General features: G+C 35.7%; 23 protein-coding genes, 10 long non-coding RNA genes and 2 pseudogenes across 54 annotated transcripts in view; 17 read left to right on the top strand and 18 right to left on the bottom strand.

The window, feature by feature from the left end:
* The window catches only part of LOC148767388 (uncharacterized), a 1675-nt gene extending 938 nt beyond the window's left edge, over positions 1 to 737 (top strand). The window contains exon 2 of the long non-coding RNA XR_016033899.1: positions 75 to 737. This is a non-coding gene — a long non-coding RNA (uncharacterized LOC148767388). The remainder of the gene's footprint in view (positions 1 to 74) is intronic.
* A 1213-nt stretch (positions 738 to 1950) lies between these two features.
* On the bottom strand, positions 1951 to 3475 carry LOC148767387 (uncharacterized). Of its 2 annotated transcripts, none has more exons than XR_016033855.1 (3): positions 2959 to 3475; positions 2367 to 2508; positions 1951 to 2158 (listed from the first exon to the last, which is right to left on the bottom strand). It is a non-coding gene; the product is annotated as an uncharacterized LOC148767387 (long non-coding RNA). The 2 variants fall into 2 exon arrangements; XR_016033854.1 differs by having other exon boundaries at positions 1951 to 2155.
* A 19299-nt stretch (positions 3476 to 22774) lies between these two features.
* On the top strand, positions 22775 to 25742 carry LOC148767386 (uncharacterized). Its single transcript, XR_016033787.1, has 3 exons — positions 22775 to 22933; positions 23135 to 23214; positions 24683 to 25742. It is a non-coding gene; the product is annotated as an uncharacterized LOC148767386 (long non-coding RNA).
* A 1750-nt stretch (positions 25743 to 27492) lies between these two features.
* Positions 27493 to 85099, top strand: LOC148767383 (uncharacterized). Its single transcript, XR_016033786.1, has 2 exons — positions 27493 to 27916; positions 84171 to 85099. It is a non-coding gene; the product is annotated as an uncharacterized LOC148767383 (long non-coding RNA).
* Positions 39758 to 42105, top strand: LOC105956865 (uncharacterized). 4 transcript variants are annotated; one of them, XR_016034029.1, is made up of 5 exons: positions 39758 to 40165; positions 40419 to 40574; positions 40838 to 40916; positions 41218 to 41606; positions 41832 to 42105. It is a non-coding gene; the product is annotated as an uncharacterized LOC105956865 (long non-coding RNA). The 4 variants fall into 4 exon arrangements; XR_016034027.1 differs by having other exon boundaries at positions 39759 to 40165; positions 40859 to 40916; XR_016034028.1 differs by having other exon boundaries at positions 39759 to 40165; positions 40849 to 40916.
* LOC148767385 (uncharacterized) lies at positions 44412 to 45642 on the bottom strand. The gene is made up of 2 exons (XM_088823851.1): positions 45525 to 45642; positions 44412 to 45140 (listed from the first exon to the last, which is right to left on the bottom strand). The coding sequence occupies exons 1-2, from the start codon at positions 45549 to 45551 to the stop codon at positions 44412 to 44414; spliced, it is 756 nt and encodes a 251-aa protein (XP_088679977.1). The 5' UTR covers positions 45552 to 45642.
* Positions 46286 to 62829, top strand: LOC105973274 (uncharacterized). Of its 12 annotated transcripts, XM_088823757.1 has the most exons (12): positions 46286 to 46708; positions 46929 to 47003; positions 47903 to 47950; positions 48051 to 48169; positions 48428 to 48516; positions 48627 to 48693; positions 49062 to 50198; positions 50536 to 51245; positions 61063 to 61103; positions 61243 to 61314; positions 61726 to 61810; positions 62059 to 62829. In XM_088823757.1, the coding sequence occupies exons 1-5, from the start codon at positions 46361 to 46363 to the stop codon at positions 48429 to 48431; spliced, it is 594 nt and encodes a 197-aa protein (XP_088679883.1). In that variant the 5' UTR covers positions 46286 to 46360; the 3' UTR covers positions 48432 to 48516; positions 48627 to 48693; positions 49062 to 50198; positions 50536 to 51245; positions 61063 to 61103; positions 61243 to 61314; positions 61726 to 61810; positions 62059 to 62829. The 12 variants fall into 12 exon arrangements, 1 of the variants encoding a protein (XP_088679883.1); XR_016033748.1 differs by lacking the exons at positions 46286 to 46708; positions 46929 to 47003 and adding an exon at positions 47195 to 47409; XR_016033745.1 differs by lacking the exons at positions 46286 to 46708; positions 46929 to 47003 and adding an exon at positions 47195 to 47520.
* Positions 69015 to 71038, bottom strand: LOC148767384 (uncharacterized). The gene is made up of 3 exons (XR_016033888.1): positions 70662 to 71038; positions 69691 to 69969; positions 69015 to 69418 (listed from the first exon to the last, which is right to left on the bottom strand). It is a non-coding gene; the product is annotated as an uncharacterized LOC148767384 (long non-coding RNA).
* Positions 85100 to 101778: 16679 nt separating the features above from the next.
* Positions 101779 to 104427, top strand: LOC148767382 (uncharacterized). The gene has a single exon (XM_088824591.1). The coding sequence runs from the start codon at positions 101779 to 101781 to the stop codon at positions 104425 to 104427; it is 2649 nt and encodes an 882-aa protein (XP_088680717.1).
* A 59-nt stretch (positions 104428 to 104486) lies between these two features.
* On the bottom strand, positions 104487 to 111277 carry LOC105964407 (uncharacterized). Of its 2 annotated transcripts, none has more exons than XR_016033905.1 (4): positions 110891 to 111277; positions 110635 to 110766; positions 109754 to 109949; positions 104487 to 105989 (listed from the first exon to the last, which is right to left on the bottom strand). It is a non-coding gene; the product is annotated as an uncharacterized LOC105964407 (long non-coding RNA). The 2 variants fall into 2 exon arrangements; XR_016033906.1 differs by having other exon boundaries at positions 104487 to 104647; positions 109865 to 109949; positions 110891 to 111273.
* LOC148767381 (uncharacterized) lies at positions 107725 to 109110 on the bottom strand (annotated as a pseudogene).
* A 175-nt stretch (positions 111278 to 111452) lies between the features above and the next one.
* LOC148767380 (uncharacterized) lies at positions 111453 to 111950 on the top strand. Its single transcript, XM_088824590.1, has one exon. The coding sequence runs from the start codon at positions 111453 to 111455 to the stop codon at positions 111948 to 111950; it is 498 nt and encodes a 165-aa protein (XP_088680716.1).
* A 17734-nt stretch (positions 111951 to 129684) lies between these two features.
* Positions 129685 to 136809, top strand: LOC105961219 (valine--tRNA ligase, mitochondrial 1). Its single transcript, XM_088823846.1, has 21 exons — positions 129685 to 129885; positions 130000 to 130071; positions 130343 to 130405; positions 130530 to 130699; positions 130790 to 130862; positions 130971 to 131036; positions 131133 to 131216; positions 131657 to 131734; positions 131840 to 131923; positions 132045 to 132124; positions 132532 to 132589; positions 132674 to 132976; positions 133061 to 133231; positions 133347 to 133546; positions 133747 to 134149; positions 134276 to 134527; positions 134611 to 135111; positions 135708 to 135814; positions 135955 to 136054; positions 136180 to 136325; positions 136420 to 136809. Exons 1-21 carry the CDS (start codon positions 129751 to 129753, stop codon positions 136583 to 136585), a joined length of 3312 nt encoding a protein of 1103 aa, XP_088679972.1. The 5' UTR covers positions 129685 to 129750; the 3' UTR covers positions 136586 to 136809.
* Positions 136810 to 139412: 2603 nt separating this feature from the next.
* Positions 139413 to 144618, top strand: LOC148767379 (valine--tRNA ligase, mitochondrial 1-like; annotated as a pseudogene). Its single transcript, XR_016034024.1, has 14 exons — positions 139413 to 139472; positions 139895 to 140034; positions 140131 to 140203; positions 140313 to 140462; positions 141099 to 141176; positions 141295 to 141378; positions 141500 to 141579; positions 141854 to 141911; positions 142001 to 142308; positions 142393 to 142560; positions 142658 to 142860; positions 143006 to 143408; positions 143747 to 143974; positions 144007 to 144618. The product of XR_016034024.1 is annotated as a valine--tRNA ligase, mitochondrial 1-like (transcript).
* A 5940-nt stretch (positions 144619 to 150558) lies between these two features.
* Positions 150559 to 220592, top strand: LOC105961208 (syntaxin-71-like). Of its 3 annotated transcripts, none has more exons than XM_088824517.1 (9): positions 150559 to 150990; positions 151078 to 151203; positions 151850 to 152012; positions 152972 to 153057; positions 153176 to 153244; positions 153340 to 153384; positions 153582 to 153644; positions 153744 to 153820; positions 154349 to 154672. In XM_088824517.1, the coding sequence occupies exons 1-9, from the start codon at positions 150838 to 150840 to the stop codon at positions 154362 to 154364; spliced, it is 798 nt and encodes a 265-aa protein (XP_088680643.1). In that variant the 5' UTR covers positions 150559 to 150837; the 3' UTR covers positions 154365 to 154672. The 3 variants fall into 3 exon arrangements, with proteins under 3 accessions (XP_088680643.1, XP_088680642.1, XP_088680645.1); XM_088824516.1 differs by lacking the exon at positions 154349 to 154672 and adding an exon at positions 219755 to 220592 and having other exon boundaries at positions 150694 to 150990; XM_088824519.1 differs by lacking the exon at positions 154349 to 154672 and having other exon boundaries at positions 150694 to 150990; positions 153744 to 153824.
* On the top strand, positions 169348 to 171874 carry LOC105961220 (zinc finger protein JACKDAW). The gene is made up of 3 exons (XM_012985458.2): positions 169348 to 169972; positions 170060 to 170459; positions 170603 to 171874. The coding sequence occupies exons 1-3, from the start codon at positions 169801 to 169803 to the stop codon at positions 171732 to 171734; spliced, it is 1704 nt and encodes a 567-aa protein (XP_012840912.2). The 5' UTR covers positions 169348 to 169800; the 3' UTR covers positions 171735 to 171874.
* On the top strand, positions 176248 to 181830 carry LOC105961221 (putative catabolite repression protein creC). Its single transcript, XM_012985459.2, has 11 exons — positions 176248 to 176697; positions 177283 to 177594; positions 177680 to 177788; positions 177884 to 177977; positions 178424 to 178511; positions 178609 to 178692; positions 179762 to 179855; positions 179950 to 180037; positions 180187 to 180292; positions 180637 to 180729; positions 180976 to 181830. Exons 1-11 carry the CDS (start codon positions 176518 to 176520, stop codon positions 181348 to 181350), a joined length of 1623 nt encoding a protein of 540 aa, XP_012840913.1. The 5' UTR covers positions 176248 to 176517; the 3' UTR covers positions 181351 to 181830.
* Positions 182076 to 185461, bottom strand: LOC105961222 (hypothetical protein). The gene is made up of 8 exons (XM_012985460.2): positions 185075 to 185461; positions 184009 to 184512; positions 183693 to 183870; positions 183285 to 183573; positions 183111 to 183183; positions 182922 to 183012; positions 182755 to 182834; positions 182076 to 182604 (listed from the first exon to the last, which is right to left on the bottom strand). Exons 1-8 carry the CDS (start codon positions 185177 to 185179, stop codon positions 182356 to 182358), a joined length of 1569 nt encoding a protein of 522 aa, XP_012840914.2. The 5' UTR covers positions 185180 to 185461; the 3' UTR covers positions 182076 to 182355.
* On the top strand, positions 189854 to 191874 carry LOC105961224 (putative serine/threonine-protein kinase). 2 transcript variants are annotated; one of them, XR_016033881.1, is made up of 7 exons: positions 189862 to 190152; positions 190263 to 190378; positions 190483 to 190699; positions 190793 to 191030; positions 191133 to 191283; positions 191379 to 191784; positions 191831 to 191874. XR_016033881.1 is itself a non-coding variant. In XM_012985462.2 (6 exons), exons 1-6 carry the CDS (start codon positions 190029 to 190031, stop codon positions 191688 to 191690), a joined length of 1158 nt encoding a protein of 385 aa, XP_012840916.2. In that variant the 5' UTR covers positions 189854 to 190028; the 3' UTR covers positions 191691 to 191874. The 2 variants fall into 2 exon arrangements, 1 of the variants encoding a protein (XP_012840916.2); XM_012985462.2 differs by having other exon boundaries at positions 189854 to 190152; positions 191379 to 191874.
* Positions 191960 to 194744, bottom strand: CCR1 (CRINKLY4 related 1). Its single transcript, XM_012985461.2, has one exon. It carries the CDS (start codon positions 194479 to 194481, stop codon positions 192166 to 192168), a length of 2316 nt encoding a protein of 771 aa, XP_012840915.1. The 5' UTR covers positions 194482 to 194744; the 3' UTR covers positions 191960 to 192165.
* Positions 204551 to 206940, bottom strand: G-TMT (gamma-tocopherol methyltransferase). Of its 2 annotated transcripts, none has more exons than XM_012985463.2 (6): positions 206191 to 206940; positions 205625 to 205794; positions 205438 to 205542; positions 205137 to 205340; positions 204952 to 205054; positions 204551 to 204868 (listed from the first exon to the last, which is right to left on the bottom strand). In XM_012985463.2, the coding sequence occupies exons 1-6, from the start codon at positions 206621 to 206623 to the stop codon at positions 204762 to 204764; spliced, it is 1122 nt and encodes a 373-aa protein (XP_012840917.2). In that variant the 5' UTR covers positions 206624 to 206940; the 3' UTR covers positions 204551 to 204761. The 2 variants fall into 2 exon arrangements, with proteins under 2 accessions (XP_012840917.2, XP_012840918.2); XM_012985464.2 differs by having other exon boundaries at positions 205628 to 205794; positions 206191 to 206707.
* On the bottom strand, positions 207925 to 214155 carry ORC3 (origin recognition complex subunit 3). The gene is made up of 17 exons (XM_012985465.2): positions 213614 to 214155; positions 213374 to 213541; positions 213039 to 213231; positions 212664 to 212833; positions 212414 to 212544; positions 211948 to 212221; positions 211752 to 211820; positions 211249 to 211322; positions 211061 to 211151; positions 210699 to 210898; positions 210354 to 210423; positions 209864 to 209946; positions 209569 to 209658; positions 209205 to 209280; positions 208754 to 208881; positions 208280 to 208474; positions 207925 to 208194 (listed from the first exon to the last, which is right to left on the bottom strand). The coding sequence occupies exons 1-17, from the start codon at positions 213674 to 213676 to the stop codon at positions 208089 to 208091; spliced, it is 2181 nt and encodes a 726-aa protein (XP_012840919.2). The 5' UTR covers positions 213677 to 214155; the 3' UTR covers positions 207925 to 208088.
* LOC105961228 (aquaporin PIP2-4) lies at positions 214583 to 215949 on the bottom strand. The gene is made up of 3 exons (XM_012985467.2): positions 215197 to 215949; positions 214975 to 215115; positions 214583 to 214873 (listed from the first exon to the last, which is right to left on the bottom strand). The coding sequence occupies exons 1-3, from the start codon at positions 215788 to 215790 to the stop codon at positions 214754 to 214756; spliced, it is 855 nt and encodes a 284-aa protein (XP_012840921.2). The 5' UTR covers positions 215791 to 215949; the 3' UTR covers positions 214583 to 214753.
* LOC105961229 (large ribosomal subunit protein uL11) lies at positions 219757 to 220521 on the bottom strand. Its single transcript, XM_012985468.2, has one exon. It carries the CDS (start codon positions 220519 to 220521, stop codon positions 220021 to 220023), a length of 501 nt encoding a protein of 166 aa, XP_012840922.1. The 3' UTR covers positions 219757 to 220020.
* A 2364-nt stretch (positions 220593 to 222956) lies between the features above and the next one.
* Positions 222957 to 223800, top strand: LOC105961209 (protein S40-1). Its single transcript, XM_012985449.2, has one exon. It carries the CDS (start codon positions 222958 to 222960, stop codon positions 223531 to 223533), a length of 576 nt encoding a protein of 191 aa, XP_012840903.2. The 5' UTR covers position 222957; the 3' UTR covers positions 223534 to 223800.
* A 1885-nt stretch (positions 223801 to 225685) lies between these two features.
* Positions 225686 to 227756, bottom strand: LOC105961211 (isocitrate dehydrogenase [NAD] catalytic subunit 5, mitochondrial). Its single transcript, XM_012985451.2, has 7 exons — positions 227572 to 227756; positions 227150 to 227470; positions 226669 to 226830; positions 226494 to 226568; positions 226271 to 226380; positions 226107 to 226179; positions 225686 to 226025 (listed from the first exon to the last, which is right to left on the bottom strand). Exons 1-7 carry the CDS (start codon positions 227716 to 227718, stop codon positions 225834 to 225836), a joined length of 1080 nt encoding a protein of 359 aa, XP_012840905.2. The 5' UTR covers positions 227719 to 227756; the 3' UTR covers positions 225686 to 225833.
* A 758-nt stretch (positions 227757 to 228514) lies between these two features.
* On the bottom strand, positions 228515 to 229291 carry LOC105961212 (uncharacterized). Its single transcript, XR_016034071.1, has 2 exons — positions 229075 to 229291; positions 228515 to 228902 (listed from the first exon to the last, which is right to left on the bottom strand). It is a non-coding gene; the product is annotated as an uncharacterized LOC105961212 (long non-coding RNA).
* A 3062-nt stretch (positions 229292 to 232353) lies between these two features.
* LOC105961193 (isocitrate dehydrogenase [NAD] catalytic subunit 5, mitochondrial) lies at positions 232354 to 233445 on the bottom strand. Its single transcript, XM_012985436.2, has 2 exons — positions 233290 to 233445; positions 232354 to 232716 (listed from the first exon to the last, which is right to left on the bottom strand). The coding sequence occupies exons 1-2, from the start codon at positions 233443 to 233445 to the stop codon at positions 232354 to 232356; spliced, it is 519 nt and encodes a 172-aa protein (XP_012840890.2).
* Positions 233446 to 234538: 1093 nt separating this feature from the next.
* LOC105961230 (phenylalanine ammonia-lyase) lies at positions 234539 to 238203 on the bottom strand. The gene is made up of 2 exons (XM_012985469.2): positions 237409 to 238203; positions 234539 to 236506 (listed from the first exon to the last, which is right to left on the bottom strand). Exons 1-2 carry the CDS (start codon positions 237801 to 237803, stop codon positions 234757 to 234759), a joined length of 2145 nt encoding a protein of 714 aa, XP_012840923.1. The 5' UTR covers positions 237804 to 238203; the 3' UTR covers positions 234539 to 234756.
* A 7182-nt stretch (positions 238204 to 245385) lies between these two features.
* On the bottom strand, positions 245386 to 246390 carry LOC105961231 (uncharacterized). The gene is made up of 2 exons (XR_016034091.1): positions 246133 to 246390; positions 245386 to 245718 (listed from the first exon to the last, which is right to left on the bottom strand). It is a non-coding gene; the product is annotated as an uncharacterized LOC105961231 (long non-coding RNA).
* A 468-nt stretch (positions 246391 to 246858) lies between these two features.
* Positions 246859 to 253580, bottom strand: EIN2 (NRAMP metal ion transporter family protein). Its single transcript, XM_012985470.2, has 8 exons — positions 253398 to 253580; positions 251598 to 252385; positions 251091 to 251177; positions 250892 to 251002; positions 250596 to 250808; positions 250301 to 250486; positions 247576 to 250194; positions 246859 to 247494 (listed from the first exon to the last, which is right to left on the bottom strand). The coding sequence occupies exons 2-8, from the start codon at positions 251844 to 251846 to the stop codon at positions 247135 to 247137; spliced, it is 3825 nt and encodes a 1274-aa protein (XP_012840924.2). The 5' UTR covers positions 251847 to 252385; positions 253398 to 253580; the 3' UTR covers positions 246859 to 247134.
* Positions 253581 to 256843: 3263 nt separating this feature from the next.
* On the top strand, positions 256844 to 259668 carry LOC105961233 (Tetratricopeptide repeat (TPR)-like superfamily protein). Its single transcript, XM_088824807.1, has 2 exons — positions 256844 to 259364; positions 259526 to 259668. The coding sequence occupies exon 1, from the start codon at positions 257037 to 257039 to the stop codon at positions 259326 to 259328; it is 2292 nt and encodes a 763-aa protein (XP_088680933.1). The 5' UTR covers positions 256844 to 257036; the 3' UTR covers positions 259329 to 259364; positions 259526 to 259668.
* A 768-nt stretch (positions 259669 to 260436) lies between these two features.
* On the top strand, positions 260437 to 262452 carry LOC105961234 (RNA-binding (RRM/RBD/RNP motifs) family protein). The gene is made up of 5 exons (XM_012985472.2): positions 260437 to 261016; positions 261407 to 261508; positions 261608 to 261901; positions 261996 to 262086; positions 262181 to 262452. The coding sequence occupies exons 1-4, from the start codon at positions 260645 to 260647 to the stop codon at positions 262050 to 262052; spliced, it is 825 nt and encodes a 274-aa protein (XP_012840926.1). The 5' UTR covers positions 260437 to 260644; the 3' UTR covers positions 262053 to 262086; positions 262181 to 262452.
* Positions 262453 to 262844: 392 nt separating this feature from the next.
* On the top strand, positions 262845 to 265684 carry LOC105961236 (protein CNGC15b-like). The gene is made up of 7 exons (XM_012985474.2): positions 262845 to 262870; positions 262958 to 263459; positions 263543 to 263755; positions 263856 to 264148; positions 264223 to 264334; positions 264451 to 264687; positions 264787 to 265684. Exons 1-7 carry the CDS (start codon positions 262845 to 262847, stop codon positions 265450 to 265452), a joined length of 2049 nt encoding a protein of 682 aa, XP_012840928.2. The 3' UTR covers positions 265453 to 265684.
* A 1959-nt stretch (positions 265685 to 267643) lies between these two features.
* LOC148767378 (uncharacterized) lies at positions 267644 to 268463 on the bottom strand. Its single transcript, XR_016033897.1, has 2 exons — positions 268377 to 268463; positions 267644 to 267858 (listed from the first exon to the last, which is right to left on the bottom strand). It is a non-coding gene; the product is annotated as an uncharacterized LOC148767378 (long non-coding RNA).
* Between the last annotated feature and the right edge of the window lie 19895 nt (positions 268464 to 288358).

Below are 288358 nucleotides of genomic sequence, written 5' to 3'. Positions count from 1 at the left end.
TTTCTTGTTTTGTTGTTAATGAGCTTTGTACTGTGCTTTGTACTGATATAAAATTTATTTATATTGCAAAACAGGTGTTTTGATTAGGCTAATATAGACTTACATCTGACTATCCTAAATGAAGTACAACTAATTGACACCACATTTAACCTGCTCATTCCTTCAAAGAAACTCTCATCCATCTCGATTTTTTTCTCGCCTACTTACTTCTCTTGACAAAACGAGACGAAAACTTCGTCTCGTTTTGTCAAGAGAAGTAGGAGAGAAAAAAATCGAGATGGATGAGAGTTTCTTTGAAGGGATGAGCAGGTTAAATGTGGTGTCAATTAGTTGTACTTCATTGAGCTCACTACCACAAAGCATACAGATGCTGAAATATCTCCGGACATTGGTTCTTTCTGATTGCAAGTCTTTGAAGACCGTCTCTATTGTTGGGGAATTATCAAATCTCGAAATTCTCCGTTGCCAATTGTGTCCCTCAATTGAGAAAGGGGGACTAAGATGCTTGAAACAGATAGAATTTACATCATGTAGTAAGCTAAAGAGAATAAAATTGGGGGTGATCTCAGGGCTCGTCGAATTGAAGGAGTTGAACATACGGAGCAATTGTTTTGATTTCACAGTTCCTGATTGAAGATAGCAATGTAATTATGTAATATATAAATGAAAGAACTTGAATAATCTATATCTATACTATTATTATTATTATATCTATATTGTTTTATTTTTATTATTCATTTATTTTCTTCTCTATAAAAGTGTGAATCTCATCGGAGGTTTCTTCCATTTTTTGCATGGATCGGACAAAAATATTCTTTGCATAAGGACAATTGGGTAATGACATTATTAATATTAATTTTGCAGATTTTTTTTTTATTTCAAACTAAAATAATTAATACACAAAGAAAACTTTTCACCTTTATATATAGCAACTTTTCACGTTTATATATAGCAACTTTTCATCCTCATTTTCTTCATTTTGTTTTTTCACCATGTAATTTGCAAATGGCCTTTTATTGACGATTTAAAACCATGAAAATTATAAAAGGACCATTAATATAGATTCATTGTTCATTAATGAGAAAGCAATACATAAACATTACATAGATCACACCCGTTTAATTAGAAGTACCTTGTACAATACATTGACAAATAAACCGATTCTCTTCTACTTATTATAACTTGTGTTTGTAACATATGTAAGTCAATGATGCAAATCACCTTTCTTTCACTTTTTTTTTTTTATTATTTTATTATTTTATTTTTTATTTTTTATTTATTTTTTATTTATTTTTTATTTTTTTATTGCTGCTGCAAATGACCTCGCATTATCCAATATTTATTTTTCCTCGTATGTAATTTGCATATGCGCTAATATTTTTTGGGTCTATATCAATTTTATGTATTTGTTTTCTTCCTATGGATTTTTGTGTTTGCTTCGGTTACATTGCAATTCCTAGGAAAATCAATTCGCTGGGAGTTCCTCACACTAAGAATAAGTCAATATATTTTTTTATTGTCTATGCTTAAGAAACGATGAAACTGTTGGAATAAATTTGAATAAATCCCATGGAACCGTCATGCCGAATATTGTGCATAAATATAAATCGGAAGGGTACCTTATTTTGTAATTCATTCGTGGAATTGATATTGAGCGACCATCAGGGGCGGAACCAGGATTAGAAAGTAGGGGGTGCAATACATTGACAAAAAAATTTAGGTTCACAAGACATTTTAAAAAAAATAGGTTTATACTGCGAATTTTTAATTAAAATAATATATATATATATATATATATATATATATATATATATATATACTAGTGATGGAGCACCGCGCAAGGCGCGGTGCCCGGTTGATTCATACAAATAAAAAATAGAAGAGAAAATAATGCAGACAACGGTCAAGGAGAAGGAAATTTCTTTAATTTCAGAATTAGTATTCTTTCTCAGATTCTTCCAAACTAAAATGGAAATACAATGCAAAACAGGTTACAGAAAGCAAAAAATAAGCATATTAATGATGTAAAGAAATTAAATTAATTTTTCATAAATCTCGAAGAACTAACCAAGCGGGTTATGCCGAATCGTAGAAGAAACAGCAGCTCCAGCAGCTGAAGCCTCTGAAACTTTTGCCTTGTTGCTATTGTTATTACCTACTTCAAAGAGGAAACACAATAATGAGAAGCTAATCTTGATTTCTTGATAGTTGCCGATAAGTATATATTTAGGTGCATACAACTTGCTGGAACTTTGTTCAATAATCAATAAAAGATGCAAAATCATTAAATCAAACTAAATGAATGCACAACTTGTTGAAATAATTAGGTAAAAAAGAAGGAGAATAAATTAAATGCAAGAACTCACCACAGCTGATGCCATCTAGCTAAGAATTAAGCCTTTTCTTCAACATTCGTAGAAACATATTTAGTTCACAGGCTTTCAGTTTTTAGCAGTCTATTCTCATCTTTAAAGCCCATGAATTGCACAGGATATACTTTCTTTAGTCCTGAGAAATGAACTAATATAATAATAGAACAGTGGAACATACACAACTTGTTGTGACCATATAACTGAAACAGAAAACTTAAAATGCAAATGGGATAATCATACAATAAGATTGAATTACAAGGGAAGCAAGAAGAGGCTGTAGCTACAAAATTATTGAATAAATTTTGCTGTACATTGAATTTAAATGGTTTATCGGAATAGCCAAGCAAAAAATTCACATTAAAGAGAGGAGAGAAAGTTATTACCTTTGTTTACCATTGGGAGTCGGGGAACAACAAGAATAAGAGGAAAATTACATAAAAGAAAGAAAAGAAACTTGTTGCTTTTATTTAGCATAGAGAATCATCGCACAACAAGGAGAGTTAAAACGGTCGAATACAATTGAAATTGAGAAGCAGCAAAACACAAACAGTAGTCAAGTAATGCATTGAACTTGAAAAAAGCTCACCATTTAAACGTTAGAACAAAATATTCGTAAGCACGTGCCTCCTTCTCCTTCTTGTCGTTGTTGCTAGTGAGTGCTGAAGGGAGTCAAAACACTCGAAATAGGCACATAAAACTATATGTCAGTGGCACCTTCTCTTTTGTTGCTGTTCATTTTAAAGAACGATGTATCTACCTTTGCATTCTCCAGTTTTTGTATCGATCCATACTATCATTCTCCGAATATTATTCCAAAATCATTGAGGTTAGATGAAGAACATGTTGATTCCACCTAGTTTCAGACTTTTCCCATTTGGAATTGTTTTATGGAAAAGATTTAAACAATTGAGCGCATGCGTAAAATTAAAGACAGTGATATTGGAAAAATTAAATCACCACCCTATTGACCCCAAAAGCTATGAGCAACAACAGAGCAAATTGATTGGTAGAGTATAACGAAACGACGTCGTTTCAGATTAAAACTGGCAAAAGAAAAATCGAAAATAAATAGCGGGGCGGAGAAAGGGGGCCATAGACATATATATATACTTAATATATATATATATATATATATATATATATATATATATATATATATATATATATATATATATATATATATATATATATTATATATATATATATATATATATATATATATATATATATATATATATATATATATATATAATTTTATCATATTTCAAGTATGACAAAAAAATCTAAATTATTCTAATAATATATTGCACTTAATGGGATTTATGGCACGTCTCGTATTATTTTTTAGAGACATTGATATAAAAAATTAAAGATCGATAAGTAAATATTCATAAATTTTATTTAAAATAGTACAAGTTTTAACCATTTTATTTTATATTTTTATATTAAATATAATATATATCTATAATTTATATAAAATTGTGGAGAATAAACAAAAAAATTAAGGGTTAAGATACATATTTACAAAACCTTTGGGGGGGCCAAAAGTAATATTCAAAAAATATTATGCCAAAACAGCAAAAAAAATTTTTTTTTTTTCTTGGGGGGTCAACTGCCCGCCACTTGCCCCTATGTAGTACCGCCCCTGGCGACCATGGATCTTCCAGATCATCATGTACATCCGAACCCGAGAACCCTTTAGACTTCTCTTCGTTTTCTTTATGTCGATGGAATACATAGAGAATGGAATTCGTACATGTAATCCGGGGACCATGACCAATATATATAGATAACCTAATGGGTTATCTTGTTTAATTTTATTTTAGCCAATCACTATAATAAAATTACCCTAATGTCTCTACACATTAAAGGCCCACACCCTATTAGACACATTAAAGCCCAATCCAGATAAACTTTAGTCGATCACTTTAACGGGCTTAACTTTACGTGACAGTCTTGCAACACATAATATTTCACATATAAGTCCAACGTTGGATTAATGTTCCAACAATCTCCCACTTGGACTATATGTGTAACTTTATAATTATAGGTTGCATAAATAACCTTTGAGCTCAACTTTGCTGTCATTATTGAAGTGTGTCTATAGCCAATCTCGTCCATCCATCAATCATGCTGACACTGAATCACAGGGGCCTTCGTTCACATTAGTCGTAACGGGACCCAACAATGGTCACAGTATCAACAGTACAATCGAATAACATAGATTATGATGATGTGGATGTGTAACATGGAAATGTCATGCAACGTGACCTTAACATACCTATTTCGAATTGGTCCTCCTTCATGAGATCAAACCTTAACAAATCAGAGTGTGAATAAACCAAAATCTCATTTCTGCAGAAATTATCCTTAGAATATCCTTAATCCGGAATAACCCAAAAGTTGTGTCTACGCCAAACGAACACATTCATTATAAACTCCCACTAAAACACGAATATCCTTAAATATGACACCCATACGAGCAATATGCTCATGAGACCTTTTGGGTGACATCCTTAGTGTGCACACATAATGGAGTTTATATCGACGTATTCTATAGACACCTATCCACTCTGTATATTACAAAATAAGATGATTTTATAAACTGATTAATGTAGTTAAAAGCGTTTTGGGTGTTGGCTAAACACTCGTACTTAAATTCTCTTTTAATTAGGTATACATTAAATGGATCTATACTGTACAAGCATCATACAAACTCGAAATCAAAAAACCAAATGATTTCCCAAATGAACTGATTTCGATAAATGAGCATATATATGATCTTATATTCTCTATAATTACTGTATAACCCTTTTGTTTCTTTCCAAATATCCACTTTAAAGGGTTATATAATATATGTCAAACTTTATGTACGATTTAGCCTAATGCGTACACACCGAATATGCATATAATTTCCCAAAACTGGCAGCATAGGGAACCTTTTGCATTCTTCTTTACCGTAGATCTTTATTGGGCATTGAATGAGAGGTGCAGGATTATCTCCCACATATCACATGGTATATACAAACATTAACTTTATTTACCGTACAAATATGAGATAATAATTATGAGTTGTAACACCATTTAGAGAAGCCTAAAACTCTAAAAATAGAGCCCGTATTGAGTGAAACTCTAGGTGATTAGACTTTTTTTATAACTTTTTCAACATTGCCTATTGAAATTCAAACGGTCTCAAACATACATTTGTGACCAAATAATTTCATACTTTTGACAACTGATAAGATCCCAAATGTCATTATCATCTTAAGTTTAACTCAATTTAATATTGTATTCTCTTAAGGCTGTTGAGTTTATCTTTAAGGAGAAATTCCTTTTATGTGGGAGAAGAAATTATTTTTATTATTGTCTATAGCAACAAAATGAAAAGAAAAAAAAAATTCTCTTTCATACAACAATGAGTATAACCCTTTCTCCCCCTTAACCTTAATATCCTTAAGAGATCTTATACATCCCGTCTTATAAACATCATAAGTTGCAGTCTTTAGAGTTTCTCTTAAAATTAGAAGCAAAACCTTACATGTCATTTGACATACTTTGGAAAATCATATCTTTAAATAACAGGTCAAGCGGACATGATTTTGTTACTTTAAAAAAATCTATTATGATGTCTCGACTGCAACTATGTGTCATTCTACGGGATAGTAGCTAACTGATCACTTTTAGTCTTTTCTCATTTATGTCATTCTATTCCTACACGATCAAATAAGAGTGTTAAGTATATATTTTTATACTTTATCGTATCTTTTTATTTGAGCTTTTGGTGTTTTTTAACGATAATTGGTGCTTAAAAAGTTGATTTATTGTATTTTAGGTACAAATTGAAGAATTGGAAAAGTATGGGGTCAAAACTGCAATTTTGGAGAAAATATGGGCCAAAAGTGAAAAAATCAAAATTCTGAAGATTTAAAGCTCGGACCCCCGTCCCAGTTTTAGTTCAAAGTCTGGGACCCCCGTTTGAGAACCAGAAGTTGTCTCTGGTTGTGAGACGGCCGTCCGAGTTTTAGTACAAAATTCGGGACGGCAGTCCGAGATGACGAAAAAACGCAGTAAAGGAATCCTAATTGCACAAGGAAACTACCTTCTTCCCCAAGTTTTCCACCCTATATAAGACCAAGTCAAGCACACAATTAGAGAGCCATCTTTTTGACGCAAATTCAAGAGCAAAGAAGATCAACGAAGATTCAAGCATAGTTTTTCTTATTTAATTAATTTATTTTATTTTATTTATCATAAGAATTACGAGTAGCTAAGTCTTTATTTCTAGGATTTTATTTGGAACCCTATGTGGGATTTATGAACCATTTTCTATGATTTTATGCAAGTTTTAATTCCGGATTATTTCTTCTACTTGTTTTATTAAGTGCATGAACTTGATCAACTTATGTGCTTTTATGTTATTGTTAATCGCAGGGAAAATTACATTTTTCGTCCTTATACTTTACCCACTTTTTCAGAACTGTCCCTAAACATTTTGGAGTTACAATAGTAGTCCTTAATCATGCCATTTTTTGACAGAATTGGTCCGCCGTTAATTTTTGCCGTTAAGTTGGATGGAAAATGACATGTGCCTCTCACATGCCTTCAATTTACAACACTACATGAAAATGGACTTTAAACAAAACGCATTGCGTCATGTTAAAACATATTTTTCATAATTAAAACTTGATTGAAATTCGAAATTATATAACATCCAAAAAAGCAAAGTCGATAATATTGTTTTAAAATATTTTGAGAAATAATATTTAAACAATTGAAACATTGTTTAAAAAAATGAAATATTGCTTTTAAAATCAAGATTTTTGGAATTCAAATGAAAACATTGTTTCAAAATAAAATAAAAATTCGATCCGAATAGGTGGGATAAGAAACCTCCATTTCAATCTCCACCCTAATTTAATAATGTAAAACTCGATATACTATTTCCAAATATTTTTAGAAGTATTGTATAAAATAATAATATAATCTTTTAAAACCAGAATTTCTTGAATCCAAATGAAAATTATTGTTTTAAATAAAATAAAAATCGGATCGTAATAGGCGGAGTAACAAAACTCCGTTCCAAATTTCACCCTTATGTAATAATCTAAAACTCGATATTTTTTTTTCAAAATAAATTCAGAAATATTGTTTAAAAAATCATAATATTGTCTAAAGAAATAAGTTAAAATCAGAATTTTTGGAAATTGAATGAAAATATTAGTTTAAAATAAAATAAAAATTCGATCAAACTAGGCGGCATAAGAAAACTCCTTTCCAATTTTCACTCATATTGAATGATTTAAAACTCGACATATTGTCTCACAATTGGGATTTTTGGAATTGACTAGAGGTGAAAATTGGAATGGAGATTTCTAATTCCCCAATTCCTATCGGGTTTTTTTTATTTTGGTTAGAAACGATATATTTTAATTGAATTCCCAAAATGCCGATTTTGGAACAATATTTTAAAATTTTAAACTATATTTTGATTTTTGAAACAATATTTCCGGAATGAGTTGATTTTTTTGGAATTTACGTGATTTCGTTTTTATATTAATTAATTAAAAATAATAATTAAAAAAAATATATTTTAACAAGATGCAATGCGTGTTGTTGAAAGTCCATTTTCATGTAGTGTTGTAAATTGAAGGCATGTGAGAGGCACATGCCATTTTCCATCCAACTTAACGGCAAAAACTAACGGCGGACCAATTCTGTCAAAAAATGGCATGATTAAGGACTACTATTGTAACTCCAAAATGTTTAGGGACAGTTTTGGAAAAGTGAGTAAAGTATGAGGACGAAAAATGTAATTTTCCCTTAATCGCATGAATCGGAAGATCGGGTTAATAATTAGAACTGTGGTAGAAGAGCCTTTGTGGTATTAACATAGGAATATAGTTAATCTCTTAGGTAGCCATTATTGAGATTTGTGCTTAATGATGTGTTCTAGAATTAATTGCATAGGAATATAGTAATTGAATCTAGAGTATTTGAATCGTAATACACGCGGAAGCGGGTTATGATTATTTTAGCATCTCAGGTTAATAATCCGGGTTAATTGCTTGCATAATTGAAGGAATTGGGGGAGTAATAATCACATAGGGGGGAGAATAAAATCCTAGGCTCGTTTTCTCTGATTAAATCTTCGTGTTTAAATTACTTTCTTGTTTTTGCGTGCTTTTTAATTTAGTTTAATTTAGTTTATTCTCTCAAAACTCGACTGTGTAGGGTGGGCTTGATAATAATTATGAGAATTTAGCGTCTAGGATTAAGTAATTAAGTATTCTCTGTGGGTTCGATATCCGGACTTAATTGTCCACTATATTACTTGTACGATACGTGCACTTGCGTGTAGGTTTTCGGCCAACAAGTTTTTGGCGCCGTTGCCGGGGAATATTTTTATTATTTATTTTATTCTAGCTCTAAATTTGAACAATTTTCACGATTCACCCAAATTAATTTTTTTTAATATATTTTTTTTCTTTGGTTACATGTCAGGTTACAATTTTCGCGCACCTCAAACGGGATACGAATGGCTTCCGTCTGGCGAATACCTCCAAAATACCTATGATATGCCGTCACTTTGTTCAATATGTGGTGGATATCATTACACTAACCAATGTTGGTATGCACCGAAGGCAAATAATTTCATAGATAACACCAACGGCGGTTATTGGAATACATACACCAACACGCCACGAGAACCCACTGTTCAGGAGTGTTATTTGAACTCCGTCCTTGAAGAATTTATGAAATCCACTCAAGCATCTATCCGAAGATTGGAAATAATGTCGGAAGAGATGAAGCTCAAGAGGTCTCTTGAAAATATTTCAGACAATATCGAGAATGGTTGCAACAAAGAAAATCCGTCTGAAACTTGTGATGAGAAAAATCCTTTAGACCTAGAAAATAGTGTCGATGAGAGGGAAAAAGAAATTACGAAGACACTTGAAGATGATGAATCAGACAATGAAATCGAGCTCAACTCCAAAGATGTCTCGGAACAAGAGAAGAAGGAGATGGATGTGGTTAGTGCAAATATTCAAATTGAGGATATTATTGTTGTTCATGACGTAGATTTGAAGGCATCAATAGAGGTTGATGAGAAGACGAATGTGTTTGAAGTGGAGGTTATACACGGACGTGAGATTTTTGTGTACCAATTTGAGGGAGCGGGTGATGAAGATCCCATCTTGGCTTCGTACCGATTGATTACAACTAAGAAAGACTACAAGCTAAGGTGGACCCTGACATATTGCAATCCTATCCTTGTATCGGTTGCAATTGAAGTGAAAAAGCTCATGGATGGATACACAATCTACAAGGCTTTGGATTGGACATAAAAATTTCAACAAGCAAAGTCTGGCTGAAGACTTTAAACTTAGCGTTTCTCGGGAGGCAACCCGAGCTTTATTGTTTTTCGTAGTTTTCGTTAATTTTTTGTTTCGTTTTTTTTATTGTCATAAGCATGCATTCTAATTCACTATTTGAATTTTACTTTTCAGGGTCGAAAACGTGATCGAGGGTCGAGTCGGCCGTCCGTAAAAAAAAAAAAAAAAAAAAAAAAACAAATTGCACCACTGCCTGTGGGACGGCCGTCCCAAAAATAGGTGTAAATGTGGGACGGCAGTCCCAAAACCAGTAAGGAGAAAATAAATTCGGACGGCCGTCCGAAATTTAGCACACAAACCGGGACGGCCGTCCGAACCTAGTTGGGGCGTTTTAAATGTTTAAAAATCAGATTTTCTCCCCCATTATTTCCTAAACCCTCCTCGTTCTTTCTCTCCAAATCCCACACACAAGGAGGCTAGAGAATCAAACAAAATTCTCCAAAATCTACTCTTTCAAGGCACGCCCACAAGGTGTTCGACAATTTGCTCCAACCAAATTTTGAGTTCGATTGTCAACCAATTCTCACCGAATCTATTCCAACCTCTCTCCCAACTATGTCATCCAACAAACGAGGCCACACGAGCTAAGCATCATCTTCCAAAGGGAAGGGGAAGGGAAAGAAAAGTGTCACCGTACCCGAGCTTTCCATTGAGGACGAGCGTGAGAGAGCGAGGGAGGAGCACCCCGATCACATCGACTCCGACTAAAATCAGGTGTTTTCTATCCTTAAACATTGTGCTAATTTCGTTGAGGGCAACGAAAATTTTAAGTTTGGGGGTTGTAAAACATGTTTTTTTTTTTATGCTTATTTGTTTTAGTTTGCATGCATTAGGTGTTATTCGTTTTTATTGCTTTTCTCGTTTTTCCGGAATATAAAAAAAAAAATTGCTTGAGTCGAATGCATCTATGATTTATGATGATGAGAGATGATCAATGTTTGATGATGAAATTGCTTGTTTTATGTGATAAGGATTTGATGTTTGTTTAGCTTTCGATTCAACGGGACTTAGAAGCGAATTATTGCTAGGAATCACATTTTGTGCATTGCTTTGGTTGAATGTTTTGTATTTTAAATTTGGAATTAATTTGTGCTAGATCATGTTATGTTCGGTTTTAAGACTCACCTTAGGAAATTAATGATACAAAGTATTGAGTAGTGAGTGATTTGGGATATGATTTGGGCCTTCTTTGAACCGTTTGAGCCTTTCAAGGCGATCTTTTTATCGAAATTATCCTTAGAACCTTGATTTGAGCCTCGGAGAAAAGGTGTTCTTTCTTTTAGCCAATGTGTAAGGTAGAATAGGTGGAGATTCTTGAAAAATTACCCCTTGGAGTTCGGTCGAAATTTTTTATAAGGTCCTTCTTCTTTTTCTTCGAAAAAAAAAAAAAAACCGAAAAAAAAGAGATAAATATATATATGCTTCTATATATATATATATATATATATATATATATATATATATATATATATATATATTCAAAAAAAAATAAAAAAAAAAAGAGAAAAAAAGAGAAAAAGAGAAGAAGAGGAGACTAGAAGGGAGAAATAAGGACTAGTTGTTGAATTATTTTTGAAAACTCGACCCATTGCCTCAAAAGCAAAAGTGGAGACTTTTGAACTTTTGAAAATCGAGTTTATTAAAGTCCGTAGAGGTGAATTTATTGTTTCAAACGCCTATCTTTCAAATTTTGGCGTAATCACCTAAATTCAAGAAGAATAGTCACATATACCCATATTTTCTACCTCGAACCAAAGAGCCTAACAATTGAAAGCCACAAAGCCCCAATGATCCCAATAGCTTAATGTTCGATATTAGTAGAGTAGAATAATTTGGTGAGTATTTGGAGTCAAGCATATGCATGTAAGTATAAATTCTTTCTATCTTTAATTTGCAAATATTGGATGCTTGAAGTAATTGTATGAATTGTGGTTTTTGGTAATGGTGAGTGACTAAGTGTTGTTGAATTTTGAGCTTGCGAATGCCTAAGAATTGTCATTATAGTTACAAGTTCTGAAAACGTGAAGTTGATCATTGATCTATGTGATGAGATGTTATAGTTGAGTTATTTGCTTATTGGTAGATTTTGCTTGAGGACAAGCAAAAGTTCAAATTTGGGGGTGTGTTAAGTGTATATTTTTACACTTTATCGTATCTTTTTATTTGAGCTTTTGGTGTGTTTTAACGATAATTGGTGCTTAAAAAGTTGATTTATTGTATTTTAGGTACAAATTGAAGAATTGGAAAAGTATGGGGTCAAAACTGCAATTTTGGAGAAAATATGGGCCAAAAGTGAAAAAATCAAAATTCTGAAGATTTAAAGCTCGGACCCCCGTCCCAGTTTTAGTTCAAATTCTGGGACCCCCGTCTGAGAACCAGAAGCTGTCTCTGGTTGTGAGACGGCCGTCCGAGTTTTACTACAAAATTCGGGACGGCCGTCCGAGATGACGAAAAAAACGCAGTAAAGGAATCCTAATTGCGCAAGGAAACTACCTTCTTCCCCAAGTTTTCCACCCTATATAAGACCAAGTCAAGCACACAATTAGAGAGCCATCTTTTTGACGCAAATTCAAGAGCAAAGAAGATCAACGAAGATTCAAGCATAGTTTTTCTTATTTTATTTATTTATTTTATTTTATTTATCATAAGAATTACGAGTAGCTAAGTCTTTATTTATAGGATTTTATTTGGAACCCTATGTGGGATTTATGAACCCTTTTCTATGATTTTATGCAAGTTTTAATTCCGGATTATTTTTTCTACTTGTTTTATTAAGTGCATGAACTTGATCAACTTATGTGCTTTTATGTTATTGTTAATCGCATGAATCGGAAGATCGGGTTAATAATTAGAACTGTGGTAGAAGAGCCTTTGTGGTATTAACATATGAATATAGTTAATCTCTTAGGTAACCATTATTGAGATTTGTGCTTAATGTTGTGTTCTAGAATTAATTGCATAGGAATATAGTAATTGAATCTAGAGTATTAGAATCGTAATACACGCGGAAGCGGGTTATGATTATTTTAGCATCTCAGGTTAATAATCCGGGTTAATTGCTTGCATAATTGAAGGAATTGGGGGAGTAATAATCACATAGGGGGAAGAATAAAATCCTAGGCTCGTTTTCTCTGATTAAATCTTCGTGTTTAAATTACTTTCTTGTTTTTGCGTGCTTTTTAATTTAGTTTAATTTAGTTTATTCTCTCAAAACTCGAATGTGTAGGGTGGGCTTGATAATAATTAGTAGAATTTAGCGTCTAGGATTAAGTAATTAAGTATTCTCTGTGGGTTAGATATCCGGACTTAATTGTCCACTATATTTTGTACGATACGTGCACTTGCGTGTAGGTTTTCGGCCAACAAAGAGCTGACAAAGAATTCATTTATCCTTTAGGTTTTGAAACCAACCTTATGTTGACTATATATGTAGAAAGAAAAATCAAACCATATGCACTTTAAAGTTAAGAAATAATCGTAACTTTAGTGCTTAAGCCGAAAATGAGATTAGACTACTAAATGTACTCCTTTATGTTTCTTTTCTTTTATTAAATATGAAACAAGATTAGTCACAAATATATATGATTCAAACTTGTCATTTAATAATAAAAAGTACCTTAAGAAACATTCTAGTTCTTGCCCTATCAATCTTGATGCCCCTAAAGATTTCTTAAATGGTGCACCAAATGATCTTAATACTTATAATTCAAACGATCATATTCTTTAAGTCCCTTTTATCTTAACCTTAAGGAAACTTTAATTCCGAAAAAAAAAACTAGTTGTTCGTTCTATTTAAAAGGTAAAATCAAGATCTATGCGCCCTAAATAATAAGTAAATTGTGCTATAAAGCACAAGAACCAAAATTAACATTGACAGATAAGCGGAAGCATGAACTAAATAGAGAACATAAACAAGAAGACATGTTCACAACTACTATTATGTCATAAAAATATCAAATAGAATCTATGTATGTATGACATAATTAAACGGAATTGGGTTCATTTATCATAAAATACCTAGCCCAATGTTAACATAACGTTATGGACTACTCGTTAACTTTTAAGCGGCAACTTTAATAAATAAATATTGACGGTAGACTATCGTGTCAAACAATAAATCTACCTTAGGGCCAATTTATAGTTCACATGAAATTCTAATAACTGTCACATATTTATTGTATATCAACCACAAATTCAAATAAAGGTATATTTCATCTCAAGATATCGGGCACTCCATTAATAACTTATCTTTGGACAATGATATTAACTTGTAAGTGATATCTTGGTGTAGTAATCAAACACTGACAATAAGAGCACATCGAATAATAATTCTACCTTAGGGTCAAACTACTATTCACATGCAAAACACCAAATAATTGCCACGCATTTACCACCACAATGTGCACATGCAATTCTGCAAAGTATTGGCATTCCTTAGGGCCGACACAATACCCACATTATTACATGCACAAAACTTTTTGTATCTCAAAATAAATTAAGTTTCACAGGAGAGCTCACTTAGACGAGATGTTGCTTCTCTTAATTCATATCAAAATACATAAACCAAACCAATATTTGAATTTTAACTGAATGTAAGCCAATAGACTTTCTCTAAAATTTCTTTAGCCAAAGGCCTAATTAAATTACCTTATGAACCCAAATCCCACGTTATTTAGATTTAAAGTCAAAATAAATCGACTAGAAATCTTCACTTTATAACCCAAAGACGAGCCTAAACCATAAATCATAAAATTCATATTTATTTCAATTTGAGCTTAAAGTAAAAAATGGGCTCACAAATTCAACCTTATTAGATTTAAAGGCAACAATAAATTTCGGAAAAATAAATCCAAATTCTTATGAATTTTCACAAAACAATGAAGACTCAAATTTATAATAAAGTCACGAGTCTAAGTGCCGAATATTGATTGGGTCAAAGCTTATTGAGTTATACATGATAACTCATACATATATTGACAAACAACCATTACTTTGATGAGTCAAAACCTATTGAATTATAATAATTCATATCCATAATTTGACTAATTAATCCAAATTTCAATCCAAAAAGACCCGAACTTTAGAAATCTAAAATTCCCCAAAATAAAATGCCTCAGGAAACTAAATTGAAATTCAAACTGAACCTCACTTTATTGATCAAACAAGTTCTTAAAGAGAATTAAAAATAATTCACTTATTCGTTTGATTCTTCATAAAACATAAATTTCAAGTGGCCCCAAAACCTTTTGTAAAAAACTTAAAATCAATTTTTCATTCCTTAAAAATTGCATGTGCCCCAAATTCAGAAAATCCAAAAAAACAAAAAAAAAAACTTGAAGGACTGAATGGAAATTTTGTAAGGAAAATCTTTGATTTAAAATGGACCTGAGATTCATAAATGCTTAATTTTGGGGGTTAAAATGTATTTTCTGAATGTATATCACAGTTTTGAGAGAGACTTAAAAAACAGGAACTGAAATGCAATTTTCGAAAGCTTGAGGCTGTAATACAGATTTTTCATTATTTCAAATCGACCCCGGCCCAAAATCAGGAATAACTTAAATTAGGGGACCAAATTAAAATTTCAGAGAATTTCAATTATAACCTCAGGGTGCCAAATTTTAATTTCATAAACCATAAATTCCTTGACCTAATCCATATCCACAAAGCGGCCGTGCAAATTAGCATAACATAAATGGGGGACTTAATAGCAATTTCAATGAACCTTAACGTGGTAAATTGCAATTTCCCAAAAACTTAATCAACCTAATTTTGCTTCTTCAGCAAACAAACCGCCGCACCTTAATCCACCCAAAATAGAATTTCAGATTTGTTGATTAACTTTAAACCTTCATATTAATTAATTGATCAATCAGTAAACTATTGCATATCTCCTTCCGTTCAGCCCTTCTTCTCTCCCATCCGGCACCGCCCCAGCCCCCACCCCTACTTCCTCTCTCTTCACAACGATAGACTATCTTTTCGTACAATTCAGAATATCGAGCATTAGTGGGGTAAAATTAGAAGATTTAATAATCTATCTTTTTCGTTTCAATCATCTTTCAATGGTTTTAGGGTTTATGGGGAAGGTTCATATTTGATAGCGATATTGTGAAAAAGACTATTAATTCTTATAAATTGGCAGATCGTTTCTTATATGTGATGATTGGGTCATAAGATATGAATTTCCTAGGATATGTATGAAATATATTCAAGAATATATTGCATAGAATTCACCTTTTATGTGTGTTATTGTGTGTGTGCATCATCATCTCATTATGAGTAGTTTCCAATTTCGAATAAAGAAAAAAAAACGTTAATTTGTTTTTTAAAATAGTTAGCGGCTAAGCATTCTATTAGAATTTTATAGGGCTGGGCATTTGGGATCGGGATTCGGGATCCCGTCCCGTCCCGATCGGAATTTGACTATTTGGGACTAAAACTTCGGGAATTCGGGATTACGGGATTCGGGATTGGGATTAGGAACAAATACGGGATCGGTATTAGGGAATTGGTTCAATCCCGATCGGGATATTTTAATCCCGAATTAGGAAAAAAAGAAAAAAAAACTAATAAAAATACACACACACACACACACACACACACACACATATATATATATATATATATATATATATATATATATATATATATATATATATATATATATATATATATATATATATATATATATATATATATATATATATATATATATATATATATATATATAGTTTCAACTTATTTTTAGATTTTTAAAATTTTATTTGTTCCAAGTTTTGTGGTAAAAATAAATAAGGCAAGAACATTAGTATGTATATAATATATTCAAGTTAGTTTAGTGTATAAAATAAGGGGAGTGCTAAATCCTACACTAAAATCTACTAAATCCTGCACATAAATTAAACACTTTCTCTCTCTACAACTTTTTTCTCTGACTTCTCTCCTCAACACCTTTCACTTCTTTTGTTTACTCCTTTTCACACACAATTATTAATATTCATAAATATTAAATCAAACAATTATTCATAACATTACTTAAATAACTATTTAAAACATTGTAAAATTATAAACAATTATTAACGCTTATAAAATAATTTTAAATTATCGATCTAAAGAAAGAAAAAAACATAAAACATTACTAAATAATTAATAATAATTGTTATTAAATTATTGATCAAAAGAAAACAAACATAAAACATATACATTAAGAATATTTAATATCATTATTAAATATTAAATATTAATAAATAATTATTATATCTAAATTAAAAAAAAAATCTGACACCCTTTTGCGTCCACCATGGATGCTTTTTTCTTCTGCCTTGCATCCACCTTGGACGCACGACTACTACAACCCGCGGCTATGGTGGACGCACCTTTCTTCACCGCGCGGCCACCACAGACACCCACCTATCTCCGTCCGCATTCTTTTTTAGCGCGATGTAAAGATTTTTTTGCTTGTTCGTCGATTGAATTGATTTGATTTTTGAGTGATTTGAAATATGTCGTTGTTTCTACATGGATTAAAAAATATTCAATCTGCTCTGAAGCTTGATGAATAGAAGTGTTTAGATTTAGATATAAGGTTTCAATTTTCAATTTTCATCTTACAAAATTTAATGGATGAACGCATTCCATCCCTGCAAACCCTAAGTCCCCATAACCAGAATTGAAAAGTACCACTGCAGAGTAAATACTTCAACACAAATTGCAATATTTAACTACTTATTTCTTGATTTGGAGGGTGATTTTGCAAACAATGAGTAGAGAAGTATGGGGGAAAAGAAGAGGAAAGGAAGAGGGTTTTGGGTGCTGGAGGATTTTAGAGAGAGAAATTATTTTATTTATGTGTGGGATTTTGTAATTTTAGTGCAGGATTTAGCATTTCAGATAAAATAATACTAAAGGAAAAAAGATGCAATATTTCTTAGTTTTTAGGAAAAATATGGGATTTCCCGATCCCAATTCCGATTCCCGAAATATTTAGGGATACCGATATAACCGGGATTTAATAGTATGGGACGGGATTGGGATTTAAAATTTTCATCCCGAATCCCGAAATCCCGATCCCGAAAATCCCGAATTCCCGAAATCCCGTCCCGAACTCACCCCTAGAATTTTAGGACAGCGGTATAAAACAAATTTAATGATTTTCTTAATATTAGTAGATTTCGTTAATTTCTATTTGATTTCGGTAAATTTTTAGTGGTTTTCGTTATAATTAGAGTGGGTTGTCTTTAAAAAGGGATTTTTTTTTGTAGTGGATTAGGTTAATTTCGTAGTAGATAACGTTAATATTTTAGTGGTTTTTTATATTTCATAGTGGTTTTTGATGAGCTTAATAGGAGGGGATTTCGTTAATATTAGTGGATTTCGTTACTTTCTAGTTGATTCGGGTAAGTTCTTAGCGGATTTCGATGTAATTTGAGTGGATTTTGTCTTTGAAAAGAGGATTTTTTTGTAGTGGATTTGGTTAATTTCGTAGTGGATTACGTTAATATTTTAGTGGTTTTCTATATTTTATAGTGGTTTTTGATGAGCATAATAGTAGTGGATTTTGTTAATATTAGTGGATTTCGTGAATTTCTAGTTGATCTCGGTAGGTTTTTAGTGGATTTCGATATACTTTTAGTGGATTTTTTCTTTGAAAAGAGGAATTGTTTTGTAGTAGATTAGGTTAATTTTGTAGTGGTTTTTGCTTTCAGAATGAATTTTTTTTCGTATGAATTAAATTGACATGTTGTTGTCTCCTTTTTCTTTTTGTTAGGTTTTTTTAACAGGCGGCGATGGCACAAGGGTGATTATGTTGGGTGATGCTCGGGTAACTCTACTATTTGTTAGTGGTGACGACGTTTGTTGGTGTCTTTAAAAAACCCAGAGTAATAGTAATAGTTTTGTTAGAATTGTTAAAACTATTTGTTTTTTCTTCTCGCAAAACACATTGTTTTTCTTTTAGTACCGATGATTTGCTTATCTACATTAAATGATGTTGATTGCGGAAGTTTTGTAGTTAATTACATTTAATTTCATATAATTTCATAGTGGGATTACGTTAATTTTATTTTGAATTATGTTAATTTCATAATTGATTTCGATAAATTTATAGTGGATTTCGATAAATATGTAGCGAATTTCAATTTGATAACCTGATAAAAAAAATTAAAAAATATATATATTATTTAATAAAACATTGAAAAAAAAACAAAAGAAATTTAGTTTTTTAATCAAAATAAAAAAAAAAAAAATTAAATAAAATAATTTTTTTCCGAAAAAAATCAAAAAGACGATGTCAAAAAACAGGAATTAAAAAACTGAAAAATAAAAATAAAATTAAAATAAAACCATTTAGAAAAAATTAAAATGATAAAAATGAAAATTTTCTAACTATATTTTTTAACAATTATCAAAATTAAACTAAATGGCGAAGAATCCTACCTTATTGCTACTTATGTAATTATTTATTTTTAATATTTTTATGTACTAATTTTTTAACTATAATTTTCAACAATTATTAATGTCTTATTTTTCATCAATATATCTCAAATCTTAAGAGATCAAGTTGGAAATTCGAGTTGTTAAATTTTAATCTATTTATTTGGATTAAAATCTTAATATGTAAGATTTAAAAAAACTAATGTTATATAAAATATGAATAATACTACATTATTAAATTTTACTATAGTAGTATACTATATTTTCTTGTTATGTATTAAATTGATTTTTTTTCACTATTTAAATAATATTCCGTGCATCGCACGGGGAAAAATACTACTTGAAATAAATATAAAAAAGGGTAAAGTTCAATTTACCTACCTGAACTATACTCAAGGTGTAAAATACCCCCCTAAACTTCAAAATGAACCAAAACAACCCACATTTTATGTGGTCAACGTTAAAAAACTTAACACCGTTAGTTTTACATCAAAACCGTTAGTTTTGTTGGGGTTTTACGCTTTTGCCCTTAAAACTTCTTCTTCCTCCCTTCTCCCCTCCCTTCTGGCCTTTCTTCTTCTTCGTAATTTTTCTTTTTCTTTCTTTATTTCTCCCTTTTTATTTCTTCTGATTCAAAAACTGGATTAAAAAGCTGTTTGAATTCTTACACTTTATATATATATATATATATATATATATATATATATATATATATATATATATATATATATATATATATATATCAACAAATAGATATTCTGTTCATTTACTAGTTTACGCAATTGAATCACTACTTTTATCCATAAATCAACCACATGCGACTTGGGCTGTGGAATGAGGCGGCAGAGTCGATGGCGGAGATGTCGGTGGTGGTTAATCGGAATAGAAGCGGCGGCGACGCAGCGGAGTTTCTTCGGGTCAGTTTCATTGGGCCGCACAGGTGGAGTTTCCTCTTCTTCGATTTTTTCTATGGAAATCGAATTTCTCTATATTAAATTCCGACGAAGTAGCTAGATTTCCAATAGATGATGGGGACGACGTGAATTCTGGTGGGTCGGACAATAAGATGATGACTTTTTTTTTTTTTTCAAACATGCGGAGGAAGAGGTCTGCTGATGGTGGAGGCGTCCAGGAAAGATTTTTTTGGAGAAAATGCAATCAGGTCCCTAAACTTTAACATGAATTGCAGTCTGGCCTCTATTTCTCTTTTTGCAGTTTATTCATAAACATTTATATTCAACAGAGGGGTAAACTTGTCCAACATATACAACAGCTGGAATAAGGATAATAACCCAAAAAAGTCAATATGCCACATCAGCAAAAGTGGACGGATTTTTAACGGAGGGGCTGTTTTGATTCGTTTCAAAGTTTAGGGGGTTTTTCTATACGTTGGGTATAGTTCAGGTAGGTAAATTGAAGTTTACCCTATAAAAAACAAAGAAATCCAAAAAGACCATAAATGGAGGTAATCTGCATTTAATGGGTTTAGTTAGGGCATTTTAGATAGTTTATGTGTTATTTGGGTTTATATCAATTAAAATTTGGATTGTTCAAGAAGTCAAAATCTTATGAGGGGTGTTTGTGATATAGCCCCTCAAAACGAAGAGATGGCAGCTTTTAGAGTTTCAACAATCAGTTAATGAATCGAACACGCAACATTGAGAAATCTATGAGTTGAGCTCAGCCAACTATGTTAAATGCAATTCTTGAGACAATCCTGTAGCTCAATAATTATATAACGTTTCACAAATAGGAGGCCCTAAAAGTTTTCGGTTTTTCGGAGGCCCAACCGGCCCTGTTCTTAAGGTTATATGATCCGCGATGTCCGATTTAACAATTCAAATTAAGTAAATTAGGTTTTGAATTGCCACTTAGGGAGGTTAACGCGACATGTGATCAAGATCAAGGTCAATTACTTAAAGATTGTGCTACAATCTTTTACCAATGGTTAGTCTAAATCAATCTAGATTGTAAATGTTTAATTTTTATATTCTGGACAAAATTTCAATATTACTTTTGTTGACAAGTAAAATTAACTATATTATTGTTAACACAATAATATCGACAGTAATATCGCTACATTACTATTTATCTAGCACAGTAATATCAACACAACAAAATCAATATGTTACATAATAAATTAATGTGTAATACAATAACATTATTATGTTGATCGGTCAACAAAGGAAAACAAAACAAAAAACTAAAAAAAAAATTAATATTGTTGTTGTTGACGGTACTATTACTATCAATCACAACAATGTTAGTGAGGTTGACAGTAATATGACTTTCAACTACAATAATAATATAATACTGAGCAGTAATATTGTTACGTTGACTGATAAACGAAACAAACAAAATAAAAATTCAAACAATTTAATAATATTTATGTGGTTGACAATAATTTAGTAATATTATTGAGATTGACAGTAAATTACTATAAACAAGTGATGTCGGAAATACAATAATTTTTTAAAAAGAAATTATAACAAATTGATACAATAACAAATAGTGAATTTCCAGATGGAAATTTCCTAAATTTGAAAACTTTTGAGTTTGATCGTAATATTCCCAGTCGTATTTAGTTTTTATTTTTTGCGAATTAAACAATTAAACTGATGTATTAAATCTCGCTATCTATCTGGCTCTTAATCAATTATGTTCTTCTTTTGTCAGATTTAATCTTGGTGCAGTTGGTTTAGGCAGCAGCTTGTGCTTCACAACTTCATACAATGTCGGTAGCTCGTTAATCATTTCAAAAAGCCTTTTGCTTTAGAAAAAAACTATTTACAATTAATTATTAAAAAAAAAAGTTTGGATTTAACTTTATTAAAGATCACTACACCATCCATATTGAACATTTTCTAACGGTACAAATTTATGTAACGGATATATCCGTTAGAATCCGTTAGAAGTTTAAGTTAACCGTTACTATTAATATTGAGTTATTATAAGGGTTAAATACAATTTATACACCTAAAGTATACCATCTGTAACACTTACCCCATAAAGTATCATTTGTAACACTTACCTCATCAAATTCAATTTAATTTGTATTTTAAATCATAATATATTAATATTTTCTTTTTTAAACTAAAGAAATAACTAAAAGAATAGTTAAATTATATTTAAAAATATTATCTTGTGTTGGGTATATATTTGATAAATAACATCTAATTGTTATTGGAACACGTAATAAACATACTCATATCCATAAATTTTAAGAAATCAATACAGAACTAATAGTAATCTTAAGTATTGAAATATATTATTTTTTCAATATTACTTTTTTTTTCAATAATATAATTTTTTTAGTTTCTTCTCACTTTTTGATGATCCAATAATTATTAAATAATTATTAGATTGTTATGTTTATTAGTTTTTAAACATTAAAAGATAAAATTACTGACATTGAGGGATATCTGTTACAAATGATATATTAGGAGTAAGTGTTACGGATGCTATACTTCATGGGTACAAACTACAAAGTGTACTTAACGCTTATAATAATTCAAAATTTATTTCTAACATTTAGAAACCATTAGTTACTCAAAAAAAAATGATATATTTTTTATCTTTTCTTTTTATTATTCTTCTTCACAGCGCCTCTCGCTCCCGCCACTCTCCCTTCTTCTCTCACTCACTCACTCTCGCTCCATTAACGACGACAATTCAGCCAATTCCGACTTCTTTATCTCTCCTCCGCCACCACCTGGCCCTGAATCTCTTTCAGTAAGATCTATCTATCTCTTTCCATTTTTTTCTTTTTTTTTAGGTGGTGGAATAATAATACTGGTAAATGAATTTGGATTTTATTTGAAAGTTCTGGGGGATCATTTTTGCTGTCATATGAAAATTGTTACACTATTATGCTAATAGAGTTGCTTTTCCTGACTAAATAATGTTTTTTATAATATCAATTTTGATTTGTAGACATTGGTGGAAAGCTTCAACCTTTAGTTTCCTTTAGTTTCCAGGTCATCCATTCGATAAATTGGCTATTCAATTTTCAGGTATTATAATTTGATTATTGTTCCTCTCCCCATTACCCTAAATGTTTTGTTTATATTGTGTTAATATAATTCAGGGTAAATAGCACTTAACCCCCTTGTGGTTTGAACGTTTTGCACATGACCCCCTTGTGGTATGAAATTAGGCACATAACCCTCTTGTGGTTTTGACATTTTGCACATGACCCCCTTATGCTATGAAATTAGACACATAACCCCCTTGTGGTTTTGACATTTTGCACATGACCCCCTTAAGGTATGAAATTAGCACATAACCCCCTTAATAGAAAACTAGAAAAGACTAAATTACCCCTAAAGTTTATTCAATTTTAGAAATCAATTTAAAAATCTTTAATATTATCATTAATTATGATTATTGTATTACTATTTTCTATATAATATATTATATTATATTATAGATGTTTTCGAACTTTATTTTTTTTAAGAAACACAGTCTTTATTTTTTTTATTCTTTTAGAAAAATCTAAAAAAATATTTCTTCAAAGTTGAAATGAAAATTATATTAAAAAAAATATGTGCTGTAAAATTAAAAAAACACAATAATATATTATATTTCTCATTATATAAAAAAATACATTAAGCTTTTTCATTTTATAGAATAATTGTTTTTAAATTAAAACAATTGATAGGGGTAATTTAGTCTTTTTCAGTTTTCTATTCAAGGGGGTTATGTGCTAATTTCATACCATAAGGGGGTCATGTGCAAAATGTTAAAACCACAAGGGGTTATGTGCCTAATTTCATACCATAAGGAGGTCATATGCAAAATGTCAAAATCACAATGGGGTTATATGCCTAATTTCATACCACAAGGGGGTCATGTGCAAAATGTTCAAACCACAAGGGAATTATATGCAATATACCCTATAATTAATTTGAGAATTTTTTATGAGAATATATTTTCTGATTAGCTCATTCTTCCTATTATTTTGCTAATAAATCTTAGTTTTCTTATTTAATTCAATCTCACTTACCTTTGCTGCTCTATATGTGAAAATTTGTTACCAAAAGATATGCAACCAAACAATTACAAAACCATTAAATAAGAATATCACACCAACAATGACTGTTATTTAATATATATATATATATTTATCATTTTTGTCGAATCCAAATGAAAGCGTCCATGAATCACTTTTTGAATTAAAAAATAATTCAAACAACATTTAACTACCCCTTAATCACAAAACACTCCTATTTCTAAGCATATCAACTCATAGTGATAGTGGTACTCTTCTAAGGAAAACGAGTCTTTCTTTTTTTTTTTTTTTTTTTTTTTTATATATATTTTTTAATGTTATAATAAATAGATGTCTCCACGCTATCAACCTCAAGACCGTGTTTAATCCTATCATATTCTAAAAAAAATTGTATTTAAAGTGATTTTTGAATTTTTTTTTTTCCTAGTGTACATGGCTTGACTTGTTGTGATCATTTGGTTGCTACACAGATTGCTCGAGAAAAACGTCCTAGTATCAGACAAAATGTTGTATCAACTCGGTTGATTGTTTCTCGAGCTGCTCCTCTTTGACTCCTCTAGGGACAATCAACCGAGTTGATACAACGTTGTTGATAATGTTTGCAACATTTCTGATACTAGGATTGTTTCGTCAAACAACTCCTGGTGCAACCAAATGATCACTACATGTCAAGCCACACTAGGTAACATAATTTCAAAAATTATTATAGATACAATTTCTTTTTTAGAATTTGAAATGTTAAATCTCACACTAATTTTACCAAATCATGCATATAACTAAAAATATTTCTCTCTCTAAAATCTTCTCCTTCCCCACTCTTCTTCTTTTTTCCTAATTTTTTCAGAAAATCACACACTAAAAACGTCCCAGCATTCCAAGTTCGAATTTGACAAAAATCTTCACATGTTCAAACTAAAATAATGTTGGAATTTTTTGAGGAAAAAATTCAAATTGATATGAATTTGAATAATTAAAAAAGCTTAATGAAATTGAATAAATATTAAATAAAACTGAATTCATTTTCTATGATTATTCGTGTAAAAAATTAATAATTTTTTAGTGACTTGGATAAAATTATTTTAGAGAACAAAGTAATATTAAAGCACTTGGTGCACCTTTAGCTTTATACTCATAGCTAACATTTGTGTCTAGATTATCATTTCTCAATATCAAAGCAATATGAAAGCAAGCATTAAACAACTAAGTCACCGTTAGCTTTGTACTCAGGGGCGTACCCATGCCTGTGGCTGGGGTGGCCCCAGTCCCCCCAATTTTTTTTTTCTAAGCTGTGTTTTTTTTTTTGTATTTATGTATTAGTTAATGCACTTTCGTCCTCCCAAACTTTTAATTTTGTACACTTTAGTCCGCAAAAACAAAAAAAATTACTCTCTTAAATTACCCTTATATTTCAGCCCCCAAGAAAACCCCCGGTCCGAATTGTACTTGTATATATTTGGATTCCATATATAGTTTTCTTTTATTAAACACATTGTTCAATCAAAACATATAATCAATTGAAATTATAGAGTAACAAACACTGCAGGTTGATCCACCATTTTTAAAGGTGGAGTTCACCTCACCTTCAAAAAGTAAAATCACACTATTTAATAGCATATTAATTAATTTACTTCATTTTTAGGATACTAGAACTAAAATTTACTAATGATATAAGAGCTTATTGCATTTACTACCCCTGTGAGAATTGCAACTGCGCATTTTCCCCTGTCATAAAAAAAAAATAGCAAATACCCTCTGTATCTATTAGTCAAAGGCGAAAACCCCCCTTCGTCGCAAATCGTGTATCACACTTGCCGGTTCTGCGATTTTTCTTCGTTTTTGTCGTGTGAAATGACAGAATTGCCTCCAACATTTTTTTAATAAATTTTAATATATATTTTTTGCATTTTCTTCGATTTAAATTTATTAAATTAGTTAAATTTAATAAATTTCATACAGTATCGATGATTCGTGTTTTGATTAAGTTATGAAAATGTAATTAGGTCTCTAAAAAATATATATGCAATGTTATTACAAACATGTGAAAATTGTGAAGAAATTAGAGAAGTTGAAATAATGAAGATAATTTGAAGGCATAGTAATGATATAATTGCAATGGTGATGGGCTAAGGTGGGGACCAGGAAAAAAAGGCAGACGCATAAATCGGATGGGCCTATGATGAGTCAGCACAAACAAAAAGCTAGGTAAGAAGTGGGCCCCAGTGGTCCTATCTATGTATCTGAAGAATTAAGGTTTGTTCATCAAACAAATGGGGCCCACTGTACTCGGGTATTCTGCAATAGTGGTAGGACTTCTTAAGGTTGTGATTTTTATTTATTTTTTAAATGTTATAAGTGATATTTTTAATATTGTTTTTTGGCCAAGAAGAAGTGATATTATATCATTGTTTGATGTAAGAAAATACTACTTTATACTATAAAAGATTTATATATAACCAGTATTTTGCCCTGTGCGTTGTACGGAACGGATATTGAAAAAAAATATAAGATAACTTAAATTAGTTAACATATATGACATGATGTTCAATAGCAAAACAATGGAACACCGAAAATGTAAAAAATATATATTAAAATTTTAATATATATCTCTTAGAAAATTACAATTCACTCCCCTAACTTATTTGATTGAGTTTTTCAAAACTTCAATTTAGTCCCCTAGTTTTTTGCAGAAACCCCCCAGGGTACTTCGGTCCTTTTACAACCGGTCAGTGGAGAAAGTTTAAATGGGTCGAGTATGCTATCTAAAAATAAATACATGGAGATTTTTACTAACTTTTTTATGGCGGAGGGAAAACGCGCAGTTGCTATCTTCGCATGGGTAGTAAATGCAATAAACTCAATAATATAAATACAAGAAAAGCATAAAAGAATCCATAGAAAAATCAAATGTATCCATTAATCAAAATCCATATTAAATTCAACAAATTAAACAAATATACGTATATAAATGAGATGCCAACAGAATCTCATCTATGAGACAAAAATTGTTCGAAATTAATCAACATATTGCTCCAAGGCCAATCCATAACTTGTGGTTCACAACTCGCTCTTGTTCCGCAGATATTCGTATATAAACGAGCGCATGTCCATACGTTTCTTTCTATCTTATAAGTAAAGTTGATCGAACCTAGTATTTGCTTCCGATCCCTGGTTGCATAATATAACATTATATGCATAGTGACTGACACACACTATCTTGGCAACCAAACGGGGCCTAAGAGTATTGGAAAGTCAGTTAAGGAAAAAAACAAAACTTAAGCTAGAATTTGAAATAGCATATCTATTCTTTATACAATATTCCATATATACCAACAAGTAAGAAGTTATATAAATATTTTGGTACTGTAGTCTGTACGTTATGGTAAAATAATTATTCGGTAGAAATATTTTAGAATAAATTGGTAGGGCATAATGGTAAAAAGAAGCAGAAATGAATCCTCTAATATCAGGCAGACACGTGTCATTTTTTCTTATCCCTCCCGATAAGACAGCCAATCCTTCTTCCCAACCCACATATAGTTTCTCCAATCTGGACCGTCCGTCACTTCAATTCCTTCAATCCTATCCGTTCATCCCCACCCAAAACCCCCCTCTTCCTCTTCACTTCACCACATAGTTTCAAATTATATTACGTATGATTGGGGCAGTTCGATGAAGGGAGAATCGAAGAGTTCATTCATGCAAGGGTATGTGAAAAATCAGATTCTTGTTTTTTTTTTTTTTTTTCCAAGAAATGATTTTTTTTTTAGTTGGAGGATTAGATTTTTCGATAAGTGGGAATTGCCGTGTTGATTTGATAATCTTGATTTTGTTCTTGTTTGTTGATTTAGAAAGGGTAGAGAATTTGACCAAAATCATGAGTTGAATATGATTTTTGTCTTGTTCATGCATATGTGAAAATCGGAGAATTTGATTTTTCTTGTTCGTGTTTTTTTCTTCTTTTCTTTTTTTTTTTTTTTTTTTTTTTTTGTGCTTGCTTTTTCAATAAGGATAGTGTGATTTATAGTAGAGCCCTTCATATTTTAGTTGGAGAGTCGAATTTTTCGAATAGTAGGAGTTGCCTTGTGGATCTGAAATTCACCGAAACTAAACCGAAATCGAAACCCGAAATCAGAAAACCAAAACTCGAAAACCCATTTTTTTGATCTGAAATTCAAGCTTACTTTATTGTTTTGTTGTTTATGAGCTATACATATATTTTTTCATATATAATTGAAGTTAACTGGAAGAAGAGCTGGAGGTTGTTCTTTTGAATATAATTTATGACTTAATTGGGATTTAAGCAATTTATTTTTCTTTTGAATATGATTTTTTGACTTATTAGCATTTAAAGCAAATTTAGTATTCTATCTTATCTTGTTTTGGTCGACTATTTCTAACATGGTTGTTCATACCATTAATGTTTTTAGCTAGAAAGTAATCCGAAATTGCTTGAGGTCATCGTAAAAAGATTGCGTTTTTTTTCGACGCGTCTTCTTGATTGTTACGCAATATTCTTGAAAATTATGAATAATTTGCTTCTTAACATTGATTTAAATTCCCATCATGCAATGTTTGCTCACTTCGGTAGTTCTTCTGTGTATGCTTTGTACTGTGCTTTGTGCTTTGTACTGATATAAAATTTATTTATATTGCAAAACAGGTGTTTTGATTAGGCTAATATAGACTTACATCTGACTATCCTACATGAAGTACAACTAATTGACACCACATTTAACCTGCTCATCCCTTCAAAGAAACTCTCATCCATCTCGATTTTTTTCTCGCCTACTTACTTCTCTTGACAAAACGAGACGAAAACTTCGTCTCGTTTTGTCAAGAGAAGTAGGAGAGAAAAAAATCGAGATGGATGAGAGTTTCTTTGAAGGGATGAGCAGGTTAAATGTGGTGTCAATTAGTTGTACTTCATTGAGCTCACTACCACAAAGCATACAGATGTTGAAATATCTTCGGACATTGGTTCTTTCTGATTGCAAGTCTTTGAAGACCATCTCTATTGTTGGGGAATTATCAAATCTCGAAATTCTCCGTTGCCAATTGTGTCCCTCAAATGAGAAAGGGGGACTAAGATGCCTGAAACAGATAGAATTTACATCATGTAGTAAGCTAAAGAGAATAAAATTGGGGGTGATCTCAGGGCTCGTCGAATTGGAGGAGTTGAACATACGGAGCAATTGTTTTGATTTCACAGTTCCTGATTGAAAATAGCAATGTAATTATGTAATATATAAATGAAAGAACTTGAATAATCTATATCTATACTATTATTATTTATTATATCTATATTGTTTTATTTTTATTATTCATTTATTTTCTTCTCTATAAAAGTGTGAATCTCATTGGAGGTTTCTTCCATTTTTTGCATGGATCGGACAAAAATATTCTTTGCATAAGTAGAATAAGGACAATTGGGTAATGACATTATTAATATTAATTTTGCAGATTTTCTTTTTATTTCAAACTAAAATAATTAATACACAAAGAAAACTTTTCACGTTTATATATTGCAACTTTTCATCCTCATTTTTTTCATTTTGTTTTTTCACCATGTAATTTGGAAATGACCTTTTATTGACGATTTAAATTCATGAAAATTATAAAAGGACCATTAATATACATTCATTGTTCATTAATGAGAAAGCAATACATAAACATTACATAGATCACACCCGTTTAATTAGAAGTACCTTGTGCAATACATTGACAAATAAACCGATTCTCTTCTACTTATTATAACTTGTGTTTGTAACATATGTAAGTCAATGATGCAAATCACTTTTCTTTCACTTTTTTTTTTTTTTTTTTTTTTTTTTTTTATTTATTTATTTATTTATTTATTTATTTATTTTATTGCTGCTGCAAATGACCTCGCATTATCCAATATTTATTTTTCCTCGTATGTAATTTGCATATGTGCTAATATTTTAGGTCTATATCAATTTTATGTATTTGTTTTCTTCCTATGGATTTTTGTGTTTGCTTCGGTTACATTGCAATTCCTAGGAAAATCAATTCGCTGGGAGTTCCTCACACTAAGAATAAGTCAATATATTTTTTTATTGTCTATGCTTAAGAAACGATGAAACTGTTGGAATAAATTTGAATAAATCCCATGGAACCGTCATGCCGAATATTGTGCATAAATATAAATCGGAAGGGTACCTTATTTTGTAACTCATTCGTGGAATTGATATAGAGCGACCATCAGGGGCGGAACCAGGATTAGAAAGTATGGGTGCAATACATTGACAAAAAATTTTAGGTTCTCAAGACATTAAAAAAATAGGTTTATACTGCGAATTTTTAATTAAAATAATATATATATATATATATATATATATATATATATATATATATATATATATATATATATATATATATATATATATATATATATATATATATATATATATATATATATATATATATATATATATATATATATATATATATATATATATATATATACTAGTGATGGAGCACCGCGCAAGACGCGGTGCCCGGTTGATTCATACGAATAAAAAATAGAAGAGAAAATAATGCAGACAACGGTCAAGGAGAAGGAAATTTCTTTAATTTCAGAATTAGTATTCTTTCTCAGATTCTTCCAAACTAAAACGGAAATACAATGCAAAACAGGTTACAGAAAGCAAAAAATAAGCATATTAATGATGTAAAGAAATTAAATTAATTTTTCATAAATCTCGAAGAATTAACCAAGCGGGTTATGCCGAATCGTAGAAGAAACAGCAGCTCCAGCAGCTGAACCCTCTGAAACTTTTGCCTTGTTGCTATTGTTATTACCTACTTCAAAGAGGAAACACAATAATGGGAAGCTAATCTTGATTTCTTGATAGTTTGTCGATAAGTATATATTTAGGTGCATACAACTTGCTGGAACTTTGTTCAATAATCAATAACAGATGCAAAATCATTAAATCAAACTAAATGAATGCACAACTTGTTGAAATAATTAGGTAAAAAAGAAGGAGAATAAATTAAATGCAAGAACTCACCACAGCTGATGCCATCTAGCTAAGAATTAAGCCTTTTCTTCAACATTCGTAGAAACACATATATATATATATATATACTAGAAATCTCTAAGTGGTTCCCAATAATCGAGTAGAGATATCTATGGTATAGTTGTACACCATTAGTCCTTATGACCTAGACATCACCGTGACTTCACTAGAGGACCAGCTGTATCGTGACCTGTCCCTGAGTTCCACCGAGGACCATCCCAAGGGCCAGTGTTCGTGCAGTCCGAAATCTAGTGGGAGGTCTGTGCATTGTAGTCGGGGATTCGATCGCTAGAATAGTCTTGGATGTCCTGTGTGTTCTGAAAGTTTGTAATCAATATAAGTCTCTGGCCAGAGCTGACTAAGTGATGATTAGAGAATTCGATTCTCTAAGTCATGCACGTGACGATTACAACACTTGGAACGATCGCACCGTCATTGAACATATAAAGAGGTCTCGATGAACCAATGCCTCTAGTTCAATCGGGACATATGAATCGAAGGGACCGTACTGTACGTTAACTATATCTGAAGGTTCTTGCAGGCACTTCATTTGTATCTAGGGAATCATGACGCGTAGTTGCTAGACGCCAATCTTGATTCGTTGGGTGATTAAGGTGAAACGAGCTTCATCTTAATCGTAACTCGAAGGGGACGAGTTTTGACCACAAAGGGTTGTGGGCCCACGGCTAGCTTACACCTGAACCATCGAGGGTCACACTGCTCGTGCACATGAGATCTTTGAATAAACGGTCAGAGATAAAATAGTTTATCTTTGCATGATTGGAAGTCAATATGATTGAGTCCAACATTCGTAATTTGGAATTATGAATGAGAATAAGAAAAGGAAAAGAATAGGCGAACGTATTAGTGAACTTTCTAAATCGGGAAGTTTCCAAATTTAGAAAGTGCACTGAACTAGGGTTTCCACTTTTGGAAAGTTGGAAAATGAGAAATGGCACTCGTAATGACGAGGAAGTTATAATGAATCCGAAAATGTAATCGTTGCAATTTTCTGGTCATTGAATTAAGAGAGACGAGCAAGTAAAGATACTAACGGACTTAAGTTGTTGGGCCCGGTCCAACTTAAGCCCGCTAGGGTTTTATGCAAGACATATAAATACTTGATTTATAGGTCTTGCACACACAACACAAAAACCCTAACCCTAGCCGTCCACCCCTCTCTCTCTCGGCCTCTCTCTCCCACGGCCAACACCGCCGCCCACTCCGCCGCTTCGCCGGAATCGGCCGTTGATCGGCCGATTGGCTTGGTAGTCTCTTTCCTTCTCTTTTTCTTCCGTTTTTCTAACTATTTCGTGTCTAGTGCCACGTTTTAGTAGATCGAAGTATACGAGGTGAAATCCGAGAGGAGGAAGATCGTAGATCGAAGAATCGAGGAGCAACGCACGAGCCGAAGCTGCACGCTGCCCCACGCGCCGCCCCGAAGCCGCGCGTATACCGCACGCGCCGCCGTGACCTCACGCGCCGCTGCTGCCGCTGCACCGCTGCTGCCCCGATTGTACGGATTGGTTTCCGTAGCAATCTCGACGTGTTGAACGCTTCTACCTCACGCGTCAAGAGGTAAATCCACGAAACCCTAGTTTCGTTTCGATTAGGTTTAGACTATGATTTCATGTTTGTTTCGTATGATTTTATGTGATTATGTGTAATCGTTTTATATCATTACAAGCATGTTATTTGGTTTAAATGCGAGCATGTTAATTGATTTAAATTCGGTTAAATTTATTAGCATGTATGTTGTTTTTAATTTCGCTGGAAGCTCAAAGGTACGCAATTAATTGATTTAATTTGTCGGGCATGTACTATGTGCGTTTTAAACTCGTTTAATTCGCATAAACTTTTGTTTTCCGCTGCGTATGCATGCCCGAAACCCAACAGTGGTATCAGAGCTCGTTGCGTAATTAATTGCGTTGTTTAATATGCTATGATTTTATGCATGTTCGATTTATTAAAGTAGTGATTGTTGTATTATGTAATTGGGAGTTTTCGTAAGTTTAAAATATTTTCGAAATATTTTCGTAATTTAAGTTAACCGTTACTATTAATATTGAGTTATTATAAGGGTTAAAAACAATTTATACACTTAAAGTATACCATCTGTAACACTTACCCCATAAAGTATCATTTGTAACACTTACCTCATCAAATTCAATTTAATTTGTATTTTAAATCATAATATATTAATATTTTCTTTTTTAAACTAAAGAAATAACTAAAAGAATAGTTAAATTATATTTAAAATGCAATATTTAAAAGTATTATCTTGTGTTGGATACATATTTAATAAATAACATCTAATTGTTATTGGAACACGTAATAAATATACTCATATCCATAAATTTTAAGAAATCAATACATAAATAATAGTAGTAATCTTAAGTATTCAAATATATTACTTTTTCAATATTACTTTTTTTTCAATAATATAATTTTTTAGTTTCTTCTCAATTTTTTATGATCCAATAATTATTAAATAATTATTAGATTGTTATGTTTATTAGTTTTTAATTTTTAAAATATAAAATTATTGACATTGAGGGGTAGGTGTTACAAGTGATACTTTAGGGGTATGTGTTACCAATGCTATGCTTCATGGTGTAAAGTGTATTTATTAAAGATGATGTGGCGCATTGACCAAAGTGTTTGATATTTTTTGACAATCTTACCCTTTAAGTAAATATTTGAGAAAAATAAAACAAATGAAATAAACTCTATTATTTAAAAAAAATGTCAAACAATTATTAAAAAATAGTAATAACGTGTAAAATTAATAGATCTTTGAAACACGATAAAACCATAAAAGATATTTTTTTTCTTTCGTAAGAATAAAAAAATATATTTTTAATTGTTGTTCTGAAAATTTTAACATCAATTAGTTCATCTTATAGTATATTTTTCTTCTTTTTTCCCAATTTTTTCCTTCTTCAATTGAATTCCATTATTATATTTATATTTAAATCATCGAAAAGAACAAAAAATGAAAAATGAAAAATGAAAGACCAATTTGATTGATTGAGATTGAAAATGGGTTGTCGAAAGATGGGTTTGATAAATAACGTTGTTGGCTGGTCTGATTTAATTTCGTGGTGCAAACTGTATTTAACCCAAATTAAAAATATCAAATTTCGACTTCTTTATCTCTCTTTGAGTAAGATCTATCTATTTCTTTCCATTTTAATTCTCCAATCGTTTTTTTGGTGTACACATCCTTAATTAGATTTTTTATTTTTTTTTACTGGTGGAATACTACTGCTAAAGGAATTTGGATTTTTTTTTGAAAATTCTGGGGATCATGTAAATGTTTGGTGTCATATGAAAATCTGAAATGATTTGTGCAGGCATAAATTAAACATTCAGGCACTTTTTTTACCATTTCTCAAAAACCAAAAGGTAAAAAACTCAAAAAACTCTCTCAACCCTCTCGATTTTCTTTCGCAAAGTCCGTGCAAATCGTCAACAGATCGGAGGTAATTTTTACGTTTTTACGATCCTCTTGTTATGTAGATTACGAATCCGAAAAAAAAAACGAAAAAAATCGAGCTTAGCAACACTCGTGTGAATTTACACGAGCGGAACCACTTCGCTCGTGTAAATTCACACGAGTGTGAATTATAATATATATATATATATATTTTTTTTAATTTATTTCGTAAAAAATGGGAGTTTGATTTTTACTCGTGTGAATTTACACGAGCGAAGTGGTTCCGCTCGTGTAAATTCACACGAGTGTTTAAATTTTTTTTTTTTTTTTTTTATATATATTTTTTTTAATAAATTAATTAGTATTATTAGAAGGTGTGCTCGTGCAAAAACATGCGAGCACTTTTGATGTATTAATAAAGTGCTTATTTAAAATGTAGATGGCAGGAGGTCGGGGGAAAAGTCTTATGAGTCAAGTTGCCGGTAAAGGCAAGAGCTTAATGAAAGCCTTGAGTGGGAAGGGGGACAATCCGGAAGATCCGGATCGCATTGGAGACCGAGATGTCCCTGCTTCCGCGCGTAGAAGAAAGCAGTTAGCTCGAGAAGCAGCGTTACAGTGGGAAGAAGAGAGACTGAGACGAGAAGCTGTTGCAGCTGGAGCCGGACCCTGTACATTGCCACATGCCGACGACGATAATATGGATACTGACGAGGAGATGGAGGAAGATGATGGGCCAGCAGATGCATTTCAGGATCGTAGAGGTGGTCGTGCCTTACCCTTTCCGCAGCTGCCTGGTCCTGCGTACTTGGAGGGTCCGTGCGAGAGAGGGCCGCAAAATTTAGAGTTTATGCGATGGTTCAAGTCGCATATAGCGATGTACATTTGGGAAGGATATGTAAGTTTTTCTGTCAACACGTGCTTTACATAATTCTTATATTATTCATTTTTTTTAGCTAACAATACATGCAATATTTTTCAGGAGCGCCGTGAAACTACACGGTGCGAGTCGAGGACCAAAGCACTCGAGGACTACCGCGGCCCGCAGGATAACACGATGATTGCGAGGTTGGAGGCAACAGGTCTTTACCACTTACGAGACTGTTTTCTGAAGAGGATGAACAAGAACCTCATGCTAGCTTTCGTGGAGAGGTGGCAGCCGGAGACGAACAGTTTCCACATGCCATGGGGCGAGATGACGATCACGCTCCACGATGTCGCTTTTATCCTGGCGTTGCGGCTGGACGGACCATCAGTGTCTGAAATTCGCCCGGTAGAAGAGTGCTCACAGAGTCTTGCATCTGTATTGGGTGTCGGTCTTATGGACACCAATGAGATGTTTCGAAATAAGGGAGTTGGTTGGGTTAAGGTGAGAGATCAGTTGACCCTTCCCTGCGCCACAGACGACAAGAAGATGAAGGGCTACTTGATGTTTCTGCTTGGGTCTGTTTTGTTTGTAGACAAAACAGCGTCTAACATAAAGCCGTGGTGGATCCATTTTACCAACGATCTCGATAATGTCGGCAAGTATTCGTGGGCTTCGGCATGCTTAGCAAACATGTAGCGCCAATTGGGTATTGCCACCCGCGCTGGGATGAACAGTCTCTGTGGATGTGTAATTCTCCTTCTGGTACGTGTACCTTTATTAGTAATTATTTATTTATTTAAACTTCTATTTTATTTATTTATTCATTGGTGTTTGTTTGCAGTGCTGGATCTTTGAGTATTTTCCCTGCTTTCGACCACCTCTTTCCCGTTCATATGCCGAGTTTGAGCCTCGATGCAGAAGGTGGGCCCATGGTGGAGGCAGTAAAACCACGCTGCAGGAATACCGAAAAATACTCGACGCCATGACCGAAAGAGATGTGAGTAATAATTTTTCTAATTATGTCTATAGTAGAGTTACGGATTTTTCTAATTAGTTTAAAATATGCTTAGGTTTGTTGAACCCCGTATGGTACCGGTGCACATTACTTACATCCTCGGAGCATGTATTACGGCACGAAACAGTTCATGGATATAGTGGAGCCGTACATGCCCGACCGAGGGTTGCGGCAGTTTGGAAGAGTCCAGACTATTCATTTCCCGATAATTGAATCGAACTTGCCACATAACCGCGGCTTGTTTGGCGCGGGATACAAAGTCACTTTCCACGGTCCTGGCGGCATGTGGCAGAACGAGTACGCCAACTTCATTGACCTGTCGCAATACCCTGAAGCCTGGCCGCCGGAAACAGTTGCCGAGGAGTACATGAAGTGGTACATCGAGCGGACGCACCGGTTCATTAGCAACCCTGATAGAGTTCCGCCTGCAGAACGGGTTGTTGGTGCGGTGCCGCCAGACCAGCCGTTCGCCAACGACATAGCTCGGCTCCTAGTTCCGATCGTGTTCGGTTTGACTGGTGACGACGCAGCTGAGGCATTCCTGAGCATTCAGCCGCAGTTGAGGGACTTGTTGACGCCACATGCCCACTATTTGCGTCTCTTACCTAGGAGGGGTCGCGGGGGAGGTCCGAGGACTCGGGGTCGGGGGTCGAGGGGTGGACAGTAGGACATGTTACCTATTTATGTATTAGTTTCGGATTTTTTATGTATTGGTATTCGTGTGTTGTGATTTGTTGTTTGTTTTCGGATTTAGTTTATTGTACGGATGTTTCATTTTGGATTTGCGGATTTTTCTTATTTGCCCGTATTTTAATTACGTTGTTATCGGACTTACTTATTTAGTTATTTGTACGGATTATAATTATGTTGTATCGAACGAAATTATATTTTAATTTTTATTATTAACGAAAAAAAAAATAAAAAAAAAAAAAAAAATATTATATTGGTGCTCGTGCGTTTTCACACGAACAGAGGTGTTCTGCTCGTGTGAAAACACACGTGCAAATCGCCTATGTGCGTGTGAAAACGCACGAGCACCATTATAATTTTTTTATTTTTTTTATATTTTTTTTTTCGGTTTTTTTTTAAAACAAAAAATTAAAAAAAAATTAAAAAAAAAAAAATTCGTGGAAATGGTGCTCGTGCGTTTTCACACGCACAGAGGCGTTTTGCACGTGTGTTTTCACACGAGCAGAACACCTCTGTTTGTGTGAAAACGCACGAGCAGAGCTATAATTTTTTTTTTTTTTTTTTTTTTAAATTCGTTAATAATACAAATTAAAATATAATTTCGTTCGATACAACATAATTATAATCCGTACAAATAACTAAATAAGTAAGTCCGATAACAACGTAAACAAAATTACAATAATACAGTACTACCTATGCCTAGAAGCCAACGTCGTCCAAAAAACAAGTCGATCCGCGTAAAAATTTCGTAGAGGTAGTAAATTGGGAGCTGCAAAATACCTCCACTGAGGATGGAGACGAGGAAGAGGGCATGAAACCGGTACTCGTATGATCATAAAATGATCGTTATGTAGCGACACAGGAATAATACGTGATAACGCGGGGTTCCCAACTAGTGGTAGGTGAGTGATGCTACCCCGTTCAGTGAATATTAATACCATTGCGTTGTATCTTGTAGCGATCGCCAACCCCATATCTGTTGACATCCATTTCGTCCGTGGCGCCGGTCCCCTCTCATGACTGCATGTCAAGATATAATCAGCGACTGTATTTCGACCCCCCTCATCCCCACCAAAAATAGTAGCATATAGATTGTAACGCTCCATAAACTCCTCAACCAAGTCAGTTCTGACTTGTGGCCATCTCTCTTGACTGCCGTAAACAACTTCGGCTATGCATCGGTAGCCACAATTTCCATCGGCCCTCACATTAACATATGAGGCTATGGACTGTGCGAGAAACGGAGGAAGGAAGGAAAAGAAATTGACCCGGTCGCCGGCAGTAACAACTGATTCTTCCGTCGATTTAGTACATCCGCGAGGACGACCTTTAACCTTTGACTCTGGCGTATCAGCTTTAAATTTTGAGTCTGGCGTCCTTTCGGTCGGGGTTTTGCGACCCTCACTACCAAAAAACAGGGCTTTTGTAACGGAAATTTTGTGACCCACCCAAGCCGTCACCACGAGTGACAAAATTCTTGACACATTTGTGACCGTTTATGATTGAGAAAAATAGAATTTGTTTAAGACAGATATGTGATGAATTTTGTGACGGAATTTGTGACGGTACAACTTCAGTCACCTTGTAGTCACAATATGTATGACGGAAATTGATTTGGTCATCAATCGGTAACAATTATGTTATGGAAACGAAAATCCGATTTACTTCTGTCACCAGTCCGTCACACATTCATTCCCATCACTACTCCGTCACCATCATTCGGTCATAGATCCGTTACAATGAAATGTCGTCACTGACCCATCACTGCCTCAATGTTATCACAAATCTGTCAAATATAAGACGGTCACAGATCCGTAATAGTTCATAATCCGCCACACATCCGTCACTAACTTTTTTTGATCACGAATCTGTCACATGTAATTCGGGTCATAGATCTGTCACAAATTAAGGTTCGTCATTGATCCATCACCAACGCATTTTTATCACAACTCCATCACATTATATTTCTCCTACAACATTGATAAATTAAGTGATAATGAAAGTATAACCCATCCAATTTAATATATGTTAGGTTTGTTTGTCAATAAATTCTAAAATTGCTTTTTAGTTTCCACCCATAATTATTGAACAAATAAATTTACTTTATTGGAAAAAATAGATTTATCTAAATAAATCGAATCCAATTCATAAGTATTTAATTTATCTCAATAACTAAAAATAATAATATTAATGAAAAAATGATTAAGGATATATACACACTTACATAGAATATGAAGAAATAAGAATAAGAGAGGTGGAGAAATGCCTAAGCATGAGAGAAAAAAATAGTTAAGCAATTGTTTCTGTAAGTTCAAATATTTCATAAAAAAATTATTAATAAATTGACCAATTATTTTTAAAGAATAAATTTTCCATGTAATATATAGAAAAAAATACTCAAAAAAATTATTAGTAAATCTGCATCTATAGAAAACAAGGAATAATAATTTTATACATAAAAAATTATAGGAACAATAATTGAAACAGAGTCTTCTTTTACAATTATAGAAAACAAGGAATAATAATTTTATACCCTCAAAACATTCCACGGTGGATATTAACATAGATGGAAACAGAGTCTTCTTTTTTCTCAACCCAACTCTCGTCGATTGTTACAGCGCCGTAACCTAGTTCGTTCACTTTTTTCCACCCAACCCCGTGAAACAAAGATTCAGAAGCATCGGTGGTTTGAGTGTCGATTTCTACGGTGAAAGATTCAGAATCTAATCAGCGGCGGCATAATTGGGGTAAAAACACAACAACGGATCAATTGATTTCTACGGTGAAAGTTTTCAACGATTAGACAACATCGTAGCGCCGACGACAACATTCGAGCGTAATTGATTTTCTACCGGTAGATAAAAACACAACAACGGATCAATTGCTGGCGATTGCATCAAGGTTTCAATTACTTAACCCAATTATAAACTATCAATTTGCAGATTTGTGATGTTATTTAATTGATAAAATTATAATTCATGTAATAGAAAACTTCCTATATGTCTACCTTGCGAAACTTCTATGTTTTGAAAATTGATTTATGTCCTTGTTCTGTCAATTTGTATTATGTATGTGCTTTTCTGATTTCCGTTTTTTTGATATGTGAATCGCATTTATGCTGCAAGTATTTGATTGATCACTGGGCTGAACACAGGTAGACTCAACTTTGCTACAGTTTGTCTTGACGGATTCCACTTCACTAGCCTTAGATTTTACTCTCTTATTTTGGTCAGTAGAATTATTCGAGCAACCATTGCCACTCCTACGGTAACTCATTGCAGTCATTGGCTCATTGCCACTCCTACAAAAGGTACACCGTCAACTGTAATATATTTGTTTCTCTAGTTGAATGTTGCTCGAATTTTTATAATCACTCATGTTTCTTGTGCACGAACAATCTATTGTCGTTATGTATAAAACCGAAAACCATTTAGTAATAAAATCAAGGAACTAAACCATTTACTTATATGATTAACATATATATATATATATATATATATATATTATATATATATATATATATATATATATATATATATATATATATATATATATATATTTAAATTAATGCAGCAACATGTCAGTTGATCGCAGTTGGATGTGGCATCGGTTTGATGATAAAGGATATATACGACCAGAATTGAATCAAGGGGTAAATGAGTTTCTAGATTTTGCTTACTCTCATTCTATAGTTGACCATGGGAAGATAAGATGTCCTTGTTTTAAGTGCTGCAATCGAAAATTTGATTCTCGAGATAATGTGCATTATCACATTAAAAAATATGGGTTTAAACATGGTTATACTACGAGGGATGCACATGGTGAACCATGGAGAACACATAATACTAGGGAATGTTCAGGGTCTATTTTTGTATATTTTTTAACAATATTTAAATGTTATATTACACGTTAATAAGTTTAGTAATATACTACATAATGAAGTTATTTTCTAGATTTTTAGGCCATTTAAAGAAAAAGGTGAAAAATCGAGCTCGAGTTGAAGGGTCCATTGTAGAAGCATACATCATCGAGGAAGTATCAACATTTTGCTCCTTATATTTTGAGTCTAGCGTGGAAACAAGATTAACGCGACTTCCAAGAAATGATGATGGTGGAGAGATAGATTCTAGTAGGCGGCTTTCCATTTTCAGTCATCCGGGGAGGCCTCTTGGAAGTCTGAAAGATGGTCGGTCGTTTATAAATGAAGACGAATTAAATAAATGCTGCACATAGATATATTCTATTGAACTGTATTGAAATCCTTCCTTTTGTCGGGTGAGTATTAATTTCCGAAAACGACAAAGATCAACAACACTATGATTCCACTGGTACCGACGATAAGGTATATTTCATAGTTTGTGTATTCTCAATGTTTATCCAAGCATTGTTTGATATTGTCACCTGCATTAATATTTTTGTTATAGTGTGGTAGAATATATATCTACAGTACTGCATGATTTTTTTACAATTGTACATCTCTTAATATATTTTGATGTTTACACGATATACACAAACACGTTGTATTTGATTGATTCTATTTGATTATTTTTCATGTGATTATTCGCAGGATTTCAGCCGTTAGGGAAAAGGTAAAGCAAAAGGTTAGAGCGATGGGATATTGATAAAACGACAAATACTATAGTGAAATAAGATGTGAGAAAATCAATACTTGTAAAGGAAATAGTCACATTATGATATCGTTACGTACTTATTGTGATCTTGTGAGAGTTCTTTCGATGTGATTTCATATATTTTTGACGTTTATGAGTTGTTGGATTGATTGAGATTTAAGCCCTTGCCGGGATTTATTGTGTTTTATTAAAGTTATGAATGTTTATGTACGTTATGTTTACAATATTTATTGATTTTGGAGATTTATGAAAATTTTAGAATATTTAACTAGCAGGTTAAGAAATTAATATATAAATTTTAATAAAATATAATTACTGCATTAATAATTTGTGACGAAAAGGTGACCTTCTTATGATGGATTATAATTTTCAATTGTTAAGGATTTGTGACTGATGATTGACGGAAGTACTGTGACGTATTTTGGTGACGGAGATTTGTGACCAATATTATATGGCGGATATATAGTTTGTGACGGCTACGTTGTGACGGAGGTTGGCGACCGACGTTGTGACGGATAGTGTGTGACGACGAGTTAGTCACAAAGTATTGTGACACTATTTATGACGTAAACATGACGGAAAATATTTATTGAGTAGTGACAGATTATGGACAGAATATCTTTGTTGGTGACGGCATCCGTCACCGAATTTACGAAAAATATTTTGATGCTTACTGACGGAATACTGACATTATAAATTGTTTGTGACGGACTCCGTCACAACATTGAATGACGGAGTATGGACGGAAAAAAATTGTTAGTGACGGAATCCGTCACAGAGTTTATGGAAAATTTTGGCCTAAACATTGACGGATGGATGACAGCAATAATTTGTTGTGACGGCATCCGTCAAAACGTTTAGAGACCTTGTATATGGTATCAGTGACGGAATTAATTGTGCTTCGTGACGATGCTATCCGTGATAACAGATGTGACAGAATTAAAATATCCGTCACCAATGTTATTTGTGACGAGGGTTTTTCTGACAGACCTATTCGGTTACAACGTCGTCACAAAAGCTTATTTGTGACTGATTTTGTTCAATTTTGTGACAGACCTATTCGGTTACAACGTCGTCACAAGAGCCGGAAGAAGATTTAACTTCGGATTTCCGATTCATCGTGTGCTCATATCCGGACAAGTACCTCTTCATCGAGTTATTCTTAGGTCGTCCCTTGGCCTTCACAAATGACGGCTCTTGTAAATGCGTTGAAGAAGGATTATTTAGGTCCCGTAAATAGTCGGCCGCATTTTTTTGGGACATGTAATCTTTGTTTGATAACTTCTCGAACTCATCGAGAAGAACTTTCTTAATTGCAACTGTGCGATCAAACGGTTCCTCCTCGTCCTCCCATGGATCCGACTTTGGCTCGACAACCAACGTTCTCCAGAATGGATGTAACTGTTGCGGATAAAAAGTATCTCCCTCAGCAATTTTAACTGCAATCATACACGCACACGGGAGTTCGTGGGTTCGGCTTAGGTAACAGTTGCAACTATCCGGATTATTTTCCAATTTTTCGTACTCTTTATCCAACAGGTCCAGTGCTTTGTGTGATACGTTACATACCAAAGCACCGAAGCACGACAGTGAAGTACTGTACATCCTGACTGTTCTACTGCTTTCATTTTCCACCTTCAATTCATTAATTTGAAGGTCAACTTGCGCATCTAGTGCATTTTGAACTGTATCCATAGCTCCAGTCGATGTTTGGATCCAACGCTTCGATGCACGATGTGCACTCTCTACTCTGTTTCGAGAAAACACTCAAATAATGAATAAATGTAACATGTGTATAAAAGATTGTACGTAACGAGTTTATAGTAAAATCAATTTATATACCTGTTAGTCGTCGTGTTACCGAAATGAACGATGTTGTTGGTCCAACACTTAACAAATCTCTCCTTATAAATCAACCACGTTTCATTGATGTAAGTTATCAGCTTCGGATATTGCCCGTACAAACTAACTATCTCTCTATAGTTGCATTCGTACTCTTCCTCAGTCTCAGATTCGACTAACTTTGCCCACACCGTCCTCCGGAACAGTACACCCAACTTGGTGTTACCCAAGAATTTTGACGCGTTTGCCTCAACGTTTCTGTTTATGTGATATAAACATAACATGTGATGCGAATGTGGAAACACGTTTGGCAATGCTTTCAGTAGGCCCAACTCACGATCTGTCAGTATCACTTCTGGTTCTATCCCGATTGGTAATATGTCTCGCAAACATCGCAATGTCCATGCATAAGTGTCCCCATCTTCACGTGACATAAAAGCAACGGCAATAGTGAAGTTCCTTCCCACGGGAGTAACCCCAATGATCTCCAAAAGAGGCATTTCATATCTACATGAAGGTAATTATAATTTAGTCAACTCTTACATATATATATATATATATATATATATATATATATATATATATATATATATATATATATATATATATATATATATATATATATATATATATATATATATATATAATAAATGTAATACACATTTAAATAATTATTACCTGTTAGTCTTGTACGTGCATTCCATCAGGATGACGTATGGAAATAACTGCAAAAGCTTTATTGAATCAGGGTGCGCAAACATAACGTCTTGCACTGTATCACCAGCTGGATTTGTTCGATGCCATTTGTTGTATCCACTCTCACTTAGTTCGTGCCACAGATGTTGTATAACTGTTTTTCCTTTCATTTCCTCTCGTCTAATTTTCTGTGATTCATTGTACACTTCTCTCAAGGACGCAGCCGTATCCGGATTCATCTGCCTCAGATGATGCAAAATTTCCTTCGGCTTCACATGGCTCTTTTTCAGTATCTTTGTCACTTCTCGTTGCTCTTCAGTCAGGCGACTTAGCGAACGTAGTCCTTGTGGATATTTATGAGGATTATGATTGTGCTTGCCATTTTTGATGGTAAGGCGCCATAATCCATCACGACCCTCTTTACCCCATAGCGCAAAAGGGCATTTACACTTTATTGAACCGGACTTCCGGCTTGTTTCGACCTCTGCATTTTTTCCTCGACTCTTATAGGCTCTTTTGCAAGTCAAATATTGTCGGCCCTCGTGGTAAGACTGTCGCCTAATCTCATGCCCATGACTGATGGCCATATTCATCGCCCACTCGACTAGTGCATCTTTACTATCAAATGCAGTCGAAATTGTGAAAAATTCACTGAAATCATGTAGCTCGAATGTTTCAATATCTTCATCCACATCTATGTATACTTCCTGTTTTTATATTAATGTAATTAGCAAATTATAAAACTAAAGAATAAAACTAAAAAAAAAAAAAAAAAAAAAAAAAAAAAAAAAAAAAATATTGTGGTGCTCGTGTGATTTCACACGAACAGAGACGTTCTGCTCGTGTGATTTCACACGAGCAAACATCCTCTGCTCGTGTGAAATCACACGAGCTAATTAAAAAAAAAAAAATTGTTCTTGAGCTCGTATGAATTTACGCGAGCACTTGGCAAGTGCTCGCGTAAATTCACACGAGCACATGAATAAAAAATAAAATTCATCTACTCGTGTGAATTTACACTAGCACTTGGCAAGTGCTCACGTAAATTCGCACGAGTAGATGAATTTTTGGGAAAAAAACGAAAAACTTACATTCGGGTCTAAGTTGTTTGGATCCATCGCAAAAATTGTTGAATATCTGAAATTTTTCACTTTGAATGTTGAGTTTTATATTTTATAGGATTTGGTAGGAATAGTACAAAAGGTAAATAGTTATGGTAAAAAAGTAAAAAACCATGGTAAAAAAGTGCATGAATGTTTAATTTGGCCTGCGTATATCACCACCCTATTAAAAATTGTTACACTATTACGCTAATAGAGTTGCTTTTGGTGACTAAATAATGTTTTTTTATATTATCAATTTTGATTTCTAGAAATGGGTGGAAGCTTCAACCTTTAGTTTCATTGAACCCAACTTGGATTCCAGGTCATCTATTCCATAAATTGGCTATTCAATTTTCAGGTATAATTATTTGATTATTGTTCCTCTCCCAATTACCCTAAATGATTTATTTATATTTGTGTTAATAAGATAAAATTTATATTTTTTTTATTCTTTTCTCGTTCCTATTTACTCTCCGAGTATCGGACGGGTGAAATACTAGTATGATTAATTTGAGAATTTGTTATGAGAGAATATATTTTCTGGGTAGCTCATTATTCCTATTATTTAGCAATGGTTAATAAATCTTAGTTTTATTATTTAATTCAATCTCACTTACCTTTGATGCTCTCTATATGTGAAACTTTGTTACCAAAAGATATGCAGCCAAACCAAACCACTAAATAAGATCACACCAACTATTTTACTCTCCACAATTTATTTTCTCTTTTTTTTCAGCCACTTCCCATGTGAAACGGCACCGTTTCACTATATTCCACCAATCATTTACCTGCATCAATTTCTTTTTGATTTAATTTCAACTTGCATGATTGCAATCCGCCATTTTGGTGGGCCCATGAGTTTTTTTCTCCTCTGTTTCTCTCTCCACCGGAGAGAACATTTCCTCTCACATCTCTCTCTGACGCCGCGGCCGCCGCTCTCAAAACTCTACATATTACACCACGACTCGCCGCATGCTGACCTGGAGAGGCGGTCGACAAGGTCTCGCCGCTTCCGCCGTCGACAGCCATCGACGTTGCATCTGCTTCCACCTACCGGACAACTTCGCCACCGTCCCGAGATCGCATTGGCTCATTCCCCACTGGATCTCCATCTTCAAGAACAAACAAACCTCTTCGAACTGATGTTGCCATTGTCGATAATCGAGATGGAGGTGAGGAGAATGAATGGGTGTCGAGACTTATTTCGGTTGGGTTTTTATTGTTGGTGTTGTTGTGTGGGTTTTGGGCTTCAATTCTTCGAATTTCTTCAGTGGAGACATCCCTCGAACACCTCGCGTGCACTGTTTTTCCAGCTTCATATTCTTCTTCTCCCATTTTCACCAGCTGCCGCATTTTCTTCATATTGATACTACTGATCCTGTCGTTTTGTAGGTAAAGATTTGCGCGTATTATTTCCAAACGGTGCCGTTGGCTACCACCGTCTTTCTCTCCTATTCTACTGCCGTGGTTTGGCCATTTTCACCGCATTTTCCTTTTCGATTATTTTGTAAATCCACAGTTGAACGCCTTGAATTGTGTTTTCTTGTGAAACAGGTTTGATTGATTTTTATTTTTTTAATATTCGAATCTCTACTTATGGAGATGGTGTTTACCGGTGATATGTGTAGTATGTGTTTGGGTTATGCTAACTCGTGAGTTTTCTTCTGGATAGGTTACTCACATTTTTTAATTCATGAAATTCGATTTAGTTATTCACCACTAATCAATTATTTATCTTCAAACACATTCGAAACTATTTCTCATTTCATTTTCATCTGTAATAACCGTTTATTTTTCTACCGCAAATTCATTTTACGCCAAGTCAATTGGGCACCACAGCTGCGCCTTGTGCGGCGCACAACCACTAGTATAAGTATATATGCCCCCAAATCCCCTCCCTCTATTTACTTTTATTCTGAAACCCTTCATGGTATTCTTTCTCATCCTCTTCTTTTTCTCCAATTCTCCCAATTTTTATGTATTGGTATTGATTCGATCGATTTTATTTTACAAGCAACGCTTGCTCAACCAACCACAACTCTCGGTTGGAACGCTTCCACTGTTCTTTGTATTAATTTAATTTCTTCCCAGACTCGTCCGCCATTACAACTGTCCTTTGTTTATATTTGAGAGTTTTTCATGTTTTTTCTAATAATTTTCCGTACTTCGTACAGTCCGTCTTCTCTTTCTTATGAGCTTCCTTTTGCTTTAGTATCATCTTCTTATTTTTTTTATTACATTGGTGGTGACGAAATGAGGTGTTGTGGGTTTTGGCCTCAAAAGTATTTTAATGTTTCATCCAATAATGTTTCTGATTTTATACAAATTGTCTTTCCTTTTTTATGAATTTTCTTTTGGTTTTACAGTTTGTACGTGCTCAACAATTTGCTTACGAAACCTTACCCCGTCTTCCTGTAAAAATTCTTCATACCCCTAGCAAACTGTATTTGAGTTTCTTTAAATTTATTTGTGGAGAGACGATTCCTCCTATTCATTTGTTTTTACGATTATTAGGTGTTTCCTTTGGGGATTCTTCGTGTTAGCTCTTCCGTGTTCTACAACACCGTGCCTCATTCGTGGACGCAAAATCTCGAGATTTATGTCACTGTAGCCACGAAAGGCACATTGGTGTGGTAAGTGTAAACCCCGTATAACATCCCGAAAGCATTCTTCGATATTTAATCTAAAATTGTATTTTTCAGGCCTTGATTTTGCTCGTCAGTCTATGATTTGTCGATTTTAGCCTTTGCTTTTGCTATTGTTCGGATATTCTTAAATTTTTTTTATGGAACTCCTCTGTTTTTGTTTCTCTCTGTTTTGGTGATATGGTCTTATTCTTCAAACTGTTGCCTGATTTTTCCTTATTTTAAGATCATGCATTGTTGAAGTAGGTGAAAGCAATGAGGCAACTACAACTTAGAAAATTGAGGATTGTGGCAAACAAGCAAATGTGCAGCAAACCTCTGTAGCTGAATTTCTGGTTTGTGTTTCCTTTGCACAATTTTTCTTTTTACCTTTAATCAAATGAGGTCTGATGCTACGATTCTCGACTGGAATTTCAACTAATAAATGTAAACACTTCCATTGCAGATCTGCTCGTGGGGTCTCGTCTGGTAAAACATATTGAGGACTTGCACTTGCGCAACAATTGTATTAGGTGTTTTTTCTGTTGTTAAATTTTACAGTTCAGTTCCAATGACAAAAGATTTCTTTTTTGTGCTGCTAGAATTCAGCTATGTTCTATGATTCCATGCTCTCTTTTGTATCAAAAAATGATGCTTGTTTATTTAGTACAGGTTGATACTTTTGAATTTTTTTAATTAGGTTTAAGTGTATCATGTTATATCACTTTTATTATTAGCTGCAACAATAAAAGGTTTCTGATAGTTATATGAGTATTAGTTTTTTTGATTTTAAGCACATTAAAAGTGACATCTTGGCTTATTGTTTTTAGTTTCTTGTTGGTACAAATTGCTATAGATGGGTGGTTCTTTTGACGCTAATATGTTGGATTTTTTTTTATAGCCGTGGTAAGAGCAGGGAGTTGAAGCTATGGATAGAGCGCGTTTGCTTGGATTGCATTTGTGGGGCCGACCAGGCACCTGACTGCCGCCAATTTTTTGCCCCGTCTGGAGGATGCGTATGAGTTTCACTTTCACTATTTGAGTGCCAATTCTTAAAAATCGAATAATTGATGCATGTTTATTGGTTATCTGTGGTCTACAGAGGTTTTATAATTTGTCTGTGTTTCTCTTTTCATTAGTCATAAGTTGTTGCTTGAGTTTAGTTTTTATTTTTTTAGTTTATTGGGAGTTTTATTGAAGTTTTGGACTGATATACAAGTATTCTTTGGATGGTTATAATATTAAACTTGTATTCAATCAAACAGATCGACATTGTATACGTGGGAGACACCCTTAATTATGCATCCATGTACATTTTTATATTAATACGCAGTTTGCAGGTGATCCTTTCGTGGAAGATATCTCTAGACTGCACAACAACGATGTAGGCAGATCAAATAGGGTATAGTTTTTAGTTCTGATAACTTATTATGAGTTCTTTTATGTTCTTAAAGTTGGAAAGTTTATGTTGGCTGATTTTTCCATTTTCAAAAATTATTTTACCCAAACAAATAAAGTAATAGATTGAGCCACGATGTTGACAAGTTTGTAGAGCCAACCGATGCATACAGTGATTTGCTCGACAACCTGAATTGGTGAGTTTATATGTTTTCCCTTTAAGGTAAAACCATTTAGGTTCTCATTCTGGATCCAGGCGCATGGTTGAAGTGACGAAATAATTTTCTTCTTTGCCTCAATACATTTTATTTCTCCGGTATTCCATTTTCCTTATGATATGAGTCCGTGTTGCATTTATTCCGTATGATATTTCTTCAGTACTGTTTTTCAATTATATATATTAAACGATATTCAGTTTTCAGTTCTTTTATGTGGGATAGAGCTATGACGGATTTCTGCATGTGTGTGTGTGAGAGTGTGGATTACCTAACAAAATATGCTTGATTTGCAGTGTGAAAATAGCTAATTAGGAAAACAAGGACTTCTTTCAATGATATTTCCAATCTCTCTCCAAGGCCATGCATAGGGATGGCAATTTTTACCCGACCCGCGGGTACCCGCCCCGCCCCGAAATTTCCGGGTAATGCCCGCCCCGCAAATAAATGGGGCGGGTACGGGTTCTAATTTTTCACCCGAAAACGGGTTCGGGGCGGGTGCGGGTTTTTATATACCCGCCCCGCAGACCCGCCCCGTACCCGCCCCGCATATATATATATATATATATATATATATATATATATATATATATATATATATATATATATATATATATATATATATATATATATATATATATATATATATATATTATTTTATAATATCATTATAATATATTTGATATCTTTATTTAGAATAATTGTTTTCATTAGGGTTATTCAATTTTTTTTTTTATTATTTTTTTTTAATTTTTTCTTCAGTTTTACGGGTTTTTTGGCGTGGCGGGTACCCGCGGGTTTTCCACGGGGCGGGTGCGGGTTGAGAAAATTTAAACCCGTTGCGGGGCGGGGCGGGTGCGGGTTGAACGGGTTTATTAACGGGGCGGGTGCGGGGAATGCAAAACCCGCCCCAAACCCGCCCCATGGCCATCCCTAGCCATGCACAAGTAAGTCACTATATTTCTAGCTGGTTAATTTGTTATGTAATCATTTTTCTTTTTTATTATTATCGAGGAGACACATGGTTGTTTCGATGATTTTATTTGTTACTTCTGCCCCACTTAAATATCAATAGTCTAATTGTTTTCTAGATTAATTAATATGATTCTTTGCAAATTTCACGTTAGAAGATATAGAGGAGGGTGTTCAAGGTACCCTTCTAATCCATATATGATTGTGTGATTATGTAAAGTTCAATTTTCTTTTGTGATGATGATTAGCTTTGGCTGATTAATTTTGTACGTTGTATTATATGGAAGTGAGATTAGGAACTCCACCACTGGAATTTAATGTGAATTTTGTTTGGGAGCGACATCTTGGCTGCAAGTGATATACTTTGATTAAAAAATATCTGCTTCTCTATTTTCCGTTTAAATGAGACTATAAATTTGTGAATCATTATTTGCTATGTTATGTACAGGCTAAAATTCCTCTGGAAAAGGCGCACAAAGATTTTGCTAGTGGACTCAAAGGTAAGTGCTTACGAAATAGATAGATAGATTGATAGATATATTGTTAACTGTAGCAGATGAAGAAAACTCAAAATTTATCAATTATGTGGTGTTGATGAGGCCGTGAGTAAAACAGGGCACCGGCACCGCGCATTGCGCGGTGCTCCTCACCTAGTATATATATATATATATATATATATATATATATATATATATATATATATATATATATATGTTTATCATTTTCGTCGAATCCAAATGAAAGCATCCATGAATCACTGCGAATCACTGTTTGAATTAAAATATAATTCAAACAACATTTTACCACCCCTTAATCACAAAACACTCCTATGAATAAACACTCTTCTTAAGCATATCAACTCATAGTGATACTCTTCTAAGAAAAACCGAGTCTTTTTTCTCAATCTTATAATCCACGCTCTCAACCTCAAGACCATGTTTATTCCTATTGTATTCTAAAAAAAAAATGTATTTGTAGTGATTTTTTAATTTTTTTTTTTCCTAGTGTGGCTTGACTTGTAGTGATCGTTTGGTTTGCTCCACGGGTTGTTGGAGGAAAAAGTCCTAGTATCAGAAAAAATGTTGCAAATATTATCAACAACGCTGTATTAACTCGGTTGCTTGTTCCTCGAACTGGTCCTCTATGATTTCTCTAGGAACAATCAACCGAGTTGATACAACGTTGTTGATAAATGTTTGCAACATTCCGCCTGATACTAGGATTGTTTCCTCAAACAACTTCTGGAGCAACCAAATGATCACTACATGTCAAGCCACACTAGAAAACAAAATTTCAAACATTATTACATATACAATTTTTTTCTTCAAAATATGATAGGATTAAACATGGTTTTGAGGTTGAGAGCGTGGAGACAACTATTTATTATTATAGGATTAAAGTAAAATGGCTTGTTATTCTTTGGGCTAAATACACTTTGCACCCATGAAGTATGGCTCGTGTAACACTTACCCCCTTAAAGTCTAATTATCCCCTTAAAGTCTAATTTGTAACACTTACCCCTGAACATCAATTATTTTATATTTAAAATTTTTAAAAATAATAAACATATATAACTATCTAATAATTAACGGATCACAAGAAATTGAAAAGTAACTAAAATTAAATTACTGAAAAATTAAAAAGTAATACATATTGTGTAATAGTGAATGAAAATATATTTTAAAAAATTAATGAACTAAAATAAATTTAAATACTTAACATTACTATTAGTTGTGTATTGATTTCTTAAAATTTATTGATATGGATATATTCGATTAATTGGTCCAACATTAATTTATCAACAGATATTTTATACTTTAGTTATTCTTTTCAATAAAATAATTTTTAAGGTATTAAAATTTAAAAAAAAAAAAACAAATTAATTATGTTTGATGAATAAGTGTTACAAATGATACTTTAGGGAATAAGTGTTACAGATGGTATATTTTAGAGTTGCAAACTGTATTTAATCCTTATTCTTTTTTCCTTTACACCTTTTCTTTATACTTTATCTTTTTATGCTTGTAAGAACGAACTTGTTTTAATGCTTTTGCTTTATTCTTCTTGTTTTTTTTGCTTTTAACAAAGAACTCGTTTTTTTCTCTTTTTCTTTATCATTTTACTTTTATCTTTTTATTACTTTTGAAAACGAAAGGATCCCACAAGTATTGTAATTACATACACAGCCACAATTGAAGTCTTTTATGTTGCTTCTAACCTGGCCAGAATCACTGCGCAGTTTCGAAACCTCGATTTTCGACAATTGCCATTTCATGGAGTTAACATAATTAAAGCCACTATATGTGTTATATATTTATGTGTATATTTTTGTAGATCCATCTTAAATTTATTGAGGATATTATTCTTAAATCTTCACCCAACATTTAATTAGCTAAACCGAGAAAAAAAAAAACAAAGATTAAAATGAAAGAAGCTGAGTTTGGAAAAGTTGTCCTATATATATATATAATGTTAAAGCACTTAGTGGTAACATTTGTGTCTAGCCATTATCATTTTTTAATGGTGCAAATTTAGACCGGATGGTCTGTTTTAATAAGAAAATCGGATGTCAGAGGATGATTGACACGTGGGTAATTTAAATTAAAATATAATTAGTATTCTAATAATTGAAAAAAAAAGGAAAAAAGAAAATCCTAGCAGAAGCCGTAATCTCTCTGACCGTAATTATAATAGCGTGATTTATTAAGAGTTAGACTTAAAAGTGCCACATATCAAAAAAAAAATAGTAGAATCCGATTTATATTAAATATCGGCTCGTCCGCTCAGAATTTAATCTCTTCTTTAATATCTAAGCAATATGAAAGCATTAAATGACACGTCACCTTATTAGCTTTGTACTTGTATATATTTAGGGTGTCAATATCAAAGCATCACCTTTAGCTTTATACTTGGATTCCAATGGAAGACCCGTTGGAAGCAAATATTCGGTTCCCATTAGTTAAGTGACAAGTGTACAATTGAACTGTTGTGCTATTATTTACTGCTTTAATTCTTTTTATTTGTTTTTTTTGACAAAGCTGCTTTAATTCATTAAGTAATGGAAATAAGTTTTATTTCAAGAGAAATGAAAAAAAATAAGAAATGGCCACAAAGCAAAATAAATAAAAGAACATAATTAAAAGAATTATTTAATAGTCAAATTAAAGGATATTGCTCAAGTAACACCAATAGAAAAATGGCTTTTTACTACGATCATTAACCGTAGCAAACGGTATCAAATTCGTAGTAAAAAATCTTTTGCTACGCATTTGCTACGAATTTGCCTCGTAGCATATACGGGCGTGACAAAAACTTAATTTGCTACTGTAAATAGCCGTACTAAATTTTTTTTTGCTACGGTAAATCTTAGTATATTCTACGACTTTAAAATTGTTCCTTAGTAAACAGTACATTTGATTACGGCTTTTTACCGTAGCAAACAATTTCGTAGTAAAAGGCAAATTTCTACTAGTGTAAACCAGTTAGTTGCTTCCTACTTTAAAGGACTGGACTCAGTGAATGCAAAATTTTAATTAAATAGTACACGTGTTTTGTTTTGAGTGGAATCCGTTTTTCTACTCTTAGCCGACCATCCGGTCTCAATGTGCACCCTTAATCAAAATCCGTATTAAATTCAACAAATTAAACAAATGTTCGTATATAAATGAGATGCCAACAAAATCTCATATATGAGACGAAAATAGTTCAAAATTAATCTACTAACATATGCTCCAAGGCCAATCTATAACTTGTCGTTCACAACTCGCTCTTATTTCGTAGATATCTGTTGGTTTTCCTCCCATACCGAACACGAGCGCATGTCCATACGTTTCTTTCTATCTTATAAGTAAAGTTGATCAAACCTAGTATTTGCTTCCGATCCACGGTTGCATAATATAACATTATATGCATAGTGACAGGCAAACACTAGGGGCCCGTTTGGTTGGCAAGATAAGATTAGCCAAGATAAGATTAAATAGTCTAGTGAAACTCAATGATTTTATGGGAGTTTGCGGCGTCCAACAAAAAAAACACACTAGAAGACAAGATAAGCCATAATTACATAATTTTGGTGGGTCGACCTGGCAATTTATTGGGGATACCAAACATCAATCAAAGTCCAACTATTTAGTTAATTTGACTTATCTTGGCAACCAAACGGGGCCTAAGAGTATTGGAAAGTCGGTTAAGGAAAAAAACAAAACTAAGTATGATTCATTGGAAAAATTAAGCTAGAATTTGAAAAAGCATATCTATTGTTTATATAATACTAGTTCTTCACCCGTGCGTTGCACGGATGTCAGTTTTAAAATGAGAAAAATAATAATATGTAAACGACTATCTCTTTATAACAATAGCAATTCAAGTAAACAAAATGGAAGAAAATAAAAAAAAAACCATAAACTTTATCTCTTATTTCAGAATTTTAACATATGAGATTAAATTAAATATTCCAAAGAAGAAAACGTGAAGCGCGCAAACACGATATGAAGATTAAGTGAAATCATTTAAAATATATGGTATAACTCTATTTCGAGGAATGCAACCTACTACACAATGTCAATATTTTGCAAAATATCTAAATTAACAACAAACATGGTAGGAGAGAAGTAACAAAATAGATATTCAAATAACCTGTAAGTTTATAACTAATGACGTTTAATTAGTGATGCAAATTGCTCAAACAACAATACAACTTATAAATATTGCAAAAGAGATAAGATGTATACGTCCTTATTGATACCAATGCTGATATCAATACCGATACCAATATGGATATCAATACTGATACCAATATTGATATTAATATTGATACTAATACTTATACTAATTAATATCAATACTAATACTGATACTAATCAATATCGATACACATACTAATACTAATACTAATACTAATAATAATACTAATACCAATACCAATACTGATACCAATACCAATACTTATACTAATACTAATATTAATACTAATACTAATACTAATATTAATCCTAATACTATTGCTATAACACTAATACTAATACTAACACTAATATTAATACTTATACTAATACTAATACTAATACTAATACTAATACTAATACTAATATTAACACTAATACTAATACTAATACGAATATCAATACTAATGCGAATACTAATACTAATACTAATATTAATACTAATACTAATACTAATACAAATACTAATACCAATACCAATACCAATACCAATACCAATACCAATACCAATACCAATACCAATACCAATACCAATACCAATACCAATACCAATACCAATACCAATACCAATACTAACACTAATACTAATACTAATACTAATACTAATACTAATACTAATACTAATACTAATACTAATACTAATACTAATACTAATACTAATACTAATATCGATAGTAATATCGATACTAATACTCATACTAATACAAATATTAATACTAATACTGATACTAATAATAGTTATATTGATACTAATACTAATACTGTTACTAATACTAATACTAATACTAATACTAATACTAATACTAATACTAATACTAATACTAATACTAATACTAATACTAATACTAATACTAATACTGATACTAATACTAATACTGATACTAATACTAATACTAATATTGATACTAATACTAATACTAATACTAATACTAATACTAATACTAATACTAATACTAATACTAATACTAATACTAATAGTAATACTAATACTAATACTAATACTAATACTAATACTAATACTAATACTAATACTAATACTAATACTAATACTAATACTAATACTAATACTAATACTTATACTAATACTAATACTAATACTTACTGATATTGATTCAAATACTGATATTGATAATGATACTGATACTGACATTGATACTGATATTGATACTGATACTGATACTGATGTTGATAGTCATATTGATACTCATAGTAATATTAATATTAATACGAATATTATTATATTACTAATTATGATACTCATACTAATACTGATACTAATATTGTTACTCATACTGATATTGATGCCGATAAAAATAGTAATATTAATACTAATATTATACTAATAATACTGATACTAATACTAATATTGATACTGATACTGATACTGATATTGATACTGATACTAAAATTGATACTAATATTGATTCTCATACTGATATTGATACTGAAACTGATATCGATACTGATACATATACTGGTACTGATACTGGTACTGATATTGATACTAATACTGATACGGATACTTATCCTGATATTAATACTAATATTAGTAATAATACTTACTATTACTAATACTAATATAAATGCTAAAACTAATTTTATTGCTAATGATCTAATGCTAATGATACATATACATATATTGATACTGATATCGATACCGATACCGATACCGATACCGATACCGATACAGATACTGATACTGATACTGATATTGATATTGATACTGATACTGATACCGATACTAATAATGATACTGATACTGGTACTGATAGATATTGTGGTACTGATACTGATACTGATACTTATACTGATACCAATAATAATATTGATACATATACTTATGTTACTACTAATATTTGTACTAATACTAATACTAATACTAATACTAATACTAATACTAATACCAATACTAATACTATTACTAATACTAATATTACTACTAATACTATTATTAATACTATTACTAATACTAATATGTTAATATTGTTAATGTTAATGCTAATAGCAGTGTTCTAAATAGCGGTCGTGGCGGTCGATATATCGGCCGATATATCGGTATCGGTTATAAACCTTTACGATTTTGTTGAGGCGGTTTGGAATATCGGTTTTTTACAGCGAGACGGTTTGCGGCGGTTTTTTGGCGGGTCAAACCGATATATCGGTCAACAAATCGTTTTTTTTTTTTTTTTTTTTTAATTTAAATTAAAATGAAAATATGTTTTGATTTTTTGTTTTTCTCCAATTCTTTCAACTTCCAAAACCAAACCAAGTACTACCCCGTAATTTATGGTTTGTTGTGTTTATTTTAATTGTTGATGCGAAAGACTTGCGTAGTATTTGTATTTCGTAAGAATCTTTTATTATATTATGATCTTATTATTTTTAAATTTTTGTTATTTATTGAGTAATTAGAATTATATAATAACATATGAATGATAGGATATAATTATGTTTAAATATTCTTTTATATATATTTTGAGTATTTACAAATAATATTTAGAAATATATTACACTAAATTTAAAAACTGATATATTTCCGATTTATCTCCGATAACTCACCGCCGCGCTGATTTATCGTGTGGCGGTCCCTAACCGCCACGTACCCGATAACCGCCTTTTAGAACCTTGGCTAATAGTAATTTTGATGCTAATGTAATCTAGATATGCTAATTATTATGCTAATGCTAATTATGATTGTAATTCTAATATTATCCAAATCCTTATCGTATTCCTAATTCTATTCATAACACTGATCATAGTTCTAATCCTAATCCTAATCATAATCCTATTCCTAACACTAATCATAAGCCTAATAATTTTAATACTAATAATACTAATGTTAATGCTAATGCTAATGTTAATTCTAATTCTAATCTTAATTATAATTCTAATCCCAAACTTAATGCTAATCATAATTCTAATACTAATACATGTCACTAATTATCGTACTAAGCATAATCATAATCTTAATTATAATTCTAATACTAATATTAATTATAATCCTAATATTATATTAATCATAATTATAATTTGAATCCTATTTCTAGTATTAATACTAATACTAATTCAAAGAATTATAATTATAATTATAATTATAATTATAATCAAAAATTCTAATTTTGCAACAATTGTTTTTGCAATGATCTATTATTTAGTATAAAAAAAATAATTCTATTCAATCTCGAACATTTATATCAAATTTCTTATGTGTGGTAGTTGAACCATAAAAAAACACATATTAAATATATTAGAAATTAATATTTAATTATATTATCAAATTGACATTAAAATTATATAAAATATTATAAGGGTATAAGCAAACATTAAGACGTAAAAGAACAATAATCATTGTTAATAAGATAAATTATGAAAATCCTCCTGAACTTAGACTAAATTACAGAAAACACCCCCACTTATCGGTGATTACTAAAATTCCCCTTATGTTTGTCTATGTCTTACACAACCCCCTTATGGTGTGATTTTTGTACGGAATCTTTTTTATTCTATATAATATCCCAAAAAATATGGAGTCTACCCTTGCAGACGGGACATTTCTTTTATCATACTTTTTAAACTTAAAAATTACCCTCAGGGGTGGTCATGGTAATAATACAAAATTGTGAAATTAAAGTGTTATTTAAGAAGAATAAATATTTCGTGTAAAGTTCACCTGAGGGTAATTTTTGTATTTAAAAAGTACCATAAAGAAATGTCGTGTGTGCAGGGTATAATAAGCATTATTGGAATATTTCACGTAATAAAAAAATTCCTTCAAAAATCATACCATAAGCGGTTGATGTAAGAGGGAAACAAACATTAGGTAAATTATTAATATAAACTATATACGGCAAGAGCACTTCGAGTGAGATTATTAAATGAGCTATCAAAACATTTAACCACCATTTTTATTCTCCAAAATAATAATTTTTAATTCCATTAGATTTATGAAATGAGGTATTTTGATATTTCATCTTTCAAATGTAAAAATACATTATGCAATCATGGTGAATAAAATATCAAACATGAGTTATGAATTCAACCACCTCAGTGTCCATTTAGAAAATAACATGTGGCAATTAGATATATTTAATTAACAACGATTTAATACCTATGGTTGGAGCAAATACATTTATATAAATATCAAAATAAAATATTAAATAGCACATAAATATTTGCAAACTCATTTTGATACTTTTGGGTTAGTGTTGATCTAGATATTTCCATAATTATATTTATTAGAGTCATAATGAAATCCTTATTAGTGGAATACAATATATAGTATATACGATCATTATACATTTTAAACAAAACAATTGATATTATTAATGTTAGCCATTAAATAAAAATGAATTTAATACCAAAGATTTAGAATTATTATATTTTGAAATATATAAAATCAATTCGTTTTTTTATCAATTGATTAAACGTAGCTTAGGTCATTCAATTTATTAGTATAATCATGATAAAATTCGTATTTTAATTAGTATATAATTTAAAAAGTTAAATCAATCGTAAAATTTATTGTCACTGGATTCTTCAGTGAAGAAAAAAATAATTATTTAAATAATAACATGAAATTCATGTAGTATAATTTTCAATATGATAAATAAGTGGGAGTACATTACTCTACACATGGCATAACAAATGGCGTCAATTATCGCAAGATAGTAAATTCAAACACATATCTATCTTTTTTTTACAGATAATATTAATATATAATAGTAAATTAGTAAAAAAAATACATATTCTCTAGTCATGTTCATGTAAAATGTATAATATCAAATAATTTATTCTACAATATTTGTTTTAATATAAATCAAAGTTTATGAATTAAAATTAAAAAAATTCGTAACACCACCAATCATCCAATTATAATAAGAGAAGATTTTAAATCGAATTTAACTAAATTAAAATTAAATTATTTATAAAATTAAATTCAAAAATAAATTTATTTAGGGTTTCCAAAAAAGTTGATATATTTAGAGCATTTTATATATGGTAGGATATAAATATATTAATAAAATAATTAAACATATTTAACTATCTTTAATTTTGGAAAATGATGACATGTTTTTTGATGATTTATTTCGACCAACCAATTCGCCACTTGGGATTAAATTGAAGACATGTCATCAATTGAAATTGCCAAATGTCAATCAATTAGCTATGCAATTCAACTTTTATATATTATATAGATTCCACCAACAAGTAAGAAGTTATATATCAGCAACCTGTAGCAATAAACCCGGACAATTCTCCCAAAAGAAAAGGAGAGACAAGAAAAAAAGTAAAAGTTAGAAAAAGAAAAAGAAAAAGAAAAAGAAAAAGATAAAGATAAAGAAAAAGATCATACGTAATTCAATCAGTTTGTATACTACAATACAACTATATATATTTACATATTTTCCTCATCCAATCACACGGCAGATTTTTTTTTCCTTTCCCTTTATTTTCAACCAGCTCGAACCTTTTCGTGGTCTGAATACAATTTCTTTTTTGCTTTTCTTTTTTTGATTTTATGTTCTTCATCGTCCTCTTCTTTTTCTCCACTTGTCCCAATTTGTATGCATTGGTATTGATTCAATTTTTATTTTAGAAGCAACGCTTGATCAAGCAACCACAACTCTCGGTTACCAGGTATGCAATCAATCCTAATCCTATGCCTACTTCGTCTAATTTGGCATCTTGCACATCTCTCTATTTATTGCAAGCACTTACTCTGCGGTAAACATTCAATTTGTGTATTTCTATTTACGATCATTTTTTAAACATTCAGATTGTTATAATTGGCAGCACACTAAACAAAGAACGGGATTCTAGCCCAAATCGTAACCTCAAGGCCTTTCACGTGAGTTAGTATTAAAGCATTATTAGCCATTTGTTTAGATGTGTATCAAATTACATTAGTTCGCATTTTAGTTATCCGGACTTCTTTTTCTTTTCTTTTTTCTAAAATTATATGACGGAGTTGTGTATTTCAGATAGGTTGTGGAGTTTTAAGTGTGAGTGTAAATGTGATGCTTGGAACTTTATTGACATAGCATATATACCTCACTTCATAAAACATGACAATTATAGAGGTAAAAATTGAGTCTAGAGCATTAGATCACACATCGTTACAGCAGTTCTTTTTTCCATAAAATAGGCAAATGTATAATTTTTAAATTTCACAGTTACAGCAGTTCTTTTTTCCAGCCTTTCAACAGAATTGCATTATAATTATTATCTAATCAATATTTATTGTAATTTGGGCATGCAGATTGGATAGAGAAGGCAATGGTTGGAGTTCTGATAAGTGCAGACGCCAACGGGATCTCGTGGATACAGATCATCTAAGATTCAAGGTCCATTTTCGGTGCCATTAAATGCATTCTTTTATTATTACTTTTTGCTTTTCAGACATTGATTCAAACTCCATTTTCAGTACCATCTATTATGAGAATATTTTTCTGAATTTGCTTGATGAAAATTTTAACTTCAGAAACAATAATTTTAATAGATAGAATAATCAAAGCTTTCTAGCACGGATATATTTTAACTTTTGTTGCAAAAATGGCTTCTGATGTTATCATGTTTTGCTTCATTGTTTCAGCAATGGTATTTCCATGTGATGTTACAGAAATAAATTCAACATCTTCCTCCCAAGCATCACTCGATAAGTCCAAATGCATTTTCCTCCCAAGCTCATCCGATTCAGCATCACGTCTAATACTTCCGATTTTGATATCGTAACTTACTATATTTCTTGGAAGATTAAAATCTTGCCCAGCTAAATTACAACTTCTAACGTCGATTTGAAGGGTGGTTAGATTGGACAGGAGCTGGATGGGATCCAATTCTTGTCCAATCTAACCACCCTTCAAATCGACGTTAGAAGTTGTAATTTAGCTGGGCAAGATTTTAATCTTCCAAGAAATATAGTATGTTACAATATCAAAATCCGAAACCCGAAATCCGTTTATAAAAAAAAAAAAAAAAAAAAAAACAAAAACAAAACCCTAAGCGACGGCAAGCCTCCACCGCCTCCTGGGCGCCGCCACGGGCAAGCGCTGCAACCGGAGATCGGTCTGTATAACGGGAGCAGCGGATCAACCTCTAGAACGGAAGCAAAGGGATCAGGAGCTTTTGGTACTTCCCGTCTCACGGAGTGCGATGGTGGATCTTCTAGTTTTCACAATTACTGATGGAAAAAGTAGGAGGTTTATGCTCATAAATAACTAATGCCTAAAAACATTTTTCGTTCAGTGTCTATATGTTTTTTATTAGTGTGCACTATCTACTTTTAAGTTTCTCTTAAAGTCACTCCGTAACTACCTGAATTGACTTGTTTGTTCTTCGATAATTGATTTTATATTTCTTTTTTCTTCTATGTATTTTTAAACTTATAACCAAACGCTCTATATTCCTACTTTCAATCAATTATTTTAGTTACCAAATCCCAAGCAACTCCAAAGTTTACCCAAAATAAAACTAAAAAAACGTAGGAAAAAAAGGGTCTTTACAAATAAACCCATCGATGAGTACTTATTCATAAAGAGATCCAGACAATAATCTCATTTACAAAAAAGTCCACACATGGTCCAGATTTTTGTAAAAGACTAAAATAGCCCATCATACTTTAATATGCTCCAATTTCATCATTTAATTTAATTTAACCTCAATTTGACCCCAAATTTCACAAATTATTTAAATTTGACCCAGCACATTTTTATGGACAAATTCATTCGTCACCGCCGTTGGCCGCCGGTCTCCGAAGTTGACTTCTTTTTTTTTTTCTTCCGGATTTTTTCGTTTTTTTTTCTTTCCTTCTGTAACATCTTTTTTTTTTCATTTAAACATCAATATTGTTGTGATTGACATTAATATTAACTATATTACTGTTGTGTTATATATTACTGTTAAACACGGTAAAATTAATTATACTACAGTTTAACACAGTAATCTTTACACAACAAAACTCATTATTATTGTGTAAGAGTAATATTACTATGCTGACCGTTCAACAAATGTAAACATAATAAAAGCCAAAACAATTAATATTACTGTGAGTGACAGTAATATTACTATAACAACAATAATATTACCGTCAATCATAGTAATATTACAATAATAGACAGTCATATTATCACGTTACTCCGTGAATAACTCAAATAAACAAAAAAACCCAAACAAAATAATAATACTGATGTGGTTGACAACAATATTACTATAACAATAATAATATTACCTCCAGGCGTCAACCACGGTAATATTATTGTGTTTACAGTAATATTACAATAATAGATAGTAATATTATTACGTTACTCCGTGAATAACTCAAACAAAACAAAAAATCCAAAAAAATAATAATATTGATGTGGTTGACAGTAATATTATTGTGTTTACAATTACTTTACTGTAAACGACAGTAATATAATTACGCTGACTTGTCAACAAATCAAACAAAATTAAAATAATAATAATAATAATAATAATAATAATAATAATAATAATAATAATAATAATAATAATAATAATAATAATAATAATAATAATAATAATAATAATAATAATAATAATAATAATAATAATAATAATAATAATAATAATAATAATAATAATAATAATAATAATAATAATAATAATAATAATAATAATAATAATAATAACAATAATAATAATAATAATAATAATAATAATAATAATAATAATAATAATAATAATAATAAGAACGAAACAACAACAACAACAACAACAACAACAACAACAACAACAACAACAACAACAACAACAACAACAACGACGATAATTTAACTGTCTTAGACAATAATATTAATAATATTACTGTTCGGGAAAATAATATTCATAATATTACTGTCCCAAACAGTAGGGGTGTGCACGGGTCGGTACGGCTCGGTTTTTGCAATAAACCAAACACGTACCGATATTATCGGTTTTTCATATTTTAAAACCGTGTATGTCGGTTTTTTTTCGGTTCGGTACTAATCGGTTTTACGGTTTTCGGTAAACGGTATCGGTAGCAATTCGGTTTATTTTCACTTTCGGTTTCATTATCAGTTCGAATCGGTTCGGTATAAAACCGATGTTTGATTAACGGTGAATTTAGAATTCTATCACATTTCTTTGAGAAAATTAACAAGTAACAATCCAAAATTAACTAATAAAACAAATTTACTGCAATTAAAAAAAAAAGAAAAAAAAACCATGCTGCCATAAACAAACATAATGAGATTAACTAATAAACCTCATGTCATTAATGTCATCTTCAAAAGAATAAACCTGTTGCCCCAACACAAAAGAAGTCCAACTACATCAAAAGAGTAAGTATGTATCTGAATGTGGCCACATTGATTACCAAAAAAACTTACCGATTTTTACTATCTATCAAACGACGTAGTTTTGTATTCCCAAATCGGTTCGGTTCGGTAAATCGGTTCGGCAAAATTTTTTTTCTCCATACACGTACCGATTTTTTCGGTTTTTCAAAAAATATTTACCGTGTATGCGGTTTTAAGTCGGTACGGTGTATATCGGTTCGGTTTTTTCGGTTTTCGGTTCGGTTTTTCGGTTTCTCGGTTTTTATGCTCACCCCTACCAAACAGTAATTTAGTAGCCAAGACAGTAATATTAATTAAAATATTTTTTCTAAGAAAAAAAAAATTCAAAAAAAAAAAAAGTCAACGCCGGAATCTGCTCGGAAAAAAAATTATTTTCTGAAAAAAAAAATGTGGAGGGTATTTTAGACTAAAGACATGGGGATGGGTTTAATTGATAGTCTGTTTTTTTTTTTTAACCAAAATGCATTTAAGTCTCATGTGATGGACATTTTTGCCATTCGTCCTTTCCAATTTCATTTAATGCGGTGGTACTCTGCTGTAGGGGCCCCCTGGTTTTATCTATCCTACACCCGGTGAAGGTTACACCGGGTGATTTTTTACCGTAGATCTACACATACCAATGTGGGTGTGTGCGTGTTTGTGTGTATATGAATGGTAAAAATCTACCCGGTGTATTTCACCCGGTGTAGGATCTCAAAAGCCGGCGGCCCCCCATCGATTCCTGACGCAATCTTGCGTGTGCGTGCAGCAGCCTTTTTCATTCTCTTTTATTTAAGAAATTATTTTTACCTGGGCCCACTTATTCTTCCCTCCTCTTCTTTCATCCGACACAAGTGTTGCTGTTCACATATTGAAATTATTTTATATTGTGTGGTCCCAAATATCTTCTTTTTTATTCTTATTCTTAAATCTACAGTAATTCTTTCTTTTAACTCCAAATTAAATACTATTTATATTAAAAACTCACAAATAACACAAATTATTCAGTAATTAGGCAACGTAATTACGTCTTTCATGGACACCAGTCACCGCTCATTGGTTCGTCTACATTTTTCTATTTTTGTTTTATTTATACAACAAAATTGTTTTTCCTTGTCTTTATATTTTTTTTTTATTTTATATTAGTTTTGTTTTATTACATTCATGGTCCAAATAGGACCCATATAAATAATATTTATGTTTGAAATTTAATATAATATTTATTTTTTTCAAAAACTTAATTAAAAAAAAAACCTATATAATGGGCAAACAGCACCGCGCGCATTGCGCGGTGCACACCCCCTAGTATATATATATATAGTCTCATCTCACCTTATATCTCTTCTTCTTTCGATCATTAGGATATGTTGGACGAGTGATGTCAGAAATACAATAATTTTTCAAAAAGAAATTATAACAAATCGATACGATAACAAATCTTGAATTTCCAGATCGAAATTGTCTAAATTCGGAAACTCGATTCTAATTCTTAGCCCTGCATATGTGCGTGTACATTTTTTTTCTTTTAAAAATGAGTTACATTGTTTTGTGTTCGATCGTAATTTTCCCTAACTCGGTTAGTTTTATAAAGAGGTTCATAAATAGTTGTATTTTTTTTTTCCGAATTAAACTGATGTATTGAATCTCGCTGTCTATCTGGCACTTAATCAATTATGTTCTTCTATAGTAAGATTTTATGTTGTTGCTGCTGGTTTAAGCAGCAGCTTGTTCTGCTCAACTTCATACAAGGTCGGTAGCTCGTTAATCCTTTCAAAAAGCCTTTTTCTTTAGAAAAAAACAATTTACAATTAATTATTAAAAAAAAAAGTTTGGATTTAAGTCATTTAACTTTATTAAAGATCACTACACCATATTGAACATTTTCTAACGGTACTAATTTATGTAACGGACATGTCCGTTAGAATCTGCAGTTAGAAATTTAAGTTAACCGTTACTATTAATATTGAGTTATTATAAGGGTTAAATACAATTTACACACCTAAAGTATATCATTTATAACACTTACCCCATAAAGTATCATTTGTAACACTTACCCCCTCAAATTCAATTTAATTTGTATTTTAAATCCTAATATATTAAAATTTTATTTTTTAAACTAAAGAAATAACTAAAAGAATAGTTATATTATATTTAAAATGCAATATTTAAAAATATTATCTTGTGTTGGATACATATTTAATAACTAACATCTAATTGTTATTGGACTTTTGAGATCCTACACCGGGTGAAATACACCGGGTAAATCTTTACCATTCATATACACACAAACACACACACCCATATTGGTATGTGTAGATCAACGGTAAAAAATCACCCGGTGTAACCTTCACCGGGTGTAGGATAGATAAAATCTTGTTATTGGAACACGTAATAAATATACTCATATCCATAAACTTTAAGAAATCAATACATAACTAATAGTATGGGAAATTGGATAGGCACCCCTTATTCTAGACTTATATTTGTGGAGATTCAATCTATGAATATAGGTGTAGGTCCTTGATCAATAAAATTAAATTAAATTAAATTATTAGTGTATAGACATAGATACCCCCAATTAATATTTATATATAAATATTTATTTTAGAAATTGAGGGAACAAATCCCACAAATCTCTCACTATCTCTCCTTTCTACACGGTCAAATATCTTTTCCATCACACCTACACACATGGGGTTGTCTAGGGTCCGAGAGGGCCGTACTTCTCGGACCGTAATCTACCAATGAAAATTTGCCAAGTAGGATTAGTACGTACCCAGTAAAAAAAAGTACAATCCCTAGATTACACGTAAAATTACATAAAACCCCTTTTAATTAAACTTAAAACTTTAATTATATAATTAATAATTTAAAAGTTAATTACGAATAAACAAATTTAAATTTATATTAAAATCTTATTCTTCAATAATCGTTTTTGTTGTGTTCATCGTCGTCGTCATTCCTCTCAAGAAAACAAAATCATCGATCTTTTAAGGAGTAGGGTTTTAATTTTTTGTTTGTTTATCTAATTCATGATGCGGTTGAAACTTGTCAACACATTCTTCTCGTTTAAATTGTTTTTTTTAAATCACGTCGCTTTCTCTATCAAGCCTTCCTTTTTCCAGATTTTTGGGTTTTCTTCTCTCGATTCATATAATCTTTTTTATTCCACTATTGTGAAGGTTCTGTGAAAAAAGGAAAAAATACTCATTTTCTTATTGACACTGAAATTTATGTAGCTTCCTTAGTTACACAGATTCAAGCAAGAAAAACGATATTCAAATCTATGTTAGATTGGAACAACTGCGTACATTTCCTGTTAAATGAATTATTTAATATGCCACAAAAATTTTACTCAATTTCTCGCTTGGTATAAGTTAATGGTTCACCCAGACACATTCACCGAAAGATAATGCAGAGAAAACTCCAGTTGATGATTAGGAGTATTAGACTAATGTGACAATAATAATAACAAATGAAAACATTTAGCTGCTATTGATATGTAGGCTGAATGTTTCTTTCATGTGCAAAAACATTCTTTCATGTTATGGCTTTGTTAATAGTTTTGTTTTACTTTCTTACTTTGTTAATGCTCTGCATAGTTTTGATTATTCTAAAGTTCTGAGTGAAAGGCAAATATGATTCTTATCCAAGTAAATTGTGGACAAAAATATCATATGCTACTACCACTAAAATCCAGCTTTCATTTTGGTTGAAATTTCACATTTGAATCATATTGTTCCGAATTATCTGCCTAGCTAGAGGTATCATCAACAATTAAAAAATATTAATCAAGTTATTGCAGGCATGTAGGTTAATCAAACCTAAAACACTTTATTGGTCATTAATAATTAAATAACTTATTGCTGGTAATTTGTAGAGATGCATAATAATACAAATAAGTTAAACAAACTCATCAAATTTTCATTTTTCGTCAATTTGTTTCTACAACTCCGAGATAGGACCAATTTCTCTAAAGTTTAAGATTAGTGGGCTAGCTAGTGTGCATCTGAAGTGTGAGCTTAACTTAAACCGTAAACAATTTATATACATAAAAAGTTGCTGGTGTGTTTCAGCAACACCACTCATCGGCCATCTCTCCATCCGGGGATGTGTTGTATGTAGTCTGGTCTCACAACAGGTTATAGTGTTTTTTATTTCTCCATCATCCAATAATACTTTTAAAATTAATTTAAACAAAGAAGTTCATGGTACAAACGAAAAACTGCATATTTTTGGAAAAATATGAGAGATACACATTATGCACAAGACAAAAAATACCTTGTTGCCATTAGAACAGTAGCCTTTGAATAGCAACAAATGGTCGTTACAACCATTACAAAAAAGGGCCAAAACCAGAAAATATCTATTACATTATAAATTAACTGTTTTCGACGAATCAATAAAATAATATTGATATGAATCCAAAACTTCCACTACAAGGGAGTATAGTATCCAAAAGAAATGCATGAAAATTCTTAAATTTCTGGTTCCAAAATTACAAGCTATAGCAGAGCTCATAACCCAAGAATAGTTGTCCTCCAAGGATTTGAGCACTACATCATCAGTTCGTCACCGTGCACAACACTTCTTATCTCGGCCAAGCAAACCGATGCAAAGATTATATATTCAAATCTGCAACACATAATCTCGTAGCTCAGTCGAAGACATCAAGTGCATGTACAATTGATAATAGAAAATAACATAATTGATGCAAAGATTACATATTGATTTCATTTTGATAAGAAAAGATTTGAAGTTAATTATTACGAGATCACAATAACAAATACATTCAGCTTGTTTGGATGGAATTCACTTTGAAATGAAATTCAAATCGTTAGCTCTCGTTTTGAATCAATTTACAAGTAATTTGGCTTCATTCGGGAAAAAGGTGAAAGAAGCCATACCTTTCTCCTTTGATGATTGTCATCGAGAACGTGTTTGCTGCTACATTATCACCTTATGTTACGATTTTCTATTCAAAAGTTTTAATAATAAGAATAAGCTTCATCAATGAATGAAAGAACTACTTATTTTACTATGTTCTAAACCAGACGCCACACATATATACATACTATGTAATATAACTGTGATTCTTCACTATCAATTCTATTGCATCACATGGCCTGAACTTGGAGAGTGTGGTAACTAGAGTTGAAAACGGCATTCAATCTGAATCCTGCACTCTTGAAATATAAAAGGATATATTAGCAAAATGTGCTCTAGAATTAGAGATAAATCTTATGCCCCCTAAAACATCATTCATGGATTCTACAACTAAAGTCTGATATCAAATAATAGATGTCCTGAAAGGTTTCATATAATAATCTGTCAAGGAGCATACCTAGAAAGTAGCGTACACTCTTTAGTAGAATTTCACTGTTCAACTGGAATATGTAAACTTTAAAGTCGTTCAATCCACCAATGTTCAACTGGAATAAGCCTGAATTTTGTTTTTACTAGCACTCATAAAAGTCGTTCAATCCACCAATTTCACTATTTTCTGAGCAGAGCACCCACTAAATGATTCACGAAATTCACAACTTATCGAGCATAAATAATCAGAAGCCTAAAACTGTGAAACAAAACTCATTTTTTTTATCAACACGAAAAAAAAAGAAAAAAGAAAAAAAATCCACCTATTTAGAGTTGTGAATCATTTTTGCATTAATATTTACCCTTTTAGAGTTCAATTAATTCACTGTATCTAATAGAATTTCACTAAGAAACAAGATATCAACACGACAACAAATTCTGCAGCTCTATCATTTAAAAAAATTCCAAAAAACAGAAAACTCATCATCTGGAATATTAGAGAGAGCAATATAATGCGGAAAAAACAACAGAAATAAATATTTAATAAGAATTTCAGTGATACCTTTTAAGTGGCAGTCTTCGATTTCCCCGGTAATGATTTGAAGAGACCAACTGTAATTCACAATAAAAACAAACGAAATATAAATGTATATCGCTCCTTAATAGCTTATGAATCCTGAGGCACATTGAATAACCATAGAAGTTCATATATCCTCCACCCATCCAAACCAGTTTATTGGCATCAGAGAAGATTGAGAGAGGCGACGAGACGATGAACACTTACCATATTTCCCAACAATTCCAACTTTCTTGGTTCTCTTCGTTAAAGTAGCGCGGAAAAACTAGGGCCTCTCTTCTTAATCTCGATCGGCAGATATTTGATTTCGGGGAAGAACATTTGGAGGTTTTGATTTTATTTGGAGTGTAATTGTGTTAATTGATTTTGATTATTGTGCAATTTTTTAATGAAGATTTTAATAATTTATTGATTTGAGTTTATAAGGTTAATTAAGTAATTTATGTATAGTACAATGTGTGTACGAATGTGTACGATGTGTTTTTGCTGGGTTCGTACTTTTATTTTTAAATTTCATGTATCGTACTAGGTCGTACTAGGGTCGTACATAAAATCAATGGACGAGATTAAAATTTAATTATTTTGAACGCACTAGATTAAATATTTTACGATCCGAGAAGTACAACCCTCTCGGACCCTAGACAACCCCTTATTCTAGACTTATATTTGTGGAGATTCAATCTATGAATATAGGTGTAGGTCCTTGATCAATAAAATAAAATTAAATTAAATTAAATTATTAGTGTATAGACATAGATACCCCCAATTAATATTTATATATAAATATTTATTTTAGAAATTGAGGGAACAAATCCCACAAATCTCTCACTATCTCTCCTTTCTACACAGTCAAATATCTTTTCCATCACACCTACACACATTTCTCTCTCTCTCTCTCTCTCTCTCTCTCTCTCTCTCTCTCTCTCTCTCTCTCTCTCTCTCTCTCTCTCTCTCTCTCTCTCTCTCTCTCTCTCTCACACACACACACACACACACACACACACACACACACATACACACACATACCCCTCTCTCTAACACATGTACTTCTCTCTCTCAAAGTAACTAAATATGAAAATTAATTCTTCATTACTTTATAAAAATATTTAATTTTGTTTACATAAGTATTTTATAGCAATCTTCAATAATTAATTTTCTTGAGATCATATGTGTTGGGTTTTAATTGTTATTTGTATGTTCTCGACAATATTGCATTTTTTTTGTTTGCATTTTCTAATTAGTTTTACATGAACAAACAACAAAATAAAAAAAAAATTGAACAACATCATAAATTTGCAACATAAAATAGAAAACTGCAAATTGCAACTTATAAGTGAAAATTAAATTGTAAGATTATTATCACACGTCAAAAATCAAAAAACAACCAATTAAAAATTGTAAGGGTTTAAGTTTGCTGATTGGGTAATATATTTACAAAAAAATGAACATGCTTTATCATACAGTAAAAAGAACTCGAAACAATAAAATGATTGTGAATTATGAAACGATAATTTTTTTTGCGCTCTAGAGGACCCTGTACTTGTTAGCAACATGAACAAAAATGGATCGCCGTTCTTTTTTTTTTGGGCAAATACAAGTTGACACGCTCTCACGAGTATAATATTTATCACACACAAGGATTGTCCAGTTCCGAAGTTTGACAATTGGACATTCACATGAATGAAGCGGGAAAATAAAGTAACGAAAATCGCTCATATTCTCACACCGTGAACTTTTTCTCCATTGACATTGATTCCGTGCACGTCCGTATGCATTTAATATTGCTTTTCCTTTCTTCGATCTTGTTGAACAATGACTTGATCCTTTTTTTTTTGCAGTGGATGTTGAATGTGAAACAAAAAGAGATAATGATTGTACGATACAAAACAACAAATGTAATAATTATATTAACAACCACTAATTACAAACTGCAAATATAAAAAGTGAAGGCAAATTGTACACGAAAAATGATAAAGAATGAAGTACAAATTGTAAGCTGCCAAAGTTATTTAAAACGACAAAATATGTTTGCAATAAAAAATAAAAAATAAAAAATACAAATTTCAACTTGAAATAGAAAATAAATTATAACAATACTATAGGATGTGCAACGACAATCTAAGAAGTATAATATTTTCACAATAAATTATATTTGTTGCAAACAATAAATTACACTTCAAAGAGAAAAATGAATGTAAATCCTTAAACAGTAATTTTTGACCACTGGCACTATCGAGGAACCTTTTCATGTCAGCGGCGTCAACCGAAAATTGTCTTCTTTTTTTTTTACCCAGATATGTATGGATTGAAACACTCCCACGATAGAATATAATGTACAATCTTGAACCTACAAAAAATAAATTGCAAACTTTAACCACGACTTACTAATTGCAGAGTTAATGAAAATAGCAAAAATAAATTGTGATTGCAAACAACAAACAACATACGCAAGTTCAAACAAGATTTGCAAAATAAACTGAAAATTGCAAATAAAAACTGATTGCAAACATGTGTAGAAAGAGAAAATTAATCTAAAGTCCATTTTATGAGGATTAGGGTACAATGTAAACCTAATTGCTAGCAACAAAATTCACAACTCAAGAACGTCAACATACAACAAGCATTACATTACATAGTTACAAAGTGAAAATTAAAATTGCAAATAAATGTCTCTTGCAATAAACATGTTTCAAAGTGTAAAAAAAGTAGCTTAATAAAAACTGCTTAACTAAAAGTTAAAAGAAATTAATAGCAAATATTAATTGCAGATGAAAACAACAGTTCATCTTACAAATGTAGACGTGAACTGCAAACTGCTAATAAGAACTCCAATTAAGACCAAACATGAACTGCAAACAACCAAAAATAACTTCAATTATAATAGGGAATTGCAAAGTGCAAACTGCAATTAAAAAAAAACATAAACAGACTAATAACTTCAACAAACCCGGTAATTTACATATGATTTCTCGGGGATTCGAATTCATCATCCTCGTTCGCTGTCTGAAGAAAAAAAAACAGGTTTTTGATATTAGTATTGAAAAAATCGAACAATCATATGTACATGTAGTTAATAGGAGTATTGCTTACCGAGACTAAATTGTGTTTGAGCCATTGTAGAAATCACAAACAACATATGAAGAAACAGCAGACGATGTCTTCAAACAACAAACGATCTCCAAATAAAAAACGAGAAAAGAAAAAAAAAACTGATTTCACAACGTAAACAACAAATGAAATTTTGTGGATTGCAAATAACAGACTCCATGCGATTTTTGGTTAGGTTTGGTATTGATGAAATCGATGTTTTGGAGCGGTGAAATTTGATGAAATCAATTCTTGGGAGTGGTGGGATTTGAGATTGAAATTACGTGAAATTTTGGGATGGATTGATTAACTCTGCAAGGAGAAAAATATGGGATATTTATTTTGGAGATTTTTATTTCCATATATTGTTAGGGATATTTTTGACATATTAAAAATAATAAATTTACTAAAATTAAATTTTATTAGTTGGATTTATAGACATAAAATCTCTTATAGAAGGACCTATAGCAAATTGTCCTATAGTATTAATCTTAAGTATTCAAATATATTACTTTTTTAATATTACTTTTTTTTCAATAATATATTTTTTTAGTTTCTTCTCAATTTTTTATAATCTAATAATTATTAAATAATTATTAGATTGTTATGTATATTAGTTTTTCAATTTTAAAATATAAAATTATTGAATAATTATTAGATTGTTATGTTTATTAGTTTTTAAATTTTAAAATATAAAATTATTACCATTGAAGGGTAGGTGTTACAAATAATACTTTAAGGGTAAGTGTTACGAATACTATACTTCAAGTGTACAAAGTGTATCTAACGCTTATAATAATTCAAAACTTATTTCTAACTGTTAGAAACCATTAGTAATGCGTAAAGAAATTTTAATAATTAAAAAATAAATCAAAATTACGTTTAACAAATCATATACGATATATTTTTTATCTTTTCTTTTTATTATTCTTCTTCACAGCGCCTCTCTCTCTCCCCCACTCTCCCTTCTCCTCTCACTCACTTCACTCTCGCTCCATTAACTTCTTTATTTGAAAGTTCTGGGGGATCATTTTTGCTGTCATATGAAATTTTTTACACTATTATGCTAATAGAGTTGCTTTTCGTGACTAAATAATGTTTTTTTATAATATCAATTTTGATTTCTAGACATTGGTGGAAGTTTTCAACCCTTAGTTTCATTGAATTTGATTGAAGCTTTACCCAACTTGGAGTCCAGATCATCTATTCGATAAATGGGCTATTCAATTTTCAGGTATTATAATTTTATTATTGTTCCTCTCCCCATTACCCTAAATGTTAAATCATATTTGTGTTAATATAATTAATTTGATAATTTGTTATGAGAATATATTTTCTGGGTAGCTCATTCTTCCTATTATTTAGCAATGTTAATAAATCTTCGTTTTCTTATTTAATTCAATCTCACTTACCTTTGCTGCTCTATATGTGAAAATTTGTTACAAAAGATATATGCAACCAAACCACTAAATAAGAAGATCACACCAACAATCACTGTATATCTAATATATATATTTATCATTTTCGTCGAATCCAAATGAAAGCATCCATTAATCACTGTGAATTACTGTTTGAATTAAAAATTAATTCAAACAACATTTAACTACCCCTTAATCACAAAACACTCCTATGAATAAACACTCTTCTTAGCATATCAACTCATAGTGATACTCTTCTGAGAAAAAAATGAGTCTTTTTTTTTTTTTTTTTAATGTTATAATAAATAGATGTCTCCACGCTCTCAACCTACCATGTTTAATTCTATCATATTCTAAAGGGTTAAATACAGTTTACACCCCTAATGTATATACTCTATAACACTTACCTCTAAAGTATCATTTGTAACACTAACCCCCTCAAGGTCAATTTAATTTGTATTTTAAATCTTAATACCTAAAAATTTTGTTTTTTTATTTAAAATATTAACTAAAATAATAATTAAATTATACAACTAAAAATATCTGTTGAAAAATGCAATACTTAAAAATTTAAAAATATTATCTTGTACTGTTGGGTACATATTTAATGAATAACATCTAATTGTTATTGGACCAATTAATCGAATATATTCATATCGATAAATTTTAACAAATAAATACATAAATAATAGTAATATTAAGTATTTAAATTTATTTTAGTTCATTAATTTCTAAATTTTCATTCATTATTATACAATATATATTACTTTTTTTTTCCAATAATTTAATTTTAGTTACTTTTCAATTTTTATGATCCAATAATTATTAAATTATTATGTTTATTATGTTTTAAGTTTAAAACATAAAATATTTGATGTTGAGGGGAGTAAATGTTACAAATGATACTTTAAGGGGGCAAGTGTTACATAAGCTATATATATTCGGGGGTGCAAAATGTATTTAGTTAGCCCTATTATAAAAAACAAAATTTTATTTGTAGTGATTTTTGATTTTTTTTTTCTAGTGTGGCTTGACTTGTAGTTATCATTTGGTTGCTTCACATATTGCTCGAGGAAAAAGTCCTAGTATCAGACAGAATGTTGCAAACATTATCAACAACGTCGTATCAACTCGGTTGATTGTCGAGCTGGTCCTCTATGACACCTCTAGGAACAATCAACCTAGTTGATACAACGTTGTTGATAATGTTTGCAACATTATACTAGGATTGTTTCCTCAAATAACTTCTGGAGCAACAAAATGATCACTACATGTCAAGCCACACTAGGAAACAAAATTTCAAAAATTATTACAGATGCAATTTCTTTTTTAGAATCTGAAATGCTAAATCTCACACTAATTTTACCAAATCATGAACATAACTAAAAATATTTCTCTCTCTAAAATCTTCTCCTTTCCCACTCTTCTACTTGTTTCCTATTTTTTTCCACAAAATGACATACTAAAACCGTCCCAGCACTCCAAGTTCGAATTTGACAAAAATCTTCACATGTTCAAACTAAAATAAATTTGGAATTTTTTGAGGAAAAAATTCGAATTGATATAAATTTGAATAATTAAAAAGGCTTAATCAAATTGAATAAATATTAAATAAAACTGAACTCATTTTCTATGATTATTCATGTAAAAAAATAATGAATTTTTAGTGACTTGGATAAAATTATTTTAGAGAGAATACGAGTAGAGAGAATTTTTTTTTAATTTATGTTTGAGATTTAGTAAATTTTAGTGTTGGATTTAGCTCGCCTAAGGATTAAACATGGTCTTGAGGTTGAGTCGTGGATGCATCTATTTTCATCGGACTAAAATACCAAGACTCTTTATTCTTTTTTTTTTTTTTCCTTTACACTTTACTTTATCTTTTAATTGCTTTTGATAAAGAAATCGTCTTTACTTTTTTTTTTCTTTACATTTTTACTTTATCTTTTTTTTTTCCTTTATACTTTTACTTTATCTTTTTTATTATTACTTCATCTTTTTATTGCTTTCAAAAAGAGAAGGATCCCACGTATTGCAATTGCATCCACAACCACAATTTGAAGTCTTTTATGTTATTCTTGGAGAAGAGAGTTTTATATATTTTGATGTAAAATCCATGGTTCACGTAGATGTTTATATTGAGTTTTAAGAAATATAATTGTAAATTTATTCACCCTACATTTAATTAGCTAAACCGAAAAAAACAAAAAATTAGAATGAAACAAGCTGAGTTGGAAAAGTTTTCTATCAGAACATATGAATTTGAAATGAATCAATGTAAAGTTGTTCAATATAATGTTAAAGCACTTAGTGCACCATTAGCTTTATACTCATAGCTAACATTTGTGTCTAGCTATTATCATTTCTCAATATCAAAGCAATATGAAAGCAAGCATTAAACAACTAAGTCACCGTTAGCTTTGTACTCAGGGGCGTACCCATGCCTATGGCTGGGTTGGCCCCCGCCCCCAAGTTTTTTTTAAGCTGTTTTTTTTTTTTGTATTTATGTATTAGTTAATGCACTTTCGCCCCCCCTCCCCCCTCCCCTCCAAATTTTAATTTTGTACACCTTAGTCCGCAAAAACAAAAAAAAAAGATCCTCTCTTAAATTAACCTTATATTTCAGCCCCCACGAAAACCCCCTGTTCCGAATTGTACTTGTATATATTTGGATTCCATATATAGTTTTCTTTTATTAAACACATTGTTCAATCGAAACATATAATCAGTTGAAATTATAGAGTAACAAACACCGGTTGATCCACCATTTTCAAAGACGGAGTTCACCTCACCTTCAAAAAGAAAAATCACACTATTTAATAGCATATTAATTAATTTACACCATTTTTAGGATACTAGAACTAAAATTTACTAATGATATAAGAGCTTATTGCATTTACTACCCCTGTGAGAATCGCAACTGCGCATTTTCCCCTGTCATAAAAAAAATAGCAAATACCCTCTGTATCTATTAATCAAAGGCGAAAATCCGAATCGTCGCAAATCGTGTATCTCACTTGTCGGTTCTGCGATTTTTCTTCGTTTTTGCTGTGTGAAATGACATAATTGCCTCCAACATTTTTTTAATAAATTTTAATATATATTTTTTGCATTTTTTTCGATTTAAATTTATTAAATTATAAATATTTACAAAGCAATATTTGGTACTTACAAAAATATGAAATAATGAAATACATAATATTTTATAAATATTATATGTTTTTTGTTGAAAATTACAATTCACTCCCCAAACTTATTTGATTGAGTTTTTCAAAACTTCAATTTAGTCCCCTAGTTTTTTGCAGAAACCCCCCAAGGTACTTCGGTCCTTTTACAACCGCTCAATGGAGAAAGTTTAAATGGGTCGAGTATGCTATCTAAAAATAAATATATGGGGATTTTTGCTAATTTTTTTATGACAGAGGGAAAACGCGCAGTTGCGGTTTTCGCATGGATAGTAAATACAATAAACTCAATGATATAAATACAAGAAAAGCAAAAAAGAATCCATAGAAAAATCAAATGTATCCATTAATCAAAACCCATATTAAATTCAACAAATTAAACAAATATTCGTATATAAATGAGATGCCAACAGAATCTCATCTATGAGACAAAAATTGTTTGAAATTAATCAACATATTGCTCCAAGCCCAATCTATAACTTGTGGTTCACAACTCGTTCTTGTTCCGTAGATATTCGTATATAAACGAGCGCATGTACATACGTTTCTTTATATCTTATAAGCAAAGTTGATTGAACCTAGTATTTGCTTCCGATCCCTGGTTGCATAATATAACATTATATGCATGGTGACAGGCACACACTATCTTGGCAACGAAACGGGGCCTAGGAGCATTGGAAAGTCAGTTAAGGAAAAAGACAAAACTAAGTATGATTCATTGGAAAACTTAAGCTAGAATTTGAAATAGCATATCTATTCTTTATATAATATTCCATATATACCAACAAGTAAGAAGTTATATATTAGCAACTAGACATGGCCACGGTGCGGGTCGGGTCCGGGTCTGGGTCGGACCCGTCGGGTCCGGGTCCGACTTTTCGGGGACCCGAAACCGACCCGCGGGGAGGCGGGTCCGGGTCTGGGTCCACCCGGGTCCATCCGGGTCCGGGTCGGGTCCGGGTCCACCTGGTTTTTCAATATTTTTTTTTATAAGAAAGGAAAAAAACTTATATTGAAACTTGAAAAAACATGAGATTAACTTTAAATACAAAATAAAAAAAATGACTTTAAACACTAAACAAATTTAGAAAAAAATGAAACGATTAAGACTTTGAGACATAAACTAAATAAAATTAAAGTTGTGAAGATTGAATTATGGGTATTTATAAGTGAAAGTAATAAGTGAGAAATTTTTCAAAATTTTAAAATTAAAAAAATATCAAAATTCAATCTTTCTTTTAAATTAAATTGTATTTTTTTATATTTTTCAAAATTAAATATATATATGCATTTGTTACTAGTCGAGATTTGTTATTTTGATAATAGTCAACATGACAATTAATAATATATAAATATTAATAAGTTCCTGTCAACAATTGATGTTAATCGATTTAAATTTGTTACTAGTCGAGATTTATATTTTTAAATAATCATCTTATGATAAGATACGCAATAATATTAATAAGTTCTTGTCAACAATTGAGGTTAATCGATTTAAATTAATTGAAATGAGTTATAATCTATTTTTTTAAATAAACATATTATTTTATTTTTCATTCGATTTTTTGACACTGTCGATTTTAATAACATAAGTGAATTTGTAATAAGTCAACACATTTGTTTATATATTGAATTGATTCAATACTTTATATTTTCAATAGTGGAGATTAAATTGATATAGTAATTAATAATAGATGTTTTGATGTATTGAACCGTGATTCTATATATCTTTTTAAAAGTTTCTTATATTGCATTTGTTAATTATTTAATAATAATTAATATGAGAAATTTTTCGTAATTTCAAAATTAAAAAAAAATCAAAATTCAATCTTTCTTTTAAATTAAATCGTAATTATTTATATATGCATTTGTTATTAGGAGAGATTTTTAAATATATATGTATTTGTTATAAGGGGAGATTTTTAATATTAAAGATAATGAACCTGACAATTAACTAATGTTATAGTTATTTTATAGTATTATTTATAGGGGTAATATGCTAAGAGTCCCTCAACATAAACCTAATTTGAAGTGGATGACAACCTCAAATAAAATATATTAACTAAATCCTTTGTTCAAAATAAAATTTGACCCACATCCTTTTATTTTTGTTTAACCCGAAAATACCCTTAATATAAATAATCATAAATTAGGTTTTACTCTCATTAATCTCTTTCCCGTCTTTCTTTTCCAGCCACCCCACTCCCGTCGTTTTCTCTCTTCTTTTGAATCGTTCCAACTTTCACCCCTTTCTCTACTTTTCTCATATTTTTGCAGACTGAGGATTTTGGTGCCATCGAAATTGGAGGACCCAATCCAGATCTGCCATGGAGTGTTAGAGAAGGTTGAAGGAGGAGATGCGAAGATCTGGAAATTTCGAGGTCTTTGGAGACTTCGGCGGTGATGCGGCAGAGCAGGCGGCGGATGTAGAAGGGAGCAACGGAGGTGGCAATGACGGCGGTGGTCGTGTTTATAGAGGTGATGTTATGGTGGGGATGACCATTGGAGACGGTGGTTGAGATTAGATCGACGGTGGATGGTGGTTGTGTTAATCTAGGGTTTTTTTCCGACGCTAGGATTTTGGTTGACGGCTAGGGTTTTGTTCATAGGAGTTGGCGGCGGCTGCTAGGGTTTGGCGACGGCCGAGAGGTTGTTTTGCTGCTAGGGTTTGGAATAATACGCCGTAGTAAACCATAGTACGCTGTAGTGTATCATAGTATACCAGTATATTATAGTACACCAGTATATCATAGTATATCGTAGTATATCATAGTCTACTATAGTATTGACAGCAAATAAAATTAAAAAAATACGTAAATTAAATCAAAAAAAATGAAAAACATATTTGTTTGTAATTTTCAGTATTATATAGAAAAAAAGAATTTTATTTTTTTTACAAATAGTGTAAGAAATGCTAAAATGTTGAAAGAAAAAAAAAACGTCTTTTCTGCAAAAAAAATATGAAAATATTTGATGAAAAATGAAAATATTAGATGCAAACTAAAAAGATGATAAATGCACTTTGAATTTTACTTAATGCATAATTCGAATTTGTGAGTGGAGGGGTATTTTCGGAATGAATTTTATAAAGGATGTGTAGCAAATGTTTAGTTAAACTTGTCATTTAGTTCTAATAAGTTTTGTCACTAGGGACTTATATCTTAAGGCCCCTTATTTATAAGGGTTAATGAGACAAAACCCCCTTATTAAGAAAAATATTAGAACTAACCACCCCTCATTATTTTTAATAAGTCAAACCCCCTCCATTAGTATCATACCAATACTACCCTCACATTTTGTATTAGAAATCAGCCCCCCCACCATCTCTACCTAAACTACGGGATTCATAACAAATATTCATGGGAAAAAAATCTCTCCCCCCTAAATCACGGCAATATATAGAATATCATCCCAATAATTCGCTAAAATCTACCCATGATCTATGGCCTTCGGTGGAACCCTAGTTTTCTTCATTTGTTGGAAAAAAATTCACAAATGTGTGAATCGAGGAGAAGCAGACACAAAAATATGGTGAAATCAAAAAAATCGAATAAAGGTAGGCTGCTATGAAATCCGTTTTTCCTACAACATATAATTAGATTTCTCTGTTTTATGTCATAATACGACATATTTCCATTTTTGTTTTTTTTTTCAATTTCAGCGACTATGAAGACTGCAAAAATGGTTGATTATTCAAAAATGGAGTTTGTAAACAAGCTTGTTTTTTAGATCTACATATCTATGGTCGCACTATTTGTTGACTCATAAATATTTGTTTCGTATGAAATTTGTTTTATCAGAGTCCACAACAAAGAAGAGATCATTGTTGTCGAAAAACTTAAAAAATTACGGTCATACACTCAGAGTTAACTATAAAATCGGATAGTTCACTATATTTTTTCCAGAGTCAACTATAAAAATTAGATAGTTAACTATAATTTTTACGATGTCAACTATAAAAAAATGGTAGTTAACTATATTGTTGCCAGAGTCAACTATAAAATCGGATAGTTCACTATATTTTTTCCAGAGTCAACTATAAAAATTAGATAGTTAACTATAATTTTTACGATGTCAACTATAAAAAATTGGTAGTTAACAATATTGTTGCCAGAGTTCTACAAAAATTGGATAGTCAACTACAATTGTTCCGATGTCAACTATAAAAAATTGGTAATCAACTATAGTTTTCCATTAATTCACTATATTATATTTCAATTTAAGATACTATGGTGTTATAAAATGAGATGAGATGTAGAAGAAAAGATAAAGTATTGAGAAGATATAGAGAAACTAAAGAGAAAAAATGAAACAGACGAGAATAGAGGAAATGAGGGAAGAGAAAGGAGAGAGAGAGAAGAGAGAGAGAGGAGAGAGAAGAGAGGAAATTGTGGAAGAGAGAGAAGATAGGAGAGAGGAGAGAGAAGAGAGGAAATTGTGGAAGAGAGAGAAGAGAGGAGAGAGGAGAGAGAAGAGAGGAAATTGTGTAAGAGAGAGAAGAGAGGAGAGAGGAGAGAGAAGAAAAATAATAAATGACAACACGTCAAAAAGGACGGTTGAGAAAAGAGGGGGGGAGAGAGAGAAAGAGTGGGGGAAGAAAGGACAAAATTGGAATAATAAACACGTGAGGGGGGTCTCACAATTCCTAATGTTAATTTTAGATTTCTTTACAAATGGTAAATATTAAAATGGGCCTGGACTCTATTATTTTGTGTATTGAGGGGGTTATCCCTCATTTTCCCTATTTATAATTATATATTTATAGTTAAGATTAATATTGCAATAACTAACGAAGTTGCATTTTTGGTGATTATTTCATTAAAAATCCAGGTGGACCCGATGGGCCCTCGTGTCCGGGTCTCGGGTCCAAGAAGTCTGGACCCGAAACCGACCCGTGGCATATCTAGGGGTTAAAGTCGGATGGATCGGATCGGAATTAGCATTTTTGGAAAATTTCCAAAAAAATTCGGAAGCACAAAATCAATTCCAAATCCAAATCCAAAATTTTCGGAATCTAAAAATTCATTCCAATTCCAAAAGGCCCGGAAATTTTGGAATTTCGGAAAAAAATCGAAAATCACATAAGCTTTAAAATTTCAAAACTTAGCCGAAAATTTCTAAAATTTTCATAATTTTTCAAAAATAAGAGCATCCACGTCGATAAAAGTAAAACTAATAACTGCTAAATTCAGTTCAAAAAAATAAATAAAAACAAACACAACATAATATCCAATAAAACTTCTAATAACAATTCATTATGTCAAAATCCTGAAACAAAACTTATAGGTTTATTTTTCAGAAAATAAGTATTATATAATATATACTATTTATAGGTGTATTTTTCGGAAAAAAATCGGAATTTTTCGGAATTAATTTCGGAACTAAATCGGATCGGAAATCGGAAATTCCAAATTTATTTTATATAATTCCAATTTCAATCCAAGAAAATCGGAAAATTTTGGAAATCATAATCTCGGAAGTCGGAATGAAAAAAGTTGTTCCAAAATCGGAACTTTTCAGATCGGAACCGGCGAAAATTGGAAAATCCGTTCCAACTTGCACCCCTACCCATGTCTATCAGCAACCCGTAGGCCGTAGCAATAAAACCCGACAATTCTTCCAAAAGAAAAGGAGAGACAAGAAAAAAAGTAAAAGTTAGAAAAAGAAAAAGAAAAAGAAAAAAGATAAAGATAAAGATAAAGAAAAAGATAAAGAAAAAGAAAAAGAAAAATTCAATCAGTTTGTATATTATGTATATATATTAATACTATATAAGAGCCGTCCTATTTTACTCTCCATGCAAGGTATTTGATAATCGTGATTATGTTCTTGTTTGTTGATTAAATTATAGCTGTTTCAGGCATCTTAGGCCCCCTTTCTCTATAGAAAACTCCTCAATTGAGGGACACAATTGGCAACGGAGAATTTCGAGATTTGATAATTCCCCAACAATAGAGATGGTCTTCAAAAACTTGCAATCAGAAAGAACCAATGTCCGGAGATATTTCAGCATCTGTATGCTTTGTGGTAGTGAGCTCAATGAAGTACAACTAATTGACGAAGTTTTGGAAATTCCAACCCTCTAGGAGATTGAGCTTACTACCACAAAGCATACAGATGCTGAAATATCTCCGGACATTGGTTCATTCTGATTGCAAGTCTTTGAAGAACATCTCCATTGTTGGGGAATTATCAAATCTCGAAATTCTCCGTTGCCAATTGTGTCCCTCTATTGAGGAGAGGGGACTAAGATGCCTGAAACAACTAGAATTTACATTATGTAGTAAGCTAAAGAGAATAAAATCGGGAGTGATCGCAGGGCTCATCGAATAAGAGGAGTTTCAATTCTTGTCCAATCTAACCACCCTTCAAATCAACGTTATAAGTTGTAATTTAGTTGGGCAAGATTTTAATCTTCCAAGAAATATTGTAAGTTACGATATCAGAATCGGAAATATTGTAAATATTGTAAGTTTCAATGAATAGGGTTCGTCGCTATATTTTATGCTCTTGAAACGATTATTATCAATGTCATAGTCGTAGTTTCTTCATTATTATTCAATGTTTTCGGATATCTCTATGATAGAAAATGAATTGTTATGTTTTCTTATATAATTAGGATGATGGAAAATTTCTTATATTGCTGACGAGCCCAAGACGATGAATCAGAATAACCTAATCAAGATTGGAAAAGTATTTAATTTTTTCTAATTATATTTTGGGATTTGGTGTATGACTCTTTGTAAAATTCTGGAATTACATATCCGTTATCTCACAAAAAATAGTTGAAGAAAATAAGCTCTTGATTATTAGCTGCAGATAGTGAAGCCTTGGTATGTGCTAGCTGCAAGTTAACACTAATTTTATGTGGGGGCATTTTCGAAATTAGAAAATGAGAGAACAAAATAAAGAGTTGTTATATTTGGATGTTGGAATTCGTTGCAATGTTTGGAAGCGTTTTGATAGACTTATTTTTATTTCATATGGGTAAATATATTTTGACGGATAATTTGAGAATGAATAAACTTCAGTTATATTTTGGAAGGAGATTTAAAAAAAAAAAAAGTGTAGCAGTTAATAATATCTATTAGTGTTCAAAAAATGTATCTTAGAATAATAATTTGTCAAACATAAAGATGTTTTATTCGCTATTCTGTAATTTGAGAAACTGAACAAACACGATTTTGTTTGAAGAAAACAATTGGAACAAAACAAATTGGTACTAAATTACATATACTTTTCGTTGTCATCTTATTTTCTATATAAGTTTCACATTTTATAAATAGAATATTATTTATCAAACAATAAAAATACTAACATATAATGTCATCTATATAGGCAAATAACATTTTATTAGAAAACTCTTCGAATATAAACAAATTATAAAATGTATAAGAGCTTAGACGCACTTCTAAATTGTTTTAAGTATAAAGTATGCAATTACATAAGATCAAAATATTGCCCAAAGTTAATTAATTATTCTTGTAAGAAATTGTATTAAAATATCTAAGAAAAAAATAATAAAGCACAAAAAATAATACGAAAATTAACACGAGACGTGCAACGCACGTTCGTCTTTCTAGTATATAATTAAAAAATAAAAGGCTCAGTTTCTTTTTCTTTATACTTCTACATTAGTTATTTTATTGATTTCCACAGATAAGAGGATCCCACGAGTCTTTTTGCCCAGTTTTGAAACATCAGTTTGCGATTTGCTACAATAATCTTATTTCTCAACCAACTTTTACTTTATTTTTATTTATTGCTTTTCAAAAAGCGGAGGATCCCACAAGTCTTTATGTTGTTTTTTTGAGCTGGAACAAATTATTGTTCAGTTTTGACATCTCGGTTTTCAATGTGCCAAAACTCGAAGATTTGATGAGCAAAAATCGTGCAAAACGAACACTTATCAAACCTAAAATCAAAAAATAGCATACGTCTTAAGATATTCGACTTTTCTGCCGACCAAAATATTAGATAGACTCAAGAATACGTAATCAAACAATAAGCACAATCATCGAGGTTTTGAGTAGAAATGTGGACGAAAAGTAAGTTTTGATTCTGAAATTCAAAAACTCGAATTGGGCATAAGTAGGTCTATTTATTCAATAGAAAAATGACAACAACAATTTTTTTTGGTGATTTTCATCACAACTTTTTCTTTTTTCTTTTTTTTTTTTGAAATGGGAATAATCGTGACTCGTGCAAGGTTCGATACCACTGTGTTATCTCTCTGACCCATGTATCGAACTTTAGTCTAGGAAACCCCCAAGCTAGTTAGCTCAAGAGACTAGGCGACGAAATGCACCCTACGGATTAAGAAATGCACCCTACGGATTAAGCTCGAGTCAGAGAGGCTGGGAAATCAGAGCGTGAATCACGACAATACCATTTTTTTATAACAAAATAACATAAAAAAATCACGTAAATACCATTTATTTAACTTTTAACCAACAACTCGAATCGTGAAAACATAATTCAATTCTAACTCACCCCCAAACATCAGAATATTACACCCCTCAGAAAAGTGCGCTCATGCGTAATCGGAAAGAATTCGAAAGGCTCTCAAAACAAGTTGCAGAAAGGTAGTCGGAAAGTTCATCTATTAATTGCCAGTTATGCACAACTTCAATTTTAAAATCAACTAGCCAGTCTACTAATCCATTAATTGCTTTGCTTCAATAGAATCTGGAAATGCAACTACACTCGATCCTAAATGATATGGATGTGACGAACATAAAATCCACTATCTACGTAGCACTAGATACGTGATAGGTTAAGTACAACGAAGAAGAACGAGGGGAAAAGAAAGATGTCGATGCGGCGGCGATTGGCGGCGGCGCGACGGCTGGTGGCGGAGGTAGGGTTTCGGGTGCAAGGTGGGAAGCTAATGGAGGGAGAGAAGCTAGGGTTTCATGCTTGTCTTGTGTGTCTTTCACAAGATATATAAAATCATATTTATATGGTCCTTGTGGGCTTTTGAGATCCTACACCGGATGAAATACACCAGGTAGATCTTTATAATTCATACACACACACACACACACACACACACACACACACACACACACACACACACACACACACACACATTGGTATGTGTAGATCAACGGTAAAAAATCACTCGATGTAACCTTCACCGGGTGTATGATAGATAAAATCGTCCTTGTGAAAGCCCTAACAGGCTTAAGTTGGGATAAGCCCAACAACTTAACCCCACTCTCTTCCTTGGCTCATTTCTAGCAAACAAATACTCGAAAAAATATAACAATTATATTTTGATGACGAGCACAAAATTCTCATCGATACAATTATCACTTTGCAAATTTTCAATTTTCAAAATTAGAAACCCTAATAATATAATTTTTTATCTAAATAATGTAATAATATAAACTATTATAGAAATGATATAAAAAGAATATATAAATATTAAAATATATATAATTATAGTTTATTATTTATTTATTATTTGTTTTATTATAATCTAAATATTTTTAATAATAAAATTTAATAATGAAAAAAAAATCTAAAATGAACTTGGGCTCGAGTTCGAGCTTGAGCCTGCCAACACGGGCGAGCTCGGGTCGTTCACACCACTTCAAGAGATATATTCTCAATAGATTTACGGTTAAAAAATTTCTAAACATGCAATTTTTCAAAATTATGTTTTGCACTCGGGTTACTCATTGCTTGAAATCTTCTACATAAATATGTCCAATAATCATCAATTAATTTAGGGCTAAATACAAAAATACTCATGTATCATATAACTTTTTTTTTTTTTTTTGAGTAATTCAAGTCATTACAAGGGGAAGTAGGGGAGGGGGACTCGAACCCTAGACCTTTTACCCTAATGGTAAGGCTAGGTACCAACTCTCCTAATGAGAGTTGGTATATAACTCTCTATACTACATATAAATACAAAAATTCCCCTGCTGTGATATTTTTTCCAAAATCTGACGAAAATATCCCTGATAAGCCTAAAAATATAAGGGTTTGTTTGAGCCATTTTCCACTGTATTTTTTAACAATTTTACTTGGGAAATCCACCAATTAGATGACATTAGATGAATACATAGATGACATATTTACCTTAGCCGTTTAACTTATTTGAGTATATCGGATACAAAATCCACCTACCAGAAATTAACATAAACAAAACTAATAAACTACTCATAGTCATGGTTTTTTTTTTTAACAATTTAACATCTAAAAATATGGATTTTTTCGACAAATAATTTTTATCAAAGAAGCAATGAATATACACGACATACTCAATCAAAGTTTCACCCATTAGTACATCACCGTAGAATAAACTAATTTAAGGCGTGTACATTAAATATCTAAAAATTAAGGAAGTAATTAATTGTCTGATGACAAATAATATGATTCCAGTTTGATCAATAATAACAAAACAATTATTTCGTTTTGTGCAGTTCCTTACATACAAAATGTGCCAAGAAAATAAGTTAGAACGATAACTCTCTGAGTTATTTTTTATTTATTGTACTCAATACAAATTAAATACCGTACTACAAGCTTTAATTTATTTCAACGGTTTTTCCAATTTCATCTGAATGGTGAGTGAATGATGTTTATGTTATTAACGAACTTTCAAAATGATTTTGTAAACAAGAGTTGACAATCGATGTAGATGGTCATATAATCATATTGGCATATATGTGTGGCCTATATATGGTCGAAGGACGAGTTGACCTGCTTGTGTGGCATGTTTCTGGCCGGTCGGAGTGACCTATCTATTTGAATACGGATGCAAACATGGAGTAGGAGTGATCCTCAATGTGTGAACTTATATGACCCTGTGTGGAGCTGATACACAACAGTAGACCAGTGACTTGAAAGAGTTTTATAAGAAAACGTAGTGACGTATTGTGAGATGTCAGTGTCATGGTATGGCACATGCGTTGCATCATAACGTTCACATTCGTGCCTAATATTTGCTAACGTACGGATGTTAGCTCATATAGTTATGCATTGCAAATGGTTTTGATACTATATGAGCCTCTAGCTCAAGACGCAGGTTGAATTAATTTATTGAATAACTTCGACGGTTCCAAGTTTTTGTGATAATTTTTTTTTTAATTCTTGTTGAAGCACTTAGAGCAACTCCAATATGGAGCGGTAATCAAAACGGAGTATCAAACACTCAATTGATGGTTGAAACAATATTTCGATACTTTTAAAAAACTCATATGCTCCAACCAAAGGTATTAAATAAATTATTATCCCTTTTCTATTGAAATTTATTGAGATTTTATTTCTTTTTTCCGTTAAAATTGCTAGAGCTATTTGTAAGGAATATTTGATTCCTCTTTTTTTTGTGTGTGCATTTTGCACCTCAAGGTGGTTGAGTATCAAACTAACTACCGCTTTAATGCTTCCACTGAAGTGAAATATTTTAAATTTTGAGAATCAAAATGATAATTTTATAATTTGATACTTGATATGCCTATTGGCCCAGCCCAATAGACCCATACTTACTGAGCCACAGGCCCAACTCAATAGCTATTTATACGAAGGCCCAGTCACACCTAAAGAAAGTTGGGCCCGATAAATTGATCTCGACCCAATCAATAAAGTATAAATACAACTTAAATTCATTTAATAAAGGTACTCCAACGAATGATAACAGAAGCTTCCACTCGCGCCGCCACTGATGCGGTGGCGCAATACATTGCCACGATGGCAGCAAACGCTCCCCCCGCGATCCCAGCTAATGCTCCACCCGCAATGCCACCCAGGGTACAGCAACCAGCCCAGAACAATGACGAACGGATAAGTGTATCCTCATCCACCTCAGATCCACGATCCCGGATGCAGCTATCTACCAATCACAGGGAGCCACAACCCAGATAGCGAGGCCACCATTCACTCCAACGGGGTGATGCGTCTCCACGAAGAGCTCATATCTTTAATGAAGGGGAAGACGAGATAAATAGTAGAGTATCTCGCCAAAACCAGTTCCCCAGAGTGAACAACCCAATCGACGGAAGAGCGCCAGTCCCAACAAGGCGCAGTCCTTTCACCCTAAACATCCTCAACGAGGTATTGCCTCAAGGAGTGAAAGTATCGGGCTTACCTCAGTTCGAAGGAACTACCGACCCGCAGGAACACATAGAGAAGTTCCACGCTATGGCAGACCTATATGGCCCGACGGATGCAGCAATGTGCAAGATGTTTCGCACCACTCTATCCAAGAGAGCCATGAATTGGTTCAACGCTTTGCCCACAGGATCAATTGACACTTTCGCTCAGTTGTCATTGCGTTTCACCAACCAATTCGCCATCAATAAGCAATATGCTAAAACTCCAGCACATCTCTTCTCTATCGTACAGAGAGACAATGAAACACTCCGCAACTACATCAGGCGTTTTGTGGAAGCTTTTCATGAAGTTCCCAGTGTAGGACAAGATATGCTCTCAGGGATTATGCAGCAAAACTTAAAGTCGGGCAGGTTCAAAGAATCTATCGCAGGAAGATCTCCTGGCAACTTAGATGAGTTGTTAAATCGAGCTGAAAATATATACGCATAGAAGAAGCTTCTGCCAATGCTCTTCCCAAGAGGAAGAGAGAAGATGACCGCCCAGATATCAGGAGACGAGATGATCGACGTCCTCCACCCCCGCCTCAAGGCCAATCATCTTCTACTTATAATCGATTCACTCCACTCAATACTCGCCTCACTGAAATACTTCATGTGATTGAACAAAAAGGTCTGGCAGAACCTCCACGCCCAATGCAACCCAATGCGAAACGAGAAAAATCAGATCGCTATTGTCGATTCCACAAAGATAAAGGGCATACTACCGAGGAATGTGCGCAACTTAAATTGGCGATTGAGAGGTTGATCAAGCAAGGCCACTTGAGCGAATACATTGATAAGCCTCGAAATAAGCGCCGCGATGATATTCCACGCCGAGATAACAATAGAGATCAACAACAACGACGAGAGGAGGAGGGTCATCGGCGCGACCCAGATAACAATGATAACCAACCCACCCGAGGAATCATCTCCTTTATCTCCGGAGGACCGGCAGGTGGCGACTCACAAAATGCGAGACGCACCCTCGCTCGATCAGCACGTATGAATCAAGAACATGCTTCTCCATCCGCATCCGTCTATCAAATACGAAGACCTGATCATGGCATAGTCTTCAACTCCTCGGACCTTGAAGGTCCAGACGAAGATCATGTCGATGCGTTAGTGATAACAGCAACGGTGGCCAACTTCATAGTTAAAAAGATATTAGTTGACGGTGGGAGCTCAGCCGACATTATGTATCTCCACACATTCAGGCAGCTAGGCATAGACAACGCACGGTTCAGTCCCATCACTACACCACTGAAAGGATTCACGGGAGAAGGTGTTTTATCCATGGGGGAAGTAGAGTTACCCATCTCCTTAGGGGAAGATCCTTGTCGAGTGACGAAAATGATAAAATTCCTTATCGTCGACAAACCATCCCCTTATAACATCATCGTGGGAAGGCCCGCGATCCATACATTCAAGTTTGTGCCTTCATCTTACCACCAAAAATGGAAATTCCCCACTCCTTACGGGATGGGAGAGGTACTTGGAGATAGGCGTCTCGCTCGAGAATGTTATGCAAGAGCTCTACGTGAACCATCTAAGAGACCTAATCCTTTAGGGAAAGGAGACGACACCCCGAGACAAGATAAGCGAAAATGGGTCAACGCGGTCATCGAAGCTGATAAAGAAATCCTAATCAGCGTACCCGACGACACCGCCAAGCTAGCCGCAGTTGAAGAACTAAAATCAGTAGAACTCATACCCGGAGATAATTCTAAGCTTCTCCGCATCAGCTCTGATCTAGATCAAGAAGTGGAGAATCAGCTAGTTAACTTCCTTAGGCACAATGGAGACGTATTTGCTTGGAAAGCTCAAGATCTAACGGGAATTCCTCCGAAAGTAGCATTGCATCGACTAAACGTTGACAAAAGATTGAAACCGGTCAAGCAACGCAAAAGGACTTTCGGTCCTGAGCGCAACAAACATATCAAAGAGGAAGTGGCAAAACTCTTAGATGCAGGCCACATTAGATTGGTTCAATATCCCGAGTGGTTATCCAATGTGGTATTAGTACCTAAACCCGGAGGCAAGTGGAGGCTATGTGTAGACTTCACCGACCTCAACAAGGCATGCCCGAAGGATCCATTTCCCTTACCAAGGATCGACCAGCTTATAGACTCAACCTCAGGGTGCGAACTTCTTAGCTTCCTTGATGCATATCAAAGATACAACCAAATATTGCTCGCCCCAGAAGATCAAGAGAGAGCTAGTTTCATTACTGACCAAGGCATCTACTGCTATCGAGTTATGCCGTTCGGTCTCAAGAATGCAGGAGCTACTTACCAACGCCTGGTGAACACGATGTTCGCGGACTTGATTGGTAACAACATGGAAGTGTACATTGATGACATGCTTGTCAAGAGTATTAAAGTCGCGGATCACCTAACCGATTTAAGTCAATGCTTCTCCATCTTACGTAAATACAAGATGAAGATCAATCCCCTAAAATGTTCTTTTGGAGTTCGAGGCGGAAAATTCTTAGGGTATATGATATCACAACGGGGAATTGAAGCCAACCCAGCAAAGATTGAAGCTATCACCTCCATGGCCTCTCCCACATCGATTAAGAAGGTCCAACAACTTAATGGTTGTTTGGCAGCCCTAAACCGATTTATATCCCGATCGGCTGATAAGGGTCTTCCTTTCTTAAAGATACTAAGAGGTGGGAAAAAGTTTGAGTGGAATGAAGACTTCCAAAGAGCTTTCACAGAATTGAAAGCATATCTCACTTCCCCACCTCTTCTAACGAAGCCCCAGCCAGGAGATACTCTCTTCCTATATTTGGCTATTTCTGCTGATGCCATTAGCGCAGTGCTCATTCGGGATGGTGAAAAAGGTCACCAACCGATATATTACATAAGCCGAGCTCTCCAAGGCCCAGAGCACTGTTACACCAATATGGAGAAACTTGCTCTCGCGCTCATCAATGCAGCCAGAAAGTTACGTCCGTACTTCCAGTCGCACCAGGTGATAGTTCTCACCAACTATCCCCTTAAACAAATATTGAGAAGTCCCGAGACTTCCGGACGATTAGCTAAATGGGCTATAGAGCTAAGTGAATATCGGGTTGAGTTCAAACCACGCCCAGCCATCAAAGCTCAAATCCTAGCAGACTTTGTAGTAGAGATGACTACATCGGAAGAGAGCACATCCATACCCACTTGGGCCATCAATGTCGATGGATCATCTACCGCTACAGGAGGAGGCGCGGGTATTGTATTAACAAGCCCAGATGGCGATGAATTCGAGTATGCTAAACGGTTTGATTTCAAAGCCTCCAATAACGAAGCCGAATATGAAGCTTTGATCGCTGGTATCCGCCTCGCTTTAGCAGCTGGAGCTCGCAAACTCATAGTACACAGCGACTCCCAGTTGGTGTTCAACCAAGTCCTTGGGAACTATGAAGCCAAAGAAGAATCCATGGCAAAGTACCTTGCTCTTGCACTTACCCTCCTCTCAAAATTGGATAGCTACGAGATAAAGCAAGTACCACGAGCCAACAATATTGATGCAGACAAGTTGGCTAGACTTGGTAGTTCCATGGCAAGCATTGGAAGCCGGAAAATCACCCTCCTCACGGCTTCCCAACCAGAAATAGTCTCCACCGACGGAGTGAATTGCGCTGAAGAGAGCGAACCCTGTTGGATCACCCCCATTACAAACTATCTCAAAAGCGGGGAACTTCCAACTGACATCGCCCAAGCGAAGAAACTAAAGGTAAAGGCGGCCCGTTTCCTAATGATAGGTGAAGATCTCTACAAGCGAGGGTTCTCCTTCCCCTATCTTAAATGCCTTAACCCATCAGCAGCAGATTATGTGCTTCGGGAAGTACATGAAGGCATTTGTGGTAATCATTTAAGTGGAAGAAACTTAGCTCTCAAAATATTGAGACAAGGTTACTATTGGCCCACCATGCATGAAGATGCGAGAAAACTAGTGCAGAGATGCAAGCCTTGCCAAGAACACGCTAACATCCTTCATCTCCCCGCAGCATTGATGCAACCGATTGACAGTCCCATACCTTTCGCTCAATGGGGAGTTGACTTGGTCGGTCCTTTTCCACCAGCAACAGGAGGACGCAAGTTCCTCATTGTAGCTGTAGATTACTTCACCAAGTGGGTAGAAGCAGAACCTTTAGCTCGCATTCGAGAAGAAGACGTCATCCAATTCCTTTGGAAAAACATTGTGTGCCGCTTCGGCATTCCCCGTTCCATTATTTCGGACAATGGAACACAATTTTGTGGAGACAAAGTCAAGAGTTGGTGCCTTAGTTTATCTATTAAGCAATTCTTCACTTCGGTTGCAAACCCCCAAGCAAATGGTCAAACTGAAGTAACCAATCGCACGATACTTCAACATCTCAAGACAAGGCTTGGAAGTGCCAAGGGAAAGTGGGTTGAAGAATTACCCAATGCTCTGTGGGCATATCGAACAACCCCACGAACAGCAACAGGAGAATCTCCATTTAACCTAGCTTTTGGAACAGAGGCTGTAGCACCCGTAGAGATTGGCGAACCCTCTTGGAGAGTCATCAATTATTCACCAAAGGAAAATGAAGAAGCAATGAGGGCTAACCTCGATCTCGTCGATGAGCTAAGAGAGATTGCATCCATCAGACAGCAAATGTACAAGAGTCGCATGGCGAAACTTTATAACTCCAAAGTCCGCCCTCGCTCTTTCCAAGTAGGAGATTTAGTTCTCCACAAAGCTGAAGCCTCACGCCCAATTGGTAAACTCGACCCGAAGTGGGAAGGACCATATAAAATCACACAAGTGGTCAACAATGGAGCATATCGTCTCGAGAACCTCGACGGACACCCTATACCCAGAACCTGGAATATAGGGAATCTCAAAAGGTTCTACGCTTGAGGTATACATCCATCTTAAATCAAATTTGTTTAAGTTTGCATCTACATCTTCCTCATACGAAAGTCGCCTTGCAGGCTTCACAACCTTCCACGTCTCTCTTCATGCAAAAATGTCTCTAAAAGCTCGAGAAGGGACTCCATAACGAGGTGTGTAAACATCCCTCCCAAACTGGGGGGCTAGTGATATTATCTACATCAACCTTCCATAACACGTCTCATCATCTTCTTACAGATTAAGAGCCAATTACGAGAGGACGCCTACCGACCACCACTCACCCAAAGAGAGAAGATACTCCGTACTATCTCACTAAGGGTAACACCACTTTTACTAAGTCATATCACATGCACATTAGTGGGTCTCTATACTAAACAATAACGCCATCTCCTTTGACAGGCAGGGTCGCGCAGCAATCCACCGCAACTCATGAGTTGTTCTCATATCTCGGAATGCGAGGAACAGAAAAAGTCCCAATATTGAGTACGTGATCCCAAATACGCATCACTCCAACTTATGAAACTATTAAGTCTTCAATACAAGTACTTGAATTTTTTTTTACCCCGATACTTTTCAGGCATAGAGACACCAAAGACAGTAGACATACTACCCATACACCAAGCACGGATGAGCACAAGGAAGACGTGGAAGAAGAATAAAGTCTCTTATAGTCACATAGATTACTTTTCAATATTTCGATTTAATTGTTTTTTACAAGTTATTTCCCTTCGCCTCACGGAAGCTTATGACAATTCGCATTTCTTATTAATGATTAAATAAAGTTGTTACTTTACTCTCAAAGTTATTGTTCATACACTGCTTAACCATTACGACGGGTTCATATCACTTCAACCCTAAAAACACTTAGAGAAATTAAGATAGTCCATATATCCTGGCCAGCTGGATTATCTGAGTCTCTCTATTTTGATTTCCAGGGTCCTCATGCTTAAAACGTGGCCATGGTCTAAACAATATTACGACCTACGAGGTCCAAAACAAAGGGCATGATCCCAAAAATAAAAATAAAAAATCTTGAGAGATTGATCCCCTCCTCAACTACGTTGCGAACAATGCTATATGCAAAACATCAGTGCGAAATCAATAAATAAAAAAGAACAATAACTTTGACAGTAAAATCAAAATCTCAAGGTGCAAACAAATATAAAGTCATGAATGAAGCATGCAAAAATACTAGTGGACATACCCACTTAATAAAAAAAAAAAAAAAAAACCAAGTCTTTTCCTAAGGAAAGTAAGTATAACATCACACCAAACTACACTTTACGAGCCGAAGTAGCTTCGGTAGTCCGGTCATCCGCTTCCGCATCCGAGGCTATTTCAGTGCACTCAGCATCGATATCCTCTCCCTCGTCGGGAATGTCCTCCTCCATACCTCGAATAATCTTCTCATCAATTCCACCAACCTTGCGTAAGTATTGACGACACGTCCTAACCAACGGAGCATAAACCCCAGCTATCGCTCTTTCTTCGATCATAGCTCGACAGATGTCACTCTTCTGAAAGCGACGTTCCCCCTCTAATATAACCGACTCCTTGTAGGCAGCTCCAGCTGAGGACGCCATGAACCTCTTCCCCGTAAACTTCTCCGTATCATACTTCTCCTTCAGCTCGTCATAGCACCGATCTAGTTTCATTAGTTCATTTTTACTCGTCTCGGTCTCGCTCCTACTAATCTCCAATTCGTCGGTCCGATGAATGAGCAAAGTCTCGGCCACCTCTAATTTGGATTCCGCAACCTCCAATTGAGCCTTTAGCTCTTTCTCCCTTGCCTCCCAACCGGCACGCTCCTCATCATTGGTCTTTTCGACTTGTTCCTCTTGCTCCACTAGATACCTCCACGTAGCTATAAGCTATATCAAAATTCAAACATATAATATTAGATTTTGGAGACTTATAATGTAAAACGAAAACATATTAAATTAAACAAATATTTACCCGACACATGTCTCCTCCAGCCAACGAAAGCATATGAGCACGACCTTTACCCGACATCCGACTTCGGTCGTACTCCCCAACGAAACCCTCAGTCTTCTTCAGCGCGATAGTATGATCGGTCGTATCCCAAAAGGAATCCTTCCCCTCTCGGTTCACCCCGAACGTGAACAGGCATTTGCCTGCACCCCCTGGAGGCACATGAGTTACCTCAGGATCCACTCGAGGCCGTTTCGGTGCAGGCACATTCTCGATCTCAACCAACTCATCCTTCCCATTATTAACCACTCGATCCAACTCATCCCCCTCAACACTATGATTACGATCATCTCCACTCACATGCGGGACCTCCACGCGGGTCACTCCGCGCGATTTGCTACTACTTGAATTCGATTGCTTCAAGGGGTCCCTCCTCGCTTGCTTTTTCGCACCTCCAGTAGCCTTCTTCCGAAGAGCCGCGAAATCAATACTCCCTTCTAAAAAAAAAAAACCATTAACTCACAGATGGATAAAATAGAATAGCAGAGAAAGACAAAATAAGGCACAGAGGCATAAAACGTGTAGACCACACGCAACGGTGTAGGCGCCTGACCCTTTGGAATAAGACAACTCGGATCGAACTCCAAAGCACACAACCTCGACTCCTTAATACGTTTCTTCATATTCTTCATTATCTTAAAAGATTCGCATACCGGATTCCAAACAAGGGGAACATCGGACGTCGGAGCCCTTACATAAAAAAATAAAGTACTCCATTTGTCCCACTTCAATTTAATCCCCTTCAAAAATCTGAAAGGAACCCGAGGATGTGTGCAGAAGAAGGGTAAATCACTTGAACGATGTAGGGTAAACAATGCCTTGAACATCTCAACACTAGTCGGTAATCCTACTTCGCTCATTCTTCGTCGAAACGCTTCGAACGTGAGAATAAAGTTCGGAATTAATTGACTATATCCTACCCGAAATTCCTCGCATATCTTCAAAAGAGTTGAGTCAGGCACAATCTGCGAAGAACATGTCAAATATGTGACGTATTGGGTGTGGAACCCTACAGGGGGTGCATACAATCGTTCACCTTTTTTAGGCAAGAGCATCTCAATATTCCTCGGAGCCCCAACTAGCTTACGAAGAATACCGAATTGAGATTCGGTTAAAGAAGTATCATAATCCACCAAACTCAAATTAAGTGGTTTTATTTTCTTCCCTCTATTTTTGTCTATAATGACATCTTCGCCTGGAATGTCATCACCATCTTCCACATCTCCATCCGGAATTACATCACTCTCGGATCCCTCGGATCCCTCGGACTCATTAGAAGAACTCGACTTAAGCGATTCTTCACTATCACTCCCAAAATCCACAAATTGAGACCGAAGACGTCTCCTACTAGTACCAACATCATCACCAATATTAGGAATACCAACATTTGATGCCAAAAAATCACCCGGAGAAGAAACAGGTTGACGCGCCTCGAATACGGCCGAAAACGGCCCCTCCACGCGCCCGCACGCGCCCCCACGCGCGGCGGACGCGGCGGACGCGCGTCCACGCGCGCCAGACCCCCCCGCGCGTTGCGCGGGTACCCCCCCCCCCCCCCCCCCCCCCCCCCGCGCGACGCGCCCCACCCTACCCCCTACCCTTTTCCTCCTCTCTTTCTCTCTCCTCCCTACCCCTACCCCGACCAGCCCTACCTACCCTCTCCTTCTCTCTCTCTCTCTCCTCCCTCCTCCTACACCTACCAGCCCCAGCACCACCCACCCCAACCCCACCATCTCCACCTACCCCCTTCTCTCTCTCTTCTCTCTCCACACACACTTTTCCACTCCGGGCTCCGTGCCCGGCTTCAACCTCACACACGGATTGCGCGGCTCCACTTCGCGCGGAGCTGAGCCGCGCGGCTCCCCTCACATCCCCGAGCCGCGCGGCTTCATCTACTGGTTCCGCATAAATTTCTCCAGATATCCCTAACCGCGTGCAATCGGAACGCGATGTTTCTTTCTCCGGTGCAACTTTTTTACCGGAACTCGACCCAATTACCTTCCCTATGGTTCCAAACGTCATCTCGGTCTCTACAATCGACTTTCGCAGGATAATTTTCAACTGTTTCGCCTTCCCCACTTGGGACATATACTTATTTTATCTACAGATCTTCTCAGCCAGCGAACAAATTCTTTTCTACAACGAAGTATATGGAGCAAAATAAAAGAGAGAGATATATAAAGAATAAATTTGATTACTCACCCATATTTATTCGGCGGGGTTCTTGATACTCTCCTCTACTGATTTCACAAGGACTTAGCTACTACTAAACAAATTTTTATATTTGTGCACTTTAAATATAAATCCGCTCACGACTCCGGCCCACACAGTAATAATAATAAATTATTATTATTATCCCTCCGTCGACGACACAAGCACGAAAAACGTCTACTCTCGACACGATGTGGCACTTCACCCCAATTCACTCCCACATCGACTCGAGAGTGGGGGGCTTAATAATATGCCTATTGGCCCAGCCCAATAGACCCATACTTACTGGCCACAGGCCCAACTCAGTAGCTATTTATACGAAGGCCCACTCACACCTAAAGAAAGTTGGGCCCGATAAATTGATTTCGGCCCAATCAATAAAGTATAAATACAACTTAAATTCATTTAATAAAGGTACGCTATTATTATTCAATCAATTCTTCTATTCGAATTCTCTCGACAATTACCGACTATCCGCACGTCTGACTTGAGCGTCGGAGGGGTTTCCGCCGGATCAACCTCCGGCCTAGTTCACGTGTTTTCTGTTCGCAGGATCCTAGAGTAAATTAAAGTTCTCAGGACTATCTAGCTCGTGAGCACATGACCTACTTTCCTCTCCCAGCTTCAACACACCAGGTGATCTATTTCTTACATCATCAATACTTCATTTAGTCCTCATATTGAAGTAGCTCTTAATTTATTGTATATAGGCTGGTGTATTTTTGAGGTAATCTAAGATTCTCTATTTGGTGGAGTGAACTATATTTTTTTATGTCGTACGTACGTTTTTTTAACAAGACCTATTTTTCTTATCATTAATATGGTTAAATAACTTTCTACTAAGTACACATACACATGAGTGCGTGTGATTATGTGCAGATCAATAGTTACTAATCACCCGATGTTGGTTAAAATACATACACGCAAGTGCACGTATCGTACAATTTTTTTTTTATTTCAGATATGTTTCTAGTAAACCCTTTTTAGTAATTTCACATTGGATTTCGAGTTCTTGTTTCCCAACGTTATGTATTTTTTAATTTGCAGGGGTAACAATTGATCAAGGAGTAGCATATGTGCTGATGCTGCTTGCTTTGGCTCTGACCCACATTGCACAATTTGCCATTTCAGTCAAGCTTATATTTTTTTTTTCCAAGTTGGGTTGATTTCTGCAATATTTTGCCAATTTAATTTTATTCTCATTATTATTTGTTTTACCTGATATTTCCTGTACACATATTTAGTATGTAAAAATGTTGCACGTAACTGAGGCATTGAAATAATTCAACTCCAAACGAACTGACCCAACGTATCGCTATATAAAAATATAAATATACCAAGAAATGGACTAAATTACGAGATTAACAAAGAGAGCGGATAATTAAAGTGCCATTTCTGCACGCAGAGCAGCAAGTTCATCTTCCTCTTGCGTTTGTTTCTGAGGGCGATTAGGTAATTTGGCACTCGGAGCATGCACTGAAGAAGTAGGGGCTGTCGTCGATGGCTGGAGAAGTTGTTCTTCCAGTTCTGCACCTTCCAATTCTTCGAGCTCAGCCTCCAATTCATCCTGTAGTAACCCCAAAATAAATAAATCAATAAATTAATAAATAAATAAAAATCAGATGAATCAATTTTGAAAACATTGATGCAAATAATTTCAGATGCACAATAAATATAGTCAAGACAAGAACCTCGTCAAAGTCAGCCGCTTGTCACGGCCCGCGAGTTTTGACCCAACCCCTTGCCGATTTCCCTTGGGTTGGGGAGGTTAAAGAGTCCAAGACTTAGCCCAAATAGGGTTAGGCCTAAGTTGACCCAATTGTATACTGGTAGGTAGGGATTCTTTGGTAGGTAGAGGTAGGTGGTGGTAGGTAGAGTCATTTTAGGGATTCTTTGGAGTGTTCCATTCCCAACCGTTAGATCATATCGATCTCCACCGTCCATTGAGGAAGTGGTCTTGTATAAATAGAGGTAGGGTCCTCATTTGTAATCAGCCAACACACATCCAACAATAAATCCAATAAAGTACTTTTCCTACCAACTCTCTTGTCTTCTTACTTTCTTTCTTCGTTTTCATCACTTAGCATTCGCAACACAATTCTTAGAGGCTGACTTAGCTATCGCGAGGGGCGAGAAGGAGCTAAGGCCGCACGGTTCTTTGTTAAGGGAACAAGTCCGTGACGAGTGGTATCAGAGCTCGGCTAAGGGCTTTGTGTTGATCGAATTCTCAACGATGGCGAACGTTGAAGATATCTCGTACGTGACCGAGGGACGTGGCAGGGAGGCCCACGTAAACAACAAGAAGAAGAGGGACCACAGCAAGGCTCGTGGGGAGAGTACCGGTAATGAGGCCGTGCTAACGGATCATGGCGAAAGACTCGAGAGGCTCGAGAATAACGTCGCCATAGCGGAGCTTAGCGAACGATTCGAGAAGCTCGAGCACGATACGGAGGTGTTGGAGAATCACGTCGCCGAGCAACTCGATTTGTCTAGAGACAATGAGGTGTTGCGGGAGGAACGGTTGGATCGATTGGAGGCCATCATCCAATCCCTCCAAGAGAGCATCGAGGGGATGCGCGACGACTTGGCCTTGTGCAAAAAGGCCGCCGCTAACGGTAGCGTTGGTGTTACTTCGAGTCCAAGGGTGGACTGCCCGAAGCCAACGGGATTCAACGGCGTAAGGGACGCCAAGGAAGTCGAGAACTTCCTATGGAGGATGGAGCAATACTTCGAGGGTATCGGTCTAGTCGACGAGACGATCAAGGTAAGAACTTCTTCCCTTTATCTTTCCGATACGGCAATGTTGTGGTGGCGTAGAAAGCACGCCGATATCGAGAAAGGCATTTGCCGAATCGATACTTGGGAAGAGTTCAAGAGGGAACTCAAGCGACACTTCTACCCGGAGAACGTCGTCTATGAAGCTCGAAGGAAGTTGAGGGAACTCAAGCAACGAAATTCAATCCGCGAGTACGTGACGGAGTTCACCACCCTCACCCTTCAAATTCCCAACCTCTCCGAGGAGGACCTTCTTTTCCACTTCACCGATGGGTTACAAGGCTGGGCCAAGCAAGAACTCCACCGACGAGATATCAAATCCGTCGATGAAGCTATTGCCGCCGCCGAGTCTTTAACCGAGTACCAACCGAGAGAGACATTGCGAAAAGAGAAGTGGAGCCCGACTAAAGGCGGAGGAGAGAGACGGGGCAATCATGGACATAACCATCGAGATAACCGAGACCCACGGCGAGCGTCAACCTCGAGGGGAGGAGACAAGCCATCCTCACGACAACAACTTGAAGAGAAGAAGAAGTCGTTTGTGCCTAATGGAGGATGCTTCGTGTGCAAGGGGCCGCACGCGATGAGTCAATGTCCCAAGATGGGGTCATTGTCGGCACTCTTACAACAAGAGGCCGAGCAAGGCACAAACGAGGAGCTAGGCAACATGGGATCGCTCCAACTTCTGAACGCCTTAAAGGCTAAACCGATGCCGGCAACATCAAGCAAGGGGCTGATGTACGTGGAGGCCCGCTTCAACGGTACCCCAGCAAAGGTGATGGTGGACACGGGAGCAACCCACAACTTTATCACCGAGGACGAGGCCAAGAGGGTTGGCCTACGGTGGACCAGACGAGACGGTTGGCTCAAGGCCGTTAACGCTAAGGCACAACCGCTCAACGGTGTAGCACGAGACGCGGAGCTACACTTAGGCACTTGGAAGGGCCAAGTGGATTTTTCGGTAGCACCAATGGATGACTTCAAGGTGGTGCTAGGCATGGATTTCTTCCGCAAGGTAATGGCTATCCCGATGCCTTGTTTTAATTCCGTACGTATCTTAGAGAAGGGGACACCTTGCATGGTGCCGGCCATCAACGGCACCACTAAGGAAGAAAGCACGCAACCAAGGCAACTGTCGGCCACGCAAGTTGCCAAGGGAGTTCGACGGGGCGAGCCAACATTCTTAGCCGCTTTAAAGGAGTACAAACCGAGAAAGGTGAATATTGTGGCCGACGCATTACTCGCAGCCATTAGCTCGACAAGGGGGAACTTGGCCGACATGATCCGAGAAGGGCTCGAACGTGATCCCATGGCCAAGGAGCTAATCCGACTCGTCAAGGAGGGCAAGACGAGGCAATTTTGGGTAGAGGACGGCCTACTCTACACAAAGGGGCAGCGACTCTTCGTTCCGAAGTGGGGTAGCTTGAGGAAGGACCTCATAAGGGAATGCCACGATACCAAGTGGGCGGGGCATCCGGGCCAAAGGCGGACAATGGCGTTGCTCGAGACGGCCTACTTTTGGCCTCACATGCGGGACAGTGTCGATGCATACGTGAAGACTTGTCTTGTGTGCCAACAAGACAAGGTGGAGAATAAACAACCGGCAGGGTTACTTGAGCCACTCCCAATCCCCGAGCGACCATGGGAGTCGATCTCATTGGATTTCAAATATTGGGGATTACCGAGGAACATCATAAGCGATCGAGAGTCGCGCTTCACGGGACGATTATGGACGGAGCTTTTCAAGATTTTGGGGTCCGAGCTTTGCTTCTCGACCAGTTTTCACCCCCAAACCGACGGGCAAACGGAGAGAGTGAACGCCCTACTCGAGTGCTACTTACGGCACTTCGTGGGAGCCAATCAAAAAGATTGGGCGAAGCACCTCGACGTGGCTCAATTCTCTTACAATTTGCAGCGGAGTGAAGCCACGGGGAGGAGTACATTGGAGCTTGCAACGGGACAACAGCCACTTACGCCACCCACTTTGGCTACGGCAACCGACGGACGGAGTCCCGGAGCATTGAAGATGGCTAAGTCGTGGGAGGAACAAGCCGACTGTGACGCCCACTACCGAAATACACTGTACTTTTTTTTTTCATTACAATAAATAAATACAATGACTTACGATAAATACAATGTCTCCTACTTAATTTATCAACAATAATATCAAATACACGTGACAACCAAATGCCACAACTAATCTCGTATTCATAGTTCTCGAATTTCAATCATTCTTAAACACAACACTAGATTAAACTCTCTAAAATCTTTGAATAACTTTTACTCCTAAGAGCCTTCAACATAATCGTCTACTAATGCACCTGTTACTGAGAATAAGAAGAAAAATAAAGGAGGAGTAAGTCCAAGTGGACTTAGTGAGGAGTACGAGGGAAAAACAGTCGAATCAAATAATAATCACAATATAAGCGTTCAAGGAATTGGAGTTGGAATTGGAGTTGAAATTGGACCATCTAGAGAATGATCGTTCGATAAGGAATAATAGGCCAAAGTATAAGGCACATCAGTATGATCATAGTAAACAATAGACACAATATGTACAGGTAAAGAACAATATTCAAGGGGTAATTCCCGGATATCAATTATAAATTCTGTGGAGATTCCCACGATAACTATTTCGGATATCAAATATGAGACCATGGAGATTACCATGGTAACAATTTGTTCATGTACCCGTACCAGCCTTGTGACTCCCTTAGTCGTTACTACCTTATAACCCCGATCAGGGAGCTACCCTGCTAATTGATCAATAGGCATGCCCGGGCGCATGCCGATCCATCCATCAGCACAGTTAACCTCCAACTATGCCAATGGTCTAGATCCAATATGGGTACTGTCGAAGAGACCATCCACCGTCGGCCCAATACCGCCCAGCAGTCTTTTTCGAACAGCCCCGGGCCCAACTGGTCAATTATCCTTAGGGCGTCCCCAAAGGAACCAATAATATAGAGATACGGATATGCTTCCGACTATCTCAATTTACATTTTGAATCCCCATAATGAATTCCACTTTGGAAAGAGTCAATATCACAGTTCAACGATTGTGGGATTCCAATAACAAGTGATAATATCTTGTGGTCACAAAATCCCAAGTCAAGAAGGGTACGATCAATGGTTTCAATAAGAGAGTGACCACAATTCAAGATCGTATAACAATTGATGAAGATGGATCTCAGTCACCAATAGTCTACGGTTAAAATAGAATATGTAGTTGTATAGCTCGAAAGACAAGTGGTTTCAAAGGATCAATGGGAATTTAAGATATGAACGATCCATCAATTCACAGTAGGTATGGAACGAATGATTTAGTGGATCAATACAATAATCCTAAATGGTCCAAGAGTCGGGAAAAGAACGATTTACGTTCATTGAACCACTGTAGAAACAAATCAAATGATTTACTAAATCATAATAGAAGAAGTGGTTCCAACTATTATATAAGTCAATATGTGAAACGATTCACAATTGATAGAGAGTCGGACTGAAACTCGTTGAATTATTTAAGGTCGATAAACGAACTCAATTGAGTAGTCAAAGAATCGAGATGAGAAATTATTCGAATAATTCACGAATCAAGATGAGAACTTATTAAGTTCCATGAAGAGGATTTCGAATCGATCAAAGATTTCAATAGCTCAAGAATTAATAATTCTCGGAAATCAAATTAGTTCACAAGATAGGTGACAATAAATATATATTGAATTTAAACGACGAGTAATAACAATAATAAACCGAACGATACGAGTGTGTAGCAACAAATTCTTATCTCCTATATAAACAAACAAGAAAGAATTGCACAAAGATAATTTTATTGAATTAAAATAAGATATTGCGGGTTACAAACTCTAATTTAATCCTCTGATTCTTCTCTTAAGAAGAATCTATGTTGACTTTGAATTTCGGAGTCGGGTCGTTGACTTGATCTTCTCCGGATTTGATTTTGAACTTGAATAACGTTTTCCGAGGGTCTTGCGACTTGAATCTCGGATCGAACGTTGAACTTTGACGAGCTTTGACTTGAAGATCTTGGAGTTCTTGATGGATTTGGCCCTTCAATTTTCCTTCGATCTTGATTTGTTGAAGAACACCCTCGATTTGATGAAGAACGCCTTGAATTTGTTGAAGAACGACTTGAATATTGTAGAAAGAATTTTCTCCTACGGTTTTTCTTCTTCTTGAGTTGTGTTTTGAATTGTGTATAGAGGGTCCCTATTTATAGTGGTAGAATAAGAGTCCTACTTAAAGTCTACTTGATGACGTGACGCGATTTGATTGGCTCTCTTTAAATTGATATTTATCTCTTATAACTTGGAAGAGAAGAAATAATCCTATTGGCCAATAATTAATTGATAATTATCTCCATAACTTATTTTGTAAGATAAATTATAATTTAATTTAGACACAATTTAATTGGCTAATTTAATTAACCAATTAATTAATTTTATGCGTCTACAAATGCCCCCTCGAGACTTGTTCACGGACAATGCATCTTGGAGTGGATGAGTCTCGATAATTGCTCAACTTTGATTGCATCTTGATCTACCAAAGAACATATATCTTTTGAAATCATGACTGAACTTAGAGAGATTCTAAGTTGCCTACGTACCCTATAAAGGGATCAAGTCATAACGTAGTTCAAAATATATCCTTTTGAGGGATGTCGTGCACAGTTTATACTCATGTGGACAAGGAGAAACATTTGCAGTTTAAGCTCGTACTGAAGGAGCATTTGACTTGAATTTGTAGATAGTTTATGCTCGTATCAAGGAGGCTTGACTTGATTTGGACATATAGATAGTTTATGCTCGTATCGAGGAGCCTTGACTTGATTTGGATATGTAGATAGTTAATGCTCGTATCAATGAGCCTTGACTTGATTTGGATATGTAGATAGTTTATGCTCGTATCAAGGAGCCTTGATTTGACTTGGATATGTAGATAGTTTATGCTCGTATCAAGGAGCCTTGACTTGATTTGGATATATAGATAGTTTATGCTCGTATCGAGGAGCCTTGACTTGATTTGGATATGTAGATAGTTTATGCTCGTATCAAGGAGCCTTGACTTGATTTGGATATGTAGATAGTTTATGCTCGTATCAAGGAGCCTTGATTTGACTTGGATATGTAGATAGTTTATGCTCGTATCAGGGAGTATTTCAGTTGATTTGGACTTGTAGACCTTTTAAACTCGTGTCAAAGTGTATTTCACTTGATTTGGACTTGTAGACCTTTTAAACTCGTGTCAAGGAGTACTTGATTTGATTTGGACATGTAGACCTTTTAAACTCGTATCAAGGAGTGTCTGATTTGGACATGTAGACCTTTTAAACTCGTGTCAATGAGTGTCTGATTTGGACATGTAGACCTTTTAAACTCGTGTCAAGGAGTGCTTGATTTGGACATGTGGACCTTTTAAACTCGTGTCAAGGAGTGTTTCACTTGATTGGAACTGTCATATTGCATAGGGTGTTGCTTCTTCAAAAGACTTGCCCCCATCCTCATGATTTTCTTGTTCTTCTTCAAGATGCACTTCTTTGAGCTGGTACGGCTTTTGGAATGGTGATTCTTCAATTTGATTTGCAAGTATGCTCAACTCCATATCATGTGCTCGAGTGGCCAACTCTTCAAAACTTTTAGGTTGAATTACTTGAAGGATATATCGGAGTCCCCATTGCATTCCTTGGATGCACAGTTCAATAGCTGATGTCTCAGACAGTCGATCCTTGCAATTGAGACTCAAATTTCTCCAACGTTTGATGTAGTCGATGACAGGTTCCTTCTTCCATTGGCGGGAATTGGTGAGCTCAATCATGCTGACTGTTCTTCGAGTGCTGTAAAAGCGGTTGAGAAATTATTCCTCTAAGTGCTTCCAACTATCGATGGAGTTTGCCCCCAAATCAATGTACCAATCAAACGCGTTGTCTTTGAGCGATCGGACGAATTGCTTGACGAGGTGATCTCCGTACGTCCCGGCATCATTGCAAGTTTCGACGAAGTGTGCCATATGTTGCTTGGGGTTGCCTTTGCCGTCAAATTGTTGAAACTTTGGAGGTATATAGCCCATTGGCATCCTTAGATCATCAATCCTTTGCGTGTATGGCTTGACATAGTTTGATGGAGACTTCGAGCTCCCTTCCAACTTGTCTTTGATGGTTCCACTGATCAGCGTCATCACTTGATCTACATGAATCATCCCTTCTGGAGAAACTTGAAGTTCTTGAGCTGGAGCCTTCTCGTTTTCAACTGGTTGTTGCTTTGTGGATGTCTCGACTTCGTCTTGAACCTCTATCTGATTCTCCACAACTTGAATAGCATCGGCTTTGTCCATCTTGTTGATCAACTCGGCAATTTGAGAATCTCGTTGTTGAACATGCTTTGCGAGTCCCTCAATGGCCTTTGTCAAACTTGCAATTTGCTCCTCCATGGTTGTAGCGTTTGTTGTCATGACGGATGCCACCTCTGAGTAGCTTGATGTTGAACGAGGCGTGGGCTGTGAAATCTCTCGTTTTGAACCTTCCACGTCTGCGCTTGTGTTGACAAGAGGTGGTAAGCCTTTCTGAATGGTTTGAGGCGTCGAGTTAGTCTCGGAGGATGCTTGCAGCTTCTTAGCCATACTCCTTGTACCTAAGCCCACACTTGATGAATCCGAAGTAGCAATCTTCATTGTGAACGTAGAGCAGTCACTGCAACACTTCGAGGATCTTCGAGAGAGAGAAGAGATGAGAGGTAGAGAGGTCCCACCGGGCGTGCCAAAATTTGTAGCAACAAATTCGTATCTCCTATGTAAACAAACAAGAAAGAATTGCACAAAGATAATTTTATTGAATTAAAATAAGATATTGCGGGTTACAAACTCTAATTTAATCCTCTGATTCTTCTCTTAAGAAGAATATATGTTGACTTTGAATTTCGGAGTCGGGTCGTTGACTTGATCTTCTCCGGATTTGATTTTGAACTTGAATAACGTTTTCTGAGGGTCTTGCGACTTGAATCTCGGATCGAACGCTGAACTTTGACGAGCTTTGACTTGAAGATCTTGGAGTTCTTGATGGATTTGGCCCTTCAATTTTCCTTCGATCTTGATTTGTTGAAGAACACCCTCGATTTGATGAAGAACGCCTTGAATTTGTTGAAGAACGACTTGAATATTGTAGAAAGAATTTTCTCCTATAGTTTTTCTTCTTCTTGAGTTGTGTTTTGAATTGTGTATAGAGGGTCCCTATTTATAGTGGTAGAATAAGAGTCCTACTTAAAGTCTACTTGATGACGTGACGCGATTTGATTGGCTCTCTTTAAATTGATATTTATCTCTTATAACTTGGAAGAGAAGAAATAATCCTATTGGCCAATAATTAATTGATAATTATCTCCATAACTTATTTTGTAAGATAAATTATAATTTAATTTAGACACAATTTAATTGGCTAATTTAATTAACCAATTAATTAATTTTATGCGTCTACAGAGTGCTCGGCATATATTTTGTTTTTCCAGAAAGAATAGACAAGGGATAGGGATCCTCACCTGAAGTCCAATGCAAGTGCTATAAGAACACCTTACTCTCGAGTCATGCTCAAGTCTTGAATGAGAGCTTTAGTACGCTCGACACCTATAAACATATTCATCACTTAACAAGATTCCAAATGCTAATATAATCGTTTACTATCCGCTTCTATTTTATCCTAACTTAAATCTTATGCCGTAACCGACAATCGAACATAATACACAATTTCTACGGCATTCTATTTACCAAATACAACCCACTCCAGGCATAAATTCGCATGGTACGGAGTTAACTCGTGTTTGTTTGACGAGTTCTCGAAACAAAGGTTTAAAACATTTGTTTCCACAATTTCTTTGAAAAATCATAACAATTGGTACAATTATCCAAATTGGGAGAGTAATATGCCAAATGAAAGCTAACAGAAAATACTACGACTTCACATAAGGCTTTAGTCCCAAATTCTGAACCAAAAACAGCAGAAACAGCCTCAAACCAGCATTACAGAACTGCCGGGATTTTGGAAAGATTATTTATGGTACAGCTTATTTGAAAAATCATAACAATTTGTAGAGTTATCCAAATTGTCCAAATAATACACCAAATGAACCTTACAATGTAAACTACAAGTTCTCAGAAGACAAACAACTCAAATTATTAGCTCAACATAGCAAACACGGCCCCGTAAGAAGAATACTCAAAACTGCCCTGTTTTAACAGATTTACAGCCGTCTAATTCTCATCTCTAAAAGTCTATAAACCTTGCTCAAATTAGAAGCAATTTAACACTTACTAATATTTCTCGCGGTCCTCTACGAGTTTCGTCAAGGAATGATTCCCAAATTCGCACTCCAAACTCTCCAAATTCTGTTCCGAAAACAGGTGCGGCAGCAGTTTTTCATTTCTCTGAATTTTGCCGACATAACTGTCGGGTTTAATTCGGTTATATATGATAGTCGAAATTTGGGGAAAAGATGATATTGCTATATTATATAGTCTGTTCTATAAGTTCCCAGGAGAAATAAATCCGAAATTCGAAGCCTAGGTACCTCAAATCGGCTCTTAAAACTTCAGCGGCAGGCTGGACTTCTCATCGAACTCCGGCGACCACCATGTGAGACAACAGCCGGAAACCACCACCAAATTGAAGCTTACGTCGAGGGCTTTCCAATGATAAATCCCGACCGCTGAAACTCTGCTGGAATGATTGTCAATTCACCATCGTTCTCTCCGTCGGTTGAACCATAGCTCATCTCTAATATTCTTGATCTCTCTCTCAAACTATTCCTATAATTAATCACTCAATTTCTTGGAGTTCTATGTGATTTGTGGATGATGATTCTATCGACGAGAAGGGGTAATTTATAGGCAGAAGTGAAGTCGGAATATGCTATTAATCGGATGAAGATGACGAAGACTTTCTCACTTATCCGCCTATTTCATAAACTTGATTGCCAAGTTTATAAAATTATTATTATACTTATCCCCCAACTTTTCTATTAATAACACATCAGCCCCAAATCTCATTATTTACTACAATAGACTCTCGCATAAATTACGGGGCGTTACACCGACTTAGCGCGGGCGTGCCTTGAGAAGGCTAGACGACGAATGAAGAAATGGGCGGACGACAAACGACGACCACGGGAATTCGACGTTGGGGCCCAAGTGATGGTGAAACTATTGCCCCAACAATTCAAGGCGTTGAGGAGCATGCACAAGGGACTTGTGCGGAGGTACGAAGGACCATTCCCGGTGATCGCCAAAGTCGGTAAAGTTTCGTATCGTCTAGAACTTCCAAGTTCTTTGAAAATCCACCCGGTCTTCCATGTGAGTATGTTGAAGCCTTATCACGAAGACAAGGAAGACCCGAGCCGAGGAGAGTCGCACCGAGCACCACCCATCATGACTAAGTCATACGATAAAGAGATCGAGGAAGTGCTCGGCCGGCAATTGAAGCGACGTAGAGGAGTTCCACCGAGCATTCAATACCTCATCAAGTGGAAGGGATTACCCGAGTCCGAGGCAACATGGGAGACGAATGAAGACTTGTGGCAATTTCAAGATCGTCTCCACTTGTTCGAGGCAACGAGGACGTCGCCGGATTAGGCGGGGGAGGATGTCACGGCCCGCGAGTTTTGACCCAACCCCTTGCCGATTTCCCTTGGGTTGGGGAGGTTAAAGAGTCCAAGAATTAGCCCAAATAGGGTTAGGCCCAAGTTGGCCCAATTGTATAGTGGTAGGTAGGGATTCTTTGGTAGGTAGAGGTAGGTGGTGGTAGGTAGAGTCATTTTAGGGATTCTTTGGAGTGTTCCACTCCCAACCGTTAGATCATATCGATCTCCACCGTCCATTAAGGAGGTGGTCTTGTATAAATAGAGGTAGGGTCCTCATTTGTAATCAGCCAACACACATCCAACAATAAATCCAATAAAGTACTTTTCCTACCAACTCTCTTGTCTTCTTACTTTCTTTCTTCGTTTCCATCACTTAGCATTCGCAACACAATTCGGGAGAGGCTGACTTAGCTATCGCGAGGGGCGAAAAGGAGCTAAGGCCGCACGGTTCTTTGTTAAGGGAACAAGTCCGTGACACGCTGCACCGATAATCCGATATATATATATATATATATATATATATATATATATATATATATATATATATATATATATATATATATATATATATATATATATATATATATATATATATATATATATATATATATATATATATATATATATATATATAAAGCCAAATTAATATGATTGATATAATCTATATCAATCAATAATAGTTTATATATAATTATTTCCATGTATATTAATAAATTAATTTATCAATATACATGGAAATATTTATATATAAACTATTATTGATTGATATAGATTATATCAATCATATTAATTTGGCTTTGTTTTATTTTCTTTTGCAAATATAGTATATTTATGGATTTGGATGTTTAAAATTTTAAATTTAATTAATTTGTTGTTTAATATATTATGAAATTTATATTTTTATTACTATAATATGAAAAAAGAAAAAAGATAAAGAAAATAGTGTGTATATTTCATATATTTTGATTTTTATTAAAATTCGGATATGCATTTATTATCTAAATCATTTATATATGCATATCTATATATACATATATATCATCAATATCATATCTATTATATATTCATAACTTATGGAAATAATATCACCATAATTAATTTTAATTTATGTAAAATTTGACTTTCAATTATTAAATATTAATAACTTATTTGAATTTGCATCAAATAAAATCAATCGCCGAATTTGTTGTCAATCATGTCTATTTTTTATTTTATGAAATTAATTTACTTTTATTTTAATTATATCCAATTATGGTGAAATATATATGTATACATGTTTTAGTATATATGTCGATGTGTTCGTTTGAAGCATTTATTTGTCGTTGAATATTTATGATGTTATTATTTATTATGTATGTGTACATATAACAATCTAACTTGTGTTTGTTTTTTTTGCTTTTTTTTTGTTTTTGCAGATCCATGGATATCATCGTTTGTGTTATACGCGGTGACATTAGCAAGTGAGAAGCATGCGACGTTGTATAACACACATAAATATGATCTGTGTATAATTTAAGGATGAATTTAGAAAAAAAATAGTTATGCATTTCCATCTTTTGATTATACGTGAGATGATTGTAAGCTTGGTTTCAATGAAAAATAAATTGAGATTAATGAACTTGATTGAGCATGTATTAGATTATTTAGCGTTTACATATTTTTGTAACAATATTAATTTCTGTGTCCATTAATAATGCTTATTTTTATCTATTTTATTCATATGTACATAAATTATTATTACTTTGTACGTTCATATTAGTTTATATTATTTTATTTCAATAAATTTGGATCATATTTATTTGTTTATTTTTATTATATTGTAAATAAAATTGTATTTACCATCTATATATAATATAAAAAGAGGATCTATGCCATCTATGAAAGAAATGTGGCAAATGTCTATGTCATATCTCCAAATTGCTTAGTTGAAGTTCAATTGATGACGTGTATTCCTCAATTGATTAGTTGACATTTTGATTTTTGTACGTATCTAATTTCTTACATATTTAACATTTCTACACTCATTTAAATATTTACCACATGTAATATATATATATATATATATATATATATATATATATATATATATATATATATATATATATATATATATATATATATATATATATATATATATGTATAAAATTTGAATATTTGTATTCTTTTAATTTAATTATATTTGATTATTTATCGTCTTAAATTAGTACATTACAAATAAAACTACAATATTATTTTAAAATTTTATATATTCAGATTATATATATATATATATATATATATATATATATATATATATATATATATATATATATATATGGGGAAATTGGCTAGACACCCATAATTTTGGACTTAGAGCAACTCCAATGGGGAGATATCAAAATGGAGCATTAAATATTCATTTGATACTTGATATAATACTTTGATACTTCTTGAAAAAAAATTCACTCCAACCACGAGCATCAAATGGATTATCAAATTTTAAATATATGAATAATTATTTTTTTAAATGCCACGTGTCAAATTGTGATAGGTTAATGGAGTGGTTATATTTTTGATACCTCATTTTCCGGGGAGTATTTTTGCACCTCGGGGTAGTTGAGTATCAAAATAATTCTCCATTTAATGCCTCCATTGGAGAAGAATTTTTTAATTTTAGAGCATCAAAGTGGTAGTTTTTTAGTTTGATACCTCATTTAGTGCCTCCATTGGAGTTGCTCTTATATAGGTGGAGATCCATTCTATTAGATGAATATAGGTATAGGTCCCTTGACAAATAAAATAAAATAAAATAATTATTGTATAGACATAAATAACCTTCAATTAATATTTATATATAAATAGTTAATTTGGAAATTGAGGGAACAAATCCCACAAATCTCTCTCTTTTTCTAATACACACGTAATATATATATTTCTCTCTCTCCACAATCCCAACTCTCCCCCACACCCCACGCTCCTTCCTCTCTTTATCTCTCTCTTATACCTTTCTCTCTCTTAAGAGAGCCATTAGTTATTGTGATTTTTTTTTTCAATTCTTGTAAAAAAAAATTATTTCCATAAATATCTTATAGCAATCTTCACTAATCAACATTCTTGAAACCATATATTTTTGAATATTAATTGTTTGAAACCATATATTTTTCAATATTAATTTTTATTTCGTATTTTTGGACGGTATTGCATTTTTTTTATGTTTGCATTTCCTAACTGTTTTTACTTCAGCAAACCAAATAAAAAATAAAAAATTAACAATCAAAATAAATTTGCAATATAAAATAGAAAACTGCAAATTGCAATTTATAACTTAAAAGAACATAAACAATAAATAACAACGCAAATAATAAATAGTAAACGGCAAACACAAATAATAAACAACAAACATAGTAGACAAAAACAATAAACAACACTGCCCCTAGTGCATTTTTTACTCAAGCAATATGAAATAGTTTCAAAACACGAAATACAAAATAAAAGATGTTATAACAAACACCAAAAAGCTAATTTTTGTATAGAAGCAAATTAGTACGTAAAGTACAAAATACTTCAAGATACAACTTTTTCTGACACATTTAATTTGGTGTACTTTGAATTTATGTCGGTTGAAGATGTAAACAAGTGAAATGAGGTTTGAGTGAATATTGTGGGATCCATGGATCTTCTGTAATAACTTGTTCTTTGAGGACTTTGTTTACAATCTAATTTGCTCTTGTTTTTCCTCCTTTGGAAGACGTCGAAGAGTCATTTAATACCTTGCTTCTTTTTTTTTCTTTGACGTAGCTGTTTTAGCACACACAAAATAAAACTAAATAAGACTTTCAATTGCAAACTGAAACACGTGAATTATTTCCATGTTTTATTTTTAACTCTCTTATTTTTTAAACTAAATTTTAGTTATTGATAAAGTAGTGCTTAGTGGGATAAGTATAGTGCTTAGTGGATTAAGTATAGTGCTTAGTGGGTTAAGTAGTGCTTAAGTGGGTTTAATTGTGAATATTATTCTAACTCCTTAAACTAACCCACTAACCCATTATCTTGAGTGCTCTTGTGGTTGGTTTTCTTGCAGATCATGGGCTAAGTAGTGGATGCTTGGAATTCTTATAAATACCGAATTCAATACTCAAGGAAGAGGATCGATTCCGAAGAATTAAACACCGAGAGCTGAAAAGAATACATGAGTGTTTTAGTGTGTTTTTAGGATCGGTTGGTTGTACTCCTCATGAGTACAATCTTTACGTACTCCTTATGAGTACATTCTTTACGTACTTCTCATAAGTACATTCTTTGTAGTCTAGATTATTTAGTATACATGTTTCTAGACTTGGTTGTAAGAATGATCAAGATAGTGATTCATTCATAAGTTCTTTACGTACTCCTCACGAGTACATCTTTGAAATCTAGAATTTTTAATATTTTTCTTTTAGTATCTAGATTTGATTGTAAGAATGATCTTGAAAAAGATTCATTCATAAGGAAGAAGTTTCCGCACCTCTTCTGTTTGTATTCTTGGAATACTTATTTTAAAATATTTTTCCGTCCTGTAAAGGGCAAGTTCACAAGTCTTTACTTGTGAACATTTTTAATTCTGAGTATTGTTATTTTATCTTTATATTTCCGCTGCATGTTTGTTCAAGTGTCATAACACTTAAGATAACACCTCTGTATTAAACGAATTCGGGACCATAAATTCTTTTAATTGGCATCAAGAGCTAACACTTGACGTATACTAAGTGTTTGTTCCTATTTTTTCAGAAACGAATTCGTGATGGATACTCAGATGACTGCTTCATTGCGACCTCCTGTACTTGATGGCACAAACTACACCTACTGGAAAGTTGAGATGAGGGCGAACATCAAAGCCACTGATGAGAAAGCCTGGAGATCTATTCTTACTGGATGGAAGCCACCAACTATCACATATGCGGATGTGGATGTACTTCCAACACCAGAATTACGGTGGACAACAGACGATCTATCAAATGCACTCTAGGCAGAACTAGAAAAGGAAGAAGTTGCTACGGAATATGATGATGATGCAGATGAATGTCTCAACAATGTGGCATTTCAGATTCAGAAATTCAATAGGGCGTACAGACGATGTGGAATCAAGCCCAGACAGTTATTTCCAGAAGGCTCTACACAAAATCGACAAACTCAGCCCCGGAACAGATCTATTCCACAGAGAACATTTCCTCAAACATCTTCTCAAAACAATTCAAAAAATTCTTCATTTATTCGTTCAAATTCTGAACCACCTAACTTGGATCATATTAAATGCAGGGCATGTTCAGGATTTGGACATTATGCTAATGAATGTGCAAATACCTTGAGAAGAAGAGGAATGAGTCTGATTTGTGCAGTCAGCGATGAGGAGGAAGAGCAACCTGAACAGAGAGAGGAACAACAATCCTCTAAACAAGCTCTTTCTGTCAGATATCTCACAGGAAGTGCCTCTGAAACAGAATCACAAGGAGTTCCTTTGGATGCTGCAACACTTTCTGAAACACTTTCAGTAACTGAAATTTCAGAGTTTAATACTGATCATTATACATGTTTAAACTCTATTTCTTTGAATGCAGCAGAATCCAGTAATGAAGCAGTTAGTGATGAGGAAGATATGTGTAAGAAGCTGATCTACAACTTGGAGAAGAAGACTCAAGCTTTAGATGCAGCCAACAAGGAAAATTCTTCCCTTAAAGAAACAATCACTCATTTGGAGGTTGGTATCACCAAGAAGGATCTTGAACTGGCAAAGGTGAAAGATGAACTCAAAGAAGCAACTCTAGCAATCAAGAGGATGAACACCGGCACAACTAAACTCGAAGAGATTGTGTCACTGGAAAAGTACAACAAAAAGGAAGGTCTAGGGTTCAAGAAACAAGTGAAGAAACACAAGCCAGTGAAGAAGAAAGAAATTGTATTTGTCAAAGAGAAAGGGTCAGATGGCAAGGAATCTAGGAATTTCACAGTCACCACTTCAGTGTCCAGAATAAGGGGATACATTTGTCATTATTGTTTCTCACCAGGACATATTCGTCCATTTTGTGAAAAACTCAGTAGTGACAAAATGTTGTACAAAATGAGCCACATCACTCTAGGGAACACCTCAAAGAAAAAGGTAGAATTTACCAAAAAGAAGTGTAAAATATGGACTCCCAAAGGTAAACTTTTGTGCAAGGCAGTATACACCTCTTTAAATGCTAACATTTCAGGTTCATGGTACTTTGATAGTGGATGCTCTAGGCACATGACTGGAACAAAGGAATTTCTATCAAACTACCACACACTGAATGGAGGACGTGTAACCTATGGAGGAGGAGCTAAAGGCAAAGTGGTTGGACGTGGAACACTCAGTATTGAGGGACTTCCAAAACTTTCAAATGTCTTACATGTTGAAGGATTGGGGTCAAATCTCATCAGTATTAGTCAATTGTGTGATGATGATCTACGTGTTCAATTTGATAAATACTGGTGTTCTGTGTTTGATAATAGAAATCATTGTGTACTGACAGGGTCTAGGTCAATGGATAATTGTTATGAAACAGGTGACACCATCTCATGCAAGAGCTCAAGAGTAAGTGAAGTAGAGCTGTGGCACCAGAAACTAGGGCACACAAACTTCAAAAATCTGAAGCTGCTCAACAAGTACAATGCCATAAGAGGAATTCCATATCTCAAGATCAAGGACATTCCTATATGCGGAATGTGCCAGAAGGGAAAGCAAACTAGAGAGCCACACAAAGTGTTACAACCCGTTGGTACCACCATTTGTTTTGAACTTGTACATATGGATCTTATGGGTCCTATAGAGGTGGAAAGCCTAGGTGGTAAAAAATATGTATTTGTGTGTGTTGATGATTTTTCAAGATATACTTTGGTGTATATTTTAAAAGAAAAATCTGGTCTAGAATACATGCATGTGTTTGGATGTGTTTGCTATGTCCTAAATGATAGAGATCATCTAGCTAAATTTGATTCAAAAAGTGATTTGAGTCTATTTGTGGGATACTCTATTAACAGTCATGCATATAGAGTATATAACTTAAGAACTCGAACCATTGTTGAATCTGTAAATGTGGTATTTGATGATTTTGCTGATCTCCGCAGTAAAACAGCTGAAGATGAAGTTGATGACCTGATTACTGAAGGAGAGACAACCGGAGGAGACACTACTGCCACAGATGCTCCAGATATAAACAGTCCAGTATCAAGAGAAGAGGGTGTTGAGCCAAGTGTTACCACATCTGACTCAATACTTCCTACAGAGAGCACAGAAAAAGCTGAATTGCAGCCAACTCATGATGTCTGCAGAAAGGAACCATCAAGTAGAATCCAGAAAAATCACCCATCAACTCAAGTTGTGGGAGATATCTTTGATGGGATAAGGACCAGAAGAAAAGAGAGAGTGAATTACAGAGATATGGTAAGATTTGCAAATTTATCTTCTGAATGCACACTAACTGGAACTACTTGCTTTGTATCTTCAGTCGAACCAAGGAATATTGCAGAAGCACTGAAGGATGAGTTCTGGATTAATGCAATGCATGAAGAGCTGAATCAGTTCATCAGGATTGATGTTTGGTACTTAGTTCCCAGACCAAGTCATGTAAATGTGATAGGAACTAAGTGGATCTTCAAAAATAAAACTGATGAAAAAGGTACAGTTGTTAGAAATAAGGCTAGGTTAGTAGCACAAGGTTATACTCAGATTGAAGGTATAGATTTTGATGAAACCTTTGCTCCAGTAGCTAGAATTGAATCTATTAGGTTACTTCTTGCTATAGCCTGTTTTCTTAAAATCAAATTGTATCAGATGGATATCAAAAGTGCATGTCTAAATAGTGTTTTAAATGAAGAAGCATATGTAGAGCAGCCCAAGGGTTTTGAAGATTCTGCCAAGCCTAATCATGTTTTCAAGCTTAAGAAGGCTTTGTATGGTCTTAAACAAGCTCCTAGAGCTTGGTATCAAAGACTCACTGACTTCTTACTTGAAATACAGTTTAACAGAGGAGAGGCAGACAGAACTCTATTTGTTAAGAGAACAAATAACCATATCATTACTGTACAAATATATGTTGATGATATTGTTTTTGGCTCTACTTGTGCTAATCTTTTACAGTCTTTTGTAGATTCTATGTCTCACACTTTTGAAATGAGCATGGTAGGGGAGTTGAATTACTTCTTAGGACTCCAAATCAAACAAACAGGTGAAGGAATGTTTGTAAATCAAAAGAAGTATGCTCTCAATCTGGTCAAAAGATTTGAGTTGGAGTCAGCCAAGCACATGAAAACTCCAATGGGTTCCAGTCAAAAGCTGTCCAAGGATGATGTTGCAGAAGATGTTGACAGCACTCTATACAGAAGCATGATTGGAAGCCTTCTGTATTTAACAGCAAGCAGGCCTGACATTATGTTTAGTGTTTGTGTGTGTGCCAGGTATCAAGCTAATCCCAAAGTCACTCATCTTAAAGATGTGAAGAGGATTATTAGGTATGTTGCAGGTACAGTAGATTTAGGGATTCAGTTTTTCAAAGACACAAACACAAACTTGATAGGTTTAATTAGTGATTCTGATTGGGCTGGGGATATTAGTGACAGAAAAAGCACTTCAGGTGCATGTTTCTTTTTGGGGAATAATCTGCTTTCTTGGTTTAGTAGAAAGCAAAATTGTGTATCTCTATCAACAGCTGAATCAGAATATGTAGCTGCTGGAGGGTGTTGTGGTCAACTAATTTGGATGAAACAAATGTTGGGAGATTACGGGTTGACCAGTGATACCCTGACCATATATTGTGATAATTCAAGTGCTATTGACATTTCAAAAAATCCTGTTCAACACTCACGAACTAAACACATAGATATTAAACATCATTTTATTCGTGATATAGTTGAGAAAAATATAGTGTGCTTAAAGTACATTCCTACAGAAGATCAGCTGGCTGATATCTTTACAAAGGCATTAGATTATGAGAGGTTTTCTAAACTCAGAAAATCTCTCGGGATGTGTACTCAATAAACATGTCCTGAACAATGTTGCAGCACCTCATCAAATATCTTAAGCTGCAACATAATTTATTGAAGCTTAGCTTCTTTAAATAATGACTTCACTGTGATGAATTATTTTTCTAAATAAGTAACTGGAAGTCTTTCACCTTGAAACGTGATCATGCTTCATGTAAACATTTAGGGAATAATTACACTCACATAAGTCAAACTCCTCTATTTTGATAGTCATATCTTAGTAACTGAGGAACCTTCAAACTGAACACTTGATCATGTTCCATGTGAATTGTTTGACTTGAAAATAAGAGTTTATATATATATTTAAAATATATATATATATATATATATATATATATATATATATATATATATATATATATATAATACAATCTATGCCTGTTAGCCAATTTTTTCTCATACTATTAATCATTAATAAATCGGTTTTTCTATTTTTGTGAATATTTCGTGAGTGATAAATATTATTTTTATTATTTATATTGAATTATCATTATTTATATGGGTCATGGGGTTCATGGGTTAGTCTTTTATTTTCCACTAAGTCCACTCCTTATTGTGCCATGTGTCACGTTTTGCTTTAAACTGCCAATGGAAGTGTTATTCTCCTTAATCACACTTTCTCCAAGAAAAACGCACCCCACTTCTTCATCTTCTCCACTTCGATTTTTTTCTGCAAATTAGGGCTTATAAATTTCGTGCTTCTTTTTCGAAAATTCACACTCAAAAATCAAAAGCACAAGAAGCAATTTTTATCTACTGTATCATGGCATCTCCTCCTAGAAATCCTCTTCCAGCCGCAGTTGGTGATGTCCACAACGATGCTGCAGCACCTGAACCAGCAGACCCAAATCTGGCCATCATCGTTCATCCTGTCAACCTTGAAGCTATGCCGATCAGCTTTATTGAGCCCGGAGACGAGATGAATCCGATTAACCCAGACAACTTCCAGAACGTGGGTCCCTCTTCCAATACAGGAAGGATTCCAACTCGCCGGTCCAAGCGCATGAATTCCTTCCCAAATCTGAATGCTACTGGATCACAACGCCGAAGGGGAAGACATTCTCCCAGCAGAGGCAGCAGAGGTAGAAGAAGAGGCAGCAGAGGCAGCAGAGGTAGAAGAAGAGGCACCAGAGTCGGTCGCACTCCAGTTAGGCCAAACCCACCAAGAGGCCTTCATTTGGTTGATGAAGAAACTGATGATGAAGAAGGAGATCCTATTTTTGCAGAACCAAGCCCAAGCTCTCTCATCAAGCTCCACTGAGTCATCTTCCAAAGACTCACCTCCACTAGCATCAACTTAGGGGGAGACATTTCAGTCCAACATGGCAGCAACTCCCTCTCAACATCCTGTTTCCGAAGATGTTGCTGCACATGTTCCAGAAGATACTACTGCACCCTCTGATTCAGCCAATGTTTCTCAGAGTGCTGCTGAGGATGCTGCGCCCTACCAGGATGAAGAAATGCCTGATTTTTCAGGGATGTCCTCTGCCGAGCATGTTGACATTCCCTCTGTTGATGCTCAGGATTTCACTACCACTGAAGAAACACCCTCAGCACCATATGCAGATCCTCTGGAAACTCTTCAAGTAGATGTTCAAGTAGATGCAGCACCTTTTCAGGCTGATGAACCAGAGAAAAGTGATGACAGCTGGAAAGTTCCCCTTGCCACTTTTCGCAAAAATTTGCCATCCTCAGAGTCAGACAGTGACTCATCTGAGGACTCATCTCAGATGGAAGAAGATGCTGCTCCACCTATTGCATCACCTGAGCCAGCATGCATACCAGATGAACTTGAAGACTCAGAAGAAGAGGAATCTTCAGAAGAAGAAGAGCTAGACTTGGATGGGAAGGAACTGTCAACTCCTTTTGAGGTAAAACAATGCTTTCAGTCATATATTTTATTTTGAATCTGATTCAAATTGAGGAAAAGAAAATTTTCAAATGATGAGTTTGATAGGCATAGGATCACTGCTTTTCTTGATCAAAGTTGAGGTTGCCTGTCCTTATGATCTTTCTGTTGTGAAGGAATTTTTATGCCAATTTACAAACTTCTTTTTTAAAGAAAAATTCTCCAAACTTTGAAAAAAGTTTTTGTGCGAAATTCTATTTTTTTCCAAAATTATCAACTCTCATTTACAAACTCCTACTGTGATTGATGAGGATAATTATGGTGATTTTACTGAAGTTTGTAAGACTCTTTCTGGCAATCGTTTTAAATCCCTCTCTCATCCACTCCATCTTGATTTCTCAAAATTTTAAGATCTTCCCTGGAATGGAGATAATTTCCTCTCAACTGAATCAGGTCAAAATAATCTTGGTACTGAAGGTGTTGCTCCTCATGTTGACAACACTCCTGACATCCTTATTTCTGTTTCTCGAGATTTATTTTGTTAAAACATCTTACTCACTCCCTAGTTCAGATCACCTATCATCAGTGCATGGTGGAAATACTTCAGAGAGATCTTTCTGATCAAAAAGGGGGAGAAAAAGCTAGTCATGAAGATTGAAGCAGGGACTTCTCATCCTTTGGATGCTAGAGGCAGAGAGCAAGGAGTCAATGAAGAGGGAGCAAGGAATGAGGGCGAAGCTCAAGGAGCAGAGAAAAGCAGTGGATCCAGTGCTAGTGATGGAGGAGCAGTGAGGAGACTTTGGATATTCTACTTTAATTTGTTTTAATGAACAATACTTGGTTTTGTTCAGTTTTTATTTTCCCTCTGAACTTTTATGTTAATGTTGGTTGTCAAATTCAGGGGGAGTTCAAGCAATGACTCAGGGGGAGTTAAGCTAAAATTTAGTTTTGATCAGAAAGTTAAAAAGGGGGAGTTTGAAACACGTGAATTATTTCCATGTTTTATTTTTAACTCTCTTATTTTTTAAACTAAATTTTAGTTATTGATAAAGTAGTGCTTAGTGGGATAAGTATAGTGCTTAGTGGATTAAGTATAGTGCTTAGTGGGTTAAGTAGTGCTTAAGTGGGTTTAATTGTGAATATTATTCTAACTCCTTAAACTAACCCACTAACCCATTATCTTGAGTGCTCTTGTGGTTGGTTTTCTTGCAGATCATGGGCTAAGTAGTGGATGCTTGGAATTCTTATAAATACCGAATTCAATACTCAAGGAAGAGGATCGATTCCGAAGAATTAAACACCGAGAGCTGAAAAGAATACATGAGTGTTTTAGTGTGTTTTTAGGATCGGTTGGTTGTACTCCTCATGAGTACAATCTTTACGTACTCCTTATGAGTACATTCTTTACGTACTTCTCATAAGTACATTCTTTGTAGTCTAGATTATTTAGTATCCATGTTTCTAGACTTGGTTGTAAGAATGATCAAGATAGTGATTCATTCATAAGTTCTTTACGTACTCCTCACGAGTACATCTTTGAAATCTAGAATTTTTAATATTTTTCTTTTAGTATCTAGATTTGATTGTAAGAATGATCTTGAAAAAGATTCATTCATAAGGAAGAAGTTTTCGCACCTCTTCTGTTTGTATTCTTGGAATACTTATTTTAATATATTTTTCCGTCCTGTAAAGGGCAAGTTCACAAGTCTTTACTTGTGAACATTTTTAATTCTGAGTATTGTTATTTTATCTTTATATTTCCGCTGCATGTTTGTTCAAGTGTCATAACACTTAAGATAACACCTCTGTATTAAACGAATTCGGGACCATAAATTCTTTTAATAACAATAAATTGCAAAAATGAACAAAAAAATAGCAAATTAATAACAATAACTGCAATTACAAACAATGAATTCAAAGTGTAAACAAATAAATGCAAACAAGAAAATTTCAAATAGAAAATTACAAATAAGAAATTCAAAGTGTAACAAGCAACTGCAAACAAGAAAATGATGATTCGATTGCAAACAAGTAACAAAGTGCAAACAAATAGCAGACCACATGAACATCCACAAAATAAAGAAAACAAGAACAACAAAATGCATACCACAAGAACAACAAAAAAAACAAAAACACGATGTTTCAATAATGCACAATAAAATGCAAATTTCAAATAACAACACAAACGACAACAAATAAACATCAACAACTGACTGAAAAAAAAATGAAAAAAAAAATGTAAAAATACGTTAAACATTTTTTTCTTCTGAGATAAAAATACCAGTAATGGGTCGTTAAATCATCATCAAAACTGTAGCAACAAATTCTTATCTGCGAATTTAACAAACAAGAAAATACTTGCACAAAGATAATTTATTGAATTAAAATAAAATATTGCGGGTTACAAACTCTAATTTAATCCTCTGATTATTCTCTCAAGAAAAATATATGATTGACTTTGAATTTCGGAGACGAGTCGTTGACTTGATCTTCTCCGGATTTGATTTGGATTTGAATAACGTCTTCCGAGGGTCTTGCGACTTGAATCTCGGATCGAACGCTGAACTTTGACGGATTTTGACTTGAAGATCTTGGAATTCTTGATGGATTTGGCCCTTCAATCTTCCTTCGATCTTGATTTGATGTTAATAACGTTAATTCGAGGGTTTAGCACCGTAATCTCGAATTAAACGCTTTAACGCCTTGATTTGATGAAGAACACCTTCGATTTGATGAAGAACGCCTTGAATTTGATGAAGAACGACTTGAATATTGTAGAGAGAATTTTCTCCTACGGTTTTTATTCTTCTTGAGTTGTGTTTTGAATTGTGAAGGGAGGGTCCCTATTTATAGTGGTAGAATAAGAGTCCTACTTAAAGTCTGCTTGATGACGTGGCGCGATTTGATTGGCTCTCTTTAAATTGATATTTATCTCTTATAACTTGGAAGAGAAGAAATAATCCTATTGGCCAATAATTAATTGATAATTATCCCATGACTTGTCTTGCAAGACAATGTATAATTTAATTTAGGCACAATTTAATTGGCTAATTTAATTAACCAATTAATTAATTTATGCGTCTACAAATGCCCCCTCGAGACTTGTTCACGGACAATGCATCTTGGAGTGGACGAGTCTCGATAATTGCTCAACTTCAGTTGCAGCTTGATCTAGCAAAGCACATATAACTTTTGAAATCATGACTGGACTTAGAGAGATTCTAAGTTGCCTACGTACCCTATAAAGGGATCAAGTCATAACGTAGTTCAAAATATATCCTTTTGAGGGATGTCATGCACAGTTTACACTCATGTGGACAAGGAGAAACATTTGCAGTTTAAGCTCGTGCTGAAGGAGCATTTGACTTGAATTTGTAGATAGTTTACGCTCGTATCAAGAAGCCTTGACTTGATTCCGATATATAGATAGTTTATGCTCATATCGAGGAGCCTTGACTTGATTTGGATATATAGATAGTTTATGCTCGTATCGAGGAGCCTTGACTTGACTTGGATATATAGATAGTTTATGCTCGTATCAAGGAGCCTTGACTTGATTTGGATATATAGATAGTTTATGCTCGTATCAAGGAGCCTTGATTTGATTTGGATATATAGATAGTTTATGCCCGTATCAAGGAGCCTTGACTTGATTTGGATATATAGATAGTTTATGCTCATATCGAGGAGCTTTGATTTGATTTGGATATATAGATAGTTTATGCTCATATCGAGGAGCCTTGATTTGATTTGGATATATAGATAGTTTATGCTCATATCGAGGAGGCTTGACTTGACTTGGATATGTAAATAGTTTATGCTCGTATCAAGGAGCCTTGATTTGATTTGATCTTGTAGACATTTTAAACTCGTGTCAAGGAGTATTTCATTTTTTTTTTTTTTGGACATGTAGACCTTTTAAACTCGTGTCAAGGAGTGCTTCATATGAACTTGAATTTGATATGCGCTCGTAGACCTTTTAAACTCGTGTCAATGAGTGTTTCACTTGACTTGGACTTGTAGACCTTTTAAACTCGTGTCAAGGAGTGCTTCATTTGATTTGGATATGTAGACCTTTTAAACTCGTGTCAAGGAGAACTTCATTTGATTTGGACATGTAGACCTTTTAAACTCGTGTCAAGGAGTGCTTGATTTGATTTGACTTGTCATATTGCATAGGGTGTTGTTTCTTCAAAAGACTTGCCCCCATCCTCGTGATCTTCTTGTTCTTCTTCGACATGTTTTTCATTGAGCTGGTACGACTTTTGGAATGAAGGTTCTTTGACTTCATTTGCAGTTATACTCAATTCCATATCATGTGCTCGAGTGGCCAACTCTTCAAAACTTTTAGGTTGAATTCCTTGAAGGATATATCGGAGTCCCCATTGCATTCCTTGGATGCACAGTTCAATAGCTGATGTCTCGGGCAGTCGATCCTTGCAATTAAGACTTAAATTTCTCCAACGGTTGATGTAGTGGATGACAGGTTCCTTCTTCCATTGGCGGGAATTGGTGAGCTCAATCATGCTGACTGTTCTTCGAGTGCTGTAAAAGCGGTTGAGAAATTCTTCCTCTAAGTGCTTCCAACTATTGATGGAGTTTGCCCCCAAATCAATGTACCAATCAAACGCATTGTCTTTGAGCGATCGGACGAATTGCTTGACGAGGTGATCTCCGTACGTCCCGGCATCATTGCAAGTCTCGACGAAGTGTGCCACATGTTGCTTGGGGTTGCCTTTGCCGTCAAATTGTTGAAACTTTGGAGGTATATAGCCCATTGGCATCCTTAGATCATCAATCCTTTGCGTGTATGGCTTGACATAGGTTGATGATGACTTCGAGCTTCCTTCCAACTTGTCTTTGATGGTTCCACTGATCAGCGTTATCACTTGATCTACATGAATCATCCCTTCTGGAGAAACTTGAAGTTCTTGAGCTGGAGCCTTCTCGTTTTCAACTGGTTGTTGCTTTGTGGATGTCTCGACTTCGTCTTGAACTTCTATCTGATTCTCCACAGCTTGACTAGCATCGGCTTTGTCCATCTTGTTGATCAACTCGGCAATTTGAGAATCTCGTTGTTGAACATGCTTTGTGAGTCCCTCAATTGCCTTTGTCAAACTTGCAATTTGCTCCTCCATGGTTGTAGCGTTTGTTGTCATGACGGATGCCACCTCTGAGTAGCTTGATGTTGAACGAGGCGTGGGCTGTGAAATCTTTCGTTTTGAACCTTCTACGTCTGCGCTTGTGTTGACAAGAGGTGGTAAGCCTTTATGAATGGTTTGAGGCGTCGAGTTAGTCTCGGAGGACGCTTGCAGCTGCAACACTTCGAGGATCTTCGAGAGAGAGAAGAGATGAGAGGTAGAGATGTCCCACCGGGCGTGCCAAAATTTGTAGCAACAAATTCTTATCTGCGAATTTAACAAACAAGAAAATACTTGCACAAAGATAATTTATTGAATTAAAATAAAATATTGCGGGTTACAAACTCTAATTTAATCCTCTGATTATTCTCTCAAGAAAAATATATGATTGACTTTGAATTTCGGAGACGAGTCGTTGACTTGATCTTCTCCGGATTTGATTTGGATTTGAATAACGTCTTCCGAGGGTCTTGCGACTTGAATCTCGGATCGAACGCTGAACTTTGACGGATTTTGACTTGAAGATCTTGGAATTCTTGATGGATTTGGCCCTTCAATCTTCCTTCGATCTTGATTTGATGTTAATAACGTTAATTCGAGGGTTTAGCACCGTAATCTCGAATTAAACGCTTTAACGCCTTGATTTGATGAAGAACACCTTCGATTTGATGAAGAACGCCTTGAATTTGATGAAGAACGACTTGAATATTGTAGAGAGAATTTTCTCCTACGGTTTTTATTCTTCTTGAGTTGTGTTTTGAATTGTGAAGGGAGGGTCCCTATTTATAGTGGTAGAATAAGAGTCCTACTTAAAGTCTGCTTGATGACGTGGCGCGATTTGATTGGCTCTCTTTAAATTGATATTTATCTCTTATAACTTGGAAGAGAAGAAATAATCCTATTGGCCAATAATTAATTGATAATTATCCCATGACTTGTCTTGCAAGACAATGTATAATTTAATTTAGGCACAATTTAATTGGCTAATTTAATTAACCAATTAATTAATTTATGCGTCTACAAAAACATCTAAAAAAATTGGAGAAATAAAAAGGAATTAATTACCTGGACTTTTACGTTTCCGCACCATGTTGTTTGATATTGAAGTTCTTCAATTTGGCGTTACGAGGATGACGAACAACAAACAAACAAATCTAGGGTTTTTTTATTTCAATTAAAAAACGACAAAACATTAAAGGAACCATAAACAAACAGCAAACGAAAACATCAAAGGAACCATAAACGAACAGCAAACGAAAACATCAAATGAACCATAAACGAACACAATTTTTTGTGTTTTCTGCTTTTGCGTTGGAGAAGATGAAAGAAATATAAAATCGTATTTTGGGATTTGAAGATTTGCAACGATGTTGTCTCCGAAGAAAAAAGAGGGATTAAAACCTCTATAAGATTGACTAGTATTTGGAGATTTTTATTTTCTATATTTTATTAGGGGTATTTTAGACACTATAAAAATAATAAATATAATAAAAATAGGGAATTAGTAGTTGGATTTATACATATAAAATCTCTTAGAGAAGGACCTATAGCAAATTGCCCCATAATAATAATAATAATAATAATAATAATAATAATAATAATAATAATAATAATAATAATAATAATAATAATAATAATAATAATAATAATAATAATAATAATAATAATAATAATAATAATAATAATAATAATAATAATAATAATAAAAAAGAAATAGTGGAAGCAAATAGTGGGTTTAATGGCTTATATAAGTTTATATAAGAAAAGGGTAATTAAATATTTCCATGATTAAACTCATAGCAAGAGTGAGCCGTTACAAATCAGCGAACCGCTATCCAGCTCATTCGACACTCCCCAAAACCCTACTGCCGATTGCCGCCTTCACGCCACCGCCGACCTCCATCTTTCTATCTTATCAGGTCTGTATTTTAATCATCCGCCGCCTCGCCCCGATCATAGTAATTTCGTCGCGCGTGCTTTTGTTCCATTTCGCAATCTCATTGCATAATTTTTTTTTTAATTTGTCTTGATAGGCGGGCAGCTCGATGGATCCGGTAGACCTGACGCCGGAAGCACTCGAGAAGAAGAAGAAGAAGGATGAAAAGGTATGGATGGGCATCAATTTTATTCAATAATTTTTGTTGTAAAAACAACAATAATTTGTATTCCGCGATTGTTGAGAACTGTGAGGAATTTGAGTTGGAATCGTTTCTGTCTTCATTAGAATTTGAACTGATTTTGCTAGAATTGCAGTTCCAGTAACTTTTTTGTATCAATTGCACATATTTTTGTCTGTGATATTTTATTTTTCCCTTTCAATATGAACTCTTGCTGCTTTGATGATTGATCCGTTCCTCTTCTTGAAATGTAACGTAGGCTAGAGAGAAGGAGTTGAAGAAACAAAAGGCTGCACAAAAAGCAGAAGCAGCCAAACTTCAGGTATGCTACTATGACTACCGTTGCCAAGTTGACAGTTTATTTAGTTACTGTTAAAATATAGTAGTTCACTTTTCTTTATGATGTACTGCGCTAACGAGGCTTGTTCATTCATTGCTAATTTTAGGCGCAAAAAGTTTCCAGTGCACCAGAGTCGGGGAAGAAAAAAAACACAAAAAGAGAAGTTGAGGTAGAAAACCCAGAGGATTACAACGATCCTGAAACACCATTGGGCGATAAGAAGAGACTTTCACGTCAAATGGCGAAAACTTACAAGCCTAGTGCTGTCGAGAATTCGTATGTTGGATCGAAAATATTTTACTTTTCAAATACATGAACGATTGCTTTCTGATTCTTTAAACCTTAGGCTTTAATTTTGTTATGTAGGTGGTATGAATGGTGGGAAAAGTCTAATTTCTTTGTGGCAGATCCAGACAGCTCCAAACCTCCATTTGTAATTGTGAGTTCTTAATTGGATTATTGTATGGTTTAATTAGATTATTTTATGGTTTAATTGGATTATCGTAGGGTTTAATTGTTTAAAAGCCTAATGTTTATGTGTATACAGGTTCTGCCACCACCTAATGTGACCGGGGCTTTACATATTGGCCATGCTCTTACTGCTGCTATCCAGGTATTTTATTGAAATATGATGTTTCTTTTGTGAGACTATCTCCAGTACTGCACCTTTGTTTGATTTTTATTTATGTTTATTTCCATTTCCCCATAGGATACAATTATTCGTTGGAGGCGAATGTCTGGATATAATACACTGTGGGTACCTGGTATGGACCATGCTGGAATTGCAACACAGGTTATACATCAAAGTTTATACATACTTTAGTGACTTATATTTGTACCGTACTTCAGATTTGTTTATGTCATTCCTTCCGAGGGAGGTTGATCGTGTCTTGTATGGACGATTTAATGCATTTTCAGTTATCTTGTTTGGCTTCTATTTTTCGTGTACTTTAAAAGTTATGATATGGGGTTGCCTTAACTTCAATCCTAGTTTCATTCAAATTTGGAAGAAACTTGGCATTAACTGGCTATATTAATTATACATGCTGAAGATTGGTGTAACTTATCATCGTAATAAGATACATTGGAAGGTTTTTTAGTTATATCATTCTCTCAAAGTATATTCGAAATATTTTTAATGGTTCTGTACACATCTGTCTTGATGTTTGTGATGAACAGCGGAATATTATTCAGTCACCGCTAGTTAACTGGTTTTGATATTAACTGGCTCAGGTTGTTGTGGAGAAGAAACTAATGAGAGAAATGAAATTGACCAGGCATGATGTTGGGCGTGAAAATTTTGTAGCCGAAGTGAGTTTTGCCATTTTTAATTCTTCTTTTATTAGTGTTGTTTTACTATGAAGTAAATTTAATACACAAATAAGTCTAGCAGTCCTTTTAACAAGTCATTAATAGGTTTGGAAATGGAAAAATGAGTACGGGGGTACTATATTGAGACAACTTCGGCGCCTGGGTGCATCTCTGGATTGGTCCCGCGAGGTGATAATTTTGTTCATTTCTGCATCATCAATTTGATATAACTAGTGGAAGTCTGTGTATGGTTGATTCTGATTATAGGTTATGTGACGCTCATTTGTGTCTTAAATCCTGTAATTGACAGTGCTTTACCATGGATGAGAAGAGATCATTGGCTGTGACAGAGGCTTTTGTAAGACTTCACAAGGATGGTGTTATATATAGGTATGTTAGTAACTATGCAGTCAATTTTGTAACAAAGTTGTGGCCCGAAGAATTTCCAATTCAAGTTTAGGGTGCAAAACTATTTGTTGCATTCTGGGGCCTATTTGATTCTTCCTTCATAGTTATTGGCTACTTGTTGGCCTTCTACATATAGTAACTATCATCTCCATGAGACCATTCAGCCGTTTAATTTTGAACACTTGTTAAATATATAAATAAGGTTGAAGCTTCGAGAATGCTGGATTCTAGTCTTCTCCATACATGTAATTCAATAGATTGCCTCCTTATGGTGTCCCCGACCACCATCAAAACCGAAATACTTGAGTTGTTGTTTATTTTGTTTTTTGTACTCAATCTTTTATTTCTTTGAAGTGCAGCATCACAATATTTCATCTTATTTCTTCCAGGGATCTACGTCTAGTGAACTGGGATTGTGTCTTGAGAACAGCAATATCTGATATTGAGGTAAGATATAGCTTATCTGGCTTATGATTCTTTTGTGTAGATGCAAGCGCGTCCTGAGATTTTGCAGGTTCTTTGGTGTCTTAGGTAGATTACATTGATATCAAAGAGAGAACGCCATTGCGGGTTCCTGGATATGAGAAACTCGTTGAGTTTGGGGTGCTGACTTCATTCGCTTATCCTTTGGAAGAAGGCCTGGGCGAGATTATTGTGGCAACTACTCGAGTGGAAACAATGTTGGGTGATACAGCAATTGCTGTACATCCAGATGACGCTAGATACAGTCATCTTCACGGGAAATTTGCTATTCATCCTTTCAATGGAAGGAAGCTTCCTATAGTTTGTGATGCCGTACTTGTGGATATGAATTTTGGGACTGGTGCTGTTAAGGTCAGCATCATTTTCTGTTTAAACACCAACTGATTTTCCTGTTCTTCGAAGTCAATTTGATTGACATCATTCAATATTTTGCAGATAACTCCAGCCCATGACCCAAATGATTTTGAAGTTGGAAAGCGTCACAATCTGGAGTTCATCAACATTTTCACTGATGATGGCAAAATAAATAGCAATGGTGGCGCAGAGTTTGCAGGAATGCCTCGCTTTGAAGCACGTGTGGCTTTGACTGAAGCTCTAAAGAAAAAGGTTACTTGTTTACCTAGTGCTGCGAGATTTGCGTTTGGGATGGCTTATAGAATTATAGGAGTATATACTTTTTTCCTTGCAACTATGCTCATAGTTACTTATCTTGGCATTTCAGGGACTCTATAAAGGTGATAAGAATAATGAGATGCGTCTTGGCATTTGTTCGAGAAGCAATGATGTAGTGGAGCCACTCATAAAGCCTCAGTGGTATGTTAACTGTAAAAACATGGCACGAGAAGCTCTTGACGCTGTCATAGATAGTACAAATCCAAAGATGGAGATCATCCCAAAACAATATGTTGCTGAATGGAAGAGGTATTTTGTGAAATGATGAAATATTGTACTTCTTTTTACAATATATTATCACGCAAGATTTTGTTTGTTGTTCTCTTCTAATACTTGATTTATGTTTCCAATTTCAATATTATTGGGGTTATTGAGATATATATGCTCATTAATTTTAACATTATCATTTTATTGCGTACCTTTTTAAATTTTTGGTAGTAATGTTGCAGATGGCTTGAGAATATTCGTGATTGGTGCATCTCAAGGCAACTTTGGTGGGGGCATCGTGTTCCAGCATGGTATGCAGTGCTGAAAGATGATGAACTTAAGGAACTTGGTGTATACAATGACCACTGGGTGGTTGCCCGGAATGAGGAAGAGGCTAAGGAGAAGGCTAGCAGAATCTTTGCTGGAAAGACGTTTGATCTTTACCAAGATCCAGATGTTTTGGACACATGGTTTTCTTCTGGTCTTTTTCCACTATCTGTGTTAGGATGGCCAGATGATACCAAAGATCTTAGAGCATTTTATTCTACATCTGTGCTTGAAACTGGCCATGATATCCTCTTTTTTTGGGTAGCCCGTATGGTGATGCTGGGAATGAAGCTTGGAGGTGATGTACCATTTGGAAAGGTGAGCCGCATTTATGTACATATTACTTAATCTACGAAAGTTTTGTTACTCTTTTTTTTTTCTATTATACATGTTTGCTTTGTTAGACCGAATTGCCAATAATGGTACATTCATAACGGCATGCAGGTTTACTTGCATCCTATGATTCGTGATGCTCATGGACGCAAAATGTCCAAGTCATTAGGAAATGTTATTGATCCCCTAGAAGTAATTAATGGCATAGAATTGAAAGGTCTCCACAAAAGGCTAGAGGAGGGTAACTTGGATCAAAAGGAATTGGAAACTGCTAAAGAGGGTCAGACAAAGGATTTCCCCGATGGTATTCCGGAATGTGGTTCAGATGCTCTGCGTTTTGCCCTTGTTTCATACACAGCTCAGGTTCAGACCTATTCTGTGTTTCTTTTTAAATTTCTTGTTCTTTTTGGAGTTTGATCTTGAGATTTCCTTTTTTTCCTCTTCAGTCGGATAAAATAAATCTGGATATTCAGAGGGTGGTTGGATATCGTCAATGGTGCAACAAGCTATGGAATGCTATAAGGTTCGCCATGACTAAACTTGGAGAGGATTACATCCCTCCAGAAGAGATTATTCCAGCTACATTGCCTTTCAGCTGCAAGTGGATTCTCTCTGCTCTGAACAAAGCCATATCAAAAACAGTAGTGTCTTTGGATTCATATGAATTCTCAGATGCTGCAACAGCTGTATACTCGTGGTGGCAGTTTCAGTTATGTGACGTGTTTATAGAAGTAATTAAGCCTTATTTTGCTGGTAATGATCCAGCATATGCATCTGAAAGGAAACACGCGCAGGATACATTGTGGCTGTGTTTGGATAATGGGTTACGGTTACTTCATCCTTTTATGCCATTCGTCACAGAAGAATTGTGGCAGCGTCTTCCTTCTAAGAAAGATTTTGTGAGGAAAGAGTCAATTGTGATATCTGAATATCCATCAGCTGTAGAGGTAAAAATTTAGTACTTACTAAGACATAATAACTTGCACACAACAGTGCTAGTGCTAATTTACTGTGTTATTGATTGTTTGGATAAAAAACTTGCACACGCTAATTTATTGTGCTACTTGATTGTTTGGATGTTGTGTAACATTTTGAGATTACGATGCTTGGGTGAGTAGTTAATATGTTATCCACAGATGATATGACAGTATGATTGCCGTAAGGTGTTTTAGTTTGACATTTTTACTGATAATATGGTATATACGCACTTCTCTAATTATGCAGTCTCACTTTATTGTTTTGCCAATTTAACATTGGGTACTTGACAAATTAAACATTTGGAAAAAATATAACCTGATTGATTGTCTATTGGGGTTAAATGGACTTGCATGACGATGCTATACATATGTTCCAAAGTTCTGATCCAACTTCCTTTTATATGTTTTCGTTTTTCCCGTGATGTTTACTTTTATACATAATTCATTTTGTTGATTTATCGATATTTTTGTGGTTGACCATGTTTTAGTACATCGATATATGGTTCTTGGGTTGGATGATTTGATCATTATTCATTAAATATCGTTAATGTTTTGTCTGTCTTCAGAGTTGGAATAATGATGTTGTGGAGTTGGAGATGGATATGATCGAGTCTGTGGTGAAATCACTGAGGTCTCTCCGGTCACAGTTGGCACCAAACGAGAGATATGAAAGGTAAATGCCATCATAATTATTCTGTATGCATGTAAATATTCAACCATGTCAAAGGTTATGCATATCATTTTTCTTATGCTTATTATAAGGTGTTAGTTGGTTCTTGATCCCGTTTATAACAAATATATCTATTTCCCCAGACGTGCAGCTTTTGTTGTTTGCCGCACAGATGATGCATGCCACATCATCAAGAAGCATGAATTGGAGGTTTCCACCCTCGCCACATTATCGTCTCTCGATGTATGTAATACGATTTTCTTCCAATCATGGAACACAAATTAGATCCTTTTATTCTGTTTGGATATAATTCCTTTTAAAACATTCACTGATTTTTTTGAATGTTGGTAATGGATTGCGATGTCAAGGTTTTAAGCGAGAAGGATGATGCTCCAGTTGGATGTATACTAGACGTGGTAAATGAATCTCTTTCAACGTTCCTCAAACTTAAGGGGATAGTTAATGTGGAAGCTGAACTTGAAAAGCTGAATAAGAAGATGGAGGAGCTACAAAAGTGAGAATCCTCTCCGAGTATTTTGAGCTATTGAGAAAAGTAATTTTTTTTTTAATGTAAAATTATTGGTTTCATTTTGTCGATCTTTCATCAGGCAATGTGATGGCTTGAAAAAGAAGAGGAGTGCTCCCGCCTACCAGGAAAAAGTTCCGGTGCATATTCGTGAAGTGGATGAAGCGAAGCTTGCTTCTTTGTTGCAAGAGTTATTGTCATTCAAGGAAGCTCGTGAACATCTTGAACGGGAAAATCGGGAAACCTGATGATGAAAAATACATCGTATTTTTTATAATTGATTTAAGATTTTTCTGGGGGTTTGTTTAATCCTTCAAATTTGTCAAAAGTTTTGGTTTTTTCTTGGCCCTCCAATTGTCTTGTTCTAGAAAGCCCCTTCTTCCATCTTTTATGTTTGTAAGAGATGCTTGCAGAATATATTGTCTGGGATTGTTTTGCATTTTTTGTTTTTTAATGAGTTTTACGGACAAAATGCACTTCCCCCTGTTTTCTTTTTTAGGATATTAGCGTTATTAGCGTCATTTATTAGGGTACATATGTAATTTTGCCATGCCCATCTCAATTCTAGAAATGCAAAAAATGCAACTCAGATTTCGAAAAAAAAAATCAGCATCGGAATATTGGACATGATAAATGTTGTTCCAAAATCATAAAATTTCTAATTGGATTTTGCGGGAAAATCCCTTCCGATTTCCAACTCTGGGTGGGGTATTAATTTTAAATAATTTTGTTAGAATGTTATCATTTAAAACCATTAGTTATTATATTCAAAAAAAAAAAAAACCGTTAGTTATTAGTACAAATTTAATTCGACATCTAGAGAAAGTTTCTATCCAAAAATATTTCATTAAATTAAACGATAAAGCCTTGTGGCCAGAATCTGGCCGGCCAAAAAGGCTAATTCCGTAAATTTTACTGAAAAAGTATTATGTTCAATTACTATGTTGTCCTTTAATTAATATTGATTATTTCTAATAATTTAACCTTTTTCTCTCTCTACAATTTAATTACCATAATTCCAAAGGTCAATGTATTAAATGCCAGATTACAACTTCCAATCAAACAACGTCAATTCATTCCATTCTTTTTTTTTTTATCACTTTCTACATTTCTTTTTTCACTATTTTTTCCATTATTTTTGTTCATGTAAATTCAAAAAGGATTAAATAAAAGTTTACACCCCTAAAGGATACCATTGTAACATTTACACCTCAAACACAATTTAATTTGTATTTAAATTCTAATACTTTAAAATTATCTCCTTTATTTAAAGGAATAACTAAAGAATAATTAAGTTATACAACTAAAAATATATGCTGAAAATGCAATATTTTAAAATTTTAAAATATTATAATAAAAAACTCGGTTTGAACAGGTTGAACCAATCTAACCGTGATCCGAATACCTATCTAATTTTGTATCTGGTCCGGTCCTAACACCATTAATAAAATTAGATTAGGCTCAATTTTATTCCTAATTTCAAAATTAGCATTAGAATCATGATTACTCCAATTATCTATTAGACACATAATTATTGTAATTAGTTAAAAAATGATCATATAAAAAAAATCGATTTATCATATTCTAGAGAATTAAATACGTACAATGTTTATTCTAAAATTAAATCTTCAAGAAATTGTCTATTTTATAATTAATCGAGATGCTAACTTAAATGTTGATCTTAAGGTCTGACAAAAATTAGAAATTTCACAAAGTTCACATTAAAAAAATATATTTAGTAAATAATTATAATAATGTAATTTTCATATCAATATTAACATTAATAATCTACAAACAAAACTGATGTAACTTTATATATTTACTCAATACTAATCCAATAATATGTACCTTATTTGTATCTTTGAATTTTTCATTAAATATTTTCTGTACATGTCTGATAATAAAATTGTATGAACTAGAATACTTATAATTTTATAAAATATACTTAACCTATGTACACTTCAAAATTATATATAGTTCGATAATCTGAGTTTGATAAAAAAATCCATACTAGCAGTAGTGGATTAGTAAAATATTCTAGAATTTGTGCATACATTACAAAAAAATATATATAAAGGTTTGTTAAATAAGTTTATAGTTCATATATTCAATAATGTTAGTCTTGAATTGTTGATTGTTCGAAATGTTTTAATATATCAGTTTTCAAAGTAATAATAATAATAATAATAATAATAATAATAATAATAATAATAATAATAATAATAATAATAATAATAATAATAATAATAATAATAATAATAATAATAATAATAATAATAATAATAATAATAATAATAATAATAATCTTATATATAAAAGAAAGAAATGTTGGGCAAACCCTAAGAAACCCTAATGGCATTCCTGTAATTATTTATTTCTAATATTGTTTATGTGCTATTGTACCTATACTTTTCAATAAATCAAAATTGACACTGAACCGTGAAGAATTCTTCTAGCTTCAATCTTCTATATTTTATGAATATATCTCAAAAGTCAAATCTTAAGAGATAAATATAGAAATTCGATTTGTTAAATCTTAATCTATTTGTTTGGATTATAAATTTTACCACGTAAAAAAAACTAATGTTATATAAAATATGAATAGTACTATTTTCTTAAATTTTACTATATTAGTGTATTATATATTTTTTTTAATGTATTAAATCGATCATTTTTTTATTATTTATAAAATACGATCCCGTGCATCGCACGGGGAAAAAATGCTAGTAATAATAATGATTGGTTACTCACGTAATAACATATAATGAGATAAATTAGAGAAGAAAATTAGGAAGAACTTGGATCAAAAAATATTAAGGGTATATATGGTATAAACCATAAAACAAAATTAAAAAATAAATAAAAATTAGATTCTGGCCATTTAGCATTGTCCTAAATTAAATTCCCTAACACGAGAATGTAATAGTAGTAATTTAATATTGCTCGAAGAAAAAGAAAAAAAAAATAGTAATTTAATCAAATATTTAAGTAATCCCAGTATTAAAATTAGGTTGAGTAATTTACTAATTTATTATTAATTTTCTTTAATTTAAGCTCAACTAGGCCGGCAGCCAGATGGATCCACTAGACCTAACGCCGGAACCACTCGAAAAGGAGGAGGATGAAGAAGAAAAGGTATGGCGTCAATTTCTTCTTCTTCCTCCTTATTTTCCCGCCAAAAAAAGTCATTTGTATTTAGCGATTGTTATTCCTGAGTGCGAACTCCAACAACTTCAAGTTTGCATCGTTTCCGTGGGACGAACAATAGGAAGTGGATAATTTTTTATTTGAATTTCAACTGATTTTGCACGAATTTCAGTTCCAGCACCCGATTTTTCGTATCCATTTATACATTGATTCTTCATGTTAGATTACATATTATATGTGGATTTATTGGCTGTGATTTTTTTTTTTTTTTAACACAACATTGACAGATTTTTTGTTTATGTGAAAATATGGTAGTACACTGTTATTTATGTTGTTATCTAATTGCACTGATGAGCTTTGTACATATATTGCCAACTTAGGCGCAAAAAAAATCGAATGCATCAGAGTAGGGGAAGAAAAATAATACAGAAAGAGAAACTGAGGTAGAAAACCCCGAGGATTACAATGATCCTGAAACACCTTCGGGTGATAAGAAACGACTTTCTCGTCAAATGGCAAAAACTTACATGCCCAGTGCTGTCGAGAAATCGTATGTTGGATCAAATATATTTTGCGTTTCAAAATACGTGAGTCATACATTGCTTAGTGATTCTTTAAACCTTCGGTTTCGATTTCTTTTACGTAGGTGGTATGAATGGTGGGAAAAGTCAAAGTTCTTTGAGGCAGATCCAGACAGCTCCAAACCTCCATTTGTAATTGTGAGTTTTTGAAATCGGCACATCCTTGGATTCGTTGAAGTGCCATTCTGTACGGTTTAATTGGATTAGTGTATGGTTTATTAAAAGGCGTATCTCTTTTTGTATGCAGGTTCTGCCACCACCTAATGTGACTGGGCCGCTACATATTGGCCATGCTCTTACTGCTGCCATCCAGGACACAATTATTCGTTAGAGGCGAATGTCTAGATATAATACGCTGTGGGTACCTGGTACCGACCATGCTGGAATTGCAGCACAGGTTATGCATTGAGTTTGTTCACACTTCCATGAGTTACTTGTGTACCGTGCTTTAGATTCATTTATGCTATTTCTTTTCGAGGAAGGCTGATCGTGTCCTGTCCTATGAAACCTAGAAATGTCGTCCCCCTCGTTTTAAGTCTTTGTTGTCTTTGATCATGTCCAAGTGCATGCTACTCCGGACAATGGAAATTTATACGTTGTTGTGTACAAAAAAGATCTTGCAGAAGTATATGTAGCATACTATGATATGGGGCTTCAGTTTAACTCTTAATAAGCTATGAGTTGTTAATTGTTATGGCTTGATAGAAGTTCACCTTGATACAGACTCACACCTGAACTTGAAATTCCTAGTTCCATATCAAATCTGGATGCGACTTGACATTAATCAACTATTAATATGTATTATACATTCTGAATGTTGATGTAACTTGTCATTGTAGCTAGATACATTTGAGGGTTTTTCAGTTCCGTCACCCTCTCGCATTATATTCTTTACATTTTTAATGTTTCTATGCATATTCTGAATATTGCTGTAACTTGTCATTTTAGCAAGATATGTTTGTGATGGTTAGTCCAACAGCTCGTAATTATATGGTCACCATTAGTAAACTGGTACTTATATTAACTGGTTCAGGCGTATGTGGAGAAGCAATTTCTGAGATTTACGAAAATTACAAGGGATGAAATGGGCCGTTATGCATTTACAAACGATGTGAGTTTAGCCATTTGAACTTTTATCTTGTTAGTGTTGTTTTACTATCTAACTAAGTTTAATACACATATAAGTGAACTTTCTTTATCAAGTCTTAATTTTGACAAGTCATTAATAGCTCTGGGATATGAAGAACTTATATCGGGATACTATATTGAGACAACTTCGTCGCTTGGGTGCATCTCTGGATTGGTCTCGCGAGGTGATAATTTTGTTTATTTCTGCATCATCAATTTGATATAACTAGTGCTAGTCTGTGTATGAACGATTCTGATTATAGATTATGTGACACTCATTTGTCTCTTAAATCCTGTAATTGATAGTGCTATACCATGGATGAGAAGAGATCATTGGCCGTGACTGAGGCTTTTGTAAGACTTCACAAGGATGGTGTTATATATAGGTATGTTAACGATGCAGTCAATTTCGTATTATAGTTCTTGTTGCTATTGCTACTTCTTCTGGTTTCAGTAAGCTTAATTATATGTTGTGGCCCTGAGATATCCCCGATTAAATCTTCTTGAATTCTGGATTCCTGCGTTATGGTATCCCTGACCACCAGCAAAACCGAAATACCTAAGTTCTTCTATTTTATGTTTTCTGGTAGGACCTCCTACACGATTTTGTAACTTCTTTTGAAGTACAACAATCATGAATTTTCATTTTATTTCTTCCAGGGATCTACGTCTAGTGAACTGGGATTGTCTCTTGCAAAGAGCAATATCCGATATTGAGGTAAGATATAGCCTATCTTGCCTATGACCCATTCTTATGTGTAGACGCAAGTGTGTCCTAAGTTTTTTTCATGTTTTTTGGTGTCTTAGGTGGAACATATCGAAATCAAAGAGAGAACGCTATTGCGGGTTCCTGGATGTGAGAAACCCGTAGAGTTTGGGGTGCTGACTTCATTCGCTTATCCTTTGGAAGAAGGGTTGGGTGAGATTATTGTGGCAACTACTCGTGTCGAAACAATGTTGGGTGATACAGCAATTGCTGTACATCCAGATGACGTTAGATACAGTTGTGTCATCTTCACGGAAAATTTGCTATTCATCCTTTCAATGGAAGGAAGCTTCCTATAGTTTGTGACGCAGTGCTTGTGGATATGAATTTTGGGACTGGCGCTGTTAAGGTGAGCATCATTTTTTATGCTCAGAATACCGTATTTCCTGTTTTCCGAAGTCAGTTTGATTGACAACATGAAATAATTTTGCAGATAACTCCAGCCCATGGCCCAAATGATTATGAAGTTGGAAAGCGTCTCAACCTGCAATTTATCAACATTTTCACTGACGGTGGCAAAATAAATAGCAATGGTGGCCCAGAGTTTACAGGAATGCCTCGCTTTGAAGCTCGTGTTGCTGTGACTGAAGCTTTAAAGAAAAAAGGTTACTTGTTTACTTCGCACTGACTACTGAGATTTGCGTTTTGATATACTTTTTACGTTGCAACTATGCTGATAGTTACTGATATTGGCATTTAAGGGACTCTTTAAAGGTGATCAGAATAGTGAGATGCGTGTTGGTATTTGTTCAAGAACCCATGATGTGGTGGAGCCCCTAATAAAGACTCAGTGGTATGTTAACTGTAAAAGCATGGCAGAGCAAGCTCTTGATGCTGTCACAGATGGTGCAAGTCCAAAGATTGAGATCATCCCAATACAATATGTTGCTGAATGGAAGAGGTATTTTAGTTTTCTTAAAATATTATCATGCAAGCATGATGTTTTGCTTGTTGTTCTCTCTCTAATCTTAATCTGCTTACCTTTTTTTTTTTTTTTAATATGGTTTTAGTTGGAATGTCTAATGAGTAGGTCCCGTGTTTTGCAGATGGTTTGAGAACATTCGTGATTGGTGCATCTCAAGACAAATTGGGTGGTGGCATCGTGTTCCAGCATGGTATGCAGTGCTGAAAGATGACGAGCTTAAAGAACTTTGTGCATACAATGACCACTGGGTGGTTGCTCGGAATAAGCAAGACGCTATGGAGGAGGCTAACAAAATCTTTTCTGGAAAGAAGTTTGATCTTTACAAAGATCCAGATGTTTTGGACACATGGTTTTCTTCAGGTCTTTTTCCACTATCTGTTTTAGGATGGCCAAATGATACCAAAGATCTCAGAGCATTTTATTCGACATCTGTGCTTGAAACCGGCCATGATATCCTCTTTTTCTGGGTTGCTCGTATGGTGATGCTGGGAATGAAGCTCGGAGGCGATGTACCATTTAGAAAGGTGAGCAACATTTATGTACATAGTACTTCAACTTTGACTGTTTTGTTACTTTATGCCCTTCTGATGCTTATCTGCGTCGTTGCATTTTAGACAGTGTTGGTCTAAATCTTTTGCTTTTTGACAATTGACGAACGAGGTTGCCCTTTGGTATTTTTTCTAAATGCAAACATGGGGGAATGTGCCTCTTGAAGGTTGGGGAAGTCTTTGTTGACTTTGCCGGCTGTTTTTTTACGAAAAATAGCTGAAAATATATGTTTTTTGAATCAATCAAGTTTGATTTTCTTTATACGTGTTTTAGACCGAATTTCCAATAATGGCGCATTCGTAATTGCATGCAGGTTTACTTGCATCCTATGATTAGTGATGCTCGTGGACGTGAAATGCCCAAGTTATTAGGAAATGCTATTGACCCTCTAGAAGTAATTAACGGCATAGAATTGAAAGGTCTCCACAAAAAGCTAGACGACGAGTGTAGCTTGGATCAAAATGAATTGGAAATTGCGAAAGAGGATTATGTGAAGCACTTCCCTGATGGTATTCCTGAATGCGGTGCAGACCTATTTGGTGTTTCTTTTTCGATTTCTTCTTAGTTTTGGAGTTTGTGTTCTTGATTTTATTTTTACTAAAAAAAATTCCTTTTCAGTCGGATAAAATAAAGCTGGACATCCAGAAGGTGGTTGAATATCGTCAATGGTGCAACAAGCTATGGGATGCGATGAGGTTCGCCGTGACTAAACTTGGAGAGGATTACATTCCTCCCGAAGAGATTATTCCATCTACATTGCCTTTCAGCTGCAAGTGGATTCTCTCTGTTCTGAACAAAGCCATATCAAAAACAGTAGCGTCTTTGGATTCCTACGAATTCTCTGATGCTGCAACAGCTGTATACTCGTGGTGGCAGTTTCAGTTATGTGACGTGTTTATAGAAGCAATTAAGCCTTATTTTGCCGGTAATGATCCTGCATATGCATCTGAAAGGAAACACGCTCGAGATACATTGTGGCTGTGTTTGGGTAATGGGTTACGGCTACTTCATCCTTTCATGCCGTTCGTCACAGAGGAATTGTGGCAGCGTCTTCCTTCTAAGAAAGATTCTGTGAGGAAAGAGTCAGATTGTGATATCGGAATATCCATCAACTGTCGAGGTAATATCTTTAACACTTACTAAGAGATAAATTAATATTTTGTTGATTTATCGGTATTTTATTTTTGTGGCTAACCGTGTTTTAGTGATATAATCATTATCCATAAAATACCATACCGTTAATGTTTTGTCTGTCTTCAGAGTTGGAATATTGATGCTGTGGAGTTGGAGATGGATCTGATCCAGTCAACATGATGAGTTGAAGAACTTGGTCACTCGAGGAAGCTTGCAAGCATGTTGAACTGATTACGGAAGTTAAAATTATCGAATACTAAATAAATTTCTCTCGTTTTGGGTTCGAACACACCATACATTTTGGTGTGTTTCAAATTTCAATTCACCAATTTTGATTCAAGTTCTCAAATAATAAAAATAGAGTATCTATGTTATAAGCTGCATATTTTAGATTTAGCGTCGTCGTATATTTATAGATATTATTTGTAAATATTCAAAAACAAGATACTTGTAGAGTGCGCCAATCGTTGGTTTTGCTGATGAAGAACATAAGTGAAGAGTTTTGACCAATTGACCTCGAACCTCTTTAGACCACCTCAAAGAAGAGAAACCGATTTTCAAACCTTTACAAGAAAATCGTGCAAGTTGGGAACGTATTCTTTGATCGATTTTTAGAAAACTACTAGAATAAAGTAAATCGTTCACATAAGTTTTTTTCTCTCTCAATGAGAGGCTTTTTTCTCTCTCAATGAGAGGCTCTTTCGTTCTCCTTCGATTTGAATTATAGATCTTATCTCAGATTTTACACATATTTCCAAATCGTCGGTTTTAATCCTATCGATCTGATCGTGGCATTACTGTTCTTATTTTTTACTCTATAATTATTTCGGTTTTTTAGGGTTTTCTTGTTTTGTGGTTTTCTCTTTAACCTACTTTCATAATAACCGTAACCCTATCTCCCGCTTTGCCTTTTTTCCAGATCTGCATCAGACCGGCGGCGTTGGAGGATCCTCACTCTGCGACTCTCATCTCATCTATCTGTTCCCTCTCACGACGATGGAAAACATCACCGAAACTTTGGCGAATAAGTTTCACTTGACTTCCGACGAAGCGGAGGGTATCACGATTGGCAATATGCAACCTGTCAATACAAATCTCACCGGGGGGCTCAGCCTAGTGGGGAGACTTGTCTCAGATAAGGAACTGCCAGCACACTCCATCAAGGCCAATGTGATCCGCCTCCTTCAACCTGTCAAGGGATGTGAGATCCAATCTCTTGGTAAAAACAAGTTTCTGATTGTTTTCAATCACCATCTAGATCAGAAACACGCACTCGAAGGTTGTCCGTGGTTAGTGGATAAGAACGCCCTCATCTTCTCGAAGTTAGACCATGAATCAGATCCAACCACTATGGTCGTCAATCATATGCCTATTGTGGTTCGGCTTCACCGTCTTCCGATGAATCATAGATCTCTTGAGGTGGTGGCTCAGATTGGTGGTAAGATTGGCATCTTGCTCGAGGTTCTAAATCAAAACCAGATCCGCATCGCGCAACTTATTCGAATTAAGGTTGCGGTTGACGTTTCCCAAAGCATTAAACGAGGACTGTATCTGCATAAGCTGGATGGGAGCAAAGTATGGGTGGATTTTACCTATGAGCGTCTTCCGAACTTCTGCTTCCTATGCGGATGCCTTGGGCATAACGAGAATAGATGCCCGTTGAGATATGATGATAGCTTTAGGGACCCTGGTGAGCATCTACCATATGGTACCTGGCTCCGAGCATCCAATCTCAGGGAGGAGGAGAGTTCGAGGCTTCCTCTGCATCCACTAAACTCCAATACTCAGAATACTCCCAAGAACTCGAGCACAAGTAACCTAAGAGGTGTGAACCTCTTCGCCTTTTCTGCGCCAGCTATGAACAACTCACTCCAACTAGATCGCCACGGAAGAAAGGAAAATAATCAGGTACAAGATGTGTAGGAAACAAATCTATTCAATACCACGATTGAACTGCATTCCGAGGGAAGAATTGAATCTACACCACGTAAGAGAATAGTGAAATCTGTTAAGAGCCGGGGAAACAAACGGTTGGCTACATCGGGGCAAGATTATAATCGACAGGGGAAGAGGCAGATGCTGAGCTTGATTGATGAAGATATTATTTCAACGGCGGAGACTGCGACGCAGTCCCGCCGAGGACAATGAGTTGCCTAATATGGAATTGTCAAGGGCTCGGGGTGCCTTTGACAATTCACACTCTCGGAGATATTCTCCGAAAATATAACCCCGATTTGGTGTTCCTCTCGGAGACGAGATCTACACGACAGACGATTGAACGACTTAAGAGACGATGGAATTTGTTCGGTATAGCCGTTGAGAAAAATGGCAGGTCAGGTGGGTTAGCATTGTTATGGCGAAGAGAAGTTACAGTTACATTATCGAGTTATTCACATAATCATGTTGATGTTGAAGTTCTCTCTAAAGATGGGGTCGATCGGTGGAGATTCACTGGTTTTTATGGTTTCCCAGAAAAGGATCAGCGGCATAAATCATGGGAACTTATGTGTAATCTCCGACATCAGAGTGAGCTGCCTTGGGTGGTAGGTGGCGATTTCAACGAAATTCTCTCCAATTCGGAAAAGATTGGTGGAAACGCTCGCTCCCCAAGTCAAATTGAAGCTTTAGAATTGCACTTGAATCATGCAATCTGTCCGACATCGGGTTTAGGGGTACACCATTTACGTGGTCAAACAACAGAGAACATCCTCTCACGGTCAGATGCCGACTTGATCGATTTTGTGCGGACACAGGATGGCTGAATCGCTTCCCCCATGCCCATGTACAGCACTTGGAGTTCCCAGGCTCAGACCATATTCCGATTATGCTTAGGTTCGAAACTTCCCCATCTCGGCATAATCGTAGGGGTCGAAAACCCTTTCGTTTTGAGTCTATGTGGATTAGAAGAGATGATTGTGAGGCGATTATCAATCAGCAGTGGACGGATAACTCAGGGTCAAATCCAATAGAAGCGGTGTTAAGGAAGAACGACGGATGCCGACTTGCTTTAATGGAGTGGAGTAAGAATACAGTGAGAAGTCCGCAGCATCGAATTGAAGAGATTCAGAAACGAGTTCATGCTCTGCATATTGGAACCCAATCAGAGTCTAGCAGAGCCGAAACTCTCTCCCTTCGAACCGAGTTGGAGCGCTTGTATGTGGAATCTGAGATGTATTGGCGCCAAAGGAGTAGGGTGCAATGGATGAGAGAAGGGGACCGAAACACTAAATTCTTCCACGCCAAAGCGACGATTCGACATAGGACGAACAGGGTAGACAAAATTCAGGATAATTCGGGGGTGTGGAAAGATAGAGTGGAGGATATTGAACAAGTGGTCTCGAACTACTTTCGTGAGATTTTTCATACCAATGAACCCAACGAGGAAGAGATAGATGAGGTGATGAGTCACATTGAGCCAAGGATTTCCGACGATGCCCGTCAGGTGCTTTCCCAGCCTTTCACAGCTGTTGAGGTAAACCGGGCCATTGCACAAATGGCCCCTCTTAAATCCCCTGGCCCCGATGGTTTACCTGTCTTATTTTACACCAAATACTGGCACATTCTTGGTGCTGATGTTATCTCTTGTGTTCTTGAGTTTCTCAACAAACACACCCTTCCGTCTTTATTAAATTTCACCTATATTGTTTTGATTCCAAAGGTGAAAACTCCGAAGAAAACCACCGATTATAGGCCCATAAGTCTTTGCAATGTTATATACAAATTTGGGTCCAAAGTGATTTCTAATAGATTGAAATTGGTGTTGAATGACTTGATATCCCCTACCCAATCAGCTTTCGTCCCTAAACGACTTATCACGGACAATGTCCTTGTCGCCTTTGAGATAAACCATTTTATTAAGTTGAACTCTAATAATCGAAAGAATTATATGGCTATTAAATTAGATTTTAGTAAAGCTTATGATCGGATCGAATGGATATTTCTCAAAAAAATCCTTGTCCAATTCGGTTTACCTTTGTCCTTCATTGAGCTTATTATGCTTTGCATATCTTCTGTGTCTTACGCTTTTCTATTTAATGGAATACAGTTTGGCTCGGTTCAACCATCGAGAGGGCTTCGTCAAGGCGATCCACTCTCCCCCTATCTGTTTATTTGTTGCACGGAGGCATTAATTGCAATGGTAAATACAGCAGTGGAAAATGGTGAATTACATGGAGTTAGAGTGGCCCCCACGGCACCATCTATTTCCAATCTGTGCTTCGCAGATGACACCCTCTTCTTCTGTGAAGCTTCAGAATTGGAGGCTTGCACCTTGAAGGGAATCCTAGAAAAATATGCCCGGACGTCCGGCCAAGTGATTAATCTGGATAAATCAACAATGGTGTTCAGCCCGTCTACACCAAATGGTGTCAAAGAATCAATTCACAGCAGACTCGGTTTCAAGGTGGTAGATAGACATGACAAGTATTTGGGAATGCCATGCTCCATGGGCCGTACCAAAAAAGAGATATTCGGCTATCTAAGGGACCGCATTTGGACAAGAATTAAAGGTTGGGGAGAGAAGCAACTTTCGAAAGCGGGAAAGGAGGTTCTAATCAAGTCGGTATTACAATCAATTCCGACTTACATTATGAGTTGCTTTTTGTTGCCAAGTGGTTTGTTAAAGGAAATCGAGCTAGCTATTCGGAGATACTGGTGGGGGAATGGGAAGAGTAAAGGCATGGCGTGGATTTCGTGGAGGAAATTGTGTTCTCCTAAGACAGAAGGCGGCATTGGATTTCGGGAAATGAAATGTTTTAATTTGGCTCTTCTGGCGAAGCAGGGGTGGCGAATCATTACCGAACCAAACTTACTGTTGGCTCGAGTTCTCAAGGCGAAATATTTTCCAAATACAGATTTCTTCTCAGCAGGCATTGGTTCCCGACCCTCGGCGACGTGGCGAAGTATCCTAGGTGCTCGCAATTGCCTTAAACTGGGTACCAGGATGAGGATTGGGGATGGTAAGTCCACATCACTTTGGACGGATCAGTGGTTGGTCGATGATGATTGTCTTCGAGTAATTACGAAACGACCGTTTCACACTTCGTTTCCCGACACGGTGGCAGTTATTATTGAACCAGTCTCACATAATTGGAATATTCCCCTTATTAATTCCATTTTCTGGCCAATTGACAGGGAAAGAATCCTATCGGTGCCGATAGGAGGTCACCAGGTGAATGATAAAGTGATTTGGCATTTTACCCCGCACGGGAGATTTTCGGTCAACTCATGCTACCGTCTATTTTTTGCTCGTTTAGAGGAAGTGAGTGGGAATCGCGATCAAGCGGGTCAAGCTTCAAGTGGAGGAGAATCTGGTCTATGGAGAACAATCTGGAAAATGAACATTCCCCCGAAAATTCGTATATTTATCTGGAGAGCAGCCCTTAATTCTCTCCCGACTGCATCAGAGCTTTACAAACGAAAAGTCTCTGCATCTCCGTTGTGCCATCTTTGTGGGAAAGTTGAAACTATCTTGCACGTATTTACTGAGTGTCGAGGAATGGACGTAGTGTGGCAGCAGCCCCCATTTGCTGGAGTTAACATGGGGCCTGCTCTCACCTTTGTGGCTTGGTTTGAGGATCTCAATCTAAAGCTTCAGAAGGAACAAATTTGGCTAGCGGCGGCGGTCATGTGGAAAGCTTGGGATACACGGAACCGCGACATGCACGGAGAAAATAATGAAGCTCTACAAGGAGGTGACACTTCATCGGCCCCATTTGGTGCTATCATTGAGGGGTGTTTAACTCTTGCTCGTAATTTAGATTTTGTTTCATTTGTTTTTGTTAAACGGGCAGGAAACAAGCTAGCTAATGCTATTGCTAAATCACATGACTTTTCTTGTACCGAAGGGTTTATCCTTCCTTCAAGTTTGGCACCGTATACCTAATAAAACTGCCCTTTCTTCTTCAAAAAAAAAAAAAAGTAAATCGTTTAAATTATTATCATCAAAATTGCTATCCATATAAATTAGTTCGAATCTAGAGAAACTTTTATGAAAATCAAGTCATAATATGAGAAGGTAATAGAAATTAAGCAAATCCAATGTTAAAATTATTTTATGAGTATTATTTAACTAATTAATTTATTTACTAATTCTACCTCTAATTTAAATTTATGAGAGCTGTGTTTACAGCCTGTTCAAAGAACAATCAAACAGCACAGCTTAATTCCCATCTCCTTTGACTTCAAATTATTCCCAAAAAATTGTAGAAAGAGAATTTCGTAATTGTAGAAAGAGAATTTAGAAATTGTAGAAAGAGAAAACAGGTGAAGATGAGTGTGATTGATATATTGACGCGCGTGGACTCGATCTGCAAAAAGTACGACAGATACGACGTCGTCCCCAAGGACTCCAACGTCTCCGGCGACGACGCCTTCGCCCGCCTCTACGCCTCCGTCGAGTCCGACATCGAATCTGCTCTCCAGGTTTTTAGGTTTTTCGTTTTTTCTTTTTTTGCGCCATTTTTTTATGTGTGCTTTTTTGAATTTTTTTTCTTCTTCTTCTTCTGGCAGAAAGCGGAGACAGCTTCGAATGAGAAGAACAGGGCGTCCGTTGTAGCGATCAATGCCGAGATTCGGAGGATCAAGGCCAGATTGCTTGAAGAAGTCCCCAAATTGCAGAGATTAGCTGTTAAGAAGGTCTAACCTATTCATTTTCTTTTAATTTCTGGAATGTTGTTTGACCTAGATTTTGGTATATCTCATTTGGAACCCTACAGTGGTTTTAGAGGGGATTCGTCGACTATCTAAACTCGAATCATTTTTGGGAAAACCTTATTTATTTATTTTTGGCGAAGAATTTACGGAATGTAGCTTCGACCAATTGGTTTTATTTATTTTACTAGTATGAAGTTTGCTAAGGATGGATAGTAACTTATGGTCGAGAGTTAACGGCCTAGTTGTTTAGCTCTGCATATGTTGATGATCATAATAGGCAGTGTTTAGCTAAATGGTTTCTACTTTCTCGACTTCAAGAACTAGTAATGTGGTTGTTCTTCTGTTTATTTTTCTCTCCCAATCATAAGAAACTTTTAAAAAAAAATTGCTTTGACGGAAGAAATTTGTGAATACTCAACTCTTCTTTGAGGGAGAATTGTCATATGGAAGAAGTTAGTTGGACCATACTTGATATATGGGATACGATAAGTAGTGTCGATTACTCTTGGTGAACTGCAATACAGTTGAGCCTTAAGTTATGTGTGCCAAACAACTTAGGAACATAAGAGAGATACTAGAAATTTCGATCTGGTGGACAATTGTTTTACGGACAGTAGTATTGTTGCAGGTTAAAGGGCTTTCGACCGAAGAACTTACTGCACGCAATGATCTTGTCCTTGCATTGCCTGATAGGATTCAATCCATACCCGATGGCTCTCCACCTCCACCTAAAACATCCGGTGGTTGGGGTGGAACTTCAGCTCCTCGTACCGAACTCAAATTTGATTCAGGTTTTTGCTCTCTCTCTCTCTCTCTCTCTCTCTCTCTCTCTCTCTCTCTCTCTCTCTCTCTCTCTCTCTCTCTCTCTCTCTCTCTCTCTCTCTCTCTCTCTCTCTCTCTCTCTCTCTCTCTCTCTCTCTCTCTCTCTCTCTCTCTCTCTCTCTCTCTCTCTCTCTCTCTCTCTCTCTCTCTCTCTCTCTCTCTCTCTCTCTCTCTCTCTCTCTCTCTCTCTCTCTCTCTCTCTCTCTCTCTCTCTCTCTCTCTCTCTCTCTCTCTCTCTCTCTCTCTCTCTCTCTCTCTCTCTCTCTCTCTCTCTCTCTCTCTCTCTCTCTCTCTCTCTCTCTCTCTCTCTCTCTCTCTCTCTCTCTCTCTCTCTCTCTCTCTCTCTCTCTCTCTCTCTCTCTCTCTCTCTCTCTCTCTCTCTCTCTCTCTCTCTCTCTCTCTCTCTCTCTCTCTCTCTCTCTCTCTCTCTCTCTCTCTCTCTCTCTCTCTCTCTCTCTCTCTCTCTCTCTCTCTCTCTCTCTCTCTCTCTCTCTCTCTCTCTCTCTCTCTCTCTCTCTCTCTCTCTCTCTCTCTCTCTCTCTCTCTCTCTCTCTCTCTCTCTCTCTCTCTCTCTCTCTCTCTCTCTCTCTCTCTCTCTCTCTCTCTCTCTCTCTCTCTCTCTCTCTCTCTCTCTCTCTCTCTCTCTCTCTCTCTCTCTCTCTCTCTCTCTCTCTCTCTCTCTCTCTCTCTCTCTCTCTCTCTCTCTCTCTCTCTCTCTCTCTCTCTCTCTCTCTCTCTCTCTCTCTCTCTCTCTCTCTCTCTCTCTCTCTCTCTCTCTCTCTCTCTCTCTCTCTCTCTCTCTCTCTCTCTCTCTCTCTCTCTCTCTCTCTCTCTCTCTCTCTCTCTCTCTCTCTCTCACGCGTGCGCGTCCACACACACACACAGCTTCATTTTTCTGTTAACTTATGCAATGAAGCTGAAATTTTAGATGGAAGGTTCGACAATGAATACTTTCAGCAAACTGAAGAGTCGAGCCAATATAGGCAAGAGTATGAAATGAGGAAAATGAAACAGGTATGTTCTTTCCTGGAAACGAATAATACCTCTGTCGATTTTTGGGGAATTTTTTTTTTTTCTTTTTTCCTTCTGAATGACTGTTAGCTGGTTATTATGTACTGTCATCTCGACGCAGGACCAAGGTTTAGACGTCATCGCAGAAGGTTTGGGTACTTTGAAAAACTTGGCCCATGACATGAATGAGGTTATCTTCTACTATTTCTCTTCTTCTTATTCATTTCCATTCGTTACTTCAATTGTAACAAAACAGAACTTTAAATACAATTGTGTTTCATGCAGGAATTGGATAGGCAAGTTCCTCTCGTGGATGAGATCGACTCTAAGGTTAGACTTTCTCATGCAACCTTGTCTTTTGTTTGTGTGTGTGTGTGGGTGTGTGTGTGTGTGTGTGTGTGTGTGTGTGTGTGTGTGTGTGTGTGTGTGTGTGTGTATCTAACATTCCGATACATTGTTTACTGTCTAATGGTGTTTCTTGTTATCCATGGTTTCGTAATCTTTTATGTTGACAATATATCCTACAGGTGGATAAGGCGACATCTGACCTTAAAAATACCAATGTCAGACTTAAGGAAACAGTTGACCAGGTGACGTTTCATTCTCACCTTCGATAAGGATATATGCTCTTCTAGCGGTAGTTGACTAATTATTTTTACAATTGTGCATTTGATTTCAATCCATTGCAGTTGAGATCGAGTCGAAATTTCTGCATTGACATCATTTTGCTGTGTGTTATTTTGGGAATTGCTGCCTACTTATACAAGTAAGTTTCTAGTTTCCGTCTTAATAATGCCACAACTCTTAGTCAACCTCAGCACTCCCTCGGTTTTCTTTTCATTTAAAGATATTTAGTCCCACATAAAATGTTTGCCTGAACGAGTTTAACTGAAACTGAGTTTGTAATGATCACATGTTCAATTCTGCTTAGATTGATTTCGTGATTTTGAAGAAAACTGGGTGTGGGGGAAAACAATGAAGGGAAAATAAAATTACAATTCTGTTTTTTTTTTTACCAATTTTAAGAGTTCCAAAAATATACGATTTGTATGGCTTCGTAATTTCCCCCACTCTTGGAATTTGGAATTTTATTAGATACAAGCAGAAACACGGAGAACTGAGAAACATTTGATTTTGCATGAACATTTTCATGTAAAGCCATCTTTTCCCTCGTGTTTTTTCCCCCTTTTCCTCGTTTATTGTAGTTCAAGCGTAGCCTCAAGTAGACTAGCTTTGGTATATCTTACAAACAATATCTCTTTCTTAAATGCCGATAAATAAAAACTTTTTGCAGTGTGTTGAAGAAGTGAAAGTCATATCATGGCCTGGTGCGATTGAACTGCATGCATCATACCTTCGGTATTCTCTTGCTCTGGCTGTGTCGGATTATTTGATTGATTGCGTAATTTGTGTTGGTGTTGTGTGCGTGTTTTCTATTCTGTGAGCATTTTACTTGCTGCATTGAAGTACACTACATAATCGAGTATAAAGGGTCTTCTGTAATATAAATTCGACGTCATTTGTTTTCTTTATCTTGTAAACATATAAGCATTCATTCTTTCATTCTTGTTAACTATATTAAATCTTTTACATATAATACAAGTGTTCTTGTGTCAAATATTAGGCTGCACGGAAACTACACCCCTACATTAAAACCAAAAGTACAGGCAGAATTAATGCTTCGAATAAGATAAAAAGAAATATAGTTATAGTGGTCTCTCTCCTTTGTCACCATGTTTTGTTTATATCACGTGCCTTCCTTTATCAGCACGTGCATCCTGTTGGGGGAACATCAAACCATTTGATTGGTATATTAAAAATAATAATAGGTATAGTATAAGTATATGTTGATCCACACCCGACTCCGTTGCACCAATTCGGGCGGGTCGGGTTCAGATTGTCGTACCTTAACCTACTTGTGAGTCGCGATACCATTTATATTTAGGGCAAATTACGGCCACTCTATAAAGTAAGGTCGAATTACGAAAAAATCCTCCTACGAAAAAATCTCCTCTTGTTTGGGTAATTACAACCAACACCTTCAATTATGTGTTGTCTTACACGTCCACTTGATGTCAAATTTACCTACTAAATGACGATTTTTTTCGTAAGAAAATACATAGTTGAAGGGGTAGTTGTAATTACTCAAACTTGAGGATTTTTTCCCGTAATTTAACCGTACCTCGTGGGGCTGGCCATAATTTGTATTTCATTTTGACAGGCTATGATCTTACAGAACAATTATTAAACAGAGAGAACTTTGTGGGGTTTTTTTTTTTTTATTTCTTGGTAGAATATGCAGACCTCATAACCAAGATTGGGATCGATCACCTACCAATAATTTATTTTTTATTATTCTTATAAAAATTAATGTATTTTTTATTATATACCGACAGCTCCAGGCCAAGATAGTCAAGATAGTCATGACCATGTTACTTGTGTGTGTATATATATATATCACAAAGTATATATGTTTGACGAATTTCAGATTTATTTATTATTGAGAGACAGAGGGATCTACAGATGATTTATATATATATATATATATATATATATATATATATATATATATATATATATATATATATATATATATATATATATATATATATATATATATATATATATATATATATATATATATATATATATATATATATATATAAGGGTAAATTCCACTTTACCCCCTCGTACTCTGTCTGAGAGTCACTTTACCCCCTCGTACTCTCAATTTTATCGATTTACCCCCTTGTACTTGTACAATTTCCCAAAACAACCCTTTCCTTCAATTTTTGTCAATTTTGATTCTAACGCCATTTGGTCAACTCTATAAATTACAAAATTGCCACTGCCTATAACGCGTCGTTTCTCCCCCGTCAATATTGTCATTTCTTCTTCGCCCACCACTTCCCTTACAAGATATACCCAAATTGAACCCCTAACTTAGTAAAAATCAAGACCCAAAAATTGATCGATTCCACCCAGTGCAAAGAAAAAAATATATGAATGTGAGACACTTTCTCTTTTCTAATCTCGAGAGTCAAAATTGAAAAAAATTAAATATTTACGTCAATATTTTAACTCTTGACCAAATGGCGTCAGAGTCAAAATCGAAAAAAATTGACGAAGAGGGTTGTATTGGGAAATTGTACAAGTACAAGGGGGTAAATCGACGAAATTAAGAGTACGAGGGGGTAAAGTGGTTCTTGGGCAGAGTACAAGGGGTAAAGTGGAATTTACCCTATATATAATATCAAAAAAAATACAAGCTTGATTGATTTTGAATAATTCTGACAGGCAACTGTTTGATCATGTGGAGAGAGAAAGATGGTCTCTGTGGCCATGTTTTATGCATCTTTCTTGCTTCATATTAGGGATTGCTAATTCAATATTATTTACCTCAATTTGGACTATAAAACTTCATTAATGTTTAGGGTTGTTGGGTTAATCAAACACTAGCAGATAAAATAGTATATTTCAGATAAAGAGAAATCAGATAGTCAGTGCATGATTTGATGTTTACCCTCTTGTTTCTCAAAATTTGCTTTCCAACGACCATTTTAGGTGGATTTTTTTTTTCTTTTTTTCTTTTTTATATACTAATTTCTGTTTTTTTAGCATCAGGGTTATTTTTTATCGATGATCTACATCTACTCACCGATGCGGACGTGTCTTTTTGTGTGTATAATTGACTATTGAGTAGGGTTTGTTATATGCTACATTTACTTAACTTTCGTGGTTTAGATGTTACACCAGGTTATCTATAGGTGGATTGAACTATTGACAGGGTTAAATAACCACTCAGCAAACACATATACACATGGTGTATATGATGAGTGTGTGTAATTACGTGCGAATTAATAATTAAAAATGATTCGACGTAATTCAACAGATATAGCATATCCAATAGATTATATGATCCTACAACACATTTTACATAAACTCATATGTATGTGCGTGACTGAGTGAAAATCTAGAATGAAAAACTACTCAGTGTATTTCTTAGTACTTAAAATAGTCGCGATATGTTGTCATCAATCTTGACTCTAGAGTCACGTCCCAATGAGAACATTGTATATTTATAAATTAAGAGGCTTGTAGAATCAATAGTTGTTACTTAATTATTTTATTGATTAAGGCTGCAAAATCTCAATTATTAGGTAAAAATTAAAAACCAATTATGCAAAAGAAAAAAACATTGAAATTGAAATTGGGTATGAGCAAGAATTTGAAATATGTGCATGTGTTGGGGTTTAGCATTTTTTAGCATTGGATACTCACTCCTTTTTCCTATAAATAGACAGCCCCATGTGTTGCCACTCCCAACCAAATGGAATTGTTTGCCGTGGGCTAACGTGCAACTTGTATGTATATATATATATATATATATACACACACATATTTAATTAATATATTCATTATCATATGAGGAAAAAAAAACCAACAATTTGATGAACTCCACGAATGTGTTTTATTTATTAATTAATTATTATTACCAAGAATCAATTAATAATTAATAGGTCCTTGTCTACTTTACTAAGTTTTTAAAGGCAAGTTGTACCACAATTTAATTTCCAAAATAAAAAAATAAATAAATGGTTGCTTCTAATTTCAAATTGTGACCATTAGATTAGATCTTGTATGAATCCGAAATTGCCGGTCCCATAGATTTTAAAGTATGATTTTAGGGAATGACATTTTCTTGGTTATAGGGTTTACCAATTTCTACTCTAAAACGCGTTTTTAGGGCTCCAAATTTTTCTAACTAATAATTCTCATCATCAATAAACAAGTTGTTGTACATGAATTAATATTAATTAAATAAATATATATCTAGAGAGAGAGAGAGAGTAAAGAAAGACTTTTTACATAGGGCAGAGATAGATGTAAAGTGATGGATGGAAGTGATGTCTTATGTGGTCGGACAACAAATCAAATCTTAATCCCATAATTATATTAGTATATATAATAATTCATTTCACCCTCGAAATTAGGGTTTTGCATTTTGTAGGCCCAGTCATGTGTCCCTACGTATGCATGTGCATGGTTCTTTGTTCAATTATATAAAAATTGCATGTTGTGTGTGTAATTTTATATTTACTTATTTTTTGTGTCATGTTTCATGCCTTTTGGTCCTTTCCATTTTGTATATAGGTAATTTTAGTAAATGAATATTCAATACTTTATATAAATATTAAATAAATCTTAATTAAATCTCTTTTCTTAGGGTATTTCGTATTTTTCAATAAGAGTTTGAGTTTTAGGACAAATTTCATATTTCAAATTGTTAGAAAGCTAGAGCTCGAGTTCGAATTAGAGCTGGCTCATTGAGTACTCACGAGCCGGTTCAGCTCATTTCCACCCCTAATTGAGATATTTGTCTACGTATATTACGAAATAAATTATTGTAAATGATTATTCTAAACGAATAGGTAGATTGACAAAACAATTAAACAAAACAAAATAATTTGGATTTATGATATCAAGATTGAGAAATATAGAATTAATGAGATGGAGATTGGTATGGTGGTGGGGTATGTGAGCGGGAATAATTCGTTTTGTAGTAAACATCCAAGTGCATGCAGCCAAAAGCAGTTAAAAATTATTATTTTATTCGTTCTTATATTTTATTATTATTATTATATATATAAGTTAATTTCAATTTTCCAATTATTTTTTTTAGCACCAATTAAAAATAAAGAAATTGAGCGGGAGAAAGATGGACCACTTTGAAAGATAGAGAGAGAAGTTACCTGCACACCTCGCCACGATTGGTCCTATTCATTTCCATATTATGTGAACCACAATTTTTAAGACCAACTTCACAAAGACTTGTTTGAAATTGACTCAAACAAAAAAAGTATTTGTCAGATTATTTACTTAATTATAAGGTTATTATTATTTCTAATTAATTAATTAATTAATTATCAGGTAATAAGTAGTTAGCAATGTTTGTAAAATGATGTAACACATGGCATCTATCTTATCAGTTAGGACAGACTTGATTCATACACATATCAAGCTGCCAGATCAGAATACATATATGTACTCACGGTTTTTATTTCAGAATTGCGATTATTTTTTATAGATGATACGGCAAATTATGGTCACCCCCAAATAACGTTAAATCACGATTTTTGTTTTTCGTGTTTGGGTATTATGAAACCTCTTCAACTATGTATTTCTTTTACAAAAAAATCCTCATCCAATAGGTAAAATTTGATACCGTAGAGATGAACTTGTAAGATAATACACAGTTGAAGATGCATGGTTGTTATAATTATTCAAACAAGAGGGTTTTGTATTGGTAATTTTCAATTGTTGTATTAATTTCTAAAATTCCACCTTTTAATTTGAGTAAATTTCATCCCTGATGTATGCTACAATAACTTTAAAGTCCATTGACATTAATAATTACAACCACACCCCTGAAAAAATTATCGGAGCCAAGATTTCATGCCATGGGGACCGATATGCGGTATATTTGTATTCTACAGGGCCGTTAATGGTTCCATAGACAAAAACTTATAAATTTTATATAAAATAATAAGATCGAATTTAAGAAATGTTTGGGAAGTCATACTGTCACCCCCTAGCTCTATGTTGTCTCCACCCATTTCTGAAACTAGTAGTTCGTTATAAACCTAACGGAATAACTTATTTAATGCTTTACTCAGTTAGCGCTTCTAACATGTTTCAGGGAGGTTATTATAATATATCGATACCACGTGGACCTTAAAGTTATTTTAGCTCACCTTAGAGGTGTAGGTGTAATTTACCTTTTAATTTTGTTCCAATTTCTACAATTTTAATCTAAGAAAAAAAAAATAAAAAATAAAAATGGTCATGTAATTAGTAATACATTTGCATGTATGCATACATAGGCAGTGGCGGAGCCACTCTTTGGCAAGGGTGGGCTCCAGCCCACTCTCATTTAAAAAAAAATTATACTATATATTATATCTATATATAATTAGCCCCCAAATAGTTTAATTTAGCCCACCCAAGTAATTTAGTTTAGCTTATTTACCAAAAAATTTATGTTATATTAGTTGAAGTTTATAATTTGTAGTTATTTAATGCTATTTTATGTTAATGAATAAATAAAAAAATCGGGGGCGCTGCCCCCGAACCCCCGTAAATGTTAAGTCCACCTACCCAAGTAATTTAGTGTAGCTTATATTAGTTTAAGTTAATAAATTTGTAGTTATTTTGTGCTGTATTTTTATGTGAATGAATCAAAAAAAACACCCCCGAACCCCCGTTAATGTTAAGCCCATCATGTCTCGAATTCCTGCCTCCGCCACTGTACATAGGTATATATATATATCTTATGTACATGCAATGATGCAAGGTGTACATGCATATATATAAATGTAAGAGAAACCAAAGTGGGGTCCACAAGTCAGTTTCACTGAGACAGAAAGAGAGAGAGACAGGGGTGTGTCACGGGTGGCTGAAAGCTCATTGGGAATTGCAAAACACCTCTTTCTGACACCTCTCTCTCTCTCTCTATACTATACTATTACTACTCCCCTTTCATTAATTAATACTTTTAATAATTAATTTATTCTATATATATATAACAAAATAAAGTATTCAAAGTTTGAATTATGTTGTAATGATTTAATTCCTGAACGCACGAGCAATAATATATGTAAAAGGCAACCAACTTTTTACATATTATTACTACTAAATGTTACTGTTCTCCTTTTTCACTTTCTTTTGGGATCTAAAATTGTTAACCCAAAGTAGTGCATTTGAGAATTCGACTATTTTTTATTATTATTATTAAAATTAATTAATAAATAAATCAGATATATATGTGCACAAAGACCAACCTTTGTCAAAAGTTGAAACTTAAAACCATTCCCCCTTTGACCTTTTCTTTAGTTTGCTACCTTCTTCACTCTAGGTCCACCATTCTTGATATTTGTTTTCATTACATATATTATATTTTATTAAATAATCAGCATTTGTGTATTATTGGACTTCTCTTAATTGATCCTTTCTCTTAATTAATTGTTTTATGGAAATTAAATATATTTTTTCATGGAATTAAATGGTAATTAGATCTTCAACTAATTATGACATGTTATATAATTAAATGGTTCAGTAGTACTGATGATGCTAATTACTAGCTCACCTAGGGTGGTGTAGAAAACGAACTGGGAGAGCAAAGCAGATCAGTAGCTTGACAACTTGATGATCCTGAGGTACCTGCGATCATAGAACACATAAGCTAAGCCGGGGGTTGATCCGGCGGAAACCCCTCCGACGCTCAAGTCAGACGTGCTGATCATAGAAATAGTCCAGAGAATACCATTAGTAGTATTGCTCAGATAATAGGACGTACCTTAATAAAATGAGTAAAACCTCTATTTATATGTCGTTTATTGGGTTGGGTTTGCTTTGTTGGGCCCAAACCTTACTTGAAGGTGTTTGGGCCTCGGTGATATTAGTCTTCGATATTGGGCTCGTAGCCCAGTAGGTAAAGAAATTGTAGGCCCATTGGGTTGGCCCAATTAGGCATATCATTAAGCCCCCCACTCTCGAGTCGATGTGGGGGCCATGTTGTGATGGGTCTCAAATCGTGTCGAGAGTAAAAATTGTAGAAGTCGATCGTTGGCGTATGGCCTAAATGGTATGCGAAAACGCGTTGGAGCGTGTGTCGGAGGGGCGTGAATGCGCGTTGGCGCATAGCGCGACAAGGTCGTCGCGATGTAAGTTAATTGAGTCGTCGGTTTTGTCCCGCGACGATGTAGTAGCGAATTATCTCCTCGTGGGAGTTGTCTTGTCGCGGGGTAATAGTGCTGATCGAGTTATCTCCTCGTGGGAGTTGTCTCGCGATAATGTAGTAGCACGGATCAAGTAATCTCCTCGTGGGAGTTGTCTATGGGGTAATCGAGTTGATCGAGTTACGTCCTCGTGGAAGTTGTCTCTAGGGTAATCGAGTTGATCGAGTTACGTCCTCGTGGATGTTGTCTCACGATAATGTAGTAGCACGGAGCTAGTATTCTCCTCGTGGGAGTTGTTATTTTTCGACATTGTCAATGTTTTGACGCGTTGCTTATATGTGTTTACATATAGCCTTGTGCGTGATGTACTTGAGGAGGGGATCAGACTCTCAAGATTTTTTTTATGGGGGTCGTGCCCCTTGTTAGACCTCGTGGGTCTTAAGTATGTTTGGACCGTGGCCACGTTTTAAGAATGACCCATCGAAAACAAGTAGATAAATTTGAGTAATCAAGCTGGCCAGGCTATATAGATTCTCATAATGTCTCTAAGTGCTTCTAGGGTTGTAATCGTGCTAACTTGAGCTTGTGATTATATAGTGAATTTCGGGCGAGTTGTCTCCTCATGGGAGTTGTCTCGCGGTGAGTAATATTTATCGAGTGAGGTGGTTGCACGTGGGAGTTGCCTTGCAACGGATTTGTAGTATCGAGCGAGTTGGCTCCTCGTGGGAGTTGTCTCGTTGCGGGTTGTGGTACCGAGCGAGTTGGCTCCTCGTGGGAGTTGTCTCGCTGCGGGTTCGTAGTACCGAGCGAGTTGGCTCCTCGTGGGAGTTGCCTCGCTGCGGGTCGTAGGATGGAGCGAGTGGTCTCCTCGTAGGAGTTATCTCGTTGTGGGTTCGTAGACCCGAGGGAGTTGACTCATCGTGGGAGTTGACTCCACGTGGGAGTTGTCTCGCAACGGGTTATATGACTGAGCGAGTTATCTCCTCGTGTGAGTTATCTCGCTATGGTTATGAGACCCGAGGGAGTTGGCTCCTCGTGGGAGTTACCTCGCAACGGGTTATAGGACGGAGTGAGTGGTCTCCTCGTGGGAGTTATCTCGCTATGATTTCGTAGACCCGAGGGAATTGGCTCCTCGTGGGAGTTATCTCGCTGCGGGTGGTAGTACTGAGCGAGTTGGCTCCTCGTGGGAGTTGTCTCGCAAGCCCCCCACTCTCGAGACGATGTGGGAGCCACGTCGAAAAGGGTACCGGATCGTGTTGAGAGTAGATCGGTGTTGTAGTGTTTCTTTATTCGTTGGCATGGCGTGGAGAAATAAATTTTTTATTTATTTTCCATTTGATAGCGAACGCAATTTGGTAGGTGCGTTAAAGAACTCGCGCAATTTGGTGGAGCGCGATGAAATTCTCTCGCGATTTGGTGAAGCGAGGTGAAATCTACGCGCAATTTGGTGGAGAGTAGCAAAAGTTGTGCCCAATTAGGTGAGAGCGCGCGCTCCAAAGTGGCCTTGGGAGGCGCGCGCGCGTGCATGGGAAGGCGCGCGCGTCTGGCGCGTGTACGCCACGCGCGCGTGCTGTGCACGCGCGCCTCCTTTCCTCTGTTTTTTTTTTGTCTTCTTATTTTTTCTTCTATCTTTTTTCTTCTTCTTTTTTCTTCTTCTCTTTTTTCATTTTCTTCTTTTTTCATCATCTTCTTTTTTCTTCTATTTCTTCTTCATCTTCTTCTTTTTTTTTTTTTTTTTTTTTTTTTTTTTTTGGTGGTTGATATTCACCCCCTTGGGGATGTTCTATTTTTTTAGTAGGAAGATTATCCTCGTCTCTTGCGATGTGATATGAACCCCCTTGAGGATGTTCTATTTTTTTAGTAGGGAGATTATCCTCGTTCCTTGAGATGGGATGGGCACCCCCTTGGGGATGTTCTATTTTTTGAGTAGGAAGATTATCCTCGTCTCTTGCGATGTGATGTGAACCCCCTTGAGGATGTTCTATTTTTTTAGTAGGGAGATTATCCTCGTTCCTTGAGATGGGATGTGCACCCCCTTGGGGATGTTCTACTTTTTGAGTAGGGAGATTATACTCGTCTCTTGAGATGTGATGTGAACCCACTTGGGGTTGAAAGGTAAGGGTGATGCCCAACCTTAGGACGGGGATAACTGCCCACTGTAGGATGAGGCGCTCGAGACCTATGGTTTGAGGTGGATGTGCACGGTTGTGCCATTGGTTCGCGCGTGCGCGTCAGACCATTTTTTCTGTTTTTTGAAGTAGGGACGTGAAACACTTGATGGGATGTGAAACCCCTTGGGGTTGAAAGGTAAGTGGATGTACCACCCTTGAGAAGAGATACCCAACTTTAGGATGGGATAGCCCCCCATTTAGGATGAAGGGATCACGAACCACTGGGGTGAGATGCCCAACCTTGGCGATATATGGTGCCACCGATTCAGTGGCAGCACGAGTTGAATCTTCCGTGATCATACGCTGAAGGTCTTCTTCGGTTATCTGAACCGTTCGAGAAGTAAGTAGAAATTGATCATGTTGAGGACCCATTGGGGCCTCACGAGGAGGAGCGTTGGCTCCTGCTATGACGATGTATGGTGCCACTGCTTCAGTGGTAGCACAAGTTGAAGCTTCCGCGATTATACGCTGAAATTGATGTAGAGAGGTGAGGGGATACCCAGCCTTTGGGGATGGGATGTCCAACCCTTGGGGTGTGTTAGCCCCCCAGCTCAGGAGGAGTTACGTGATGCGGGGATGGTACGCGTGGCGTGGGAGCACAGGGCGATGATGCGCGAGGGATAGGCGCGCGGCGCTAGCGCACGTCGGCGAAGGCGCTCGGCGAGGGCGCGCGACGCTAGAACACGTCGGCGAGGGCGTGCGGCGCTAGCGCGCGTCGGCGAGGGCGCACGGCGCTAGCGCCCGCTAAAGGCGCAAGGCTAGGGGGCGCGCTGCGCGGTGTTGGGGCGCAAGGCCGGCGGGCGAGCGCGGCGGCAAGGGCGTGCGCGGCATTGCAGCGCAAGGCCTGGGCGTCGGAGGTCGCGTTTGCGCGTGGTAGCCTCGAACGAGTTGTCTCGTCGCGAGGTGGTAGGGCCGAGCATTTTGAGACATGTTTCACCACAATTTAGTTGAAGCGCGAGAGTTGTCACACGGGTAAGTAGTAACTGGGGAGTTGTATCGCCCAGATGTTATATCGACTCGAGAGTTGTCTTGAGGCTAAATATTATTGTCGGGGAAGTTGTCCCGCTGCGACGTGGTAACGACTCAAGAGCTGTCTCGAGGCTAAGTGTAGGCGTCGGGGGAGTTGTCCCGCTGCGACGTAGTAGCGACTCGAGAGTTTTCTCGTGGCTATAAGACATCTCATGTACTTGAAGTAGGACATCCGATGTAGTTGAAGTAGGACATCTGATGTACTCGAAGTATGACATCAGATGTAGTTGACATCTGATGTACCTGAGGTATGACATCAGATGTAGCTGAAGTATGACATCTGATGTACCTGAGGTATGACATCAGATGTAGTTGAAGTAGGACATCTGATGTACTCGAAGTATGACATCAGATGTAGTTGACATCTGATGTACCTGAGGTATGACATCAGATGTAGCTGAAGTATGACACCTGATGTACCTGAGGTATGACATCAGATGTAGTTGAAGTAGGACATCTGATGTACTCGAAGTATGACATCAGATGTAGTTGACATCTGATGTACCTGAGGTATGACAGCAGATGTAGCTGAAGTAGGACATCTGATGTACCTTAGGTATGACATCAGATGTGGTTGAAGTAGGACATCTGATGTACTCGAAGTATGACATCAGTTGTAGTTGACATCTGATGTACCTGAGGTATGACAGCAGATGTAGCTGAAGTAGGACATCTGATGTACCTTAGGTATGACATCAGATGTAGTTGAAGTAGGACATCTGATGTACTCGAAGTATGACATCAGATGTAGTTGACATCTGATGTACCTGAGGTATGATATCAGATGTAGCTGAAGCATGACATCTGATGTACCTGAGGTATGACATCAGATGTAGTTGAAGTAGGACATCTGATGTACTCGAAGTATGACATCAGATGTAGTTGACATCTGATGTACCTGAGGTATGACAGCAGATGTAGCTGAAGTAGGACATCTGATGTACCTTAGGTATGACATCAGATGTGGTTGAAGTAGGACATCTGATGTACTCGAAGTATGACATCAGATGTAGTTGACATCTGATGTACCTGAGGTATGACAGCAGATGTAGCTGAAGTAGGACATCTGATGTACCTTAGGTATGACATCAGATGTAGTTGAAGTAGGACATCTGATGTACTCGAAGTATGACATCAGATGTAGTTGACATCTGATGTACCTGAGGTATGACATCAGATGTAGCTGAAGCATGACATCTGATGTACCTGAGGTATGACAGCAGATGTAGCTGAAGTAGGACATCTGATGTACCTTAGGTATGACATCAGATGTAGTTGAAGTAGGACATCTGATGTACTCGAAGTATGACATCAGATGTAGTTGACATCTGATGTACCTGAGGTATGACAGCAGATGTAGCTGAAGTAGGACATCTGATGTACCTTAGGTATGACATCAGATGTAGTTGAAGTAGGACATCTGATGTACTCGAAGTATGACATCAGATGTAGTTGACATCTGATGTACCTGAGGTATGACATCAGATGTAGCTGAAGCATGACATCTGATGTACCTGAGGTATGACATCAGATGTAGCTGAAGTAGGACATCTGATGTACCTTAGGTATGACATCAGATGTGGTTGAAGTAGGACATCTGATGTACTCGAAGTATGACATCAGATGTAGTTGACATTTGATGTACCTGAGGTATGACAGCAGATGTAGCTGAATTAGGACATCTGATGTACCTTAGGTATGACATCAGATGTAGTTGAAGTAGGACATCTGATGTACTCGAAGTATGACATCAGATGTAGTTGACATCTGATGTACCTGAGGTATGACAGCAGATGTAGCTGAAGTAGGACATCTGATGTACCTTAGGTATGACATCAGATGTAGTTGAAGTAGGACATCTGATGTACTCGAAGTATGACATCAGATGTAGTTGACATCTGATGTACCTGAGGTATGACAGCAGATGTAGCTGAAGTAGGACATCTGATGTACCTTAGGTATGACATCAGATGTAGTTGAAGTAGAACATCTGATGTACTCGAAGTATGACATCAGATGTAGTTGACATCTGATGTACCTGAGGTATGACATCAGATGTAGCTGAAGCATGACATCTGATGTACCTGAGGTATGACATCGGATGTAGTTGAAGTAGGACATCTGATGTACTCGAAGTATGACATCAGATGTAGTTGACATCTGATGTACCTGAGGTATGACAGCAGATGTAGCTGAAGTAGGACATCTGATGTACCTTAGGTATGACATCAGATGTGGTTGAAGTAGGACATCTGATGTACTCGAAGTATGACATCAGATGTAGTTGACATCTGATGTACCTGAGGTATGATATCAGATGTAGCTGAAGCAGGACATCTGATGTACCTGAAGTATGACATCAGATGTAGTTGACATCTGATGTACCTGAGGTATGATATCAGATGTAGCTGAAGCAGGACATCTGATGTACCTGAGGTATGACATCAGATGTAGCTGAAGTAGGACATCTGAATGGCCTAGTCGATCATATGTCGAATATCCTCTTTGGTTATCTGAACCATGTGAGGTGGAGCTGGTTGATGAGGGTCTTGCTGAAGGTTTCGAAGTGGATCTGGGGCGCGACCTCAAGTGTCATCTTGAAGATAGCCTCGAGGATCATCATGAGGGGGTCTAGAAGGGGATCTCGGTCACGATGTCAGGTGACGTCCTGAGACATGTCAAACCTGAACCTGCACGTGGCAAGTTGGTTGTTGTTCTGAGGTTGTGCTATGGGTGGAGCCACAGGAGGAGCGTTGGTTTCCGTTGTGGCGATGCGTTGTGCTACTGCTTCAGTAGCAACGCGGGAAGATGCTTCCGTAATCATAAGTTGAAGGGCCTCCTCGGTTATCTGAACCGTTAGAGGAGCAAGTAGAAGTTGATGACCCATGGCGAATGAAATGTTTTGGGGGCACTGTGAACCCCCAGGGAGTCGATAACCCTTGGCGAACGAAATATTTTAGGGGCAGATGTAAGCCCCCAGGGAGTCGATAACCCTTGGCGAACGAAATATTTTGGGGGCGATGTAAGCCCCCAGGGAGTCGATAACCCTTGGCGAGCGAAATGTTTTGGGGGCACTGTATACCCCCAGGGAGTTGATAACCCTTGGCGAGCGAAATATTTTGGGGGCAGATGTAATCCCCCAGGGAGTCGATGGCGGTGGTGCCATAGGTGGCTCCACATGTTGAGCAGGTGCTGGTATCGCGTTGGGAGCATTTGCTCCCATCGTGGCGATATATTGGGTCTCGGCCTCTGTGGCAGCGCGAGTTGAAGCTTCTGCTATCATGCGTTGAAGCGCATTCTCGGTTATTTGAACCATTCGAGGAGCAGGGAGTGGTGGATCGGCGAGTGGTGGGTCCCGAGGGGGGATCACCTGAACCTCGCGAGGCGGATCCATGGGATGTGGAGGAGGTGGCAAGCCAGAGCCTCCACAAGGTGGGAGGTCGTTAGCTGTGTCATTTTCTCTCCGAGCAGACGCCTCAGGAGGATCTTGTTGGCTACGTGATCTGGTTTGCATCGTTCCCACAGACGGCGCCAAAATGATGATGCTAATTACTAGCTCACCTAGGGTGGTGTAGAAAACGAACTGGGAGAGCAAAGCAGATCAGTAGCTTGACAACTTGATGATCCTGAGGTACCTGCGATCATAGAACACATAAGCTAAGCCGGGGGTTGATCCGGCGGAAACCCCTCCGACGCTCAAGTCAGACGTGCTGATCATAGAAATAGTCCAGAGAATACCATTAGTAGTATTGCTCAGATAATAGGACGTACCTTAATAAAATGAGTAAAACCTCTATTTATATGTCGTTTATTGGGTTGGGTTTGCTTTGTTGGGCCCAAACCTTACTTGAAGGTGTTTGGGCCTCGGTGATATTAGTCTTCGATATTGGGCTCGTAGCCCAGTAGGTAAAGAAATTGTAGGCCCATTGGGTTGGCCCAATTAGGCATATCAAGTACTGTACGTTAATAGTAAGAGTACGTACAATTATCTTGAAGAAATTATAACTATTAAAAACAATAAAATTTTACTAATATATATGCTATGGAATATTATATAATTAATTTCATGTGTTAATTTGAATGAAATATCGTTTCTTGATAATTGGAATTCAGCTCGAAAAACTAGAGAGCGGACACACAGCTCTACACATTCTGGTTACAAGCAGCATACAGCCAATGCATACGTACAAATAACAGTATCTATATATCTATCTATCTATATATATATTTTTTATATATATATATGTAGAGAGAGAAACAAGAGAGAGAGAGAGAGAGAGAGAGAGAGAGGTGGACCCCAAGCGGCTAAATCTATGGCTGACCGACTTTCAAATTAAGAGATAAAGAGATAGGACGACGACGCTGAAGTGATGAGAAGCTTAATTCCAATCTCTAGAGAGAGAGAGAGAGAGAGAGAGAAATATTAAGAGAGAGAAAGAGAGAGATGAAACACTGTTCTCTATATTATTAGCTTTAGAATGGTTTTCTTTGTTTTGGTGTTTTTCTGTTGAAATCAATCAAACAAACAAACCCTCCCTCCTCCAGAAATCTCTCTCTGTGACAAGAATCCGAAATTTAGTTCTTATATAATATATATATACAAAATTTTTGGGTTCTTTCTTTGTTGTTTGTTTTGAGTAATATATAGCTCAAAAAAAAAACAGATTTATTGAATAATACCAAAGCATTTATCTGTTTGTACACTCTCCTCTTGTTTTGTTTCCTAGCTGATCAACCGCTGCTAGCTTTTAATCTTACCAAAAACCCTTTTGGTTTTTCTCTGCATTTAAAGACATCCTTAAATTTTAATGATGTCTGCAGGCAATGTTTTTTCTGTTCCCAATTCTGCAGCATCAGCAGCCAAAGTAATCTTCGCTCACGAGTTCGACCCGAACCCAAACCCAAACCCTAACTCCAAACCCGTTTCCAGTAACAACGCTTCCGCGGCCAAGAAGAAACGCAATCTACCAGGCACACCAGGTACATACATCATATGTATATATTATAAATTATAATTCATGATGATCGATAATAATTAAGCATCTCTAACGGGTCGGGTCTGGTTAGATCCGGATGCGGAAGTGATAGCGCTATCGCCGAAGACGCTGATGGCGACGAACAGATTCATCTGCGAAATCTGCAACAAGGGTTTCCAGAGAGACCAGAATCTGCAGCTACACAGAAGAGGGCACAATCTTCCATGGAAGCTGAAGCAGAGAGCGAAGACGGATCTAATAAAGAAGAAGGTTTACATTTGCCCCGAGAAGAACTGCGTCCACCACGACCCGGCCCGGGCCCTCGGTGACCTAACCGGCATCAAGAAACACTTCAGCAGAAAACACGGCGAGAAGAAATGGAAGTGCGAGAAATGCTCCAAGAAGTACGCTGTTCAATCCGATTGGAAAGCCCACTCCAAGACTTGCGGCACTCGCGAGTACAAATGCGACTGCGGCACTCTTTTTTCCAGGTTTCCATCTTTTTTTTTTTTTTGGGGAATTAATTAATATTTGTTGCAAGAGAATTTAATGCTGCTTGCTTCATGTATGTGTGTTTATTACAAAATGATTAGGTAATAAGTGTTTTTTTTTTATTTATTTTTAATAAATGCAGGAAAGATAGTTTTATCACGCACCGAGCTTTCTGCGATGCATTAGCGGAAGAAAGTGCAAGGAATATTGTAACGACGGTTGGTTCGAATAATAACAGCTGCTTCAACTTCACAAGTGATGTTAATAGTAATTTGATAGGTAACCCTCATGAGTTCAGTAACATTAATCCCACCGGGATGCCGCATTTCTCCGGGGCGTTTAGTCCGGAGTTTGCCGGGAATTCGTTTCTCGGAGGGGACCATCATCAGAATAAGCCGAGATCGTTGTCGCTTTGGATGGACCAACAACAAGCGAATAATAATATTAATTCTCAGATGAACGATCATAGTTCGAACATGTTCGGTTCGAATAATAACGGTTTGCCTGATCATCATATGATGCATATGTCGGCGGCAAACAATGTATACGGGTCGAGTTCGTCGTCGATGGGGAACTACGGGAATTTGTCTCTATCGCCGTTACTCCCGCCGCAGCATGGTTTGAAGGAGGAGCAGTTGTTAATTAATAATCACGGTAACAAAGGGAACAACGCGACATCGTCGTCGATGATGGCGGATTCTCTAGCTTCGCTTTATTCGGAAAGCCACCAGTTGCCGGCGGCGGCGGCCAAATCGTCGCCGCCGGCGCCAATGTCTGCGACCGCTCTCCTGCAGAAAGCGGCGCAGATGGGCTCGACGAAGAGCAACCCGAATTTCTTCGGTAACTCCGTCGGAGTGATGATGAACAATAACTCTTCCTCTCCTTCTTCTTCCTCGACGACGAACAATCTATCTTTCGGCGGCAACGCAGCCTTGGCTCAAAACAGGAGCGAGCTGCACCAGGTGTTCGGCGGCGGAGGACAGCGGCCGGAGAATCCCACCGCCGACGAAATGATGAACTTCAGCACTGCGGCGGTTGGTAATATAGGCGACGGTCGCCATCGTCATCATCAGTCTATGATTAGCCAATCGGCGGCGCTGAACATGCATTCTGCGTTGCATGGGGTGGAGAATAGTTTGACTAGGGATTTTCTGGGGATCGGCGGAGGAGATGGCGGCGCCGGCGCCGGTGGGCCGTTCTCGCCGCAGGAGCTGGCGAAATTCGCTTCCATGAGTTCGGCCATGGGGCTGAGCCACTTCACTAGTAATCACTAGCTACTAATTAGTTGCCACTTGTTAATTTAATTTCTTTTAATTTTCTCAGTTTTTTTTATTTAATTTTTCGGTGCATGTCATATAATAATATAATATTATTATATATGTGCAATGGCCTAACAAGCACAAAACCTTATCATGAGTATTGGTCAGCACCTATATATAATATATATATATAGATAGTATTTTTTTTTATTTTTTTTTTATAATTTAATAATTTCCACATGAAAAAAAAATCAACTGTTTTATCAACGCCCATTCCACGACTACCAAAAGCAAACAAGAAAATCAGTTCGACCTAACTGAAGCTACATTTAATTTATTATTAAGATAAATTCAAATAAAAATTGTAGATATGCAAATTATTCATATATTAATTTTAAAAAGTTCAAAAAAATTCGTATTTTCCCGCTAAATTTAATTCTTATAATACGTTATCATGAAATTGTATGCATTATTGGGTGTGTACGTACGTAAGGTGTTATTATGTTGAAAATAGGAAAAATAAAATTGCTAGAAAAAAAAGAAAATTGTTGTGGGCCCGGATGATATGGAAGTAGGGCCCATGGGTGGTGGAAGTTGGAGGAAGGAATTGTGTTGACGTTGAAAAGTAGGTGATTTGGATTTACAAGTGGCGCGTGAATAGATTTTGTGTGTGTACAATTTCATCGTAACAACTTCAACTATTATTATTATTATTATTATTATTAATTTTCTTTTCTTGAAATTGATGGGAATATTTATTTATTATATGATATATCTTGACCGTTCGTTAGAGGCTCAGAGTCGGGCGGCGACCCCGTCAACTTTCGCCGGTTTTTTAGTTTTTGTTTATTTTGTCTGATTTGATCTAGAAATTTGTATACATAAACATCAGCAGCAGCCGTTGGATTTGTCTTGCTTCTTGTTTTCAACTTCTTATCTTTCAATTTTCTGTTTAGGAATATTAATTAATTATGGTGGAGAGTGATTTATACATTAGTTAGTCAAAGTAATTGTCTGAGAAAACAATTTGATAGAATAGAAAAAGGGAATAAGTTCATGAGATTCAACGGCTAAGCCAGCATATGATTGGGGTCATGGCCCCCCTAACATGTTCAAATCTCTATTAATTTATAAACAGATACAAAAAAAATGTGTGCAAATTACAATAGTATTAACGGTCCCCTTTCATAATTTTTAATGCATTCGGTTCCCGAACTTCAAATTTTGGCTCCATTAATAACGAGATAAATCTATTCTATTATCATTTTAGCATGATATATGGTAATCAATGCTAATATTTCAATAAATATCCTCAATTAATTGTCGATCAAGCTGTTAATTGATTATGTGGGTCCTTTCAAAAAGGGTTTTTTATTGCTTAATTGCAATATTGCAAAATGAAAACACGCTAAATTAATAACTAATAAAAGGTAACCTTAATTATTAATTATTGATTTTCAGCATTCAGTAAACCTATGCTCTCGAATAATAAATATGTTGTCGAGTGACAGGTAAAAGAATTCAAAAGTAAAAGAAAAATAACTTGGTCGAGGTCTAACTATTTACCCATAATTCAAAAGTAAAAGAGAAATAAAAGCTAGTAAACAAGTGTGATTCCAAAATCCAAAACATCAGCAGTCAAACAAATTAAAGATAAGTTCGAAAGTTGACTTTCTAATATTCTAATTTTACTATATGTAAAAGTAGGAAGTGAAAAAGGAGCTTTGGAATTACGGCACAGTATTTGTTAATTGAATTCAACGTAAGTTACGTTATGGGAAACTACGTAATTATAAAAAAGATTCTACTAAACACCATATATATATATATATATATATATCCTTGTCTTATACATATGTTTTGACCTGATAATCACTTTTCCTTAACCACTCGTGTTCATCTCTTAGTGCGCTCGAAAATGCAAATAATTAAATTGTTTAAAAAAAAAAATCTAGCTTTTTATCTTGGAATTAAGCACTGGAAAACTTTCTGTTAGTAGAGGTTGACCACCTTCACTTTTTTTTTTTTTTTTTTTTTTGTATAATATATATTCTCCAATTACCTATGTAAAATTAAAATATTTTAAATTTAGCTAAAGTGTGAATTGGATTCGAGCTGACTGGACTTTCATAAAAGTCCTTTCAAGTGTAAATGTGTTGTAATATATTCGTACTTACACCACGAATTATTAAGCAGAAGAAAAGTTGTATATGTCAAATTAACATTATTACTTTGCCAAAATAGTTGTTCTTTTTGGTTATTAGTTGCAAACAGATAATAACAAATATAACATTATATAATACAATTGGCAAATTATGGTTCTGAGATATGGTCAAATTACGAAAAATCTCCTATTGATTGGGTAATTACAGCCAACCTCTCCTTTTAAATATTTTTACATAAAATTTATGTAATTCGGTTATTTACCGAACCAAATTGTATATTCAGTTCGGTAAACGGTATGAAATGTTGGCGTAGCAAAATGTCGGTTCGATTTACCGAGTTAAAATCCCTAAATTTACATCTGGAGGGATCTTTTCATAAGATAATACATAGTTGAGGGGTGTGGCTGTAATTACCCAAACAAGAGGGGGTTTTCGTAATTTAACCATAACTCAGGGAGTGACCATAATTTGCCCTAAAATATTTTATTTGATTATGCTGACACTCACTCGTTCAAACATTGCATAAATAGGGTAGGGTATCAGAAATCAAATTGCGTTGCCACAGGTTTATTTATTGGGTTTTGGACTCACAAAATACTTTTGGGCTCACGACTTAAATCTAACAAATTATGTTACATAGTTAACTCTTCGTATAGTAATTAAAAGAAAATATGAATTAAATGATTGGTCCAAATATAGTCAATGGTTGGTGGTTGGGCTGTCAAAACCTTAGGACTTAAATATTAAAGAGTAAATGGGTATCTCAACATCGGCCTAGATAAGGCCCATTATAACATTTGATTAATGAGCCCAAAATTGTTTTGAATTTTTGAAAATTTCATAATAATTATTAAAGAATAATAATTCGTAATTTGACTAGAGCCTGTTTGGCTAAGCTTATAAGCTCCTAAAAGCATCTTATAAGATGTTTAGGAGCTTATAAGTTGTTAAAAGGTGTTTGGTAAAAAAATTGCAAAAGATCTTATTTTTTCCAAAAATAAGCTGTTAGGGAGCTTATAAGATGTTTTTAAAAAAGTACATCTACCCCACTTTTTTTCTTTAAGATCTTATTTGCTTCTTTACTAAAACACTTAAAATACAAAATTACCCTCAAATACTTTATTATATTACATGAATACTAATAATATTTATATTTTATCAAAACAACGTATTCTTGTAATCAAGATTAATAGTTAGTTAAATATAATTATCGTAATTATCATAATAATTGTAAAAAAAAATATTCTCTATTTATATTTTATATGTATATAAAAATACACGAATATTCTTATTATCTCCATAATAAATTATATTTCTTTCATCTATAAAAAAAAATTATATTTCTTTTACAACTTTTATTTTAAATTATTATTATTATTTGAAAAAATAATTTGTAAATATTATAATAATATTTTAGGAACAAAAGTATTTGAGTCAAATAAGTTTAACAATTATACTGGCGTCATGTACTTTTTTGTCATTATAGCAATAAACAAACCTTTTATTTCCAAACACCTGAACAACTTATAAAAACAAAAAGTAACTTATAAGCTACATATCCAAACACCTTAAAAAATAATTTTTAAAATAAGATATAACAGCTTATCAGCTCTTAAAACATCTTATCAGATGTAGGAACTTATAAGATGTTTTAAATAAGCTTAGCCAAACGGGCTCTAAATCAAGGTCACATCTCATGTAATTGCATTACACTGGGACGGCGATTACACATTGGGTGCTTCATCATCTCCATTATCTCCTTAGACTTGTTTATCCATTTTTCATTTCACAAAATTCCCTAAAAGCCAAAAGTTCCAACTTAAATATAAGCACTTTTTTCCACCCTAAGAATCCCAAATTTGTGTAAAATGAATAATCCCGTTCTTTTTATTTTGGTAACGAAGGAACCCGCAGCCAACTACCTTGTACATGCGCTGGGTAAACTTTAGACTCTCGCATAATAACTTGCAAATCATAAGAAAAACGTAAAACTACACCAAACTAATCATGTGTGACAAACTCGACCTAATGACCGTCGACATAAAAATTCGAATTTTGATCATTTGACACAAGTTCTCTTACACCAACAGCTACGCCCATCCCTTGCGGGATCCCCTTTTTATACAATAGAAAATTAGTCATATAAGATGTGTAAATCATACTAAAATAAATTATTTGCTACACGTTTGAGATAAAAAAGCATTGACAAAGAAAAAAATACATTGTATAATGTATAATTTAATGTGAAGAGGCAAAAAAAAAAAAAAAAAACTCATAAAACACACACTAGAGGTGTCTAACCCTCTAAAAAAAAAGAAAAAAAGTCAATACAAATTAGTCTCCATCTTTAAACAGCAAAACTCAACACAAACGGTCCTTATTAAAAACTCTTGCACAGTCCAGATGAAATAAATATATATAAAAAAAAAAAAGAAAAAAAGAAATAAAGGGTAAAAGAAAACCCTTGACATATAAGCGCACGAACTCGGTTTCGAGACCCAGCATTCATTCAAGCACAACTCAGAACTCGGAATATATTTATATATTTATTTTATTTATTTGTTCAAAGGGAGAATTTTCGGACTTAATAATCAGTGATTATCGATATTTTTGAGATTTATTGGTGGGAGGAGATGATGAATAGTGGTGCGAGTAATAATATGATGTCATCTGCATCGGCGTCTGGGAACAACGCGCAGCCGCCGGGTTTGAAGACCTATTTCAAAACCATTGAAGGTAAATACAAGCTTCAGTACGAGAAGACTCATCCTGCGGGCCTTCTTCACTATGCCCATGGCAAAACTGTCACACAGGTTGGTCAATTTCTCTCCCCATCTTTTTTTTAGGGCTTTTTTTTTTTTCTTCTACAATTTATGGCTTAGGGTTTGATTGCGGAAGTTCTGTTTGACTATTGTATGAGTTTCTGCTGCTTGTTGTGTGAAGAGATTGGGTTTTGGGGATTTCCTTGCTACTAATTTTATGAGGAAAAAAGGTTGGATTTTGGGGATGACTTGCTTGTCGATTTGTGGATTTGATGATTTTGTTGGATTGTATGTAAATTGTGTGTATTTGATCACTCTAGCGGTGTTTGGAGTAGATTATTTAGAATATATATGGTAGACGATTTCCCGAGGCGGTAAAGTTGTTGCCCTCGTCTTGTTTACAAGTTAAAATGGAAATAATCGAAAAGAGAAGTTAATGCTGTTTCTTAATTGTGATATGGCGGTTCCTTACATAAACAGGATACAGTATTCATTTTGTACCTCTTGTTTTTAAATTCATTTCCATAGTAGTCGCAAATTCATGTGAAATTGATACTTAGTCAAGCAGTGAAAACTGTTACGAGACATTCAATTTATCTACAGAATTTGGAGTGATTTCCTTAATTCTTTGATTAGGTGACGGTAGCTCATCTCAAGGATAAGCCGACGCAGACACCATCTCAATCATCGTCAAGTTTGGGTGTAAGCAGTGGTGTGAGGTCAGCGGCATCAAGGTTATGGAGTGTGGGTAATGGAAGGGCACTTAGTTTTGTCGCAGGGAATGGTGGAAGTAAGCCAGTGAGTGGCAGCACTACTAGAATAGGATCTTTAGGGGCTTCGAGTTCGAACAATGTTGTTGGCAATCCTAACTTCGATGGGAAAGGGACTTACTTGGTTTTCAACGTTGGTGATGCAATTTTCGTGAGCGACTTAAATTCTCAGGATAAGGTACTTAGGTGGTTATCTGCACTTTACTTTTGAATTCTCAGATTCCTAATTAAATTGATTTTTGAGATTTGTTGTGCTTGCGTAGGATCCTATAAAGTCTATACATTTTAGTAATTCAAATCCTGTTTGCCACGCATATGATCCTGACGCAAAAGATGGGCATGATTTGCTTATTGGTTTGAACTCGGGAGATGGTATGTCTATCCTCTTAAAATTAGATTTTTTTATTGGAAGATATGTTGTGATTCACTGTTTTTATTTTATAGATTCTGGTTTCTGTGTTGTGTAGTTTATTCAGTGTCTCTGAGACAACAATTACAAGACGTCGGAAAGAAGCTTGTGGGGGCTCAGCACTATAATAAAGATGGTTCTGTTAATAATAGGCAAGATATTGACTATTTCTTTTCCCCATATTATTCAGATGCTATAAATGTATATGTCACGTTGGGAGTGGTCATTAAGATATTTCGTTGCAATCTGTGTTTTGAAGGAATGGAATTATTTCTCAAAGTTGAGGTGTGATTCATGCACACATTGACCATAGTAAACAACTCATGTTGAATAGCGTTTATAAAAATTATAAATGTCCGCCGTGAGACTTCCAGTAGATATATTTGTTGATTATTTTTACAAAGTGATGTCTGTACAGTAGTTTTCACTTGTCGAGTCTCAAAGGCTGAGCTCTTCTTTGGAGTTAGTTTATAAATAAATATGTGTATATACATACGCGCACACACTATATACATTAGAATCCTTGTTCGAATTAATGAGGATACGTTATGCAATCTGTGATTTTTCTTTGATCAATTGCTATATTTCCTTTTAACAGTCGCTGCACTTGTGTCGCCTGGATTCCCAATGGTGATGGCTCGTTTGTAGTTGCTCATGCAGATGGAAATATTTATGTATATGAAAAGGCAAGTATTGAAATCGATCTAGAATAAATGACTGCCATTCACTTAATTCCTCGGTATTAGAATCTGGAAATTAATACGCTCTTTTCTGATTCTTTAGAACAAGGATGGTTCTGGTGATCCTTCATTCCCAGTGATCAAGGATCAAGCTCATTTTTCTGTATCACATGCACGCTACAGTAAGGTATTGCCAATTCTGTATATGTTTTGATAACATTGTGCCATAGGTTTTTCATTTCTTAATAACTAGATTCATCTATAAACCATTTCTTAGTATAGGGTGGTTTGTTCGTTTGGTGGAATGGAATGGAACAAGCTGATGTTATTTCTTGTGCCCTCATCAAGTGTCTAGTTTTTGTCAAGTTAGGTTGAATCTTACATAAATGTTGATGGATTTTAGACAACCATGCTGACTTTTAAGGATATGATAACATTTCAATGTTGTAATCACTTATAAAGTCTACATGCTCGAACTCATCAAAACTCTCACCTCCTCTGAGAATATAGTTACTTGGTGGCTATTGTCTCTAGTAACTCTATTACTTTCTTGGACAATTAGTTGACATGTAAATAATTTGTTTTATACATAGAAATGTTAGTTTTCATTTATTGCACATAGACATCGTCTTTCCTGTCACATTTTGAATTTTTCCATGAGCTGGACCTAGAAATCCATGTTTATGCCACGCCACATCTTGATAGAATGGAAATTTGCATTAGGGGATTTTGTATATTGTATGGAGCTAATTTTACTGTACTATCCAATCTCTTTTTGGTCACAATTACTGCAGCTGTTTCACATGTCATCAGGTGGTTTAGTGACACATTTAAGACCTGGCATGAGAATTAGAATTAATTTAAGGGGTGGGAAGAGAATTTCAGAAGTAATATTTTTATTTGCTAATCGCGGGGTACCCTTTTAGTTTTGACTTTATTTTTGTTGTTCTTGTGGAAAACGTCGTATTATGCACATGCATGTGGTTTTAGATGCCTAATGCCGTTTGAGAATTTAGACTCTGTTAAGTAAAGGAACCGCACGTGAATTGTTCACTTTCACTATGGTTTTTGGCTTGCTTGTTAATTTGTTTTGCATTCTCTCATTCTTTTTTTAATTACTGAGTAAGGTTCTTTGTAAAGCAATTTCTACACATGGTTAGTTCGATAAGCTAATTGTTACTTCTCTCCCTTTCTACTCTTGGTAAACATCCATAGTCTAATTGCTGTCTAGATAACATAATATGGTTCTTTTGCAGAATCCAGTCGCTAGATGGCATATATGCCAAGGTTCAATAAATGGCATTGCCTTTTCAGCCGATGGTGCTTATATAGCAACTGTAGGAAGAGATGGTATTGTCATTGCCTGGTGTTCCTTCTACATTTGGGTTTTCTCTTGTTAGTTTTCATTTCCGCCTCTCTTTTTATCCATCATCGATAAATGCAGGTTACCTGCGAGTCTTTGATTACAAAAATGAGCAACTTATATGTGGTGGAAAAAGCTACTATGGCGCTCTTTTATGTTGTGCTTGGAGGTTAGTGTACACAATATCCCTTTCAGAATTGAGCTCTATTTCTTGGGGAATAGTTATGTTCCTTTCAAAAGACGCTGTTTCTGTAATTAAGCTTTGTACTCAATTATTATAATAAATTATTGAGTCACTGATGGCAAGTGAAACAACAGCATGGATGGTAAGTACATTTTGACTGGAGGCGAGGATGACCTTGTTCAAGTTTGGAGTATGGAAGATCGAAAGATTGTAGCATGGGGTGAGGGACATAACTCATGGGTGAGTTTCCGGCATTGTACAAATAAATCACTTAGCTTTCAGATGAAATTACTTTGATGTAATTAACTATGGCTTTTGACCATGTTTACTGGTTATGAAATATTAGAAGTAGCATAAGAATCCCTTTTAAGAAAACTCCTCCACTATTAAACTAAATTATCTAATTATAGGTGGGGAGAAAATAATCTTATGTGCCCTTAACTTTAGATGCTTAATAAATGTGTAACATTTTCTCATATAATCACGTCTATGTGATGCTCATACCAGAACGGCAGCAGAACTAGAATAGCTTATATGAGTATTACATTTAATTTCGTATCTCACCTCATCCTTGATGATGGCAGGTTAGTGGAGTGGCATTTGATTCATATTGGCAGGCTTCAAATTCAGATGGTGTTGGAGAAAGCACTGTATATCGTTTCGGCTCTGTTGGTCAGGTAATCTGAAAAAGTATCATTATTGGCGCCACTAATATAAACTGGAAATATTTTGTTTATATACCTTGCATATTGTGTGTGTGTGTGTGTGTGTTTATTCATAAACCCAGAAAAATCTACACTTGTAGCAAATCTTACAAAGTGGCATACACATCACATTTCTTCAGTCTGATCATTTTCGAGTAAACTTTGACATAGATGCTTATTTATTATTATAATTCTTTTAATCACTTGTCACTTATGCAGGACACACAATTACTCTTATGGGATCTAGAAATGGACGAGCTTGTAGTGCCAGTTCGTCGAGCCCCAGGTGGGTCCCCCACTTTCAGCACGGGAAGTCAGTCGTCTCACTGGGACAGTGCTTGCCCAGTTGGCACATTACAACCTGCTCCAAGCATGAGGGATGTTCCAAAGCTGTCTCCACTTGTAGCTCACCGTGTTCACACTGAGCCTCTCTCCGGTTTGATATTCACTCAGGAATCCCTTCTTACAGTTTGCAGAGAAGGTCATGTCAAAATTTGGACAAGACCAGTTTCCTCCGAAAGCCAATCGAGTGGCAACTCAGATTCTTTGACTAGCTCGAGTTTGAAGGTGAGTGGTTCAGGTTACAAACAATGACGAGAGAATTTGAGGTTTGTGAATAATAAGGATAAAAGCTTTTGTTATTCTGAGTTGGGCGAAGAATGCGTTTTTTTTTATTTACTGAAATGATGAAGAAGCATATGATGTGTTCATGTGCAGTAAAATTAACTGACAAAAAAGACCATTGTATAGGTAGAGAAAAAGGCTAAAAAGAAAGTGCCTTTTTGGGGTTGATGACGATAAATGAGATTTGAGATAGAATGCGCGACTCGTTGTAAGTATATGAGAGCAACGTTTTTTAGTGATCCCATGAAAAATAATTGATGTTGCGCCTTCGATATTCTTTCTTCTTTTAATTTCCCTTTTCTCTTTTTGGTTTTATTGGTGGTGAATTTTTGCACTTGGCCAGTTTTGCTAGAGAATAGCTAGTTAATGATGGTTCTGAATTTTGATTGGCCACAGTCGAAACATAATTATTATTGTTTTTTCGATGGAATTGATTTTATTTGTACTGTATATGACTGAGACTGTGTATCAGTGCATTGTGCCGTGTCTGCCGATTTTATTATTATTTGCGATGTGTCCTTGATGCGTAATTTGTTCTACTTGCGTTCTCGACGGTGGCTCTAAAAACTCGAAATCTCTCTAAGTAAAGAAAGTCATAGAGGGGTTTTACAAAATTAATTGGTGCTGATTTTTTCCTCAAGTTTTTAAAATATAGATATTTATATTTATGAAGTTTAGAGATTCAACTGACGCTGTTGTAGTAGATCATCAATGTACATATAACTTGTATTTGTGTTTTCTGAATAGAAAAACACAATTTGTGACATAAATATACTTACAAACACACCCTCTTCAAACACAAGGAACACAAGGAAGAAAAAGGAAAAAAGAAAAAAACACCATCAATCGAGAAAGAATGTCGAAGCCATAATATTTACAGACTTATATAGAGCTTCTTCACCAGGCCAATTTACGATTTTACGTCTCGATTTCTCCACACGATTGTTCGAATTTCCCAACAAAAATAATTTTACCTTAAACATTAGTGTGTGCGGATCCTTGATTCCGTGTTTCACCTTGATGATGTACTTGTGAATCCACTTGCCTCGCATCACTAGTAGCTAATGCCTCGTTTGGTTGTGCAGAATCACGTTGGGAAGTTGACCAAGCATTCAATGTTCTTCTCCACTTTAAAATCTCGTAAATAATCGATGTTCCACACATTGCACCTCCAAAACCAGCAAACGTTGCTAGAAGAACCGACAAAACGGCTTGGACATGTAGCTATAGATTAAAAAAAAAAAATTCATATAATTTTGCGTTTGAAGAAATACCTCAAAATTGTCTTAAGCTATTTATGGTCATAAGATAAGTGGTTTCCGAGACAAGATTAGCCAAGATAAGAACTCATTTTTCTGTTCGATGGTGGCTTACCAGCGAGTAAAAAATATGTGCAAAGATAACGACTAGTGCAAATTGAATAGTGGCGTAGATCCAAGCGTATTTCCTCCGTACTACACAAAAACGATATTTGAGTAAAAAAATAAATAAGTAAAGGCGAAAATATACGGTTTAGTTTGGACAGCTAAAAAATATCATACCCATGGTAGTTGATGTCATAGATGCAAGGAGACCTAATATGCACGAAAATGGCAAAGATATTGCAATTGCACTAGATCCCATTTTCTTGACCTACATATATATACACAAATAAAGAACTAATATCATCACTTCACTTCATAAATTAAAAAAAAAAAAAAAAAAAAAAAAAAGAATGATTGAACTTTTACCAAAAGCTGCTCCAAGAAACAAAAGTATGCAAGCATGCTAACAATCACAAGAATGGGAACGTCTTGCCACACCCTGTAATAGTTAAAAAAATTAACCATAAGTTTATATTTAATTATCGTAGCTCTAAGAAAAAATACATATATGTATATATGAATATATGTTATTTTACTTGCCTGTATCGAGCTATTTCATGTGGACGAGTTCCTTGTCCTTGAGTTTGAATAGTTTGGATTTTTAAAAGTGTGACGGGTAAATTTTTAACCTCTTGTTTGCAGATATCACAATTCTTGTTCCCTTTTATGCTAAACCATTTAATAGCACATTCTTGGTGGGCTAACGCGAGTTCACCTTTACAGCTACACTCCATCTTCAAAGTGTCCGATCCTTCACCAAGTTCCACAAAGCATATTCTACAAACCGCTTCTTCTTCCGGTATATCTTCAGTATAATTATTCTCCTCAACTACCAAAAACAAAAAAAAAAAAAACCAAAAAAAAAAAAAAAAAAAAAGAAGGAAAAAATCATAAAACCATAGTCGAGTGGCAACAACCTTAATCCCTTGATGTAGGAGAATTCTCTACCTGTATCAATTGAAATACTACTGGGAATTGATGTTGCAGCAGCCTGTTCTGTCACTCTCGGTGTAGCAGGAATTACTCGATACACACTGCCTAAATAATCCATCTGTTTCATACTTCCATCTTCATTCAGGATGGGCACTGAACGTGAACGATGTATTGACATACGGGGCCCACCTTTCTGCACAATGTAGTACTCTGTAGTCAGAGGACAAAAATATAAATGAAAGAATCGATACTAAATGAAGGTGCAAGAAAATTAGTTCACTTGATCAATCACAGAGAACCTCAAATTAAAAAGAAAGAACAAGGTGCTCACTGCCACATCAGGTGCATTGCTGACGATTCCTCCATGAGCAGACTCGGGATTCGAGTGCAAAATCGGAGTGGCTGGTAAAGAAGATGTCCTCTTCATCTTTGTTGCGAAAATCTTTGTAAGAGAGAATGTTCTAGAAATTGAGGGCTTCCCCCTAATCTCAGGAGAAACTCCGAGTGCCAGCATGGCAGCTTTTTCTATATCCGAATTTGAATTTCGAAACTTGAAGCTGAGTTTTGGGAGGAAATTTTTCATGGCTGATTTTCCTTTGGAAGTTGAAGGACCTGGAGAACCATCGAGTCTTGCTCGATTAGGGCTTGGTAATGGGGAAAAATTGACTCTTTTGGGAGTTGGAAATGTCGAAGGGGGAGTGTTTACTGCCACATAATCTTCGATTGATTCTTCGATTGTATTTGTTGATTTGGGTATATTCAGAACAAGTTCTTGCCTCAGCTGTTGCTGACTGCTCGATGATTCCTCGACTACGATTTCACTTAATTCTCCAGCCTAGTAACCATTGAAATAAGTTTATCAATCCAATTATTTTGATGATCAAAACTTGTTAATCAAATAAACGATGAAGCAAAAGAAAGAGAAAAGAAACAGATTCAAATAAGATTGTGAATCGGTACCGCAGAAAAGAGCTAGCAAATAAATAGATTCAAAATCCCACAATTTAGCACCAGCAAGCAAACGAAAATCATCGAAATTCAAAGAATTTACACAAACAAAACTACCTTCCACAAATTTCCATGTAGCAATAGTTATTACTTAACACAATCAAAACCCCTAATGGATGCATCATTCCTGACAAATAAACCAACTATTTCAAGAATCTAATAAAAACTTTACCTTTTTAATTTCATACTAAAAACTCCTAAAAAATCGAACCAAATTCGCAGCTCCAAAGAACCATAAAGCTACTCATATTACACTATTTCCACATCGAAATTCAATAATAGTAAACATACATAACAAATTCCACGACAGAAAGAAACAAATAATATAAGCAGTCACAAATTATTTACAAAAAGTGATGGACAGATCACAGAGTTAAATGAACAAACACCTTATGTGCAAGAGAAGGAGGAGGAGATAAATTAACAGCGCAGTCGTTTTTGGAGAAGCCCTCTTCACTTTCTTTGGTAAAAGCTTTCCCCTCTGCAGGGTCCATGACTGGGTACAAGAATTTTCTTGTACAGAACTATAATTTTGAATATATACAAGTTCAACCACAACTTGATAAATTCAATAACAGTAGAAATAATGGGAAGATGAAATTCAAGAGAGAGAAAGAAGAGAGAGAGAGAGAGAGAGAGAGAGAGAGAGAGATATTTAATGAGGTAAACTCTTGAGCCAACTACAACAAGTACAAATACAATGGCAGAAGGTAGCAACTGAGAACTATTATCTGAAAAGTGACACTCATTTTGTTGTGCTTTCTGTCTGTGTGTGTGTGTGAGTGCGTGTGTGTGTATACTGTTCGTTACATTTTTTTTATTTTTTATTTATTTTTAATAAAAAGCTGATGCGTATTTCTTGATTTTATTCAACTACTAATATAGATTTATTCTTAAAAACAAATTAATTACTATTTTGGACTTTTATATAATAAAAAAAAACATTTTATTTTTATTTTTTTACAATTAAAAAAAAAATCATAGTCTTTGTTGTTTTAGGAATCAAATATTGCATGGTACTATATTTTTAGTTGATTTTAAATTTAGTAATATTCGGAAAGATAGTAGTTACAAATATGTCATTAAAGGGTAATTGAAGGTAATTTTGTTAAAAAAGAAAGTGTAATTAATGAATTTTTTAATATGTATGTCTATATCTTAAATGACAAATAAAAATAGCATTGATGGAGTAGTTAAGACTTAAGACTTCTGTTATATATAGTTTTACTTACCTCTAAAATAGTTAAACAAAATAGCTTAACTTGTTAAGTGTCACATTATTGGGAAAAAACAATATTTTTTAAAATAAAAATAAATATAATTATAGGAAGAATATGGAAAATAGAAAAGGCAAATGAATTATTGTTGTCTAATTTCGGTGCAATTAAAGTTGTGAAAGGATGTGATACCTAACGATTATGCTTTAAATGCATTAATATCCCATCCATTTGTATGGTGCGAGTTTACTGTTTACACCTGATGAAAAATATCGGGTAATTTTATAAACACGCATATTCATAAGTGTGTGTTATTATGTGTAGATTAATTGTGCAGAATCGTCGAGTGTAGCATCTACAAAACAACGTTGTCTACATACATCAAGTGTATATATTAGGTATTTAACCATCAACTAATACACTAGTTTGTCAACCTTCAAAGTAGAATACTATTTTTCTTATTGTAATTGTTCATTATCTCACAAGTATTCGAATTTCGCTTGACCAAATACGTGATTTTTGTGTTTGGTGAGTTTAACTGAATTTATGAATCGAGCTTGAGTAGATGGAGCTTTATACAAGTTTTATATGAAATCAAGCTCAAATTCAAGACGAATTTTGTATCTTATTAAACAAAAATATGTGATCCAATTGAAGCTAGCGGCTTTAAATTTGGTCCAAAAAAAAAAAAAAAAAAGAAAAAAAGAAATATTATGCCTTGTGTTAATCGAAATTTTGGTACATACCATATACCGATTGATAATTTAGTCTGGTATTCGATTTTTTTTGAAGTATAGTTGTAAATAGTTTTGTATGATCTCTATCTTTCCAGCAGGGCTGAAAGGAACAACTTAAATCTATAAAAGTGACATTACAATGTGAATAGGTTGGATTCCTAATGCATTGTTAAGCCATTATTAGCAAATCAATTTCCCTTTATTATTATTATTATTATTTTTTTATTATTTAATTAATTATTATTATTATTTATTTATTTATTTATTTTGAGACAGCCCAGTTCAACTCCATTGCTAAACATATATGTTTTTTTTTTTTAAATACTGAGAAACTGATCTAGTTTCCTTTTAATCTTGTTAATTAAGTGATTAAAGCCTTAATCGTTATCGATTAAAATTTTAGAGCGATCATCATTGACATTGTAATTAATAATTAAATAATAAATATTAAAAGTGGTCCTTTGAAATTCACAAAAGCCAAGTATTATGTCTACTCCTGAAGGAGTGGAATTCCTATCAAATTTATATTCACATATTTAAATTACTACCACCATGGATCATCATATATATATATATATATATATGTCACTCTCATCAAAGTCAACCATAAAATATGATTTATTTAAAAAAAAAATTTATATATAATTTGAGAAATAAAGAATTAATTTCAACTTATTAGTGGTAAATAAACTAAATTAATAACAACTTATATTTGAGCTAATATTATTTTCTGTTTCTATACATTTGGTACTTGTAGTGTAAGTAATGTGCACACTAGCTGTCTCGATCGTGCAACTGCCAAACGTTACTCTATTTAATCATTTCGAGTGGATAAAATGTTGAAATTGAACCAAATTATTGTTCATTTATAATCACAACTTTGCTTTCAATTTAAGATTAGTGGATTATGGACAAGGATATTGGGAATGTATTTTTGTGTTTGTATATAAATATATGTATGGATATATTTAGGCTAAAAACCCACTACCAACATATAAGTCAAAAGTAGAATATTAAAATCTCGGAGGAGATGGTGTAGCGATTGGAGCAAGTCAACTTGTGTCAGTTGGCTCAAGTTCAAATCTTCTCGGTAACGGTCGTTAAATAGAGTTTGGCATACATTATTAGCTTAGGTAATTTGCTCTCTCATATAATTTACAAATTATTATACAAGAGTGTAGGTTTACGACCCTCGTAGTTGTCTAACCAAAGATATGAATAGTAGCATTAAACAGTTAATATTTTAATTTTTTATTTTTAAAGAATAATTCTGGTCATTTAATATTTTTGTTACATTCCCATGTTTAAAATATATATATATATATATATATATATATATATATATATATATATATATATATATATATATATATATATATATTTTTTTTTTTTTTTTTTTTGCAAAGGGAATGTGCGGAAATTATTGATTTTATTCATTCTACGAGTCCCATTTATCGGCCCGTGATTGACATTTACAGGCCCATCATTCCCCGGTGGGCCCATATTAAGAATTTCCAGCTACATGTTTCAGGCCCAAATATTAAATAACAAGTGATCACAGCGATGTAATATTAAATATTAGCGTAATTACGAAAACCTCCCTAAACTTAAACTAAATTATGAAAACATCCTCACTCATCCGTAATCACACGTATGCAGGGATAGGATCGGCATTTTAGGAGAATATTTCGTGAACTCAAAAGACTCGGTGAGAGACCACACCGCAAGGCGGATGGTGTAAAAAATAAACAAAACGTTGGGGATATTTTGGTAAATACATATAGGTAGGGTTTTTTTTTTGGGTAAATTCCACTTTACCCCCTTGTACTCTGCCCAAGAACCACTTTACCCCCTCGTACTCTTAATTTCGTCGATTTACCCCCTTGTACTTGTACAATTTTCCAATACAACCCTCTTCGTCAACTTTTTCCGATTTTGACTCTGACGCCATTTGGTCAAGAGTCAAAATATTGACGTAAATATTGAATTTTTTCGACTTTGACTCTCGAGATTAGAAAAGAGAAAGTTTCACACATTCATATATTTTTTTCTTTGGACTGAGTGGAATCGATCAATTTTTGGGTCTTGATTTTTACTAAGTTAGGTGTTCAATTTGGGGATATCTTGGAAGGGGAAGTGGTGGAAGAAGAAGAAATGACAATATTGACGGAGGAGAAACGACGCGTCAGTGGCAATTTTGTAATTTACAGAGTTGACCAAACGGCGTCAAAGTCAAAATTGACAAAAGTTGAAGGAAATGGCTGTATTGGGAAATTGTACAATACAAGGGGGTAAATCGGTGAAATTGAAAGTACGAGGGGGTAAAGTGGTTCTCAAGCAGAGTACGAAGGGGTAAAGTGGAATTTACCCTTTTTTTTTCCATAATTTAACCCAAGTTCGAGGGATTTCGTAATTTACCCTAAATATGATGCATGGACGAATTTGGTGCTATCGAATCGACTATAGTACTTAGTAATTACAACGATTTATTAGTGTGTCAAAATCAACACGCGTATCTCTTGAGTTCATCGTTTTTATAAATTTTAATACCAAAAAAAAAAATTGCTATAATGGAAACATTCAATTTTCAATTTTCAATTTTGAAAATGCTGGTCAAGTCCATTCAATTTCAAATACTCATTATTCAAGTGCAAGTTGTAGAAGATCATGAATTATTAACCTGGAAATAAATAAATAAAATATAATTTATTTGTTTACTTAGAATAAATTAATCTGTATAAAAATACATCATTATTATTTTCAATGTGCATTAGAAATTGTATAGTCAACTGACCGTGTATTTTCAGCAAGAAGAACTTGGGAATAAAAAGGTTTCTCCGAGTCAAGTCAAGCTCCCAAATAAGAATATGTTTAATTTAATTTATTCCGATTTTCTCTGCTAATTTTGTTTACTCTGATTTTAATCTTAATCCGGAATTTGAATTATTAATCCAATCAAATTCCAGAAAAAAATAAAAGGAAAATGCCACTTTGTCAACACCAAATTATTCAATTAGCTGAAGAATGAAATAGTTTTTCAAGCCTAATGTCAAACTACAGTACTGTAGTAGAGAGGATTAAGTGTTTTTCTTCTTTTTATTTATTTTATTTATTATTATTATTATTTTATTTAAAACTTGAAACGGTGTCGTCTGTAAGTCAAATTCAATGGGCGTTGGCTCTATAAACTATTTAAATATAATAATAACCCCTCGAAGTTGTATTTATGCCATCTTTTTTCTTTTCCGTTTTCTGCCATTTTTAAGAGCTCTCTCTTTCTAGCTTGTTTCCACTACTTTTCATTTTTAGTTATTCAAGCGAAATTGATTTTTCATCCCATTATGCAATTCCAGATTTTCAGAGCAATTCTGTACAGAAACAAATAATATATGCAGAAACCATCAACAAAATCAAATTCAGAGATGAAATTCGCTGCCAATTTGTTTCGCTGCTTCTACAACTCCGACGCTCCGTTGACCTTTGACTCACCACCTGATGAAGCAGCAGCACAAGGTACTTTTCCCGAGTTCATTTTTTTTTTATTTAAATTAATCTACTTAATTTTGCAAGTATAGAATGAATCGATGATTTTTATTTTTATTTTTTTAATTTTTGGGGAACAGATGATCAAGCAATTCGAAACCCTAATTTCCGCGTTTTCTCCTACGAAGAACTAAAATCTGCCACTCAGGGTTTCAAAAATAAGATTGGAGAGGGGGGTTTTGGTTCTGTTTACAAGGTAATTATTTATCAATTCCTCCCTCTGTGTGTGTGTGTGATATGAAATACTAAAAATTGATATTTTTTTTTTACTTGGGATTTAAATATTGGAAATATATATAGGGAAGGCTAACAGGGGAGATATATATAGCAGTAAAAGTTTTATCAGTAGAACTGGAATCACTGCGTGGGGAAAGAGAATTCATATCTGAGATATCAACATTGTCTGATATCAAGCATGAAAACCTAGTAAACCTCAAAGGATGTTGCATAGATGGTGCTCAAAGACTTCTCGTCTACGATTACATGGAAAACAACAGCCTCACCCACTCCTTCCTCGGTATTTTCTTCTTTCTTTAATATATATTTCGGCAGTTTTTTCGCATGAATTTTAAGTGGGAAAAAATGTAAATTTCGAATCGTGAATTAACAGGGTCGGAGCAGAACAGGTTGAAATTCACGTGGGCACTGAGAAAACACGTCTCGTTGGGAATTGCCAGGGGACTGTGTTACGTACACGAAGAGATCAACCCTCACATTGTGCATAGAGATATCAAGGCTAGCAATATACTTCTTGATCGTAATTTCAGACCGAAAATCGCGGATTTCGGACTCGCTAAACTGTTCAGAGACAGCACTTCCCACATTAGTACTCGTGTAGCTGGGACATTGTAAGCGGGAATTTTGATCTTGATTTTTAGTAGTTTGAATTATTGTTCGAATTCTTGTTTTTCTGATAGTGCTTTTTATTTAATTGTTTTGTTTCCATAAAGAGGCTATATATCTCCTGAATACGCACACAGTGGCCATCTTACACGAAAATCAGACGTGTATAGCTTTGGAGTGCTTCTGTTGGAAATCGTGAGTGGGCGGCCAGTTGTCGATTATCACCTCCAATACGGAGAACAGTTTCTCGTGGAGAAGGTAGCAAAATTCTTTTATCATGTCCGAAAAGTTGTTTAAAAAGAAACATGTACTTACAATTTTCTTACACATTTCGACACTTTTATTGTCTGTAGGCGTGGGAATTGTACAATGCGAATAATCTACTGCAGCTGGTGGATTCTGCATTGAAGGGAGAATTCCCACACGACGAAGCAGTTTGGTTCTTGAAAGTCGGGATGCTCTGTGTGCAAGAGACAACCAAACTTCGGCCTGTTATGTCTGAAGCCGTAAAGATGTTGGAAAACGAGATTTGTACCGAAGACGTTGAGATACGCCAGCCTGGACTTGTTGCTGATTTGATGGAAGTAAAAATTCGTCGGAAAGTTTCTTTGAATTTTACTTCTTCGCCTGCAGCCAGCAGTACCGGAAGTTTCCAGGTACGCTAACGCACGGGCCTCGGGTTTTAATGGAGATTGTGGGGGTAATGTAGATAGTATTAGGTGGGCTTGAGGTACATAAGATTTTTCAATTTCATTCATTGTCAAAAAATGCAAAAGAATATGATTTTTTTAGTTGAAATATCAAGTGTGTATTCATAACATTATCATTAATTATTTTTTTTCCTAGTCAGCAGCTGCTTTGTGAAAAACATTATTTTCTGTCCAACTAATTCATACTTCCATTAGAACAACTAAATAAAAATGCTAAAAAAATATAGGCTAATGCAAAAATAATTTTATTAATTAAAATATAATAAATAAATTTTACAAAAATAACCCACACAAATGTACAATTATAGGAGAGCTTTTCTCAAGTAAATCTATTGATAATCACATTCTTTCATCTTTGAACCAAAAAAAATAAAATTTGCACCCAAAAAAAAAAAAGAAAAAAAAAGAAAAACAGAAAGTCAAACCAAAACTACAAGATCAATCCATCCTTAACTAACTGATCCAACAAAACCGCCAAATCAGACATAGAAACATTTTCATTGTGATCATGTCTGAGAGCAAGCTCAGCTATGTCAGCAAGTTTCAACAGAGGCTCTACATTTTTAGGCAAAGGTACATACCTGTCTATTATAGCGGCAGCTCTCCCTTGTTTAATTAACGGCAACGCCCAATCGACTATATTCGGAGGCACACAATCCCCATCGTACCCCTTTCTCCCGCTCAAAATCTCAAGAATCACAACCCCAAATCCGTACACATCCATTCTCATATCAGCATTCACATCCCTACCAATCGGAGTTAAAAGCCCGAAATCGGCAATGCGGGCCCCACAGTCGGCATCTAGAAGAATCTTCGAGCTCTTCACATCTCTGTGCACGATCGGAGGCACAACTTCTTTGTGAAGGTACTCGAGCCCTTTTGCTGCCTGCATGGCGATTCTCAGCCTGAGGGTCCAGTTTAAGCTCGATAGACCCCCGTGCAGGTGATCGTGTAGGGTACCGTTTGGTATGTACTCGTAGACCAACAGCCTTTCCCCCATCTCCGCACAGTACCCCAACAAATTCACGATATTCCCATGCCGGACATTGCATAGAATCTCGAGCTCGGTTTCGAAATCCCGACTGTTTGTGTGGATTATTGTAGCTGCATTGGCTCTCTTGACTGCCACCTGGCGCCCGTCGGAGAGTACGGCTTTGTATACGAAGCCGTAGGTTCCACGCCCTAGCTCGTTGAACTCTTTGAACCCGTTTGTTGCGTCTTTTAATTCCGAGAGTCGGAAAACTTGGGCTATTCCAGGGCATGGGCCCACCGATAACGGGATATTCTGGTCGGGATTTTCGTCGAATTCCTTGTGGGGTCCGTGAGTGCACGAAAACAGACAAAATCGATTCTTTTTTTTGCCTTCGTCGGCGGTGGAGATCACTACACGAGGCAAAACGCACCAGGCGACGAGAATTAGCAACAAACCGGAAGCGGTGGATCCGATTATGAGTAGCAGCTGGCGTAATTGATCCCAATGCTTTGGTTGAATCTTCGATGGAGATTGAAGCTTGCAGATTTCGCTGCAAGAACTGTTTTGGCAGAGAGAGCAAGAAGTGCAAACCCTATCTGCATTTGCGGTGCATACACTCGACGGAAAAAACCCGTCGGAGCAATTGAGCCCGCATGGGGAGCAAATCCTGAGATCTTTTCTCACGCACAAGGAGTTCAGATCGGGTTCGTTTAAGAGGCTGGCGTTGAAGGCAAACATGTTGGGATCGCAGGTGAGGGCGGTGCATAGGCCGGGGCTGCACAGCTGCAGCGGAGGATCGTAATTTTCCGGCGAGGAGGTGTTGGCGGAGAACCAGCAGTCGAGGACTAAATCGGTTTCTCTGATGCCGCAGGTTAGGGTGTTTGATGAAGCGATGGAGAGAAAACCGGAGTTCTTCGGGATTGAAGATGAGTTGAAGCTTCCCCAGCACTCGATTCCGTGGTTGTCCTCTCTGATTCCGCAGTAATGGTGATCGCCGGCGGCGAGGGAAACGAATCTTGTTCCGAGTGGTGGGTTGGTGTATGAGTTGCTGTTGTTGTTGCCCCAGCATTTGATTTCGCCGGACATTTGTAGTATTCCGCAGAAAGAGTCTACGCCGGAGGAGAGGGTGACGAAATTCGCCGGTATGGTGGTTGAAGCGATGGCGAGATTGTTGGAGTGTGGGCCCCAGCAGGAGATTCCGCCGTCTCTGATGATGCCGCAGGTGAAGCCGTCGCCGGAGACGAGTTTTCTGAAGACGAGTGTGGTGGCGTTCTGGTCGTAGAAGCGGGTGCTCTGTTTCGAGGTTGAGGTGTTGCCGCCGGAGAGAATGACGATGTCCCAACAGTCGACGGTGCCGGAGTCGATTTCGGAGAAGTAAGATCCTCGAATCGCGCAGACATGGTCCTTACCGGCGGCGAGGTGGGAGTAGGCGTTGGGTTTGAATACCGATGGGACGAGATCGGAGGTTTTGGAGAAGCCAGTTGAATCCCAGCATGATGCCTGCGAGGTGTCTGCTAAAATGCCGCAGAGAAACCCGTCACCGCCGGAGAGGGCAGCCATGGGAGGCAAAGCGGCGGAGTAGCGGAAGGAGGTGGAGGCGGAGGAAGAGCTGTTATTGGCGTCCCAACAAATGACGGCCTGCTTGCCACTAGCGTCGATGGCGCAGAAGAGGCTGTAATCTCCGAAGGAGGCGGCGATGGGTCCCATTGAACCGAACCCAGATGCAGAACCGGCGGCGGCGAGAACGAGGAGAAGAAAGAGTGGGATTTTCATGAGTGGCGGTGGTACAGAGGAGGAGGAGGAGTACTGGTGGTACAATGGACATGGAGGAGTGAGAAAATAGGGAAGTAAGAGAGAGAAAGAGTGATGAGGAGGAGAGAACGTGGGTGCTGCTGCAGCTGGCTGTTGCCATTTTTACAGTTTTTAACAACTGTAAAATCTTTTGACGTACTTTTTACTGTTTTGTTTTCTCTTCTGCAACTGTTTCTCAATCTCGCCATTGTTATTTTTAGGAGGAAATCCGATGATGTAATTTCTGAATTTCAGCCAATGATCCTCGGGAATATTCCTTTTTTACTCCACGAGGTCAATTTTATTTTGAATATGGATTTGATTTCTCCAATTCCAATTTGTTTTTTTAAATTAAATATATTTCTTACTATATTTTAATCATAATATACTAGTAATACAATTATCGAATTAATTTGGATTTACGTTGAATTGTATTTATTCTCTATTAAGTAATTAATTAGTTAATTCAGATGTTGGATTACTATTTAGTATTTACTAGTAATAAATTTTGTTTAAATCTGGCATTAAATCTGGCACTCCTAATTTAATTACCACCATTTTAGGAATAAAATCAAAATTTTCCCTTCTTAGTAACGTAGTTACTAATTTTATTGAATATAGTATGTAATTGCATGCATGAATTAGTTTAAATCTTGAACATATGATTATATCTATTTGTAGCTTTTTTGCAATTTTTTTAATAGCATTTCTTTTTTTAATTCTATTATATGCAATCTTTGTCAAGAACATTAACTTTTTTTTTTTTAATTATCAACTCTTCTACTGTTCATAAACCTTAGCTTGTGAAGAAAAGTCAGTTAAACTCAGATTTCAACTGTCAAGTAAGGCACGTGCGCGGTGCGTGCCTATTAATATTCTAGTGTACATTGTTATAAAAAAATATATTAATTACTCAATAAATAAATATGCTACACAACATGTAGGGGTACGTAACATTAATGAAGATTTAGTATATATATATTGAATTAATTGCGTGACCTAATTGGTTAAGGTACCAACTAGCAAATATACAAATCAGACATATTTGGGGGGCTGGCAATACATATATATATATATATATATATATATATATATATATATATATATATATGTATAGCTGTTGATGTAACTTTGCTTACTAATTAAATGTGAAACAAATCATATAGTGGGACATATGAATATATGATATATCTCAATTGGACTTGTTTTTTTATTTTTTTTTGGATAAATATATCAATTGGACTTTGTGGCCACCCTTTTAATATTTTTTATTTATTTTTAATCATGATATAAACTATTGGTTAGGTCTTTTTGTTGCCATGCACATGCTTCTCATTTCACCTTTCCTTGTCACCATAATATATAAAAGATAAATTCATGAATGTTAGTACTCTGTATAGGTTATTTCTATGATACACCTGTTAAATGTTAAATTGGATACATATTCCCCGTTAATATGTGGGTGTGTGTTTATGAAGGTAAAGATTTACGCTGTATATTTCACCTGTATAGCATATCATAAACCTTTTATATAGCACTCCTTTTTGCTCCATGTTAGCCTAATCTATTTTTCACTAGGTTTGGAAATTAATATGTCTTCAGTACTAGTTAATGATAAAATTTGTAAAATATAATTTTATAAATTATAGTTCAACGGTGCATGTAGCATAAAAAGTACATAACTCGATATATATTATAGCATGTGGTGTTTCGTTGGTCAAAGATTACAAACAAAACAGTCCAAAAGATTAGACAAATAATGAATCCAATGCCTGATTTTGTAATCCATACCATGTGATATGTCTCTCTCTATATATTATGATCATATATATATTGTCCAAAATGTACCTACTTGAAAAGCCACACACACACACACACACACACACACACACATATATATATATATATATATATATATATATATATATATATATATATGGGAAAATATTTGGGGTATAATTAATGGGTCTTAATTTCATAATTTTTGGTTGAGAAAAAATTATATGTGCAGAAAAGTATTGGAGTAGTAATAAATGTATATATAATCGAATAAATCATTAAATGCAGAAATATTCTGTGAATAAATTTATTGCAATTTGGAACGTGTATATTAATTTCTTAGGATATGAGTAAGTATTATTATTAATTACTGGCTAGCTACAGTTCATACTTCATGTGGTTTGTCCGGATGGAGAAGACAGTTAGATATTAACATAGATTTTTCTATATATATATATATATATATATATATATATATATATATATATATATATATATATATAAATAGAACCTTCCATGTGTGAAAATATATTGGAATATTGGAAATAATCATGTGTGCAGGCATCAACATCAGAAAATTTATGACATATTTACAGAATTATTGCACGTATAAATCACAGCCATATTTATTCATTTATAGCAACATTTCTTAAATCTATCTATCTCCCACTTGTGTGTGTGTGTGTGTGTGTGTGTGTGTGTGTGAGAGAGAGAGAGAGAGAGAGAGAGAGAGAGAGAGAGAGAGAGAGAGAGAGAGAGAGAGAGAGAATTTACATGGGTGTTTTTACATTTTATGAGCTGGCAATTTGTTTAAAACGTAAGGCACATCATTAAATACGATATATATATATGCATCCATGTTAAAGTATGGTTGGTTAATGGTTGACTATGTATATATGTGAGATTGACTTTGAATTCATTCAACATGCATGACATATCATCACTTTATTCTACTACTATCGAATTGTAATTTAATTAGCAAAACTTAGTTAAGTTGAGATCTGTCTAATATAAGTAACTAATTAACTGACGCATTAGAACGAACATGCATGTGATCAGGGTGCATGGTAAAGTCAATCTTGATTAAGCTGATATATAGTATTGTTTCTGAAAACACCAAATTAAATAAAACTAGCTATTTTTATTTCTTTCTTCAAAATTTATATATGGTGTTCGAATTTCACGCGACTAAATTTCGGAGGCATTGATCAATGACGACTTCATCTATATAGTAGATTTTATTTAATTTGGTACGACTACGATGCAATGTCGAATGATATATCAATTTATCTAAAAAAATAACTTGTTAGTGAGGTAAAGTATTAATAATTTGATATTTATGTTTCATTAATAACGTAACATATAAACTTTAAAGTAAGAACAAGATCAGTACAAGTACTCTGTACTCGACATGAAAATCAGTACGGAAAATGAAATATTATAAAACAATTGTTATAGTACTATACATTATAGAATATAATCATTGATGTGTATAATTGGAGTTAGGCCCAAGATGTTCAAATTGGCCCATCTAGAGGAAAAATTCAATTAACACTCTTAATTACATTCAACTTGTCCCACATTGGTTTTTAACAAGAAAAACACATCAAACTCCACCTATAAATATGTGATATCATTCACATAATAAGGTAAGCACTATTTAGGCAATTAATTAATATTATTTGCTTATATTGCGATAGTTTTCTGACTTGAGCGTCGGAGGACAATCGCCGGACCACCCCCGGCGTGTCACCTAGTGTTTTCAACTGTTTTGTAGGTTAACGAGTGGAGCGATCCCTTCGACTACCTCGGACGCGTGGCAAGGACTCTCGGCATTCCCGATATTGGGCTTGAAGATTCCCGGACTTAGAAGACCTGTGGGCTTCAAGACCATTGGGCTGACCCAACATTTGGAGCAGCATCATTTTGGCGCCGTCTGTGGGAAGGCAAACTAGATCACGTGTCATGACGAAGAGGATCAAGGCGATCCCAACCACTCGCCTCAAGGTAGCGGAAGAGTCTTAGAGCCGCCTCGAGGAAGCTACGGAGTCTCAGAGCCGCCTCGAAGAGCGGAAGAGTCTTAGAGCCGCCTCGAGGAAGCGACAGAGTCTCAGAGCCGCCTCGAAGAGCGGAAGAGTCTTAGAGCCGCCTCGAGGAAGCGACAGAGTCTCAGAGCCGCCCCGAGGAGCGGAAGAGTCTTAGGGCCGCCTCGAGGAAGCGACGGAGTCTCAGAGCCGCCTCGAAGAGCGGAAGAGTCTTAGAGCTGCTTCGAGGAAGCGACGGAGTCTCAGAGCCACCCCGAGGAGCGGAAGAGTCTTAGAGCCGCCTCGAGGAAGCGACGGAGTCTCAGAGCCGCCTCGAAGAGCGGAAGAGTCTTAGAGCTGCTTCGAGGAAGCGACGGAGTCTCAGAGCCGCCCCGAGGAGCGGAAGAGTCTTAGAGCCGCCTCGAGGAAGTGACGGAGTCTCAGAGCCGCCTCGAAGAGCGGAAGAGTCTTAGAGCCGCCTCGAAGAGCGGAAGAGTCTTAGAGCCGCCTCGAGGAAACGACGGAGTCTCAGAGCCGCCCCGAGGAGCGGTAGAGTCTTAGAGCCGGCTCGAAGCAAAATAACTACGGGAGCGGCCAACGAAGAGGATCAAGACGATCTCAACTAAGCGCTTCAAGGAAGCGGTGGAGTCTCAGAGCTGCCTCGAAGGAAATTATCTACGGGAGCGACCAACGAAAGTGGTCAAGGAAATCTCAAACAACCGCTTCAAGGTAGCGCTGGAGTCATTAACCACCTCGAAGGAAGAGAACAATGGGAGCGGCCAACCTTGCGGGATCTTCGGTGTCTGTCATCTAGATGATTGCAGAGGAATTACAAGCCATAATGGAGAAGACGGTGGCCAAAGTAGCAACTTGGGCATCGACGGACGTTGCAGCTAGGTATATCAATGCTCAAAGCACAACTACCTCTGAAGAAACTATTCATATGGGAAGCGATCCTACGGATTTCGTGCATGTCCGTACCACTCCGCTAAACGTGGAGCTCCATGTCTCAGAGTAAAGAGTATTGCTCAACGGCCAAAGTTATTCCTCCGAACAGGCTCCTCGAAGATACGCTCACCACCACACGCCACAGCGTAGCACATCCTCAGACCGCGCGCCTCGAAGATACGCTCACCACCACTCGCCTCAGCGTAGCACATCCTCAGACCGCGCGCCTCGAAGGAAAACTCGTCGCTAATCACAGCGTCCACTAAGGCAAAGAGCCCGAGCCCCTTAAAGGGAAATCGACGCAAACCCGTCGGACGAGAAGCGGTTATTCCCGGTCGTATGAGTATGGTCAAAGGCCTCGAGGCGGGGGACACCGCGAACATGCGCAACCCCGCTAAAACTCCCCTCGAAACCAACTCGGAAGTAGAGCTTCCCGACACTTGGAGATAAGAAGGCATCGAGCAGGCTCCGACGACTGCAACTCAAGGAGTCCTCGACGAGAAGTCTCGAGGCCGACCGCCGCTCACTTTGGGGCATTGTCCATTCGAATTACCCATTTATTCTTGTTATTATGGAAGAAGTGTTGTCTATCGGATTCAGGATCCCAATATCTCCCAATTCGACACAATGGGGGATCCCTGAGATCACTTGAATAATTTTTACGCCAAGATTGACCTCTACGGTCAGCTCACTGCAAGATTTTTCGGACCACCAAGCTGATCAGGTATAAATTTGGTTCAACGGCTTGCCCGATCATCCTCAGACAATCTGGACCAACTAGCGACACATTTCCTTAATCACTACTCAATAAATAAGAAATATGCCGAAGCTGGATCGTATCTCCTCAAGGTCATACAACGAGACGGAGAGCCACTCAGAGATTACATACAACGATTTGTTAAAGCAGTACATGAAGTGCGCCACGTTACTCACGAGATGTTAGCCGCCATACTACAACAAAATTTGAAGCATGTTCGTTTTCAAGAGTCCATCGCGGGCCGACCCCCTAAGACCCTGGAGGAGCTCTTGAACCGCGCTGGGAAGTACATACGGATTGAGGAGATCACAGAGATGAGAGTACCCCTTAAACGAAAGCGCGACGTGGAAAGCCACAACTGTAATAGAGAAGAAGAGAGACAGCCCATCGAAAATCGCACCTTCGAGAAGTTCTCACCTCTCAAGGATAAACTTGGTGGCATGATGATCATCGCTGAGCAGAAGGGTATTCTTCAACCACCGAGAAGGATGAAGGAGAATGCGGAACGACAAAAGTCGGATAACTACTGTGAATACGACAGAGATCGGGGTCACACTACTGAGGAGTGCTTTCAGCTTAAGCAATCACTCGAAAGACTTCTTCAAGATGGGCACTTGAGCGAATTCCTAGAACAATCGCAATCCTGAAGAATTACTTTACTTAATATTTATTATTGCCCCACGCGGGCTCCATGTAATTTCTTTTCAGCAATAAGTCGGGGGCATATCGCCCCGTGCAATATTTCCAATCATGCAATCAGTCGCTGGCATACCGCACCGCTCAATATTTCCAATTATGTAATAAATCGGCGGCACACTACCAGCCGCAAGATTATTAATAAACTATTTTAGCCGGTGGGATACTGCCGCCGTAATTTCTACATCAACCATTTGTCTTCTGCACGCAGAGCATTTACAATCGATTTAACAAAATTCAATAGATTCAAAAAGTAGCTAAATGGGAAGATATCAAGGATCACAAAGGGTATGGCCAACCCGAACCTTGGTTTCTCGCTCCCAGAGCTCCAAAAAATAGAGCAACTAAAGCTCAAGGAAGTCTGATCTGCCATAAAAGTTCGTATAAAACACTTAGGCAAACGGACTTCCCACATAAAAATCTTGAGGGTCTGATCAACCGCCAAGTAAAAAAAAAAAAAAAAAAAAAATACGGACTACCCATTAGGCAATAAAGTCAAGGGGTATCGTGTCACCTAGAAAGATAAAGAATAGTTCATTCTTTACAAAAATACGGACTTTCCACTAGGCGTTGAAGCCAACGGATACCGTCATGCCTAAAAAGATAAAGTAAAGCTCATTCTTTACGAGAGCCGAACCTCTAAGTAGGCAATATAGCCAAGGGATACCGTCTCACCGGAAAAGATGAAGCAAAACTCATTCTTACGAAATGTGTGCGTCACACTAGGCAATAAAGCCGAAGGATTTCGTTCTGTTAAAAAGATAATGTAGAGCTCATTCTTTGCGAAAGACGGACCTCCCACTAGGCGATATAGCCAAGGGATACCGTCTCGCCGAAAAAATTGAATCATAACTCATTCTTTAGAAAATGCGCGAGTCCGATTAGACAAAGCCAATGGATATCACCTACTAAGGAAAATAATATAAAATAAAAGGAAAAAAATTCAAGGAAAGGAAAAAGAGGGCAGTCGGCAGCGCAAGGAATACCGTATAGTAGCCATCAGGAGGGGCATAACATCTTTCTCCCTTACCCGGAACCAATATCTCAATAACATGCTCGACACGTAGATAGTCTAGAATCTCGGGAAGTTGACCGACTCTAAAGGAAGAGTCAAAATCTAATTCGGAAAATATTTTTGAATATTCATCAGGATAACTAGCGCCGGAAAAATCGGTTAATTCATCCTCCTCATCAGTCGACAAGCTCTCGTCCACCTCGAATTCACGTCTTCTCTTCGACTCACGGAGCACGGAATCTTTTAGATTAAGGTTCATCCCAAAAACATTAATACGTCGTGACTACGCTCAAGTTTCAGGATCGCTACATTCTAACTCCACGGAACAAAACCCCGGACCCACATCAGAGTTGGCAGCTGAAATACGGTGTTCGGCGGAAAAAACGGGCTCCGAACGGCCCTGCACGCGCTCCCAACGCGCCAGAGATGACCCGGACGCGCCTCCACGCACGGAACAGCTCCCAGCAGCTGTCCCCACGCGCGCCCCACGCGCTCCACGCTGCCACCGCCCACACGCGCTACGCGCGCCACGCGCGCGGCACCCCCTCTCCCTTCTCCATCTGACGTCAGGCTGACGTCACACCCACTACCATCCGAGTTGACCCAGTCGACCGGTCTGACCCACCTGCCCGAGTCGGCTCAGCCACCCGACTCGCTCGCCCCCCCCCGAGTTGAACCGTTCGGCCGCCCAGCTGCACAATTCCCGAAGATCTGTGACGTCACGCCTCCCAGGGCTGACGTCATCTCCTCCTTTTTCGCACGGAATTCGATGCCACAGCCGCCAGAGCTGGATTTTCCCTCGAACAACGCACCATTACACTTTTCGCACATAACTTCTCGCTCACAACTCCGAATTTCGCAAAATTGATACTCCCGGACTCCAAATTTCGACCTCTTTCAACCCGGCTATCAAGATTTTTCGAATTTCCAACTTCAAAATTATCGGATTCCGAATTAACTCCACATAGTTTGTTGCTGGACTCATCCAACTACCTTAGACCCGACATCAAAATTCTACGCCTTTATCAAACGCAATTTCGAGACTCCAAACAACAAAACTACGGAAATCCAACCTATGTCAGATCTATGTAGTCAACTATTCGACTACTTTGAAACTCCAACAAAAAAAAAAAATAAAAAAAAAAATTACGTATTCAAGCGACTATTTCCTAGTTACTCCCAGGCAGGTCCACGAGGCCGTGGCCCAACCTGGAAGTGAGGGGCTTAATGATGTGTATAATTGGAGTTAGGCCCAAGATGCTCAAATTGGCCCATCTAGAGGAAAAAATCAATTAACACTCTTAATTACATTCAACTTGTCCCACATTGGTTTTTAACAAGAAAAACACATCAAACTCCACCTATAAATATGTGATATCATTCACATAATAAGGTAAGCACTATTTAGGCAATTAATTAATATTATTTGCTTATATTGCGATAGTTTTCTGACTTGAGCGTCGGAGGACAATCGCCGGACCACCCCCGGCGTGTCACCTAGTGTTTTTAACTGTTTTGTAGGTTAACGAGTGGAGCGATCCCTTCGACTACCTCGGACGCGTGGCAAGGACTCTCGCCATTCCCGATATTGGGCTTGAAGATTCCCGGACTTAGAAGACCTGTGGGCTTCAAGACCATTGGGCTGACCCAACATTTGGAGCAGCATCAATCATATATATATATAAAACAGCATGTTTGGTTTGCGTAGATTGATTTTCAATAGTGATATATATATATATATATATATATATATATATATATATATAATACTAGTAATTTGTTTAACGTCAATAATAGCCTGTAATTTTACATAAGCAGTTTATATTATATTAAAAAAAAAAAAAAAAAGTAATATGGGCATAGTGTTGCTGAATTATATTTTATTGATTAATTTCTTTAGTAGTGCTGGCTGTTGATTACAAATAAATTAAGTTGCTAAAGTCGAAAAGATTTGATACAGATCATATTAAATAAGATACTCCATATAGCTCAACAAGTTGGCATGCATATATTGTGGTTCAACTTATTACATGGCAATATTATATATATATATATATATATATATATATATATATATATATATATATATATATATATATATATATATATATATATATATAAATGGTGAGAGTATCGACAGGTCAGCCAACAGAAGTTAGGGAGATGGGAAATATTGCAGATATTGTCTTCTTCTGTTCATCACAAACATCACCCACGACATTCATTCACAGCTTTTCTTTTCTTTTTTTTGTTTTTTGTTTTTTTTAAAAAGAAAAGAAAATAGAAAAAAAAACAATTACAAATTTTATGCGTAGTTGTATGGGCTAGAGTTGCCCAAAGGTTATAGAGATCGAGACCGAGCCCGAGCCCGAATGAGGTTTCGTTGTTTATTATACTCTATTATTGGCCCAGGCCCAAACAAATCTCTTCCTTCATAGAGTTTTACCAAGAAAAATATTTTTAGTATTGTCTTTTACCAAATTTGCAGTCTTGTCCAAACACATTTACTTTTTCTTTTTTGGTTTTATTTTTTTATTTTACAAATATTATGTGGTAATTTTACTTCAAATCTGTTATTATATGAGTAATTTCGACCGAGAGAATATACTTCTTGTTGAACGGATTTTAAGAATTAAAGATTGAGGCCTAATTTGGAAATTTCTTTGCGCATACAAACGACTACGGGTGTAAATGAGTTGAGCCGGCTTGTGAGCTCGGTGAGCCGACTCACAAAAGCTCGAACTCACCAAAACAGTCAATCTCAGCTTGTTTACAACCCTACAAACGACTACAAAAACAGTTACTTCAACAAATTGGTAAAGAAGACCATAGTAAGAATTTGTTTCAACTATAACAAGAAAAAGAAGTACTTTTATGAATCCACCCCTAGAGGATAAAAATAAAATTGTCTTAAATGTAGGTAACTGAAGACAATAATCTCCATCTGCAGGTTTCCTATAATATCCCTGTCACATTCTTGAATTTAATTATTCCATAACATAAAAAAAATAAGGATCTTATTATATTATATATGTATTATCGATCATAATGCAGGTTTTCGGCATGTAATAATAGAAAATTTAATTAGACCCTTCTTATATCCTTGGATCATCAACGGCATCGCTAGCGCTCCCCTTATTGTCTTCCATCCTAATTTAAAGAAAAGAGCCTTCGTTAAATACTTTGCACTATGCATTTCAATGGAGAAAACGCAGTTTGTAAATTTAAATTACCGCTCGATAACAATGAAGTGATCCCTTTCCATGTGAGTGCTGATTTTATTACAGCCGGCCAAAATGGAGCAACGTACTGCGACCAATCTTCAGATTTGATATCCTGTCATAACATTTTCAAGCAAACCAAAATGTCAAATCGAAACAAATAGTCGAAAAGTTTATAAAGTAAGGAAAATAGTTACCTCGAGAGAGAGGGATTGGAGTAATTTAACATAGTCTGCAGTTGAACACCATGCCGGAAGATAATAAGCATCGCATATTTTATCCAACAGATTTTTCTCATCGGGAAGAAGTGATTCTTCGGAGGGAGATAAGTCCCTATGACACCATGTAACTACAATAATTGTTCCACCGGGTGCAGCCACACGAACCAGCTCATTCACAAACTACACAGCATTTTTTTCGAAATTTACATTAATGATGTAAAAAGATCATCATTACACAGCCAAGAATAAAAACAGAGCAAATTTATATGATGAAAACCTTTGTTTTGTCTGGCATGTGTTCGCCACTCTCCATGGACCAAACCAAATCGAATTGCCCATCTGGAAACGGTTGGTTCAATGCATCGGCAACTTGAAACGAGACCTGGAATTGTTTCATGTTTAATCATTTAGCTGTGAAATTTCAATTGAATAGAATGCGAATATGTAACAAACAGTTGACATACATTGGCATCTAATCCTTGAGCAGAAGCAAGTTCTTGAGCTCTCTGTGCTTGCACAGGGCTAAGAGTGATGCCTTGAGCTTTAGCTCCATATTTCTTGGCTAAGTACCTAGAACTGCCTCCTATACCGCATCCTACATCGACTATATTCTTCGGCTTCTGCACTGAATCATCTGCAACATTTTCCATTCCGAAAAAAAAAATGTAAATGTGAGCAAATATCAACATCTACAATGAGAGAAATAAAATCTGTAGGCGAGCGATTTAATTAAGTCGACATCGATGCTAAAAAAAAACGAGTGATGTTGATGTTCTTCTCACATCTCTTCCGGAGTGAGATATTGGAACTACTTTGAATTCAAAATCTTCACCATGGCTGAAAAATAACTGATGTAGATACAGCACTTTCAATACAGTATATATGCTAAACGATTTCAGATTTATGAAAAGAAATTGGAATTAATGTGTATTCTCGGCATGAAATCGACGATGAACAGTAAATTAGGTTTTCCGCTGTAATCTAATCTATATTTGTTTATCCGTAAATTGTATAAGATTTAGGGACGAACCAGAGAGAGAAGCGAAGCGGAGGGACTCCTCAATCATACGGATCTGAGCGGAGCGGTGGTCGGAGAGTGAGACGTCGGAGGCAGGCTCGTAGAATCCATGGTGCATGTGGTCCCCCCACACGTCCTCCCACACTCCCGAAGACTGGTCGTAGAATTCCGCGATTCCTTTCTTCAAGGTCTCCGTCGCCGACGTCGCAGCCGCGCTCGTAGTCATCCTCCTCCGTCGTCCTCCGCCGCTGCTGCTGCTGCTGCTGGTGGTGCGAGTGTGAGTTATTCTTCTTCTGCTGGTGGTGCAGCCAATCAGAAGCGCTGGTTGTGAATCAACGGTGCGATTGGTTCTGGGAATAGAAAGAGTGGGCCCACCGCAGAATAGGCGCCTACTGTACTGGCACGTGCAAACTGCAACCCCACCACCACCAGTAATCACCACCATGGCGTTTTATATAATAATAATAATAATAATAATAATAGAAGAAAGGATATTTTAATTTAATGTGAGTGCATCTGATCGTGTAAAAGGAATCTGTGGGAAATGGTGATATAGAGAGTTTGATAATTGGGCAGTTGTGAATGGTCCACGATGATTGGAATGAAGACGACACGTGTTGATTTCTTATTCGATGAGTTCTTCGCTGGGGGGTATATATTTAGGAAGACGATTTAAATATATACTTGCATCGTCTACTTTTTTATGTTGGTATTAGAGAGTGTGATAAATCCTGATATGTTATTATGATTAGCATTATTTTTTAATATTATTTTCGTGGTTAAATAAAAAATTTGCAGCCAACCATATTTAACGCATTTTTTAACACTGACATTCCATTGTGATTTTCCATCCACATTTTTATTGCAATGACAATTGTTTCGGAGAATATATTGATTGGGTCTAGTTCATAATAAAAATAGAATTTTATTTCTTGAAAATATGGTTGAAAATTGCACTAATAAGAAAAATATGTTTGTATAGAGTGTGTTTGTCAAATAACAAAAGAATTAAATTTAAAAACTCTCTTTATCTTGAAAGTGTTTTTGTTTAGACCATATAGTAAAAATAAAAAAGAACAATAAAAGTGATATTATTATACACGACAAAATGCGGAATGGGTTTGAGTGCAAAATTCGAGGCCTGGTATTATCTGTCAATTTATTGTAGATATTAACATAGTTGCCACAATTGGATGATTGCATTGCATATCCAAGATCTAGAATTTGAAAAATACAAAATAATAAAAATCTCCTCGAGGTTCATAAAAACTAATTTAATATATTTTGTGATTGCTCTAAAAAATAGGAAATTTAATGATTTCACATGTTTCATTGCTATATCAGAGTAGCAAGATGCACCCGTGGAACATACATGAATAATATTTTTTTGTTATTGATCTACACACACCAATATGAGTATGTGTGTATTTATATGTATATAAATAAATAGTAAATATCTACTCAACTTATTTCACCCGATGTAGCATATAATATGGAGCCGTTATTAGTAGTCGCTTTCACCAGTTCATTTTGGGTACATATTTACTGCTTGCTATATTTACATTAATTGTGCATGTATCTGATTCTGGGTGTAACGTGAACTTGCCACACTGGCGTACAACTTTTTCATCACGTTCGTCGGTCGGCACTTACTTTATGAATAAATTATATATTCTAATTAATTTTATTCACCAAATATCACCACTCTTAACTATAGTAATTTATAGATTAATTACTACTATTAAATGAACTCTTCAATTTTAGATATTTTTATTTTATATATTTCATGTTTTTATTACAACAACATCATATAAAGGGTCTGGATACAACATTCATAATTAATTCATTACAGTTGATATTAGTGAAAAAAGTGTAGAGGAAAATATAAATAAAAAAACCTGGTGTAAGTGTCAAAGTCCAAAAGCCACTCTCTGCACATAATCAGGTCTCCTTTTGCTGGGCATCCGAAGCAACCCTGTCATCTGTAGCTCTATCACTGCCCTACAAAATTCAGCTCTGCACACCATCCATTAAGGACTTCAAATTATCACATAATATATACTTAATAATAATAAAATACAAAAATAGCGTTGAAGGATACTGAATATCGGCATCGCTTCTGTTCTTAGTTTGTTCGTTAGAATCTTTCGGTTTCTTCGGTGATGGTGATGGTGATGATTTCAATCTCTTCTTGGGTTTTTGTACTTGTACACGTGTTCCGGTAACAATTGATTTGAAAGAGTGATACCATTCATGAAGATTGATGAGGTCACCGTGCTCTTGAGCCAGTGAATACCTACACGCAAGCAAATGTAGCCATTGATTGTATTGCCGTTTAATTATGATCGAAAAAAGAAAAAACACTTTCTCGAATTAATATTATCGCTTGAGAACTAGAAGAAAATTCTAGTTTTATTGGATTATATGACAAAAATACTGGCCAATAATATGAGCTAGTATGATGCCTCTTAAACTTTTAATTTGAGAAGATTCATATTTTTGAACAATGCTGAAAAATGGAACTCTAAAAAGAAATTTTTGCATTCTCGTTTGAAGGACGACGTGTACCACTTACATTATAGAGGTATTATGCATGGTCGGAACTGGCATGCCACTGTTCTTGCTGCAGCAAGAGCACTTGAGGAATTTGTTGGACTCTAAAAGGTCAACCTGGATTCTTCTTCTCGGGTCTCCGATCAATGCCTAATATGATTAAAACACAACATCAATGAGTTAGAGTATTTGCATCCAAACATTTGGTGATTATATAAGAATAATACTTAATTTGCTAAGTTGCTTCAACCATCTCATTTGATTGTTCGATATGAGCCTACAAACTTTTATCAGCCCTGTGAAGATTTTGAATTCATATTGCTGAATTCGAATAGCTATGAATTATAGGTGATCGAATAAAATGAAGAATGAATACAGCAAACCAAAAACGAAAAAAACTATGTACAAGTCATATGGAGTATGTTGAAAGCTCAAAAACAGTTATTGAATCGAAAGTTTTCAGAATACGTAACTGTTTGAAGTTTTTCGGCATCGTCGAAGAAGACTATTTCATTAAACGGTATAGACTCAATGGGCTGGATATATTCCCTGGTTCATCAGCAAAAAAAAAAAACACACAAGTTAGAACTTCTAATAAAAACACAAACCGTGGATGTATGGATCAGATGATTTCAAACATAATACGGCATGATTTAGAAAAGCATCGTTCACGTAATAACGTTCAGCGGTGGTGGTATAATTCAGGAAATGCTCAATAGCGTAACTTTTTCCCATTTACAATTTTCAGACTTCGGATTGAAATTTTGAATAACATAATGACACCAGAAATGTTGACATATCGGTGATCAAAGTTGGGGTATAAAGTGGAGCTCCTACCCGACAATACATTGTAGAAATGTGGCAACTTTCTCATTGACTGTGGCTTTATCTGTTTTCTCATTTACTTTATTCCTTGCTGCCTGCCTCCTGTGATATTTACAAAAATCAAACAACTTGATCAATTCTACCAACTACGAAATGTAAGATAAACTTAGTTCCAACCAGTTTAGATATAACTTGAAAGATATTTTATAAGGCCAATAAAAAAAAAAAAAAAAAAGTTGAAAGATATTATACAGTGGTATGACTGAATGTAAAATTCAATCATAGGTATGTCGGTAAGAGAAGTTACCTGGGTGTCTCTGTTTGATCAAGTTTTGGACGATTCGCCTCCAATGTTGTCAGGGAATGTAGCTCCTTTACTTTTTCATGAATCTGGGAATTAATGTCACAATATCCAAATCAGATATATATATGCAAGGAATAGAATGGCTATATGACTATATCAGCCATCGTCAATTTGAAACAGATGCTGCAACAAGATCAACCTCATAAACAGAGAAGGTAAACAAATACAGAATAACTCAAATATGATAACATATCCACTACGACATAAAATACAGATTACTCGATAAAAATTATAATCTCGACAGCCTCATCAATCGACCCTATTAAAGTACTTCTTTATAATGTTACAATTTCAGTTTTGTCGAGAATAATATAATGACAAAAGAGTTCTCTAAAACTTCAGTAGTTTTAAGGGATAATTATATATAAATTATAGTCTCGTGTCACTTTGCAAAAGCACAAGGTGCACAAATAGTTTTTAAAAATAATCATACCTCTGTTATGCCCCTGGTAAGCATTTCCCACCTGTTGAGCAACTTGCACAGCTCCACCACTGGCAAATCTCTGCATAAACATAAGAATGAGATAAAAGAAAGGACCCATTTGAATTAAGTCAAAAGTAGTATTGATTCTTTCTGGAAATCTTTGCTATAATCTTTAACAAGTACAGCACAGTAATCCATTTTTTTCCATTTACATATTTCAAATACTAATTTTGCTGGGTATCTTTCCACAAACTTTGGCTTTTAGTATCAATCTAGTCTACATTATGGAAATGCAGGAAATATGGAGTCACTGTAAGACATTCTTTTCTGACCAAAAGTCAAGCTAACTATTACCTGACTCTCTGTATTGCCCAAACAACAAAACCTTCCTTTTTCGGGCAGCCAATGGAATCATGATTATGTAGCGACATGGTATTATGCTTTGGCAATTGCATGTGATCAGGTGAATTAGAGTTGTCTGGCCCAGGTTCAAGTGCCTCACAGTATAAATCTAACAGGGTAGTTTTGCGGTACTTTCCAACTTCATACAGGCACTGCAACAAACTTACTTAGTCAAGTACAGAAATTCCCTTCGCCAGTTTAAGTCTACTCATGACGTATTTTAGGCTTACAATTTCAAAATGAAGAAAACTAATGACCTCCGTGAATGAAGTTTAGCAATAGAGTACGATCTAACAACTAACTCGGGATCTTACCATAACCGTAGAGCTCCATAGCTTTCGGAGTCTTTTCATATCAGACAAGCCATTTGCCCAGTTGGCAGAGTTAGCGCTACGTTGACAGTACCTTGTAGAATATTAGCTTACCAATATCAGAAATCTATGTATTTCAAGCAAACATGTTAATGGTTTTCAAACTTCAAAGACAAATCATTCTTCAAAACCTTTGAAAAGATGGAATATCACGAGCCTGCTTGAGGAATGTTTCTGTGAGTAAAATACTGTTGTCGTCAAAATCCTGCAATGGGAAATAGCAAATGTGACTGGAGAATAGTTTTCACCAATTATAGAAAACTAAGAATAGAGTATAGAGCTTTTAATAGTGGAAAAGAGAAATGAATGCAACAGGAAATGTTATAGTTAAAAAGTTCAAGAGAACACCATACTTCAGGATAAATTCTAATGCTGATTCTTGATACCTTAAATCTAGTTTGAAAATATTAATCCAAATAACAAAGAAAGATAATCATCAAATGCAGGACTAATTCATTTCCAATCACTATAGGTATGTAACATGAGGCAAATGTAAAAATATCAAGAAAAATGGGGTATATGCAAATTTTGAACTCAAAAACAAAGTTTCCAATATATCACAAACAAACAGCATATAGAAGAGGGAATTTTCTAAAATTATAAATAGATAACTTGATCTCGCCTTGGAACTTACTTCATCAACTAATTTCCGAAAAGTGCATCTTAAAAAAGGAACCGCACAAACATGTTGGACCATAGCAATCTGGAAAACACTTGCCGCAAACATAAAGATTAAGTGAAGACATATTGTGTGGATATAAGAGGCTCACCACCTCACACAGACATATAGCAAATATGTTATTTTAAAAAAATTAAGGTTTGCTACTAACCTTTAGAGCTCTAAGGAATAATGTTAAAGTTCCATCATGTCTTAAGAAGTAATTTCTGAGGAAAGTTGACACCTGTTTACCAACACTGAAGCATTCACATCTTTTCAGAAGAACAGCCTCAATGACAGCATCCATCCTTTCAGCTGGGGTTCCCAAGGTGAATTCACAGACAGATAGATACAAGAAACCATTCGAGGTTAGAGTGCTTCTCAGAGAATCAACAGTCGTCGCCACGCCCAGTATCAAAATTATTGGAATTTTTATTACCCATTCCCTGTCAAGACCAAGGTTGTTAAGATCTATAGTGCAGCGAATCTTGAATGCACAAAATGACAAAATTCGAGTGTGCAAGTTTAAATACTGTGTATCTGTAAGATCAAAACATATAATATGGTAATTGCACATACAACTACATTTGCGTCAAGAATGAATACGGGTTATTTGAGAAACAAAATAGCTGCTATACCTCAGCATAATAATGAAATCATTCAAGACAGGACCATAGCATCTTTCCACATCTTCAATTATCAGAACGAGTGGGTTCTCATTGTTTCCTTGTTCGGTATACCATGATGCCAAGATAGACATTTCGGGAGCCTATCATGAACGAAACAACAAAGCCAATAACAATTATTAGCTCTACAAGAATTCAACATCTGCTGAAGAATTATATTTCCCCTTATTAAACTGAGGCATATAGTTGGTTGCATGCTTACATCAATGTCGACCATCAGAAACTGTCTCAATAGAGTTTTAAGACAACCACCCACTCCATTTTTCGCAGAGAAGTCCAAGGATGAAAAATTGGCTACATAACATCCCCGGGATTTCAAATGTTCACCAAGGTCCGAAAATGTCAATATATCATCAACAAATTCCATGTTCTCTGCAAATCATAAAGATCAAATAATAAGGTCCCGATAATCTCAACATTCATAACCATCTTAATCGCAACAATGACAGTAGCACTCAATAAAATAACGTCCGGGATATATAGTGCAGAAAATATGGTATAATTTGATTATCAACCGGACCTCAACAATATATTAATTCAGAAGAAATTAGAACATCTTTCATGGAGCAAAACTTACTTGTGAAAAGCAATCCCGTGAAGATTTGTCTGGATGCACCCGGTACAGCAATTGATGCATTATCTAGAATCGGGTACGGGCGTGTGGAACTTGCGGAATCAAGAGCTTTACAGGCACGAATGGCATCAAAGGATACATGAACCCATTTATCAATTTCATCAAACACATTGACGTTTAGATTTTTCAAAACATCCTGAATTTAAGTAGTTAAAAAAAATTAACACAGTGATGCTATCAGTAAATAAAGTGCGTCAACTAATCTATGTTAAAAAAAAAAATTAATTTAAAAAAAAAAAAAAAAACAGAAAAACAGAATCAGAATCAGAGAAATTTACCTTAATAACTGACTCGGTGTTGGACGAAAGAAATTTGAAGGTTTCAAATCGCAAGTTATCAATATGTTCTTCTGTAGACCCATCGGCAATTCTGGGCGATAGATCGATTTTCCGTCGGGTTTTTGCGGCGGGTTTGCGCGGAGAGGCCTTGTGAAGAATGAAGAAAGGCTGCAAAAAATGTGCGAAATTTTACAATCCGCTCGTACAAATTTACTCAGACCGTACAATCAAAATACTTACCTGTAGGTTGCTTTCTGCTACGGGAATCGACGGCGAGGATGGTAGATCAGCCACCGGAGCCATTTTGATTCTCTGCGCTTTCTCTCTCTCTCTCTCTCTCTCTCTCTCTCTCTCTCTCTCCTTCGCTCGCTTTAGGTTAACTCTCTAGTTTTGGCGGGAAAATAAGAGGGTGAAGGAGTGCAACCAGTAACATGTAAGTTATACCCCCAAACTTCCAGAAATACTCATTTAAGTCCCAACACTTTGTCAATTTCATTTTCCTTTTTATATTTTTTTTTCTCTTTTTTATAGTAGATGAAAATGGGTGTGGTAACTGGTAAGTAAATTATTATTATTTATTTGGCAAACTTTAAAAATTAAATTTGAAGTCAAAACAATAATTACCGATATTTGTTACTCCGTCCTTCTCTTAATATTTGTCACTTTTGCTATTTTTTCATATTTCAAATTATTTGTCATTTCACTATTCCAATGAATAATTAATTGCATTTTTTTAAAATTTTACTCTTTCTCACTCATAATTAATTAAAATATAATTATTTAAAAATTAATTAATGACATAGACATTTTAGTGATTTACTATACTTTTTGTTACTATATGCATATTTATTGAGTTTATTAATATGTGTGCAACTAACAAAAGTGACAAATATTGAGGGAATGAGGGAGTATTTTGAAAATTCTAGAGAGAAATCGGGCGTTAAACAAACTATTTTACATGCGTGTAACGGTCATTTATAAAGTTTACTGTATTCTGCACCCCTGTGTTATTTCGAGTTACTAAAAAAACTCTTTGAGGATCCTTTTATGATTATTATTTATTATTTTGGTGCACACCTCACTATATGATGCATTTTCAGGGGTATTTTGGTTAATATTTATAAGATAGGGATTTATTTTATAAAGTTAAAAGTAAACAAGGGTGTTTGAACAAAACATATCCATTATTATGAACAGGGAGCAAAAACATTTGAACACTTGATGAAACTTTATTGCTTTTTGATGCTGAAAGCACCATAATTCAGTGCCAAAGTACAATCAAAAGAGAGATGAAAACAGAAGAAGAAAACAGAAGAAGAAGAAGAAGAAGAAGAAGAGCAGTTCACACATTTCCAATTTTTATACAATTCGAAGTGATTCTCAGTTGTAAGAAGAGCTCCTGAATGATCCCAGAGCTTTAACTGCCCCCGCCCTTAGAATATACTGATGGTAGATTGCAGCAATGGCAGCTCCGATGAATGGTCCGACCCAGAAAATCCACTGTCACAAAAAAATACAGCATTACACATCAGTTGCAGGTAAAGTGTTCGATGAAATGCTCAGCTGAGTTTTTTTTTTTTTTTCTTTTTTTAAATGTTTACCTGATCATCCCATGCCTTATCTTTTCCATATATCACCGCAGCTCCGAAACTCCTCGCCGGATTAATTCCAGTTCCGGTAATCGGGATTGTGGCCAAGTGAACCATGAACACAGCAAACCCTATCGGAAGCGGTGCCAAAACCTGCCAAAAAAAAAAAACCCAAATTAATTTCAAGAAAGATGAAAAAGATTCCTTTTTTTTTTTGTGTTTTATTGTTCTTACAGGAACATGGGAGTCTCTAGCACTTCTCTTGGGATCAGTAGCAGAGAACACGGTGTAAACAAGAACGAAAGTTCCGATAATCTCCGCCGCGAGTCCAGTGCCTTTACTATACCCCAACGCCAGCTCGTTCGCGCCACCGCCATACTCGACATAGTAACTCTTCTGAAAAGCCTTAACCAATCCACACCCGCAGATAGCCCCCAAGCACTGCGCTATAATGTACAGCACAGCTCTCACAAGAGACACCTTTCGGGCCAAGAACAGCCCGAATGTGACAGCTGGATTGATGTGCCCGCCGGAAATGCCAGCTGTGCAGTAAACGAGGACGAAGATCATGCCACCAAAGGCCCAAGCAATGCCTAAGATGCCTACGCCGCCACAGCCGTCGGCGGCACTCTGGCTCTTGTAGCCGATCACGGTTAGTACCGTGATGTAGAGGAACAAAAGGGTTGCGGTGAACTCGGCGATTACGGCTCTGTATAGAGACCATTTGGTTAGCTCTTCGGAGTCGATGAGTGGTGCTGGCGGCGGGTCGTGGTAGTCTTTCGCCCCGTATTCATGAGCGGCGGCTCCTCCCTCGATATCCTTCGCCATATTCGGCACGTTTTTTTTCTTGTTATTACTCTGTGTTCTTGAGTGTGTGTGTTGTAAGATGTAGTAAGCAATGTGTTTGTGTTTTTTTTCTTGGTGATGAGTATGATGTGGAGGTTTGAGGGGTATTTATATGGGAATTTATTGAATAAATTAATTGTCTAAAATTGAATTATTACCGCCCCATTTATGAATTTGGATTTTATTTTTTATGATTTGAAGTGGCCCTACCATTCAAATAACACACTTCTATTTTGAGCTTCAGTCATGGTGATGAACTGTTTGTGTTAATTCTTTTTTCTTTCGAATTAAAATTAGACTAAACAAATAAATTTATTTATCGTAAATTACGGACACTCCTGAGATAAGATCAAATTACAAAGAAATCACTCGTGTTTGGATAATTACAATCACCCGTTAACTGTGAATTTTCTTACATATCTACTTTTGCGGTGTCAAATTTAGTGAAATCTTCTAGATTATGTGGGATATTCTCTAATTTGTACTTGTTTTACCCCATTCGAGATCTGTATATTGGCTTGTAAATATCAGATTGTGGTGCATTAGAACTGTATTTTTGCACGAAATGAGTACAAATTAGAGAACATTCAACAGAATTAGAAGATTATGTTGTATTTGACATCATAAAGACGGATGTAAGAAGATTCATAGTTGATGAGTGTTTGTAAATACTCAAACATGAGGGGTTTTCTCGTAATTTCCATAATTTATGTAATTTAAAATAAAATTATAAAATGGGGTGGAGATGTCAAATCAGAAGACCGACCATCAATCATGAAAGCGAGCCAATAACAAGCAAATAAACATCACCACCACCGCCCCTCCCCAACTACGGACGGACCCACCACTATTATCTCGCCACCTCACCACGGCCGCCGCCGTGTCACCATCTCTATCCACCGCCCACCAATCATTTGTGCTAAACATCTATATTTATTTATCACTTAATCATCCAATTATCTATGTCTAATACAGCTAACAAAAATTCCTGAAAATGAATGATGGTCTCTGGCTGGACACGTGTTAATTAGATAACCATTTTCATTAGGTATTTTCTTGTGATTGTGGACTAGCTTACTTGGTCGGTACAAAAAATAATATTGCCTTGTGAATTATTGTGGACATGATTATTAATGCATTTGTTAATAATATCATCTAAATAATAGTTTTTTTTTTGTTTCGACTCGGTAAAAATTTAATAAATTATTAGTTTAAAAATGTAATATTTTGTTGAATTAATAAAAAATTCGCTAGTTCTGATTGTATTAACTTATGGAGGTTTAACTCGTTTTTTAAAATAAATTTCATTGAAATTAATATTATTTCTTATTAATTTTGGAAGTAACTTAACCTGAAGTTCCATTTTTGTACCAAAAAGATATTTACGTCAATTGATCAATTAATTAGCCTTCACTTTAATAGTAGACGGAAAAATATACTCGGCCTAAAATGAATGTATTGCCCTATTACAAGCAAATTCCTCTTATGGATCCTGCATTGAAAACGATATTAAATTTCGTATTTTGTTGCATCATCTAAAACACGTGTGCAACTGTTCGATTCATCGAATGTATGCATGGTAAGGTGTAAATGGGTTGAGTACTCGGCTCGACAAAAACTACAACTCGAACTCGATTTTTCCGAGCTTCAGCATTCAGACAAGGCAAGCATGAGCTCATTCTTATTGAAATAAGGCTAGAATTCGACTCGTTTACACCCCTAATCAAAATTGGTTTAATTACATATCTAGCTTTTTATCCCATCTTGTAAGATTCTGCAAAATGTATTATGAAGGTAAAAAGAATATGTTATTTATCTTAATTTCAAAAGCTCAATATTAGATAATCTCAAATTAACCACTTTAATTAATCCTCCTCCGTTCATGATTATCTCATAAGATAAAATACAATATACTTTTTGGTGATGATAAAAATGGGGATTAACAGCAAAATTAATAAAGGCAACTCATCTTCCACAGATGAACAATCAATCACCACAAAAGATAATTTTACAAGACAATATTCCTAATAATCTGGTTTTGCTGTAACTAATTTAAGGTTAAACATAATTAATTGCACACTAAGCTGCTGCTTTTCTTCACAGTGGCTGGAGAAGAAAAAAACTGATCACCAGAAATTTCAAATTCCTCCTCTGTAATTGTCTCCAGACTGGGAGAAGTGGATGTTTTTTTAGGACAAATAACAGCAGCCGGGGCAACCTCGATCCAACAACTCAATAACCCGACCCGTTTTGCCATCGAATCAAAATTGTTTTTTTTTTTTTTTTTCTTTTGATAGAGTAGAGTTTAGTGATGAATTGTTTCAATGAGAAAAATGAAATTGGTATTAGTGGATTTATAGGTGGTGGGGGGTTCCTCGGAATTATAGTGGAATGAACACGCATATTAATATATCTCTCTCGTTTAACTTAAGAAAAACATGTTTCGCACGTGCTTAAATGGGAAGCACTCACGTAGTAGATTAATATGTGGTGATTTTTTATTTATTTATTTATATATATGTATATAATTATTAATTATAATGTGTGGTGTTGCCGATTGGATGGATGAAATTTGCAATTGAATTAAGACAAGATAACAAAAATAATCAAGTCCGAAACGAAAAATAATCAGTTGGGCCCGAGCCCGAAAATTCAAGAAACAGCATTTATGAAAAACTATACATAATAGATTAGACAAAATGACCTAAAGAGAATGGAAAATAATCTAGTGTGAGGGTACATTATTTTTACAAAACTTGTATATTTTATTTTTCTACATTAGACAAAGAAGAAGAAGAAACAAAAGTTATCTATCATCATCTTCCTCGTCGATTTCTTCAAAAATCGTCTCTAATTCTGGAGTGTTCGAAGGCTTATATGGGTATACAACCGGTTTTGGGGCAACCTCCATCCACAAATTCAACTTTTTACCGATGCACCTCGCCATTTTATAATTTATCAGAATATATTTGACAAATTATTATTTCAGTTTCTAAAAGAAAACACGAAACGGGTTACAGCCCTCTTTCCTCCTGGGTCTAGAAAGAAAGAGAGAGATTCAAAAAATCTTGGAGATACTATTATTTTCTTTTGTGATACTAAATCGAATTTGATGAGATAAAAAAAAAAAAAGAAGAGTAATATATATGAAGGACATTCCGAATTTCTTGCCATAAAAATTGAGGTGCACGAGCAATAATGTACGGACAGTGAAATCACCACGAGAATAACCTTGTTGTTTATAGCCAACTTTAGTATAACTTAGTTTCTACCAACCATTGAGACAGGTTTATACTATATTACACGGCTGAAATGGATCTTTAACATTCATATACACACACACACACCCACATCGGTGTGAAGATTAACCATTGAAAGACAAGTTGAGAATTCTTTTGAATGAACATACACAATACAAAATATGAAGCACATCAAATATGTATAACATTTGAACCACTTCTTGCTCTTCAACGACAATGAAGAGTGTACAAAAATCCTCCAAAAACATCAACGACAAGCAGATTTTGAAATTTCATATCACATTTTAGAGTTGCGATTAATACATATATAGCAATTATGTAGCAACGACATACCAAGAATCACCAAAAGCATAAACGAACAGCAAGATTTACCGTTAAACTCTAAAACATAAACGAGGATATATACATTGCAATTTAGCCTTAAACAAGATCAGGGTAAATAGTAAACAAGATTATCACGAATTCAAAGAGAACCAACTAACTGCAACTAGTGAACGACTAGGTTTCACCTACGCTAGCCAATGTTAACTTCACCGGTTTATATCCTACTACACAAATGCATACAGATACATTCATATTTTAACAAAATTTCACATGAATCTGTATCTAATGTAAAGTGAAAAATGACACAGTAATCACGAGAACTAACAATTAAACAGTCAATAATAACACTTTCACAAGCACAATGTGTTGAAGAAGTTTCAACATTGAATACGAAAACAAAATGCAAAATTATCCGCAGCAAAATCGAAACAGTAATCACCAAAATTTAACTTAAAAGAGTAAATGCAGAAGCAAAATTCATCACTATGAAAACCAGGCATTCAAATTAAAACAAAAAAAAAAACACTGAAAAGAAAAAAGCACAAAAATTAAAAAAAAACTAATATAACAAAATCCAAAACCTAGAAAAGAGAAGATTCAGCAAAATAACAAAATCCAGAGAAAATAATCAATCGAGAGGAACCTCAACATCACCGTCGGAGATCTCCTGCTGCAGATCCTTGGGGTCTTTTCCGTCGACCGTACATCCAACAGAAACGCACGTGCCGAGGATCTCCTTCACAGTTCCGGCGAGCTCCTTCGCCATCGACCGCGGCCGCATGATCTTCGCGATCTCTACGACGTCGTCGAGCGCAATGTTGCCGTTGTGCTTGATGTTCTTCGTCTTCTTCCTGTCGCGCTCGGGCTCCTTCAACGCCTTGATGACAAGCGCCGCCGCGGAGGGGACGACGGTGACCTTGGCCTGACGGTTCTGCACCGTCAGCTTGACGGTGACGCGGAGGCCCTTCCAGTCCTTGGCGGTCTCCTTTGCGATGTCCTCACCGATTTTTTTGGGGGAGAGACCGAGCGGACCGATTTTGGGGGCGAGTGACGACGCCGCTCCGACTTCTCCTCCGGTGACCCGGACGTAGACGTCGACGACCTGGCTCGGGTCGAACTTCGGCGGCATTTTGAAGCTTTAGGTGGTGTTGCGCTTAGAAATGGTGGAGGAGCGGCGGCGGTGTTGGGAGTGTTTTAGGTGTGCTGATAGTTTTATTATGCTTATATTTAACTAGGGTTTTGCCGAGATGAAATTGAATTGGGTTTTTGTTAGCTGCTGGCCCAATTAAATTCAAATGCTTAATGGGCTTCGTTGAAATTGTTCGGCCCAATTGAAATTGTCTGGCCAATAAATTTATTGGTATAATCCTAATTGTCACGTGAGCCTCACGTGCGCATTTGTACTTTATTTTTATAGCGTATGATAATAATAATAATAATGATTCATAACATAAAGTAAATATGTCATCTCGTGCTCTCCACCTTAAATTAATAAACAAATCAAATAGAGCAATGTATGTATGTATGACGTTTTATCGAGATTTCAAAATTGTGTTTTAGGGCACGAGAATCAATGTACTTTAATCAAGTCAAACACGAAATGCGTGGGCAGCTTGTTTTTTTGTACATATAAATCATTTCTTTTATTCTAATTATCGAGTTTCATTGTTCATTCAACAAAAAAAACATTTTCGAGCCAGTTCGTTATGTTATGTCCAACTTGATGTCAAAAGATTTATTTTGGCGAATGAAGTACCGATTGTTTCTTTCGGTTCTATTTTCATTCTTATAGTAGTTATAACTTATAAGTTGTTTGATTAATTAAAATTAATTTTAGAAACTTTTTTGTTATTGAATAATGTAATCTTTTTCTTAGGTGCGGCATAGTTTCATATCTATACCTAGAAATTATCGTGTGATCGATCTTGTAAGAGAAAAAAAAACAATAAAATAACATAAAAAAGGTATTTTTTATATATTGTTAGCTTTGCAGCAACAAAATCTCACAAAGTCCAAAATAATTAGGCAGCCATATTATAAAAAGAGCTGCAGAGTTAGCTAGCCGGTCAATAATGACGATACTAATCTTGAATTAATTAATTTAAAAGAGATAACAGTGATCTAACTTTATCTGACACAGTAGGTAGTGATCATTACCTTTGACGAAAATATAATCAACTTTTTAAAAAGACTTAAAACTGATTAATTATTACTAATTGTGATCAAAGTCTGGTGCAAAGTAAAAATCCGCTGATTATAGACCATGGTTTGATACACGTATATAAATATTTAATAATTTAATATAATAGATGACGAAAAAACTGCGTATACGGACAAAAGTTGAAGCGGTGTAATAATTTGTGCAACTTATACGGGAGCAATTTAATCCATGTGTTTGAAGCTGCTATTCCCACCTAACACGACTCTTTGAAAATGTTAAAACACGTTTTCTACTGCACTAAATTACTCCTTAAATTAATACATTAATACTACTGTGTAGTACGCATGCTTCAAAAGGATGGCATGTCGTGCAGGAAATCTCCTCGGTTAAATTAAACCCGATATTAATTAACCAATAAGCAGGATAATTAGGTGAAACTAAGTTTGAAAAAAGCTTTTGGTGTTTGAAAAAATACAGCAGCAGCTTTTTTGATTTAATAATTAATGGTGTTCGAGTAGTTTCGGATAAGGACAAAACCGTGAATCCTTGTACAATTAGAGCATTTGATTGGACGGTACACGTGGGACTGCTCAATTCGTGCAACGTGTCATCTGATCTGTCATATTGCTCATATGATTGGGTAATATTAGCCTACTCTACTCTACTCATTCTATATATTACAATTGGCAGTTAATTCGTTTATCTCAATAGAAAAACATTAATTCACAATAGAAAACTTTTTTATAAAGAGAATTCAATTTTATATATTTATTTCCATGAATTATTTATTTATTTATTTGATAATAATATTGTTGTGGAGCAGAAGAAAACACAATGACCAATGTAGTAATGTTAGCTGGCAGCATGGACAAATTAGGAATAGTAATAACTATCACATTATTTACGCCACGCATATATAAAATTAGCCTTTTACTTTGTGATTGGTTGTCAATCTGTATGCATTAAATACTTCCACACAATTACTAATTTCTTTATTGAAATGTGAACTGTGTAAAAAGTAGGGAGTACATCTTTCTTTTATTTTTTTATTTATTATTAAAGTTGACAATATATGTACATATAATATTCCGACAAAGAAAAAAAAACCTCAAATTGCATGTAGACGTTTTTAGTATATAAAATATATTTCACGTAAAATAAATGTGTGTGCGTTAAAATTAAAAGTGAGATGATCAGACGAGCACGTCATTATTAAATTAAATAAATAAATAAAAAGTGCTTTTGAATTTATTTATTTATGAGAAAAAACGACAACGCTTATCCTGTTATAATATCTGAATAAATGCTGTAATCATAACGTAACTTCTATTATTGGCTTAAAAGCCCAGAGCTTATCCAATATATACTCACATTATATCTATATCTATATCTATATCTATATATATGATATATCTATACCAAACCCAAATAAAACCTTATACTACCTATAAAAAAGAAGCACTTATTTTCTCCTCTCAACATTTTCTCTCCTACTTACCCAGCAAACAACAACTGCAAATGGCGGCAAGCTGGAAGAGCCACCACCACCGCTACCTGGGCGGCGCCGACAGGCTGAGCACGGCGGAGATCGTGGAGTTCGACGAGGATGAGATTTGGGGCAGCAACAATAACAACAGCGTACCCGAAGCAAAAACTTTTCCAGTTTATTCGAATCCGCGTCCGCTGCGGAAGCCACTGAGAAAGGGCCACGTGGATCATTTAACTGTGGGCCCGAGATCTGTACCGGTTAACGTTCCTGATTGGTCGAAAATACTGGGAGGCGAGTACAAGAAACGCGCCGGGGGTGAGTACGTGGATGATGAGGAAGGTGGAAATGACAAAATACCCCCTCACGAGTATTTGGCTAGAACAAGGGTGGCGTCTTTCTCGGTGCATGAAGGTGCTGGGAGGACGCTTAAAGGTAGGGATTTGAGTAGGGTTAGAAATGCCATTTGGAAGCAAACTGGATTTGAAGATTAATTATTTTATTATTTATTTAATTAATTACGTTTAACTTTTTTTTTTCTTTGTCTCAAAATTTAGGCGTTGATATATATATTCTCTCTCTGGGTTTTAATTTTGTTAGGTTTGATTCAGAGAGGGGATCGATCATATGTAATTTTCTAATTGTTTAGAACAAACAAAATATTTAATTGTGCTTTGTAATGCTACTACATGCAGTTGTACTAATTATTTTATTTTTGTTGTTGTAAAATTATATATCAGGGAAAAGTTGCTGATTCTTGATATTCTTATCGTCAATTATATTATATATAAAAAATAAATAAATAATCTTTTATATAGAGATAGGTATGTGTATTAACTATTAATTTACACGTTAAAATCTCATATTCTTAATTAATTATAATTTATTTAAAAAAATTCATTAACCTCAGTCTTAATTATATTAATAAGTTCAGACACAATTGCTCAATTAGATTGAATTAAAGTCAATTTTGAAAGGTGGATTGGAGTGGGAAATGGAGAGCGTTTGTAGGCTGAAGTGGTTGGTCATTAGTACATTGTTAGGTAAGAAATTAACAGGCTAAGATATAGAGTTAATTGCATACAACCCCCTGTGTAATTTCGAATTGTCGAAAAAAGTCCTCATGTTAAAAATATTATCGACGACCCCCCTATATTATATTTTATGAAGCACACTGCCCCCTACATGGAAATTGGTCGTTGACTCACGTGAAATGACAAAACTACCCTCAATTTTAATTAAGGAAAATAATCGTGAATTAGCCCCAGACCAATCTTCATCTCTTTCATTCCATTCCTTATCCAATTCACAAAACAAACCCTGCAAGAATCAAATATGAAGTTACTACTAACAATCTGCATACGGAACTAATCACAGTAATGTGTCTTCCCTTTTGTGTGTGTGTGTGTATGAGAGAGAGAGAGAGAGAGAGAGAGAGAGAGAGGAGACTTCAAGGCCCGATCCGCCATGGATAATTCACCCGACTCTTGATTCCGACTTTAAACCCACCGTTGAAGAAGAGATCAGAAGAAGAGGAAGGGTTATGAAAATGAATTGTCACAAATTCCCCGATAAAATCCTCAAAAAACCCAGCAACATGGACGCACGCACACAAGCACAAAGCAGCAATATAAAACAGCAACAAAAAAATCGTCTCATCAGCAGCGCCGCCGTGGTGAATTCCAGCCGCAGCGGGGGAGACGGCGGCGATAACAGCTGCTCTAACGGAACCTTGGTGCCAGAGGGAATGAAGGTAAATTACCTCGTCTCTGAGCCTTTGTTTGCGGATCCATTGGGGAAGAATGAAATGAAGTTGTTTTGTTCTTTAAGGGGTCAATATTTGGGGGCTTTGTTTTGATAATCCGACGAAGAGATTGGCCAAGGGTTTTAGATTGAAGAGATCGAGGGTCTTTTTGAAAATAACAGGGACTGAATCGAAAATTCTGTAACTTCTTTTTGGGCATATGAAAATTCCGAGGTGAATTAGTAATTTTAAGAAATTTTCAATTAAAGGGTATTTACGTCTTCTCAGGCAAAAAATGCACCTCCACTTGCACAAATCGCGAGTGTATCGCACGTCTAGCTCGCAGGGTCCTTATTTGCATTTGACTAATTTCACAGGGGGTTTTGTGCTAATTGTTTTAACATGAGGGGTTTTTCGACAATTGGAGATTACACATGGGTGGTCCTTGCAAAAAACCCCTAAGATATATATATATATATATATATATATATATATATATATATATATATATATATATATATATATATATTGTAGAGTTCATGCCTAACAACAAAAACTAAGACTAAGACTCTTGATTAAAGTAAAGTAATCTTGGTTTTGCACGATTTTATTACTTCGTAAACATGCTTATCGTATGGTACGGGGTAATTTGTTTTCGCCATTTCTTTTCTGATGATTCCGTAACATTTCAAACAACTAACAATCTGTTACGTTTGTTCGTATATATAATTCCTGAAATTAAATCATACTTTTCTTAATTAAATGTTTCAAGATTTGTTGAATCAAACATCACTGGACATTTTAGTCTGGGTTTTAGACTAAAAGAGCAGTAAGGAAAAATTGAATTTGACACAAATATATAATTATTTGCACGAAAAAAAAAACTAACCGAATCAAAGCTCTTAAAACAACAACATCCAGTTGTATTATTAAAAAATAAAATAAAAATGAATTCATTAATTCTCTTGCATACATGGCGTCGAAATGTCGCAGAAATTAAACGTACCATTCAATAAATAAACGTACCATTATTAAAATCAACAGTTGAAATTAAAGATGGTCGCAAATCGCTTTGGTGAAATCAGTCGTAGTAGATTTACCGCCAAGATCCCATGTTCTGTACTTGCCTTCCGCAATCGTCTTAAAAACAGCTTCTTGAATTCGATCGGCTTTGTCTTCAAGATCCATGTGCCGTAACAACGTCACACCACTCAAAAGCAACGCCGTTGGATTCGCCTTATTCTACATACATGCATCATATTTATACATATATATTAATATTTATATATATTTAAAATGAACAAATTAGTAATTATTAATTACCTCTCCAACAATATCAGGAGCAGAGCCATGTACAGCCTCAGCAAGAACAATACCTCCCTCACCAACATTGCAGCTAATTAATATCCCAACAAACCAAATGAGAAAATTTAATTTCCTTAACTAATTAATATAATTATTGCAAACATAAATGAAATAATATATACCTCGGAGTTAATCCCAACCCTCCGATCAAACCAGCACAGAGGTCACTGATTATGTCACCGTAAAGATTCGGCATCACCAGAACATCGAATAACGATGGATCCTGCACAAGCTGTATGTACATACACGAATATCGTTAACTTAATTAACCATTACAATTGAACTAACTTGCACCATGTATAGAATACGAAATTAAAGAAAAAAAAAACGTTTAATTAATTATACCATGACACAGCAATTGTCGATTACAACTTCTTCGTATTTTATCTCTGGATACTTCTCTGATACCTCCTTACAACACTAGAAGTCGAACAAAAAAATTCAACTAGTCGAAAAATCAAGAACAAGCAGAGAAATATAATCAAATACACACACGCGCGCGCGCACGCGCACACTATACCTTAAGGAAAAGACCATCAGTTTTCTGCATGATATTGGCTTTGTGTATAGCAGATACTCTTTCTCGACCGTGTTCCTTTGCGTACCGAAAAGCATGCTCCGCAACTCTAAGACTCGCATGCCGTGTAATAATCTTTAGACTTTCCACAACACCTTTCACCACCTAGATTTAAATCAAAAGTGACTCAATTATATATAAATACATTCCGTACCCCTGTAATTTCTCTAACTGTTACAAAAAAACTCCCCACGGACCACGTTACGTTATAATTAGGACACTACACCCTAAAATCTCAGTGTTTACGGGTTTTTGTGCTAAAAAAAACATTATAAGGGGTTTTTTTGCTAATATTATGAACAGTGAGAGTTTTTCAGCAATTCGATATAACACAAGGGTACTGAATATACAATAAACGACTCATTTATAGTATCAAGCTCACATATGATAAATAAATCAATTAACATCTTGTGTGTGAACTTACTACATGCTCGAGTCCACTGTACTCGCCTTCGGTGTTTTCGCGAATAGTGACGAGATCGACGTTGTCGTATTTCGTCTTGTAGCCGGGGAGGCTAAAACAAGGCCTAACGTTGGCGTAAAGATTGAGCTCTTTCCTTAAAGTGAGGTTGAGTGAGCGAAAGCCTTTCCCAATCGGTGTGGCCATCGGCCCTTTTAAACCGTACTTGTTTTTCTTCATAGATTCTAGATTCTCCCATGTAAGAAAGCTTCGAGTACGAAGATCGATCTCTTTCCCCACGTATTGTTCTTCCCATTTAATCGGCACGTCAGCCGCCGTAAACACCTGAATTATACATATATATATTTCACCGGGTGGTGATCGAATCATGCGCATTTCGTATTTTATATAGAAAATTTGGAAACGTAAACAAATATATAAGAAACCTGTTTGACGGAGTCGGAGATCTCGGGGCCAATGCCGTCGCCGGGGAAGAGAGTGACGGGGATCGGGTGCGCCGGGGATGAGAAGCTCCGGTGGGAGAATATTCCGTGGGCCCGGGACGGAAGTCGCCTTAGAATTCGCGATGCCATTGTTCCAACAAATTAAATGTAGTAACATTTTACCAGTTAGATTGTGCTTAAAATAGACAGTTAGTGGCTTACCTGTATCGATTTTTTTTTATTTTTTTTTTTTAATTTTAATTTATTCTTCTTCTGGAGAAGGAATCAAATAATTATTTTTGATTGCTGTACGAAATATATTTGTATTTATTATAATAAATAAAAAATGTGGAAGCTGAAGGGGTCGTGTTCTGACTTATGAGCAAATGCGCGGGACAAGTCGTTGGCTTTGTTTAATAAGCGATTGTCCTTTCAATGGATAAATAGTGACAAACAAATAAATAAATAAATAAAAATTAAAGTTTTGGCCCACTAGATTTAATTTACTAATTCAAATTTAATTTAACGCATTCAATAAACAGTATCATCTATTGTGATTATAAAATTTAATTCCATGGTCAATGACATATTTATAAATTTTATTTACGCAATAAATCGAACGGGCAGAGAATCGATTTGGTTTGGGCTGAGAACGGTCAGATTTTAGTCGGAAACTTCGATATCTGCACAAATTTGAAGCCCACGGCGAACTCGAATAGTAGTAATGAAATTTAGATAGAAAAATATCAAGAATGACTTCTTAAACGTCTTGTTAAATCGTATGACGCATCACTGACCAGATTTTGTCTTATTTATAGAAATTTAAGACTCGTTTCATGGAGAGTTGGTTCTGTTATTTGCAAATAAATTAATTTAGTTAATGAAGAGATCGACGTGTTGTTTAGGAAGAATCAAATTCATTCCAAACGCAACCGAACAATTTATATTCAAATGAAAATTTCGACAATTCCAACATCTTATTTCACATTTCATTTCACATTACAGATAAATATAACTAACGAGCAATCAACAACCATCGAAATACAAACAGAAGAAACAAATTACTTTATTACGAACCACAAGTACGTCGTTTTAAAATCATATTTCGATCACCGGCGCGATTTTGGACACTTTGAGTATACACCGTTTTTGCGCACATAGTAATGAGTGATACGGCGTGGCACGGTTCGAATTTGTGACATCATTGGTCCTTTCAACTTCACCTTCACTACAATACTACGGCTTCCAGGATCCGCAAAGTCTACTGATGTCCAATCATTTGCCGCCACGTCATTTTCTTCAAGCATCTGATCCACATCATTTTCTTGAAGCATCTGATCTCATTTCGCCAACCAATAATAATTTTACGCTTGTTAAAAATACATTTTTAGGTAAATTATCTCGGTAAATATAATGATCGAACAACTAATTAATTAACGGGACACATCAAATGTAGTTATATTAAATTGAACGAAATGGAAATTAATTAGAAGCTCGGTCGCGCACCTCTGAAATTAAATCTAGTTGCTGTTTTAAGATTCTCATCGCATCTTCAGCGAAGCACTGCGTGGTGGATGGTTCGACGACTCCTTCTTCTTGCGATGCCATTCTTTTGATCTCTCAATTTACGATCAGTTCGTCGATTTTGCTATAAATTAAAGTTTTTGTTTTTGTTTTTGGAGATATAAGCTTTAAATAACAGTTAAAAAGGTGATATTATTCTGACTTTGCTAAAAAGATAAAAAGAAAACTTCATTGCCTACTTAGTTTTTGACTTTTGAACAAGCAAGTCAACTACAATTTTATGTAATTATTAAAAGTAATAAACAAAAAAAGTTTTTGTCCACTTGATTTAATTTTTTTTGTTTTAAGAATTGATAGACAAAGTACTAAATCAAATTGAATTTAATATGCTCAATCAACATTGGCATAATAGTACTACGAATTTGGTGAGCGGATATTATTAACCGACCGATTGCAATTTGCAACAGGCAACGAAAGTTGGATTGGTAATGATTTTGAACTGATCTCAGCAAAATAGGTCGGTAACGGTTGACCGGAATGGTTCGTTGTTCATTGTAACGAAAAAATCGAGCACTCCGAGAGGAAATCGAGTTGCGGAGCGGCTTCCGTAATAGGCCTTTCATTAAGGAGGGAATTGGTTGGGCTTAAATGGTGTTTAACTAGGGCAAATTACGGCCACACCTTTGAGTTATAGTCAAATTATGAAAATTCCCCTATTGTTTGGGTAATTACAGCTACCTCTCAACTATATATTATCTTATGAAAATATCCACCTATAGGTAAATTTAGGGATGTTAAATCGGTAAAACCGAACTGAAATTTTGGTACGCCAACATTTCATACTGTAAAAGCCAACTAAATATACGATATGGTTCGATAAATAACCGAATTACAATATATATATATATATATATATATATATATATATATATATATATATATATATATATATATATATATATATATATATATTGTAGAGTTCATGCCTAACAACAAAACTAAGACTATTAGTAAAGAAATCTTGGTTTTGCACGATTTTATTACTTCGTAAACATGCTTATCGTATGGTATGGAGTAATTTGTTTTCGCCGTTTTCTTTTCCGACTATTCCGTAACATTTCAAACAACTGACAATGTGTTACGTTTGTTCGTTATAATTCCTGAAATTAAATCATATATACTTTTCGTAATTTAATGTTTCAAGATTTGAATCAAACATCACTGGACATTTTATTCTGGATTTTGGAGACGTATCATCCAGAAGAAAAAAAATGTTCAGTTACATATCACTAAAAGAGTAGTAAGGAAAATTTGAATTTGACACAAATATATAATTATTTGCACGAAATAAAACTAACAAAACCAAAGCTCTTAAAACAATTGTAAAAAATAAAATAAAAATAAAAATAAATTCGTTAATTCTCTTGCATACACAAACAGACCTACAATTGAGTGTCTCTTGTATGAATTACAACTGCATTTCATCAATTTTGTGTTGTTCTTTTTTGCTCAAAGTATCCACTCTATATATACTATAGTACAAACTATTCAAGCTAGGAACACGAATATATAATGAGATGCACCAAACTTACTAGTCATTTTGCATGGCAACGAAATGTTGCAGAAATCAAAAGTACCCATTCGATAAATAAACGTACCATTATTGAGATCAACAGTACTCAAATTAAAGATGATCGCAAATCGCTTTGGTGAAATCAGTTGTAGTAGATTTACCGCCAAGATCCTCTGTTCTGTACTTGCCTTCCGCAATCGTCTTAAAAACAGCTTCTTGAATTCGATCAGCTTTGTCATGAAGATCCATGTGCCGCAACATCATCACTCCACTCAAAAGTAATAACGTCGGATTCGCCTTATTATATTCTACATATATATATATATATATATATATATATATATATATATATATATATACACCTCGGAGTTAATCCCAATCCTCCGATCAAACCAGCGCAAAGATCGCTGATTATGTCACCGTAAAGATTGGGCATCACCAGAACATCGAATAACGATGGATCCTGCACAAGCTGTACGTACACACGAATATATATCACGAACACAATAATTAGCATTAATAATTCAACTACTATATATAACAATTGTATGAAAATACAATAATCATTTTAATTAATTAATTATAGTATACCACGACACAACAGTTGCCAATCACAACTTCTTCGTATTTTATCTCTGGATACTTCTCTGATACCTCCTTACAACACTAGAAGTCGAACAACAAAATTCAACTAGTCGAAAAATCAAGAACATGCAGAGAAATATAATCAAATACACACACACACACACACACACACACACACACACATATATATATATACACTATATATACCTTAAGGAAAAGACCATCAGTTTTCTGCATGATATTGGCTTTGTGTATAGCAGATACTCTTTCTCGACCGTGTTCCTTTGCGTACCGAAAAGCATACTCCGCAACTCTAAGACTCGCATGTCGTGTAATAATAATCTTTAGACTTTCCACAACACCTTTTCACCACCTAGATTAAAAAAAAAGAAAAAGAAAAAAGGAGCAGCTTCAATTATATATAATATCATGCAATATCTCGAGTTTATTGCATACAGGCACGGAACCAGGATCAAAATGTAGAGGGGGCTAACTAAAATTTTGGGGTTTGGGGCAGCGCCTCGAAAAAAATTTAGGTGCACAAAACATTGCAAAAAATAAGTTTATATAACAAATTTTTAATTAAAATATCATATATATATATATATATATATATTTTAATCATCACAAAAAAATCTAAATTAATTCAAATTATTCTAATAATATACTGAACTTAATATTTCGGAGATTCATGGCACGATCTCATCTTTTTTTTTAAGGCGTTAGATAAAAAAAATTCAAATATAAGTAATATTCATAAATTTTATTTAAAATAATACAAGTTTTAACCATCTTATTTTATATTTTATATTAAATATGATATATTTATCTATAATTTATATAAGATTTTGTTGAAAAAACAAAAAAAATAATGGATCAAGATAAATATTTACAAAAACTTTGGGGGGCCAATAGTAGTATTCAAAAAATTTAGTACCAAATATCTAATTTTTTTTTTCTTGGGGGCTCAACGGCCCCCCATGCCCTATCAAAGTTCCGCCAGTGATTGCATACAACACCCCGGTGTTTTATCAAATTGTTAAAAAGTACTTCCCGTATTATATATAACAAATAGAGTAAAATACAAGGGGTGCTAAATGCAATTAACACTCGAATAATATATCACACGTGTAATAACTTACTACATGCTCGAGTCCACTGTATTCGCCTTCGGTATTTTCGCGAATAGTGATGAGATCGACATTGTCGTATTTCGTCTTGTAGCCGGGTAGGCTAAAACAAGGTCTAACGTTAGCGTAAAGATTGAGCTCTTTCCTCATAGTGAGATAATTGAGAGATCGAAAGCCTTTTCCGATTGGTGTAGTCATTGGCCCTTTCAAAGCGAATTTGTTTTTCTTCACGGATTCTACATTGTCCCGTGTCAGAAAGCTTTGTGTACGAGGATCTATCTCCTCGCCCATGTATTGTTCTTCCCATGTAATTGGCACATCGGCGGTTGTAAACACCTGATTTATGAGCGAGACGTGTAAATATTAAAAGTATAAGGGTATATTTGTAAATTATAATTTTTGTATGTCTGCATTTATTCAAATATATTTTTTTTCAATTTTCATACAAACATTAATATAAATATTTTTCATCAGCTAGTAATTTGCAAATGATTATTAAATTATGTGAATAATTCATGAAGCAAAAGAATGAATTACCAATACCGTCATGAGGTAACATCAATATACGAAAACACCCAATAATAAAAGAATCTTTTAAATTTCAAGAATATTCCTTTCAAATTACCAATTTTCCCTAATACTATCAGGGGTTTAATTGTAATATTTTTTTATTCACTTGGGAGTTGGGAGTGAACTGTAATTTATTTAGATAATCTAAAATATAACCGATTTGTAAATATACGGAAAATAGGTATTTAAATGTTTTTCTAATTTAAAAAAAATACAAAAAATGATCTAAAATAGAGGTAAATTAAGGATTTGAAATGTATGCGTATCTTTATAAAATCAATTCTACTAATAAAACGAATAAAATGGACTAAAAATTGGAAATGACATAATTGGGGGTACCTGTTTGACGGAGTCGGCGATCTCAGGGCCAATGCCGTCGCCGGGGATGAGGGTGACGGGGATCGGGTGCGCCGGCGATGAGAAGCTCCGGTGGGAGAATATTCCGTTTGCCCGGGACTGAACCAGCCGTCTCACTCTCACCATTAGGGATGCCATTATTCGGGGTTCGGGTAATGGACCGGCTTACAAATGAGACGGTGTTTTCGTTAAATCTTCAAATGTATAACAGTTTATGGTGTGCCTGTTTCTATTTTTTTTTATTGAAGGAATTATTAATAATTGTTGGAAGTGAATATTCTGATATAACAAAAATTGTGGAAGAAGAAGGGGTTGTGTTGACTTTTGAGCAAATGCGCGGGACAAATTCAAGGTACTCTGTTATGATCATGTTTTCTAGTTCTGAAATGTTAAATATCGTTTTAATTTTACTAATGTCGTTTTGATTTTGAATTTGATTTCGACATATTTCTATTTTGATTTTGGCAAAATTCGAAACACGAAAAATGTAGTCCTTTGGATTAGCTTTTTAATTCAACTTAAATTCGCTAGATTGTATGATGTGTGACAAAATTATGCATGAAGGAGTCACATTTTGAATTTTATATACATCAATACATCAAAGTTGTGGGCAGTATTCATTGATTCATGTATATCTTTCTCGTTCGACATCCAATTTTGGTGATTCAACTTGGATTAAAAAACTAACTCAGAATACTACAAATTCTATTTTTCGGATTTTGCAAAATTTGGAATTAAAAATGATCAAAATCACGTTGAAGTCGAAACAATATTATTAAAGCTCGAACAAACATTTATCACATCCCTTTCTAGTTCGGATGATTTGCCCTTTCAGATTTAGTAACTATCATTTTTTCTGCACATATTATAATATAATAAATAAAATAACTTGATATATTTTTTCACTTCAATTTTATGTTTTAAATTTTACTAAATATGAAAAACAATCCAATTTAACGAAACGGTCATTTTTTCTGCACATAGTAATGAAATTTAAATGAAATTTTCACATTGGAAAAAACATGATTCCGTTATCAACTTGTCCGCTACTGATTCGGATAAATAATTTCAGAATTGATTATCAGAAAAATTTCAAATCACATGAAATCGTGTCAGAATTAGTTAAAAAATCCAATCCAGTAAACTGTAAATATAAATCTTCCTCGGAAACTGATGCTGCAGCCTGCCAAGTGCCACCCAACACTCAATTATTTACGAATTTATCCACTCTAAAAAGCATATACTCCAAATAAATTCCACCAAATTTTTACATCTTATTTCACCTTACAAACAAATCACATTTAACCACCAACCTCAAATCAACAAAAGAACATAACAACAATAACAAACAAAAAATAATAAGTCTTTAACGACAAAGACATATTAAAATTAAAATTAAAATAAAAAATAAAAATAAAAGTTAAATAGTCTCCAAATGAAAATTCACTCCTAACAAATAGGAAGAGGCTCACCATTCCAACCTTGAAGACACTCCAATAAAGGATCAACAATCAAACCATTGCTCAAAGCCACAAACACCTTCTCACACTCCTCCCCGGGCGAAATTACCTTTTCGCCCGTCAATAATCCCGTCCCCAACTCCTCCCTTATGAACTTGTACAACGGGTACGACCTACACTCCGTTATCCTATTCCCAACCGCCGCGTTCCCGCTCTCCAACGCAACCCTAGCACTCTCCACTTCCTTCGGCAGGATGGCCTTCAGCTCCTCCTCAAAATCTCCAATCTTCTGGAAAATCGAAGTGTTTGCATTCTTCTCGTTTTCGCCGTTTTTCAATGCGTGCTCGACGAGAACTTCTCGAAGCTTCTGCATCAATGGGTAGGTCCCGCTGCATGGGTCGTCTATATACGCGAAAACGTATTCGCGGTCGACTATGCGCATCAAGTCCTTCTCGCAGAATCTCGACGGATGGAGTTCTCCGGTGGACCCCGTTGTTAGGGTTTTCTTAGCAACTTGGCTTACGGTGTTCTTTACGGTGAGCCTTAGATTCTCCTCCAGGTGGCGGAGATCGATTGCTTGGCAGAGTGCGACTAGGTACGTCGACGACATCAGCTTCAATATATCCAACGCTTCGACTGTTTTCCGGGAAGAGATTAAGCCCAAAGAATTCACGTCTTGATTGTGTTGTTCGGCGCTCTGGACGTGGTTCGTGACCGGGTTCGCGAGGAATTGGAGCTCGGAGCAGTACGAAGCCATGGCGATTTCCGAGCCTTTGAAGCCGTAGTCGAGGCTAGGGTTCCGGCCGCCGGAGAGATTCGACGGGAGGCCGTTGTTGTAGAAGTCGTTGACGAGTTCGGAGAATTGCGCGAACATTAGTTTCCCGATGGAGGCGATGGCGAGCCTCGAGTTGTCCATGGAGACTCCGATCGGGGTTCCCTGGAAGTTTCCGCCGTGGATGGCTTTGTTTCTAGAAACGTCGATCAGCGGGTTGTCGTTGACGGAGTTGATTTCTCTCTCTATCATTTTGGTGGCCGTACGGATGACCTCGATTTGCGGGCCCAGCCACTGCGGAGATGTTCGGAGCGCGTAACGGTCTTGTTTCGGTTTCTGTAACGGGTCGGTTTCGTGGAGTTTCGCGGCGGCTTTGACGTACGCGCTGCCGTCGAGGATGTGCTCCATTATGGCGGCGGCTTCGATCTGGCCGGGGTGGTGCTTCAGTTTGTGCGTTAGGTGGTCGGTGAACTCGGGTTTGCCGTTCATTACTTCGGCGAAGATGGCGGACATGACTTCGGAGAGGAGAGAGAGGACGTTGGCCTCGTAGAGCGCGATCGAGGCGAGGCCGGAACCGACGGCGGTGCCGTTGACTAACGCGAGGCCTTCTTTGGGCTGGAGCTCGAAGAAGCCGCCAGCGACGCCGGCGAGGGTGAAGGCTTCGTCGGCGGTGAGGGGTTCGCCTTTGGGGCCGACGGCTTTGGAGTTGGGGCGGCCGGTGAGAAATCCGGCGATGTAGGAGAGGGGGACGAGGTCGCCGGAGGCGGTGATCGTGCCGCGGAGGGGGAGGCATGGGGTGATGTTGTGGTTGAGGAATTTGGTTATGGCTTCGAGGATCTCGAATCTTATGCCGGAGTAGCCCTGGAGGAGGGTGTTGATTCTGACGAGCATAGCCGCTCTTGTGGCGGAGTGCGGTAGCATGTGGGAAGATTCCGTTCCATTTCCGAATATTCCGGCGTTCAAGAATCTGGTTAAAAATATATTCAGTTAGCTACGATGAAAAGTAATTAATGTCAAGTGTATTTTAGTAAATTTTTTTTTTAATTCATGCATATTTTTTGACTTTCTTAATCTCTAAAAACAAAATGCCAACTACATAAAATAGGAAGATAAATAAATACACGCAAAATTAGGTAAAATAAAATAAAATGGAATACGATATCGATATAGGTGCATTCGGTATACCGACCAGTTCACTAAACACGTGTGAGATCTGGTTTTGGAAAGTGATCACAATTATTTTATGAGAGTTGCTTATTCAAATAATAAGTGGCCTCCGACTTATTAAAATTCACCAAACCGTCAACTCCTGGACAGCTAGATACTGATATTTAAGTGGTTTATTTTTTATTTATTTTTTCAAAAATAATTTTTTGAAAATTACTCGACACATTAACTACATCCACATCTAGAAGCACTAAATATTTTTCTTGCACCAAAGAAAAATAAAATCTTTCAATTAATTAATTCATGGATCTGAACGTAATAAACTCATATACTAATAATAACTATCAAAAATCAATTTACTTATTTCAAGGCTACAAAAAGGATAATTTAGTTAACAATTAAAACCCCCTAATCTTGCTTCTTTAATTATGACATAATCAACAATTTATTTTTATAGCGGTGATATATACATGTACGTAAAAATGTATTGAAAAAATTATTACACAATTATGCCACGTGGCTTGCATTATATTTGGACAAAAATAGAGACTGTACTTTGTTTCATGATAAATAGTTAGTGCCAAAAATCATTCAGTGCAGATTTTTTGTGCAAATATAGCAAAAAAATAATCAAATAAGAAATTAATAATAATAACGCCAAAAAAAAATTGATATTTTTAATTAATTAATTAATTTACTGACCTAATAAGCTCCTTCTGTAGAGCGCCACCCTGCTTGGTCCGGCGGTGTGACGTGGCACCGAATCCGGTGGTGACACCGTAGCTGTCAGTTCCTTTGTTCATGCTATCCATAACCCAGTCGCTGCTGGCCTTGACGCCGGCCCTCGCCGCCTCCGCCAGCTCCACCGCCACAGCATTATCGGTGGCGGCGATCGCGGCCACCTGTGCTATTGTTAGCGTCTTTCCGCCTAGATTCACCACCGGCTTCCTGAATTCCTCCACCATCCTCTTCACCTCATCGAGGTGGCTCCCCTTCAGCCCCTCCGCCGCCAAACCCCAGTTCAGCGGATCCTTCTGCTTCACGCAGTACCCGTTCGAGTTGTGGTGCCCGTTCTCAGTCGCCGCCGCCGCCGCCATTGATTATATTAAAATTACTGATCAACTGTTCCCAAATCACCACCTTCAATTCGTCTCGCAAAAAACACACACACACACACAAGAAACAAAACACCACCAAATTTCCCGTTTCAGTGTGTGTGCTGTGTTTTTATTTATTTATTTAATTAACTATTAATATAAATATAATTTAGGTGGTGAGGGAGGTGTTGAAATGGGGTTTGTAAAAGGTATGTGGCTTTAAATAGAGAAATTGCGGAGGACTAAAAAAATATTTTTACGTTTTAAGATTTTGGTAGGTGGCTTTCGCATGAGTTTGTTGAGGATTGATCCTGGCCGTTGATTTTGTGTTGACTTCAACGGTCGAGATTCACTAACGCGGGAGGTGGACTTTATTATTATTATTGTGCTCCATAATCTTGTCTGAAATTTTATGGGGGTTGGTGGGAATGAATAGTATAGGGGTGGTAAAAATTGGAAAGTATTAATTAATATATATTGCTGAAATAAACGATTTCATTTTCCTGATAAAACAATTTATTATTATTATTATTATTATTTGATTTGGCTATAATTAATATTATTGGGAGAGGTGGTTGATCTGAAGTTAAGGCACTGAGGTAGTTACCATGAACGATTTATAGAATATCCACGTAGTAGAGACACACACATTCAATGTGAACTAAAATTGCATGCCCATCTCAATTTATTCAAATTTCAGACTACTACTAATTAATAAATAAATAAATAAATAAAATTTCAATAATAATAATAATAAATATAATAAGCGAGGTAGTTGTACAACTATGTGTTTATAACCAACTTTATTAATGAAAAATAGGTAATATAATAGTTAGAAATTAAAAAAGATGGTTGGTTTGGTTAACTTAATTTTGTTGCTAAAATCTAACTACTTTTGCACATTTATAAAACCAAAGGAAAGTTGGACAAAAGAGACAGACAAAGGTTGTGCACGGTGGATAAACAAAGATAATTATTAATTAACTTTGATTTTTCCTACCATTAAGAAAACCCGCTATCGAAAACAAGCTGTTTTGTTAAGTTTATAAGTTCTTTCATAGTGTTTTGTAAAGATAATGGAAGGCTTTTAAGATCTTTTTTTTTTAAGTTATCCAAACACTTTAAATATTAATTTTTAAAAATAAGATGTAACAGTTTATCTGCTCTTGAAACAACTTATCTGAACTAATTCAGGACTTATCAGTTGTTCAAAATAAGTTTAGATGACAAACGGGCTTGAAATATGAGCCGATAATGCAAAACGATTTTCAAATTTATGATTATATTATACGTAAATGAACGATGAATGTACATATCTAATACATTTACTCGGTGTAGCATTACTCGATCCCCTAAAAATCACGCAACATCGTGCGTGTGTGTGTGTGTGTGTGTATTAATTAGTATTAATTAGTTGTGTTTTTGAAGTTATTTGTTTGTTATATGACCATAGGTTATTTTTGTCCACTTGTTTATATTAAATTAGACATTGGTCTCGATTTGGATCGATGAGTATACCTTATGATTGGATTCAAGGTCCAAATTAATCTAATTAAAATAATTATATTAAATTTTAATACCTCGATTTTCGATCTAGTGATAATATCATATTTTTTGCTCTAGTACTAGACAAAAAAAAAATCGATACTTAAATTAGTAAAATTGCTAAAATAAAGAAGTCGAATATACTTCTTACCTTGTGGATAGTGATTAAGAGATCATTTAAAAGTTTATCTTTTATTAATCCTAATTCTTAACTTAATTATGAGATTTGATAGGTCATAATTAATTAGGAGCCATGTAAAAGAGACGCAAATCCTAGTCTATTTTGGCCAATTATGTATTGATCCGGGGTAAATTTGGAAATTAATATGGATTTCCTTTATCCTATTCACATTTTCATACTTAAAAAAAAAAAAAAAATTATGGCTACCCTAAGGTAAGGTTAAATTATAAAAATCCCCATATTTTTGCGTGATTACAATTATCCCCTCAACTTTGTATTGTTTTACGAAAAAAAATTCTTATTCAATAGATAAATATGATACAGTAAGTGTGGACATACACGACAATATATAGCTGAGAATAGTTATTGTAATTATTCAAACAAGATGATTTTTTTATAATGTGACATTACATCAAGGGGTAGCCATAATTTAGCTTAAAAAAATCAGAACGCATTTCCAAAAGTTAATATTTCTAAAAATCCAATTTTAGAGTATTAAAAAGAGAAGGTAGATGATAGAATTGGGTTTTTTGCCTAATAAAATTGGGTTTTGCCTAATGAAATACATTTTAAAAAGTTCGGTCGAATCAGGTCGAAGCAATCCTACTACAATGTCGTCGCTCGCTATTCTATTTTACGTTCGGTCCGATTTTAAAAATATTGGTACCTCAAGAAGGATAGCTAAGAAAGAAAAGAAATTAATGCTGAAAAATCCGGCTAAAAATTCAACAAGATAGGTACAACTAGTAATTGAATTAATTAGCTATATGACGCAGTTATGTCATAACTAAAGACAAAAAAATTAACCAACGGTTAAAGTTTTATAAATTAGTACAATCAGTATTAACAAAATTCAGCGAAATATTAAATTATTCAAATAATAATTTAGTACTTTTTTTTTACCGAGTCAAGATATATCAGAAAAAAATATTGTCTAAACAAAACTATTAATTTATCGAGGTTTTACTGTACAAAGTTATTAGTTTCGGATTTTTTCTCTATTCTCTATATTATCAATAATTTATTCTTGTCCTTTAAAAAAAGAAAAAAAACAATTATTCAATTATCCTGAATTGAATTTAAAATTGAATGACTTAATTAAATAGTGAATGATACAAATTAAAGGTTATGTTTGCATTTACTGAAAGTTGGTACCACGTAACAGGTGAGACACTGAATAAGAAGCAAAGATGACATACATCTGTGATCACAAACACAAACACGTACATACACATTACATACAGTCTTTGAATTTAAATTATTATTATTTGAAAACACGCTTTTGTCAAAAACAAAAGTACGACTTTATTTATTTGACTATCTCCTTGCCCAAAGTTAGGCACACGACTCTGACATTATATTGGTTGATTCCAGATGATAATAAAAAAATGTTATATCCGATTTTTATTTTTAATTTACTGTTTCTATGTAAGATTACGAGTTTGTCCCTTTGTTTGTTGCAACAAATAAATCAACCCTCCTTTAAAGGCAAGATTACAAGTTTAAAACATTTTTTTTTATAGCATTTTCCTAACCAGAGGGGCTTTTTTGCTTTTCAAAGTAAAAGATACGGGGCCAAATTGCAATTTCCCTAATTTGTAGGTTGGTCGTGTTTGGCGGCTGAAATTGTGTAGCTATTCACTACAATGAAATTCCCACCAAACGTTCCACCTGCTAGAAATTAATTCCACTAATTTGAATTTCATTTCACAATAATTAATTGGTGGAAATTGCACTTTATTTAATTATATTTTCATTATTTTTATTTTTTATTTTTTTTAGCTAAAATTAAAAACCATATCCTCACAGGTATATATCACTTATATTGTTTTGATTCTTTATTTTATGTTTTACATCATAAAAAAAATGCCTTATTTTTTTAGATAAGCATTTAGATAGAAGGAGATGATGCATATTTTTCATCCATAAAATATAACACATGATCAATTATATAATGAACAAAAACAAATTCAAAAAAATCATGACTAAAAAACAATTGTAGTGGACCTTTATCATTTCACAAAATGTTAAATATAAATTCGTCATTTCGATTTACTTTTTGGATTTACTTTTTGAAGTCATAGATATGCTAGTCACGAACACAATTTTTTTTTTTTTTAAAGAACCACGAGCTAACTATATAAGTGTAGTGGATAAATTTACACTCTCGTATAATAGCTTGCAAACTATACAAGAAACGTAAACCACACTAAACTGAACATGTGTGACAGAGTCAACCTAACGGCCGTTAGTATTGAGATTCGAAATTCAGTGACTTAATACAAACTCATTTGCTACAACCGTTAGATCATCCATTGCGGAAAATGAATACAATTTATTCATTTATTTATTGCATTGCATCACTCCTTTAGATAAATATATAATTTTGACAAAAAAAATGCAGTACGTGCATAATATTTTTTAAATACATTTTTTTTTGGAGAAAACTTGTATAATATTTAAGAACGTCTTAATTATCTATTTAGCAATATTTTTTTCTTAAGAGGGTTTTGTTAATTATGTTAAGTTTGTGTTAGACTATCGGAACTAGTACACCTAACGCAATATAGATATATAGTTGGTGGAAGCTATATATTTATCCATATATATATATTTCCAACCACCAGTTTTGCAACTGGTCAAAAATTATCTTTTTCTGTGTTATTTTTTTAAACTAATTAAATTAACTATTTTATATAATAAACTTGTTTTTTTCTTTTGTAAAAAGAGATTAATTATAATAAATTAAACTTGGGTGCGAAATACAACAACTATTCCTTTTTTAAATAATGATCTGACTGTCTGTGATGAATTAATATACCCATTCACACATTTCTCGTGGTATATGCAATAATTCATGACTATATTATTAATTAATTAAAGATATTTGAATATATATTGTGAACTAGATTTTCTAAATTGATTTTTAGATGTAGTACCCACCTTCGCACCACCAACTACAATTTTTTTTTTTAATTCATAATAAATTAAATTTCCTAATTTTATAAAATTATTGACTGGTTTTCAACAGAAATTTGTTTATCCCAGCAAAATGTCGAATACAGTGACGGAATAAATATAGGGTCGAGCGAGGCCGTTGTCCTTCCAATATTTCTCACCTCAAAGAATTTCAACGCATTCTCCCCGAAACATAAAATTCTGATTCTGCCAGTGAAAATATATACGTACAATAATACATACAAACATAACCGAGAAGACAACTAGATCAAAGTTGATAATTAATATATAGGACCATGGTAGTAAATGTGCAGGAATTATTCCCATCAGAGCTGTCTGCAATCTGGATAATATTTTACATGATTAATATCCAAAATTAAATCAACATTATTATTATTATTTTTATTAATTTATAATAATACCGAGATTCAGAGGGTATGTACTAAAAAAATATATTTTCCGATCTTGAGTCTTTGATTGTATGATTATTATCTTTACCTACAAAAAATCCCCACCCAACACTACTATAGTGGCAACAAAAAAAAATCAAATAATATATAATTAATAATTCGCAAAAAAATAATTCTTAATTAACGTAGAAAACAGTATTAGCTGGGTCCTGGAATAGTGTATTAATGCATAAATATTTTTTGTTAGAGAAAATCTAATCACATGGATTATATATTAACACGTATTAAATAAAATTAAAACAGAAACTCAGATAATTGTAGTATTCACTAAATTAGGCAAGACTACTTGTTTCACACCACCAATTAATTTTATTATTTTAATTATTAAAAAAAAAAAAAAAAAAAGTTAGGTCCCTTGGATGGAAACACGTGATATAACGATGATGTAATAAATGCGTCGTTATCAATATTAGGGTTAAATACAAAAACACCCCTGTACTATGAACATTGTATCATTTACCCCCTGTACTACACATAAATACAAAAACCCCCTCACATTACATTTTTTCTAAAATATGACCAAAATACCCCTACTCAAGCGCGCGCGCACACACACACACACACACACACACACACACACACACACATATATATATATATATATATATATATATATATATATATATATATATATTGGTTTGTTTGAGCCATTTTCCACTATATATTTTACCATTTTCAGTCAATTTTATGTGGGAAATTTTGGTATTTATATTTTTTTTCTCCAAAACATCCAATTGCTTATATTTTTTTAATTTTCTGAATAAAAACTTTTATTGATGTCATTTTGAGTTTCTTCATTTTTTTTTCTTAAATGTCTTCTAGTAGTTCAAACATCCTAAGATTACAAACATCTTTACAATCCTATGATTGTTGAGAATTTGAACTACGGTAAGATTTAACAAAAAGGAAGAAATTCAAAATGACAAAAAGAAAAAGTTTTATTCAGAAAATAAAAAAAAAACTCTTAGTAATTAAATGTTTTGGAGAAAAAAAATATATCAAAAATTTCCAATTAAAATTGACCGAAAATGTTAATAAATATAGTGGAAAATGGCTCAAACAAATATATTTATAGGCTTAACGGGGGTATTTTCGTCATATTTTGGAAAAAATGTAATGTGAGGGGTTTTTTTGTATTTTGTTGTAGTATAGGGGGGTATATGATACAAACTCCATAGTACAGGGGTGTTTTTGTATTTAACCCTCAATATTATTATAATGTTTTAGAAAACGTGAGGTTTGTCAAAAGTTTGTGACTAGGCCCAGTGGGCCACGTTTTCATATAGGCCTTGAACTGTACCTACACTTGTTGACGTGGCCCATGTTTATTGGCCCACGTTTACATAAACTTGCTTATACATTATTAGCAAGTTGTGGTTGGTATTTTGTAGTCCATGCATGTTTATTGTTCACCACCACAAACAAATCACTTATTCATTTCTTTTTTTTTTATTTTTTTTTTCTTCCTTGGGAAAAGTTCGAATCCATTTAGGTGATGTTTGTAAGCGCTTTTTGAAAGTGATTATGAGTTTTTTCTTGCTCATAATCTGTTTTCACGTGTTTGTATAATCAACTTTTGTTTTTATTTCTTTTTAAATAATCTGCTTTAAACTATTTTTTTAAAAGCACCCCTAACCTTGTTTTTCCTATTTAAGTTCATTTTTTGGAATATTTGCAAACACCCCCAACTTTTAGAAATAAGCACTTAAAACTGACGTAACTCACAATCACTAACTTTTGTTTTTATATAATCATTTGCAAACACCACCTTAGATGATATTTCTATTTTTTAATTTTATTTTAATCTATTTTATTACGACATTTCGGGTATTCTACAGAAATAAACAAAAAAAGTAAAGTTTATTTACAAACGCTAAAAGTTTACGATTGCTTTATTAGCTGATTAAACCAATGTCTTCGGTTTTTTGGAAACATCCCATTTTCTAGAAATAAGCAATTATCTCGAATTTTGCTCAAACGTCGTAATTACCAACTTTTGTTCTAACATAAACTTCTGCAAACGCCACCTAAAACGTCATTTGGACCTCATGTATGCGCAACATAGTATGAATCGAACTCGTGACTTTGATTTTGATAGTGCTTGTAGAGCTGGTGGTAGAACCGTTATTTTGTCGTTTCGAGAACCAAATGCGCACAAGAAATTTCTAATTTGGTGAGAACGCTATATAATACTCCCTCTGTTTCTTTTTAACTTTCATTCTTCAACATTGCACAACGATTAAAGGTTTTATTAAATGTACCTTCATTTAGAAAAATGTATGCTTTTAGACGGAAAAAAGGTTAGTGATGTATAAATTGAAAATTAAGTAATTAATCCAGAATTACGAATTTAAAATGACAAAAATATATCATTATTTTTTTCTTCTTAAGAGTGGAGGGGTAATGGCCCCTTGGTCCGATCTTATCCAAATGTGAAATAAAAAGACTTTATTTGTGTCACATTTACACAAAACATTTAATTATACAAGTAAATAAGCTATTGTACAATAGAAAAGCATTAAAAGCTACTATAGTGCATATTACTTATAAAAAAGAAGAAGAGATCTACTTGTGTGGAGCAGGAGTATGTGGTCCAAGTAGTTGAGGTGGAGGTCCATAGTAATGCTGAGGAAGCCTGAGATTTTCCTTTCTGCCACGCGCCCTCCCGAGAAGGTAACAACCAATCGCGGTTATCAAGAAGAAGAGGATCACTGGTAAAGATACCACCACCACATACCCCATTGCTTCAACGTACAGTTCACTATTCTTCCATCAGACCAAACACAACAAACAAATACAAAAACTCTCTCAATTATTTATTTATTTATTTTTGGCCCATATTATTTACATATCATTCAACATTTATTGGGCTAGTTGAATATTAATCTGTACAAAGCCCAATTTATGTAAGTTTTCCAAAAAAAAAAATTTTTTTAAATAAATAAAAACAACACAATTAAGAAGTACGAACCCTCTTGTCTTTTTATTTTTGGGGATGAATTTCGCTAAAATAAAATTTAAATTGTAAATGATAATCAAGTAATTAGGAGGAGTTCATCTAACATCTAATTGAAAGAAAATAAAGAAACGGAAACGAAATAAGGAAAAAAATAAAAAAAAAAAAGTGAACGGAATATTCTTTTACCGTTTTAATGTAACGGAAATCGGAGCGTACCTTCTCTGACACCGAAATAGAGCAGTTAGAACCTCGTACTGAAATTTATCTCTGGAAACTCCAATAAAAGGAAGATTGAAAAAGAAACATCGGATGATTTATCGTTTTCCTTTATTTTCTAGAGAGAGAAAGTGAAATAGAAAAATTATTATGCAGCAGTAATTCAGCTGTATGAGTATTTCTTTTTCTTTTTCCTTTTCCTGCTTTTCCTTATATAATTGCAGGATAGAGGAAAGTATGCCCGCAGATAAAAACAAAAAAAAAAACAGAGGAAAAATCAACTAAATCAGATAGACTTCCGAGCCTAATTTTATTTCTATTTTTATTTTTATTTTTTCCCTCGATAAATAAATAAATTAGTAAGTACCTAATTTTATCGTTTATTAGTGTACGTTTTTCTTTTTCCGTATTTAATGAAAACAACTCTATTGTCAAGTTTTAGGAAATATAAATGATATACAAGAGAACAATTAAAACCTTTGCATTTCAAAATAGAGTTGAGAATATTTTTCACAAGAAAAAATATGAACCTCAAAATTTAATAAAAAAAATAATCCCCAAAATGGGAACAAAAAATACCCAATCAACCAAAAACCAGCTATCCAGGCATTATTATTCAATACAGGGGGGGGGGGGGGGGGGGGGGGGGGGGGGGGGGGGCTAACAATGCAAATAGAGGGATATTTTATCCCTGTGTGAAACTATAATAAAAAAGCAACACCCTACTTGCAATAAAAATATATTTCCACCTTTTCTTGTGCCTGTTTTCTGAAGCTGAAGATGTTGTGTTAGATGATCTAGTACAGTACAGTTTTTGTCCTATGTATACACCACAAAGTACAACAACCGAAGAAAATTTAAGAAAAAAAAAGAGCAGCCAATATTTTTAGATACACAAAGGGGGGAATGGCAAGAGTCCATAGTTGCTGAGTGGAATTTTTTTCGGTACTTAGCAACGCAAACAAAATAACCATCAAAGCACCTATGAACCGAAAACAAGTGTTACAAGCCTTGAGTAGACGAAGCCGAAATCTTGTTCACGGCAGCTGGCTTACTCGATAATCGGCGCTTGTACCGTTTGAGAACAGATGCCAAATTCTCTTTGCCTTTCGGGAACGCCACGTCACCGGCTGCAGTTCCCGTTCTGCCCTTACGGCAAGATATAGCAGTTTCGACGTCTTTGATTGTCTCCAATAAGATTAATGCGGTCGTGAATTTACCACGACCCAATTTTGAAGGTGGTGGCAAACTCCCGTTAGAGATAGGCGGGCTCGACTTTTGCTGGTAGCCAGCAGGAAGCTCCAGGCAGAAACAGGGCGGCACTAGCGAACGTGGCTTTGAAAAGGCCAAATCAATAATCCCCTACGAGAATTAAACAAAGAAATTAAAATAATGATGGTATTACTACTTGTAATGCATATTCAAGGATAAGTAAGTAATTACCTGAAGACGATTAAGTACGTAGGTGTATTTCCCCCAAAGCTCGGGTCTGCTTTCCACGAGGGAAAGTTCAAGAATCCTGCGAATGGACCAGACTCCAAAGCTTATGATAAGATCAACTTGCCAAACACATCCATCACCACAATTAGGGACTGAAATAAACTTCGAATGGTCTGCTTCGTCGTTTTTCATGACAGAACCAAGCTTTCCTTCAGCAGTCATATTTTCAGCTTCGTATAGGAATCTCTCCCTTGCAGCTACTCGATCAATGAGGTCCTCGTCAGCACCGTCGTTCTGTCTGAACAGCCACTCGGAACCTTCTAGCTTCAGAAGTTTAGTTATGCAGCTTCTGAAAGACTGTAGAAGCTTCGCTTCCATATCGATAATAGACGCGGTTTCTTGCATTTTAGGAGGAGATTTATCAGCCACGCCAAATTGTTCGTATGGCTGCCTAGACCACAGCGAACCAACACCTGGCCTGGAAGCAAATTGCAACGAAAAAGCATCGCTGCAGACCTTCGGATTGTTAAATTGATTTAGACCTGGAACAGTAGTACCAGCATATGGTGAAGCGTTTGTATATGCTGGTCGGTTCATTGACTGCCCGTAGCTGGTCGAATAATCCCATCGAGTGGTGTTGTCATATGAAGAGGAATCTCTCTGAGGGGCATAAAGTCCTGATATGTCTGGCAAGCTGTAATACTTCTTCACATTGGGCGGGTTGTTACTGTAATCCACAGGCTCGGGAGAGGTGAGATCAAGATTAGGTCTTTCGGATCTCAACGAACTGTTTCGAGAGACGGGAACATTGTGAAAACCGGGCGGCTTTAGCATGCGTGAACCGTTTTGTGGGGTTTGCCCTAGTGGTCGGTTATATGAATCTATTGAGTTTGATTTTATCGAGGGTGTTGAGGCTTGCTTTAATGACTCTAGTTGTTGACTTTTTGGATAATCGGAAATCGTCTCTTTGGACAATCGACTCAGATATGACGCCATGTCATAACCATGAATAGTGGCTGGCTGTTGGTCATAACCATCAGAAGATGATGGAATATGGACACTATGATAGCGCCTCTCACCGGAGTCGAGGGCATCTTGGCTGGAATTCCGCACGTACGCATCTAATAATTGCATCTGATTATTAGACCACATTGTTGACCCTTGTTGAACACCAAGAGGCGATCCGATGTGTTGCTTTGGAGAGTTGTAAAAGGTGGAGTTTCTTAAAAGATCAGATCCCCTTCCAACTCCAGCGGTAGAAGGGAAATAGCCAGAATCTTTGTTAATGGTCTCCAATTTCGAAGGTGTAAAGGAAGATTTCGATTCTACCTTAGAATCAATCCCCAGCAAAACATCAAGTTTCTTAGCCCTTGCTTCGTGCGTTGCCTGACCGTGGAAATCAAACAGCTGCCCCCAAAATTCATCGAGAACTCCGGTTAACTGGCGCCTTGCAGCACGTCCTAATCCTGCTAATCTTGAAAGACTTGCCGGACCACTTCCTCCATCGTCGATTTTTCCCCTGAGGCTTCTGAAAGATCCTGGACCCTCGGATATCAAAGACGGGCTGCTCTCGGAAACATCCTTAGTCAATTCATCATGTTCCCAATGCTCTCCTTCGTCGTCTTTCTCACTTTGCACATCTCCCTCGATTTTCAGCGTCTTTTTCACTGTTTCTTTTGGTCCAGGGCTAAAGGTTGTGTTGTCGAGAGATTCATTCTTGTCAATCTTGACCGATTCAGGAAAGATGGTTCCTGAAATCATTGCAGATCCCTCCAGATGGTCTATGGCAGGCTTTGGAAATGTGAACTCGGATTTATTCTCCTCGATCGTAGTCAAACATTGACTGACCTCGGAATCCAAAAGAGTTTCAGGCAAATTCAGATCAGGAGGTGAAGTTGAAAAGTTCTGACGGTTCTCAAAGGGATTTTGAAATGATAACGTAGGTTCCTGCTTTTCGATAGACTTTTCAAATTGATGTTCCACTTCCTTAATTTCAGCCGAATCCCTCTCTTTACACGACTCCGTCATATCAGCCTTTTTGTCCCACTTCAATATCTGTGTATCTACTCCAGAACTTGCAGACTTCAATGGAGTGGCTGCCAGCCAAAGCATCACAGAAGTGGAGGCAAAAACAGCAACTAGAAGAATGTAATACGAAATAGGCACGTTACTCCCAATATTCCAGCTCAAACTAATAACCCAGTCACTACTGCCAAATACAAGTTCGATGGCAAATACAACCTGTAGCCCCAGCATTCCAACGAAGGTGGCTAAAGCTAAGAACTCCATCAGACGAGAAATTTTATAGGCACCCATAATCGATCGGGAGGAAGCAACTCGAAACAAGGGGATAACAGAAGATGGCAGTAGAAGAGCAACAACGACCTGCGTAAAGATCAGAAGCTGAAATATGCCTTCAGCTCCTGAATTCCAGATGCAAATGAGGGCTGAAAAGATGGCAATTATTCTGATTGAAGCACAATGAAGCCAACCCGGAATCTCCAATCTCAACAAATCATGTGCATTCATTTGTCCTCCAAGACTCCATGTTACTGCTACATGTTGATTGGAGAAGAACATAATGATTATTAAAGCAATCGAAACCAACGAACTCTTCAATCCCTGCATCACCATCCCGAGAATTTAAGCATAACCCAAAGACATCAGAAAGCTGCATAACATTAACACATAAATTATCATATTCTTAGCATATTCAACCAACACCAACCTGATCCAACAATGACAATGCATCCTGTAAAGTAAGCGAAATGAGTCCACTGCTATAGAACACATTTGCTGCCAAATTAATTAGCATACAATTCACCAGGAAAATGCCACTAAAGATGCATAAAGTGGCCAAAAAATGGTCATGGCACAATGCCCCTTTAGGAACATTAGTTTGCCTCTTATCTTGCTGCAAAAAAAAAATGAAGGCTTAATCAGCTTAAGCTCATAGAATTAGGGAAATGTAAGCATAGATTGTAATAAAAGGTGATTGTACTAGTGCAAGAGAGAAAGCAGACCTGTACAATAGAAGAATGGAGGTAAAAGTTGTGTGGCATAATATTGGCTCCAAGGACACTCATCAATGCATAGGCATTTTCCCCAGTTAGCTTACTAAGCATCCCACCCATGGACAGCGAGCTTTCTGGTTGACTTATTAGAACTCCCGAAACATAAGATGCTAATACAAAGCATGCCACGCATATGGATAGGATATTTGCTTGGGGATTTCCCTGAAAACAGCAATTGCATTATAAACAACAATCTGCACCCTATCTAAGAAACAGAAAGCAACAGAATGAAGCAGATAACTTACAAAGAGGCTAGCGAGCACTGGAAACAGAACAGCATCAAAGACAGTCAGAAAAACACAATTAAGTAGGTCGATTCCGAAGGCAGCATTAAGGCCAAATGCAATGCCAAGAACCTGCCAAAACAATCATTTCTATAATTAGGAAAAACAGAGTATGTTAGAAGAAACAACTGACTTAAATAGTTTCCGAATACTAAATTACCATTGTGAGATCCAACACAATCATGGAGATTTCTGCCTGAATTCCTATGGCTATGCATGTCGCATCATCATATTCTTCGCTGCAAATCTATGACATCATTAAGAAAAATGAGTTCATGTTTTTTGGAGTTTATATTAAAGCATGAAAAAGGGTCTGAAAACGGATAGCTATGTACAAGTTTGATGTAATATAAAAGTAAATGAAGTAGAAGGAAGTATGGGAGGAGAAGAGTGAGACGATTCCTCTATCGGTTATGTGACACTTATCATAGGTCACATTCACCAATGACAACAGAGTGATTGCACACCCTAAGTTAAATGACTATGTTGTAATCAGCCAATACATAAAATTAGCCAGGGTTATTACAACAACTGATTATGATTTGTAGCAATTCAAGTTTCAGCTCTCTAACGGAATTTCGATTGAGTTCCAACAGGCCAAAATCTAATTGAAAACAAAAGGCTAATGCATCTCATAAAAAATAAAACATTGAAGGAAAATAACAACCTGAGCAAGATTCTTTCCAGTGGCAATGGCTACACGGGCAGAAAGGTACTGGCACAAAATAGCAGCGCAGTTTATGATAAGCAAAAGCAATGACAAATCAAAACCAAAACGAGCACCCCCCTCTACAGCTACTGCCCACTTTCCAGGGTCTATATAGCTGGTAGCAATCCAAAGTACCGGTCCCACAGCAGCAAGCATCCGCTCTCTAGTCATTTGCTGATAATCAGTAATCAATGTCTCAGATTCCATTTTATTTTTATTTTCAAAAATAAAGCAGTGTTATCCACTGGTATTTTTTGGTTTCGAGCAGCTTCAAAATGTGCCGAATACGTCCAATTACATTATGCCTCACGATTCCACCTTAAGAAGGACCTGGGATGCAATTAATCAGGAATCTTTTTGCAAATTCGAGGAAACCGAGCAATATAACTTCATCAATGTAGAAGCAAACCAATCCAAGGCATAGCTTGTCTACTCATTCTTCCCAATGCACTGCTCTTTGGTTATTAATAGTTGACAAAGCAGGAGTTTAAAACTAAAAATATTCCAGACCAAAACCATCTTCATTCCAATGCTTAATCGAGTTCATATTCAAACAGTTGAACTGTACCAGCAAACATTCCTCATAGACAAGAAAACAGCTTCTGACTTCTGATTCAGTTGAACTTTCGCACCTAGTAATACATAAATAAATCAAAGTGAACGTTTATCTCAAACTAACGTATGCGCTCCAATAAGGTACAGAGTTCTGAAAACAGGTGTAGCTGCGCTTTGGCACTTCGCGAATCCTGATACGAGTGAAAAAATGCATAGTTAAATATGATATCCAGAATACAAACAACATCTACATTTTGAAGCATCTTAACATGTTCAAGTGATACAAACGACAACAGTGTATATCAGTCTCCAATATTCATCTCTCCATGTTGTTTAATCAATAAGCAAATAAGTTGATTCATAGATTCAGGGTGCTCTAAAATTTTGTCAAGAGTTACATATGCTAAAAGAATTTCACCCAGTCTAATAAGTCTATAAGGCAACCTAACAAATGAATTAGAAAGCCCATTTAGATATATCAGGAACCCTGCAAATTCAATAAATTCGCAATGAATAAAACTCTTAAAAAGTAATAGGAACAAATATAAGATGTAATACAAATCCCAAGGAATAAACAAACCACCAAAAACTCCAGAGTGTTTACGAGTGATTCAGTATGTCAAAAAAGCAAAATCCAAACTAAAAGCAGAAACAGAAACCGATCTCCATAACCATTTATTCAGATATTTGAAGTCACTCTGCTAATTGGGAAAGAAACAAAAATGGAAATCAACAACTTAATTAATGACAACCCCCATACAAAGAGGAAAGTCAACAAATGGCAAAAAAGAACAACACATGTCACTCGTAATAGATCTTCAAGTCACGAACAATACCAACACAAAACCATGTAAACAACTCAGAATCCCCCAAAAAAAAAAAAAACCCTAATTCGTGCTCTCAATCGGAAAACCTAAAACCGGAGCTGAAATCTTCCATTCAATTAAAAAAAAAAAAAAAAATCATGCAGGATAATACACCACATCCATCAATGGATCTGAAGCTGATTAGCCCCCGATATGAAGAAAAAAAAAAAAAACTAATTCGCGAATCCGTACAAACATACAAATATAAAACAGTAAGCACACGCATTATTACACACAATCAACACAGTATTTAGCAAATAGATTGGAGCACATATTGTTAGGGTTTGGGTTTTCTCCCTCTCTCTACACATAAATACTATATTCGCTTATTCCTCACCTTTTCGAGTTCCTCTTTGGCTGTGCGCGCTCAGAGTTCAGATCAGAAGCCTTTCAAGGAAGCCACGCGTGTATTTTTTGGTATATATATTTACTGAACGGAAGAGAGAGAGAGAGAAGCAAAGTATAGATAGATACACGTATCGATATAGAAAGAGAAAGAAATATATATATATATATATATATATATATATATATATATATATATATATATATAAATAAATATAGATAGAGATAGAGAAGAGTGTGAGCTGGGAGAGAGTGTAGATAGAGAGAAGAGGAAGAAACATTTATTATATGATTATTATTTACATGTTTGTTTGTGCGAAGGTGAGGGGGTTCGCTTCTTTGAATAAGATTATTAAAATATAAAATAAAATAAAAATCTTTGGGGAAAGGTGAAAAAAATGGTGACTGGCCAAGAAAGAAATAAGAAAGGTTTCTTTTTATTTATTAATTAACTTCACAAATGATACTATAATATATATATATTTTTTTTAATTAATATTTCTAAACTTTGATTTTTTTTGTAAGTAGAGAGAGAAACAGCTGTAAAAGCTTTCATTTATGACCACTAGTTGGACTAGGAGTTCTGTTTTATTTTTTTATTAAATGGCTCTTGCATTCATTTTGGTTTTAATCCTGGTTTTTAATATTTTATATGCTATTTGAGTATTTTTTTTCAATTAAGAGGTTGACCCTTGCAAATCAATGGAGACAAATTGAATATTCTATTGTTATTTAAATGTATTCATTGAAGTCTAAATTTTAATTTTTTTTAATAATCAATTCGAGTGCTAAATGGGATTAAATTTTGTATTTTTTTTATTTTAATAATCAATTCGAGTGCAAAATGGAATTAAATTTTAAATGTGCTAAGCATCCTTCACCACTAATAATTTTTCAAATAAGTAAAGTGGGAGTTTACCAATTTGCTAGAAGTCATCTATCATTTTTCAGACAAAATTATCTCGTTTATTTCTCCCACAGTCAATCCAATCCATTCATTCTTTATTCTATTTTTCTCTCGTATTTCAGATTCAACTATATCTTCGATGCACGACCCTCGTATTTTCCACCACGATACTGTCATCTTCCTTTGTTGCCGTTTTCGTCAAATAAGAATAGACTAGCTATCACATATGTTGTGACATGCACACATATACACTCACACACACGCATGCACACAAAATCACACACAACAATCGTTGGAAATGCATACTTGTGTTTGTAAGTACTGCAAATTTGGAGAATACAAACAATAGTTGTTGGTTCACTTTGATTAGCTACATAATTTGATGGAGAGATGATTATGAATAAGTAAGTATTCGATGACCACTGAACATAACTAAATTCCGTAACTAAACTCTCCTTATAAGTAATTGTATATATTGTTTTTTAGTTGCTCTAAGTAAGCAAATTTGGATTACCTAAATTAACTTTTGGTAATCCTTCAATTAACCATTGTAATAATCCGAAAACTAATGAGAGGTTTTAGTATATCCATTAGAGTCAAGTCAACCATACTTCCCCAATTGTTCATTGACATTTATGTTAAGGCAAAAACACTTTTTATTACTCCATTATTTAAATTAAATTAAATTAAAATATTAGTGCGGTCCCATAAAAATCTTGAAACGTGTAATAGATTTTATAAGTATACCTTTTTTTGTTCATGAAGCTCCACTCTCACAGTAATTAATTAATTAACTTATTTTCTTTCTTCTCGAACTAATAAATAGATGATTAGTGGCATTTTATCGTGTGGATTGTTGACTTATGAGTTGTATTTTAATTTACTAATTTATCAGAAATTATTACTACATTGCTTCTTACGTGAGAAATAGGGAAAGTGTTGTAATTTGGGCTTAAATTTTGTCTGAATACAATTAATTGCTAGTTGGACTGTCTTATTGATAAAACCATGAGTACCGTGATATCTAAAAAACGTGTTTCCTATTTAGCACTTTCATAATTAATTTAATTTTTTTTGTAAGAAAGTGTGATTAGATGCGTTTTTCTTTTTTAAGTACTGTACTTATGTAATATAACTGAATCTCCTTCTGGTGATGACACTGGATATTAATTTTACTTGGAAAAAAACGCTCTAATCAATTTGGCCAAGTGTAATATATATATAATTTTTTTTTTTTGAGGAGGCCAATTGTATTATATTAAGATACATTGATAATGCTATATTTATACTTAATTTTCATGGGAAATATCTGACAAACAAATACTTGAACACAAAGAAAAAATAAAAAAATAAAAAAATTGAAGTTACCAGTAAAAAAATAAATATGTTATTTAATTTAATTAGTTATTAAATGCTCCAATAATGTTTAAGTCCGCAAATGGTGGAATCAACCTTTCGGTTATTCTTTCATTCACTGTATCAGAGCAACAAATTAATTAATTATTTTTAATTCTGACAATTAATTACCAGATTATGCTACACTAAACCAGATTCACCTCTGACACACATACAAATACATTGCATTTAAATTTTTGATGCACCATACGTGACTCAGCAAGGTAGTAATTACTTTAATTCAGTGATTAAGAAAAATAAATTGTTACATCCTAAAATAATTGATAAAATTACCATAATCTTACAGTAATTTTCTTAACTCGTTCTTATCAATTGTTTTTATATAATTTAAATGTAACATTAAGTTTTATTTATTTATTTATTGTTTTTATTTTTTTTTGGCAATTTTCGGACAAATAAAAAACATATATAAGTGGAATTAGTTAACCTCTTTTAAGCAGTTAAATATACCGTTAGGGCAGACAAATTCCCAAATGATGTCACAAGAATCTAGTTTTTTGCTATATATAGTTTAACTAGATTGTGATATTTGGGGTTTGGTGAAAATTCATTTTTTTTATTATTAATTTATTTATTTTTGTCACTTTGATTAATGTTAGTCGGTGCATTGCATCTAATCTTCTGAATAAACGTGAATTTTTATATTTCTTAAATATATCATCCTTAATTCTTACGTCATTCTTCTTGTATACGGGCCGGGCTTTTGTGGTTTTCTATTAAATTATAAGGTAGTAGTTCAATGTGGGCTTTTAATTGAACCTATTGCTTTAATTGTACACAGCCCAATTCTTATTATTATTTATGAAACTTTGGAAAAAATGGGCCGTATTTAATTGCCCAATTATTGATATAGTTGGAAAATTAAAAGGGTAATTGGCAATTTGCACCCGCAAATTACACCTCATTGTCACAATGCACCCTTAAATTAAACTAATAGCAGAAATTTATATTTTCTTGACAAAGTGCACCTTAGTGTAATTTTCGGCTGATTGGCAAGAGTGGGCAGGGGTAGATTTGTCAATACACCCCCCAAATCAGAACTTATAACTAATTTTTCTTAATTATTAAATCAATTTTATTAGGATAAAACCACTAATTGTATTTTAATCCTTCTTAAGTTATAATGAAGAAAGATTAGTGTGTGTTTTACTGTTAAGTGAGGTCCGATCGGTTCTTTAAACCCTAGCTAGCTTTTCGCAGTTTCAGAAGAAACTCAGCTCCGCCCCAAAACCCTACTCTCTTCCGATCCAAATTTCCACTCAGAAATTCTGTTGCCCTAACTTGATTGGGCAAAGCTTGAAGAAAAAAATGGCGTTTCTAGCAGCATCCAAACAACCCCATTTCAATTCAAATATCACGAAGCTTTCATCCCCATTTTCAATCAAATCCCTCTTATTCTGCTCCGCCGCCCCCTCCCCACCCCCGAACCCTAACCCTAACCCAAATGAAGAACTCCCCGTTTCCGAGATTCCAATTGCCGATTCATCTTCGGCAAACGCGACGGCGGCTGAGCCGCCGTCGCCGCCAACATTTCGCCGACAACTCAGGCGCCCAAAAAACCCGGAGAAGATCGAAGACATTATCTGCAGAATGATGGCTAATCGGGCCTGGACGACCCGTTTGCAGAACTCGATCCGGAAATTGGTCCCGGCCTTCGACCACGAGCTCGTCTACAATGTGCTCCACGCCTCCAGGAACTCGGAGCACGCGCTCCAGTTCTTCCGCTGGGTCGAGCGATCGAGCCTCTTTCAGCACAACAGAGAGACCCACCACAAGATCATCGAGATTTTGGGGAGGGCTTCGAAGCTGAATCACGCCAGGTGCATTTTATTGGATATGCCGAAGAAGGGTTTGGAGTGGGACGAGGATTTGTGGGTTATGATGATCGACAGTTACGGAAAGGCGGGTATAGTTCAAGAAAGCGTCAAGCTGTTTCAGAAAATGGAGGAATTGGGAGTCGAACGCGGTATAAAGTCCTACAACACTTTATTCAAGGTGATCTCGCGTAGGGGAAGGTACATGATGGCCAAGCGATATTTCAACAAGATGTTGAGCGAAGGAATCGAACCCAATAGGCACACGTTCAATCTCTTGATATGGGGATTTTTTCTTTCGGGTAAAGTGGAGACTGCGAATAGGTTCTTCGAGGATATGAAGACACGTGAGATAACGCCCGATGTGGTCACGTACAACACATTGATTAACGGGTACTATCGGGTCAAGAAAATGGATGAAGCGGTAAAGTACTTTACTGAAATGAAAGGGAGGAATATCGAACCGAATGTGGTTACTTATACCACCTTGATTAAAGGGTATGTTTCGGTTGAGCAAGTTGACGATGCGTTGAGGCTGGTGGAGGAAATGAAGGGGTTTGGTATTAAGCCCAATGCCATCACTTACTCTACTTTGTTGCCGGGTCTGTGTGATGCAGAGAAGATGTCCGAAGCTAAGACTATATTGAGAGAGATGGTCGATAAGCATATCGGGCCTTTGGAGAATTCCATTTTCATGAGATTGCTTTATGGGCAGTGCAAAGTGGGCGATTTGGATGCAGCTGCAGATGTGCTCAAGGCTATGATTAAGTTGAGTGTGCCGACCGAAGCTGGGCATTATGGAATCCTGATCGAGAATTTCTGCAAGGCTGGTCAATACGATAGAGCTGTTAAGTTGCTGGATAAGCTCGTTGAGAAAGATATCATTTTGAGGTCCGAAAGTACTTTGCACATGGAGCCCACATCATACAATCCGATAATCGATTATCTCTGCCAGAACGGCCAAACTGCAAAAGCTGAAGCTTTAGTGCGGCAGCTGATGAAATTGGGGGTGCGGGATTCGGTTGCGTTGAACACTCTGATTCGTGGGCATGCGCAAGAAGGGTCGCCCGATTCTGCTTTCGAGCTTCTGAAAATCATGCTTAGGAGAAACGTTCCGACCGATAAAACTGCGTATGATTCGCTTGTCCAAAGCTACTTGACAAAGAATGACCCAGCCGAGGCGAAAGCAGTTATCGACAGTATGGTCGAGAACGGACACATTCCCGATTCTTCTCTGTTCAGGTCGGTTATGGAGAGCTTGTTCGAAGATGGGCGAGTTCAGACAGCGAGCAGGGTGATGAATATGATGTTAGAGAAAGGTGTGAACGAGCACGAAGATTTGATTTTTAAGATATTGGAAGCTCTTTTAATGAGGGGCCATGTTGAGGAGGCGCTCGGAAGAATCGATTTGCTGATGCAGAGTGGGATTGAGCCGGATTTGGATGGGCTTTTGTCTGTTTTGTGCGAGAAGGGAAAGACGATTGCTGCTTTGAAAGTGGTGGACTATGGTTTGGAGAGGGATTACACGATTGATGTTTCAAGCTACGAGAAGGTTCTTGATGCTCAATTGGCTGCTGGAAAGACGCTTAATGCTTATTCGATACTGTGCAAGATTATGGGGAAAGGTGGAGTTAGCGATTGGAGTAGCTGCAAGGACTTGATCAAGAGTTTGAACGATGAGGGGAATACTAAGCAAGCCGATATTCTTCGTCGGATGATTAAGGGGAAGGATAAGAAGGTTGATATCAAGAAAGGAGATAATAAGAAAGCTGCGGTGGCTTGCTAGATGGTGTGAAGGTAACGGCTTCTCGGTTATCTTGAGGTGAGATCTTGATCCTTTAGATGCATATTACGAGACTTGACAAGATTCCCGTTTTTTTTTTCTCAGTTTTTTATAACCGTTTTGTAGCATAGTGAAGAATGTTTGTCCAACTCACTGGCGATTAGTCATTTCATAATGCAGTTAGCTCTCCGTTTATGCAGGAATTTTTGTTTTTGTGATGGGTTACGAATAATGGAACTCTTAGAAATATGGAGAGAATGATTTTTTTTTTCTCAGAGAGCTCTGATTAATTACGCTGTTTTGTTGTAATATTTTGCTAATGATCTAAGTCGGTTTATCGTTCTTGTTTGTTTCGTTCATCATATTGCTGTGCTTAGCCTTTGAGGGTGTAGAAATCTGGTGATGGCTTCAAAATTACATTAATATTCATCTACGAAAATATACAGTAGAATTCGAAGCGAAAAACGCAAAAACCAAATATACAGTAGAATTCAAAGCGAAAAACGCAAAAACCAATTCTTTGTTTCCATTTTCCATTTATCTTTTGTGGTCCTGTTATATCCAAATCGACATAGCTGTTGAGGATATTTCAATGGATATTTTGGCTGCTCTTTCTCCAGAAAGCGGTAATGTATGTATGCAATCAGTTGCCCTAGATAGACATGATTTTGATATTTGCATTTGACGCCCCCAACTGGTGAATTATGTTACATTTGGGCCCTGTACTTCTATGATGAGGAAATGAATTCATCAAGTATAAGGTAAATTAAGTAAGGGTGAATTAGATAAGGTCAAATTACGAAACAACAACTCATGTTTTGTTAATTACAACCACTCCTCAACCATGGATCTTCGAACATGTCTACCCTTGCGGTGATAAATTTTGTGGAATCTTTTAAATTATATGCGACTCAATAAGGGTGGACATGTAACAAGTTTCATAGTTGATGGTGGTTGTAATTATACAAATATGATGGGGTTTTTCGTAATTTGACTTTGGGTGACCGCTATATCATTTTGCATAATTTTATTTTATTTTTTTTAAAAAAGAGAGGAAAATCATTTATAAAAATATCAAATCCATGAAGAAATTAGAATTATATAGAGAAATGAACAAGACAACTTTCCAGAAACTGGGGCATGCTTGCTAATAGTCTAAGCTTCAAGGGGGTGAATGCAAATATTCCCTCCACGCATCAAATTTTATCTCTGGATAAAAATATCTCTTCATTCCCTCTATTAAACCCTCATCAAAAGCCTCATTTCAAAGCAGAGAAGTTTCAAAACCTTATCTTCTACACACACTACACACAGTTGCAATGGCTGCTTCTCTCAATTTCTTATCCCTAACCCCCCAAACCCTATCCCTCCACCACACCTCCTCCTCCGCCGCCGCCTCCGCTTCCACCCTATTCACTCCCTCTTCTCTCAAACCCCTGCCTAAACTCGTGCTCGCTCTCTCCCCAGCCACCAATTTCGCGCACACCACTTCCAGGTTTGTCAGGTGCGTCGCAATTTCGTCCGAGGTGGACGAGACGGTGGAAGAGGGAGAAGGAGAGGACTTCTCCGCCCCGGAGGAGCAGAGCTTCTCGCCGGACTTGAAACTCTTCGTCGGGAATTTGCCGTTCAACGTTGACAGCGCAGCCCTTGCCGGTTTGTTTGAACAAGCCGGAAACGTTGAGATGGTTGAGGTTAGTTGTCTTTTATTTTCTACTGCTTACACTACTACAACTGGTTACATCTTTTTTATTTTATTTTATTTTATTTTTTTATTACAATATTATGGTACATGTCATATTTGGGGTTTCTTACTTCACTCGTTTCGTTGTGTCGGAATTGAACAAAAAAATGTTATGGATAAGATGTTCGAATTTTGGAGTGTCTGAAATTCTCATGTAGTTTCTCACAGCTTGTTTGTTTGTCTTTCTTTCAATTTAGTGTCAAACTTTTTCCAGCTTTTGTGTGTGTGTTTGGATAAATGGATTTCGGGAGAGGGGTATATTGGTCAATTCAAGAGGTCCTGAGTAGTCAGATAGCAGTTTAAATTTGTACACCTACTGAGTTTATGAAGCTTTTTGCAGGTAATCTACGACAAGCTATCCGGAAGAAGTAGGGGTTTCGGTTTCGTGACCATGTCTTCACTCGCGGAAGCTGAAGCTGCAGCGCAACAATTCAACGGATACGTAAGCTTCTTTCAATAACATAAGACGTATATAATTTTTCGAGCTCAGTTTTTAAGTCGGTTGAATTGATTTACGAGAGTATGTACATTTCATTTGCAGGAACTTCAAGGCAGAGCATTGAGGGTAAACTCGGGCCCACCACCTGCCAAGAGCGACACTCCATTTGGAGGACCTAGGCGGACGAGCTCCGGCAACACAAACAGAGTTTACGTCGGTAACCTTTCATGGGGTGTTGACAATTCTGCCCTCGAGACCTTGTTTAGCGAGCAAGGACAGGTTCAGGAAGCTAGGGTTGTTTATGACAGAGAGAGTGGTAGGTCAAGGGGATTCGGTTTTGTTACTTACAGCTCGCCTGAAGAGGTCAACAGTGCCATTGAAGCATTGGACGGAGCCGTAAGTATCCTTTTTTTTTTCAAGATTAATTCTTTCGACGACTGGAAATATATAATTTAATTACTTGCTATGTCGTTGAAATTTCTTGGTGCAGGACCTTGATGGTAGATCTATTCGAGTTAGCCCCGCTGAAGAACGCCCTCGTTACTAATTAAATCATCCAAATTATGAATTATGCATGTTAGGTACGCCGCTAAAAAAAAAAAACATTACACTATTTAATATTTTTAATGTCTCGATTAACGAGTTTTCACTTACGTATCTGATTCTGTGTATCAGAGATAAATGCACGAGAGATATCAAGAATTGCCCGAGCAGTAGAGTCCTGGAACAAATTGATCAACTCTCACTCGATTCGCAACGGTGGAATTGACTTTTTGAATCAAGACTAGTACGTGTCTGCTGGGTGTTTTGACCTTTTTTGAATAGAAACTCTGTAATCCTTAAAAATAGTAGTTTCTTCTTCCGCAGAAAGATGATTTTTCGATTATTATTTGGTTTTTTTTTCGTGTTGTATGAAACATATTTGCTATGGTTTTATTATGCCGAAATCTCCTCTCATTAAATAATTCTGAAATATAAATCCTAATTACTTGTCTTAGAATTCCATATCTTGTCTCCAAGTACGGATTTGGATCAAGTGGTTTGTCTGTTACATACTGCTTCATAAATAACAAAAAAGAGGAATTCGAAGATATATACTGTCAAACAAGCAGCCAAATTCTCGGCTTTTTCATCATATAGGCCGAGGTGAAGAACATTTAAGACACTATAGATAGTTTCGAGCAGACAAAAACAAGAACTTACGATATCTGTTCAGATGATATATAATTCTCATCCAGGAATCCCGTGTGATAATCAATCTCGAAATTCAACCAACAACCGGCAATACTCGTTTGGGGATGCAGTTGTAATTTTTTTATTGAGTGGCTATATCGAGACCATGGCCACAAAGTCGAAATGCGAAAGGTGGTTCAATCTTGTTTCTATTCCTGTACGTTTTAGTTTAGTATGCTCTGCTTCCACTAACGATTTTTTCGTAAATCCTTTTTTCAGATTGAAAGATGATCTTGAAACCGGAAAGCTACCACAAGCAATATGCCTTAACTACGGAAACCTATTTTCAGATAGTAAGAAGAACGAACTACCTATTCAGGACAAGAAACGTTCGAGAGTATTCTCCGAGGACTACGAAATAGTTGACAGCAAGATATTGGATCCACGAGGAACTTTTCTCAGCCGATGGAATAAATGTTTCCTAATTTCGTGTCTCGTTTCTCTTTTCGTCGATCCCCTCTTCTTTTATTTGCCCAGTGTTAAGGAAGAATCCTGCATGCAAGCAAGTATCCCTCTCGAGATAACTCTCACCATCATTCGGACTATTATAGATACACTTTACGTAACTCAGATTCTCGTTCGGTTTAGGACAGCATACGTTGCACCTTCTTCTCGCGTATTTGGTAGGGGAGAGCTTGTTATAGACTCTTCAAAGATTGCTTCAAAATATCTTCGTCGAAACTTTTGGCTCGACTTGTTATCTGCTCTACCCCTTCCACAGGTATTGCAAGTAATTATTGATTTTTTTTTTCTCCGAACAGTCTTTTGAATTTTTTTCTGATACTAAATTCGTGTTTTTCCTAGTTGTTGATTTGGGCTGTAATACCATGTCTGAGAAGCTCGAAATTGATCAGTGCAAAACACGGGCTTCGTCTCACGATCATAATTCAGTTTATTTTGAGGCTGTCTCTAATTTTCCCACTTTCGTCGAAAATCATAAGCACAGCTGGTGTGGTGGTGGAAGCTGCTTGGGCCGGTGCAGCTTTTAATCTCCTCCTCTTTATGCTTGCCAGTCATGTAATAATTAGTTTATATTACTTAAATCTTTAATCTGTTCAATTACATAATAAATAATAAAAGATATGATTATATGAATGCTGTAATAACTATTTTGCAGGTGATTGGTTCTTGCTGGTATCTTCTATCAGTTGAGAGGCAAGAAGAGTGCTGGAAGAAAGTATGCGATCTTCAACGGCACAAATGCAAGTACTTGTATTTCGACTGCGACACGATCGGTGATTCGGATAGGATAACCTGGTTTTTATCGAGCAATATTACCAAATTATGCGGGCCCCGGAGCGAATTCTATAACTTCGGAATCTATGCCGATGCGTTGACTAACAAAGTTGGAAATTCAAGCTTCCTCAGCAGATACTTCTATTGTCTTTGGTGGGGTCTCAGAAATCTGAGGTGAATATCTTGATTCTTGATTCTTGATTCTTGTAAAAATTTAAATCCAGTTATTTATATCTTTATTATTACAGCTCCATCGGGCAGAATCTTGTAACTACGACATATATCGGCGAGATTAATTTCGCCATAACCATAGCGATTCTTGGCCTGGTGCTTTTCGCGTTGCTCATAGGGAATATGCAAGTAAGTCGTAAAAGTACTTCGAAACTCGTTGCCGCAACTCTTGTTCATACATACGACATGAGAAACATGTGATGAATTAATGTACGTGGATTTATTTATGATTTTTTTTTCTTCAGACGTATCTCCAGTCTTCGACCGCTAGGCTGGAAGAATGGAGGGTGCGGAGAAACGACACCGAAAAGTGGATGCATCACCGGAAACTCCCTCGTGAAATAAAGGAAAGGGTCCGTAAATATGATTTGTATAAATGGGTCACTACAAGAGGAGTGGAAGAGGACGCCGTTTTGAGCGGTCTTCCTTTGGATCTCCGACGAGACATCAAGCACCAACTTTGTTTTGATCTTGTTCGACGAGTGAGTTTGTACTTTGTTGTAACTATATCTATGTATATTACTTGGCATTTTCCTTGATCCAAACATAGCCTTAATCATTTATTTATTTATTAAAAACAGGTTCCCCTGTTCGACGAGATGGATGCATGCACGTTAGACGCAATATGCGAAAGATTGAGACCAATGCTATCCACACCGGGCACCATCCTAATCCGAGAAGGCGATCCCGTAATAGAAATGCTATTCATACTACGTGGCCGCCTCGAATCCTGTACCACAAACGGTGGTCGGACAGGGTTTTTCAATTCTTGCAGCCTAGGTCCCGGCGACTTCTGCGGGGAGGAGCTGCTGAGCTGGGCACTGTACCTGCGGCGGCAGAGCGGGGCCCTCCCTTCCTCCACCAGAACCGTCACCGCCGCCGCCGAGGTGGAGGCGTTCGCCCTCTCCTCCGTCGACGTCAAGTTCGTGGCGTCGCAGTTCCGGAAGATGCACAGCAAGCAGCTCAAGCACAAGTTCAGGTTCCACTCGCATCAGTGGAGGACTTGGGCGGCGTGCTCTATACAGGCTGCATGGTTTAGGTACCGGACGAGGAAGGCGGCTGCAGCGGTGACAGCTCATCATTGGCCGCCGCTGGAGTTGGCGGTGAATCGATGTGCATCTTTACCGGAGAGGGTGGCTGCAGAGTTTGGTTGTTGTAGTTTGAGGAATGGTTCACAAATGGAGTTGCTAACTGCATTACTGAAGCCTGTGGAACCTGATTTTACAGTTGTTGATAATAGTGAATGAAACATGAAGAATTTGTTTTTGGAAAGAGGCGTTGACTTTATGTTTCTTTGACCAAAATGTAGTTTGTACAGCAATTTTTTTATTTTTATTTATTTTTTTTTTTTTTTTTTTTGCATGTTACATTTCACAATATCTAATAAAAAATATTATTAAACAAGAGTTTAGTATCTTTAAAAATGTGTTATTACAAGATTGGGAGTTTGACCCATTAGGGATTTGGGCTTTCTCCGGATAGGAAATGTTTAGTGAGCCCATTTTGACATATCGTACTCATTACTCTTGTCTACAAATTTATGATTTAGGTCAAATTTAGTTTATTTATTAGTGTCTTAACCGCCTCCACTTTGATCTCTTCGTATAAACATGACTCAAATCAATTGTAGTCGGTGAAGGTACCAACAGAGGGTCAAAGTTAGTTGTGTACATATGACGGCATTTGACTTACGATTGACAAGGAGTCGCAGAACAGTAAATAGGAATGATAAAGAAGGTAGGATTTCAAATGAGAGAATTTATATGAGAGAAAGAATGGACATGATTACATAACATCGATTCTCAACGGATGAGATCAGTTACATATGCTTCCACTAAATTGGGCTCATAAATACAAAAACGGGCTTCTTCAGTGGTGAGCGGACTTAGAGTAAATGAGTTTCAGTGGTCCATCAATTCATTCGAGCGAAAAGCACTACAATAACACTAGTACTAGAACCGACTCGAAACAAAGTATTGCAAGTACATTTAAATTGGATTGATTTGTTGATCGACAACAATTTTGAATCATTATCAACTACACATCACACACTTGAAGGTGTTTGTTACTAAAATCACGCATTACTTTTGGAACTCCCAATTAAAACCATGTAACATGGCTTTCCTCTCTAAGTTTCACCATAAATCTTGTCCCCTTCTTTTTTCCGGTTGCTTCTTTCTCTTTTCTTAATTTGTTTGATTGATTTAAGTCTAATCCTTTCTTTTCGACCCAAAATTATTGTTATCCACCACCTTGAAACTAAGTTTGATTTGATTGAGTTCTTAAATCGTACATGCAAGAGTCCATATTTTCCGGTTATTTTATGCTACACACTGTGATCAATTTTACCGTTGATCCTACAAACATTAGTGTGTGTGTGTGTGTGCGTGCGCGTATTCGTGTGTATATGAACGGTAAAGATCTATTTAGTGTATTTCACTCGATGCAGCATAGAATAAACAACGTTTTTCAACTTAATAGTGCATATTGCGGTCGCCAAAAGATAAGGGAATCAAAACGGTATATATATATTATTTCACTAATGGAAAGTTAATCTGTCAATTAAGGGTAAGATAATAGTCAAAAGTTGTGAATATAACAGAAATTGGAAGGTAGACAAATCCGGTAAGGGCCCGACATAAATTCCTAGTAAAAGCCCGACAGCACCAAACATATATATGATGTAACAAATTAATTATTGGGTCTATTAGATATAACCCCCTTAAACATTCAAATAATAGGGGTAGACCCAAATTTAAATTTGCCATTTTGATAAAAGCCCAAACTTTTCGTAATTACATAATTACCCTCAATCAAATCCCACAAATCCCGTTACTTTACCTTTTTAAAATTAATAGACTGTCTCATATCTTTTAATAGACTATCCCATGTATCTAATTCGACTATGGGTTTAATTAATTGACTATTCGAAAAAATAATAATATATATGGAAACTGAATAATATGTTTGTTTGAAATACTAATCAATTAGGGTAATTTTCCTTATTATATGAAAACGATTAGGGTAAATAATAATATATATGAAAAAATAATAATATATATGGAAACTGAATAATATGTTTGTTATACTAATCAATTAGGGTAATTTTCCTTATATCATGTAATAGACTATCTTATTGATCTAATTCGACTATGGATCTCGTTAATAGACTATGGATCCCGTATTATTCAACCACATAGTATATTAATAATTTCAATATAGTACATTAATCTGCTATGATAGTATATTACGGTTATAATATTGATATGAAATTGTGTTACAAACAATATACCACTGAAATGACAAGAACATTGAGAACAACACCAACGTAAAGTATTCCACATAACCAATAAAATAGTACATTAATAATGTCATAATTTCAATCAAGGGTTTTGATAAAATACATAAAACACATCATAACACAATCAAACCAATATGTCGAGTTAAAAAGCTCTAGTACATTAATAATCTCATAATAGTATAATAAAATGATAATGGTAGTATCATACGGTATTCATAATAGTATACTACTGTATTACAACGGTTTAACACTTAACCGAAGTTACCGAGCCATTACATCGTAAACACCTCTTTATAGCAATCAACCCACCAAACCTCAACAAAATCCGTACGAAATTCGCCATCGAAAAAACCTAAAATCATGAAACAAAATTAAAAATGCAGAATACTAAAAAATAATTAAATAGACTGCAAATACATTTGAATGATAATACATTAATATCATCAAAAATAAACTTAAAATGCAAAATTCATACGCTAAATTAAAAAAGACTACGAACTATATTTTAATGTACTACCCAGCACACTTAAATCGACTGTTATAAACAAATAAACCAACTATCGATCGGGATAAAAACATGAACTCGACCAAAGCGGACAATTATTCCGATTATTGCATAAACCAACTACGAAGCTCATATAAAACAACTCTGGTCCGATCTGCGTGAACCATCCTCTTCTAACTCTGTCAATCCTCTTCCAAACAAACATCATCGGCCAAGAAAAACGATATATATGACGGAATAATTTTGTTAAAAAACGTTCTACTTAATAGAATCAAGTATCAACACAACTCTTAAAAATTTCTAACCACCGTACACGACAATCATGGATATTGAGCAAAAAATAAAAACGAATAACGCATTCATACCCGCTTAACAACGTCCAACAACAAACGCTCAAAAATCGATCCTATTTCCACGACGGTGCAGAAATCTTCAATGACGATAAAACCCGCTGGAACAATGAAGAGAATCTTCAAAAAATATTGTACACGATTTGATATAACGGCCAATGATCTCACGTAAATTTATTCCGTGATTTTAGGCAACGTATCAGCAAATCTCAAATCACGTATTAAAGGAAATAAATGCCGTTTAATAATAAAACAGGGGTATTAAAGGAAATTATATAATATATTTTGCCAAGTTGGCAAAATTGGGTGTATCTCAAAAAGGGGAAAAAAAATTGGATCTACCTCATTAGAAAATATGAACAAGGGGGTTTTCCCTAATAAACCCTTAATTATTATGTGGTTCAATTATAATTACAAATATGAGAAAAAGGGTATATATATATATATATATATATATATATATATATATATATATATATATATATATATATATATATATATATGATGATGCTAAAGTATAGCTCACCTAGGATGATGTAGAAAACAAGCAGGGAGAGCAAAGCTGATCAATAGCTATTCAACTCGATGATCCTGAGGTCCCTACAAAATGAGCACACGTGAACTAAGCCGGGGGTTGATCCGGCGGAAACCCCTCCGACGCTCAAGTCAGATGTACGGATCGTAGAGAAAAGTAGAGAGAATAAACTTGTGGTCGATTATCAATAAAAATGAGAACGTACCTTTACAAATGAATAAAACTTCTATTTATATATCGTTGAATGGGTTGGGCTTACTTTGTTGGGCCCAAGCCTTATTTTGAAGGAGCTTGGGCTTTCGTGTAATGGGCCTAATTGGTATATGAATTTGAGGGCCCATTGGGCCGGCCCATTTAGGTATATCATTAAGCCCCCCAACTCTCGATTCGAGACGGGGACTTGTGTAGAGGGATCCGGGTCGTGTCGAGAGTTAATTGCGTTATTTTCGTTGGTGGTGAAGTAATTCCTTAATTTAAATAAGGGATAATTGTTTTTATTTGGCAGCGAGGTATATATTTAAGGGTTTTAAATATTATACCAGGGCCATATAAGTAGACTTCTTGTGCGGTGGAGAGTATTAAACTTCAACGTCTTGCAATAAATATGGGTATGTTCTTTTAATTCTGGGTCTTCTTCTGTGCTTTTCTTCTCTTGAAAATTTTTCTTCCCGTTTTTTTTTTTTATTTCTTCGGGGAAAAATTTTTCTCATGTCGAACTCGGGTAATTCGAAATCTTTGCGAATCAAACTTCGAGATCCGGTTGAAGGTGTCAAGAAAACTTTTGGTACTGTGGGTATGGAACGCGAGAAACTTGTAGTATCCGGTGGTAAAATCGGATCTGCGTCAGTAGAATCACGAATCGAAAGGAGCAAGGTGGAGCTTAGTAGAGGTAGTGGCTCGGCTGGAGGAGTTGGCTTGGACCGATCAGGCTCCAACTCCCGGATTTGTGAGGGTGCGCAGCCCGAGGGAGCCGGTGGCGCGGTTGGAGAAGGTGGCGCGCGCGCGTCGGGCACGGTGGCCGATGGACGCGCGCGCGCGTCTGCTAGGGTTGGGGAGTTTGCGACGCGCGCGTTGGTTGGTGGTCGGGGAAGTGGCACGCGCGCGTCGGTTGGTGGTCGAGGAAGCGGGACGCGCGCGCGCGTCTGGGGACGGATCTGGTGAGGACGCGCGCGCGTCGTTGTGCGAGTCTGACGTGTCCGCGCGTGCGCGCGCGTCTGGGCCATCTTTTTCGGCGCGTTCGCGCGCGTCTCTGAGTGGGGGTGCTTCTGCGCGTGGCGGCGCGTCCGGGAGCGCAGATCCGGCGCGTGGGAGAGCGTCTGGGGCTCTTTTTCGCCGCGATTCGCGCGAGGGGGTCGGGCGAAATGAGGAGGGAATTTTGGTTGAAGATGATGTGAATGTTAGGGGTTCCGTAAGGCGAGAAATCATTGAATCTTGGAGTGATGATGTTGAAGCGAGTATTCACGTTAGTGAGCAAGTAGATGGAGTTGCGGCTAGTGGGCGTTATTCTCGACGCCAAATCGTGGATTTCGGGAGCGATAGTGATGATTCTGATCAAGCCCCGTTGGTGAGTGATTATGCTGTGCCAAGTAGTGAAGTTGAGCTGACCGATGAAGAGGAGGAGGAAGATGATATTCCGCCAGGTGATATTGAGATTGATAAGAGGAAGCAAAAGAAAATTAAGTCAATTAATTTGGACTTAGTTGATTTTGATAGTGTGTTGACGGAAGAGCATCTGCACTCTATTCGTCGTTTATCTGGAGCGCCAAGTAACGTTGAGTTGTTGTTGCCTCAGAAGGGTGACCGTTTGTATTCGCCACCCGATGGATTTCATACGGTGTTTTTAGGTTACTTGACGTGTACATCTCAGATTACACCGCATCCGACCTTGTTGAAGGTCTGCGAGGAATTCAAGATTGGGTATAGTCAGCTAACGCCCAGTGCTGTTCTGATTTTCCAGGCGTTTCATTTTAGGGTGGCTCGAGTAGGTCTGCCTGTGTCTGTGAGTTTATTTAAGGCGTTATTTACGTTACATCGGCCCAATCAGATGCCTTTCTTTTGCTTTCATCCTCGCGTTCATTACCAATTCGTGAAGAGTGTGAAGCTATCTTTGGGGAAATGGAAGACCTATTTTTTTTACGTGAGGGCTCCCACTTTTGATGTTCCCGTAGTTTGGAACCCTACGTGTGAGAGTTTCGTAATGACTGCAAATATGGCGAAGAGGATTGAGGAATCTGGGTTGTGTGATGTGGAATTTGATCCGAGGAGTTTGATACCGACGGTGAAGGGTCAGCATCGTATATCCTTTTGTTGCCTTGACTTGTGTTCCTCTTCTTTGTTGTTTTTTTTTTTTTTTTTTTTTTTTTTTTTTTTTTTTTTTTGTAGTGTATATCCCATGTTTCTTATGTGTTCGTTATCTCTTGTAGATGGGGGTATCACCTTTGCGGCACTTCAAGCTAAGGCGAATGGGTCGTCGAAGAAGGCATCGAAGAAGGTACCCTCTACCTTGGGAGGTTCTTCAAATGGTTTGCCTCATGGGGAGGTCCATGTAGAAGCTCCTCGAGTAGTCGCAGATGATCGTAGCAGTGCTGGCGTAGTGGAAGAGCGTCCACCGAAGAGGGATCGTGGCAAGGGAAAGAGGGTGGATACTGAGTATGTGGCTGTGCCTAAGCGTCCACGGGTAGATCCAGAGGAGACTTATGCTTTCCATGGTGGAGGAGGGAAACAATTGTTTACCTATGGTGTGAATCGCGACGGTAAGGAGTCGTATTGGGATGTGTCGGACCATTATTTGCCCTTGTTGAGTACCGAGGGATTTGTTCGGGAGTATGATCGTGCTCGGATGTCTGGTAAGGGTCCTTCTCACATGTTGGAGTTAGCCGGTGGGGACATCTGTCGGGTGAGTCTTTGTTTACTTAAAACAAGATTAGGCGTTACTCCCTCTCTTCCTTGTGTAAATTTTTATTTATATTTTTTTTTTTTTTTTTTTTTTAGTTGGTAGCGACTTGGAGATACCTCGTGGAGCACGGTAGGAATGCAGAAGCTGGTAAGGAAGAGGATCGGGCTCGAAGTCAAGCACGTGAGGATGAGCTTCTAAGTCAGTTGGAGGAAGCGCGGTCCGATCTCGCTCTACGCTCTGAAGAGCTTGCTCGGAGGACAGAGGAGCTTGCTGAGAGGACGGAGGAGCTCGAGGTTATCCGGGGTGATGCGAAGGCTTATAAAGATGATGTTCATAAGTTGAACGATTGCTACGATCAGCTCAAAGAGAAATATGAAGCTGAGAAGGCGACGGGGAAGAGGTTCCTCGCGACATCAGGTGGTGCGGCTTACAAGGAGTCCATTGTTGATGAGACTAAAGCTAGTTTCCGAGGTAGTGATGAGTGTGCTGCTATGATTGAGGAGCATGCGTTGGCTGTGGTTTATAAGCCATTAGTACGTGTTTGTCGCAAATATCTGCGCGATGCGGGTGGGATCAGCGAGGAAGTGATTCGTGGGATGGAATCTGGCATATCCGATGAAGAGGAGGAAGAGGTAGATGTCAATGGGACGGGCACAGAGCTCGTGAATGACATGGTTGCGGGTGACTCTACTGCGGGTACGTCTTCCGCTCGCGGTAGGGGAGCTTAGACTTATCTGTTAGGATAGCTAACTTTTCCCTTTTATTTTTTATTGCTATTATTTTTTTATGGATTTCGTATTTTATTTTTATCGCTGATGTAGTTGGGTATGTCCACTACTATTTTATTTGAATTTCTTCCTCGTTTGACTTTGAAGTATAAGATTTCGATTTATTTATTTTGACATTGCCAAGAATTAATGCGTTGCTTCTATGTGATTACATTAGCATTATACGCGATGTACTTGAGGAGGGGATCAGTCTCCCAAGGTTTTTGTTAGAGGTCGTGCCCTTTGTTTTTGACCACTTGGGTCTATAATATTGTTGTCCGTGGCCACGTTTTAAAAGTAGCACCTCGTGAAACAGTTAAAGGGACTTAGCTAATCCAGCTGGCCAGGCTATACGGATTATCCAAATCACTCTAAGTGTTTGTAGGGTGGTATTGATTTGAACTCATGGTAAGAGGTCATTTGTATAGACGTAAAGGCGTAGATAGTAATGCGAAAAATATTATTTATTCAACGATAGCATAGGAGAATTGTTACATGCCTATGTGAGGCGAATGTAAGTAAATGACTAATGCGATGGGCCTACGTGAGGCAAAGGTAAATAACTACTGGTGGAGCGAGAAAGAAAAAAAATTGACTTGATAAAAATTGTTCTAAGTGATTGTACTACACTTGTTCTTCTTCTTCCACGTCTTGCTTGTACTCGTTCGTTTTGCTGCGTTGATGGTAAAATGAATTCCTTTGGCGTTTCTATGCCTGTCAAAATTATTGAGAAAAAAGAATTTTGTCTAAGCATTTGTATTGAAGACTTAGTAACTGAAGCATAGGGGATGCGTATTGCGCTTTCACGTACCCTACTACGGATTTGATTTTTCTTTCTCGCACTCCAAGACATGAAATGAAGTTGTGAGTTGTCGCGAGTTGCTATGCGATCGTGCCTGCTAGTGGGATTATTTTGTCACGTTAGTAATCGTAAATGAGATTATCTGTGTGTTGAGTTCTAATAGAAGTATAGTTACCCTTGACGATGTGGTATGGAGTGTTGCCGAGCAAGCAGCGCATTGATTGCTTAATATACATCCTCACGTAGTAGGTTCTCGACCTGTAAGGAGACGATGGGATGTGATTATGAATTTCTGATGTAAGTAGCAATTACTAGCCCCCCAGTTTAGGAGGGACATTAACGCACCTTGTTATGTGGTGCGGAATTTCCAACCATGTCTAAGCAGCTTTGCAAGACGAATGACGTGGAAGATTGTGGAGCCTGCATGGGTGACAATTTGTAATTAATTTTTCTTTAGTAGAAATATGGTTGATGATCTCAACTGATCAGAAGTAAGGTAGATGTATACCTTAGGCGTAGAACCGTTTGAGGTTCCCTATATTCCATGTTCTGGGTATAGGGTCTCCGTCAATGTTCTCGAGGCGATATGCTCCAGTGTTGACCACCTTTGTGATTTTATACGGTCCTTCCCACTTTGGGTCGAGCTTTCCGATGGGGTGGGAGGCTTCAGCTTTTCGGAGGACTAGATCTCCGACTTGAAAGGAGCGAGGGCGAACCTTTGAGTTATATGCCTTGGCCATGCGTGATTTATACATCTGTTGTCGGATGTATGCGATCTCACGTAACTCATCTACGAGGTCTAGGCTTCCCCGCATAGCCTCTTCATTAGCTGTTGGGTCGTATTTGGTGACTCGCCAAGATGGTTCTCCGATTTCGACGGGTGCGATTGCCTCTGTTCCGAAAGCTAGATTGAAGGGAGACTCTCCAGTTGCTGCTCTTGGGGTTGTGCGATAAGCCCATAGTGCGTTAGGCAATTCGTCCACCCACTTCCCTTTGGCACTTCCAAGCCTTGTCTTGAGGTGTTGGAGTATGGTGCGATTCGTGACCTCCGTCTGGCCGTTAGCTTGTGGATTGGCTACGGATGTGAAGAACTGTTTGATGTCTAAGCCGAGGCACCAATTCTTTACTTTGTCACCACAAAATTGGGTTCCGTTATCTGAGATAATGGAGCGTGGGATCCCAAAGCGACAGACGATGTTCTTCCATAGGAATTGGATGACTTCTTCTTCTCGGATGCGTGCTAAGGGTTCAGCTTCCACCCATTTGGTGAAGTAGTCCACTGCTACGATGAGGTATTTACGTCCTCCTGTGGCGGGCGGGAATGGTCCGACCAAATCCATCCCCCATTGGGCGAAAGGGATGGGGCTGTCAATCGGTTGCATTAATGCCGCTGGTAGGTGAGTGATATTTGCATGCTCTTGGCAGGGTTTACACTTCCGGACTAACTTCTTCGCGTCTTCATGCATCGTTGGCCAATAGTAGCCTTGCCTCAGTAGTTTGAGAGCTAAAGTTCTCCCGCTTAAGTGATTTCCGCAGATGCCTTCGTGTACTTCTCTAAGTACGTAATCCGCTGTGGTCGGGTCGAGGCACTTGAGGTAAGGGAATGAGAACCCTCGTTTGTATAATTCTTCTCCCACTATGACGAAGCGAGCGGCTCTCGTTTTTAACTTTCGCGCTTCGGTGGATTCCGCTGGAAGTTCTCCCTTCTTGAGATACTTCAGGATTGGAGTGAACCAGCATGGTTCATCCTCCTCGGTGTACTGTACTTCTGTGGGTGAAGTTATCTCTGGCTGAGGTGAGGTGAGGAGCGTCACCTTCCGACTTCCGATGCTGGCCATGGAGCTTCCAAGCCTAGCTAATTTGTCAGCATGGATATTATTGGAGCGAGGTACCTGTCTTATCTCGTAGCTCTCGAATTTAGATAAGAGAGCGTGCGCGAGAGCTAAGTATTTGGCCATGGTGTCTTCTTTAGCCTCGTAAGCTCCAAGTACTTGGTTGACGACGAGCTGAGAGTCGCTTTGGATTAGGAGCTTGCGCGCTCCGGCTGCTAGGGCGAGGCGGATTCCTGCTATCAGCGCTTCATACTCAGCGACGTTGTTCGAGGCTGTGAATTCGAAGCGTTGAGCATACTCGAATTCGTCTCCGTCGGGGTTTGTTAGTACGATGCCCGCTCCACCTCCTGTTGTAGTAGAAGATCCATCGACGCTGACGGACCAAGTAGGTAGAGAGGTGCTTTCTTCTACTGTGGTCATTTCGACTAGAAAGTCAGCCAGTATTTGCGCTTTGATAGCTGGGCGGGGTTTGAATTCTACTCCGTATTCACTTAGCTCTATAGCCCATTTTGCTAATCGTCCGGACGTTTCGGGACTCCTTAGTATTTGCTTCAGTGGATAATTGGTGAGAACCACTACTTGATGTGACTGGAAGTAAGGTCGAAGCTTCCGGGCTGCGTTGATGAGGGCGAGAGCGAGCTTCTCCATATTGGTATAGCGTTGCTCGGCTCCTTGAAGAGCGCGACTTATGTAGTATATGGGTTGGTGACCTCTTCCTCCATCTCGGATGAGGACCGCGCTGATGGCATCAGCCGAGGTAGCTAAGTACAACATGAGTGTGTCTCCCGGCTGAGGTTTTGTGAGCAAGGGTGGTGAAGCGAGGTATGACTTTAGCTCAGTGAAGGCTTTTTGACATGCCTCATCCCACTCGAACTTTTTTCCTCCCCTCAGAATCTTGAAAAATGGGAGAGCCTTGTCCGCTGATCTTGAAATGAATCTATTCAGGGATGCTAAACAGCCGTTGAGTTGTTGAACTTTCTTGATCGATGTTGGCGGAGCCATGGAGGTGATTGCTTCGATTTTAGCGGGATTAGCTTCGATTCCTCGCTGCGAAATCATATAACCCAAAAATTTGCCTCCCTTAACCCCGAATGAACATTTGAGGGGGTTGAGCTTCATCTTATATTTTCGCAGGGTGGCGAAACACTGATCCAGATCAATTAGGTGGTCCGAGACCTTGACACTTTTGACGAGCATGTCGTCGATATACACCTCCATATTTTTCCCGATCTGATCTGCGAACATTTTGTTCACTAGACGCTGGTAGGTGGCTCCTGCGTTTTTTAACCCGAAGGGCATGACTTGATAGCAGTAGATGCCTTGGTCAGTGATGAAACTAGCCTTCTCTTGATCTTCTGGTGTAAGTAAGATCTGGTTATATCCTTGGTATGCATCGAGGAAGCTGAGGAGTTCGCACCCCGAGGTCGAATCGATGAGCTGATCGATTCTGGGTAGAGGAAATGGGTCCTTAGGACAGGCTTTGTTGAGGTCAGTGAAGTCTACGCATAATCTCCATTTTCCTCCGGGTTTAGGAACGAGCACCACGTTCGACAACCATTCAGGATACTGAACTGGTCGTATATGACCTGCCTCTAGAAGTTTAGCCACTTCTGCTTTGATATGCTTGTTGCGTTCGGGTCCAAACGTTCGTTTCCTCTGTTTGACTGGCTTCATCCTCTTGTCGACGTTAAGTCGATGTAGGGCTACCTGAGGGGGAATGCCCGACAAATCTTGGGCTTTCCATGCGAACACATCTCCATTGTGTCGCAGGAAGTTGATTAGCTGCTGCTCCGTCTCAGGATCTAAATCAGATCCGATGCGTAGGAGTTTGGAATCATCTCCAGGTGTGAGCTCTATGAGCTTAAGCTCTTCGACAGCTGCTAGCTTGATGCTATCGTCTGGTACACTGATGAGGATTTCTTTATTGTCCTCAATGATTGCATTGACCCACTTCCGTTTGTCGGATTTTTGGGTATCGTCTCCCTTTCCGGGCGGTTTAGGCTTCTTTGAGGGTTCTCGTAGGGCCCTTGCATAGCATTCTCGAGCGAGACGTCTATCTCCAAGCACTTCTCCCATTCCATAGGGAGTAGGGAACTTCCATTTCTGATGGTAGGAGGAAGGTACTGACTTGAATGTGTGGATGGCTGGCCTCCCCAGAATGATGTTGTAGGGTGATGGCCTGTCGACGACGAGGAACTTGATTAGGTTCGTGATTCGACAGGGGTCTTCCCCAAAAGAAACAGGCAGCTCCACTTCTCCCATTGACAAAATGCCTTCTCCTGTGAACCCTTTCAGGGGTGTGGAGATGGGACTAAAACGGGCATTATCTATGCCTAGCTGCTTAAAAGCATGGAGGTGCATGATGTCAGCTGAGCTCCCACCATCCACTAATATTTTCTTGACCAAGAAGTTGGCCACCGTTGTTGTTACCACTAATGCGTCGACATGGTCTTCCTCTGGACCTTCAAGGTCGGAGGAGTTGAAGACTATACTGTGATCAGGTCTTCGTATTTGATATACGCGTTCGGATGGAGAAGCGCGTTCTTGATTCATGCGCGCTGATCGAGCGAGTGTGCGTCTTGCATTATGTGAATCGCCTCCCGCCGGTCCTCCGGAGATGAAGGAGATGATTCCTCGGATAGGCTGGTTATCATTGTTATCTAGGTCACGTCGGTGACCCCCATCTTCTCGTCTTTGTTGTTGATCTCGGTTGTTATCTCGGCGTGGAGGATCATCACGGCGTTTATTTCGCGGCTTATCGACGTATTCGCCTAAATGGCCCTGTTTGATCAGCCTCTCAATCGCCATTTTAAGTTGTGCACACTCTTCCGTAGTATGCCCTCTGTCCTTATGGAAACGACAATAACGATCCGATTTTTCTCGCTTTGCCTTTGGCTGCATAGGACGTGGAGGTTCTGCTAAACCTTTCTGCTCTATCACGTGAAGGATTTCCGTGAGGCGAGTGTTCAGCGGAGTGAACCTATTGTAGGAGGAAGAGCGTTGGTCTTGAGGTGGTAGTGGTGGACGTCGATCGTCGCGCCTCCTATTGTCCTGACGGTCGTCTTCCCTTTTTCTTTTAGGAGGAGCATGGGTAGAGGCTTCCTCTATCCGGACGTATTTTTCGGCTCGATTCAGCAACTCCTCTAAGTTGCTTGGGGGTCTTCCGGCGATAGATTCTTTGAATCTACCAGGTTTCAAATTCTGCTGCATAATCCCGAACAGCATGTCTTGCCCCACACTGGGGACTTCGTGGACGGCCTCTACGAAACGCTTAATGTAGTTACGGAGCGTTTCGTTATCCCTCTGTACTACAGAGAAAAGATGAGCTGGGGTCTTGGCATATTGTTTGTTGATGGCGAACTGGTTGGTGAATCGGGTCGACAACCGAGCGAAGGTGTCAATGGACCCTATGGGTAGGGAGTTGAACCAATTCATTGCCCTCTTGGAGAGAGTGGTACGGAACATTTTGCACATCGCAGCGTCCGTCGGGCCATATAAATCCGCCATGGCACTGAATTTCTCTATATGTTCCTGTGGGTCGGTGGTCCCTTCAAATTGAGGTAACCCCGAAATCTTTACTCCCTGAGGTAATACCTCGCTGAGAATGTCCATGGTGAAGGGACTGCGTCTTGTTGGGAGAGGCATTCTCTCACCTATTTGATTATTCGGCTGTTTACCTCGCCTTCTCCCTCATTGAAGAGAGGGACTCTCGGTGGTGATGCGTTCCCCCGTGGGGGGTGAGTGTCGACGTTGCTGTCTGGGCAGTGCTCCTCGGTGGTTGGTAGATAACTGCACTCGGGATCGTGGATCCGAGGTAGAGGAGGAGACACTTATTTGATTCGCTATTGGCTGTGGGGCCACGGGTGGCGCTGGTGCTGGTATCGCATTGGGAGCGTTTGCTCCCATCGTGGCGATGTATTGAGTTACAGCCTCCGTGGCGGCGCGAGTAGAAGCTTCCGCTATCATACGTTGGAGCGCGTCCTCGGTTATTTGAACCGTTCGAGGAGCAGGGAGAGGTGGATCGGCGAGTGGTGGGTCCCGAGGGGGGATCACCTGAACCTCGCGAGGTGGATCTGCAGTACGTGGAGGAAGTTGCTCCGCGGCGCGTGGAGGAGGTGGGATGCCAGATCCTCCACGGGTGGGGAGGTTATTAGCTGTGTCGTTTTCTCTCCGAGCTGATGCCTCAGGAGGATCTTGTTGGCTACGTGATCTGGTTTGCATCGTTCCCACAGACGGCGCCAAAATGATGATGCTAAAGTATAGCTCACCTAGGATGATGTAGAAAACAAGCAGGGAGAGCAAAGCTGATCAATAGCTATTCAACTCGATGATCCTGAGGTCCCTACAAAATGAGCACACGTGAACTAAGCCGGGGGTTGATCCGGCGGAAACCCCTCCGACGCTCAAGTCAGATGTACGGATCGTAGAGAAAAGTAGAGAGAATAAACTTGTGGTCGATTATCAATAAAAATGAGAACGTACCTTTACAAATGAATAAAACTTCTATTTATATATCGTTGAATGGGTTGGGCTTACTTTGTTGGGCCCAAGCCTTATTTTGAAGGAGCTTGGGCTTTCGTGTAATGGGCCTAATTGGTATATGAATTTGAGGGCCCATTGGGCCGGCCCATTTAGGTATATCAATATATATATGGGACTACTTTAATTTTTCTAGTTCTTGTCGTGCTTAGAATTGAGCTCTTTGGGTGATGAAGCTTTTGTGACAGTCGGCAGGAAATGGCAAACTGTATGTTGACTGATTCAGATGCCTTTGACCCTTTCAAATTTCTCTCTCTATATATAATTAAAGACACACATTAATATACAAATTAATTAATTTTATACATAATTGATAATACTTTTTCAATTAGCAATGTGAAAATGAATTAATTAAAGAGATCAAATATCACAAGGGGCTGCTTAATTTGACTAATCAAGATTTTCCTAGTACAAATTAAACCTTGTGATCTTTTTTAGCTTTCCCATTATATTTCAAAATAAAGTTGATTAGGACTTCCCAAAAGTATTTCCAAAATTGTTGACACAATTATCTCAATCCAATGCTGCTAATTAATCGGTCAAATTTAGGGTAAATCACGGTCACACCTGAAGTAAGGTCAAAGTTATACAAAAAAAAAAAAAACCTCATGTTTGGGTAATTACAACCACCCCTTCAACTACGAATCTTTTTACATATTCACCGTTGCAGTGTCAAAGTATTTGAATCTTATAGATTCACTGTTGAGGGGTTGATTGTAATTATCCAAACTTAATGAATTTTTTCGTAATTTGACCTTATTCCCTAGGTGACTGCTAATTTTACCCGTCAAATTTATAATACATTTGTTGAAATAAGAATATATATATATATATATATATATATATATATATATATATATATATATATATATATATATATATATATATATATTATGCTTTTCTTTTCTAATACGTAGGCATGCATGTCGGTGGGTCAATTGGGATCAAAATTTCAAAGATGCTATGTACGTACGTTCATGCATCTACGAACAGAATTATAAACTAAAACATATATTAATTTATTTAAACAAATCATGTAACTCTTAATTACGTAAGTAGAACTACATAATGATGTCTTCAACATAAAATATTTTTTTAAATTACGTATTGCTATTTCAAAAAAAAAAATATTAGTTAATAGAAGTTGAATTAGGTTAGTTCTGCTTTCTTTTGTTAGTTCAAATAATCACCAGCACACTATTTCTTTTCTTTTCTTTTCTTAATTATTATATGGGTCCTATAACTTGAAATTAATTAATTAAAAACATCAAAAGAAGCTTTGTTATATGGGACTATTAGTGAGAACCCCCTCTAACATTATTTTAATAAGGATGGGTCCAGCTCATTTTCCTTTATTAGTGAGAAACCCATTTTTTTTTAATTCTCAAATTTACCCTCCCACTATTCACTACTCATTATCCATTAGTTTGATATATTTTTTTATTTTTTATATTTTTATTTTAATTTTCGTTTTTTTATTTATTTCTTCTTTAAAAAATAATATTTTAAAAAAAAAATTTATGTTTTTTTTAATATTTTTCTTTAAATATTCCTTTTCTATATTATTTTAGTTTTCAGTTAAAACAACTATATGCCAATAAAACGACTATTATTAAAACGACTATTATTAAAACGACTATTATTAAAACGACTATTACGAAAACAACTATATTACTGTACGAAAACAACTATATTGTTGTACGAAAACAACTATATTACTGTACGAAAACAACTATATATCTGTAAATAACACCAACACAATTTCAACAAAAAACAAACATCCAATATACTATTGATTGAACACAAAATTAGTCTTCAATATAAGAATTCAACCAAAATCTCCAACTAAGAAAATTGAGATTCGAGAATTGGGTTAAAAAAATCAGAGAAGAAGAAGAACCACAACAATCAAATAATATTGGCGGTGGTCTCTATTGAAATCTCAAACGCAATATCAACCCTAGCGCCGCTGCGTAGTCTCGTCATTCTCCCTACCGAAAACCCTAATACCGTCCATGACGAGAGAATTCCAGGGGTGGAGACCGCCTTCTTTTCGCGGCGGTGGAGGGAGGAACACCGATGGGAGAGAGTAGACGATGACACAGAGACAGAAGATGGTTGGATGGCAGCATCGGCAATGCACAGATGGGGAGGGTTGGAGGCGGCGGTTTATAGAGAGAAAATGGAGAGAGAAATAAGAGAAATAGATATAACGTAAAATAGGTTTGGTTATTTTAAATATAACATAGAAGGACAAATTAGGTATATTAGTAATATTAAATATAATATTAATTAAAAAATAAATTATTTAATATAAGGTAGGGGGTTCTCACTAATAATGAAAAAGAGGTTATATCCACCCTTATATAAGTAAATGAATTGGGGGGTTTTCACTAATTATCCCTTGTTGGGGTTATATATAACCATTTCTTTTATTTATTTAATTAATTTATTTTTTAAGTAGAAGAATATTGACAAAATGCTGCATTGACATTTTGGGTAACGGTAGTAACCACCAGAGCACCGGTTAGCGGTTGAGATTGTTAGAATTAGGGTGGTGGGGCCGTCGAATCTTAATTATGGAGGGTTTTTATTAAGTTAATTAAGCAAATTTTTAAGTATGTGATGTGACAATTAAATAGTCATTTTAACTTATAACCTTTTGGATTTATTCCATCATGAACAATGAAATCACTATATATGCCTTCTCTTTTTTCCTTCTTAATTATTATATTGTTCATGTTTGTGAATATATTGATTCCATGTAGTATCTCATTTTATTAATGAAAACAAGATTAAGTTGAGATTATTTTAACCCTACTTCGAGGTCGTTTGATTAATCTTATAAGCTGTTAAAAAAAGCTTATAAGCTCTTCCAAAATGTTTGGTATTTTTTTTTTAAAACATCTATAAAAAAAAAGCTATTGGAAAGTAAAAATAACTTATAAACTCATTATCCAACCACTAAAAAATTAACTCTAAAAAAATAAAACTCTGCTATTGAAAATAAGCTTAATCAAACGGGCACTAATTCATAAGATTATTTCACCACATCATTGTAGTTTTAAAAAGACGATTAATGAAAAAGTAAGAGTCAAAATGTTTGATTGAAGTGATTATAAAGGAGTTTAAATTTCAACTTAATTGAGCTATTTATTTTAATTAATAAATTAATGAAAGCAATGATAGAAGTAAAATGAATATATATGTCTGTCGGCTAGAAAAATAAATTAAATTGTGATTCGAAAGAGGTCATAACTCATAACTCATAACCACCGCCCTCTGACCAACTGCCCGAAAAACAAAACTAAATTCTTTTTTTTAGGTCAAAAAGTTGACTACTTTTCCACCTCTAAAATCAATTCCTTGAGATTTGGCTTTTTTAAAAAGAAATTACCCCCTAAAATTAGACAATCAATTCATAAATGTTGGTTCAACTTTTGGCTTTTCTTGTTTTATAAAGAAATGCATTTTGTGTTTCATTGTTCATGGTATATTACTAATAGGTAATAACATTTCATTCATTATAATCCCCATGATTTAGACGATCCAACTTGCAAAAACTTATTCATAAGCAAAAGTTATTAATTGTGAATTTATAAGTTGATATATCCTGCAGTGTTTATTTTTAAAAGTCAACGTGTTTGAATATACGTTCGAAAATCAGAATTAAATAACTGAAAAGATAGGCTAGAGTGCTTAAAAAAACTTGTTTTAAGAGAAGCGAAAAATGAGAGTAAGAACTAATTTTGCAAACACCTAAAAGCATATTATAATGAGAGAAAAGAAAGAAAGAAAGAAAAAGGAGAGAGCTCAGAATCAATTTTTAGAAGCGTTTACAAACACCACCTTCACTAATTCAATACATATAATCACAATTAAAAGAAGTGACCAAATTGGGCTTGAGATTGTATTTGTTATCCTTAGTGATGGGGGTAGATTTGACATTTCAGATATTTCGACTCAGACAACTCTTTTTACCCCAGCCCATGATGAATTATTTGGTAAGAATCATACATGGAAGCAAACTGAATCAAGATCAAATCTCTAGTAACATTTCTGTATCTCCCTCAAACCCTAATTCCGGTGGAGATATATCTTTTACAAACTTTCTCCGATAGTCTAAAAATGTTGGGAAAATTGGTTAAAAATTGAGTCATGAACAATTTTTTATCAATGTTATTGTACCGTCTAATTGAGTATATAATGAATTTTGGATTAGAACCAATTTTGTGGTGAATGAAAAAAAAATTACTAGTCCAAAATATAAGGAAAGCGGGATTTTGAGTTATCCCACATTGGAAAAGTAGAGAAGTACTGAGCTGTATATATATCAAATTATTGGGACGGGCCAAAAACATTAGATCATGGGCTTTTAACCCATTGGGCCCTTATTACTCGAAGCCCATCTCGATTGTCTGACTGGTTTGAATTGGTGCGGCCGAACCAATGCAAACCATTCGGCTCAACTCGAAATGGTGCAACCACTCCCAATTGGCTCAATTTGAAATGGTGCAACCATTCAAACAAAAGGTACCTTTTTACTCCAAAAGGACACTACTTTTCGAACCTTATAAATAGACCATAACTTTCCCACAATTCCTCACTTCAATCCAAAAACAAGCCTACTACATATTAAGCCTACCCTTCACAGATTCTCTCGAAAAGTTCTACACAAAGTACAGTTCGTCGTACTTGGGATTTGGAGTGCTCCTATTCCAAGTTTTGCCGTTGTATCTTGGGAGACGATTTCCATTTAATCCGTTAGCACCGTTGCGGGGAAATTTCGTCTTAAGGACAGAGTCAACTCGCCTCGGCTAATCTTTTCGTATTTTCACTAATTAATTTGTTCAACCAATTTACTAAATTCACTACCCGTTTTATGTATCGGGACCAACAAAAAAAGATCGTCGTCATTAGAAACTTTGACCGCGAGCACGCTAAAAAAAATAAAAAAAAAAATAAATAAACACTACTTTTTGAATTTTTGTCACGAAGTGTTTAGTCGTCGACATTAAAATGTTTGTGTCTGTGTAATAGAAATGGGAAAAAAAATTCGTAGACCATGTCGTTGTCATTTTTCGTGATTTCCTTCAATTATGAAACCCTAGATCCGCTGCAATATTTGATCCATTGATTTCAGGGTGAATTAGATTTGGACTCAAATATATTTTTGAGCTTTTTATTTTGTCTTCATTCATTTCTTTTTTCTTGCTTTTTCCAACGCAAGTTTATTCGCCAATCACATCGAATCCAAATAAATTATGATGTTTCATAAACATTTGTGTTTCAAATTTCAATTCTTTCATCATTTTTATATTTTTAATATATGTTTTATTATTGTTCGTTGGATTTGTATATTTGATGATTGGTACTGTTCGATTTTGAGTGATTTTGTGTGCAGTCATCCTGAATTATCCGAATTGATTGCGCACACGATTTTCTTTTCTTTCTCATTTTAATTTTGTGGGAAAATTTAGATAATTAAATTAGTGTTTTGTACGGTGGATTTGGAATTTGGGATCCGATTAGTGTATCAACTTTTCATGACCAACGAGTTCATTATAAATGCTAAATTACGGTGGTAAATTAAAAAAAAAATCCATTTTTTTCGATAATTATAATCATTATTGTCTTACATGTCCACGAGCAATTTCAACCCATTGTTATCAAATCGGGTTATCAAATACTCATTTGATGATAATCAGAATTATACTTTGATATCTCTATACAACTAGTGAACTCCAACCAGAATTATCAAAAAAACAATTATCAAACAAATTTATGATTATTTATTTTTTAATTTATTTTAAATAACCATACAAATCGATTTTTCCGGTAATCTATCCTCAAAATCACTTTTCAAAACAGAAAAAATAAAATTATATATACATAGAGATTCTTTTTTTTCGTGGAACTTTGTTGAAGCTCTAGAGAAAAAAAAATTATGTTGAGATTTTTTTTCAAGTGGAAATTTGTTGAAGACGTAGAAAATTTAATTTTATTCTGTTGAGATTTTTACGTAAAGAAAAGAAAACTCAATTCTGTTGAGGTTTTTCTTTTTTCCACGTGCTCCTATTTTTTAGGAGAATATTTGATAATCATATATTTGGGATGTATTTTTACTTCCCGATGGATGAATTATCAAAATAGAACTCTATTTTAAAAACCCCATTGGAGGAGAGAGTTTTTAAATTTGGAGAGTCAAATGGAGGTTAAGGGATTTGATAACTCATTTAATAACCCCGTTAGAGTTGCTCTTAGGTGTCAAATTTACATAATGAATGATGGGTTTTTTCGTAAGACAAAGAGAGGCTGGTTGAAATTACTAAAAAATGTGGGGTATTTTTGTAATTTAACTTTACCTCTGGGTCATGACCGTAAATTTACACTGTTATAAATTATAGATTGTCGATAATATTTCAAACAGAGAAAAGGAAAAATGCAATTAATTTCCATGAAAATATAATAATAATAATAATAATAATAATAATAATAATAATAATAATAATAATAATAATAATAATAATAATAATAATAATAATAATAATAATAATAATAATAATAATAATAATAATAATAATAATTACGGCCACCTCCCCGAGGTAAGATCAAATTATGAAAAAAAAAACCTTTTGTTTGGATAATTACAACTAACCCCTTAATTGTTTTACGAAAACCCCCTCGTTCAATACGTAAAATTGACACAGTAATTAAGGACGTATAAGACAACACATAGTTGAAAGGTGGTTATAATTACCCAAGCATAACGAATTTTTTTTCGTCGTAATTTGATCTTAACTCATAGGGTTAACCGTAATTTGCCATAATAATAACAATAATGAAATTTGGATAGGAGAAATGTAAGTGAGATGTTGACTCAACAAACAGAAACCTTTGGGCTGCTCTATAGGGAGACAAAAACATGACCAATCCTCCACTAAAACAATCCAATATTTGATCTCGATTTTATTACAGATACTATATTATTTATATAAATACTAATATTATATTTTTTAAAATTAAAAAAAAAAAAAGAGTAATGAATAAATTTGAAGAAAGTGCAAAAAAAAAAAGAAAAAAAGGGTTGCCTTTAATAATTTTTCCAGTTATGGCAAAAAAAGAGAAACACCCAAAAAACTGTTTGATGCTATATTTATGTAAAAAGGTCAAAACTTTACCAGACCACACAGGATAAAAAAGACCAAACCTTTTTTGTGCTCAATTTTGGGATTGGTTTAATGTGACACGTGTCGCCTCATGCTTGGGGCCAAGATTGCATACTACTCACAGACAATTGGTTCATATAAAACAATGCTGACGTCAGCATCCACCTGTCGTGTTAGGGCTCCCTTTTGCTTCCACAAGTTGATGGCCTAAGGAAACATGATAGAAGGTAGTATTAGTAGCATAATGTTTTCTTTTAAAATAATAATAATAATAATAATAATTAATATATTATTAATTACAATGAACTATCAAAATAGTTGAACGAAAAATAAAAAAAATAAACTATGAAAATAGAGCTTCCTGAAAAATTATTTAATTAGGTCCAAGACGCATGCCTCTGGGGCCGGGCCTGGCGCTCTGGACCGCCAAGTAGAGAACTTTTAATTTAATTGCTACATTAAAAATTGTCTTCATTTAATACAAAAACGAAAGTGTGAATTAATTTTATTTTCAAATTTTTGGGTGAATATTAAGCACAATCACAAGCAAGTATTAAGAAATAATTGTTTGACTATAATTACCTAGGTTGAAGAACTAATAATTACATAGATGAACTAAAATAAAATAAAATAAAAATTAAAATGGTGTGATAGTGGAAAGTGTACAATCCATATAGGAGGTTGAACACTTGGTAAGAGACAATGAGCATGCAAGAAAAGCACTCAAAACTAGCATGCTTATACAATATATATCCATATATTACTTAGTCCCCCATACAATTAGTCCATTTTTGTCTACAAAGAATTAAAGAAGTTGCGGCTGAAAATTAATATGGTGTTACTATATAGAATAATCATTGTATTATTGAATTGTATATTACTAAAATATATAATTCAATCCTATTTTAAAATTTATAACATCGGGCGAGATTCATCATGTGATTTTACACCATTGATCTACACGTAATAACACACATACGCATGTGTATTTGTATTTAATGAGCAATTATTTATGTAGATTTACGATTTAAAACTGCATGGCGTGTTTCATTATGTTAGAATCTCGTAAATGGTTATTATTATTATATGTATTTGACCCATTACATGCAATTAATAAATACATTGTTTTCTTATTATCATAACTGAAAATGATCAAATAATTACCCCCCACTCCTGCGGAGAAAAAGAGGGAAAATAATAATAAATAAATAAGTACTCCATTTATTGTCATAATTCATAAACTAGTATGCATGAGTATACACACTAACACACACATAAACATGCGTTAAGCGCGCGTGCAAACATGAATAGAAGAGTTAAAACAAAAACAATTTTTTTTTTTATTTTTTTTACTATATTCACCATTCCGATGAAAGAATACTATGTGCATATTTTATTATTGGAATTAAATAAAAATATTTATTAAATGGGAGCTGTAATTAAATTAGACAGACAAA

This window comes from Erythranthe guttata, chromosome 10 (assembly GCF_056151865.1).
Source record: "Erythranthe guttata isolate IM_541 chromosome 10, IM_541, whole genome shotgun sequence".
NCBI classification, from domain to species: Eukaryota; Viridiplantae; Streptophyta; class Magnoliopsida; order Lamiales; family Phrymaceae; genus Erythranthe; species Erythranthe guttata.
The sequence above is the reverse complement of the archived record's forward strand: the minus strand, read 5'-3'. Positions and strand labels throughout refer to the sequence as shown.

Excerpts from the sequence above, each read along its gene's own strand:
- LOC105961229 (XM_012985468.2), bottom strand. The coding sequence starts at position 220,521 with ATGCCGCCGAAGTTCGACCCGAGCCAGGTCGTCGACGTCTACGTCCGG.
- LOC105961220 (XM_012985458.2), top strand. The coding sequence starts at position 169,801 with ATGATGTCTGCAGGCAATGTTTTTTCTGTTCCCAATTCTGCAGCATCA. Across the intron at positions 169,973-170,059 it reads CAATCTACCAGGCACACCAG|ATCCGGATGCGGAAGTGATA; the intron begins GTACATACATCA and ends GGGTCTGGTTAG. Across the intron at positions 170,460-170,602 it reads TGCGGCACTCTTTTTTCCAG|GAAAGATAGTTTTATCACGC; the intron begins GTTTCCATCTTT and ends TAATAAATGCAG.
- LOC105973274 (XM_088823757.1), top strand. The coding sequence starts at position 46,361 with ATGATTGCAATCCGCCATTTTGGTGGGCCCATGAGTTTTTTTCTCCTC. Across the intron at positions 46,709-46,928 it reads TGTCGATAATCGAGATGGAG|GTAAAGATTTGCGCGTATTA; the intron begins GTGAGGAGAATG and ends GTCGTTTTGTAG. Across the intron at positions 47,004-47,902 it reads TCTCCTATTCTACTGCCGTG|TTTGTACGTGCTCAACAATT; the intron begins GTTTGGCCATTT and ends TTGGTTTTACAG.
- LOC148767385 (XM_088823851.1), bottom strand. The coding sequence starts at position 45,551 with ATGGATCCAAACAACTTAGACCCGAAT. Across the intron at positions 45,141-45,524 it reads CAAACAACTTAGACCCGAAT|GAAGTATACATAGATGTGGA; the intron begins GTAAGTTTTTCG and ends ATATAAAAACAG.
- LOC105961234 (XM_012985472.2), top strand. The coding sequence starts at position 260,645 with ATGGCTGCTTCTCTCAATTTCTTATCCCTAACCCCCCAAACCCTATCC. Across the intron at positions 261,509-261,607 it reads CGCAACAATTCAACGGATAC|GAACTTCAAGGCAGAGCATT; the intron begins GTAAGCTTCTTT and ends TTTCATTTGCAG. Across the intron at positions 261,902-261,995 it reads TTGAAGCATTGGACGGAGCC|GACCTTGATGGTAGATCTAT; the intron begins GTAAGTATCCTT and ends TTCTTGGTGCAG.
- LOC148767380 (XM_088824590.1), top strand. The coding sequence starts at position 111,453 with ATGAAGAAATGGGCGGACGACAAACGACGACCACGGGAATTCGACGTT.
- LOC105961219 (XM_088823846.1), top strand. The coding sequence starts at position 129,751 with ATGATTAAACTCATAGCAAGAGTGAGCCGTTACAAATCAGCGAACCGC. Across the intron at positions 130,863-130,970 it reads CCAAACCTCCATTTGTAATT|GTTCTGCCACCACCTAATGT; the intron begins GTGAGTTCTTAA and ends ATGTGTATACAG. Across the intron at positions 131,924-132,044 it reads CTCTGGATTGGTCCCGCGAG|TGCTTTACCATGGATGAGAA; the intron begins GTGATAATTTTG and ends TGTAATTGACAG.
- LOC105961221 (XM_012985459.2), top strand. The coding sequence starts at position 176,518 with ATGATGAATAGTGGTGCGAGTAATAATATGATGTCATCTGCATCGGCG. Across the intron at positions 177,978-178,423 it reads GATGGTTCTGTTAATAATAG|TCGCTGCACTTGTGTCGCCT; the intron begins GCAAGATATTGA and ends TCCTTTTAACAG. Across the intron at positions 180,038-180,186 it reads CTTTTATGTTGTGCTTGGAG|CATGGATGGTAAGTACATTT; the intron begins GTTAGTGTACAC and ends GTGAAACAACAG.
- LOC148767382 (XM_088824591.1), top strand. The coding sequence starts at position 101,779 with ATGGCGAACGTTGAAGATATCTCGTACGTGACCGAGGGACGTGGCAGG.
- LOC105961236 (XM_012985474.2), top strand. The coding sequence starts at position 262,845 with ATGGCCACAAAGTCGAAATGCGAAAG. Across the intron at positions 262,871-262,957 it reads ACAAAGTCGAAATGCGAAAG|ATTGAAAGATGATCTTGAAA; the intron begins GTGGTTCAATCT and ends TCCTTTTTTCAG. Across the intron at positions 263,756-263,855 it reads TCTTTATGCTTGCCAGTCAT|GTGATTGGTTCTTGCTGGTA; the intron begins GTAATAATTAGT and ends ACTATTTTGCAG.
- LOC105961208 (XM_088824516.1), top strand. The coding sequence starts at position 150,838 with ATGAGTGTGATTGATATATTGACGCGCGTGGACTCGATCTGCAAAAAG. Across the intron at positions 150,991-151,077 it reads ACATCGAATCTGCTCTCCAG|AAAGCGGAGACAGCTTCGAA; the intron begins GTTTTTAGGTTT and ends TTCTTCTGGCAG. Across the intron at positions 153,058-153,175 it reads AAATGAGGAAAATGAAACAG|GACCAAGGTTTAGACGTCAT; the intron begins GTATGTTCTTTC and ends ATCTCGACGCAG.
- LOC105961230 (XM_012985469.2), bottom strand. The coding sequence starts at position 237,803 with ATGGCGGCGGCGGCGGCGACTGAGAACGGGCACCACAACTCGAACGGG. Across the intron at positions 236,507-237,408 it reads CTACAGAAGGAGCTTATTAG|ATTCTTGAACGCCGGAATAT; the intron begins GTCAGTAAATTA and ends ATTTTTAACCAG.
- LOC105961211 (XM_012985451.2), bottom strand. The coding sequence starts at position 227,718 with ATGGCATCGCGAATTCTAAGGCGACTTCCGTCCCGGGCCCACGGAATA. Across the intron at positions 227,471-227,571 it reads TCTCCGACTCCGTCAAACAG|GTGTTTACGGCGGCTGACGT; the intron begins GTTTCTTATATA and ends TGTATAATTCAG. Across the intron at positions 226,381-226,493 it reads TCGACAATTGCTGTGTCATG|CTTGTGCAGGATCCATCGTT; the intron begins GTATAATTAATT and ends ATGTACATACAG.
- CCR1 (XM_012985461.2), bottom strand. The coding sequence starts at position 194,481 with ATGAAAATCCCACTCTTTCTTCTCCTCGTTCTCGCCGCCGCCGGTTCT.
- LOC105961228 (XM_012985467.2), bottom strand. The coding sequence starts at position 215,790 with ATGGCGAAGGATATCGAGGGAGGAGCCGCCGCTCATGAATACGGGGCG. Across the intron at positions 215,116-215,196 it reads CTAGAGACTCCCATGTTCCT|GTTTTGGCACCGCTTCCGAT; the intron begins GTAAGAACAATA and ends TTTTTTTGGCAG. Across the intron at positions 214,874-214,974 it reads ATAAGGCATGGGATGATCAG|TGGATTTTCTGGGTCGGACC; the intron begins GTAAACATTTAA and ends TTTTTGTGACAG.
- LOC105961222 (XM_012985460.2), bottom strand. The coding sequence starts at position 185,179 with ATGGACCCTGCAGAGGGGAAAGCTTTTACCAAAGAAAGTGAAGAGGGC. Across the intron at positions 183,184-183,284 it reads CATGAAATAGCTCGATACAG|GGTGTGGCAAGACGTTCCCA; the intron begins GCAAGTAAAATA and ends TAACTATTACAG. Across the intron at positions 182,605-182,754 it reads CACATATTTTTTACTCGCTG|CTACATGTCCAAGCCGTTTT; the intron begins GTAAGCCACCAT and ends TTTAATCTATAG.
- G-TMT (XM_012985463.2), bottom strand. The coding sequence starts at position 206,623 with ATGGTGGTGATTACTGGTGGTGGTGGGGTTGCAGTTTGCACGTGCCAG. Across the intron at positions 205,341-205,437 it reads ACATGCCAGACAAAACAAAG|TTTGTGAATGAGCTGGTTCG; the intron begins GTTTTCATCATA and ends AATGCTGTGTAG. Across the intron at positions 204,869-204,951 it reads CACTTCATTGTTATCGAGCG|GATGGAAGACAATAAGGGGA; the intron begins GTAATTTAAATT and ends TCTTTAAATTAG.
- LOC105961209 (XM_012985449.2), top strand. The coding sequence starts at position 222,958 with ATGATATATCTATACCAAACCCAAATAAAACCTTATACTACCTATAAA.
- LOC105961233 (XM_088824807.1), top strand. The coding sequence starts at position 257,037 with ATGGCGTTTCTAGCAGCATCCAAACAACCCCATTTCAATTCAAATATC.
- EIN2 (XM_012985470.2), bottom strand. The coding sequence starts at position 251,846 with ATGGAATCTGAGACATTGATTACTGATTATCAGCAAATGACTAGAGAG. Across the intron at positions 251,003-251,090 it reads TTGTGTTGGATCTCACAATG|GTTCTTGGCATTGCATTTGG; the intron begins GTAATTTAGTAT and ends TTGTTTTGGCAG. Across the intron at positions 250,195-250,300 it reads CATTGTCATTGTTGGATCAG|GGATTGAAGAGTTCGTTGGT; the intron begins GTTGGTGTTGGT and ends ATGGTGATGCAG.
- LOC105961193 (XM_012985436.2), bottom strand. The coding sequence starts at position 233,445 with ATGGCATCCCTAATGGTGAGAGTGAGACGGCTGGTTCAGTCCCGGGCA. Across the intron at positions 232,717-233,289 it reads TCGCCGACTCCGTCAAACAG|GTGTTTACAACCGCCGATGT; the intron begins GTACCCCCAATT and ends CTCATAAATCAG.
- LOC105961224 (XM_012985462.2), top strand. The coding sequence starts at position 190,029 with ATGCAGAAACCATCAACAAAATCAAATTCAGAGATGAAATTCGCTGCC. Across the intron at positions 190,379-190,482 it reads GTTTTGGTTCTGTTTACAAG|GGAAGGCTAACAGGGGAGAT; the intron begins GTAATTATTTAT and ends AAATATATATAG. Across the intron at positions 191,031-191,132 it reads ACTCGTGTAGCTGGGACATT|AGGCTATATATCTCCTGAAT; the intron begins GTAAGCGGGAAT and ends GTTTCCATAAAG.
- ORC3 (XM_012985465.2), bottom strand. The coding sequence starts at position 213,676 with ATGGCTCCGGTGGCTGATCTACCATCCTCGCCGTCGATTCCCGTAGCA. Across the intron at positions 212,545-212,663 it reads TTCTGATGGTCGACATTGAT|GCTCCCGAAATGTCTATCTT; the intron begins GTAAGCATGCAA and ends CGTTCATGATAG. Across the intron at positions 208,882-209,204 it reads ATGCCGAAAAACTTCAAACA|GCATTGATCGGAGACCCGAG; the intron begins GTTACGTATTCT and ends TAATCATATTAG.